Source organism: Moschus berezovskii, chromosome 19, assembly GCF_049115385.1.
Source record: "Moschus berezovskii isolate FMDL1 chromosome 19, NW_MosBer_1.0, whole genome shotgun sequence".
In the NCBI taxonomy this organism is placed as follows: domain Eukaryota; kingdom Metazoa; phylum Chordata; class Mammalia; order Artiodactyla; family Moschidae; genus Moschus; species Moschus berezovskii.
Genome location: NC_142478.1, coordinates 54,080,978 through 54,369,335, shown reverse-complemented (window position 1 = coordinate 54,369,335; position 288,358 = coordinate 54,080,978). Strand labels below are relative to the sequence as shown.

General features: G+C 47.8%; 1 protein-coding gene, 1 long non-coding RNA gene, 1 other non-coding gene and 1 pseudogene across 8 annotated transcripts; 2 read left to right on the top strand and 2 right to left on the bottom strand.

Moving 5' to 3' along the window:
- Positions 1–53,117: 53,117 nt before the first annotated feature.
- On the bottom strand, positions 53,118–253,841 carry SCARB1 (scavenger receptor class B member 1). 6 transcript variants are annotated; one of them, XM_055404514.2, is made up of 13 exons: positions 253,485–253,841; positions 201,681–201,838; positions 197,490–197,631; positions 193,309–193,512; positions 190,759–190,854; positions 188,356–188,471; positions 185,512–185,678; positions 178,440–178,558; positions 172,634–172,707; positions 165,615–165,666; positions 164,601–164,747; positions 160,651–160,779; positions 154,846–155,773 (listed from the first exon to the last, which is right to left on the bottom strand). In XM_055404514.2, exons 1-12 carry the CDS (start codon positions 253,608–253,610, stop codon positions 160,651–160,653), a joined length of 1,530 nt encoding a protein of 509 aa, XP_055260489.1. In that variant the 5' UTR covers positions 253,611–253,841; the 3' UTR covers positions 154,846–155,773. The 6 variants fall into 6 exon arrangements, with proteins under 6 accessions (XP_088684229.1, XP_055260489.1, XP_055260490.1 ...); XM_088828102.1 differs by having other exon boundaries at positions 155,647–155,773; positions 160,640–160,779; XM_088828103.1 differs by lacking the exons at positions 154,846–155,773; positions 160,651–160,779 and adding an exon at positions 53,118–53,605.
- LOC129542779 (uncharacterized) lies at positions 82,270–93,450 on the bottom strand. The gene is made up of 3 exons (XR_008683150.2): positions 93,281–93,450; positions 85,796–85,976; positions 82,270–82,852 (listed from the first exon to the last, which is right to left on the bottom strand). It is a non-coding gene; the product is annotated as an uncharacterized LOC129542779 (long non-coding RNA).
- Positions 145,068–145,140, top strand: TRNAG-UCC (transfer RNA glycine (anticodon UCC)). Its single transcript has one exon. It is a non-coding gene; the product is annotated as a tRNA-Gly (tRNA).
- LOC148774868 (eukaryotic translation initiation factor 1 pseudogene) lies at positions 225,295–225,636 on the top strand (annotated as a pseudogene).
- Positions 253,842–288,358: the final 34,517 nt, after the last annotated feature.

Sequence of the window (288,358 nt, the reverse complement as noted above, 5' to 3'; positions counted from 1 at the left end):
GCTCAGCATTCTTACTGGTCTCCCCACCTCCACTCTGCCCCACCCAGCCACCCATCACCTAGGCACCAGGTCAGGCCCTTCCCCTCTTTAGAACTATCCTTGTTGTACAGAGGAGTGGACAAAGAAGATGTACATATATACAATGGAGTATTAGTCATAAAAAGGCAGAGACAGGGATGGACCTAAAGACAGTCATACAGAGTGAAGTAAGTCAGAAAGAGAAAAACAAATATAGTAACGCATATATGTGGAATCTATAAAAATGGTATAGAAGAATTTATTTCCAAAAAAAAAATAGAGACACAGACATAGAGAACAAATGTATGAACACCAAGAGGAGAAGAGGTTGGGATGAACTGGGAGATTGGGACTGACATACATACACTACTATGTATAAAATAGATAACCAATGAGAACCTACTGTATAGCACAGGGAACTCTACTCAATGCTCTGTGATGACCTAACTGGAAAGGAAATCCAAAAAGGAAGAGATCTATGTATAGGTCTGACTGATTCACTTTGCTGATGGTGACTGCAGCCATGAAATGAAAAGACACTTGCTTCTTGGAAGAAAAGCTACGACAAACCTAGACAGCATATTCAAAAGCAGAGACATCACTTTGCTGACAAAGATGAGTACAGTCAAAGCTATCATTTTTCTAGCAGTCATGTTCAGATGTGAGAGTTGGACCGTGAAGAAGGCTGAGCGCCGAAGAATTGATGCTTTTGAACTGTGGTGTTAGAGAAGACTCTTGAGAGTCTCTTGGACTGCTAGGAGATCAAACCAGTCAATCCTAAAGGAAACCAGTCCTGAATATTCACTGGAAGGACTGATGTTGAAGCTGAGGCTCCAATACCCTGGCCACCTGATGTGAAGAGCTGACTCACTGAAAAAGACCCTGATGCTGGGAAAGATTGAGTGCAGGAGGAGAAGGGGACGGCAGAGGATGAGATGGTTGGATGGCATCACCGACTCGATGGACAGGAGTTTGATCAAACTCTGGGAGATAGTGAAGGACCGGAAAGCCTGGTGTGCTACAGTCCATGGCGTCCCAAAGAGTCGGACACGACTTAGTGACTGAACAAAAGCGAAGAAACTAACACGACATTGTAAAGCAACAACACTCCAAAAAAAAAATAATTAAAAAAAAGAAACTATAAATGGCACACTTTAAAGTGGTTAAGAAAAATTTCACAATAAAAAAAAGGACTCCTCAGTGTGGTTTTGAGTTTATCCCTTTCTCTGAAGGTAAGGAATGTAACATCTTTCATCAGATTTTGTCACCTGGCTCTTTGCAGGTCTCCCACGAAACCTGAGGAAGAAATTAAGTCTTAGAGAGGTTTCAAGAAGCCACTTTGCCTTCTCAAGGTCAAATGGTTGGAGTAAACTTATGCCTTATAGAACGTAGGGGAAAAGTTCCCATGTTTTCCCATCCATATGGTCATTGCAGATGGTAATCACAACCACGACAGCAAGGACAGTGACAAAGGGCTTGCTCTGTGCCAGTCACTGTTCTAAGCGTGTCTCACATATCACCTCATCTGGATTTGCTCATCGTCCAAGCTGGTATGATTCTTTTAACTTTTAAAACTGAATTAATTAGTTTTGCTGTGTCAGGTCTTAACTGCAGGATCTTCACTGCAGTCCTCAGGCTCTCTAGCTGATGTGTGCTGGCTTAGTTTCCAGGAAGCATGTGAGATCTTAGTTCCCCAGCCAGGGCTGGAACCCACATCCCCTGCATTGGAAGGCAGATTTTTAATCACTGGGCCACCAGGGAAGTCCCCAAGCCAGTATGATCCTTGGACAACTTCTTACCCAGGTGGTTGGGCACAAGAGTTTGTAATAGTCAGGACAGGACAGGTTATGCTGTAGTAACAAACAGCCCTGCAAAGTCAATGACTTGACACACAATGGTTGACTGTCCCTTGTACTAAACATCCACGGTGGGTCACCTGTGGACTCTGCTCCATATTGTCCTTATACCAGGACCCAGCTTGTTGAATGGTGTATTAGAAGGGAAGAGAGCTCTGGAAGGTCTCATACTAACAAATGAATGTGCAACCTGGAATCATCACTTCCACTCACACTCATTGGTTGAAAACAGTCACATGCCTCCCCCACCACCACCACCAGGGGCCAGGAAGCAGCCAGGAAAAGGAATATATGAGCAGCTTGTGCTGCCCTAGAGTCTACAGAGAGCAGTGACTGGTACCTGGGTCCAGCATCCCCGAGGATCCACTCAAGTTTCTCTCCCCTCCAGGGTCTCTCTCCCCCTGAACCTAGTGAGGGAGGGGCACGCACCCTCACAGAATCCACCTGCAGAGGACAGAATAACCACCATTCCCTCCCAAAAATGTTGTCCTGGGACTTCCCTGGTGATCCAGTGGCTAAGACTCAGAGCTCCCAAGGCAGAGGGCTTGGGTTCAATCCCTGGTCAGGGAACTAGATCTCACATGTCACAACTAAGATCTGGCAAGGGCAGATAGATTTTTAAAAAGTTATCCTACATTCCCTTGCATGGTGTAAGGTACATATACTTCAGCATATGCTATCTTACAAGGCAGTTAGCTCAGGCAGTTAGCTGCCTTGACACATTCTGTGGGCTTACATAATAGACATTTATTTCCTCATGGTCTTGGAGGCTGGAGTCAAAGGTCAAGGTGCTGGCAGGGCAAGTTTCTCCTGCGGACTCTCTCCTAGGTATGCAGACAGCTGCCTTCTCACTGTGTCCTCACACAGTCTGCTCTCTGTGCGTGAGTGTGTGCATGCTTCTTGGTCTCTCTTTGTATCCTAATCTCTTCTTATACGGCACCAGTCTTTTTGGATGAGCTTTAATGACCCCATTTTAACTTAATTGACTCTTTAAAGACCTTATTTCTGAATACTGATGTTCTGGGTATCACGGCTCTAACATATGCGTTTTGAGGGGTCAGTTCAGTTCAGTCGCTCAGTCGTGCCCAACTCTTTACAACCCCATAGACTGCAGAACGCCAGGCTTCCCTGTCCATCACCAACTCCCAGAGCTTACTCAAACTCATGTCCATTGAGTTGGTGATGCCATCCAACCATCTCATCCACTGTCATCCCCTTCTCCTTCCACCTTCAATCTTTCCCAGCATCAGGGTCTTTTCCAATGAGTCAGTTCTTCATATCAGGTGGCCAAAGTACTGCAGTTTCAGCTTCAGCATCAATCCTTTCAATGAGTATTCAGGACTAATATCCTTTAGGATTGACTGGTTGGATCTCCTTGCAGTCCAAGAGACTCTCAAGAGTCTTCTCCAGCATCACAGTTCAAAAGCATCAATTCTTCAGGGCTCAGCTTTCTTTATAGTCCAACCCTCACATCCATACATGACTACTGGAAAAACCATAGCTTTGACTACACAGACCTTTGTTGGCAAAGTAATATCTCTGCTTTTTAATATGCTGTCCAGGTTTGTCATAGCTTTTCTTCCAAGGAGCAAACGTCTTTTAATTTCATGGCTGCAGTCACCAACTGCAGTGATTTTGGAGCCCAAGAAAAGAAAGTCTGTCACTGTCTCCATTGTTTCCCTATCTTTTTGCCATGAAGTGATGGGACCGGATGCTATGATCTTAGGTTTCTGAAGGTTGAGTTTTAAGCCAACTTTTTCACTCTCCTCTTTCACTTTCATCAAGAGGCTCTTTAGTTCTTCACTTTCTGCCATAAGGGTGGTGTCATCTGCATATCTGAGGTTATTGATATTTCTCCCGGCAATCTTGATTCCAGTTTGTGCTTCCTCCAACCCAGCGTTTCTCATGATGTACTCTGTATATACGTTAAATAAGCAGGGTGACAATATACAGCCTTCACGTACTCCTTTTCTGATTTGGAACCGGTCTGTTGTTCCATGTCCAGTTCTAGCTGTTGCTTCTTGACCTGCATACAGGTTTCTCAGGAGGCAGGTCAGTGGTCTGGTATTCGTCAATCCCTAACATGTGACAGGACTTCCCTGGTGGCTCAGACAGTAAAGCGTCTGCCTACAGTGTGGGAGACCTGGGTTCGATCCCTGGGTCAGGAAGGTCCCCTGGAGAAGGAAATGGCAATCCACTGCAGTACTCTTGCCTGGAAAATCCCATGGACAGAGGAGCCTAGTAGGCTACAGTCCATGGGGTTGCAAAGAATCGGACACGACTGAGAGACTTCACTTCACTTTCACTTTTAACATGTGACGAAAAGGACTTTGCAAACGTGATAAAGTTAAGGATTTTGAGATGAAGAGATTATCCTGTATTATCCTAGTGGGTCCAATGGCACCAAAATGGCCCCTGTAAGAGGAGGGTCAGAGTCAGAGGAGGCATCAGGATGGCAGCAGAGGTTGGAGTGACGTAGTCACAATCAAGTAACACAGGTGCCTCTAGAAGCTAGAAAAGGCAAGGAAATAAATCTCCCCTCTACCCCACCCACAAGCCTCCAGAGGGAATCAGGCCTGCCAACACCTTGGTGGCAGCTCCATAAAATCCATTCTGAGCTTCTGCCCTCCAGAACTGTCAGATGATATATTTGTGTTGCTTTAAGTCACTAAATCTCTGGTAATTTGTTACAGCAGCAACAGGAAACTGATACGGCTTTAAACCCCAATCTTTACTGAAATTGCCCCCAGAGGTACTGTACCCCCAGGCAGAGGGGCCCAAAGGCCCAGGGCCACCACCTTGGATGATGGGGGACTGGCCCATAGGAGTGAGAGCTAAATACAAAGGACAAGTGACCACAACTGCCCGATAGCTTTCTCTCTAGCCTGGGGACAGAACACCTACACTCTCAGGCACCCCCCAACCTCCCTGACCTCCTCTCTGGCCACACCCAGCTGCTCTTTTCAACCTCACACGGCCCTTCCCACCTCCCTGTCTTTCCCGGGGTTGTTTCCTCTTCTTGGTGTCCCTGTGTGCCTGAGTCATGGTCAGGCTCCAATGAACATCCCCCACCCCCGAGGCTAACAGCCTGTCCTTCCTGACCCCGCCTGGCCCAGCTGAATTAATCTCATTTCATTCACTCCCTGGACGTTTAGCAAGTGTCTCTTCCATTCTCACCAGGCAGTGAACAGGACGGACACAGCCCTGACCTCAGAGCAGATGGTGCCAACAGTGCCTCCCTGCCCCTTCCCCCACTGTGGCACACGGCTTCCCCTTTATTATTAATATCTGGTATTAGTGTGACACATTTGTTACAGTGAATGACTCAACATGGATGTAATTTTTTTTAAGATTTTTTTTTAATGTGGACCATTTTGTAAAGTCTTTATTGAATTTCTTACAATATTGCTTCTGTTTTATGCTTTGATTTATTGGCCGGGAAACATGCAGGATCTTAGCTCCCCCACCAGGGATCGAACCCACACTCCTTGCATTGGAAGGCGAAGTCTTAACCCCCAGACCACCAGGGAAGTTCCAGATACATCATTTTTAACTACAGTTCACAGTGTACAATGGGGCTCACTCTTGGAGGTGTACAGTCTATGGGTTTTGATAATTGTTTTAATAATAGGTATCTACCATTATGGGGCTTCCCTGATAGTGCAGTGGTAAAGAATCTGCCTGCAATGCAGGAAATGTAGGTTCACTCCCTGGGTTGGAAAGATCCCCTTGAGTAGGAATGGCAACACACTCCAGTATTCTTGCCTGGAGAATCCCATGGACAGAGGAGCCTGGCAGGCTATAGTGCATAAAGTCGACACAACTGAATCGACCGAGCACGCACACATCTACCATTATGGCATCATCCAGAATTATTTCACTGCCTAAAGCCCACCCTGCTCCACCGATTCATCTGTCCTTTCCCCCAACCCCTAACAGCCAGTGATTTTTTACTGTTCCCTATAGTTTTACTTTTCCTAGAATGTCATAGAGTTGCAAACATACAGAAGGTAGCTTTTTCAGATTGGCTTCTTTCACTTAGTAATATACATTTAAGGTTCTTCCATGTCTCTTCATGGCTTGATAGTTCACTTCTTTTAAGTGCTGAATAAAATTCTATGGTCTGGATGGACCACCATTTATTTATCCACTCACCTACTGAAGGGCATCACGGTTGCTTCCCGTTGGGGCGATTATGAGTAAAGCTGCTATAAATATTCATCTGCACGTTTTTGTGTGGACAGAAGTTATTAACTTCTTTAATACAGAGAAGCATGATGGCTGGATCATATGGTAAGAATGCGTTCAGTTTTATAAAAACCACCAAACTGTCTTTCAAAGTGACTGTACCATTTTGCATTCTAGCAATGAATGAGAGTTCTGGGTTTTTACATTTTTTCTTTCATGGTTGAAAAAAGTTGAAAGAAAAGTAACATTGGGAATTCCCTGGTAGGCTGTCATTGCTGAGGGCTCGGCTTCAATCCCCTGGTTGGGAAACTAAAATCCCACAAGCCACACTGTGCAGACAAAAAAAAAAAAAGAGTAGTATTTCGTGATACATGAAAATGACATGAAATCTAAATTTCAAGGCTCATAAATAAAGTTTTATTAGAGCACAGCCATGTTCATTCATCTAGGTATTATCTATGGTTTCTTTCATACTACAAAAGTAGAGTAGAAGGCTGCTATATTTAAAATGGATAGTAAGATCCTACTGTACAGCACAGGGAACTCTGCTCAGTGTTATGTGGCAGCCTGAATGGGAGGGGAGTTCAGGAAAGAATGGATACATGTATATATATGATCAAGTCCCTTTGCTGTCCACCTTAAACTACCACAACATTGTTAATCAGCTATGAAAAATGAAAGTCGCTCAGTTGTGGACGACTCTTTGTGACCCCATGGACTGTAGCCCACCAGGGTCCTCTGTCCATGGAATTGTCAGGCAAGAATACTCCAGATAAGAATCCCCTGGAGAAGGGATCTTCCTGACTCAGGGATTGAACCTGAGTGTCTTGCATTATAGGCAGATTTTTTACCATCTGAGCCACAGTTCCAAAACAAAAGTAAAAGTTTTTTTTTAAAGTAGAGTAGAATTGTTGAGATGGTAAGCCCCACAAAGCCACAAACATTTCTGCTTGACCCATTACAGAAACGGCTTACCCACCTCTGACTTAGTCATGATTTTGAGATTCACGTATGTTGTTGCTTGAGTCAATACTTCATTCCTTTTTATTGCTGAATAGGATTCCATTGTGTAGGTACACAACAACTTATCTGGTCACCAGTCGAGGGATGTTATGTGTCTCCAGTTTTTAGCTCTTATGGACAAAGCAACTACGCACGTTTGTGTATGAGAATAGATGGGACACAAATTTTCATTTCTCTTTGGTAAATGTCTATGAATGGAATGGCTGGGCCATGAAAGCAGGATGCTACTTCTAACCAATGTGCATTCTATTTCATTTAACCCAAAGAAGGGTTCCTTCTTTGCCCTTTGTCCCCTGCCCTCTGCCAAACTAGACCGTGAAGCATTCATTGCACAGAGGAAGAATAGAGTAGAAAAACATAAAAAAGGCCGTTTAGTTTCAGAAGCCAAAGCTTTTGAAGCCTGGGCTTTTGAGCTGCAAAGCCAGAGCATGGAAATATCAAGTTGATGCCCCAAACAATAGAGTGGAGGGGCAAATGGAATGTAAAAGCCAGACTCAGAGCCGAGGAGAATATGATGGCTCCTGGGGCTGGGAGACAGAAGACAGTAGATGGACAGACACCATTAGCTGCTTATCAAGTCTGTCCTCATCTCCTTTGGGCAAGCAGCAAGATGGCCTTCTCAGCATCCCTTGCAGCTAGCAGTGGCCATGTGACTGAGCTCTTGCAGGCTGACTCTCCAAACCTCCTCTGTATGATTCTACTTTACTTTTAAAAAATATTTATTTATTTGGCTGCACCAGGTCTTATTGCAGCACATGAGATCTTTTAAGTTGCAGCATGCAGGATCTTTAGTTATGGCATTGTAACTCTTAGTTGCAGCATGTGGCATCTAGTTCTCTGATCAGGGATCAAACCTGGGCCCCCTGAATTGGGAATGCAGAGCCTTAGCTACTGGACCACTCTGGAAGTCCCCCTGTGTAATTCTTGATCCCTTTGCTTTCTGTCAGTCATAAGCTGCTGTAGTGATGAAGCTCAGGTATGTGTACCACAGGTTTGCAGGAGCTTGAAGTGTGAATGGTTAAGGAAAGAGAACTCTCCTCCACCTAATTGCCCTGAATCCTGAACCATTATGTGAACAAGAGACTCACATCATAGTCAGTAGGCGGAATTTTTCCAAATCAAGAGTACCTAGCACGAATGCTCGAGGAGCCAGGTAGGTAATGTAGAGCACTGTGGTTGGGGTAAGGCAATAGAGAGTGGTGGAGACTGTGGCAAGCTGGAACTCACACTCCATCTAGACAGAGCAGCCACATTTCACCTCTAACTATTGTCCCAAGGGAATATGACTCAGTGTGGCCAGAAATTCTAACTTCTCTAAGACCTTTCTAGAAGCTGAACATTTTGATATATGTAAAATATCTTCTTCATCAAATGGCAGTAACTCATTTATTCTGGCTCAGTTCAACCTATCTGTGGCTGGATTTGACCTATGGGCCACACTAGTAGCTCAGCCGATAAACAATCTGCCTGTAATGCAGGAGACCCTGGTTCGATCCTGGGTCAGGAAGATCCCCTGGAGAAGGGATAGGATACCCCACTCCAGTATTCTTGGGCTTCCCTGGGGGCTCAGATGGTGAAGAATCCTCCTGCAGTGCGGGAGACCTGGGTTTGGTCCCTGTCTTGGGAAGATCCCTTGGAGAAGGGAATGGTTACTCACTCCAGTATTCTGGCCTGGAGAATTCCACGGAAAGATGAGCCTGGCAGGCTACAGTCTGTGGGGCTGCAAAGAGTCAGGCACGACTAAGCAACTTTCACTTTCACCACCAGTTTGCACTCTCTGTTCATTTGTTCAATTAATAAGCATTTTTGAAGCACCTGTGGTGTGCCATGCACAGATAAGGCACACCACAGGGAACTGGGGAGGGGAGAGTAATTTCTCCAGCAGAGACCCAGAGGGCCAGGCTGCTGGAAGTCCCCAGAGTGGTTGCTGGTCCTGGGATGGGGACCGGACAGGGGTTTCCTCCCCTCACCCAGCCCATGTGCCTGTACAAAAGCCCCACCCTCTGGAGGCCGAGGGGCTGCGTGGATGGCCCAGTAGCCTCCAGGCTTTTCCAAAGATTTACAGGAGAAAACTTTCCCTCACAGTTGCTCAGAACTGTTAAACTCCCAGCCGTGCACTAATTACTGTGCCCTTGAGCAAAAATGTTAATCTAAAAAACGTAAAAATTATAATTGCTTTCTTGACATAATTGGAACAAACAAGATGAGCAGGGAGGCAGCAAACAACAGTGTTATCCGCATCAGCCCCCTGTCGGCCTGGGGGGAGGGTGGCAGGGCCCTCCTGGCAGGACGTGGGGGGCAGACCACCAGAATGACCCAAGTGGGAGCCCTGGTGGGAGGAGGACATGTACGAGCCTCACGTGCCCCTCACCTTGCGATATGGCTGGGCTCATCTCTTTTAAAAACATATTTATTTATTTGACTACATTGAGTCTTAGTTGAGGCACACAGGATCTTCTTTGCCACTCAGGGGCTCCAGAGTGTGAATTCAGTAGTTGAGTCAGCGGCTTAGTTGCCCCGAGGTTTGTGGGATCTTAGTTCCTAGACCAGGCGTTGAACCCGGGCCCCCTGCATTGGAAGGCAGATTCGCAACCACTGGACCATCAGGGAAATCCCCGTGAGCTGGTCTTTCTGCTGTGGGTTTCCGGCCCGTGTTGGGTGTGGAGCAGTCAGCATGGATTGCATCCCACTTTCCACTGTGTGTCTTGGGAACAGTGACTCCTCCCCTCTCCCGTTTGCCCCTTTCCTCATCCATGAAATGGGACTGACAAGAATGTTCACCTCCGAGAGTTCTCCACAGTCAGGTTTGTGAACGCTGAGCACAAAGCATCAAACTCAGCAAGAACTGGGCACACAGTCCTCACAGCTGTCGATGAAGGGAGCTTCCCAGGCCTGTCTGAGCGGGGAGAGGAGGAGGTGCGAGTCTCTGGCTTTCATTCCTCTCCTCCTGCAGGGGCCTTGTCCCACATTTCTTTAGCTATAAGGGCCTCATCTGGGGACACTCATCTTCCCGCCTGCCTGCCTTGCTGAACATCCAGTAAGGAGGATTCCAGCGATTCTAGAATCAACAAAGAGGAGAGAAGAGAACTGGTAATCTCCTGATAAGAGATGCTCAAAGAGCCCTTAGTGAAGGAACAGCCCGGTCCTTCTTATCCGAGCAGATAAGATGATGAGTGGGGTGGAACACACCAGGGCCCCTGCAACCACACCAGTGTAGTGAAGTGAAAATTGCTCAGTCCTGTCTGACCATTTGCGACCCCATGGACTGTAGCCTGCCAGGCTCTCCTCTGTCCATGGAATTCTCCAGGCCAGAATATTGGAGTGGGTAGCCATTCCCTTCTTCAAGGGATCTTCCCAATCCAGGGATCGAACCCTGGTTTCCCACATTGCAGAGCCCATGCTATACCACCAGAGCTTGTGCATGGACACCCAGAGCCCATGCAGGGCTAACACTTAGCCCCAAGCTCTCTCTGGATAGTTGAAACTATCCAAAGATGCTGTGGGCTGCAAGTAACAGAAAAATCTAACTCAAAAATGGCTTAAACCATGATTCGGCAAATGGCTGCTCATGTGCTGGCTCCCTGCTTTTGTTAATAAATCTTTATTGGAACATAGCCATACCTATTTATGGATTGCCTCTGGCAGCTTTCACTCTCCAGCAGTAGACTAGTTGCTACAGAGACCGTCTGGTCTGTAATGCCTAAAGTGTTTACTATCTAATCCTTCACGGAAAAGTGTTGCCAGCCCGTGGCTTAAACAAAAAGGAGACTAATTACATCATTTGATGAATGCTTACAATGAAAGTCGTGCATTACTTATCTATGACTGGACAACAGGTCATCCCCAAATTTAGAGGCTTAAAGCAATAATAATCATTTACTAGCTCACAGTTTCTGTGAGTCATGAATTTGAGAGTGGCTCTGCTGATTGTTTTGAACTCAAGTTGTCTCAGAAGTTACAAGTGGAGGTGTTAGAGGTTCATGCCAGATTGTGAAAATGCCATATTTGTGTTTGTGTCTGGTACCTCAGGTACCTCCCTTCATCTTTTTTTTTTTGGCCCATGCCTTGTGGCATGTGGGATTTTGGTTCCCTGACCAGGGATCGAACTTGCTTCTCTGCACTGGAAGCACAAAGTCATAACCACTGGACCACTAGGGAAGTCCCCCTCCCTTCATCTTTTTGTGTTTTTTCCAGCACGACAGCCTCAGAAAAGCTGGATTTCTTACACTGCAGTTCATGGTTGGATGTCCCAAGCATATCCAAAAGAGAGCCAGGTGGAAGTCATTTCACCTTCCTGTGAAACCACCATTCAGAGCCATCACAAAGGTTCAAGGAGAGAGACCCACCTCTACAATGACTCAATATGGCCACTGTGAATCCAGGATCCTTCCATTTTTCTGTTCTACCAGCCTTGCTCTGCTCTCATCTAATAGCCTCATGGTCACAAAATGGCTGCTAAAGATCCAGCATTTTAAACAAACACAGCAACATCCATCAGAAGAGGAAACAGTCTTGATCCTGTATCTCTTTTGTCCCCAATATTTTTATTGAATTGTAAGATACGAAAGAGTGCATAGATCATAAGAACACAGAGCAATAAATTTCCAGAAGTGTGCACATCTGTCTGGACATCACTCAGACAACATGACCAGAAGCACTCGGAAGCCTCTTTACTCTCTCTCAGCCACCATTTTCCTCGAAGGTGATTGCTTTCCTGTCCCCTATCACTGCAGGATACTCTTGGCTATTTTTGCCTTTTATATGAATGGAGTTACAACTACAGGTGCTTGTGTGTTTAGCTCTGTTCACCTGATATTACATTTATGAGTTTCTTTCACACTACTGAGTGCAGTGGCAGGCAGTTCTTTTTCGTTGTTGTATAACATTTCATTGTGAGAACTTCCCACTCCCCCCGATTTGTTTTAACATTCTCCTGTTGAGAGACATCTGGGTTGCTGGAGTAATTATGAAATGAGCTACTGTTAGTATATTTTTAGGTCTCCCTTTGAAAATTGGACGGCATTGGCTGTAAAATAAGGAAGAGAATTGCTGGGGTATAGGGTAGGTGAGTGTTAGTCACTCAGTTGTGTTCGACTCTATAGCCAATCAGGCTTCTCTGTTCATGGGATTTTCCAGGCAAGAATACTGGAGTGGGTAGCCATTCCCTCCTTCAAGGGATCTTCCTGATCCAGGGATCAAACCCGGGTCTTCCTGCATTGCAGGCGGGTTCTTTACTGTCTGAGCCACAAGATGAAGCTCCAATACTTTGGCCTTCTGATGCAAAGAGTTGACTCATAGGAAAAGACCCTGATGCTGGGAAAGACTGAGGGCAGAAGGAGAAGGGGGTGACAGAGGATGAGATAGATGTTTGAATAGCATCGCCAGCTCAATGGACACGAGTTTGAGCAAACTCTGGGAGATAGTGAAGGACAGGGATGCCTGGTGTGCTGCAGTCCGTGGACTCGCAAAGATTATGAAATGATTTAGTGACTGAACAACAGAGTAGGTGAAGTCCAGCTTCAGTAGAAGCTTCCAGACTGTTTCCAAAGTGGCCAACAGCATCCCAGGCCCCAAGTTCAGGAGCCCCAGCACCCCACAGTGAGTGACCCATTGAGTCCTAACCACTGGACCTCCAGGTAAGCCCCTGTAGCTAAGTTCCATAGCATACTTACTATATGCCAAGCACTGTTTTTTAAGCATTTAATATATATTAATTCATTTAACTTTCATAACAATTCATTTAAATGGTATTATTAATCCCTACTTTCCAGATGAGGCAGATAAGGTCCAGAGAGGTGAAGTGACTTGCCCAAGGTCACACAGTCTTGCATCAGCACAGCAAAGACCCAAATTCTGCTTTCTCACCCCTGTTTTGCTTTCAGCCACTGCAGCGTCCTTCTCCTGGCCTTGTTCTTATTCACCTGGAGTCAGATGGCGCAGAGTGGATGTTGATCATGGATTTAGGAGTTCTGATCCCGGGAGACCCTGTCTTCCCATCCCTCTGTGGTCAGGTCACAAAAAACACCTCCTGTCCTCTGTTCACATGTCTGACTTTGGGGGCTCCAGCCCTAGGACAGTGGTCACAGAGAGCCAGCTTGACCTTCCTGTTTCCTTGGCTCCAGAGCCTCTGCAGAAAGCAGACGTGTTAGGCATTTACCTGTCCATGGCCAGGTGACTTTGTCTCCGCCTCTGAAGATAAAAATCTACTGGCCTCTGAGTGGATTTCCGGGGAACACCAACACATTATTCACTCTACCCAGGGCTGTGCCCTCCCCAGTGCATGCTGGGTCCCTGATGCCTACGTGGCACTTCCCAGGTGCCCCAGGGGAATTCTGGCACCTGACAGCTCTGATTCACGGTGGGCAGGAGAGTCAGTTTCTCCAAGACCAGTGGCGGCGGGAGCTCTGCCCGGCCCAGCACTCAGGTTCCCGCACTCACTGTGTCATGCTTTTGAGCAAGGTCAGCCTCCCTGGACATCAGTTTTCTCATCTGGAAAGTGGGTATGATGATACCATCTTTCATCACAATGAAGCTGACATCAGTGTTTTCAGCCAAGTGACATTATGCACCATGAAGCAGAAACTGTTGCCACTTAGACTGTGACAGGTCACGGGCTGGCAGAAGGGTTTTGATTTCAGTGATGAGGGAAACAGGCTTCTGAGTGACAGACTCGCATCAGTTGACTTCACAGGGCTCGGCACTGGTGCTGCCTGCTACCATTGCAGCCTCTCTCCTCTGTCTTCCATTTTGTGGCAAGGGGTGAAAAGCAGTGCTGATTTCACCAAGGGAAATCAACCTCTGGACCTGCCCTCCTGAGCCTCATAGTAGACTCCCAGAGGCCCCTACACAGGCTGGAAACCGGCATTTTGTCCTCCACCTGCAGGTGCCCAGGGGGACTGCCACTTGGTGACATCATGGGGTCTCTCTGCTATGATAAAGGGCACACAGTGGGCAGCAAGGGCTCCTCACTGGGGAGGGGTTCTCATGTAGGTGACCTTTCAGGGCAGGGAGAGACAGCCAACTGGTAGATGAACAGGAAACACTCCATAATAATGTCAGGAGACACGAGGGTCAGAAGAAAATAGAGCAGCATGAGGGGTCAGTGAACAATGGGGAAGGTCCAGAACTATTTAGATAATGAGGTCAGAGAAGGCAGTTGACATGAGTGGTGAAAAGTGAGGAGTCAGCCAGGCAGACATCTGGAGGAAAGGCATCAGGCGGGGGTGGGGGGTGGGGCCACAGCAAGTGCAAAGGCCCTGAGGTGGGAACATATCTATGTCTGAAGTGAAGGAAGGCCATTGAGGATGGAGCAGAGTGAATGGAAGGGAAAAGAATTGGTCATGAGATGAGGAGAGGCAGGGACCCTGAAGGTCATGTGACTTGTGGATATTCTTCTGGGAACAATGGGTTCCCAGAAGCCTCTAGGGGTTAAAGCGGAGGGGTGGCAAGGTCTGGGTGATGTTTGAAAAGGTCACACTGGCATCTGTGAACTACAGAGTGCAAGGGCCATACTGACTTCACAGGAGCATCCTGGAGGTTGCAGCAAAGAATCCGTACAAAAAGTGCACCCACCAAACCAGGCATATACCAAGTGCTCAATTCATGGTAGTCAATGTGGCTACTGCTGATATTTTATTATTATACTGAAAATTTCTGTATTCCAAGGTTGTTCATCAAGGAAAGTGGCAGTATTTTTAAAAAATATTTGTTTGTTTATTTATTTATTTTGGCTGTGCTGGACCTTTGTTGCTGCATGTGGGTTTTCCCGAGTTGCGGCGAGCAGGGGCTACTCTTCGTTGCAGTGTGCAGCCTTTTCATTGCAGTGGCTTCTCTTGTTATGGAGCATGGGCTCTAGGCGCGGGTTTCAGAAGTTGCAGCACGTGGGCTCAAAGCTGTCCCGTGGCACATGGGAATCTTCCCAGATCATGTATCGAACCATGTCCCCCACATTGGCAGCAGACTCTTAACTACTGGACCACCAGGGAAGGCCTGTTATAATTTTATTATTATCAAGATTTCATTTCCATATGCCAGCAGAGAACTCAATCCTAACATGCATCCAGTCCCTGAAAGCTCAGAATCTGTCTGGAATGATCAATTCTGCCAAGTCAGGGAGCCCTGTCCTCAGGCCCAAAGAAGGTTCTAGGACCTCAGGGGAAGGAGGGTCGGCAGGGACTACCCACCTCTAATGTCCCTTCTTACACCTTTGAATGCTTCCCAGTCAATAATTTGACTTCCCAGGTGGCTCAGTGGTAAAGAATCTGCCTGCCAATGCAGGAGACACAAGAAACATGGGTTCGATTCCTGAGTCAGGAAGATCTCCTGGAGAAGGAAATGGCAACTCACTCTGGTATTCTTGCCTGGAAAATCCCATGGACAGACGAGCCTGGCGGGTGACAGTCCATGGGGTCATAAAGAGTCAGACACGTACACACACACACACGTACATACATACACACACAGAATCCAGAAAGGGCTGAGTCAACCCTCCAATTCACTCCCCACCTTCTCTCGCCTCTCCAGAAAAGCCACCATCCGTGTGCTCTGAACATGCTTGCTAACTGGAAAGTCTCCCTGGCCTCGGCTATTGTTCCCTGCTCAGAATTCTCTGTGGATCTTGGCTGAAGCGGTCACCTACTTTACATCTGAGTTAATATTCCACGAGTTTCCCCAAGTCAGAGATGATCAGAATTTGCAGGAAATTTTGAGATGGCTAAGCTCAGGGTTGGTGAATACACAGCATTTCTCTGTGCCACATCTGAGCAGACATCACTAATAGACCTCAACTCTCTCTCTCTCTCTCCCACTAAGCTTGAACATCACCTCTTCATCCTGGACCTTCAGGGGACCTCATCTGATTACTAAGAATCAGCACAGGATGAAAGCTCCTTGCTTCTCTTAGTCTAGCACAAAGCCCTCACGGTGTACTAGGAAAACTGAGGCCCATTTAAGAAAAAGAACTAAAATTCAGGCCCCCTGACTCTCAGCCTATAGTCTCACTTATGAAGGGCAAGCAGACAGCTGTCATTTATGTCTCTCCCAGATGACCTAAATATAGCAGATTTTTGTTCATAAATCACAGGAATTAGATAAATGAAAACCAAAGAAAGAAAGAAGAGTTTAGCTGCAGTGGATGAAAACTAGGTTGGATATGAGGAAGACATTCATGACATCAGGGGTTGCTAGATATTTAGAAAAGTTGCTACAAGAAAATTTTAGTCTCTTTCCTTGAAGGACTTTTAAAATAGTGCTGAAAAAATGCTCTAATGAAATACCCATCTGCCTTGGAGACTCCCACAGAATTCTGAGTTTTTTGTTCATTCATCATTGAAAAGTGTTTGCTGAGCACCAACTGTATGCCAAGCGTAAGTCAGTTGTTGAATTAAAAAGCAAAAAGAACAGCTAGAATCTGTGTCTCAGTACCCATAATGGATCTTCGGCTGTGTGTAAGGCCTGGGGGCTATTAGTAGATATGGCTCCTTCCATGGCAGGTTTATTTGTTAGCGACAGCTGCGTAACAAAGTACCCGAAAACTTACTGGCTTAAATCAACAATAAATACTTATTGTCTCACATAGTTTCTGTGCATCAGGAATTTGAGATCAGCTCATCTGGTGGTTCTGCATTGGAATCTCTCATGAGGCTGTAACCACATGGTGTGGCAACATGTTCCGCTTCTTGCCCTGGGTGCTAGCTTCATAAATATACTTTCTACTCTGGTAAATGAACTATTCCTTACCAGGCTCTATTTTGGGAGGAGAAAGTTCATGGGCTTTGGTGCTCATCATGCATTAAGTATTTATTTCTTGGGCACCTACTGTGCACCAGACCTGATGCTAAACTATTAGGGATACAGGGAGGGCAAGACAGACGTGACCTCTGTCCTCAAGGGATTCACGGACAAGTGGGAGAGACCAATATTAAGCCAGTAAAGACGTGTGTGGCTGCAGTTTGATGATATCTGAACCAAGTCAATGAGAGAGCTTTAGGAAGCATGGCACATGCTGGTACCATGGAGACCTGTGTGAATGGATCAAGAAGAAACACTAGTAGCCAATGCTTCTTGCTCCTTGCCCTCCTATATATGTAAAGGCATTTTTCTATTTTCTTTTCTTAATTCCCTCCCTTAATCCTTTTAGCAATGCTGTAAGGTAGATGCTATTTCTGTGCCCACTTAACAGATAGTAAAAATGAGACATAGAAAGCTTCAGCAACTTGCCTAAGATTATCCAGTTCAGGTGACAGAGCTAGAATTCAAACCCAGGTGGTCTGACTCCAAAAATCCTTGAACCTGACACTAGTCTGCACCTAGAGGAACTTTAAGGTCTTTAAGATGAGACCTGAAAGATGAACAGGGTCAGCAGCAGCTGTCACCAGGAAAGCAGGGAACAGCATTTTCACCAGAGGGACTAGCATGTGCTAAAGTTCAAGCTGGAAAGCAGTAGGGGGTGTCGGAGGGGCTGAAGGCTGGAGTACAGGGAAGATGGCAGAATGGCTGAAAAGGGTCCTCATGGGGCCCCAGAGCCAAGTGTAGAATTTCAGAGCTGCTGTAGGTCCGAGTGTGTCCCTCACCCTCTGCTGGGTGTAACGGGATCTCCCTGGTTGCTGCAAGGGTGAAACGCAATCACATGCAGTTGCTCCTCAATGCATTAAATCTTTTCTTTCCCCCTGCAGTTCAAGCTCAAAGAAATAGCCTCCAAAACACAGAGCCATGGAACACAGAGTTGTAACACTACTAATATAAGAGGTCTGGCACTTCCTGCTTCACGGAAGACCCAGCAGCGCACACACAGCCCTCCTGCTATGCGGCATTCAGCACTTCCACGGTCTCCGGGGACCAAGGCAGCCCTGCCAGCATCTGGGCGCCCACACCAGCTGCCTGCCTGGGGAGGGAGCAGCAATTTCACATTCACACTCTGAACAACACAACCCCTAATTAGACACGGAGGCCCTGCAAGCCAGCGGAGGTTGTGGGATATGGTTCCTGTTTAGTAAAAGTGTCATTTCATCTTTCTCTCGCTGCTTTTGAAACTTGCTGCTGATAGCAGAGATCGGAAAAAAGAGAACGCCCACAGAAACACATGCCCAGGGGCTGAGGCGCGCTGGGTGGGCGTGCGAAGCAGCAGGTACACGCGCACACACGCAGGCCGTGTGCTCACGCGGCTGGGCTCCCAGCACAGACACCACGCTCTGCTCCCTGGTGTCGTGATAGAAAGTGGCACTCGGATCCTGAGTTCAAATCCTGGATCAGCTGCTTGTGAGTTCAGTGTCCTCAAGCAAAGAATTTGACCTCTCTCAGCCACCTATTCATCAACTGTAACACAGAGCTGATTATTTATAATGATCTCACTTGCCCTCTTCCTCCCGGCTCTGCGTCTGCAGGGGCTGAGTGTGCTACACAGGAGCTGTGTCAACAGATACACCCCTCCCCCACGTCACCCCGCACCCCCCCCCACCCTGGTACCAATGGGAAGCATCAGAACAGATTGGGGGTGGGGGAAGGGAGAAGGAAGTGGGGTTACTTATGCCCCTTGGTCCCTCCCTACAGGGCTGAGGTTTGGCAGTGGTTTGTCCCCACACTGAAGGTCACAGCTCCTGGTAGGCAGTACTTTCTGAGAGCTGCCTGTAATTGCCTCCTATTACTGTCCTAACGACCCCAAATAGTCATTGGAAAGACTGATGCTGAAGCTGAAGCTCCAATACTTTGGCCACCAGATGCTAAGAACTGACTCATTAGAAAAGACCCTGATGCTGGGAAGAACTGAGGGCAGAAGGGGACGACAGAAGATGAGACGGTCGGATGGCATCACCGACTCTAGGTACATGAGTTTGAGCAAACTCTGGTAGATAGTATAGGACAGGGAAGCCTGGTGTGCTGCATTCCATGGGGTCGCAAAGAGTCAGGCACAACTTGGCAACTGAACAACTGTACTAACAAATGAGCACACACTTAGTGGCTTAAAACAGCACAAACTTACTTTCTATTATTATTATTTTAATTTATTTGGCTGTTCTGGGCCTTAGTTGTGACATTAGGAATCTTTAGCTGCAGCATGTGAGACTTTTTCTTTTACCTTTTTTAGTTGCAGCAGGTGAGATCTAGTTTCCAGACCAGGAATTGAACGCAGGCCCCTGTAAGTCCTCAAACTGACTTTTTTAAAGTCTGGAGGTCAGAAGTCTGACACAGGTCTCATTGGGCCAAAATCAAGGTGTTGTCAGGGTTGCGTTCCTTCCGGAAGCCCTTGGGGTGTATCTGTTCCTTAACTTTTCCAGTTTCTGTGTGTGTATCTCTCGCTCAGTCGTGTCTGACTCTTTGCAACCCCATGGACTATAGTCCACCGGGCTCCTCTGTCCATGGGACTCTCCAGGCAAGAATACGGGAGTGGGTTGCCATTTCCTTCTCCAGGGGATCTTCCTGACCCAGGGATCGAACCTGGGTCTCCCACATTGCGGGCAGATTCTTTACCATCTGAGCCACCAGAGAAGCCCAGCTTTCAGTTTCTAGAAGTCATCAACCCCTGGGGCTTCCCTGGTGGCTCAGTCGCTAAAGAATCCACCTGCAATACAGGAGGCTGCCTGTAGCACAGGAGATTCAGGTTCATTTCCTGGGTCGGAAAGTTCCACCCATGGATTCAGGTTCCCCTCCTCCATCCTCAAATCTCCCTGAGGCCCTGCCTCCTGCTTCCATTTTTAAGGACCCTCGTGATGACCATGAGCCCGCTGGATAATCCACAATAATCTTCCCATCTCAAGGTCAGCCGATTAGCAACTTTCACTCCCCTTGGTCATGCAACCCGGTACATGCACAATTGCCAGGAATCCAGTTGTGGATGTCTCTGCAGGCCATTATTCCATCGCCCATGTGACCCTCTCTGGCTGCAGGCACTGCTCTGGTCCCTGACCCTTCAATCTAGGGACAGGAAACGGCCCCCATGATAGCAGCCTCAGGGTGCTGCATCACCCTGCGGCTTCCATTAGCCTGCCCACCCCACTGTCTGCATCCCTTCACTTCACGTCCCCACTGACCCCTATTCCAGCTGTCTCCTGCAGGCACCCGATGAGTGTCTTTTGAAGTTTCTTGAGGATGAAACGGGTCATCATGTGTACCTGTGACACCCTCAGCCTGGTGTCTGGTGTTTGAGAAACGCTCATCACATGTTCATGTTCGTGATCATTATTATTATTTTGTAAATTTCCCTTGCTAGATGCAGACCTTTGAAGATGGGAACTATATATTTTTATCTCATTGTCCCTGGTCCAGCTGTTCTCACTGACTAGGTGATCAATTATTCATTTAACAAACATGTATTGAGCACTGGCTGGACTCTAGGGAGACAGAGGTGAGCAAATTTAACCCTAGAAAGCTTCTGGTCTAGTGAGGGAGTCAGCAGCTATGGTTGTCATCAGACAAACACATGATGACATGTTGTTGTTGTTTAGTCACTGAGTTGTGTCCAACTCTTTGTGACCCCGTGGGGTGCAGCACACCAGGCTCCTCTGTCCTCCACTATCTCCCAGTGTTTGCTCAAATTCATATAAGTTGAGTCAGTGATGCCATCTAACCATCTCATCCTCTGCCACCCCCTTCTCCTTTTGCCTTCACTCTTTCCCAGCATCAGGGTCTTTTGCAATGAGTCGGTTCTTCGCATTAGGTGTCCAAAGTATTGGAGCTTCAGCATCAGTCCTTCCAATGAATATTCAGTGTTGATTTCCTTTAGTATTGACTGACTTGATCTCTTTGCAGTCCAAGGGACTCTCAAGAGTCCTCTCCAGCACCACAGTTTGAAAGCATCAATTCTTTGGCTCTCAGCCTTCTTTATGGTCCAACTCTCATATCCGTGCATGACTACTGGAAAAATCATAGCTTTGACTAGATGGACCTTTGTTGACAAAGTGACATGAAACCAAAACTTGGATCTGAGTAGTGGAGGTCAGTATACAGTCGAAAAAGGAGATAAAGTGTCCTGAAAACATAGCCATGTGCAGACCAATGGGTGCCTGAACAGATCTACTTAAAACTCAGCTTCCTTCCATTTGACATCTACACGTATCTTTTACATAGCCTCATTTTAAGTATGCTGGCTACTTTTCAATTGCCCCTTCAGACGTTCCCTGCTCTGTGCATCCGGAGGCTGACTCTGTGGACTACATTTCTTAGGATCCCCTGCACTCTGGTTTCCTCCTGGGTTCACCCAATGGGGAGTACCCAAGGGGAGACCTGAGGTGGGAGAAGAGAGAGAGGTCAGGATATTTCCCTTACCTCCCTTCCTGCCTCCCTATGATTGGAACTGGGCCTATGTTCTTTTGCTGAAAGTCCCTTCTGTCAGATTAGCCCCTCTCCTCCAGCAATAGGTCTCTCTGGGTTCTACTAGCTACTCCTTCTCCACCCCTTCCAGCCTAAGTGTACTAACAGCTCTTTATTTTCGCTACCCCTAGGCTTCGCAATGGCAACCCACTCCGGTATCCTTGCCTGGAAAATCTCATGGACACAGGAACGCGGTGGGCTGCAGTCCATGGGGTCGCAAAGAGTTGGGCATGACTGAGCGACTAACACTCACTTACTTCCTTAGGCATTGCACCATTTCTTCTTGATTTCTCTACACAGACCCTGCCTCCACCTTTGTAGAGTGTCCCTTCATTAACTCTCTCACTTATCCCATTTGACTGTTGGGATTCAGACAGATACACTGCACAACCATATTTGTGACATTGCAGGTTTGGTGTGCCTGTCACAACATTTGAACATACATTAAAATAAAGATCAGTTATTAAAGAAAAAAGTACAGTGGTGTTCTACTTAAAATCATCTCTCATAATATCATTGGTATTCATGACACTTGGAACATTGTCATGGAATAAGCCCTATTACAGGAGTAATACAAACCATGTTTGGCCTAACATGGGAACCAAATTATCACATATCTTTAGGGAGTGGGGTGCAGCTTGCCAAGGTCAGACTGCACGAGGAATATGGATTGGGGGAAAGAGCACTGAGGAAAATGAACTCAGCGTAAGTACTCGTTCAGTCGCTCAGTTGTGTCTGACTCTCTGGTGGCTCAGATGATGAAGACTCCGCCTGCGATGCTAGGAGTACTGGGTTCAATCCCTGGGTCGGGAAGATCCCCTGGAGAAGGAAATGGCAACCCACTCCAGTACTCTTGCCTGGAGAAGTTCACGGACAGAGGAGCCTGGCAGCCTATAGTCCGTGGGGTCGCGAAGAGTTGAACAAGATTGAGTGACCAGCACTTTCACTTTCACTTTGTGGCCCCTTGGACTGTAGCACGCCAGGCTCCTCCGTCCATGGGATTTCCCAGGTAAGAATATTGGTGTGGGTTGTCATTTCCTTCTGCAGAGTATCTTCCCCACCCAGGGATCAAACCCACATCTCCTGTTTGGCAGGCAGATTCTTTACCACTGAACCACCAGGGAAGACCTTGTGGGTACCATCTAAAATGGTAGATTCTGGTATTTCAAATGGGAAATTTGCCATTTTTGTAAATAATTACTTGTATGACACCATCTCTATTGTTCAGTGCTGTGACATAATACACATTTCTTCATCTGATAAGCTGTTTTAAATCAGAGTTCCTATTATCTACGACCTCTTGATTCACTTGGAAAAGTCCTGAAGTAAAGAAACCAGTTTCCTTTTTGTTACCCAATATTTCTCAAGCTTCTCTGAGAAGAAAAAACTTTAAAAGAATAGTTTGATAACACCCTTTGATTTTCCTCTTTAGATAATTAGCAAATGTAGCAAAAGCTGAGACACTTGACCACGGTGAGTTCAAATATTGTTCCCTTACTGACCAGTGCTGTGGCCTTGGACAAGCCCTTCTCCCAGGAAAGTTCCTGGGCAGGGACAGATAATTATCTGCTCGATATCCACACTCCCCTTCTTCTTTAGCCTCAACAGCTTGATTTTTAGCTGTACAATATTTCCTAGCCTCTCTTGTGGTTAGGTTTGTCTGTGTGGCTAAAGTTGGCCAGTGAGATGAAGACAGAAGTGTCTCAAGGAACTTCTAAGAGAGCTCCTAAAAGGAGGAAGGCTCAGCTGAAGGCTGATCTCTTTCCTTCTTCCAACCGCTTAGAGTGCAGATGTGATGGTTGGAGCTCGAGGAGCCATCTTGGACCATGAGGTAACTTGGAGAATGAAAGTCCCACACTAAGATGTGGAGGAGCCCAGGGCCTGATGTATAAGTGCTGAATAAATGGGAGCTGTGATTTTGTCATTAATATTGCCAGGACCCAGGTTTCCCCCCAGTGTATTCTGTGGAACACAAGATGTTCCCCGCACGAAAAAAACTGATACCACTGGGATAGCCTCCTACAAATGTAGAATGTTTATTTGACTATTAAAAGCCCTAAGTCCTGCACTTTCTCTTTGTTTAACCCTAAACTTCTCAGACTGATTTTAGACTAATCAACACCCCCATTATCTTTTCAAAGGAGGGATAAAATGAACCAAGTAACAAGAAAGTCAAGTAAACGCCCTCTTATGTACAGATTAAGAAGCAGGTTCAGAGAGCTTAGGCAACTTATCCAAGGACACACAGCCAGAAAGCAGCAGAACTGACTCCAGATAAACTGCCTTGATTTTCTCATCAGAAGATTATAGTGAGATCTGGAGAATAAGGCCAACATTTTAGGGAATTCCAGGTGGGAGGTGGTGTCAATGGCCATTTTTCTGTGGGTCTTGGGCTCAGCAAGCCAGGGTTCCAGGCTGTCTGGTTGTCTAAGGATCGATCTCTACCAGGAGTCAAGGTGTCTCCACCCTCTCTGGGTCACTGGGATCAACCTGTCAACCATTCTGGAGTAAGAACAAGGCATGAAATGCTCCCTTCCTCTTGGCTCGGGCCACCTCCCCCATCTGCTGGTGAAATCATCTTATTAGAATCCTGGGATGAGCAAATGAGGTCATTCTGGCAGGTCTGAGCCAGTCATGCCTGCGCCCACGCAGCCCTGCAGCTGCCCCTTCCACCCTGCAGCCCCCACTCGGACCAGAGGATCCGTTCTGACAGCCTTGGGGTTTGGGAATGCTGGAGTCGGCCCCCACTAATGAGGCTCTGTGGGGCTTTGTTCAAACTCCCTTTTTCCTCTCTCATCCCACTTATGATGGGAAATAGCAGCGCCACGAGAGCAGAAAAACCAACTCCATCCTGATTTGCTAGGACTGTCCCAGGGGTAACACCAAGAGTCCTACATCTCAGGAGCCTCACAGTTTGGAGCCTGTGGGGGCAACTGGTGACCTGTCCTCCCATGGTGGTGGGGTGGGAGACTTTTTTTTCTGTTCCCATGAGGGCAAATCCTATCCACCTTCTTTGTTCCCTTGCAACTTGCTGTGATGGCAGTGCAGGGGAGTGTGTGTCTTCCTGTGCGTGTGTTGGTGTGAGCACCCCACCTCAGTCTTGTCTCCTGTAGAATGGGGATAAGAATGCTACACTCCTGGCAGAGCTGCCAAGAGGCTTAAAGGAGGTCAGGCCCATAAGAGACTTACAAGCACCCATAGGAGGCAGCGCTTTTATAGATAATAATAACACTTGGGGCCCTTGCTGAGGAGGCAAAGTGAGTCTTGGAGAAATTTCTGCAAGTGGAGAAGACCACAGGCCAGAGTTGGATGTGGTCACATGCCCACGGAGTGTGGGGCCTCTGCTGGGCATGCGCTTGATTCATTCTGAGAGCTACATAGTGGGGAGTATTTCTGCCTCATTTTATAGATGAGGCTGTGAGAGCAGTGAAGAAGAGTGGCTCCCTCTCCCCGCTCAGCTGCAGCTCTCCCTTCCTGAGGCCCTGCAAAGGGAAGAGACTGAGTCATCTGTTCCCTGGCCCAGTGTCCATCCAACATCCCAGAGGTCCCCATGCTGGGGGAGCAGGGCCATCCTGATTCTGCTGGGGGCTGTCCCCCAGCTCTTTTGATGGTCCCAGGCCTGGGATGCCCTCCCAGAATCTGCTACTCCCATCCATGACTCAGCTTTGTGGGGCAGGAGCCTCAGTTTCTCCCTCTGTAAACTGGAGATGATGGAACCCTGAAGGCTGTTGAAGGGAACTTTCCTTGACTCACTGAGAGCCAGTACTGAACAACCCAAGCCCTGGGCACACTGGGGTTCACACAAGGGGCTAGTATGAAGATTCTGATCACTGGGGACCCCACCTCCTCCCCCAGCAGGGTGGGGTGTCTCTGACACGCTGCCCAATGGCCTTCATCCCCCCATACCCATTCTGGGTTATAACTATCAGCTTAGGTTTATTTGCTGGCCTCACCCATGGGTCTGTGACATCAGTCAGGGCAGAGACCTGCCTGCCTCCAACCCAGCAGAGTCCCAGCACCAGCACCTCCAAGCCACGGCAGGCAAGTTGAATCCAGACACTGTCTCCTGGGGCCCCATCCTCCCTCTGCACTTCAGAGGGACAAATCCACACTTGAATAACCCCCCTAGACTAGCCTTTCTTGAAGTGTGGCCTAACGATCCCTGGGGGTCTGAGACCCTTTGTTGGAATTCACAAGATCCTCCTTTTCCAGACCCTTGTCTTGAGCTACCTTTGCTGACTGCCTTCCGCCGAGAAGACCAGTGTCAACAGGTGCATGTGGAGCAAATCCAAGGGTCCAGATCACAGACATTAAAGAGATTTGCACAAACTGAAAACAAAGCCACTCTTGTCACAGACTTTCCTTTTGACTTGAGACAAAATAATTTTTTGTTGTCATAAAAATACGTTATTGACATTGACATGTAATAAATGTATTCTCTTTCTTTTAAGTGAATTAATAAATGCAGGTTTTTCTGTCCATGGGATTCTCCAGGCAAGAAAACTGGACTGGGTTGCATTTCCTCCTCCAGGGGAACTTCCTGACCCAGGGATCGAACCTTCGACTCCTGCATCTCCTGAATTGGCAGGCAGAGTCTTTACCACGGAGTCACCTGGGAAGCCCTGCTTTAAAATCTGGCCAGTCTCCATCTCTAATAGGATAAATACTGAAAAATAGAACTTTTATAAATGAAGCCTCTTTGGTTTGGGTCCCTGATAATTTTTAGGTGCCTCAGGGCCTAGAGGGAGAAGGCAATGGCAACCCACTCCAGTACTCTTGGCTGGAAAAGCCCATGGACGGAGGAGCCTGGTGGGCTGCAGTCCATGGGGTAGCTAGGAGTCAGACACAACTGAGTGACTTCACTTTCACTTTCCACTTTCATGCACTGAAGAAGGAAATGGCAACCCACTCCAGTGTTCTTGCCTGGAGAGTCCCAGGGACGGGGGAACCCGGTGGGCTGCCGTCTATGGGGTCTCACAGAGTAGGACACGCCTGAAGCAGCAGCAGCAGGGCCTAGAAACCAAAAAGTCTGAGAAAAGCTCTGTTAAGCCATGACCTTACTTTGGGACTTCCCTGGTGGTCCAGTGGTTAAGAATCTGCCTTCCAAAGCAGAGGATTCAGGTTCAACCCGTGATCGGAAAACTGAGATCCCACATGCCACAGGGCCACTGAACCCGTGCACCGCAACTACTGAGCCTGAGCACTCTGGGGCCCACGCACCACAATCGAGACCCAATGTAGCCAAATAAACAAACATGTTGGGTTTTTTTAATGGTCTTACTTTGCCCCTTGAATCAAAATGGCTAATAGTTACATAGCACTTTCTATGTGCTGAGTATCTGTCTGGACATTTTGCATAGGTATTTTTATAGAGGTGTGCATGTAGGTATCAATTTAGTAGCACAACAATTCCCTGAGGTGAGTTGTAGCTGTTCCCTTTTACAGATGGGGAAATTCAGGCTCATAGAAGGGAAGTCCCCTGTCGGAGGTAGGGGTAGGGGGAAGGGTGGACTGGACTTGAACCCCAGGAGGCTGGATACTTAACCTCTGGAGAAGCCACACACCGCTCCACCCCTGCCACCAGGAGCACCCAAGCTAGCCCAGAAGAGGCTGAGAACTGGGGTCAAACCCTCTGAAATTCTCAGAGTTGGGCCCCACTCAGGAAATCCCCCAGGTTTCACTGGCTATATTTCCCAGAGTCTAAAGTAGAATAGGGCTCCACGCTGAACCCAGACCTGTTCAGATCACATGTGTGCTCAGTTGCTAAGTCATATCCAACTTCACAACCCCCACTATAGCCTGCCAGTGGGATTACCTGTCCATGGGATTTTCTAGGCAAGAATACTGGAGTGGGTTGCCATTTCGTTCTCCAGGGGAGCTTCCTGACCCAGGGACTGAACCCTCATCTCCTTCATTGGCAGGTGGATTCTTTACCACTGAACCACCAGTGAAGACCTGTCCAGATTACCTTACCTGTTCCAAAAAGGCCTGGCCATCCCTTCCTCACTCTTTCCTGCTACATGTGTCTTTTTGCTGCCCCCTGGACACACCAAACAGCTTCCAGTCTCAGGGCTTTTGCACCTGCTGTTCCTTTAAGCAGGCATGCCTTTCCTCCACCAGGGAGGCCCTTGATAGCATTCTGGCCTAATGGGTCTGCCTTCTCTGGCCTCTGGTATGAAATAGCAGCATGCCCTCCTCCCTCATCCCTCTCCATTCCCTTTCCCTGCTATGTATTTCCTTAGTAACACTTATCACCATGTTACATTATATTACATATGCCCTGGTTTAGGATTTAGCATCTGTCTTCACTGTGAGAATCAAAGCGTGGTATAAAGAACCAGGCATTGTGACAGGTCCCAGTGCTATTGAATGAGTGATGAATGAGCTGAGGATTGGCACAGAAAAGTCAGGCCAGGTTTAAAGGACAGCCACCCTGTCCATCCCCTCCCCCGACAACACCCTAGCCTGGGTTATGCTGATACCAAAGGCTTGCAAGATTTTTTAATTTTTCGAAAGAAGCTGAACATCCAGATTTTTATGTAGCATCTCTTATTTTTTTTTAATATACACTAGCAACTTATTCAAATTAAAAAAATGAAAAAACAGCTTGGTAAGCCAGACCTTATGTAGATAAACGCAGTCAAGTTTGGCAAAACGGGCTCACCTCCCATTGTAAGGGGAAGTGATATTTGAGCAGGGCGGGGAGACTAAAGAGGGGAAATTTGGGCACAGGTCAAGCAGGGGGCTGGGGAAGAGGAACCCAGGTCCAGTGGGGGTAAAGGCAGTGGGGGGGGGAACTTTGAGCTGTGCCCACCCCCTGCACAGGCTCACATCTCTCAACCTCCCCTTCGGAAGTATCCCGGGACCCAGCTGGCTGCAAGCCATGTACTTGAAGCATATGTGTGGAGTGTTTTGAGAAAGGAGCACACAATACACAGCAAATAAGGCTGCTTCTCCGTCTGGCCCGGACGCGTCCCCACACCCCGCCAGATGGTCCCCCATCCGCCTCCCCAGCTGAGGCCGGGGCTTAGTGAGGCTCGGTAGAGACTCCTCTCCTTCTCACAAGGGGCGGCTGGGAACCTCTCTCCCTGGGGCGGCTGGGAAGATTTTTCTTGGCCCACAGACAGGAAGGCTGATTCAGCTGGGAATCTTCTGGATTTATAACCCCCACCGCTTCATCCCCTGGTGACCCGGAGCCCCAGTGTGCTGGCGTTTATTGCTAATTGTTTTCAGACAGATGGCATGGCCCAGGGTCTAATTCCCCAAGGGTTAGGGGGCGGGGATGCTAGAGGAGGAGGCCATGCCCTTGACCGATGCTTACATTCTTGAGGAAAATGTTCAGGCTTGAGAAGGGGGGCGGGGCGGTGGGCAGTGACCATGGTGAGGGCTTATGAAAAGGAGGCCCATTAAGGCTTTGGAAAGAGAACAAGGGAGGAGGAGATTTTGAAAGGCTAGAGTCAATCCTAGAGTTCAAAGGACTGATAAAGCTGGCTGGAGAGTGCCCCCTTCTCCAGAAAGTCCTCCTGGATTGAAGCAGGCAAGGAAAATCCCTCTTTTAGGGTTGGACTTAGGGATGGAAGGAAGTAAGGGACTTATTGGGAGGGTGGAAGACACACCCACAACCTAATAAGCAGTCCTCACTTTTTAATATGATCACAACATAATTCAAGGGCTTACAGAGTCATCCTCATTTCACTGGGTCTCATGAATGACAGGCGTGAATGAAGATGTCAAATTAGAGTGAGAAAAAGAAGGTAGTCTTTGAGAGGGTAAATGACTAGCTTGAGGTCACACAGTCAGCCCATAAGGATTCACTAGGGACTTCCCTGGTGACCTGGTGGTTAAGACTCTGTGCTTCCAATGCAGGGGGTGTGCATTCAATCCCTGGTCAAGGAACTAAGATCCCACTGTGTGGCACTGTCAAATTAAAAAAAAAAAGGATGCACTCAGCACCCACTGCGCTGGGGATACAACACATGCAGAGGGCACACCAACAAACTCCCTGCATTCACAGTTTCTAGGTTTGTGAGAACAGACAGATAGTAACTCACAAAAAGTAAGTTCAGAAATAATAAGGACTTGAAAAAGATAAAACAGGGAGATGGAGGAGTCCGGAAGCTTAGGGGAAGGCTAGGAAGGGCTTCATGGAGGAGGCAACTGTTGAGTTGAGCCTTGAAGATGGAGCAGAACCCAGATGTGCCGAATCTCAGGGAGGAGCATTTCAGGCAGAAGGAACAGTAAGTGCAAAGGCCCTGAGGTGAGAATGAGCGTCTGTGTGCAAGAAACCAAATAAATAGCCAGTGTGACTGCATCAGTTTAAGAGTTACGGGAGGTGAAATGTGGGACCTGGTGGGTTTTATATAACAGCTGAGGCTATAAACCCTACAACCAACATCACTGGAGACCAAATGCACCCACAACTGAGTGAAACTGATAAGCCAGAGATTATAACCCTATGTTCCAGGTGTGGAAACCAGGGCCCTCTCTGAGGGCAAATGACTGTCCCAATGTGACCAGCTAATCAGCAACAGAATTTGAGATTTGAGTAGGCCTCCTTACTCCTTCACCAAGCCTCAAGGCAGAGAGAGTAAGTCCGGACTCCATGGAAGGTTCTGCAGAATTTCTGAAATGTGTGTCAATTAGATTGAACAATGGACAGGAATCTCTTGAGCCAGTGGGTGACCAGTATGAGATAACACAACACTCCCTGGTATAAACACAGAAGAAAATTTATTGAGTCATGTAACTTATACTCCAGTCATTTCAGCAAAAGTTGCAGGGCTGGCTCTCACTGGTTCATTTCAGGTCAGAGGGCCATCCGTGAGCCAATCACTATGATCAAGGGAATGCACTTTGCTGATTGGCCATCCTTAGAACTTGGGATGTGGAACCCCTCCTTCTCGTGGGCTGAAATTGGGAGAGAGATGGTCCCCAAAGGAAAATGGAGGTGCAAAAGCCAGAATGAGAAGGAAAAGATGCCAGGGAGGCCAAAGTAAAGCATGCCCACTGCAGAGTTGGAGGGTGGCTCCATCTGCGTGCCTCCCAAGGCTATGTCAATGCCAAGAGACTCTGCAAAGCACAAAGACAATGCAATAGCAGCCCACACAGCCCCTGCCAGGTGGTCGCCCCTCCACCCGGAAGGCTGGCAGGAGTGGTGGGTTGTAGAAGCCTCCCAGAGTGACTGTTCACAGGCTGTGGCCTCCTTTGATCACTGACATCTGGGCCTGCTGTGGGACCTCCTCTCTTTATTCAGTAAATATTCACTCCCCACCTACTTGGTGCCAGTCACTGCACTCAGCCCCAGATATATAACCCTGAATGAAACAGAAGAAGAAATCCTTCTTTCTGTTCCCCAGATATACCAAGTGAGGGCCTGCCTCAGGACCTTTGCACGTGCTGTTCTTTCTTCCTTGCCAACTACTTCCAACTTGACCTCACTCCTACTCATCCATTCAGTTCAGTTCAGTCACTCAGTCGTGTCCAACTCTTTGCGACCCCATGAATCACAGCATGACAGGCCTCCCTGTCCATCACCAACTCCCAGAGTTCACTCAAACTCATGTCCATCGAGTCGGTGATGCCATCCAGCCATCTCATCCATTCAGTTCAGTTCAGTTCAGTCGCTCAGTCGTGTCTGACTCTCTGCGACCCCATGAATCACAGCATGCCAGGCCTCCCTGTCCATCACCAACTCCCGGAGTTCACTCAAACTCATGTCCACAGAGTCAGTGATGCCATCCAGCCATCTCTTTCTCTGTCGTCCCCTTCTTCTCCCACCCCCAACCTTTCCCAGCATAAGAGTCTTTTCCAGTGAGTCATCTCGTCACATGAGGTGGCCAAAGTACTGCAATTTCAGCTTTAGCATCTCATCCATTAGGTCCTAGTTAAATATCCCTGGTCTGAGAAGCCTCCTCTATGCCCCTGGATGAAGTCATTTCCCCCCCTCCCCACTTACGCTCTCCCCATCTCTCCCTGGAAACTCTATTGACCCTCATCCCATTTGAAGGGAGAAGCGGAAATGTGCAGTGGTTAGAACACAGAGTCTAGAACCAGGCTGAGGTGTAAAGTTAAAGTGTTAGTCGGTTGTGTCTGACTCTTTGTGATACCATGAACTGTAGCCCTCCAGGCTCCTCTGTCCATGGGATTCTCCAGGCAAAAATACTGGAGAGGGTAGCCATTCCCTTCACCAGGGAATCTTCCCCACCCAGGGATTGAACCTGGGTCTCCTGCATTGCAGGCAGATTCTTCACCCTCTGAGCCACCAGGGAAGCTAAAATCAGGCTGCCTAAGTGCAAATCTCAGCCTCTCAGTGAAGAGCAGTGTGACCTTGACCAAGTCATTTAACTCTCAGCCTCCTTTTTAAAATGAGAATAATAATATTCCCACCCATGCAGGATTATATGGGATATTATATGCCAGGAGCCTGGAACAGTGCTCGACATATTGCACGTGACCAATAATTGCTATTGTCATTATGCATAATTACTTGTCGACTGAGCATCTTCCCTGCCAGGCTGCGGGGGTGGGGGTGGGCTGCAGGGAAGGTCTTGCCTTGGGCGTGGTCACACCTGGTTTGCAGGCGTATCTAGCGCTCCTCTGGAGGTCTGGACTGGAAAACTCAATCATCACATACAGACTGCATGGATGTTTGATCCTTGAGACCTGTGGACCCGCCATCCTACACCCCTACGGCTCCCCTCTCCTCTTCCCCAGCCCCTACCCCCAGGGCTCATCCGCCCCACTCCCTCTCCTCCCAGCTTCCTCTAACCACCCAAGTGCAATTAAGCCAAACTTTTGATTTAGGATATTTATAAAGGCACTACGAATGCCCTCTAATATCAGCTTATATATTTTTAATCTGCAGTTAAAGTGATTTAAAACGGAGCTCGACAGACGGGCGTGATGAAAATTAAAAGTCTCCATCACCTCGCGTCTGGCTGCGGCGCCCCTGCCGACAAGGACGCGGGGGCACCTCCAGCCCGCTGGGTTCTCGGGAACCGCAGCCTCGCCCGGCTCCTTCTCCAGGGCTGGGGCCGCAAGGGCTCCTGCGTAATTAAGTCAGGAGCGCAGAGGCGGGGGTCCGGGGAGGAGCCACGCGGTCGCGCCGCGCACGCGGCCTAATGAACGGTGACATCTGCTCGTCTGTTTAATTAACGAGGCCCTCGCGCTGTGGCAGGACACAGGAACCAAGTCCTTTGTGCCTGCAGCGGGGGTGAAAAAGCTGGTGGAAAGAAGACTGCGAATTTGCAGGAAGATTCCACTCCCCGCACCCCACCCCGCCTCCTTTTAGAATCCAGAGAATGGAACCCGGCGCCTATCTTTCCTTTTCTGTAAGGCAATTTCCTGGGGCTCATTTTCTGCCTCTTCGGGTGGGTGGACCAGCCTCCCAGTCCATTCTTCTCCCTCCTCCCCACCCAGCCCCTTCCCAGGAAAGTCTGAAATAAATGAAGGCTGAGAACACATGGGTCCGCGGCTTCCTCCAGGCCCACCGTGAACAGGCGTGAATCAGCAGCGAATTAAATCTCCCCACCGTCAATTCACTCATCCACACATGGCTCCTCTCCCCTCCACCCACTGACAATGTGCTGCCACCTAAGGAGACACCAGCCCCGGGGGCGGGAGTTTTTTGGGGGGCGGGCGCGGGATGGATTCCGACCTCTAGAAGTACAAGACCGGACCATCAGGTGGTGGCCCTGGAGAGCACAGTCCCATTTGCGGGAACATTTGGTGGAGGTCGTTGGAGGTCGTTGGGGGTCGACGCGGATGGATGTGCCGTCATAACTCTCCATGAAATCTTCCCCCAAGATGGACAGTTCTGACCACACCCAGGAAGATGCTCATAGAAGTTTCATCCCTCAACTCCATGGAAATTGGGGTCCGGAGTTCAGGTGGGAGAGATGGATTTAGACGCACCCAAGTCCCTTTGAGACATCTGAGTGGCAGTACTGAATACACACGTGGATAGCTCACTCAGAAGAAAGATCTGGCTTGGAGATATAAATGTGGGAGTTACTGACAAACCTGGATAGGAGACAGAGTGGGGCTTCCCAGGAGGCTCAGTGGTAAAGAATCCACCCGCCAAGCAGGAGACGTGGGTTCAGTCCCTGGGCAGAGAGGATTCCCTGGAGAAGGGAGTGGCTACCTACTTTGGTATTCTTGCTTGGGAAATGCCATGGACAGAGGAGCTTGGTGGGCTACAGTCCGTGGGGTTCCAAAAAGAGTCGGACATGACTTTGAGATTAAAACAACAAGAATAGGGAGCCAGAGTAGTGGGGGAGGGTGGAACTATAGAGTGGGAAAGGCATGGGTTTCTGACAGTCTTGGGGACCACTCCCAGAGGTGGGGAAGGAGCCTGGAGGATGGACGGAGCCCTAAGATGCCCCGCCACGGATCTCTGTCCTTCTCTGCAGTTGAAGTCCCTGTGTAATCTTTTCCTCCTTGACTGTGGACAGGTCCTGAGGCTTGCTTCTCCCCAGCAGAATAGAATTCTTAAGATCTACCATCTGGAGGGCACTTAAAAGCCAACAGAAAGAATCTGGCTGGGCAGAAGCAGTTCAAATCCCAAGAGGAGGAAAAGAAAATGGATTTGAGCGATGGATGGGAGTGCCAACCACACCCCAGGCTGAGGGATGGTCAGCAGGACACACGTGGGAATCCCCCTGTGAGGCCTTCCTCTTTCCCAGGCAGCCTCCTGTCGTCCAGGATGGGGGGCCTGGGGCTGGCGGGCAGCAAGCCGCGAGGCCCCCACGCCACACTCCAAGGCTGAGCCGAGAATTCTGCCCTCACAGCTGGGCTGACCTCCTGCGGGCGGGCCTTCCTCTAAACAAGGGCCCAGTGTGTTTCCCTAGGCGAGGATTTGGCTGGGGTTCGCCCGGGAGCCTGGTTCAGACAGGAGCCCTTTGAAGGCAAGATGAATTGGGCTCAATGTCTCCATCCTGCTGAGGGCGGGGGTGGAGGGCAGGGGCCCGGCCAGAGCAGCTTCCAGAAGGCCTCTTGTCTGGGGATAAGAGGCTTAGCGTCCGTGCCCATGGCCGAGTCCTGCGGCTGCATCCTCACCCCAGGACCCAGCCACCACAGCAGCGATTCCCACAGCCTTTGCCAGGGTGAGCCCCGAGCAGGACAAAGATGGCCCTGGACAAACACTGTAATACTTGTGCATTTATTTTAAGATACACTAGATAAAATACAGCTGACTCATCCAATCATCACTTTCTTGGGTTTTATTCCTTCATGCAAGGTGACATCTACTGACATTTTAAAAGGGGCATGAGACTTCCCTGGTGGTTCGGTGGTTAAGAATCCACCTTGCAATGCACGGGACTCTGGTTCAATCCTTGGTCTGGAAACTAAGATCCCACATGCCCACTGAGCAACTAAACCTGGACACCACAACTAAGACCCAATGTAGCCAAATAAATAAAAAATTTTAAAAGTGGAGGGGCGGTGCTCGCTGGCAATGACCCGAATGTCCACTATGGATAAGTGAATTGTGGTACATCCATACAATGGAACGCTGTACAGCAAAGCAAAGTAATGCCATCCTGGTCCATATATCATGCATCCACAATATATGTAGAGGCCTGGGGATGGATTTTGGGGTTTTTGTATTGTTTTGCTTGGCCATGCCAGACAGCTTGTGGATCTCAGTTCCCTGACCAGGGATTGAACCCAGGCCCTTGGCACTGAAAGCACTGAGTCCTAGCCACTGCATCACCAGGAAAGTCCCCTGGATGCTGTTCTTTAAGGAGGAAGACTCTGAGCCTGGATGTTGCTTGGGACAGGGGCCAACACACAAGTTGCTCTAATGTTCCACCCCTCTGCTGGCACCCAGTCTGTCTCTACATCAAGGGAATTGTCCCCAAGAATGTCCCCTATCACTCCTAACCCACCCATTGTCTGACTCTTATGCAGATGAATGCATTTCTTTCTTGGCTTCCCTTGGCCTTGTCTCTGGCCTCTTCAAACCACTCCCCTCCTCCCTGACAGCACGAATTAATCTTCCTAAAGTGCTGCTCTGATTGAGGCTCTCCTCCTGCTCAACCACCTTCAATGGCTCCCCATTACCAGGAAAACAAAGATTAAATTCCTTAGCCTGGAGTTTCATGTTCCCAGGATCATCTGAATTAGCTTCTGTCCTACATCAGTCACCATCCATAGCAGCTAATTTTAAGCCCTTTCCTGAATGTACCCCACAAATTCTCACATCTTGGTGTATTCCCTCCACCTCAAATGCCCTTTTCCACATCCCTGACTGTCAAATCCTGCCTTTTTTTTTTTTAAACTTGAAGCTTAAATGCCACTTCCTTCTTTCTGGTCAGAGACAAATACATCCTTCTTCATTGTTCCACTCCATCCTTCATGTCCTAATCCATATTTCTTTGGCCCACATTCAGTCAAGTTCCACTCTCAGGGAATCAAGATTTTAAAACAATCACTTGACGATGGCAATGCTTAATCCAAAGGAATACTATTCTGCTAGTGAAACTTCAAGCACCTGTGATTACAGAAGATGACTTAGTATTGGTCCAGGTGACCCTCCCTGTAAAGCACATAGACCAAAGGCCACAAACATGAACAGAGTTGAGGAGAGATGCTATGAGCTAATGTTAGCAGAGAGGGCATCATGGAGAACTGATCTGGAGACTGAAGGTGGATAGGACTCAGGGAGGTGGCATGGTTCTGAGAAAAGAATTTGGACTTAGATAGGCTTAGACTCAAATTCTTTTTCTGCCTCTTTGTAGGCCAAGAGCCTCTTTCTTATCCCAGAAACCTCAACTCAAAATGGCTTCAGTGAAAAAGAAAAGGTATTGAACTTCTATAATGACAAAATCCAAGAGCAACATCAGCTTCAGGTATGGCTGGATCCAGGGGCTCAAGCAATGATCTCAGGATGCTGTCTCTTTCTATCTCATGGTCATTTTTGTCTGTGCTGGTTTTATTCTCAGGGAGGCCTTGCCCTCAAGATGGAAAAGGCATCCCAGCAGGCTCAGCTGAACATTCATGATGGTTACTCCCCACCCCACCCCACAAACTCTTTCTTACCAGCTGTTCTAGGATTACCCCTGAGTGGACCAAATTGGGTCACCTGATGACCCTTGAACCAATCACTGAGCCCACAGGTTTGAAAATTTTTGATTGGCCAGGCTGTAGTCACATGTTCATCTCTGAACTAATGGGAGGAGTCAGACTAAAGCAAATCACAATGATCTGAGGTGAGGGAGGGGTCATTTTCAAGGAAATCTGAGACTGTAACCAAGAGAGGCATCCAGAGCAACTGATGTTCCCTAAAACTGCTGAACAGCTGTGGGAACTTGGGCAGTCCCTCCGAGGGCTTTCTGATCCTTGGAGCCTGACAGTTATAAAATGGAACTATTAGAGGCCATCCCCAAAGTGGAGTTGTGGGTGGTTGATTTGCTGATATTAATGAAAGCCACAGGCACTCACTGGGTACCTGATGAAAGTCCACAGAATCAGAAGCTGGGAAGAATCTGGGCTGGAAGTAGAAAATGAAAGGGTGAGAGTGGCAGTGCATGATCTGAGACAGTCACAAGTTCATCCATCTTACAAGCTGTTTTTATGATATGAAGTTGTCACTCCTGCCATTGACAGATGGGGTCCATGTCCCTCCTCTTGGCCGGAGTTTTGGCTATGTTGGAAGTGACAGTATGTGACTTTTTTTTTGGCTGTACTGGGTCTTCATTGTGATGCATGGGCTGTTCATTGCTGCACTCAGGCTTTCTCTAGTTGTGGTGAGTGGGGTTCTCATTGCAGTGACTTCTCTTGTTGCAGCTCTTGGGCTGTAGAGTGAAGGCTCAGTAGTTGTGGTGCATGGGCTTAGTTGCTCTGTGGCATATGGGATCTTAGCTCCTGGACCAGGGATTGAACCTGTGTCCCCTGACTTGCAAGGAAGATTCTTAACCACTGGACCACCAGGGAAGCACTACTATGTGACTCCTGAAGCTAAGTTATAGAAGGTGACACAGCATCTTCCTGGCCCACCTAGCTGGGACATTTCCTGGAGTTGCCATGTTGTGAGGAAGCCCAGCCTGCCCAAGGAGGCCACAGAGGCCCCTGAGGTCCTGGCTGACAATCAGCATCTATTGTGTGAGTTGCAAGATGTGTGAGTGAGCAAACGTCAAGATGACCCCAGCCTCAGGGACCACGTGATTGCAACGGAATAAGAGACCCTGCCTGGGATCACCTAGCTGAACTTACTGGATGCCAGAACTGTGGCATAATGAAGTTATTGCTTTTGTTTTATGGACTAAGTTTGGGGTGGTCTATTACCATAGCAACAGATACCAGGAAGAGTGGGCTAGTGGGGAGATGTGGGCAGAGGCTTTCATGGGGAGTTTTACTGGTCTGATCACACAACAGAATCTCTCTCCAAAGCTCATTCACTCCTATCCCTGGGTTAATGCTAGTCTGTCTAAGAGAAAAAACAAGAGGCTATGCTTGCAACCCTTGAGTCCCCTGAGGTACACACAGCCCTGTGCCCTACTGGCAGAAGCTGGCCCAGCCACACCCCTGGGCACATGCTATGAATTTCCCAGGACAAAGTGGTGGCCTCACATGCTTTGGGGACAAACTCTACTTTGCAGCATTGGTCCTTCCAGAAACTCTGGCCCAGCCGGCTCTCACTGACTAGTGAATGGCACTTGTCATCTTCTGAAAGTGCAGGGAGTGGGGGTGGGAGGTGGGAGGGAAGGAAGGGAGTGAAGAGGCAAATTAAACCCTTGAAGGTGAACTTGCTAGATGTTTGCATAACCCTGGAGATGGGTTATGCAAAAGGAGAGTTTCCTTTTGCTGAGATTGGAAGAGGCAATGGGTCCCCGTTTATCAGCCCCATTCTGGTGTCAGCCCTTTCATTCAGGTCCTGCGGCATTTCCTGGCTCCCATTCTGTCCTGCTGTCCTGGGTAGGTCACCTCTGATTAAAGAAGAGTGCGTGCATGTGTGTGTGCTCATTTTTGTCGGGCTCTTTGTGATCCCACGGACTGTAGCCCGTCAGGCTCTTCTGTCTGTGGGACTCTCCAGGCAAGAATACCGGAGTGGGTTGCCATGTCCTTCTCTAGAGGACCTTCCCAACCCAGGGATCAAACCCTCATCTCCTGTGTCTTCTGCATTGCAGGTGGGTTCTTTACCACTGTGCCACCTGAGAAGCCCCCATGAAGGAAGAGAGAGCATGTTAAATGTGCATGGTACCCCGGTGGTGTCTACACAGATCAGGAGATAATCCGGCTAATCGGATTGTTCGAAGCTTACAAGCAAACACTCCACTCCGGACCTCAAACTCCCAGGCGGCTGCCATCCCCCCTCCCCAGGGCGACCCCATGCAGCTCTGCCCCCACACCCCTGTAGCACCCATGGGAACGGGTCCTGCCCTCTTCACACCGGAACTGCCATTTGCTTAATTCTTTAACATTAACCACGTGCCTGCTCTGTCAGAAAACGCACTGACTTCAAAAGGACAGTTTAGATCACCCCGTAATTGGGAAAGCTGATATCACACGTTGTAAACAGAAGGTGACTGTGAAAATAAACGCAAAGGACATGAAGGGGTTCACCAAAATCTGGCTTCCAGCCTGCTGCCTGACCTGACACAAAGATTTTTTCGAGATGGAAACTTTTCTCCTGCTTTGTTGTAAAGGTAGCTGAGGCAGCCTGAGCGAGGTGTCCAAGGCATATCAACACCCCGCAGAGACTTTCTCCTTGAAGTTGGCAGAAGAATGGAAAGAAAAAAAGGGAGTGACTTTCTTGTCGTTGAGGATTATTTAATGCTGTGTCTGCATCCCTCCAGGTCCTCCCAACAGTTAGGGAGACACGGTAGACTGTTAGGATGCTGAACGCTGGAACAGAGCTCACTGCGGGCTTGAGGCAATTCCAGAACATTCAGTGCACTCTCTCATTTAATCCTCAACAGCCCTACGAGGTAGAAGTAGGTGCTGTTATCATCCTCACATGGGACCCAGAGAGGTTAAATAACTTACCAAAGTTCACACACCCAGTGAGTAGTGAAGCAGGGATTTGAACCCCGATCTCCCCACCTAACTGCCTGGATGGCACAGGTCTACACTCACTGGGTCCCAGGATAATTGCCTGAAGTCTCCATTCTGGGTTGAATAGTGTCCTATCCACCCACCTACCCCACCCCCTTCCAGAATTTGTGTCCACCTTTGAAGGTAACCTTATTTGGGAATAGGTTCTGTGCAGATCAAATTGAGTTAATAGCCACCATTCGCTCATTGGCTATTGGAAATTTGGACACAGTGATACACAGAGGGAAGACAGCCATGTGACCGTGGACATAGTGATGGAAGTGGTGGGGCCACACACCAAGGGAAACCAAGGAAGCCGGCAGCCACTAGGAGCTGGAGGCAGTGTGGAAGATTCTCCCCAGAGCCTTCAGGGAGCACAGCCCTGCTGACACATTGACTTCAGGGTTTCAGCCTCCAGAACTGTTAAGAGATTAAGTTTCTGTTTTATAAGACACCCAGTTTGTGGTCATTGTTATGGCGGCCTCAGGAAATGAACACAGTCACCTTGGCCCATGTTTGGGTGGAAATGTTCTCAAGAGGGTGAGAGGCTTGTGGGAAAGGGGTCTGGAGTTCACTGCAGGAGGTCTCTTGTTTGCTGGAAAGGCTGAATTCCCACCTTGCTCTGCCTGCTTGGACACCTGCTGGGGCAGTCTGACTTTCCCTGGTCCTCTGTTTCTCTTGCTGTGTGACTTTGGGCAAGTGACTTAACTTCTCTGAGTCTCCAATGCCCATTATGGATTTAAGGAGAAATAAACCCCCAGGAGGCAGCTCTTATGTCTCAGTAGATTTAGGCTTCAGGAGTTGTCACCATCTGGAGTTTCCTTGCCTATTGGTTTGCCTGCTTGTGTTTGTCTAAACCGGTGTGGCCCAACATTCGTAATGAGCGAATGGTGGCTATTGAGCCCTTGAAATGTGGCTGCTATGACCAAGGAACAGGCTTTTAAATTTAATTAAATGTAAATGTGAACAGCCACAGGTATTAGATTCCTCTTGCTGCTGTAACCAATGACCACAGACTTAGTGACTTCAAACAACATAGATTTATTATCTTATAGTTCTGGAGGGCCGAGGTCTGCACTGGGCCTCACTGATCTGCAGTCCAGGTGTTGGCAGGACTGTGTTCCTTCCTGGAGACTTTGGGTGAGGTGTAGGGGGAGCAAAATTTGTCTTCTTGATTTTCCAGCTTCTAGAGGCTCAAGGACCCATATCACTTGGACGTCTGCTTCCATTGCTGCATCTTACCAGATTCTGACCCTCCTGTCTCTTTCCTGAGGACTCTTGTGATTACACTGGGCCTCCCCAGATAATCCGGGATAATCTCCCTTTTTTGAGATCCTTAACTGAATCATATCTGTGAAGTCCCTTTGTCATGTCAGGGCATGTATTCACAGGCTCTGGGATTAGGACATGGACAGCTTTGGGGGCTACTGTTCTGCTCCCCCCCACACACAGACCTCACGTGGCTCGTGGTTACCATCCTGGACAGCACAGATCGGGACCTTCTGACACTGATGTGTCCCCTGAGCCACGCACACGTGCTTGCTAAGTTGCTTCAGTCATGTCCGACTCTGTGCCACCCCATGGACTGCAGTCCACCAGGCTCTTCTGTGCATGGGATTCTCCAGGCGAGATTACTGGAGTGGGTGGCCATGCCCTCCTCCAGAGGACCTTCCTGACCCAGGGATCAAACTTCCATCTCTTATGTCTCCTGCATTGGCAAGCAGGTTCTTTACCACTAGTGCTGCCTGGGAAGCCAGGCAGAGAGTAGGTGCCCAATTATCGTGCTCAGTTGATGAAATTTGAATATTGCCTCTCCAACACGTGTTGAAGGATGTGCTAGGTTTTAACTCCAAGTCCTACCTAACCTTGGCAAAATGGAGACGGAGTGTGGTGCTTCTAACAGAGCTCAGGCGAGGCCTCTGGAGATGGTTCTTTTCCCAGCTCTACCATGTGACCTTAAGCAAACCTCTGTGCGTCTCAGCACTGATGCCCTCATCTGTACGATGAAGGGTAAGGAAGGAAACGAGCCATGAGAAACAGCTACCAGCAGCCTCACAAGAGAAAAGAAAACTGAAGGATTTCCCCTGTGGTCCAGTGGTTAAGACTCCACGCTTCCAATGCAGGGGGCCCGGGTTCCATCCCTGGTTGGGAAATTAAGATCCCAGATGCCGCGTGGTGCAGCCATAAAAAGAAAAAGGAAAATTGAGACAAAGAGAAGCCAGGGAGCAGACCCAAAAGCAAGGTGATGAGGAAGGGGAGGAATCTGTCCCAAAGACCAGAATGCACTTCAGAAAGAGGGTGTGAGAAACTTGCAGAGAAACTTTCTGTGCCAGCTGGGAGAGTGAAGAGGGTAGCCTGGACCAAGGATAGCATCAGGGACTGACTTCTTAAATGCTGTGATATCTACCTGGATAGTTCCCCTAAACTTTTTCTGATTGTTGAACTCCTACTCATGCATCAAGACCCAGTTCAAATGTCCCTTTTTAAAGGAAACTGTCCGTGACTCTCCGAACTCACCTCTGATCCAACAAAAGGGCCCAGGATCTCTGAACCTCCCACAGAAGCTGTGCTGCCCTATCACATGACCTACTTAAGGTCACATGGGCTGGTAAGTGACAGATCTGGAACATGACCACAGGTAATCTGGCTTCAATGTCTGTGCTCTCACATATACATCCCTAAATGCACACATACACACAGGAGCAAACTTCGGGAGATAGTGAAGGACAGGGAAGCCTGGCGCACTGCAGTCCAAGGGGTCGCAAAGGTCGGACGGGACTGAGTGACTGAACAACAGTAATAACAGATGCATGCACATACTCACACAATCTACACAGACACATCTATGAATATATTCACATACACAACACACAGATACACACAATCCTATTCTTTTGCACATGTGTGACCACTGAATGCATGTGTGCACATATATGCACACACGCATATACATGCAGACAGACACACTGCCCCTCGCTCAAGCTTGTTCCCCTGCACACACGCAAACCACATGCAGACCCATACACCAGCCCACAACTGTGGACACACAGACACGCAGGCAGTCCACCTGTCCACAAACCCCTCCACAGGGGCCTAGCCCTAAGAATAAAGTCCACAGGAAGCATGGCACGCTGCAGCTCATAGGGTCACAAAGAGCTGGACACAACTGAGCGACTGAACAACTCAGACTGAACAGCACAGGTCGGCATACACAAATACACATGTGTATCTTCACACAGCTAAAAATTCACATGTATCATGAATACAATCAGGCTTCCCCGGGGGCTCAGACAGTAAAGAAACCTGCCTGCCAATCCAGGAGACCCGGGTTCAATCCCTGAGTCGGGAAGATCCCCTGGAGAAGGAAATGGCAACTCACTCCAGTATTCTTGCCTGGAGAATCCTATGGACAGAGGAGCCTAGTGGGCTATAGTCCATGGAGTCGCAAAGAGTCAGACATGGCTGAGCAACTAACACACACACACATAAATTCAATCAAAAACAGAAAAATGCCTAACAAATATGTTAACTGGAGTATTCAAAGTTTCATCTTCCCTTCATGCACCCCTGACATGTATATGCATACTCAGGTAACATACATGCTCCTGTTCTCTGTCCCCAGGCCCCGTCCTGCCCGCCCTGGGCTCCATCTCTGCTGTAAGGCCTGGAGGCAGGTATCAATGCCCTCTGGTCTGAGATGACCGTCGGAAGGAAGAACAGTCAGCTGCCTGGCCTCACCTGCCGGGCTGGCAGGTAGTGGGCGGCACAGTGCAGGTGCTAGGAGGAGGGATGGGTCCAGCCCCCGCCCTGTCCTCAGAGCCCACCTGCCTGGTCCTAGTCGCCCTGATCACATTCCTCCTGACCCCCTGCACGGTCCGGTCCATGCTGGATCATGGGGCCAGAGGCAGACCCAACACACTCCAGGAGACCCAGATGAGAAATCTGGGAGGGGACATGTCCACCCTGGAGCACCCCCCGCCCCCCGCCACTGCTGGCAATTCTGATCAGAGAGGGAGAGGCTGTACCGCATGGACTGGTAGGAGGAGGGGCGAGGGCGCCTGCCGGGACAGCCTCCTACGTGTCCAGATGGCCAGCCATCTGCAGTCCCCTCCTCCTCTGCGGTGGCCGGGCCTGGTGCCGGGGCAAGCCGCCTCGGAGCTGGTGGAGCACGTTGGAGCCAAGTGTCGCCTGCCAGGTTGGGGGGATGTTCCTCTGGGGGAGGCGTCCGAATGCACCACCAGCCAGGCATGGGCAGGCCTGCTGTGCCCAGCTGCTGTGGCCCAGTCTGTCATCCCACGGTGCAGGCATTTCTGTTCTGGAAGATTCTAGGGTTTCAGAATCCAGCCCCTTCATCCCATCATTCATTCATTCCCTAAGGTACCGAGTGCCTACTAAACGCTGGTCCTGGAGGTTCAATGACAAACAAAATAAGTATCTGCTGAGTACATATCCTTCTTCCTCTCTGCTCAGCAGGGCCAGTGTGGGGGGGCTCCAGGGTGGAGTGAGGGGCCTCTGTCTCCTCTCAGACTTCTGGGTCTCCCCTGGGCTCCCTGGAGTATGTTGGATCTGGACCGTGCGTGTTCATCACTCAGTCATGTCTCCATCCAGGCACTTCCCCAGGAATCGGAGATACAGTTGTGAACAAAACAAATACATATTAGACATCTACTCTGTGTCAGTCATAAAACTGATGACAACAGTGAGCGAACTATTGAGCACCTACTGTATGCCGGGCGGTCACCCTCTAGGTGACAGGTTTCTGCCCTAAGTGACCTTGCAATCTCTGGGGCAGAAAGGACAGACGAGCTATAGTGAAAAACAAGGGGTGAGGGAAGAACAGTGATATGCTCATCCATTTGATCATCTTATCTTTTTTAAAAAATATTTTATATATTTGGCTGCACCAGGTCTTAGTTGTGGCATGGGGGATCTAGTTCCCTGACCAGGGATGAAACCCAAGCCCCCTGCATTGGGAACATGGAGTCATAGCCACTGGACCATCAGGGAAGTCCCTATCCATTTGGTCATTTTAGACAGACAGTCAGGGAAGGCTTCTTTGAGGAAGTGACATGGAACAAAGACCTGGATGATGGGAGGAGCCAGCCCTCAAACTCCCTGAGGAAGAATGTTGTGGGCCAAGGGAATAGTCAGGGGGGAAGTCCCGCAGCAGGAACAGGCTCTGTGTGCCCAAGACAGCTGTGGGGAACCAGGGCCCTTGTGCCAGAGCAGATGAGCCTGGGGAGGAGAAAGGGTGGGAAATGAGGGGTAGGTGGAACCATGGTGAGGTTCTGGGGAAAGTAGGGCCTGGGAAGAGACCCCAGGGCTTGCAGGGTTGGAGGCAGAGTGGGCCTGTGAGGTGACAAGAACATTCTATGTAGGAAGTTCTCCCCAGGGCCAACCTCCACAAGGGCTGTATGTGCACGGGTCCCAGTGAATCTGGGAAATGAGCGCCAGGATGATTCCCATTTCACAGACAGGAAGGTGGAGGACCAGGAGAAAACTGCAAGTCTGGGGCCTGTATCTCGTTGGGTACTCCTGATCCTTCCAGAACAGACAAAAAGGAGGTGCTCCGAGCCCATGTGAGCCCTACCCTGCCACCCCCAGAGGCTCCAGGCTGGCCCAGCTCCCAGTCAGCACTGCCCCAAGCATGGGCTCTGAAAACAACGTCCCCAGCCAACCCCTCTGCTGGCGCCTGAAGCTGTCAGCCCCGATTCCCCGCGGGCTTAGTCACCCCGCACAAGTGACATTTATTTATTCCTTCGCACAGGAGTGTAGCGAGAATTAATTATTTAGCGCCAAGGAAGCACTTTGAACATGAAAAGTGCTGAGGATGACCGTGACATTACAGAGAATAATGTTCCCTCCTCACGCCTGCCTGCAGCTCTGCGTGGCTGAGCTGTCACCTTCCAGGGTCCCTGGACCCCCACCCGTGATGGGGGGAAGGAAACATCCCCTGACCGCCCACACCTCCGCATGGGGAAAAAAAGTGATCTGAGCTCAGAATGTCTTTTCTGTTCAAGTAGGAGAGTAGAGAGCGAAGGAAAAGGGGGGAGGGGAGCTGTGGGGTGGGAGGGAGGGAAGGAAGGGGAGGGGAGAAGAGGAGGAAGGAAAGAAGGAAAAACAGGAGACAGGAAGGAGGGAGGAAAGTTTCCAACGGGGCTCCACGCCTCGTGAGGTAGGAAGGTGGGACAGAAATGAGTCACGACAATACAGTTCCGGTTTATAAGGCACTTTCTCTGTGTTATTTTCATGAGGTCTGCAAAACAGGGTGGTTTCTCAGAGCAGAGCAGGGGTTGCAGCCCCATTTTACAGATGAGGAGACTGAGCCCCAGAGATGTGCAGCCGGCGTCCAGGCTCCACAGCCTGGCAGCAGTGCAGGAGCAAAAACTGTTAGAAAGAATGGGGTTGGGGGTCACCCCTGGGGCCTCTACTCCGAGAGTTCTCATCTCTGGCAGGACAAGCCCCAGCTGTGGCATCCCCTGGGCTCCCTTGATTCTGAGCGTCTCCCCTCTACTACCCTGAGGGTCTGTGTGTCCCCCATCCCCCAGGTGGGAGGGAGATCTTGTTAAGAGTGGGGAGTGAGGTGGTGGGGGACACAGAACAGCCCTCCAGGGAACCTGAAGTTTGATTTCATATTTACCCTCAAAGAAATCCCATCCGGCAGAAGAGTCAGCTGGAGACTGGAGTTTCTATAATTGCCGAGTGAGACTGTCTTTGTTCCTACCTTCAGAGGGAAAAAAAGCTTGCAGGCCACATTTGACTCCCCTCCTGCAGGCCAGAGCCGAGACATTTCAGTGGAGGCAGAGAACTCAGGATTTCTGGGCTGTCTGCACACTTCTTTCTAGGGGTCCCAGCTGTGCCTTTATTCATCTCCACTCACCACAGCGGCCAGAACCATCCCTGCATTCAGCTCAGTTCAGTCGCTCAGTCGTATCCGACTCTTTGCGACCCCATGGACTGCAGCACTCCAGGCCTCCCTGTCCATCACCAACTCCCAAAGTTGCTCAAACTCATGTCCATCGAGTCGGTGATGCCATCCAACCATCTCATCCTCTGTTGTCCACTTCTCCTCCCGCCTTCAATCTTGCCCAGCATCAGGGTCTTTTCCAATGAGTCAGTTCTTCACATCAGGTGACCAAAGTATTGGAGCTTCAACTTCAGCATCAGTCCTCCCAATGAATATTCAGGACTGATTTCCTTTAGGATGGACTGGTTGGATCTCCTTGCAGTCCAAGGGGCTCTCAAGAGTCTTCTCCAACACCACAGTTCAAAATCCTCAATTCTTTGGCACTCCGCTTTCTTTATGCATTTAGTAGGGGCTCAATAAATGTCTGCTCATGTGTCCTGGGTATTATCTGAGGACCGCATTCAGGGAAATAGAGCAGGACAGGGATGAGGTGGGGTTGGGGGAAAGCAGAGGCCTTGCTGGGACGGGCACAAAGCCTCTTTGTGCCTCAGTTTTCCCATATATAAAATAGAAGCAAAAATGCTAGACCAATGTCACAGACTAGTGAGGATTCAGGGACTGGTTCCCAAAGTATTTGAGACGGCACCTGGGGCTTCCCTGGCAGTCCAGTGCTTAAGACTCTGGGCTTACACTGCAGGGGGCACGGGTTCAATCCCTGGTTGAGGAAATAACATCTCGAAACCCTCAAAATATGGCCAAAAAATAAAAATAAAGTTAAAAAAAAAAGACAGCACTTGGCACGCAGCAACTATTCAGAGCTACTAGGAGGGACTGATCCAAGCAGAGCCCCTGGCAGATATGTGGTCCTCACAGCTAGATTCGAAACCTCTATTCCAACCTCCTAGACAGATAAATGGCATAGGAAAGGGGGTGGGGCTCCTGGTGGGAAAGGGCTGGCCTCAGCCCATCCCACCTCCCACTCCTATTACCCTACCCCCACCCTGCTCAGACAGCAGGAGACTCTTTATGCTAATCAGGCCTCAGGGGTGGCCCTGACAGGCTCTTTATGATAATCAAGCCTCAGGGGTGGCCCTGACGTTTCCCTGCGTGGCCGCCCGCATGGGTCATAACTGAGTGCTGTGTGCTTTGAACCAGAAGACACTCTGGCTGTAAATCAGGAGGCTGCCCACGGGCACGGCAGCCCCGCAGCCACCTGGCGGCCCTCAGTCAGGGAGGTGGGTGGAAGACCCACGGGCTCCTTGGACAGCTGGGAACCTGCTGGAGCCTGCTGCCATGGCAACATGCTGGCTGCCCTCTCTCTGCGTGGGCCCCATCCTGCCTCTCCTGGCACTGAGTGAGCTGGGGCTCAGCTGGTTACCTCTCTCTCCTCCTCCCCCAGGGGTCACCCAGGGGTCCCCAGGCTCCCCGCCCACTCGCTTCCCCAGCCGGGTAAAGCCACCTCTAAGATATCCCTTTCTTAATAATAACAACACCAGCTGACAAGTATTGAGTACTTAGTCCTTTACAAGAATTAATCACTTAATTCTCATGATAACCCATTCAATACACAAAAAGACTAAAGTCCACAGGGGCTTCCCAGGTGGTGCTAGTGGTAAAGAACCTGCTTGACAATGCAGGAAACATAAGTGACACGGGTTCTATCCCAGCACTGGGAAGATCCCCTGGAGTAGAAAATGGCAACCCCACTCCAGTATTCTTGCCTGGAGAATCCCATGGACAGAGGAGCCTGGTGGCATACAGTCCATGGGGTCACAAAGAGTTGGACACGACTGAGGTGACTTAGCACACAGAAGGTTCAAAGGAGGCAAAATGGCTTCATCACATCCCGCTATGATGAAGTACAGTCTAAGATGAGCCAGTCAGCTCTTTTTTGTGTTTCTCTTTTTAAAGAGCAAGTCAAGACCTCCCACCCCCAGAAAGCCTCTATTGGAGTCCCCCTCCATATTTCATTGGCTAGCAAAGTGCAAAGCCAGGGCTTGAAAAGCTGGGATTTTGGTCCCAGAGTTTGATTGCATAGTATAATACAATGGCTAAGGCACAAACTCTGAAGACTTCACTGGTGGGCCAGTGGTTAAGACTCCATGCTCCCAATGCAGGGGGCACAGGTTCAATCGCTGGTTGGGGAATTAAGATCCTACGTGCCATGCAGCATGGCCAAAATATTTTTTTTTAAAGAAAGATGCCTACTCTGGAATGAGACAAGCTGTGTGATCCTGGACAAGTTACTGAATCTCTCTGGGCCTCAGTTTCCCTTTCTGCAAGATGGGATAACAGTACCTGCTTGGGAGAGTCCTTGGAAGGATGAGATTAGTTAATACATTACACTAATAATTAGTTAGAGCAGCAATGGGCACAGGGTATGTGCTGGAGCTTACCTATGCTTCCACCAGAAACAGATGCTAAGATAAGGATTTGGGGCCAGGTCCTCCAAGGGAGGCCCAAAGGGGAACAGGACAGAGTGAGAAGGATGCTAAGCTGAGGTTATCACTGAGGCACCGTCCCAACCCTGATCTGCAGAGGGCTCTGGGGCGTGAGTTACACCTCAGTTTGCCCCGCCTCCTGGTCAGGGGATGGGACCCTCACACTGCCAGAGGTTGCCTAAGGGCTGCCCCAGAAGGGATGACAGCTCCCAGGCAGTTCAGGCTTTCTGGGCCCCGGGCCAAAGAACTTCCAGTCGCCCAAGAGCTGTGTGCAGAAGTGAGGCAAGAGTTCAAGTAGTCAGGAGGAAAACACGCGGAATTACAGAATCACAGAATTGCGGAATTGAGGAGAGACCAGGGCTTGTGGGTGGAACCCTGCCTCCTGTCTTAGCTACTGTTATTTATCTTCCTAGGATCTCACCGCAAACCTGTCTGACCAGTGGAGCTGCCCTCGTTTTTACAGGTACAAGGCCACTTGGTTTGGCCACGGACACACCAATTTGGGGCAGGGAGCCAAAACTCTAGAATTTCAATTCTGTACAGGTTTCACTGCGCCCTGTGGCCTGGGCATGGGCCACTGCCTGTGGCACCTATAGAAGAGGGTGCTGCAGGAGGAAAGTCAGCAATTCAAAAGCCTGGGGCACCTGGAGGAGGCTGTACTAGTTGGAATGTCTTAGGCACCAAACAATAGAAAAATCTCAATTCAAACAGCTTTAATAATGAAGACGATCTCTATTTTTCATGATAAGAAATCCTGAGGTTAAGGAGCTGCTGAGTTAGTTGATTCTGCTCAGTGGTAGCATCAGGACCCAGCTCTTTCCCTCTTATCTCTTTTTTGCCATCCTCAATATAGAGCATGCCATTCAAGGTCCCAAAATGGCTGCCCAGATCCAGTCATCTCATCTCAATAGGATAAAGGACAACCCAAGATGAGCCAGTGAGCTCTTTTTTGTGTTTCTCTTTTTTAAGACCAAGTCAGGATCCCCCCATAAAACCCCTGCTAAAGTCCCCCTCCCATATCTCATTGGCTAGAGTTGGATTACATGACCCAACCCAACAAAGGGACATAAGGACCATGATTGGCTTAGACAAGAGGTCTAAAAATTACGGCCCATTGGCAAAATCTGGCCCCAAGCCTGCTTCTATAATAAAAATGTATTGGTGCACAACCATGCCCAATATTTTTAATATATGGCCACTTTTATGCTACAAAGAGTAAAAAAAAAAAAAAAAATTGTAGGTTGGGTCGTGTAACCCAACTCTAACTAATGAGATATGGGAGAGGGACTCAAGTAGGGGCTTTATGGGGAGACTTGACTTGCTCTTATTTCATGCAAAGATGGGCACAATAAAGGACAGAAATGGCAGGGACCTAACAGAAGCAGAAGATATTAAGAAGAGGTGGCAAGAATACACAAAAAAGAACTATACAGAAGAGATCTTAATGACCCAGATAACCATGATGGTGTGATCACTTAACTAGAGCCAGACATCCTGGAATGAGAAATCAAATGGGCCTTAGGAATCATCACGACAAACAAAGCTAGTGGGGGTGATGGAATTTCAGTTGAGCTAGTTCAAATCCTAAAAAATGATGCTGTGAAAGTGCTGCACTCAATATGCCAGGAAATTTGGAAAACTCAGCAGTGGCCACAGGACTGGAAACGATCTGTTTTCATCCCAATCCCAAAGAAAGGCAATGCCAAAGAATGTTCAAACTACCGCACAATTGTACTCATCTCACACGCTAGCAAAGTAATGCTCAAAATTCTCCAAGCCAGGCTTCAACAGTATGTGAACCAAGAACTTCCAGATGTTCAAGCTGGATTTAGAAAAGGCAGAGGAACCAGAGATCAAATTGCCAACATCTGTTGGATCATTGAAAAAAGCAAGAGAATTCCAGAAAAACATCTACTTCTGCTTTATTGACTACGCCAAAGCCTTTGACTGTGTGAATCACAACAAACTGTGGAAAATTCTTAAAGAGATAGAAATCCCAGACCACCTGACCTGCCTCCTGAGAAATCTGTATGCAGGTCAAGAAGCAACAGTTAGAACCGGACATGGAACAACAGACAGTTTCCAAATTGAGAAAGGAGTACGTCAAGGCTGTATATTGTCACCCTGCTTATTTAACTTAAATGCAGAGCACATCATGTGAAATGCCAGGACGGATGAAGCACGAGTGGGAATTAAGATTGCTGGGAGAAATATCAATAACCCCAGATATGCAGATGACACCACACTTCGGCTGAAAGCAAAGAGGAACTAAAGAGCCTCTTGATGAAAGTGAAAGAGAGTGAAAAAGCTGGCTTAAAACTCAACATTCAAAAAATGAAGATCATGGCATCCGGTCCCATCACTTCATGGCAAATAGATGGGGAAACAATGGAGACAGTGACAGACTTTCTTTTCTCGGGCTCTAAAATCACTGCAGGTGGTGACTGCAGCCATGAAATTAAAAGACGCTTGCTCCTTGGAAGAAAAGCTATGACCAACCTAGACAGCATATTAAAAAGCAGAGACATTACTTTGCTGACAAAGGTCTGTCTAGTTAAAGCTATGGTTTTTCTAGTAGTCAGGTATGGATGTGAGAGTTGGACCATAAAGAAAGCTGAGTGCTGAAGAATTGATGCTTTTGAACTGTGGTGTTGGAGAAGACTCTTGAGAGTCCCTTGGACTGCAAGGACATCCAACCAGTCCATCCTAAAGGAAATCAATCCTGAATATGCATTTGAAGGACTGATGCTGAAGCTGAAATTCCAACAACTTTGGCCATCTGATGTGAAGAACTGACTGATTGGAAAAGACCCTGATGCTGGGAAAGATTGAAGGCGGGAGAAGAAGGAGATGACAGAGAATGAGATGGTTGGATGGCATCAACAACTTGATGGACATGTGTTTGAGCAAGATCCCGAAGTTGGTGATGAACAAGGAAGCCTGGCATGCTGCAGTCCATGGGGTCACAAAGAATTGGACACGACTGGGTGACTGAACTGAACTGATGCTACAAAGGTAGACAGCAGCGATAGAAACAGTCCGGCCCACAGAGCCCAAAAGGACTGTTATTTTACTCTACAGAAAACCAGTTTCTTGACCTCTGGTTAAACTAATTGGGATTCATCCCACGATGGACTGAGTCATTGTCTCCGAGGGATGAATATGGAACAAAATGATGCTCCATGAGTGACATAGGACAGTGTCTGGGCTGGCAGTTAAGTCATCCTCTAGATCTTTGCTACTCAAAGCATTGTCCACAGACCAGCAGCAGCAGCAGCCTCACATGGGAGCAGAGCCTAGACGCTCCTCCCATCCTTCACCCCAGACCAACCGAACCAGGACCTACACTTGACCAAATTCCCAGGGGGGCCTGCGTACATGTAAAACGCCTTAGCCCTGGAGACAGGTGAAGGGACAGGTTGGGGGGTGGGGTATGGGAACTGCACCAGGTTGAACTAAAGCAGCCTGAATTCAAGTCCTGACTGTGATCTTGACCAGCTGTGTGGTGGTGGGCAGGTCTTGCCACCCCTCAGGATCTTAGCACCCATACCTGCTAAAATGCCACCAGCTGGCATCCTGGGCTGCCATAACAGAGTTCCCCAAACTCTTGGCTTAGAATAACAGTTCTGGAGGCCCTGAGTCAGACATCAAGGTCTTGGCAGGGCTGAACTCTCTCCTAAGGCTCCTGTGGAGGTTCCTGCCTGGCTTCCTCCAGCTTCCTGCAGCCCAGTGTTCCTCGGCTGTGACTACATCCCTCCCATCTCTGCCTCCATCCTCCCGTGACTTTCTCCCTCTGCATCTCTCCTCTTCTTAAGGACACTAATCATATTGGATTAGGACCCTGAATCTGCTCAGTCGTGTCCAACTCTTTGCGACCCCATGGACTGCAGCCCACTAGGCTCCTCTGTCCATGGGATTCTCCGGGCAAGAATACTGCAGAGTGGGTTGCCATTTCCCCCTCCAGGGGATCTTCCCCTCCCACATATCGAGCCTGCAACTCTTGCATCTCCTGCTTTGGCATGCAGATTCTTACCTCTGGGAAGCTAGGACTCTGGACACCCCATCTTAATTCTTTAAAAATACTTACTTCTTTGGCTGTGCTGAGTCTCAGTTGTGGCACACGGGATCTTCAGTCTTCCTTATGTCATGCAGGATCTTTAGTTGCAACATGTAGGATCTAGTTCCCTGACCAGGGATGGAACCCCAGCTGGCCCCCTGCATTGGGAGTGTGGAGTCCTAATCACTGGACCACTATGAAAGTCCCCCTGAATGATCCCATCTCAACTTGATTACATTTGTAAAAACTTTATTTCCAAGTCAGATGACATTCACAGGTTCTGGGCATTAGGACTTCAACACATCTTTATGGGGGACACGACTGGACATGGGGGTGGCACCGCTCATATATGACACACAGGTGAACGGGACACACGTGCTTACGTCTAGGGGGAGGACAGGGCCGAAGGAGGAACAGCTGGCCAGCTTGCTGGAAGCTTCCTGAAGGTCGCTGGTCCAAGGTGGTCTCAAGGAGGCCATCTTTACTCCCTTAACTGCTGATGGGCCGAGATCCTTCGGGGGATCTCCTGCATCTGTAGAAACCAGGCCTGAAAATCCTCAGCAGTTTCCCGGATGAGAATGAGGCCAGTGAGGCAGCCAGGTGCAAGTTTCGCGAAAGTCTTCCTTTGTTCTCAGGGGTGGTCACGAAGGGCGAACCACTTTCAACTTGGCACTGAGTGCCTCGTCCACCTCACCCCATCCAGCGCGGGTCCTCGGTTCCGCCCCTCTGTTCTCAACTGTGGTTGGGAAACCGGTGGGCTCTGCCCCAGCCTCTACTGTGTGAACAGATAAAAGTCTGTTTAACTTCACAGGTAAGTGTACCCTGAGCACCTAACTGGTATTTGAAAACCACATATGTTAAGTGAACAAGGAATTAAATTCCCAAATCCACATTCTTCACCATGACCCACAGGGCCCAGCATGGTCTGGTCTTACTCACTTTACTGGCCTCATTCCCACCATTCCCCCCCAAACCATTGGGTTCCAACTACACTTACCTCCTAGCTCTTTCCAAAACACGCCAAATTCCCTTCAACCTCAGGGCCTTTGCATTCGCTGTGCCCTCGGCCAGAATGCTTTTCTCCAGATGCCCATGTCTGATTCTCTCTCTCTCTTCCTCTTTTTAATAACAGGAATGCCTACTCTTTAAATCTTATTTTTATTTTTGGCCGCACCCTGTGGTATGCGAGGTCTTAGTTCCTTGACCAGGGATCGAACCCAGACCCCCAGCACTGGGAGTACAGAGTCTTAGCCACTGAACCACCAGGGAAGTCCCCTGGCTCTCTTATTTTATTCAGATTTCTGTGCAAATGTCACTTCCTCGGAGAGGCATTCCCCGCCACTCAATGCTCACCGCCCTCTCCTGCACTTCCATCACCCCTCCCCGCACCCAGCCAATACCCTGTCATATTCTATCCCATCAAACTACTTTATTGTCTTGACAGAACGCATAACTGGAGTGTGGAATTCTCACAGGCATTAATTTATGCATTGGCCACATCCTCAGTGCCTGGAACAGTGGCAGCACATAGTGGGTGCTCAGGAAAAATTTGCTACTTGACTGAATGAACCCCTTTTCCACCTAAATCCAGTCAACCTCTCAGGGAACACTCAGGCAACCCCAGGGCCCTGCACTCAAGGCCTGACAAGCCTCACCCTGCAGTGGAATTTTCCAGATGAAGCTGTTCCTTTTGTTTGTCAACCAGGCGTTTAATCTCAACCCATCGCTGGGCAGGAAGGAACCTGCTTTGCTAAAGGACTAAAGCTGTCAGGTAACATAAGAGGGCCTTCTCAAGAGGAAAGCACCGCTCGCCACCCCCACCCCTGATAAGCATCCAGTGTCCCCTTCGCCTTTTCCACCCACAGACCTGACCACAGGCTGAGCACCCCTGTGCCCACTCTCCGGCCCACAGACTGCTGGAAGGCCCTTCATTGGGTCAAGAGGTCTTTAAAACTTCCTGTATAATAGCCCTTTAAAATTAGCATTACTCACTTTCTTTTTTTCTCTCCCCCATGTTAAAAATTTACACATGTAATCTACATGTACTGACAATGAAAAATTTCTAGAACACAGTGGGAAGCAGTAAAAAGGGAGTGACTTTCACACCGTTGCGGATTATTTAATGCTGTGTCTGCATCCCTCCCAGGTCCTCCCAACTGCTGGGGAGAGATGGTAGATTGTGAGATGGTAAACGCTGGAGCAGAGCTTGCTGCAGGCTTGAGGCAATTCCAGGACCTACAGTGCACTCTCTCATTTAATCCTCAACAACCCTATAAGGTAGAAGTAGGTGCTGTTATCATCCTCACATGGGACCCAGAGAGGTTAAGTAACTTACCAAAGGTCACACAGCCAGTGAGTAGTGAAGCAGGGATTTGAACCCTGATCTCCCCACCTAACTGCCTGGATGGCACAGGTCTACACTCACTGGGTCCCAGGTCTACACTCACTGAAGTCTCCATTCTGGGTTCAATAGTGTCCTATCCACCACCACCCCCCCCACACACACAAAATTCATGTCCATTTATGAAGGTGACTTTATTTGTAAATAGGATCTGTGCAGATCGAATTGAATTAAGATGAGGTCATGCTGCAGATATCACACACATACTGCAGATGAATAAAGAAAGAAGATGTAGTGTGTGTGTGTGTGTGTGTGTGTGTGTGTATACACACACAGGAATATTACTCAGCCATTAAAAAGAATGAAATAACACCATTTGCAGCAACATGGATGGACCTAGAGTTTGTTATACTGAGTGAGGTAAGTCAGAGAAAGAGAAATATCATATGACATCCGTTATATGCAGAATATAAAAAGAAATGATACAAATTAACTTATTTACAAAACAGACTCACAGACTTAGAGAAGGAACTCATGTTTACCAGCGGGGAAGTTGAGGGGGGAAGGGATAGTTAGGGAGTCTAGTCCTCTAGGGCTGTTATATTCTTACCCTCATTTTACAGATGGAGAAAGTGAGGTTCAGAGAGGGACACAGCTAGCCAATGGTGGGATCAACATGTATACATTGTTGTATTTAAAATGGATAACGAACAAGGACCTACTGTACAGCACAGGGAGCTCTGCTCACTGTTATGTGGCAGCCTGGATGGGAGGGGAGTTTGGGGGAGAATGGATACATATATATGTATGGCTGAGTCCCTTTGCTGTCCACCTGAAACTATCACAGCATTGTTAATTGGCTATACTCCAATATTAGACAAAGAGTTAAAAAAAATTACACATGTAATCCACACGTGCTGACAATGAAAAAAAATGCCAATATTTCTAAAGTTTGGTGCAAAGCAGATCATCACTCTCCAGATTCCAACCCCCAGGGCAGAGATGGAAACCACATTCAAAGGAGATGGGTGCCCTTGAGAAGGCCTGGATTCTTTAACACGTTCTTGTATGGAGACCCTAGCAAATCCTCTAGGGTTTGTTATATTCTTACTCCCATTTTACAGATGGAGAAAGTGAGGCTCAGAGAGGGACTCAGCTAGCCAATGGTGGGGCAGCAGTGAACTCAGATGGTCTGTCTGGCTTTGATCCTCACTTTGACCTCTACCACCTCTTGGCAGAAAAGTTCTTTGGTTTGGTTTTTAACTTTTTTTTCTTTTTTTCCCCTTTTCTGTTCCATGTTGTTCTTTGACTTGCTTTTCTCATGTAATACTTCCATGTCTGGAACATCAATCCATGGCAGACACACAGAGGTCACCCCATCTTTTTTAATATCTCTGTTGTATCCCAAGCTCCCGATACACAGCACAGGACTATTAATCTTGTTTGGTTCAAAATGGTCCATTTGTAATCATCTTAAATTCTCAGTGCATAATTTTCTTGAATGTGGACTATAGTAAATATGTGATACAGTGAGCACTTCGGGGGAAACTCAATAAGATCTGCACTTATTGGGCAGGAGAAGGTCTGAGTTTCCCTGTCACCCACAGACGCTAGGCTAAGTCTGAGAGATGGTGTTGGTGGAGAAAGTAAATGCTCCATGATCCAGAATGTTCCTAGCCCCAAAGAAGGATAAAACATGTTTCATAAGGATGAAACATCCGTTTTGCTGATCAGCTACATGTCTAAGAGCTCCAGAAGGTCAAGCCTTCAAAGTGTGGTGACTCATTCGCTGAACAATGCCCGGTAATTCACAAAGCAACCCTCATCACATCACAGTTTGTCTGCATCTCCAAACAAAGTCCTACTCAGAGTCTCCCCTGAGCAGATCAAGAGAAACCAATTCTCTTTCCACTTCAGACACTGGATGCTTTCAGGGGACTAGCCTAAAGAGTGGGCTTCCCTGATGGCTCAGCAGGTAAAGAATCTGCCTGCAATGCAGGAGACACAGGAGACTTCGGTTCGATCCCTGGGTCAGGAAGATCCCCTGGAGAAGGAAATGGCAACCCACTCCAGTGTGCTTCCTCAGAAATTCCATGGACAGAGGAGCCTGGCAGGCTACAGTCCATGGGGTGCCAAGAGTTGGACAAGACTTAGCGACTAAACCACCACCACCAAAGAGGGAGAGTGAAGGGCATAAGCTGTCATAAAGTCAAAACGAAACTGCCAACAACACGGGTTCTCTGTCTCCCAAGAGTGACTCGACCAGTGAAAACCAGAGTATTTATTGTTCCAAGTGTCAAAATCTGCAGAACTGCCTCCAGGATTTGGGTCTCATCCAGCTTTAATGAACCGAACATTCCAGCATCTTCCTCCAGTACCTGTGAACAGTGCATTGTCTTCTCCCTGTGACTTTTGTTTTTGAAAGCTCATAAAGAGGAACCCAGGAGGTCAGGATACAGCAGGGTGGCCATTTCCTTCCCCAGGACAGCCTTCAGACAGTTTCTACATGCCTTCCAGTGATTGCCTCTTGCCAGGGACCAAACGGGTGCTGTTGGCACCTAGGCTGCCCCGGAGGACGCAGAAAACCAGGACCCTGGCTGGGGGCTGAAATGTACTCCTTTGAAGAATCCTTTGGCCTCCTCAGCACTGGAAGGACCAGCCAGCGGCAGGGAGAGTTTATCATCATTTGAAGCGAGTTAACTTTAAACAGGGGAGAAATGCTTTTGGAGTAATTCTATTAGCACTGGATTCTGGAATGCCTTTTCTATTCTAACTAATATTCTCTGCAGCCCTGTGCCCTCCATAGAGGAGGAGGAAATTGGCTGGTTTGTAGATGGGGAAAAGGCGCAGCCATTTCTATCTCCTGGTTTTATTTATATGAGGGAATTCACAAGATAATCTCAGAACACTACAGTTTGCCTTGTGGGGTTGGCTTGATCTCCACTGTCCTACTGAATATACTTTTGGTGCATATGTTAGTCCATAATGAGTTATATAAAAACCAGGATAATGTGACCTATGTCAGGTTTCAGCCTTGATGGGGACTGGAACAAGAAACAGAGGGATAATAGTTAACACCTATAAAGAACTTTGTGGGACTTTCATGGTGATCCAGAGGCTAAGACTGTACTCCCAATGCAGGGGCCCAGGGTTCAATCCCTGGTCAGGGAACTAGATCCTGCATGCCACAAATAAGAGTTCACATGCTGCAACTAAATATCCTGTGTGCCCCAACTAAGACCTGGTGCAGCCAAATAACTTTTTTTTTTTAAGAGTTTTGTATGGGCTGGACACTATCCAAGCACTTTGCATGAATCAACATTTAATTCAAATAATGACCCAACAAGAGAGGTACTTATAATATGATCATCCTTTTACAGATAGGGAATCTGGGGTACAAAGAGGTTAAGTAACTTGCTCGATGTCAAATGGCTAGAAAATGGTCAAGCTGGAATTTGAACCCAGACCTGCCTCCATGATTTGTGCTCTTAACTCTGTGGAGCATTACGTGATTATATCAGGTCTAAAGATACTTAAAATAAATGGAATCTCTGTGACAGACATCATGACTGACCCATCAACCATTCCCAGCCTTTTCTCCATGCCCGTATCAACCACCAGGTCCAGAAAGACTATTTGCTTTCCCAGGATTCTTTAAAGTTCTGGCCAATGAGATGAAAGCAGAGGCCAACTGGAATTACTGTGGGAATGGCTTTGCTTTCCCTATTAAAAAGAGCAAAGGTAGAAGATGCCCCTGTGCCCTTTATTCCTGCCTTGGAAGTGGATGTGATGCCTGGAATCATGGCAACCACTTTATGAGCTGAGGGAGAGGTCAAGAGAAGCACAGCGACCTGGAATAGCCTGAGCTTTGGAACTGACTTCCCTACCCTTCAGACATCTTTTTGGATGGGAAAATTAAACCCTGTTTGTTTACATTACTGAGCTAGGTTTTCTTTACTTGCAGCCAAAAATCACATCTAATATTCTTTTCTCCTTTTCTCTCTCTTAATCCCACTTGAAAGTAACTGCTTTTTAAAAGCCAGCATCTTAGAGTGAGGGACAGTGAGAAGCATCTTCCTGAGGATGTTTGACATAGAATTAAACTCTCCTGCAGGCTTTCCATTTACTGAGCATGTACTGTATTGCATGTGTATCACGGGCTCCAGGTTATTTTCCCCCGACACTTACAGCCTGTGAGGGAGGCCACATTCAGCTCCATTCTACAGGAAAGGACACTGAGGTGCTGGGCCTTAAGAACTTGCCCAGTGGGTAGACAGCAGATTCACCCAGACCAGTCGGACCTCAAGCCCAGGGTCTCCCTATTCTCAGCAGTGGTCAGTCCAGCCCTTAAGAGTTTCTCCAACTCATCAGACTCCAGGCTTCTGTTCCCTCCTGTCCCCTCAGGGCTAGTACCTCGCCCTTAGTGCCTCAGCGTTCGCATCTGTAAAGTGGGGATGATACTAGGACTCATCCACAGGGTTGCTGTGCCAGTTCAGTGGAATAATCCACTTGGCATGGAGCCTGGCACCTGGGGAACTCTCAACAGACAGAGTTATTATTATCATCACTATTATTAAATACCTAGAGTCCTGTCCACAAGAGCAATTTCCCAGAGCAGCAATGAATGGAAAGGAGAAGCCGAGAGAATCTGGGGCCTGATGTCTATTGAGCTTGACGTGATTTCATGCTCCCCCAGCCTGGGCGCACGTGCACCCTTGGGTGACATCTTGGAAGGCTTTTTGTGCAGAGCTGCCTGAGGAAGAAGGCTCCTGCCAAACATTCTGTCTGGAAAGGAGCACACACTCAAGGAAGCCTGTCTCCTGCCAGGGGCTCAGGGGCTGGCTGTTAGCATCACTGGCAGGGCTGCCCAGTGCACAGGGCTTGGAATTCGCCCTGTGGCTCAAGGCCAGCGTGGCTGCCATCTGCGGCAAGAGGGAGGGAGATGGGGAGGTGGGGAGATAGGGAGAAAGAGAGAGGAGACATAGCCTTGCTGAGCCCCAGGCCACAGCAAATGGAGTCAGCCTCCAACAGGGGAGGGGAGAGGGCTCTGTTTAATTAATTAATCCTTTAATGACAACATATTCACTGCCAAGCATTTGGATACACAAACCTCATTGAATCCTCATCACATCCCTCTGATGGAAGTACTATTATCATCTTTATCTTGAAGGTGAGGAAAACGAGGCACAGAAAGGTTAAGCAGCTTGCCCTAGGTCACACAGCTAATAACTGGAGGAGTCAGGATCCTAGCCCAAGTGCCCAGACCCCTGAACCACTGCTGCTAAGCAATAAAGAAGTAATAAGACCTTTCCTTCTGATACGGCTGGGAGAGGAGAAATAGACTATAAACAAATCAATAAATGATGAAATAACTCTGGATGATGACAGTAATTGATTAAATCACCCATAGCTGATGAATCTGGTGGCAGAGGGGAGCACGTGGAAGGCTTCTAAGATGAAATGGAGTCTGGGGTCCTCCTTGAAGGAAGGGTGAGGTTTTAACTGGGAACTAACTGGGAACTTGGGCATGAAAGGCATGTCAAATAGTGGGATGGGCATGTTCAAAGGCTAAGAGAAAAGAAAGCAGATTGGGAGAAAACTGTGGAGCCAGAACTTGGTATGGGTAAAAAAGCAGACATACAATTGGTGCTCCATAAATGGTCATTGTGGGCTTCCCAGGTGGCTCAGTGGTAAAGAATCCACCTGCCAATGCAGGAGAGGAGGGTTTGATCCTTGAGTCGGTAAGATCCCCTGGAGAAGGAAATGGCTACCCACTCCAGTATTCTTGCCTGAGAAATCGCAGGGACAGAGGAGCCTGGTGGGCTACAGTCCATGGGGTCTCAAAAGAGTTGAACACAACCTGGCGACTAAAAACAAACGGTCATTGGAAAGAGTAAAGAGTATCTTGGAGGTTAAACCATGGGAGGCTTTAGAGAATTAGAGGGACTGTTTCTAAGTCCTCTTCTGGGTCTTTGTTCCAGCATCTGCATCCTAGGTAGTACTGGAGAATCACACCCAGCCTCAGTCCCAGAGCCTGAGTCCTGATTGGTCCAAGATGTTCACGCTCCTAGGCAGAGATTGGGCTGCTCGTAATCACGTGACACAACCTGGCCAATGGCAGGCAAGTTTCTAGGAAAGGTTTTTTTTTTTTCTCAACCTCAAAACACAAAACTTCATCCAAGATGGCACTTGTATTAGTGATCTGTTGTTCACAACAGAATGCCCCTAAACTTAGCAGCCTTAAACAACAATTAAATATTATCTCAGTTTCTGTAGGCCAAAAATCTGGAAGTGACTGAGGGTGATTCTGGTCCAGGGTCTCTCAGGAAGTTGCAGTCAAGACATCAGTGGTGGTTGCCATCCTCAGAGGGATTTCTGTTCAATCTCTCTTCAGGTGAAGGTGAAGAAGGGTGTCAGACATCAGCTCATCCAGTCCCAACCTACAGACACCCAGTCCTTGACTTTTTCCCAACACACAGATCCCAATTTAAACATCACCTCCTCCAAGAAGCCTTCTGAGATCAACTTTTAGAAAGCAGCTCCTCCCTGCCCATGCCAGAGAGCTTCAGTCCTATCCCCTCTGCCTAACTGCCTGACACTCTGCTTTTAACTTACCTTTGTTTGTCCCTTCTTGGTTATTTTCCTTTTTGGATCTCTCTACCTTTTTGGATTCTCTACTAGAATACATCCTCCATGAAGCATCAGATTTTTGTCTATCTTGTCCTCTGCTAGATTTCCTAGAGTTTAACATGGGACCTGCTATGTATTGGGTGCTCAATTAAATATATGTTTATGGTTTATGTCGAATGAAGAAGCGAGTACATATTTCACAGCTGTGGAAGTGATCTGGGATATCAGAGAATTCTGAAGAACCAAGGAAGAGGCTGAACCAAGAAACATGCACTTTTTCCTCCAACTGCCTGCATCTAGGTTGCCCTCATGCTCACATGCAAAGCCCCCAGATTCAGCCCTCTCTGGTCTGCTTCCCAAATTGGCTTCTCCACCCCTATACCACCTCCTCCATCTTGTTCCTACCAGATCTGTAAGGCCACCTGAATAACAAAAATTACATGGAATTTGGAGTCAGACAGACCTTGTCTACATTTGAAACTTTCCAGCTGTCTGAACTTGGGTGGCTCGCTTCTCACTTTGAGCCTCAGTTTCCCCATCTGTAAAATGGGACACTGCCTGCTGTCTCCATGAACACGAGTGTGAGGTTACTTCCAACTCAGAAGGGCATTGGGCTTGCCTGGAATAAAACTCTCCTCTCCACAGCCCACAGCAGCTCAAACTCTCTCCAGTCTGACCCAGCAGTCGCCCCTCCTCTTGCAGCTGCTCCCCAGAGAGTGTGAAAGCTTAACTGGCCAATATTTTCCCCAGCTCAGCACAAAGTGCAATCATTGCAGGGCAGCCAGGAAGGGCTGTTAGCTTGATTGGGTCCTTTTTTCATCTCCACGTCAGCTAGTAGGCAGCTTAGCTCACACAGGGCGCCTGCTCCTTTTATTACCCAGACCTGGAGTGGGGTGGGCATCAGTTCAGTTCAGTTCAGTTCAGTCGCTCAGTCGTGTCCGACTCTTTGCGATAGCAAGAATGTGGCACCACTGCATAAAACCCCAGACACCAGACTCTCAAGACACCTCATTTCCCTATTCAAAAACTAGAAGTAACGCCTATTCCTACCCAGAAATCAAGTCCAATCCCACCCCTCCACCCGTGCTGAAGGTTTCCTAACCTGGCCTCACCCCTGCTTCCTCCTTTCTCTTTGGGGAGGAAAAAAATTTTTTTAAAGTCCTCCAGGTGCACTAAGCTTAGGAGAATGATTACTTTAAAACACATGGGTAACCACTTCTGCCTCCTATGGGAGGGGGTACAAAACATTTGATTCCTGTACCATCCCCTCTTAATAATAATATAACAAATGCCTATAGAGCAATCGCTATATGCTAGGCACAGCTCAGAGTGTTTTCTGTAAATTCACTCAGTTAATCCTGAGCAACCCTAAGTAAAGTTCGTTATCCATATTCCCCTTCTACAGACCAGGTTATGGTGTCACACAGCCGCTGAACAGAGGGTTTGGGACTTGAATTTAGATTTTCTGGTGCCATTAACGTATTCACTAAAGGAAGGGAAAATGGATATGGCAAAGGCCAAAGCTCGCTTGTCTGTGACTGTCAGGCTGGGGTATGGGGAAAGTGTGGATGGCCATTTCCTTCCTAGGACAAAATGATGAAGGTTTGGAGCTTGATCTTGGTAGGAGGCTGCATAGGAATGTTTAGATAATAGAATTTCCTAGGGAGTCAGTGGAGAAGGCAATGGCAAGCCACTCCAGTACTGTTGCCTAGAAAATCCCATGGATGGAGGAGCCTGGTAGGCTGCAGTCCGTGGGGTCGCTAAGGGTCGGACACGACTGAGCGACTTCACTTTCACTTTTCACTTTAACACATTGGAGGAGGAAATGGCAACCCACTCCAGTGTTCTTGCCTGGAGAATCCCAGGGAGGGGGGAGCCTGGTGGGCTTCCATCTATGGGGTCACACAGAGTCGGACATGACTGAAGTGACTTAGCAGCAGCAGCAGGGAGTCAGAGAAGGAAAAGACTTGAAAACAGAAAAGCAGGGAGTCTTAAGAGAAAATGGAGTCTGAACAGCACAGTGCTGTCAGACCTCTCCCTTGCTCTCCAAACCTTAGCAAAGTCTGTTGCAACCAGAAATGATCCAGGGAATCATGATAATGTCATGGTCAGGGCATTTGCATAGCCAGAGACAGACATCCAACTCTCAGATTTCTAGTTTCAAGTAACTGAAAAGTCTAGGGTGGATTTCAGGCATGGCTGGATTCAGGGGTGCTAAGAATGTCATCACTGTCTCTCCTTCCCGGTGCTTCTTTTCTCTAGGCTGATTTCTTTCTCAGACAGGTTCAATTACATCCCACCAGCATGACAACTGGATGGAAATAGAGATCTTTTTCCCAAGTGGTTTCAACAAAAGTTCCAGGGAGAGTTCTCATTGGCCCAGCCTGAATCACATGACTGGGCCACGTGACTATCCCTGACCCAATGGCTGTGATGATGGGACAGAGTTTGACTCTCGCAAACCACATGGGTGAAGAATAATGGAGAGGTGGTTCCTCAGTGGGACAGGAGAGGGAGAAATTTTCTTCCAAAAAAGGAGGACCTAGACAGGAGGGCCACAGACCTCCACTGTGGGGCCATGAGGTGAAGAGGAGGAGGAGAAGAGCTGTAGGGCAGCATCCACTAGTGAGACGAGGGGGTTAAGAGAGAAGCCTCAAGTGATCAAAACACGGTCCCGGCTGTCTGCTCTCTCCTGGAATTCCATAGAAATCATGCCCCAGGTACAGTAAGTGTTAGTTGTTCAGTTGTGCCCAACTCTTTGTGATCCCATGGACTGCAGCCCACCAGGCTCCTGTGTCCATGAGATTTTCCAGGCAAGGATACTGGAGTGGGTTGCCATTTCCTTCTCCAGGCGATCTTTCCGATCCAGGGATCGAACCTGGGTCTCCTGCATTGCAGGCAGATTCTTCACCAACTGAGCTACAAGGGAAGCCCCAGGCTGCCTATAGAATGAGCAATAAGAGAAATGACTCAAAAATCAAGAACAAGACTTCCCTGGTGGTACAGTGGAGCAACTAAGAATCTGCCTGCCAATGCAGGAGACATGGGTTTGGCCGCTGGTCCGGGAAGAGTCCACATGCCATGGAGCAACTAAACCCATGTGCCGCAACTACTGAGGTCCAAGCACCTAGAGCCCATGCACCACAACAAAAGAAGACAATGCAGTGAGAAGTCCACAAAAGAAAGCACAGATATGCATTCAATGGACATTCTCTTCTACTCCTGGCTGCCAGTCCAAATGCCACCTCTTCCAAGCAGTGTTTTGCGATTACATAGCTCTGACGCCCTCTTGGCCTCTCCTCTTGCCTACACACTGACTTCTTGGAAGTTCAGATCAATGCCTTTGGAGTCCCTAGTTTATCTGGCATGTGGCCCTATAAACAGTGGGTATTGTAGAGATTTTGAGATTGATGATGATGAAAATGATAACGATGATGGGCAAAAATGTCATTTGAAACCTCTCAGGCCTCCTTAATTCTTCTTTCAATTTAATTTCAATTTAACTTGATTCCAGAAGTCTTTTCAAATCCACGTTTGCAAGGATGTAGGTATAAACAAACACATAAAACCAGGCATCTGCTATACCCGGCTCTCTCTGTACCCAGCGTTCTCCCAGACCAGCCTTTTTGCCAGTCTCAAGTGGTGTCTTTGCCTTTAATGATGAGGCTTTCATGCAAACAGAGTTTCATCGCCTACAAGATGACTTGGAATGGTGCACAAAGATGAACACTTTTTATTGTCCTAGTTATGCATTTATTTTAATTAGGAATTGGTCGCGGAGAGTCGGACACGACTGAGCGACTGAACTGAACATATAACTGAAAATCCAAATCAGAGAAGCTTACTCAAATAAGGAACTTCTTTCTCTTTGTTAAGAGACAGCTCCACCTTGCCATTAAAACTCCAGCCCCTTTCTAAGCTTTTTATCCTAATGCTCACCTAATGGTCACAAGATGGCTGCTCTACCTCCAGCATTGCATCTAAATTCCAAGCAGGAAGAAGGGAAAGAACAAAGAGAGAAAGATAAGTTTTAGTTCCTTCTGTTCCCCATCCTGACCCTTCACTTTGTAAAGAACTTTGACAGAAGTCCCACCTAATCACATATAATTTAAATCTCACTTGGCTAGGTGTGGGTCATAAGCATCACCATTAATGAGCAACTCCAACTTGCAAAGGAAGCTGGGAAAGGTGGAGTTTACACTGGATACAGTGTTGTCCCAAACACAACTAGGGTTTTAATAGGAAGTAAGAAAAGAAGACTCTTGAGAGTCCCTTATACTGCAAGGAGATCCAACCAGTCCATTCTAAAGGAGATCAGTCCTGGATGTTCATTGGAGGGACTGATGCTGAAGCTGAAACTGCAATACTTTGGCCACCTCATGCGGTGAGTTGACTCACTGGAGAAGACTCTGATGCTGGGAAAGGTTGGGGGCGGGAGGAGAAGGGGACGACGGAGAATGAGATGGCTGGATGGCATCACCGACTCTGTGGACATGAGTTTGAGTGTACTCCGGGAGTTGGTGATGGACAGGGAGGCCTGGCGTGCTGTGATTCATGGGGTCGCAGAGAGTCGGACACGACTGAGCGACTGAACTGAACTGAACTGAACTGAAGAAAAGAAGAACAGATATTGTGAAAGTAATCTGTAGCATGGACCACACACACCAAACCTATTTGCAGGAATTATTACCTAGAACACCAGTTCTCACGCTTGAACATGTGTCAAAAATTCCCTGGAGGGCTTGTGAAAACACAGGTAGCTGGGCCCACCCCCAGAGTGTCTGACTCAGTAGGTCTGGGGTAGGGCCCAAGCATTTGCCTTTCTAACGAGCTCCCAGGTGATTCTAGGCTGCTGGTCTGACATCACACTTTGAGAATTGCTGACGGCAAGGCAAAGTCAGCACTCAGATAAAAATATATGAATTGTTTTTAAAGGGAATAGTAATGAGAACATAATGGTTGGGCTATTTTATCAGTTATGATCAGAATAGAAACAGAGAGGGGCACGCTCAGAGGGAAAATTGAGAAAACATAGCAAAGTGACTATTTTTAAAAATCTGGGCAGGGAGTGGTTATCCACCATCCAATAGCAATATGGGGAGTTGTCACTGTATATGGAAGGAACAAGGGTGAGAGCCTTACTAGAACCTGAAGCCAGGAGCTATCACAGACGACCACTAAATAGAAGCCTTATCCTTTTTTCACTGCCCCAGGGGGCATGCAGGATCTTAGTTCCTCAAACAGAGATGGAACCCGTATCCCTGCAATGGAAGGTGGTATCTTAACCACGGGATGGCCAAATAAGTCCCAGGAGCCTTATGCTTTATTGAAGGGACACAGCCAACCTGAGGCAAGGCAGAGCGAGAGCTGGGGAATAAGCATCCTGGCTTCCTTCTCCACCTGCCTCTAGCTTCCAGCTGATGCCTCCCATTGGCTGGATCCAGCTGGATACCAGAGGGCTGGGAGCTCAAGAGAATGTAGCCCACATGGGTCAGCCTATACAGAACGAATGGAAAAGGGGTGGAGAGTAGACCTGCAGAGGAAAACGGAAGATGTCCAGCACAGACAGTGAAAATATCATGACATCGTATTATACAGGAGCAACCGAGTTTGGCAAACCACAGTTTAAAGTAAGCAGTTCACCCAGCTCATTCATTCATTCATCAATTATTCATTGAGCACCTGCTGTGTACCAGGCAATGTACCAAGTTCCAGGGATTTAGGACTAAATTAACCGTGACTCCTGCCCAGAGAGGCTGCTGTGTGCTATGGTCAAAGCACTGTAGTGGAGGGTGGTGAAGTCCTTTTCCCACTGCCACAGCCCACCCAGCCAGACTCACTGTGCCTTCCCCTGATCTCATTCACTTGTCACCCACAAGAATTCCAGTGTGATTTAGGCTTTCATTAAAGTTTAACTACAGGGGAAAGCCTGCAAAAAAAATCACCTACTCCATCACAAATCACAATGTTATTATGTGCTGAAACAGGGGCCGTGGGAATATATTGAGCTGGGGGTGGGGTGGGATTTGGTTGGGATAAGGGGCAAAATGAATTTAAACCACTGGGTGCCCACACGCCTCCCATGGCAAAACCCTGTAAACTTTTATGCATATAGATTTATATCTGGCAAATTGTTATGATTTTTTTTTCCCAGCCCTCACTGGCCCCTCTGCTGTCACATCAACCTTACACAGAATGTCTGTCTCCACGCTCAGTAGCCAATAACAAAAATGATGAAGAATCTGATGCAGACGCGGATAATTGCTCCGGCTTCCTCCCGTGAATTTAAATAGCTTTCTTGAATTACTGCTTTTGACATGATCAATAAAATTGAGCTATTGCTGTATCAGGCCTTTCAGCAAATACACAGGAAGCCGTGCTCCTAGGGCTGGTGGTTCAGGGACTCCAGCTGTCCCGGTGGGTGGGGCCGTGGTCTTAGGGACAGTTGATGGAGTGAGGACAGGGATGAGCTGGACTGACCGGCAGCCAAAACAAGAAAAGCAGATCAGCTTCAGCATTCTGCCTTCCAGTTGACCTCAGTTTTCTTATACTCCTTCCCCCACCGCTCAGAAAAACAGCAAAACTTACCTGTCACACATCCCATTCCCCAGGATGGCCAATAAGATGCCCCCACCCATGCCCAGGTATTATTAGCTCAGCACTTTCCAATAAGGGAAGTGACCCCAATGGGGTCACACCTCAGCACCAAAGATTGGGACCTTCCTAGTGGTCCAGTGGTTAAGAATCCTACTTAATACAAGGCACATGGGTTAGATCCCTGACTCAGGAACTAAGATCGCACATGCTACAGGGCAACTAAGCTCCCACACCCTGCAATGAAAGATCCCACATGCCACAACTAAGACCTGATGCAGCCAAATAAATAGAATTTTTTTTAATTGAGACCAAAGATTAACTCTAGTGGTGAGATTTTATATAAAGAAACGATATCAAGACAGGAAAAAAAATTTAGGCAAAATTCACACAACACTTAGTTAACCAGGTTAACATGTATAATTCAGGGGCATTTAGCACTTTCACAATGTTGGGCAACCACCCCCTGTCTGGTGCCAGGACATTTTCATCATCCCAATAGGAGACCTCACCCCCATTAAGCAGTCACTCTCCATTGCCCTCTCTTCCCCGGTTCCTGGCATTCTGTGTTGTCTCTAAAGATTTGCCTAGAAAAATTTCTCTTTTTTTTGGCCCCGCCGCATGGCTCATGGGATCTCAATTCCCTGACCAAGGATTGAACCTGGGTCATGGCAGTGAAAGTCCAGAATCCTAACCACTATGTCACCAGGGAACACCCCTAAAATACTTTTGAGGCCTTGTATCCCCAGTATTGGCTGGTTGAGTCCATGTGTTTTAAACAGAGTCTCTAAAACCCAAGTACCTAGAAGAAATAAGTCTGCAAGATTGATCATTTTAAAAAAATAAATAAATATTGGCATGCTATTTACCTTTCCATATCTTGTTTTAATAGTTATTTATTCATTTGGCTCCACCAGATCTTACTTGCAGCATGTGGGATCCAGTTCCCTGACCAGGGATCGAACATAGGCCCTCTGCATTGGAAGCGCAGATTCTTAGCCACTGGACCATAAGGGAAGTCCCAAGAGTGACCTTTCTTATCTGGGCTTCTCTTGGACCTAATATTTACAAGGTGTGCATGCTCAGTCACTTCAATCATGTCTGACTCTGCAACCCCATGGACTGTAGCCCACCAGGTTCCTCTGTCCATGGGATTCTCCAGGCAAGAATACTGGAGTGGGTTGCCTTGCCCTCCTCCAGGTGATCTTCCCAACCCAGGGATTGACTCTGTGCCTCTTATGTCTCCTGCATTGGCAGGTGGGTTCTTTACCACTAGGCCAGAGTCTGTAAAAGTTTGGACAAGAGAGAATCCTCAGAGTCAGACTGACTTGAGTTTAAATCTCAGCTCCATTGTCTTTCCAGCTCCGTGAACTTGGGCACTTCATTTGAGCCTCATTTTTCTCATCCACACAATGGGAACTGTAATGGTACTTGCCTCGTGGATTGCTATGGGGATCATAAGTAGGGAGATGCAGAAAGTTCAATCCAGTGCAGGCCCTTGGGGACTCTACTGGGTTAAGTGTCCTCCCCAAAGTCACGTTCACCCAGAACTTATAAGTGTGATCTGATTTAGAAATAAGGTCTTTGCAGATGGAGTCAAGTTAAGGTGAAGTCGTGTTGGATTAAGGTGGACCCAGAATCCAACAGCTGGTGTCAAGACACAAGGATCCAGAGAAAACACAGCCAGCAAGGCAGCTGCAAGCCAGGGAATACCAAGGGTTGTCAGCAGCTGCCACAAACTAGAAAAAAAGCAAGGAAGGACCCTCCCCTAGAGCCTCCAGAGGGAGTACAAACCTATTATCACTCGATTTTGGACTCCTGGCCTCCAGAGCTGTTGTTTTTGTTGTTCAGTCACCCAGTTGTGTCCAGCTGTTTGTGATCCCATGGACTGCAGAACTCCAAGCTTCCCTGTCCTTCACTTTTTTCCAGAGTGTGCTCAAACTCATGTCCATTGAGTCAGTGATGCCATCCAACCATCTCATCCTCTCTTGCCCCCTTCTCCTCCTGTATCAGCAACTTTCCCAGCATCAGGGTCTTTTCCAATGAGTTGGTTCTTTGCATCAGGTGGCCAAAGTATTGGAGCTTCAGCTTCAGCATCAGTCCTTCCAATGAATATTCATGGTTGATTTCCTTAGGCTTGACTGGTTTGATGTCCTTGCTATCCAAGGGACTAAGAGTCTTCTACATTTCTGTTGTGTTAAACCACCTACTTTGTGGTGTAATGAGTTAACGCCAGCCTGAGGAAACTAGTACAGGGACGCTTTGGCAGGTGGAAGTCTCTGTGATTTCTGCTGGCTGATACAGGATTCACTTAGGAGGGCAGGTGGGTCAGGGGGACGCAAGGGGCTGAGGAAACTCTCTAGCAGCCATCCTGAGATGGGCTGGGATCTGGGACCCTTTTCTGCAATGCTTGCACCTGGACACACTTCTCCTCCAGCAATAAAATGCAAAGTAACTATATGGGACTAAAAATAACTGCACGAACCCCTGGCAGTTGGGACAAATTCTGGACAAAAGATACAAAAAGACCAAAAAACTCAACTGCCATTTCTGAAGAGAAGGGAGGAAAACCAGGGTACTGTGCATGCTTCCTTCATTCAACCCCACTAGAGGGTTGAGCAAACCACCTAAACCACCCCTCTGACTTGACCCCTGGACACACCCCTATCCTCTCTCCATTATAAGGAACCAGCTTGCTCTCCTATCTTGGGGATTGATCAAGCAAGGGAATCTGTTTCTTGTTCTGGCTCCCTGCTGTGCAGTGGGGAGCCCCAGTAAAGCCTTACCTGAATTTCTTGTCTGGTCTCTAGTCAATTTCTATTGATTGGAGAAGGCGGAGAATCTAAGAGTCAGACTTAACCTCCAGCTGTCCAGGCCTCCCAGGAGGGTAAGGTCAGGGTCAAGGGTGTGTTTTAGTGGGTCAAGGCTGGAGGCTATATGAGGGCCAGTCCTAGGGTGAGTTGAGGGGTCAGCTTGGGGGTAGAATTTGTGATTAGAGAAAGCCCTGGAAGGGTACCCAGGCCTCTAGACTCAACAGCCAACTGCAGAATGGAAAAACAAGTGGCTTCTTAGAGGAGTGCTCACTGCTCCTACCCCCACTGGAATTTATCCTCTGGTCTGTTTTTAATTGAATATAACTTATTTACAGCGCTGTGTTTGTTTATTTTAAATTTTTGGCGGCACTCTGCAGCATGTGGAATCTTAACTCCCCGTCCAGGAATCGAACTTTCACCCCCTGTGTTGGAAGGTGCAATCTTAACCCCTGGACCACCAGGGAAGTCCCTCCACACCTACGTCTATTTCTGTCATGACAGAAGCAGAACACCAGGATGTAGATTAGCCAAGTCCTCCGGAGGAATGTTGACATCCCAGAATAGGAGATGATGTCAGGGGATCCCCTGGGGTAGTGGGGATCAACCCCAAAACCACTTTCTTACCCAGCCACCCATGACTCAGAGGCTCTCCCCAAAGTGCCGGCTATTTCCAGAACAACAGCCACCAAAAGGTCCTATCCCAGTTCCCTGCACCCTGAACTCGACTCTGGGAAACCCCATTCTCACAGAAAATGAGCATTTTCCCAAGACAGCCCAGAGCAGAAGGGAAGACGCAAAGCCACGGGGGAAAATGGCCATCAGCATTCATGCTATGGCTTTGCCCATTTCCACCCGATAAAATACACACTGAAAGAACCCCAGGGAAGCTGGGATGATGTGGGCTGAATTTCTGAGACGATAGTTTTGGAGTTCCCAGCCAGTGGTTTGACAAAGACAGCAGGAGGAGAATGAACCCTGACAAGTCAAAATATGCTCTTGTGCCCCGGCAGCCCCCAGATAAGGGCAGATGCTTCTTCAGTCTTGCTTAGCCCACGTTTCGCACCAATATACAGAGGTTCTGGGCGCCTGGGGGCTGGGTGACAACCCCCCAGAGTAGGTAACCACGTCCTTGCCCCAACTCTGCACACATGCACAAGGCAATCACTTGGCTTGCATTCCCTTGGAAGTCTCTGATTGCATAAATGTTATTGCAAATCTGGTCTCTGACCTGCAGAGATACCAGCCGAGCCATGCACAGGGTCCAGAGAGCGTTCAGAAGAATGCCAGTTTGAATTTCTGAAGCCAAACCAAACACTGGGCCCGAAAACGTTTTCTTATTATCTCATTCCCTGACTATGGAACAATCACCCCATTGAAAAGCCAAGAGCCCGCCCAAGTTTTAAATTAAACCTTGTGAGTTTTCCCTCTGAGAGCAGATAAAATCCTTCCAGCTTATGTTTTGAGGAAAGAATTTGGTTTGTGTGTCTGTGTGTGTGTGTGCGTGCACACATGTGTGTGTATTTCCCCTAGAACTCATTTTCTTTTGTTGGATTCCTTAAAGCCCTGTTTAAATATTTTACTTGGGGAAATAATTACGTTTGATGAATGTTGAAATACCCTTCCAGGAGCAAGTCCTTCAGGCTGCCTAGATTCCAGAACGAAGCTCTTTTTGAAGGAAGAGGCGAGGCCCCTTTCCGAGAAGTAAGCCCCCCAGCGTGGCTTTGAAGAGCTTTGCTGACATTGTTACAAGAGGTATTTATTCTCCACCCATCTATTTATTCCTTGGATGTCAACCGCAGACTCTGAAAATCCACTGTGTATAAAAGCTCAAGTTGCAGTGATGGAGTGCGGAGAGAGAGGGTTTTGTTCCTTGGCTGCCGCTAGAAGAGGCCCAAACCCTGGTGCCGGCTCCACCCTGAACAGCTGGGCGAATGCTGGCCAATTTCTTCTGCTCTCAGCATCTTAGAAGCCTCACCCGCAAAGGAAGGCTAATCCTAGGAGCTTCTGTTGCAGAACTGCCATTCGCAAATGCACAGAAGTGCTGGCTGCTGATACGCCGTCATTTAGTCATTTAACAAACATTTGCCAAGCACCTACTATGTGCCAGATTCTGTTCTAGCCATCAGGGAGAGAGCGGGGGAACAAGATAGACAGTATCCCTGCCCTTATGGAGCTGATGTTCTAGAAGGAGGGCGAACCTATCCGTTTCAGACTCTGGGAGTAGTTTCTGATTTAGTTTTAGAAGTTACACAGGGCTTTGGGGAGTACCTGGTACTTAGGTCGATAGTTTTCTTTTTCTTTGTTGTCATGAAATGGATGGTAAACTACCATTCCCAGGAGAGAAGGGCCGGGGATAGTGTGTGCAGGAGGAGGGGTGTCAGCGACTCTGGGTCTGGAGGTTGCAGCCACTGTGGTAATCTCGGGGTCCCCATGAAGAATCCTCAGCCCAGCTGAGACAATGCCGACCACCCCACCCTGACAACAGTGAGCAGAAGCCAGGAGCCCCCACCCCATGCAGACTGACTTCTGCAGCAAGTGATGAAAATCTAGCTTAGCAACATGGTGGGGAACCCAGCCTGCTGACAGATTGGGGTATTTCACGCATACCACAAATGCTTGGCTTCTCTTAAAACATCAGAAATTTAGTCACATTGGGGCAAATTCCTGCCTGGCTGTTCTGAGCTGAGGCCTCTGCCCTCCAGGTCACTCCTGACCTCGCCTTTATGTAGCCGCACAGCCTCTGATGACACCTGCGTTTTCAATCCCTTCTCTATATAGAGCGGGCAGGAGTTTTGATGAGGCTATAGGTGGCTTTTTTTTTTCATGTGACTCCGCTGGGTCTTAGTTGTGGCACGTGGAAATGGTCTGTTGTGGCATGCAGGGTCTAGTTCCCTGACCAGAGATGGAACCCTCCCCCTACACTGGGAGCGTGGAGTCTTAGCCACTAGACCACCAGAGAAGTTCCTATAGGTGGCATTTTAAGTGATAAGAAGCTTTCTCCACCCTGGTTGGTGCAGGCATGGGATGGGGTGAAGCAAACACAGGACTGGGAACCAGATAATTAGTGGTTCAAAATCCTGGCTCTGCCATTCATTGACTGTGTGATCTTGGGAAGTTCAGTTTTTTCATCTTGAAAATGGGAAGCTGTGTCCCTCTAGACTGTTGCAAGGAATGAATTAATTAATGCAAAAGGTCTTCTCTGCAACAGGTAAAGTCAGAGGCGACGGGCACAGAGGACTAGGCAAGAGATTGAAACCCAAAAGCTATAGAGATCAGACAGGTAATGCATATGAGTAAAAAAGCTCAGGTGTGGGGCAATAGGGATTGGTGGGGAGTGGGGTGAAGTGAACAAATGAGCACCTGCCTTGTTTAAAAGCCATTTCCAGCCAGTTGTCATCATGTCAGAATGTAGCGCCCAAGGTTACCAAATCTTCTGATTTTTTTTTTTTAAACAAAGGCCAAAAATCTAGAGTTTTAATGTGAAATCTCTTAACTTTAAAATAATGCCAATGGGACTTCCCTGGTGGTCCAGTGGTTAAGATTCCAGGCTGCCAAGGAAGGGGCCTGGGTTCCATCCCTGTTCAGGGAACTAGATCTCACATGCCACAAATAAGAGTCAGCGGGTCACAACTGAAAAAAAAAACAAAAAAAAAACTCACACGTTGCAACTAAGACCCAGCCCAGCCAAGCACATACATATATATGTATGTATTTAATGATGCTAATTTGTTAAAACTGATAAAACTCTATGCAAGGGCAACTAAACCCATTTGTGGACCACCCTTGGGCAACATCTGGGTTAGAAACACAGGATTTCTGCTCTCATTTACTTTGCAGCCTGGGGAGTGCAGGGTGGGGAAGCTGGCTACAAGGAAATAATTTCACAATTCTGGATTTACCATTTGTGATAATTCTCCAAAGGGGAAGCACTGAGACCTGGGAGAATTTCTGGGGAGAAAGGGGAAGCGTCTTGAAGAAGTCATGGTTCAGCTGCGACCTGAAAGCTGAGCTTTGGGGATGGGCAGGAGGCAGGGGAAGGGCAGGCCCAGTGGAGGGAACAGCATCGGCAAAATTCAGCATCGGACATTAACCTGCCCGTCCGGGAAACTGAAAGGCACCAAGCACAATACAGTTCCCTTGCCAACACAAGGGGTGCTTGTTACATATCTCACCCTAGTGGGAAAAAAGAGGTAAGCCTTCTAGAGAATTCTGTGCCAAGCTCAGGAATCACCAACCTGAATGCCAATGAGTGGAGGGTCAGGCTACCCTGGAGACCCTCTCCCCATGGACTGGCTGGAAATATGAACTGCGGGAGCCTCCTTTGGGCCTCTCTGGGCCTGATCTTATCTCCCAGGTCTTAGGTCCCAGGAGCCCTGCCCCAGCCCTCTTGTTCCTGCAGGAGGGAGCCTGGACACACTTCAGATTCCTTTGTAGTTATGTGCTGTTTGGGGCATCTGGGGCGAGGCCTGGCACATTCCAGAACAAATGGAGTTAGCGGGGCCGGGGGGGCGGGTAGTTGGTACAACTTCAGCAGGGATTAGGGGACCACGAGCAGAGGAAGCAGATGGAGACCACCGACCTGGGTCTCACTCTTCTCTGCTGGATCTGGATCCAGTTTTGAACTTCACTTTTTTTCTTGCTCTGGCTTCAACCTGTTCCAGCTCGCCATGGGGTCTTGGAGAGGTGCTATGTGCCAGCAGGAATTTCTTCAGGGTCAGGCTCAAGGTCATACTGATTTGCATGTGAGCACCTGCTTCAGGCTGAACACAACTGAAGCGACTTAACATGCATGCACCTGCTCCAGCCCAGGACTGGGTTTACTTACAATGGGAAAAAAAAGTCAGTCGTGTCTGACTCTTTGTGACCCCATGGACTGTAGCCCACCAGGCTCCTCTGTCCATGGGATTCTCCAGGCAAGAATACTGAAGTGGGTTGCCTTGCCCTCCTCCAGAGGATCTTCTCAACCCAGGGATCGATCCCAGGTCTCCCGCGTTGCAGGCAGATTCTTTACCATCTGAACCACTAGGGAAGACAGCAAAGGCTTCACCACCCTTGGGGGCAGGGCTGTTTTGGAGGCAAAGTTGAAGGGACTCTCGGCGCCCCTAAATCCCTTACAACTGTCACAGAGAAGCCCAGAACCTCTTCCCACAAATACTACACTGAGAATGTTAACAGCCAGAGCTGGGCATAAAATCAGTGCTCAATTAATGCACACCCAAAGAATGTTAGCAGCCAGGGCTAGGCATACAGTCAGTGCTCAATAAATGCACACCCAGTGCTCAGTAAATGACCTGAAAAGGGACAGAACATGTCTGCTTTCTGTGACCACACTCCACAGCATGGGCAACATGTGCATTCTCAGCCCATCTCTCTTCAACGACCATTGGGAAGGGAAAATATTAATATGTTCCACCCTAATCAAATCTGGATAATTTCACTAGAAACCTTTCCATAATTTCATCAGCGTTAAAGGATTACAATAGCAACAAATTAAACCAACAGGCATGAATTTAGTTGCTCAAGAGGAAAATGTAGCTTGATTTAGAAACGGATGTTACAGTTTATTAACCAATCTAAATTAATTCGATTTTGAGCCCCTGTTAAATATACATTAGGATGTATCACCCAGAAGCATAGCTGGCAGGGGGAGAGAAGGGCAAGGAAGGAAAAGAAGCAAGGCCAACATGAGCTTGGTGCCTGCACACAAAATGGTGTGTTGCTTCTACAGTTTTGGGCTGGGTATTCAAACATGGAAAAGGGGGTCCCAGCTGGGACTCCCAGTAGCAAGAATCACAAACTCAATTCAAGCCAGCTTAAGCCAGAAAGGGGATTTATTATCTCAATATCTGAAAATTTCAGGGCTTGTGAAGCTTCAGGAACAGCTGAATCCAGGTGCTCAGGGTCGATAGGAACTGATCTTTCTGTTTCTTAGTCTGTTTTCTTCTCTGGAGACTCTACTCTCTATCAAGATAACCATCAGCAGCTCCAGATTTTTGTTCTACTGGCTTAGCCACCTTGCAGACAGCTCACCCCACCCCCCAGGTCCCAGATAAAGCTCTCATTGGCCTGGCCAAAGACATGAACCATTCTGATGGGCTAAACTTGGGCCCCTCACTCATCCTTGAGCTTGAGAGAAGAGGATGGTCAGATCCATGTGGGGCAGGTGGACGAAGAGCAGGTGAGGGGCAGTTCCCCAAAGAGAAGGAACAGAGGGGCAGTTACCAGTTTTGAAGATGGAGGAAAGGGCAATGGTCCTTCTAGAACGCAGGCCTCCTCCAGAAGCTGAAAGAGGCAAGGAACAAATTCTTCCCAGAGCCTCCAGGAGGAACCAGTCCTGCTGACACCATGCTACTAGTCAGTAAGGCTCATTTCATAGAGAAATTTTTATTTATTTTTGCCTGCACTGGATCTTCATTGCTGCACACAGGCTTTCTCTAGTTGTGGCAACTGGGGTGGGGGGGCTATCTCTCGTTGCAGTGCACGGGCTTCTCATTGCAGTGGCTTCTCCTGTAGACCACAGGCTCTGGGGTGTGCAGGCTTCAGGAGTTGTGGTACACAGGCTCAGTAGTTGCAGTTCCCAGGCTTTAGAAAGCCCAGGCTCAACAGTTGTGGTGCTCGGCCTGTGAGTTAGTTGCTCTGCAGCATGTGAGATCTTCCAGGATCAGGAATGGAACCCCGGCCCCCTGCACTGGCAGGCCGATTCTTAACCATTGGACCACCAGGGAAGTGTAAGACTCATTTTGGACTTCTGACCACCAGGATGGTAAGAACATAAACATAGACTTTGTTAAGTCACTAAGTTTTGGTGACTAGTCAGAGCAGTGAGAAGAAACTAACACATTTGTGTAAGAATATGCACTCCCCTTGGGCATGAGACATCAAACCCACTATGAAGGAGAGGAGACTTCAAAGACAATAGAGAGAAAATACTTCAGGTTGCAACAATTTCAGATCTACTAGGGTCCGGAATGCAAAATTTGCTTGAATGGCTACCTTAATATATAAGCCGTCAAGGACATCCCAGGCTGGGACTTCCCTGGTGGTCCAGTGGCTAAGACTCCAGATGCTCACAATGCAGGGGGACCAGGGTTTGATCCCTGGTCAGGGAACTAGTTCCTCCTTCCTGCATCCTGCATGCTGCAACTAAAATGCTCCAACTAAGACCTGGCCCAACCAACTAAATAAATAAAAATATTTAAAAAACAAAACAAAATCCCAGAGTGCATGCAGGCTGCTTTTTGTTTGTTTTATTGGAGTGTAGTTGATTTACAATGTTGTGTCAGTTTCAGGTGAACAGCAAAGTGAATCAGTTATACATATACTATAGCCACTTGTTTTTGGCTTCTCTTCCCATATAGGCCGTTACAAAGCATCGAGTAGTGTTTCCTGTGCTATACAACAGGCCCTTATTAGTTATCTACTATGTATAGTAGTGTGTATGTGCCAATCTCAATCTCCCAATTTATCCCTCCTCCCCTGCCCACCCCCTGGCAACCATAAGTTTGTTTTTTGCATCTGTAACTCTATTTCTGTTTCGTAGATAAGTTCATCGGCACCCTTTTTTTAGATTCCTCATATAAGTGATATCACATGATATGTCTTTCTCTGTCTGACTTACTATGCAGGCCATTTTTAACCATGCCTTCACAGATTAGGGCACCCACTAGCAGCCACGGCACTGTCACGGCTTTGACCGTCATCCTCTGGGGTCTCCTACTGCAGGGCACATGACTGACTGATTGACAGCCCACTGCTGTGCTCTGAACCCACCCTGTGCCCCATGGATGCGCCAGCCAATGACCCAGCATGGGAGGGAAATGAAGGTAGGCCCATCCCGGTAAGACGTGGGATGCCTCTGATGGTGACCCTGGCTCCAGTGTTTCCCATCAGCCTGCACAAAAAACTTCCCCAGAACCGTGCTGAGGCCTGAGCCCACGCCTGCCTGACCCTCCTTGCTCGCCTCACTCCTACACAGAGGCCAGACCCACATCTCAGCCTGAAGCCGCTCCCACCTCCTCTTTTCCTCTTGGGGCTGTTTTTCCCAGTCACCATCTTGCACATCAAATCTCACCCTTGACATCCTTTCTTTTTTTTTTTTTTCCTTCTCTTCCCGTGCCACATGGCTGGCAGGATCTTAGTTCCCCAAGCAGGGATGGAACCCACACCTTCAGCTGAAATCCCAGAGTCCTAACTACTGGACTTTCAGGGAATTCTCTTGGCATCTTCTTAAAGGACCCAAACTGACCCAGCACTGTGAGCATTAGAAAGAGAGCCCCGGGTGGATGAATCACAAAAAAAGATGCTTCTTGCAGGATAAGCAGCTGAGCAAGCAAGCCAGGGACAGACCGAGAGCGCCCTAGCCACCTCTCCGATGGGCACCTTTGTGCGGTGCCCGATGCACACACTGTGCACGGCCGCCGCTGCAGACCGCTTGGCTGTAAGGGGGTTTTGGAGGGAACACTAACACAGGCAGTCCAGGAAGCTCCCATCTCACTACTCAAGGAGGCAGAGAAGCCCAGGCCCCCCCCCTACACACACACAGAGGACCAAACACTTATTCCTACCCACCCCCTGGGCTGTGCCCACTAAGGGCATTCAGGAGCTAGTGCAGACACTGTTCTCAGCAAGGACCACTTTGTGTGGCCTCCACTGGGTTTTTGAGAACTCTGAATTGCTAGATGGCACCCTTTACAATGGAGAAGGGAATGGCAACACACTCTAGTGTTCTCGCCTGGAGAATCTCATGGACAGAGGGGCCTGGTGGGCTACAGTCCACAGGGTCGCAAAGAGTCAGTCAGACACGACTGAAATGACAGCACACACGCACGCACACACACACCTTTTACAAAGGAGAAGTTTAGCTTCAGCTTCCCTTGAAAACTCAGCTGACCTGGCACACAGAGTCCATGTCCCCTACATGGGCAGTGCCCCTTCACAGGGACTGAGTGTCCCAGCCGGCCACAGGCCTCCCCATACCCACCCATCCTAGTCCTGGGGGCCCTGGGGGTTTGCAGTCTGGTGATCCCACTGACTTGCTATGTGACCTTGGCCCAGCCAGTGCCCCTTTCTGAGTCCTGCTAGCCTGTTCTTGCAATCAAGGGGGAAGGACAGGCTCTTCTCATCTTCAAGGGCCCTCCAGCTCCACACACTGACATTGCTAGGGAAGATGGAGAGGGAGATAAAGAGAGACTAGTTCTGCCTAATTGCCTCATTAAGCCCTCCTTGTTGGAAAGCAGGAAGTGGAGCAAGCTTCCTCTGTTTCATTGCTTGCCTGCATCCTCCCCAGCTGAATGATGCAGCTGAACGCTGAGGGGCTGGGGAGAAGCCCGAACACAGAGGAGGCTCCTTGGGAAGAGGCAGGACCTAGGCAACCTCAGGCACCATGCGATTCCCATCCCTGTCAGGGTTCTATTTGCCTGCACAGAATAGAACCCTCTCCCCAAAGGCTGCTTATTTTTTTGGCCATGACTCGAGGGTTGATCCCCAGTCAAGGATTGAACCCAGGGCCCCGGCAGTGTAAGCACCAACTACTAACCACTGGATCACCAGGGAGCTCCTGCCCCAACAGCCACTTAAGCAGCGTGGGATTTATAGTTCTTTAGTGTACCAGTGATGGTAACAAATGCTACTATGGAATATGACCTACGCAGGTGCCCAGGGCTATCTCAGCATGTTGTGAGATTAACTCACAGTAAAACATGTCCTGGGATGAACAGCATCTCCTCTAAATTCACATCCACCTGGAACCCGTGAATGTGACCTCTTTGGGAAATAGGGAGTTTGCAGATGTAATCAAGTTCAGATGACGTCATACCAATTGGGGTGGGCCCTGAGCCAATGACCGGTGTCCTCTTGAGAAGAGCGAACGTTGATCACAGAAACACAGAGGGAAGACCGTCATGTGTTGACAGAGGCAGAGATTCAAAGAATGCCTCAATAAGCCAAGGACTGTCAAGGATGGCCGGCCACCACCAGAAGGTGGGAAGGGGCATGGAACAGATTCTCCCCCACTGATGCCAGAAGAACCCAACCTTGCCAACACCTTGATTTCAGATTTCTAGCCTCTACAACTGTAAGTGATTGGATTTCAGTTGTTTTAAGCCACTAAGTCCATGGCACTTTGATGTGGCACCCCAGAAATGACTACATTCCAAGCAGTGGGTTCTGTCACCATCCCTATTTACAGATGGGAAACTGAGGCAAAGAGAGGGTAAGTAACTAATGCAGAGTTGCACAGTCTGTAAGTAGTAGATTCAGGGTTGTTTTATTTTTTTGGCTGCATTGAATCTTAGTTGCAGCATGCAGGATTTTTTATCTCGGTCGCAGCATACAGAATCTTTAGTTGCAGCATATGAACTCTTAGTTGCAGCATGTGGGATCTAGTTCCCTGACCAGGGGTTGAAGCCAGGGCCCCTGCACTGGAAGTGCAGAGTCTTAGCCACTGCGCCACCAGGGGAGTCCCTGAGTCAGGCTCCATCTTAAAGAATTTCTTCCAGAGAGACAGGCGCGTGTGCAAGGAGACAGGCATCTGTGTGTACAGATGCGGTCAGGAACCTCTACAGGGTCACCTGTGCGTGCAACAGAGTGCACGTGGTGCTGAGGCACGGGATTTGACCCTAGTCCACAGAAAGCGTGTGTGACGCGATGATGAACAAGCCGTGGGACCCGAGCCTCCACTGCATGATCACAGGAGCACATTACCAGTCCCGCTGGAAGAAGTATGGCCAGATTGATGGACGAGATGTTGCTGACTGGGTAGGATGAGATTTAGCAAGTCAGAGCCTTTGCTGATGGGATAATCCCCTAGCGACTGTGCATGGAAGGAACACTTGGGCTGCCCATCAGCATGGACCCTCAGGGAGAGTGCTCACACAGAGAACAGGACCTCCTCAAAAACCAGGGGCTTCCCTCTTACCCCGCCTCGCTTAGCCTGTCCAAGCCTTTGTTTCTTCCTCTGTAAAATGGAGCCATGGATGCACATAAGGCGGATGATCTCACAGACATTGTATTGAGTGGAAGAGGCTAAACACACAAAAAAAACATCTTCTGGATGAGGCCATTTTAAAACATCTTTATTTATTGATTGATTTTTGACTGCACTGGGTCTTCATTGCTGCATGTAGGCTTTTTCTAGTTTCAGCAACTGGAGGCTATTTTCTAGTTGTGATGCCTGGGCTTCTCATTGTGGCAGCTTCACTTGTTAGGGAGCGTGGGCCCTAGGGTTCGCGGGAGCAGTAGTTGTGGCACTCGGGCTTAGTTACTTCTGCAGCACATGGGATCTTCCCAGACCAGGGATCAAACCCCTGTCCTCTGCATTGGCAGGTGGATTCTTAACCACCGGACCACCAGGGAAGTCCATGGATGATGCCTTTAGTATAAAATTCTGCAATGAAACTCATCTATGGGGAGAAAGTCAGAATAATGCTTCATTCAGCAGGGTGGGTGCCACTAACACAGCCAGGACATAAGGGAGCCTTCTGGGGGCTGGAAACGGTCTCTGTCTTGAGCTGGGTGGCAGTTACTTGGGTATATAATAAACACATAGGAAATTCATCAAGCTGCACCATCAGGTTAGTTCCTTTTCAGTTCAGTTCAGTTGCTCAGTCTTGTCCGACTCTCCACGACCCCATGAACCACAGCACGCCTGCACAGGTGTGTACATTTTGTTGGAAGGAAGGAAGGCTGTTAATTTTTGGTCACTAATGTTCTATGTGTTACATCCTATAAAATGGATTGACAATCTTCTGAGGCCGGTACAACCTTTATTCCCACTTTACAATGAGGCAGTGCCTCCAAGGATGTGTAGTTGAAATCTAGCAGATGGGCTCCAAGCCTGTGACCTTTTGTCCCTACTCCAGGGTTTCCTCCAAGTACCACATACTTTTTACACTATTTTGTTATTGTTCAGTCGCTAAGTCATGTCTGACTTTTTGCAACCCCATGGTCTATGGCAGTCCAGGCCTTCCTGTCCTCCACTATCACCTGGAATTTGCTCAAACTCACGTCCATTGAGCCAGTGATGTCATCCAACCATCTTGTCTTCTGTCGCCCCCTTCTCCTCCTGCCCTCAATGTTTCCCGGCATCAGGGTCTTTTCCAGTGAGTCGGCTCTTCCCACCAGGTGGCCAAAGTATTGGAGCTTCAATTTCAGGATCAGTCCTTCCAATGAATTATCAGGACTTATTTCCTTTAGGATTGACTGGCTTGATTTCCTTGAGTCCAAGGGACTCTCAAGAGTCTTCTCCAGCACCACAATTCAAAAACATCGATTCTTTGGCACTCAACCTTCTTTATGGTCCAACCCTCACATTCGTACAGGACTACTGGAAAAACCATAGGGATTTCACACTATGAATCCTTCCAAATACTGCCCTAATCCTTGCCAAGAGCTGTGTGGAGTTGCTCTGATGAAGCTTCATGGCCATGGCTCCCAAATCCTCTCTTGAACTCCAGGAGAAAAGGAGGTGATTGGAGGGCAACAAGTCGGGACCCTTATTTAAAGGAGGGCTCCCTACCCTGGAAGCACTGCAGCAGAGAGTGCTCTAGTTGTCCTCCAAAATCCAGTGGCCCTTCTTCCTTAGTCATAGAAACTCTGAATTTTAGCTGGGTGCACAGCTGGCAGGAATAAGGACAACCCTCTCCAGCCTCCCTTGCAGCTAGGTATGCTGGAACAACTCAGTCCTGAAACAGAGTCCCCCTAAAACTGAGTTCCCTTACTGAGTTTATGATTAATATCTCTATCCCAAACTTTATTCCCTTTCTTGTCCCCTCTGAACTCAGTCTTGTGCTCTAACTGAACACTAATCACCCAAAGTCAGATGCTAAAATTGCAGTTGTTAATATCATTAATGTACTCAAAACTGCTCTTATCTTATAGATCTCATCATTAATGTACAAACTCAGGTTTTTTCTCCAGGGCAAAATGAGCTCACAAACCCCCAAACCATGGATCACATGGCCAGAAAATCATAAAGTAGAGACATTCTGACTCCTGAAACTGTGATTAAGAAATGTCACAAGATGATGATTAATCTCAGCCTCTTTTGTTCCTCCCCTGAAAAAAAACAAAAAACAAAGCCTAATTCAAAGACCAAGGTGGAGTGGATCTGAGGCTTGTCTCCCACTCCCTTGCTTGGTGCTCTCTGATAATCTTTACATTGCTGCAAACTGCCACTGTCAGAGTCCGGCTTCCTACACTGCAGGTACACAAGCCCTTTGTTCTGTTTCAGTACTGGCTACCAAGATGCAACTGGAAGTGATATCTTTGATGTCTGGGGAGGATCCTTAAAGGATAAATGGTTATCTTCTGGATTTTTCCTTTCTGCTGGCTAGAATTCAGATGTGACGACTGGAGCTGCAGCAGCCCTTGTAGTCCATGAGATGCAAGCCATGACTCCCTCCTAATTTTGTTTTCTTCTGAGAAGTAAACTTCTGTCTTGTCTAGGAGTTCTTTGTCAAATGATTCTCTAACACATAATGACAATAAAATGTCCAAGCAGTCACAGGGTTCCAAGATTTGGGGGATAGCCTCCAAGTAGCCTTGTTTTGGTTGAAAGGAAATGATTTTTTTTGAGGGTATTCCTGGGGCCTTAGCACTAATCACAGAGGTGGCACTTGGAATGACAGAAGGACCCCACCATGCTTGTATATGAACTCATATGTACAGGCAATGTGACTTAAATTTTTCTAACACATCAAATGTTTCCCACCTTGGGGGAAAATAGTTCAAATAGCAAACTAGACTCCAGCAGCTATTACATCATCCCTATTCCAAATTCACTTTCTCAATATCTTGTAAATTGCAAACTATTTCCAACATAGGGTAATGTTATTAACAGATTGTATAACCCCAACCACTCAAACAGATATGAACATTGTGCCAAATTTGCTTCAGATCGCTCTCTTTACAGAATTAAAAGTTTGAAGATCCAGCTAAAACCCTCCTCCTCCCACAAGTACGCAGAGCATCCTCTCCTCCAACACTGCCTCTACCCCGTGACCGCCACCAGCCTCCAAACCCAGAGCTGGCAGATAATACTCCTATGTGTGTCTTAATACTTCTCCCACACATAACGTCTCCATAAACCACAGGCTGTGGTAAAAACCACTTTCTTACTCCAACTAGTTAGAGTCATTTGCTCATACATAGTTGAAGCCATCATTTTATGACAATTTATGTAAGACTACTGGGCCCATTGGGAGGATATAGGTCTTTGGGGAAATTTTATTCCACAAATATTATCCAAAGACATATGTGCTATTTTATTTTTCTCTAGTCCATGTTATAGTAAATGTGTAAGTTATTCAAATGAAAAGAAACAGCTGAACTGTATACCAGCTAAAAATATCCTGTGCACTACCAACAGTACACTATCAATTGGGAACACAGTCTAACCGGTCCCACGAGCGCTAACTTCTGTGATCCCAGTCTCCTCTGAAGGTCAGCCAAACTAGAATGTTCCAGACACTTCGCATTGTACCCTGTGACAATAAAAATAAAATTTGAGCGCCAACCTTCGTGATAACAAATATTTCTTAACTTGTAATTTATGCATCTTGTATTACTCGGCTGTTTTCTTACCACTTACCTGTGTTACTAGAATTATCCTCCATCTGCCGCTTCTCTGCAGGGAGATGTTTAAGCCACTTGTCCACTTCGTGAGGGTTACTTCAGTTAATCCCTGTTACCTTCATCTTAAAGTCGTTAGCCCAGGCTTACTCTCGCTGCAGTTGTGACCAGTATGGAGGGCACCCCTCTAACCCCAGGTGCTTGAGGAAAAAAAAAAACAGCATTTATCAAATGCTTACTGTGTTCCAAGCCTGTTCTAAGCTGCTTTCCTCAGACTAATTTATTTACTCCTCACAGCAGCCCAAGAGATGGTATTATTGTTAGCCTCATTTACAACTGAAACTCAGAGAGGTTGAGAAAAGATCAAGGTCACAGAGCTGTCCAAGGGCTGGTGGGCTATAGTCCATAGGGTTGCAGAGAGTCAGTCATGACTGAGTGATTGAGCATGCACTGTTTTCTAAGGTATCTTGAGAAGGGATATGACGTGAGACCAGCCAACATTCGGTCTGAGAGCGGGGACACCCATAACAAATCAAACTTAAATACTATAAAAAGTCTTTACCTGTAGATTACGTTCTAAAGTGAACCAATAAGTGACTTCCCTGGTGGTCCATGGTTAAGAATCCACCTTCCAATGCACGGGACATGGGTTTGATCCCTAGTCCAGGAGGATCCCACATGCTACAGGGCAACTAAGCCCGTGCACCACAATTATGGAAGTCTCTGCGCCCTAGAGCTGGTTCACCACGATGAGATGCCACCACAATGAGAAGCCCACTCACCTCAACTGGAGAGTAACCCCTTGCTTGCGGGAACTAGAGAAAGACTGAGTACAGCAACAAAGCCCCAGTGCATCCAAAAATAATAAATAAATACAGTTTTGAAAAATAAAGTGAACCAGTGAATATTAATAAAAAATTAATATAATCAAAATTATCCTTAAATCACCCATAAGATAAGTAGTAGACCATGTCATGGGAAGTATAGCACAGTAAGTGATTCCTCTGTTGTGTGTGGGTCATTTCCTGCTTGCTTTACCCTAGAGAGCTACAACCTTTATTTTCTGAGCTTTCAATCAACTGGCTTCCTCCCAGGGTCAGCCAATGGGATGCATTGGTTGGAATTGGAGGGCCAAAGGAAGGACGCGGCCAGAGTATTTCTCCCCATCTTTCTTATTTGGTGTTTTTTGGCTTTGCAGCTTCTAGGATCTTAGTTCCCCAACCAGGGATTGAACCCCTGCCCTTGCAATGGAAGCATGGTATCCTAACCACTGGACTGCCAGGGAATTCCTTCCTTTGGTGGTTTTCTCCAGCAATGGCGACATCTCTATTGTGTCTCTAGGTCTTGCCAGATGGCCCTGCCAAGAGTCTAGTTCCACTGGATGACCCAAGCTCCTAATTTGGGTACCACCATCTCCTCCATCTCTCTAGCTTAGCAATGGCAGTGGCTTCCTGTTGTTACTGACTGATGGGCTTCTCAGCTTTTCCATCACCTGTGTGACCAAATCCTTGCATTAAACTCCTTTTGTTAAAACACCTAGAATGGTTTCTGCTTTCCTGATTGTACCCTGACAGATACACACTGAACGATGTCTGAGGGCCATTCATATAAAAAATATGTACCTTTGGATGGCTTGCCAAGTTTAGACAAGTGGAGGAACTGGAATTCCCAGCTTTGACAGATGGCAGTGAAAAGTGGGACAGTTACTTTGCCAAACTGTCAGCAGCTACTAGAGCAAGCCCACACCCAGTCTGTGATTCAGCAATCCCCATTCCAGACATGCACCCAAGAAAAATGAGAACAAATGACCATCCAAAGACATAAAAACATCCACAGAGGCTTTCTCTGAAATTGCCCCACACTGAAAACAACCCAATATTCATCAACATTAAAATGAAAAATAAATTTTGATCTATTCACATAAGTGAAAACTGCACAGAAATTTTAAAAGATCAAAGAGAGTTTACATGTCAACATGAGTGACTGTCATTGCCAATGGAAAGCAGAAGCTGGACATTGTGGCTTTAAGAGCTCATACTCTGTCGTTTCACTGCAGTGACATTTGGGAATGGGTGCAAGTTTTCTCTGGTGATGCAGGTCCCAGTAAGGGCGACCTCTGGAGGGGAGGGGTGGCTCTGTTGAGCAAACTCTGGGTGATTGAAATCTTCCACATCTTGATGAGGATGCTAATGACATTGGTGTAAAGATGTAAAATCCATCCAACTAGACACTTAAGATCTGTGCACCTTCCTGTGTATTATTCTTCTAGTCAAGGCTTTGGTTTTTCCAGTAGTCATGATGAATGTGAGAGTTGTACCGTAAAGAAAGCTGAGCGCCAACGAATCGATGCTTTTGAACTGTGGTGTTGGAGAAGACTTTTGAGAGTCCTTTGGACAGCAAGGAGATCCAACCAGTCCATCCTAAAGAAAATCAGTCCTGAGTATTCATTGGAAGGACTGATGCTGAAGCTAAAACTCCAATACTTTGGCCACCTGATGCAAAGAACTGACTCATTAGAAAAGACCCTGATTCTGGGAAAGATTGAAGGAAGGAGGAGAAGGAGATGACAGAGGATGAGATGATTGGATGGCACCACCAACTCAATGGATATGAGTTTGAGTAAACTCCGGGAGTTGGTGATGGACAGGGAGGCCTGGTGTGCAAAGAGCTGGACATGACTGAGCAACTGAACTGAAATGAAAGTGTTTAAAAATTCTTCACTTTGAACATGAAGTTCTCTTTTAGCACAACGATATAGCCAATGAATGGCATAGTCAGGGCTGGGGTACAAAAGTTGGTCTCTCCCCCTCCATCTCCACAAGCAGAGACGTGAACAAATGCTTACATACCCACGTTCACAGCAGCAGTAGTCACAATAGCCAAAAGGTGAAATCAACCCAAGGGTCCTCCAGTGGATGAACAGAATATTGTTTGGTCATAAAAAGTAATGAAGCTGCTGTGAACCTAAAAACTAAAGTCTATTTAAAAAACATATATATATAGAGAGAGAGAGTGTATATGAGGTGGGGGGAAGGAATAAAGTACAGATACATGCTGGGGCACGGATGGACCTCGAAAATATGATGCTGAAGCAAAAGGACAAATATTTTATGATTCCAATGTATGAATTTTGTGGGGGAAGCAAACATCCAGTCGATAGCATATAAGCTGTCAGTGCTCAGCGGTGTCTGAATCTTTGTGACCCCATGGACTGTAGCCCGCCAGGCTCCTCTGTCTGCAAGAATACTGTAGTGGGTTGCCATTTCCTTTTCCAGGGGATCTTCCCGACCTAGGGATTGAGCCCACCTCACCTGGATCGAATCCAGGCAGATTCTTTATCATTGAGCCACCTGGGAATCTCATAGCATGGTATATTTTACTACAGTGAAAAAATAGAGCAAAAAATAACCCCACACTGTGTAATAAAACACACACATGCACAAACCCTGACCTGTCCGGCTGAAGACAGCATTGACCTTGGTGCAATTTACGCTCCAGAGCCCAGAGCCCTGTGTGGAAGCAGGCTGAGACGACATGCTTATTTTCCCTGTGTTTTTCATATGCCCTCTCCTGCCTCCCTTTGCCAGCTTATCCCTCTAATACATCACTCCTGAAAGAATCCCTCTCTTGGGTTGCAATTATAAGGTGATCCAGGAAGGCTTTGCATGAGCCCATCGGCATCGGAAACTTTGAGGAGGAGGAGTTGAAATCTCTTGTTTCAGAGAAAAGGGAACAGAGGACCAGAGAAGAGCCTTGACTTGGCCAAGATTCTGCAGGAGCAGGAAAATACACAGGGCTCAGACCCACAGCTCTTGGCATTCTGCCTCTCCATGACCTTCTTTACTTGTGGCAGGTTCTGCATGGCCATTTAGGTATAAAGCTGGTGCAACAGCAGCCTGTCCCCAGAGGGCCAGAAGTCCTTCACAAGCCTGTGGAAAATCTGGTTTGAGAGCTAATGGCCAGGAACAGCCACGAACGACAGGCTCCTGCTCCCCGGGACCTTCCCTGGGGCCCCACTTGACGGAAGCAAACCTTGTCTTATTAAATCCACAGCTGGCACGTTTGCCCTGGACTCTGACCTCAGGAGCACAGCCCCTTGACCTCACCCAGGGGTTACAGCTGAAGTCGGGGCCACAGAGCACAAGCAGGGGAAGGGTGAGGGAATCAAAGGACCCAGGACCTGCAGTGGGAAGTCTCATTTCTGGGTGGCAGAGAGCAAGAAATTGTTGCTGTTGTTTAGTTGCTAAGTTGTGTCTGACTCATTGTGACCCCATGGACTGTAGCCCACTAGACTCCTCTATACATGGGATTTGTAGCTCAGATGGAGAAGAATCTGCCTGCAATGCAGGAGACCCAGGTTCGATCCCTGGGTCGGGAAGATCCCCTGGAGAAGAGAATGGCAATCCACTCCAGTATTCTTGCCCAGAAAATTCCATGCATAGAGAAGCCTGGTGAGCTACAGTCCATAGGGTCACAAAGAGTCAGACAGGACTGCGAGACTACTACCAGGCAAGGTTACTGGAGTGGGTTGCCATTCCCTCCTCCAGGGGGTCTTCCCGACCCAGGGATTGAACCCACACCTCTTTCATCTCATTGGCAGCTGGGTTCTTTACCACTGAGCCACCAGAGAGCAAGTAGGGGGGCGGTTCTCAAAGACACACACAAGTCCAGGTTGAAATCTCCACTTGATGCGCCAAAATAGTCACTATGTACAAACACGAACTACTGTCCCCAGACAGCACTGAGTGTCCTTTGAAGGGACTGATGACAGGGCAGGGCACTAAAATCCTAAGGCTTTTGCATGTGAAAGGAGAGGGAGGGGAAGAAGGGGGCAGATCTTATTTGATTATAGTAAATAGCACGGGAATTCCCTGGTAGCTCAGATGGTAAAGAATCTACCTGTAATGCAGGAGACCAGGGTTCCATTCCTGGGTCAGGAAGATCCCCTTGAGAAGGGAATGGCCTGGAGAATCCCATGGACAGAGGAGCCTGGCAGGCTACAGTCCATCGGGTCACAAAGAGTCGGACACAACTGAGTGACACACACACACACAGTAAACAGCAGGAGACAAGTTGTATAAAGAGAAAGCATGCCGATTTTTTTGTGTTTTTTTTTTTTTTAACAGAGCGGAGGCTAGCCTGGTTAGAGCTGTGAAGTGATTTATGGCCAGACCCGAGCTTCTTAGCCATGGGGGAAACAGACCTTGCTGGACAAGAATTTGAGAAAGATCAACAGGCTTCATTTGACCAAGGGCAGCCCTACGGTGGCTAGTGGAATCCGTGTCTCCTTCCATCGTAGTCAAGTGTGAACACTGTAGAGGCTGCAAAGATGTTCCAAATACAGTCCTCCAAAACCTACTGGTGATGAGAGAAGAAGGCGTGGGGAAAAGGGAGGACCACATGATAAGCACCTACTATGTCTATGTTGGGTGATTTTTCAGGATGCCTTTTATGTCTGTGGTTGTATGTTCAGTAAATCTTTGTGAACGCCTACTATAAGCTGCAAAGCAAACAATCACAGGAGCTCAGTGCAGAACACCATAAACATCAACTTCAGTTCAGTTCAGTTCAGTCACTCAGTCGTGTCCAACTCTCCACAACCCCATGAATCACAGCACGCCAGGCCTCCCTGTCCATCACCAACTCCCGGGGTACACTCAAACTCACGTCCACAGAGTCGGTGATGCCATCCAGCCATCTCATTCTCCATCGTCCCCTTTTCCTCCCGCCCCCAACCTTTCCCAGCATCAGAGTCTTTTCCAGTGAGTCAGCTCGTCGCATTCGGTGGCCAAAGTATTGCAGTTTCAGCTTTAGCATCAGTCCCTCCAATGAACATCCAGGATTGATCTCCTTTAGAATGGACTGGTTGGATCTCCTTGCAGTATAAGGGACTCTCAAGAGTCTTCTCCAACACCACAGTTCAAAACATCAACTTACCTGGGTACTAAAGCTAGGGCAGGCTTCAGCAGTACGTGAACCAAGAACTTCCAGATGTACAAGCTGGGTTTTGAAGAGGCAGAGGAACCAGAGATCAAATTGCCAACATTCCAGAAAAATATCTACTTCTGCTTCATTGACTATGCCAAACCCCTTGACTGTGTAGATCACAGCACGGGAAAATTCTTAAAGAGATGGGAATACCAGAACCTGTATTCTTACCTGTCTCTTGAGAAACCTATATGCAGGTCAAGAAGCAACAGTTAGAACTGGACATGGAACAACTGACTGGTTCAAAATTGGGAAAGGATTTCAAGTAGGCTTATATGTTGTCACCTGCTTATTTAACTTATATGCAGAGTACATCATGTGAAGTGCCAGACTGGAATCACACACTGGAATCAAGATTTCCAGGAGAAATATCAACAATCTCAGATATGCAGACGACGCCACTTCGATGGCAGAAAGTGAAGAGGAACTAAAGTGCCTCTTGATGAAGGTGAAAGAAGAGTGAAAATGCTGGCTTAAAACTCAACATTAAAAAAACTAAAATCACAGCATCCAATCCCATTTCATGGCAAACAGAAAAGGGGAAAATTGGAAGCAGTGACAGATTTTATTTTCTTGAACTCCAAAATCACTGCGGACAGTGACTGCAGGCTTGAAATGAAAAGGCACTTGCTCCTTGGAAGGAAAGCTATGACAAACCTAGACAGCATATTAAAAAGCAGAGATAATACTTTGCTGACAAAGGTCCCTATAGTCAAAGCTATGGTTTTTCCAGTAGTCATGTACAGATATGAGCATTAAATCATAAAAAATGCTGAGTGCCGAACAACTGATGCTTTCAAATTGTGCTGGAGAAGACTCCTGAGAGTCCCCTGGACTGCAAGGAGATCAAACCAGTCAATCCTATAGGAAATCAACCCTGAATATTCATTGGAAGGACTGCTGCTAAAGCTGAAGCTCCAATACTTGGGCCACTTGTTGCGAAGGGCCAACTCATTGGAAATGACCCTGATGCTGGGAAAGACTGAAGGCAAAAGAAGAAGGGGGGTGGCAGAGGAGGAGACAGATAGCGTCACCCACTCAATGGACATGAAATCGAGCAAACTCTGGGAGACAGTGGAGGACAGAAGAGCCTGACGCGCTGGAGTCCATGAGGTCACAAAGAGTCCGACACAACTTAGCAACTGAATGACAACCACAAGGCTGGCCAGGACCAGCTGCTCCAGGCCAGCTCACCTGGCAGGCTCTGGAGGTGTCACCGGGACAGGCTCTTGCCTCTGCAGGTCGCCTAATGGAGCGGCTCAGAGGCTCAGCTCTCTTCTCCTCCCTCTGGGACCAGCATCCTCCCCTCATGGGGATGAAAGATGGGCAAAATCACATGTAAAATCAGGCAAGGATAAGCTAGGACCTGGCACTAGGTTAAAGCCAAAATCAAGCGGCAGAAAAGCAAAAATGGGCTTTCCTGATAGCTCAGTTGGTAAAGAATCCTCCTGCAATGCAGGAGATCCCGGTTTAATTACTGGGTTGGGAAGATCCCCCGGAGAAGGGATAGGCTTACTGGCTCCAGTATTCTTGGTCTTTTCTTGTGGCTCAGCTGGTAAAGAATCCGCCTGCAAGGCAGGAGATGTGGATTCGATCCCTGGGTTGGGAAGATCCCCTGGAGAAAGGAAAGGCTACCCACTCCAGTATCATGGCCTGGAGAATTCCATGGACTCTATAGTCTCAAAGAGTTGATAGGATTGAGCGACTTTCACTTTCCGCCCCTATAGTGGGAAGGGCCAGGTGAGTGGGAGGAGCTGGGGAGGCAAGGAGTGGGAGTCAAAGTCATAATAGGGCACTTGCACATCCCCTCTGCCAGACTCTATGCCGTTTGCTTGAGGAGGCCACTGTTTATTAGACACCGACTGTGGGTCACTTATTCAAACATTCCACAAATATTTACTGAGTGCCTGCCAGCCAGCACTGCAGAACCAGCACGGTGGAGTGTTGGAGAAACACTTGTCAACAAAAACTGATAAGTCACTGCGCTGGTGGACTTCACAGGGTGTGCAGGGGGAGGAGGTCAGGAAACAAGGCACCTGGTTGCCTGACTGTTGGCGGTGATTAGCATTCTAAACAAGAGGCGCTTGTGCTAGGGGCGCATCTATAATAAGGGACCTGACCCAGCCTTGGGGGCTGAGGGAAGTCTCTCCCAAGAAAAAGATGATGGCGCTGAAACTTGAGAGATGTGTCATAATGCCCTTGTGAAGAGGGAAGGGAAAAACATCCTGGGCTGGGCTCTCAGCAGGTGCAGAGGTCTTGCAAGGAGATCTTTGCCTGCGGAGGCAAAGAAGGGTGGGGAGGCCAGCGGGGCACGCACAAGGGCAGATGACTTGCTATGATCACCAGTCCCCAGGGCCTGGTGGCTGCTGGGCCCTTGGGCACAGCACTCTAAGCCCGACAGCTCTAAGGGCTGGTGATGACATCCAAGGGCGTTAAACAGAGCATGTGCTGCCTCTAAAATAGAAAAGACAATGGCAGAATCCAAGTTAATAACTGTCGACTTGGATCGTGACAGGACTTATCATTCTGTTAACAACAGCAACAAGTCAAATACAACTCAAAGGAGCGCCAAGAGGTTTCTGCTTTTAAAGCACAGTATTGGTAGGGCTGGTGCTTCCGGATATACTTTACCTCTCTTCCTCCTACCGCCTGTGTGTGTGTGTGTGTGTGTGTGTGTTAGTCACTCAGTCGTGTCTAACTCTTTGAGACCCCATGGACTGTAGCCCACCGGGCTCCTCTGTCCATGGAATTCTCCAGGCAAGAATACTGGAGTGGAAGCCCCTTCCCTTCTCCAGGGGATCTTCCCCACCCAGGGATCGAACCCAGGTCTCTCACATTGCAGGCGGACTCTTTACCATCTGAGCCACCAGGGAAGCCCCTTCTTCCTACTGCATATAACTAAAGAACATAATGCTGGCTCATACTTATTTAGGTGCAGGTGCTGTTTCAGGTGCTCTATGAAGACCCATTATATTGATCTCATGAACCTCCCCCACATACTAAGTCAGATGTCGGTAAGGGTTAAGAACAGAAATTCAAGAAGGGCAGGGAACCTAGGAGGTGTATCTTTTTTTTTTTTTTTGACCACACCACATGTGAATCTTAGTTCCGCCATCAGGGATAGAACCACCTTCTGCACTGGCAGCTCATCATCTTAACTACTGGACCACCAGAGAAATCCCTGGGAGGGACAATTTTAAATAGAGTAGCAGAGGCCTGGCCACCAAGAAGGGGTCGGTTCATCTGAAAGAGGAAGAGGGCAGAGCCAGTGCCAAGGCCCGAGGCTAGCAAATTTCAGGAACTGGTAGGAAGGAGGCCAGTGTGACCGACGCTGAGTCAGTGAAGGGGTCAGTATTGGGAAATGATGGCAGAAAGGGCATGGGAGGTGCGCTGAGAAACCCGAGCTGGTGGATTGCATTAAGAATCTGCAGACTAGGGAAGTTCCCTGGTGGTCCAGTGGCTAAGCTCCCAATGCAAGGGGGCCTGGGGTTCGATCCCTGGTCAGGGAACGCGATCCCACATGGCACAACTAAAGATCCCGTGAGCCATAATAAGGATCGAAGATCACGCATGGTGCAACTAAGACCCAGCACAGCCAAAAATATAAATATTGCAGGGAGTGGGGGATGAATGTGCGGGTTGGGAATACCCTGGCAGTCCAGTGGTTAAGACTCTGTGCTTTCACTGCATGGGTTCACGTTCAATCCCTAGTCAGGGAACTTAAGATCCCAGGGTCAGAGACAGGTGACCCTCTCAGCACCAAAACTCCCATTTGGGTTAAGTGAAACCCACAGAGTTGTTCTGATGGAAGATTCGATTTCAGCACACCCCCACAGAGGAAGCAGATTCACAAGATTTCTTTCATACATCCCAGAAACAAGGGGGCGCAATGCATGGGGTGGGCCTCTGTCCGAGATTACCAGGCAAAGAGACAGAGAACAGGGTAGCCAGCACCGATTACTTACATGGAGGTTGGAAGATGCTCCGAGAAAAATCAGAATGGGAACTGGCAGTGGGCAGCCTAAATTCAAGCCCTTATCTAGATGTCCAGGCTCTGGGTATGAGTAGGGTTGTGTGTGTGCTACATCGCTTCAGTCATGTCCAGTTCTTTGCGACCCTATGGACCACTGCTCACCAGACTCCTCTGTCCATGAGATTCTCCGGGCAAGAGTGCCATGAGGAGGGTTGCCATGCCCTCCTCCGGGGGATCTTCCCGACCCAGGGATGCAACCCACATCCCTTATGTCTCCTGCATTGGCAGGCAGGTTCTTTACCACTAGCGCCATGTGGGACGCCCATGAGCAGGGTTATCATACCATAAATTTTCTGGGCAACAGCTCAGAAAAAAAAAGTTGTTTTTCTCATCACAGGAGGTGAGAGCATGTGGCTCTTTGAGGCCATATTGAGAACTTTGATTTTTACTCTGAGGGAGGTGGGAGCCATGGGAGGCTTTAGAGCAGAGGGGTAGAGTTTATTTGTTTTTACTTTATTTATTTTTGGCTGCCCTGGGTCCTCATTGCTGCTCAAGGGCTTTCTCTCGTTGCACTGACTGGGGGCTATACTCCCTAGTTACGGTGCAAAGGCTTCTCATTGTGGGGGCTTCTCTTGTGCAGCACGGGCTCTAGGCATGCCGGCTTCAGCAGTTGCAGTTCACGAGCTCAGTAGTTGTGGCTTAGTTGTCTTGTGGCATGCGGGATATTCCCGGACCAGGGATAGAACCCATGTCCCCTGCATTGCCAGGTGAATTCTTAACCACTGGACCACCACGGAAGCCCAGGAGTAGGCTTTAAGAGGATCCCTCTGGCTGCCATGTGAGGAATAGGTTCAGGGGTGGGGCCAGGATGGCAGCCAGGATTCCAGGGAAGTGACCACGGCAAAAGCCCAGTTGGGGACCTGGGTAGGAGCAGTGGCCGTGAGGAAAGGCGATCAGACTCTGGATCTACTGTGACCAGAGAAACAGCAGGATTTCATAATGAACTGGAGACCTTAGAATGACAGGTTCAGGTTGGCACTCAGTAAAAAAGAGGGGTCGGAATGACTCCAAGGATGTTAGCCCAGCAACCGGAAGATGAAGTTAGCATCCAGGGAGATGAGGAGACAGCAGAAGGAGCGGGTCTGAGGTCGATTTTAAACACCATCAGCTTGAGCTGCCCGCGAGGCATCTGCAGCCAGCCAGGTTTTCCTCTAAGGACAGAGCAGCAGAAAATGTAATGCACTGTCTGGTTGAAGCTTCTAAAAAATCTTTGCTCGTCAGATTTGTTCTCCTCTGGGGATAAAACAAACCGACCAGATCTTTCTCTGCCGTCTCTCCTGAGCGCGGCGAGCCTCCAACTGGGTCAGCCTGCAGCGGCAGGGAAGCTGGTGCCATAAATCACCAAGTGATGATACCAGGGCCTTCACAGGACGCCTGCTGGTATGAAGCTCAGACAATAGAAGGGTATTCGCCTGAGCTCACGCAGCAGCAGGCACATTAGATTTACCACAAATTATTATAAAGTAACAGGAAATCACAGTGATCTCAGCTGAGCTGCAGAAGGAACAAGCAGAGGGTGGAGGGACCCTCGCAGTCCCCGCATCCTTCAACTCATCACCCTGCTGGGTGTGTGCATGTGTTTGTATATGTGTGTGTGTGTGTACCCCAGGGTAAGCCATCAACAGACTCAGCGTGACAGAGAAATGTGAAGGTTTTCTTGAGAACATCAGAGGATTTCTTTGCTTAGCGACTTTAAAGCTGTGTGTCCTTGAGCAAGTTATCGGACCTCTCTGAGCCTCGGTTTTCTCATCTGAAAAATGTAGATGATAACTGGACCTACTTCGAAACACAGCTGGGAAGGATGTGTGAGCCATTCAACCCTAAACCATTTGTTGTCTTTCTGCTTCTCCTCCCCAGCACACAGTAAGGTTGCATTTCCCAGCCCCTTGAATTTAGGTGAAATCATGTGACATGCTTCCGCCTATGAAATATGAATAGATTTATAGTATGGCTTTAAGAGCCCATGCATAGTACACCATGATTCACTGCATTCATGTCCCTTCAAATATTCTGTTTACCAAGAGACAGCTGCTCAAGAATATATATATATATATATATATCCCTTTTCAGTCTTTTCCATTATAGGTTATTACAATATATTGAGTATAGTTCTCTGTGCTCTACAGTAGGTCCTTGCCGGTTATCTATTTTATATACAGTAGTATGTATCTGTTAATCCCAAACTACTAATTTATCCCTCCCCCCTTCCCCTTTGCTGCTGCTGCTGCTGCTAAGTCACTTCAGTCATGTCTGACTCTTTGCGACCCTCTAGACTGTAGCCTGCCAGGTTCCTCTGTCCACAGGATTCTCCAGGCAAGCACACTGGCGTGGGTTGCTGTGCCCTCCTCCAGGGGCTCTTCCCGACTCAGGAATCAAACCTGCGTCTCCTGTGTCTCCTGCATTGCAGGCAGATTCTTCACCCGCTGAGGCACCTGGGAAGCCCTTTCCACATTTAAGGGTTATCATATATTTGTCTTTCTCTGATTCACTTCACTCAGTGTAATCATTTCCCCTTCTAAAGACAGCAGTCCTGTGGGATTAGGGCCACACTAGTGACCTCATTTTAACTTAATTACCTTTTCAAAGACCCTGTTTCCAAATACAGTCACATCCTGAGATATTGACAGGGTTTCAACATATGGATTTTGGAGGAGACACAATTCAGCCCATGGTGGTTGGTTACCCTACCTAACAGCCCACAAGGAACTGAAAACCTGCCAACAAAATATGTAAGCATATAAGCCAATTGTCCCCAACCTTTTTGGTACCAGGGACAGGTTTTGTGGAAGACAATCTTTTCCATGGTCAGTGGGGTGGGGATGGTTTGGGGATGATTCAAGTCTTTATGTTGATTGTGTGCTTTATTTATTATTATTACATCAGCTCCATCTCAGATCATCAGACATTAGATCCCTGAGGCTGGAGACCCCTAATACAAGTTATCCTTCCCCAGTTGGGCCTCCAGATGAGACTCTGTCCAGCCAACACGGGACTGCAGCCTTGCAGAGGAACCAACTAAGCCAGGTCCAAGCTCCTGACCCACAGAAACTGTGAGATAAGCAGTGTGGGTCATTTTAAGCTGCTCACTTTGTGGTGATTTGAAATGCAGCAGTACACAATGAAAACACTGAGTCATATCAGCACACTTGTCCAACGTTGGTGCTTTCTGCTGATGCCCAGCACAAAAGCCTCTATTCCCATATTCTCAAGATGTTCTTCTGGAAGGACTTCAAGTTCTTATTCTTCAGGTTCCTTTTCTGTTTAACCTGATAACTTATCCCACTGGGCTCCTAATCCTTCACTGAAGGGATGGAATTTTATTTTTATCAAAGTGCTTTCGTATGCTTTGTTACTCAATCTGTTCATTTGCTTGTTGCGTTTTTATCATCTCTCCAGTCACACAACATAGCTGTTGCCTCCTAACTGCAGCTGGGAAGGTGAAGGTCAGAGAGGTGATGTAATCAGTGCAATAGACTCCATCCTCTGGGTACCTTTCACATCACTAGTCCAAAGTGCTCTGCAGCAACTCTGCTGGAGCACAAAGATGTTCTTTGAAAAAGGGATTTCATGGACAACCGAATGTTCTCAGCACTGATTAGACATGCACTTCGGGCATATTAAAGGCACTGATAAGTCCAGCATAGGAAGAAACCACTTCAATGCCTTTAGACAAATGCTGCTGTGATGCACATGGTGACCTTGCAGGGTAGGTAAAATTATGCCTACTTTACAGATGAGAACATTGAAGCTTATTCTAGTGCCTTGCCCAAGGTCCCCCAGTTAATATAGTCAGGCTGGGAGTCAGACCCAGGCTGGGTACACCAAAGCCTGGTCCCATATGACTTCTTAAACCACGCAATGAATTGAATAAGGCTTTGGTGGATCTTAAGGGGGTGGTAAAGGTCAAGAATTTCCTGGAACAGGGACTTTCCTGGCAGTCCAGTGGTTAAGACTTTGCCTTCCAATGCAGGTGGCGAGGGTTTTATCCTTAGTTGGGGAACTAAGATTCCACATGTCACTCTCTGCCAAAAAATTTGCTGGGACAAGGGCAGGGACTGACTTGGGGGCCAAGTGGATGTTTTGTCGGCTGAAAATGTCCTCTGGGTGAAATTCCAACTGTCTCCTCTTTAAGAACAACAAACTCATCTATATTTTTAAAATTTTTATTTTCTTTAAAATGAGTTGAAATGAAGGAACTCGCCTGGACTCTGGTGCCTATTAGACTAACATGTGCTTTTTCCTCCGGAGGTTTAGCTGAGAATAGTCATACCATTATTAGTAATGGCTCATAGCTACTGAGCCCTCGTACGTGCGTGGGGTGCATGCTGTGCTAAGCATGGGACAGTAGTGTCTTACTTAATCCCAACAAGAACCCTGTGAAGTGAGGGGTGTTCATATTTCATTTTGCAGATGAGGAAATACTGGGCTAGAAACAAGAGGCAAGTGGCCTTCAGACTCAGTGGGAGGGACATCCGTGAGATTTTACAGAGAGCTGCCAAGAGTATGAGAGATCATGAACTCTGCCAATATTATAATAACATTGACTACCGGGCCTTGGTTAGCAACAACAGCTGTTTTTACCACGTGTCTGGTCCTGTTTTCAAGGCTTTGTCTAGCTGCAATTGTTGAGTTCCCACGACAATCCAAGAAGGGAAGAAGTGTTATTATCCTCCCCGTTTTCCAAATGATGAAACTAAGGCACAGAAAAGTGGAGTGCCATGCCTAAGGTGCGGCTAAGAAGTGTAGAGCTGGGACGCCAGCCCAGAGCCTTGTGCCCTTAGCCTTGCACTCCACTGCCTCTCTGGGCCTTATTTCCTTTCTTTCCCTTGTTGGCCCATTTTGTAGAGGCAGAAACTGAGGCTCTACAAGGTGATGCAGGTTGCACATGACCACATAACTGCTTGGAAGGAGACCTATCTCACCCAGAGCCAGTGTTCTAACCACCAGGTATCCCCATCATTTCCCTGCAGCACCTGATACCAGGCCTGAGGTTAATGGGTTTCACCTTCGCAGTGCCACATCCAGCTTGGCTGGACAGGTCCTGATGGACCCCACCCTGTCTAGGCCCATCGCCACTACCTGCTTGAATAATGCTAACCCAAAAGATCACAGGCAGAGGATGGCTTGGTGCTCTCCACATCTGCTGCTTGCTCAGCATTCTTGCTGAACTCAAAAAAAAAAAAATCCTTAAGAATGCCAGAAGCAGAGCTGTTACTCGCTTAAAATGAAAAGAAAAGAAAAAACTGATAATGTCAGGAATCTTTCTTACAAGCCAATGCAAATCAAACCAGCTTCAGCAAAAGGGAAATGCATTGGTTGAAGTAACTAAGATTCCAGGAATAGTTTCAGCTTCAGGCATAGCTGGATCCAGGGGCTTAGCTAATGTCATCAGCAATGAGTGTCTGTCTGGCTATTTATATGTCGGCTTCATTCACAGATTCCACATGGTGGCAAAATGACTGCAGGAGTCTTACACCACATTCCCCGCATTGGGGTCTAACAGGAAAGACAGTCTGCCCCTACAGGCAAGTCTTCAGGATCGGCTCTAATTGGACATCCTGGACCAATCACAGAGGCCAGAGGAATGCAATAAGCTGGTTGGCTTAAACCAGGCTCCTCCTCCTAGAGTTGGAGGTGCACCATCTTTGAGCTGTGGGTTGAAGGCTGGCTCCCGGAAGACAAATATGGCTATTGCCAGAAGGAGGAGGAACAGGTGCTGTGAAGACAGACACAGGTTTTCACCAGACTAAGAAACGAATCAGGCCCTGTGTGCCGGCATCTTCTGCTTGCCCGCCTCACTCTCCTCCTTCCTGCCCCGGGCTTTCTGCCTGGAGGCTGACCCACACCACCCCCAGCCCGCTGCTCTCCGCGGTATGGATAGACTTGGCCGGTTCGGAGCCCCTGCAGGACTCTGGAGGAGACCGAGGTCAGGGGCGCCCCAGGGCCGGCTGTTTGCTTCCACTGAAGGACACCACGCCTCTGCAGGCAGGAGATGTTACATCCTCTCTCCTGCTGGTTTCTGGAATTTTCCCTCCCTCCCTTCCAGCCCCTGGTGATAACAGCTCCTCCACGTCTAGCCCAGGATTTCCCCTAGGTCTGCCCACGCCCTTGCAAATAGCCCCTTTATCCAACTTTCCTGGAATTACCCTTCCGTGTCTGCGCCTACATTTCCTGAAGCCTGGCTCCAAGAGAGATGCCGAGAAGAAATCTAATCCCGGCTGGGACACCTGGCTTCTCCCATGATCCTCCTGCACCGGCCCTGCCCCAGGCACCCCATCCCCACCCGACCTTCCCCCAAATCTGAAAAGCCAGTGAGTTGGGGAAGACGGAAAAGTACTGGAGGCTGATGGTGAACCAGTGTGAATGTAACTTAATGCCACTGAGCTGTACGCTTAAATATGGGGGAAATGGTAAATTTTATGTTCTGTTTTACCATAATTTGTTTAAATGCTTAGGGAGAAAAAAAAGTCAATACACACAGAGCCTTCTCCACCCAGTGGCCCATTTCTGAACCTCCCACCCCCACGTTTGGGTGCTGGAGAGTTCCTTCTCCGAGGCACTTGATGAGGGAGGCGGTCTCCTCGGAATCAATGCCGTATTGATTCTTGTTTTGTGGAGAGAACAAGGCACAGGCTGATTTCCTTCCAGTGGATCTGAACTTCAGATGCCCCCAGGCCTCGGGTACAAAATGATGCAAACCGTTCCCGCAGCCAAGTGGGAGGCGTCCCAGCGGCTCGGTCGTGGCGGTCCGGGGGCGGCGGGCAGGGAGAAAGGCATTTGGCAACCGCCACTTGGGAAGGAGCCATGGTGACAAGGTCTCAGCAGACGCCCAAGTTCCCCTTCCCAGCGCAGGAACTGAGTCACCCTGCCCGCGCCCTCCAGCAGCTGCTCTTCCTCCTGTGGGCTGGGAATGCCCTGTTTCTGAGGACACATGCCCACGGTCAGCAAATCAATGATGGTCCTTCCGCTGGGAGAGACGGGGACCCAGAGCACAAGGCAGCCCAGACCCGAGATGTCCCTGATAAGTAAGTGAGCCCGGAGACCAGTGGCTACCTTCACCCAGCTGGCATTCCAGAGCAGCTGGGAAAAGGCAGTGAGCCATATGTACAATTAAAAACTCCCTGTAGCCACGTTAAAAAGGAAAAAGAAACATGAAATTGTATAGCACAGGGAGCTCTGCTGAACAGAATCCACCTGCAGTGCAGGGGACACAGGAGACTCTGGTTTGATCCCTGGGTCAGGAAGATCTCCTGGAGAAAGGAATGGCAACTCTCTGCAGTAGTCTTGTCTGGAGAATCCCACGGACTGAAGAGCCTGGCAGGCTATAGTCCAAAGGGTCCCAAAGATTTGGGTGTGACTGAGCGACTAAGGATGCATGTGTGCATGCGTATGAGAATCTAAAAAAGAATGAACACGTGAATCACTTTGTTGTACACCTGAAACTGACACAACATTGTCCTTCAACTATACACCAACGAAATTAAATTATAAAAAGAAAACTGATGATATTAAGTGTGATATTTTATTTAACCTAATGGATCCAAAAAAAATTTTTTTTTTTGGAGGGGAGGACACCCCCCCCCCACCGCCCCATACCATGCAGCATGTGGGGTCTTAGTTCCCTGGCCAGGGATCGAACCCACACACCATGCACTGGAAGCAGGGAGTCATAACCACTAGACTGCCAGGGAAGTCCCCAAAATACATCAGTGGCCAAGCCACATGAAAAATTATCAGTGAGATATTTACATTCTTTTTATATGAACTCTTCAGAATGTCCTCTATATTCTACACTTGCAGCCCATCTCACTGTAGACCATCCGTTCCCATTGGAAATACTTGATCTGTATTTCAGTTTCATAAAACGGACACTTAGAAAGGTAGATGGACCCACCCAGGTTGTCCTGCAGAGACTTTAGTCTTTCAAGCACTGAGTATTCAAAAGCCCTTTTGCTTTAATATTTGTGACCACATTTGTTGAAACCAGCTGGATTTTTTCATTTAAAATTTAAATGGATTAAAATTTATCAAATTGAAAATTCAGTTCTGCAGTCTTACCAACCTCTATTCAGGTGTTCCAATAGCCATGTGCAGCTATTACTGGGGGGCAAGGCTGGAGAGAGACATTAAAATACATATAAATAGAATCATTTCATGTAAATGGAAACACAGAGTAGGTCCTCCTTTTGTATCTAATTTCTTTCACTTAACATATTTTGAGAGTTACCCACATCGCTCCTTTGTGTGTTTATATACATATGAAAGTGTTGGTTGCTCAGTCATGTCCAGCTCTTCGTGACCCCATGGACTGTAGCCTGCCAGGTTCCTCTGTCCATGGACTTCTCCACGCAAGAATACTGGAGGGAGTTGCCGTTCTCTTCTCCAGCGGATCTTCCCAACTCAGGGATTGAACGTGAGCCTGTTACACTGCAGGCAGATGCTTTACCATCTGAGCCACCAAGGAAGTCCTTATATACATATAGTTTTAACCAAATGGAGGTTCGCACTGACAAGGAAATAAAGCAAAAGGCAAGACAGAAGGGGAGTCTGGAGTTCTTTTAGACAGAGAAGAGATTTGTGCAGGCCTCTCTGTGGAGGTGACCTTTGGAAAGAAACTGGAAGGCAGTAAAGGTCTGAGCCATGTTTGGATCTAGGGGAACAGAAACTAGGCAGTGCAAATGTCCGGAGGTAGGAGTACACCTGGGGGGTTCAGGAAGCAGGGCATAGGCAGGCAGGTGAGAAAATGAAAATAGAAGGGTCTCAGGGCCAGATCTTGTGGATCCTGTGGGATTCTATAAGGACTGGGGCTCCTACTCTGAGAGTCACCGTGCCCTCACTGGTGTCCACTGCCCCCTAGCCGTGCATTCTCAGCCCAGTTTGCCCTCTCCTTGTCTTTCTTTGCTGCATAGTTATGCTGAGAGTCGTCCATATAGTTATGTGTATCAGTAGTTCATTTCTTACTCTTGCTGAACAGTATTCTGTGGTATGGATAAACCTTTGTGTGTTTATCCATTTGCTTATTGATGGACCATTGGTCTATTTCCAGTTTTTGGTTATCACAAAAAAGTAACTCCGAACATTCATGTACAAGTCTCCATGTACACGCTTTCGTTTCTCTTAGGTAACTACCTAACAGTAGGATTGTTTGGTTCTATGGCAGATATACGTTTAATCTCTTAAGAACTTCCCAAACTGTTTTCCAAAGCAGCTGCACCATTTTACCCTCTTTCCAGCTGTGTATGAGAGTTCCACTGCCTCCATGTTCTCATCAACCCTTGATACTGTCAGTCTTTTTAATTTTAGTCATTCTAGTTGGCATGCAGTGGTATCTCATCATGAGTTTGGACTACAAGATCTTTCAGGTCCAGAACATTCACTCATGCATTCAACAAATATTTGTTGAGGGTTCACAAAGCCCCAGGCACTGTGCCGGTGCTATGCACAGCTTTTAGTGAAGCAAGCACAATCTTATGGCATACTCAGTTTTGTGTGTGAGATTGACATTTACCAATCATTGAACTGCATGCTCAGTCTCTCAATCATGTGCAACCCTATGGACCATAGCCCACCAGACTCCCCTGTCCGTGGGATCCTCCAGGCAAGAAAACTGGAGTGGGTTGCCATTTCCTCCTCCAGGGATTGTTGAACTACAAGGGCTTTAAAAGCACATGAGGCTAGGAGTGTGTGAAGCCAGGAAGCATGATCTGCTCTTGGGGGGAGGGAAACAGGGCAAGCTCCTCTGAGGAAGTGACATTGGAGCTAAGCTCCGCATAATGAGGAAGAAATACCTAGTTGAGTGGGGAGGCGGCCTATGAATGAGTTGGAATTATTTTGCTGCAAGTAACAGCTATGAAGAAATTTAATTATCTCATAATAAATAAGAATCCTGGAGAGCATCACTTTCAGCATGATTTTGGTTCTACAATCAAGAACCTAGGAGCTTACCAACTTTCTGCCCTACTATCCTCAATAAGTCAGCCAAGTTCGCCTCATAGTCATAAAATGGTTGCTGCGGCTCCAGGCAACACTCCCTCACACAACAGTGAACCAAGCAGGAAAGAAGGATGAGACAGCAAGAGGAGCTTTTTTCTCATGTGCTTCTCTCTTCTTAAGGGGAAAAAACTGTCCCCAGCAGAGTTGCCCTAACATCTCATTGGCTCGAGTTGATTCTCATGCTCACTTAAGATCAACAAGAAATAAGATTTCCTTAGACCTATCTGATTGGTCTCCCGGGAAAGGGTCACTCATCTCCCAGATAAAATCCAGGCTCTGTTGATAAAGTAAAACAGGGAACAGTTACTGGCACCAGGACCCACCTGGCTCACAGATTACTGTTTAACTGAACTGGCTGCCATTTTAGGAATGTTTTGGTTGCTGGCCTGAGAGAATTCATCCAAGGTGTCATGGCAAAGACAGAGGGGTGATCTAGGTGGCGTGGCTGGAGGCAAGGGGTGTGTTAAAAGAGCCCATTCATGAGGTTTTCTGAATGAGGGTCCAGGGCCCCCTCTCTCCATGCCCCACTGAGACATCTGGAGTGGAACTTGGAGCTGGGCTGGGTGGCAGCTCAAATCTTCCTTGGCACAGGTCTCAGCCCAGCCAGCTGCTGGCACTCAGCCAGTCCCCTCTTTCTCTCTTGCAAAGCTCTTTGTTTTTTCACTTCCCTATGGGAAACATCTCAGCAATTCCAGAGTGAAGCTCTGAAGAGGAAGGTCAACCTACAACAGGATCCATCAACCCCTCCCAGGTGAGGGGAGCCCAGCTGGGTGTGTGTACAAGAATCTGTCCACATCTGCAGTTGTGTGTGCACAGGGGGAGTGGGTCTGTGTTTGCAAGGGGCGTGGACTTCACTTGACAGGTGTGTGCTGCTATCTTCATTCATTTGGCCAAGATTGACTAACAACTCACTACAAACCTGGTGCATCTTGGAGTTTCCAAGAAAATAGCAGAACAAGGTTCGCCCCAACTCGCAGGCTTACCTTCTCCAAAAAAAAAAGAGACAATATATAAGAAAACAAATGGGGTCATTTTAGATAACACTTCTCCATGCTGGGATGCAATGAGAGCCTGACAAAGTCTTGGATTCTTCTGCCTAAAAGACCAGAGCAGTCCTCTCTGGGCAGCTGATGTCTGAGCCAAAAACTAGGTAAGAAGGAGCCAGCTGTGCTAAGAGCTTGGGGAAGCTGGTTCCGGGTGGAAATTACATTTAACACAAAAGCCCCAAAGTGGAAAATTAACCAAGGGGAAAAAAAGGAAAGCCTGTGAGTTTAGGGGGCAGTGTGTGTGCCCCTCTGAGGCTCTGTGTATGATTGGAGGGTCTGGATATTAAAAGTCAGATCAGGCCAGGAGGACTCTGTGGGCTTTCTTAGTGGAAATTCACACTTTCTGGAAACCCTGGAGGCAGGTGGAGCAGTTAAGAAGCTGTCTTTGACTGTGGTTGCTGCATCAAGTATCAGAACCACGATTTTGGGGGTGGAGGTGGGGAGAACTTGTTCCTGGCTAGAATTCCTTTTCCAGCCTCCCTTGTGGACAAAAGTGGTGAGCAGAAGTTGTTAGGACAGGCTTCTCAGAAAACTTTTTTTTTAAAGTCAGGTTTATTGAAGCATAATTTACATACTGTATTCAGTAGCATTCCACCAATTTTCAGGAATTTTGTGCAGCTGTTAAACTGTTGGCCTTGTGAAAGCTGCAGTGGTGGGAGTATTTACACCATGAAAATGGGCAAATGCTATATATCAGGGCTTCCAGCTACCCGCCCTACTTCCCCTACACTCCAAAAAATTTGACTTAAAAATGCAATTAATACATTTTAGCATTTTTATGAACAGTTCAGTAAATTTTGACAAATGCAGAGAGTTTGTATATCCATCACTATCAAAATACAGAATGTATATCATCACCCTCCAAATTCTCTTGTTCCTTTGTAGTCAACCCTTTCCCCACCCTAGTCCATACCAACCACTGATCTGTCCCCTGTTCTTCTAGTGTTGCCTTTCCCAGAATGTCATGTAAATGAAATTACATATCTTCTTTCATTTAGCAAAATGAACTTGCGATGTACCCATATTGCTGTATGAATCAGTGTCTTGTTCTTATTTAACACCAAGTAGTATTTCATTGTATGGATACATTATAGTTTATTTATCTGTTCACCTATTGAATCTGCCCTTGCCTCTTCACTTCCTTCCTGTATTCATATAGATATAATGACTGGAGCTACAGCAGCCATTTGTTCACCATGAGACAGACAATGATAAGAATGGTAGGAGCAGCAGCATTCAACTGTCTTCCAGTTGAGTCCCACCTGCCTCCAGACTTTTTTTTCTTAAATAATTTATTTTTTTAATTTATGTATTTTTCTGGTTGCACTGGATCTTCAGTGTTGCTCTTGGGCTTTCTCTAGTTGCAATGAGCAGGGGCTACTCTTTGTCACAGTGCCTGGGCTTCTCACTGGGTGGCTTCTGTTGTTTTGGAGCACAGGCTCTAGCACACACAGGCTTCAGTAGGTGCAGTGCACTAGCTCAGTAGTTGTGGCTCGTGGGGTCTAGAGCATGGGCTTAGTAGTTGTGGTACACAGGCGTAGTTGCTCCAAAGATGTGGAATCTTCCTGGACCAGGGGTTGAACTTGTGTCCCTGAACTGGCAGGCAGATTCTTATCCACTGTACTATCAAGGAAGTCCCCAGACTTCCTATGGTAAAAGAAGTTCTTCTATCTAATCAACTGTTAAATGATTTTCTGCTACTCACAGCAAAATCTAACTCACAAGCAAAGTCTAAACTTCCTTCCTCCCTCACCTTATGAATTTCTCCAGGAAAAGGGAGGGATGTTGGAGGGATATACACTTTAGATAGAAGACCATTACATGAGACAGATTCAAGAGTCAGAGTACAAAGGACCCTCCAAGCTAGCTGGCCATTCCTTCTCACTCCTTCCAAACTGGGATTCTCCCAGAATTCAGAGAATGTATGAGTTTCGAAGACTGGGTAACAAATCATCACAAGTTTATGAGCTCACAACATCTAGTGATTACCTCACTGTTTCTGTGGGGCAGGAATGCAAGCCCAGGCTAGCTTGATCCCCTGCTCAGGGTCTCACCAGGCTGGAAGCCAGGTGTCAGCAGGGTTGCTGAGACTCTGGTTCCTCTTGAAAGCCCCTCCAGTTGGACTAGGACTAGGACTTCACTAGAAGTGAAAGCCTCACTTTCTTGCTAGTGGTGAGCTGGGGCTGGCCCTGGGCTCTCAGAGACCCTGCAGTTTAATTCCTCAAAGCCAGCAGGGACGGTTCGTCTCACTACTATCTGCTACTGTAAGATAGATTTTTATATAACATAACTATGGGAGTGACTATGTGTCCATGTGTGCTCAGTCGCTTCCGTCATGTCAGACTCTTTGTGACCCCATGGACTGTAGCCCACCAGGCTCCCCTGTCCATGGGATTCTCCAGGCAAGAATACTGGAGTGGGTTGCCATGCCATCCTCCAGGGGATCTTCCTGACCCCAAGTCTGAACCCAAGTCTCCCGTGTCTCCTGCATTGCAGGCAGATTCTTTGCCACTAAGCCACCAGAGAAGCCCCAGGTGTGACTATACCTTTACTTTATTTTTTCATCTATAACATAACCTGATCAAGACAATGTCCGTCTTATCACATTCACATCCCAGCAGTGGGAATCACATGAGAGATCACACCAGAGGAGGTATGATAATCTTGGGCCTATCTTAGAATTCTGCCTAACTCAGAGGACAAAGTTTTTGACAGAGGCCTGGCCTGATACAGATGCCAAACCTCAAGTCCCAGGAGGGTGCAGAGATGACCCCCGCCCCAACCAACACAGGGTGGTGTCTACAATCTCACTGGGAATTCTCCACTGGCCAATTTCGAGCAAGAGATTGCTGACTCTTCACCCTGCATGACCCAGACACTCTTGAGTAATCCAGGAGAGGTTAAGGAAAGCAGGGAGAAGCCAGGAGAAAGCCAGGCTGAAGAGAGCCTCAAGAGAGGTGGGGAAGGCAGCCAGCAGGAACCACCCGTGGAACCAGAGGGCAAAGAACCAGAGAAAAGTCATGTTAGGAGTTAGAATTAGATTCGGTTGCATGCAATAGAAAATCTATTTACTGAGCAGAGTGGGGATCTGCAGGGAATTCCTAGTGGCTGCAGCCTGTATAAATATTAACAGAAAACAAAACCAGCTGCCCACAGAAGGTTACCTCCATTTTTCAGATTAAGAAGCTGACACTCAGAGAGATTAAGTAACTTGCCCAGCATCACACAGCGATGAAGTGGCAGAATTTGGGATTTGAACCCATTTGATTTGGCTGATTTTTTTTTTTTTAATCAGCAAGTAAGTCTGAATTAATAGATCATGCAATCCTTGACCTACTCTGAGTCAAACCAGGGGATGAGCTGGTCCTCATTGAGCCCCTTCATTCTCAACAAACAGGCCAAAGTCCCAGCTTTCCTCTGACAGGAACCCCTGGCAAACAAAGATGGCCGGCTCCCATGCCAGCAAGTAAAACCTGCAGAGGGGTCAGGAATTATGAGACCACAAACTGAAGAAGCCACATTTCTTTCTCTCACACCATCAACAGACCAAGGAAGATTTGCCGACATGTTCAATCTCCTTTGAAGTCTGAGTCACGAGATGAAGATTCCATTCTAAAGCCCCGATAAAGCAAAACCATTGAAACCACTGAAGCTTGAGCACACCAACCATCCAGGACCCTGGGGTTGGTTTGACAGTAACGGGATAGATCAAAGCCAACCTGTGACTCAAGAATGATCCCACCCTGAGGAAGTCACAAGGCGGTGACAATCAGCTCCTGAGAAAACAGAGGACCAGAGAAGTTAGGCCACCTACCTGAGAGCACACAGCTCATGAGACACAAAACTGGAAATAAAACCCAAGTCTCCCAATGCCCCCCAGGGCTCTTTCCTCTTACTTTAGAACTAGGTGAGAATTTTCCCTCCTCTGTTGTAGTGAAAGGTTGCTATTTTTAGCTATGTTGCATTAATTCCCATTTCTAACAGGAGTAGAACCTTAATTTCCTTCACCTCCCTAACCTGATTCTCAGTTAAGGATGTTCCTGTGGGGCTCCACCCCCTCAAGGGGAGGAGCCTTGACCCACATCTGGCCAATCAGAGCATTGCTTGCCAGGTGATTGGCTCAGAGATGGGGATGTGATCCAAAATGATCTAATCAGAATAATGACTTGTGCAGGAGTTACCAGGAAGAAAGCGTTCCATCTTTTCTGCTAGACTTGAAGCCAAGGCAGATGTGAGTTTAAGCAACATAGATTGATTATCTTATGGTTCTGGAGCTCAGACGTCTGAAATGAGTCTCACCAGGCTAAAATCAAGGTGTCTGCTGGGCTGCGTTCTTTCTGGCTGTTCTAGGAGAGAATCCACGGCTTGCCTTTCCCAGCCCCTTCATTCAGCGCCTCACAGCCCCTTCCAGAAATGGCATCACTCCTATCTGATCACTACTTCCGTAGAGTCGCATCTCCTCTCTGTGATAGATTCTCCTTCCTCTCTTTCACTGATAAGGACCCTTCTGATTACTCATGTGATATTCCAAGTTAATCTGCCCATCTCAATATCCTAAACTGAATCACATTTGCCAAGTTTCTTTTACCATGTAAAGTAACAGTCACAGGTTCCCTGAAATTAGGGCATGGACATCTTTGGTGGGGATGGGGAGGAGTCCATTACTCAGCCTACCACAGAAATCAAAACCATGAGTTCTGAGCTGGAAAGAAAGTAAATCCTGGTAAAGGTTTCTAACCCCTGAGTCAAGCTGTACCTGAACCTCTCAGTTACATGATGACTGTTGCCTTTCCTTTCCCTTAAATGCTTTTCCTTTGTGCCTAACCAAGTTTGAGGTTTTTGCTTTGTTTTATCACTTGCAAACAGAGCCTGACTAATCCAATTCTTAACCCATAAGAATGTCACAATGAGTAATTACCAGTTCCCGTGTCTGTCTCACGTGAGGCTGAGATTCTTTGAGAGCAGAAACAATACCTTATTTAACTCTGCATCCTCAGACCTCGCAACAGCGCCTGGCACGGAAGAGGTACTGAACAAGCGTTTGTTGATTGAATAACAATTTGCTGATTGAATGACTGAATAAACACCCTCCCACGTGCCCTCCCTCAGCAGTCATCGCTAAAACACGAGGATGGAGAGAAGCCTCAGCAGAATTTTCCAGGGGTGAATTGCAGGCCAGTCATTTCCTCTCTGAGGGTGGCAGCTTCCTCAGAGAGAGGCCCTGGGAGTGACCCAGACAGAAGGCTTGGAGAAGGCCTGACCTTTGTGGGCAGCCAGCAGCCCTGCCATCCTGAGGCAGCAGTTCCAAATTAATCCCAGGATGGCAGCTGCAGTCCTCCACCGACAAATCTATCTGAGTCATTTCTGGTCAGGAAGCGCCTCGCTCTTAAATGAGAATCACAGCAGGTCCCTTTGGGCAGCCGGAAAAGACAGACTCCTCATTTTCCAGGGCTGCAGGGCCGGCCAGCCAAAGCCTGGTAAGGAGGGTTTTCATGAAAGGAGGAGAGAAGATGAGAGAATAAAAATCTCCCTGGCTCTGTCCTTAGAACTGAACTATCTTTTTTTTTTTTTTAAACTGTTTTTAAACAATTCATTTGGCTGCAACGGGTCTTAGTTGTGGCACTCAGGATGTAGTTCTCTGACCAAGGATTGAACCCAGGGCCCCCTACATTGGGAGCACAGAGTCTTAACCATTGAACCTCCAGGGATGTCCCTGAGCTATCATTTTAATCAACAAAGCCCCTGCCATTTTTGTTCCCCCACATACTTCTGAGAAATGAGGTCTGAGGGAGTGATCCTTCCCTCTCTTGCACCCCGTCCCAGACACATCTGCCTGTGCCTTTCACATCTCACTTTAGAGGGTATGGTTTATCCCTCTAAAGGAATTATGGTGAACTCTTTATGGTGAACTCCAAAGGGCAGGGCTCAGCCTTTGCCGCATCTGCACTGGGCCCTGTACTCAGTTCATTGTGCGCTGAAGTGTAGCAACAATGCAAGTCTTCACACACGCTGTTCCTGGGACACTGTTCCCCACACTGGTTATGCCTTTGACTGGCTAATGTCTTCCATGTATGCTTGAAGTCTGAGAAGATATGTCACATTTGTTTATTTAATCAATTGGGATTGATGCAAATAATTAATGACATGCAAATAATTAATGACACTTAGGGCTTCCCTGGTGACTCAGTGGTAAAGAACCGGCCTGCCAATGCAGCAGACGTGGTTCGATCCATGGGTCAGGAAGATCCCCTGGAGAAAAGAATGGCAACCTACTTCAGTATTCTTGCCTGGGAAATCCCATGGACAGAGGAGCCTGGTGGGGCTCATGGGGTCACAAAAGAGTGAGATGCACTTTAGCAACTAAATAGCAACAACAATACAGCACTTAGGATGTTCCAGACTCTGTTCTATCTGTTATAGATGTGCATCAGTTCAGTTCAGTCGCTCAGCCGTGTCCGACTCTTTGCGACCCCATGAATCACAGCACACCAGTCCTCCCTGTCCATCACCAACTCCCGGAGTTCACTCAAACTCATGGCCACAGAGTCGGTGATGCCATCCAGCCATCTCATTCTCCGTCGTCCCCTTCTCCTCCCGCCCCCAACCTTTCCCAGCATCAGAGTCTTTTCCAGTGAGTCAACTCGTCGCATGAGGTGGCCAAAGTATTGCAGTTTCAGCCTTAGCATCAGTCCTTCCAGTGAACACTGAGGATTGATCTCCTTTAGAATGGACTGGTTGGATCTCCTTGCAGTCCAGGGGACTCTCAAGAGTCTTTTCCAGCACCACAGTTCAAAAGCATCAATTCTTCAGTGACCGGCTTTCTTCACAGTCCAACTCTCACAACCACACATGACCACTGAAAAAACCATAACCTTGACTAGACGGACCTTGGTTGGCAAAGTAATGTCTCTGCTTTTTAATATACTATCAAGGTTGGTCATAACTTTCCTTCCAAGGAGTAAGCGTCTTTTAATTTCATGGCTGCAGTCAGCATCTGCAGTGATTTTGGAGCCCCCAAAAATAAAGTCTGACACTGTTTCCACTGTTTTTCCATCCATTTCCCATGAAGTGATGGGACCAGATGCCATGATCTTAGTTTTCTGAATGTTGAGCTTCAAGCCAACCTTTTCACTCTCCTCTTTCACTTTCATCAAGAGGCTTTTGAGTTCCTCTTCACTTTCTGCCATAAGGGTGGTGTCATCTGCATATCTGAGGTTATTGATATTTCTCCTGGCAATCTTGATTCCAGCTTGTGCTTCTTCCAGCCCAGCGTTCCTCATGATGTACTCTGCATATAAGCATAACTTACTTACTTGTCACCACAAGTCTAAGAGATGAGAAAACTGGCACAATTGGTGAGTGGCAGGCAGACAGAGCTGTCCACAGGGGCTGACTACTCAACCCCTGAGCTGTACCAAGCTGGAAACTTGTGGTCCTCGGGGCAGATCCCCTGAACCCAAGGATTTTGGCCAAGTCTTCTGCTGTGTCCGCCCCCAGCCCCCATCAGATCCTGTGCCCCACGAGGACAAGTACTGCCACATTCACCTCTGACCCCCAGCACCATCCCTGAATGGATGAGTAAATACATAAGGAACTGAGTATGCAGTCAAGCTACATGACTTTGGGCACTTAATCTTTGTATGACTCAGTTTCACCTTTGTGAAATGGGAAGGATGATAGCACCCACCTTGACAAGGATGGACCTGGGTGTCTCCTTTTAAGGGGGACTCTCAGAAGGAATTCAAACAAGAGACTGGGGGTTGGTCTCAATACGTCTTCAAGTCTGTGATTGAGGTCACACTGCCCCATAGAGGCCCCGGGGTGATGTTGTGAATATTTAACAGGTTTGTCAGCCTGGGCACCTACCATCAGAATGAAACCAGTCATAAACTGCACCCAGGACAGCGGACTGGCATGGATCCAGGTAAGTAGGCCCCCAGCCAGCTCTGACAGGTGGGTGCTTCGGCCTCCGACTAGCCCACACTTGCACTGGGACAAGCCAAGGGGATCTCACAGGAGCAGGAACAGTGCCCAGCATGAGTGAGTCACGGGGGCCCTTTGCAGATGCCAGGGGTGGCAGCCGAGCCTGGAAAAACGCCGGAGGAGGGGCCCTCCACTCTCCACCCAGATTGTCCTTTCCACACCCAGGAGAAGCTCTGAGACCTGTCTGACCCTGACCCCCGCTGAGATCTGGCTTCTCCCCTTGGCTCAGGCAGGGGAGTGGAAGTGGCAAAGGGAGCCCTGTTGGAGGGTCTTGTGGATGGCTTGGGATTTTAGACATCCAGGCTGAGGACTTAGGTGGTCCAGTGTTCAATGCAGGGGGTGCAGGTTCAATCCCTGGTCAGGGAGCTAAGCTCCCACATGTGGTGGGCACAGCCAAAGAAAAGTCCAGGTTGCGGGAATTCACCAAGCCAGGAGTTTCCCAGAGAACTAGGCTCAGAGAGAACTTAAGAACCCACATGTTTCTCTGATTCTGCTTGACAAGTATAAGATTACAGGATAACTCCTGGCAGCCCCCTGATCCTAAAGAAGCCAGATCTGGGTCTCGTCAAATGATAGCCAGGAGTTCTCAAGCAGGCCAGAATGTTGTGGGCATCCTCTGATGGAGGAGCAACCTACTTTGGGGGTCAGGAATCACATCTGAAAGCTGGCCCTAGTGGGCAGCCAATTTCTACTTACATACCCCCAGGGATGGGGAGCTCACTCCTTCATGTGTTCCTGATTCAGGATTATGAATTGAGTTCGCCTCTGCAGAGAGGACTCCAGCAGCCACCTGTCCTCCCTGCACTGTTTACACAGATGCCAGTATATCTCTGTACTTTTGTCAGATTCACCACACATCTTTGCTCAACCCCACAGTCATTAAAATCAGTCTGAAATTGCCAGAAACCCCCAGGCCCTGGGCCTCCTGGGGCTTTCCTCATTCTAGAATGAGGAAGCAGACAGTCCAAAATAATCAAAGAAATAAATCCATAATTACAAACTGTGATAAGTTCCATAGAGAGAAATGGCAGGCAAAGGAGACAGGGGTTACTTATAAATATTACTTTTGACACCAACATATTAGAATGTCCATGATATTTCCTGGCTTTGAAGAATGAGATTTTTAAAAAAATTTTTTTGATGTGGACCATTTTTGAAGTCTTTATTGAAGTTGTTACAATATTGTTTCTGTTTTATGTTTTGTTTTTTTGGCTGTGAGGCACATAGGATCTTAGTTCCCCGATTAGGGATCAAACCCACACCCCCTGCACTGGAAGATGAAGTCTTAACCACTGAACCACCAGGGAAGTCCCTGGATCCACTTAGATGTAAGCTGTCACATGCCTATGCTCTTAACACTGTTTTCTCTTTTTTTCTTCTCCATTTTTCAGTTTTCTTTTCAGGTTCAGTTGTAGTATGGTTAGTCTTTCTTCAAGTCATTTCCCTAGATGGAGACCTGGAAGTTATATTCTCTGAATCCTCGACTATTCTCCTTTTGCTGCAAAAAATGGAAAGTACTAAAATCACTGTGGATGGTGGCAGCAGCCATGAAATTAAAACATGCTTGCTCTTTGGAAAGAAAGCTATGACAAACTTAGACAGCATACTAAAAAGCAGTCATCACCTTGCCAACAAAGGTTCATATAGTCAGAACTATGTTTTTTCCAGTAACCATGTACAGATATGAGCATTGGATCGTAAAGAAGGGTGAGCACCAAAGAATTGATGCTTTTGAACTGTGGTGTTGGAGAAGACTCTTGAGAGTCCTTGGACTGCATGGAGATCAAACCAATCAATCCTAAAGAAAATCAACCCTGAATATTCATTGGAAAGACTGACGCTGAAGCTGAAGCTCCAGTACTTCGGCCACTTGTTGGTAAGAGCCAACTCACTGGAAATGACCCTGATGCTGGGAAAGATTGAAGGCAAGAGGAGAAAGGGATGGCAGAGCATGAGATGGTTAGACAGCATCACCGACTCAATGGACATGAATTGGAGCCAACTCTGACAGATAGTGGAGGACAGAGGAGCCTGGCGTGCTGCAGTCCATGGAGTCATAAAGAGTCGGACATGATTTAGTGACTGAATAACAACAACAAATTTTGAAAACTGGACAGAAGATTCCTGAGTTTGCATCCCTTCTCTCTCTTCTCTGTAGATACTGTTCCACTGTCATCCTTCCATAGCTTAGATGAAAATCCATTTCCAGTCTGTTTTTTTTCCCTTCGTGAATATCTTCTGCTTTCCCCTTGACACTTGTAAGATATTTAAGAATTTTACCAGATTATGCCACATAGGACTCTTATCTCATCAGACCAGTCTGGAACTCAGTGAGCCCTTTTTTGAAAAAAATTATTAATTGTTTAACTTATTTTGGCAATGTCCCACAGCATGCGGGATCTTAATTCCCTGACCAGGGATCAAACCTGCGTCACCTGCAGTGGAAGCACAGAATCTCAGAAGACTCTTGAGAGTCCCTTGGACTGCAAGGAGATCAAACCAGTCATAAAGGAGATCACCCTTGAATATTTATTGGAAGGGCTATTGCTGAAGCTCTAATACTTTGGCCACCTGATGGGAAAAGCCAACTCATTGGAAAAGATGATGCTAGGAAAGATTGAAGGCAAAAGGAGAAGCGGGTAGCAGAGAATGAGATGGTTAGACAGCATCACTGGCTCAGTGGACATGAATCTGAGCAAACTCTGGGAGACAGTGGAGGACTAGACCTCCATGGACGTCCCAGGAATGAGGATTTTTGCCCCAAAAAGTAAAGAAAGAAAAGTGGGAAGGAGAGAGTGAGGGAAAGGAAAAAAAAAGGAAAGGAGAAAGAAGAGATATTCAGTCCCCACAACTATAATCTAATCCAGGAATCAACCAACTAGAGCTGTGAGCCAAATCCAGCCTGTTTTTGTGCGTCCTGAGAACTAAGAATGATCTTTTTACATTTTTAAAGGGTCATAAAAAAAATCAACCAAAACAAGAAACAAAGAACACATAACAGACCTTGTGGCACACGATGCCTAAAACATTTTCTGTTTGGCCCTTTACGGAAAAAGTCTGCCGCCTCTGAATCCCACCAGTTTCCGCTCCTGTAAAACATTCCCAGCCTGGACCAGCTGGGAAAGGCAGAATGAAGGGACAGAGCAGACAGCAGAGAATTTTCCATTTCTGCCCACGAGGCCAAGCATGATCCATCATAAACCTTTCAAAGCCAAGGCCCAGAAGGTTAAGTGATTTCTGCTCCAGCTCAGTGAGGTGAGGTCAGGGGCCGCGGGAAAATGGATGTCCTCACACACCAAAGAGAAAGGAGTGGTCAGGCGGCCTCCCCCATTATCCATTTCTCATCAACTTTTTAGAAAGCAAGGAAATTAATTTTCCCTGTTCTGCACATGGGGAGGTAGCATTTCTGTTTTAGGAAACAAAGGAAGACAAAAGGCCTAGTTATGAGTCAGGACTCTTCCTTCCAAGTGATAAAATCCCAATTCAGAAGGACAGAAGCAACAAAGAAAATTTATTGGACCATGTTACTGAAAAGTCCAGGAGTTGCACAAGCTTCAGGCATAGCTGGATCTAGGGGCTCAAAATGGCACCATCTATATTCATTCTCTCCATTTCTTCTGGGTTGGTTTTGTCCTCGGGAAGGCTTTCCCCTCATGAGACAAGATACCACCACCACATTCCTTCCCTCCCACTTGCCTTCCCCAGCCAAAAGAGGTTCTGTCTTTGATGTTCCAAAACCGAATCTCACTGGACCCTATCTGGACCATGTGAACCCTCCCAACCAATTTCTGTGGTTGAGGGATGGGATGATCTGATGGCCAAGTTTGCTCATGGGCTCCTTGGGGAGTGGTGAAAGGAATCAGCCAGCCCCACCAGAACCACAGTCAAGACAGGCGAGAAGGGAATTATTTCCCCCAACAAGACTGGGGGGCCATTATCAGAAGGAGACACATAGAGTCGGACACGACTGAAGGGACTTAGCAGCAGCAGCAGCAGCAGCAGGTGTTCCATAAGTAGTTGCTGAATAAATGAATGACTCTCAATAGAAATCAAGTTGCCTGACAGTTCAAACATTTCCAGATCATTAATAGATGATCAGTGAACTAAATGGATGGGAATGGGCAAATTTAATTCAGCTGACCTTCAAAACCAACTCCTGTCCCTACAGAAGCCAACTGATCTTTTTTTTTTTTTAAACCATACCACGCAGCTTGTAGGATCTTAGTTCTGGAACCAGGGATTGAACCTGGGCCTTTGGCAGTAAAAGCAGTGAGTTCTAACCACTAGACTGCCAGGGGATTTTCCAGACTGATATTCTCAGGCCCCTTTGCTAAGTTTCACCACCACCCATATAAGAGTTGAAACATATCCTGAAGGTAAAGTCAGTCTCTCAAGGAGACAAACCTGGTTTATGCGGGAGACAGGATTCTAATCTTAATCTGAGCCTGACGCATAATACCTACTGCCCACATGGACCATCATGCATCTCCAATCCTGCCCTTAAAAAGCCTGAGAAGCCTTCACACAGTTGGTGTGCAATAAATGCACGTCACATCCATCCATTGAGTGACTGCCTCCCCTCTAGACCATATGATACCTGAGGGCAGAGACAATGTCTGCTTGTTCACCGCAGCATCCTGCCACCTGTACACAGTAGGTGGTCCACAGACACTTAGCAAATCTATGCATACAGCCGTAGCATTTAGCACATAGTAGGTGCTCTATCTCGGAGAAGGCAATGGCACCCCACTCCAGTACTCTTGCCTGGAAAATCCCATGGATGGAGGAGCCTGGTAGGTTACAGTCCATGGGATCACGAAGAGTCCAACATGACTGAGCGACTTCACTTTCACTTTTCACTTTCACGCATTGGAGAAGGAAATGGCAACCCACTCCAGTGTTCTTGCCTGGAGAATCCCAGGGACCGGGGAGCCTGGTGGGCTGCCATCTATGGCGTTGCATAGAGTCGGACACGACTGAAGTGATTTAGCGGCAGCAGCAGCAGCAGCAGCAGGTGTTCCATAAGTAGTTGGTGAATAAATGAACGAACCTCAATAGAAATCAAGTTGCCTGGCAGTTCAAACATTTCCAGATCATTAATAAATGATCAGTGAACTAAATGGATGGGAATGGGCAAATTTAAATTCAGGTGACCATTATATCTACTACTGTGGGCAAGAAAGAACCCTTTAGAAGAAATGGAGTAACCCTCCTAGTCAACAAAAGAGTCCAAAATGCAGTACTTAGGTGCAATCTCAGAAATGACAGAATGATCTCTGTTTGTTTCCAAGGCAAACCATTCAGTGTCACAATAATCCAAATCTATACCCCCAACCACTGATGCCAACGAAGCTGAAGTTGACCAGTTATATGAAGACCTACAACACATTCTAGAACTAACACCCAAAAAAGATGTCCTTTTTATCATAGGGATTGGAATGCAAAAGTAGGAAGTCAAGATACCTGGAATAACATGCAAGTTTGACCTTGGAGTACAAGATGAAGCAGGCAAAAGCTAACAGAATTTTGCCAAGAAAACACGCTGGTCATAGCAAACATCCTTTTCCAACAACACAAGAGACGACTCTACACATGGACGTTGTCAGATGGTCAATTCCAAAATCAGATTGACTATATTCTTGGTGGCCAAAGATGGAGAAGCTCTAGACAGTCAGCAAAAACAAGACTTGGAGCTGACTATGACTCCTTATTGCAAAATTCAGGCTTAAATTAAAGAAAGTAGGGAAAACCATTAAGCCATTCAGGTATGACCTAAATCAAATCCCTTATGATTATACAATGGAGATGATGAATAAATTTAAGGGATTAGGTCTGGTAGACAGAGTGCCTTAAGAACCAGGGCCAGAGGTTCATGATGTTGTACAGGAGGCAGTGACCAAAACTAACCCAAAGAAAGAGAAATGCAAGAAAGTGAAGTGTTTGTCTGAGGAGGCTTTATAAATAGTTGAGGAAAGAAGAGAAACAGAAGGCAAGGGAGAAAGGGAAAAATATACCCAACTGAATGCCGAGTTCCAGTGAATAGCAAAGAGAGATAAGAAGGCCTTCTTAAATGAACAATGCAAAGATATAAAAGAAAACAACAGAATGGGAAAGACTAGAGATCTCTTCAAGAAAATTGGTGATATCAAGGGAAGATTTCATGCTAGGATAGGCACCAAAATGGACAGAAATGGTAAGGACCTAACAGAGGCAGAAAAGATAAAGTAGAGGTGGCAGAAACACACAGAACTGTACAAGAAAGTTCTAATGACCCGGATGACCACAGTAGCGTGGCCACTCACCTAGAGCAAGATGTCCTGGAGTATGAAGTCAAGTGGGTGAAATCTTACTATGAACAAAGCTAGTGGAGGTGACAAATTCCAGCTGAGCTATTTAAAATCCTAAAAGATGATGCTATTAAAGTACTGCACTCAATATGTAAGCAACTTTGGAAAATTCAGTTCAGTTCAGTTGCTCAGTCGTGTCTAACTCTGTGACCCCATGTACTGCAACACATCAGGCCTCCCTGTCCATTACCAACTCCCGGAGCTTACTCAAACTCATGTCCATCAAGTAGGTGATGCCATCCAACCATCTCATTAGTGGCCACAGGACTGGAAAAGGTCAATTTTCATTCTAATCCCAAAGAAAGGCGAGGCCAAAGAATGTTCAAACTACCCTACAGTTGCGCTCATTTCACATGCTAGCAAGGTTATGCTCAAAACCCTTCAATCCAGGCTTCAGCAGTATGTGAACCAAGAACTTCCAGATGTACAAGCTGGATTTAGAAAAGGCAGAGGAACGAGAGATCAAATTGACAACATTCATTGGATCATGGAGAAACCAAAGAAATTCCAGAAAAACAGCTACTTCTGCTTCATTGACTAAGCTGAAGCCTTTGACTGTGTGGATCACAACAAACTATGGAAAATTCTTAAAGAGATGGGAATACCAGGCCTCCTTACCTGCCTCCTGAGAAATCTGTATGCAGGTCAAGAAGCAACAGTTAGAACTGGACATGGAACAACGGACTGGTTCCAAATTGAGAAAGGAGTACATTAAGGCTGTATATTGCCACCCTGCTTATTTGACTTATATGCAGAGTAAATCATGCAAAATGAAGGGCTGGACAAGATACAAGCTGGAATCAAGATGGCAGGGAGAAATATCAATAACCTCAGATATGAAGATGATACCACTCTAATTCCAGAAAGCAAGTGAAAGTTGCTCAGTCATGTCTTACCCTTTGTGACCCTGGGCTGTACAGTCCATGGAATTCTCCAGGCCAGAATACTGGAGTAGGTAGCCTTTCCCTTCTCCAGGGGCTCTTCCCTACTCAGGGATTGAACCCAGGTCTCCCACATTGCAGGCGATTCTTTACCAGTTGAGTCACAAGGGAAGCCCAGAACTAAATATTAATGAGGATGAAAAAGGAGAGTGAAAAAGTTGGTTTAAAACTCAGCATTAAAAAAACGAAAATCACAGTATCTGGTCTCATCACATCATGGGAAATAGAAGGGGAAAATGTGGAAGCAGTGACAGATTTTATTTTCTCCAGCTCCAAAATCACTGCGGATGGTGACTGCAGCCATGATATTAAAATGCTTGTTCCTTGAAAGGAAAGCTATGTTAAACCTAGACAGGTATTAAAAAGCAGAGAAATCACTTTGCCAACAAAAGCCCATATATAGTCAAAGTTATGGTTTGTCCAGCAGTCATTTACGGATGTGAGAGTTGGACCATAAGGAAGGCCAAGCGCCAAAGAATTGATGCTTTCAAACTGTGGTGTTGAAGAAGACTCTTAAGAATCCCTTGGACTACAAGGAGATCAAACCAGTCAATTCTAAAGGAAATCAACCCTGAATATTCATTGGAAGGACAGATGCTGAAGGTCAAGCTCCAATACTTTGGCCACCTGATGCGAAGAGCTGACTCAGTGAAAAAGACCCTGATGCTGGGAAAGATTGAAGGCAGGAGGAGAAGGGGATGAAAGAGGACGAGATGGTTGGATGGCATCACCAACTCAATGGACATGGATTTGTGCAAACTCTGGGAGATCATGGTAGACCGAGAAGCCTGGCATGCTGCATGCAGTCCATGGGATCGCAGAGTCGGACACAACTTAGCAACTGAACAGCAACGGAGAGATGCAAGGACTTCCCTGATGGTCCAGTGGCTAAGACTCTGCACTCCCAATGCAGAAGGCCTGGGTTCAATTCCTGGTCAGAGGACTAGATCCTGTGTGCCACAACTAAGAGTTGGCATATCGCAACTAAAGATTTCGAATCCTGCTAGTAAGAAAATCCCTCCTGCCACTGCAAAGATGGAAGACCCTGCATGTCAAACCTCATGTAAGACCTCATGCACCCCAAACCATTAATTAATTAATTATGTTTAAAAAGATGGATACAGATAAGGAGATGAAGGAGAGGTGGGCAGGATGAATGAATGAATGACAGTCTTTTCTAGAGTCTGGAACGCTCAGAGCAGAATCCATAGATCTTGTCCTAGACAATGAGAATGTCAAGGTTACTTGGAGAGCGTAACCAAGTTTTGATAGGGACGCTGAGTCTTTGTGAGGCAGGAGAGGGGGTAGTGCGGCTGGTAGGAGGAAGCCAGGTCAGCCAAGACCCAGCCAACCGGCTGTGCCAAGGACACTGTGCCCCGGGCAGGGCCAGCGCCCCACCCCATTGCCCCTGACCTTGCCTCATCCCACAATAGAGCATCCATTGTAAGTGGATAATTGGGTTCCGGCATGTCCCCTCCCCAGGCTGGGGGTGGAAGTGAAGGGAAATGCAATCTGTTTTCTATTTGTCACAGCTGCCAAGATGCCACTCCCTCCTCTACTGCCCACCCTTGCCCTGCTGCGCGACAGCCGCTGTGACATTCCTTGGCCGGGGCTGAATGTGGAATAGACCTGTCGCCTAAGCCGGCTACCCCAGGAGAAACATGACAGAAACCTAAAAGCAGCCTAACAGGGCCTGCTGGCCTTGGTTTGTAACCTCACCTATGGGGAGCTTAAAATATTGCCCTAATTGGAGTCTCTCCATCCGAAGGAAGGAGTTCACATCTCCTTTTCTTTGTGGCTGTGTGACCTTGAGCCAGTCACCTAACTTCTCTGTGCCACAGTTTCCTCAACTGTAAAATGCAGGTGAGGATGATAATACGAGGAAAGACCCGTATTCATCCATCAGGGTGCTGGGCGTGTAATGTTTGGTAACTGCTGGTAGTCATTGGATTTACTGTTTAGGAAGTTGAAGCCTCCCTGTTTCAGTTTAGTTTGCGAAGTCGGACATCTCTGACCCAGACCACTCTGAGGTGAGGGAGTAAAGGGCGAATAGCTCAGAGAGGGTCCTCTGTGTGAGCCCCAGGGTCACCTCCTTGCTCCACACACTTATATCCAGATTTAAGTGGATGGATTGCATCGTATGTGAATTACATCTCAATAAAATTGCCATTAAAAATAATAATAAGGGGGACTTCCTTGGCGGTACAGGGATAAGAATCCACCTGCCAATGTAGGAGACACGGGTTCGATACCTGGTCCGGGAAGAGTCCACATGCCGAGGAGCAACTAAGCCCACGTGTGACAACTGCTGAAGCCCACGTGCTCTAGGGTCTGTGCTCTGCAACTAGAGAAGCCACCACACTGAGAAGTCCATGCCCCACACCTAGAGAGCAGCCCCTGGTCACCACAGCTTGAGAAAGCCACGAGCAGCAACGAAGACCGAATGCAACCCATAAAGAAATAAATAATAATGAGGGACTTCCCCAGTGCTCCAGTAGCTGAGACTCTGTACCTCCACTGCAGGGGACATGGGTTCAATACCTGGTTAGGGAACTAAGATCTCACATGTCACATGGTCAAAAAATAAAATATTAATCATAATAATGAGAAAAATGTCACTAGTGTCAGACTTGAGAAATTCTGCCATACACTCTTACTAAGATTCACCCTGTGTGGGCCTAGAATTGCTACTTCTTCATTTTCACTGCTGTATAATACTCCACAGTGTGAATACACCACGGGGTAGTTGCCCTTCTTCCTGCCAATGAGTATTTGGGTTGGTTTCAGGTTTTGCCACAGTGAACAGAGCTACTGTACACCTTCTTGTACCCATCGCACATGCAAGAGTTTCATTTTGGCATGGACATAAGAGAAAAATAACTAAGTCACAAGGAACAGGAATGTATACCAGAAAATGCCAGCCATATTATTAAGCACTTTCTAACTCATGCCAGGCAGGCTTCCCTGGTGGCTCAGTAGTAATGAATCCGTCTGCCCTCTTGCACTGTTGGTGAGAATGCAAATTGACACAGCAACTATGGAGAACGGTATGGAGAGTCTTTAAAAAACAAAAAACTAGGAATAAAACTACCATATGACCCAGCAATCCCATTGTTGGGCATATACCCTAAGGAAACCATAGTTGAAAAAGATACATGTACCCCAGTGTTCATTGCAACGTTATTTGCAATAGCTAGGACATGGGTTAAATAGTCTACCTGTTTTCTCACCCATTTTCAAGACAAGGATACTGAGGCTCAGAGAGGTGAATGAACTGGCCTGGCCCAGGACAAGTAGATCAGACATAAGCTGTCAGCCACACTTTCTACAGTGAACCTCCCTGCATGCCTGAGTGACAGGCTTCCCCAAGCTCCATACTTCCAGCAGCATGGGGGTGGGGGGAATGGGGGACTTGCACAGAAGCCACTTTGAATAATTCACCAGCCGCTTCCAGCTCAGCCTGGGTGCAGAGATGACAGCAGGAGACAACTTGTTTAGAAAACAGCCCACTGTTTCCAAGACATACATATGGAAGAGCCTCCAAGAGGCTTCCCAGGCTGGGGCCTGCTGAACTTTCTAGATGGTGCTGACAAAGCCACATCACACATCACAGCCCTCTCCTCAGGCACCCAGAATCCACACAACAATTTCAACACAAATGTTCATCATAGCATTATTCACAATAGTCAAAAAGTTTGAGCAACCCAGATGTCCATATATAGATGAATAAACAGAATATGGTCCCTTCATACAGTGGAATATCATTCAGCCGTAGAAAGGAATGAAGCCCTGACACCTGCTACAAGGTAGAGAAACTTGACGACATGATGCTGAGTGAAAGAAACCAGACACAAAAGATCACATATCTGCGATCACATATCTCATGATGCCACCACCCCCATGCCTCTCTCCTGTCTTGTGTCTTAACTCCAAACAGCGCTTGCACACCAAGCAGAATAGGAGGGTGCAGCGGTGATGCCCGTGGGGTCTGCTAACCTCATTCCAAATCCCGCTTTTACCACGACTTGCTGTGTGACCCGGGGACAGTGACTTGACATCTCTGAGCCCGTCTCCAATAAAATGGGAACATTGATGTAGCAGGTGGCATCATTGGTACACATCCCAAATCCAAGTCTGCAAGATGGAACCAATTTTACTTCTTTCTGATCAACATAGAGTCAATTCCAAGCCCATATCCTCCCAAGATGATAAAATAGATAGACAGATATAGATATATTCTCAGTCTCAAGATTGGAGTTCCTCCATGCTGGCTCAGGTCAGAGACCAAATCTGAGAGTCCATCTGGCCACTGGCTCCCACTGAGAACCCAGGAGATCCAAAATGTGCAGCCTCTTCTGGTGGGAAATTCTTCAGCAGCCCTGCGGTGGGGATGGAGGGAGGGAGCTTGTCTGCACCAGGACCTCTTCACTCAGGGCGTCCTCTTCCTGGCACACAATGCAGCTTCTAGATTCTGACACCAAGAACACCGCCACCAAACGAAGCCCCCAGGCCGGCCTCCCGGCTGCCAACTCCAGCCTATGCAAATTTCCCGCCATCGCTCGCTCTCCCTCCAGAACCAAGAGCAAATTTTCAGCCAGTTCCACGATGACTCCTGTCCTCCAGGAAGAAAACTTCCGCTGGGATCTGGCTGCTGAGCCAGAGACACCATCTCGCAGCCCCTCTTGCTCCCCTTTGAGGGTGAGCAGGAATGGTTTGTGTGGCTTGCACACCACCTGCTTAACAGGAAGTTGCCTGCCTCCAATTTTTCTCTCTCTCCCCATTTCTGAGAGCTGGCACATGGATCTGGTTTTGATTCTGCTTCAACCATGCTTTGAGGGAGCATCCACATCCTTTGTTGTTCGGTGGCTCAGTCATGTTTGCCTCTTTGTGATCCCATGGACTGCAGCACACCAGGCTTCCTGTCCTCCACTATCTCCCGGAGGTTGCTCAAACTCATGTCCATTGAGTCAGTGAGGCCATCCAACCATCTCATCCTCTGTCACCCCCTTCTCCTCCTGCCCTCAGTCTTTCCCAGGATCAGGGTCTTTTCCAATGAGTCGGCTCTTCACTATCAGGTGGCCAAAGTATTGGAGCCTCAGCTTCAGCATCAGTCCTCCGAATGAATATTCAGGGTTGATTTCCTTTAGAATTGACTGGTTTGATCTCCTTGGCATCCAAGGGATTCTTGAGAGTCTTCTCCAGCACCATAGTTTGAAAGCATCAATTCTTCGACACTCACCCTTCTTTATGGTCCAACTCTCACATCTGTACATGACTACTGGAGAAACCATAGTTTTGACTATATGGACACTGTTGGCAAAGTGGTGTCTCTGCTTTTTAATACACTGTCTAGATTTGTCATAGGTTTTCTTCCAAGGAGCAAATGTCTTATTTAATGGGGGCCATCACCGTCTGCAGAACAAAACCGAAGGATCTGGGACCCCGATGGCTGCAGAGCTGAGCCCCTAGCCCTCCTGGCATACCCCCCAACCTCAGACATCTTACATCAGAGATATACAAACTTCAGTTTTGTTTTAATCGATGTGGGTTTTTTGAGGGGAATGGGGCCCATGTTACAGAGGCTGAGTTTATATCCTAATACACGAAGTTTTCACAAAAGACTTGTGATGATTAATCTTACATGTCAATTTGACTGGACCAAGGGCTGTGCAGATATTTGGTTAAACGTTATTCTGGGTCTGTCCATGAGGATATTTCCAGTGGAAATTGACATTTAAGTCAGTAGACTGAGTAAAGCAGATTGCCCTCCTCAATGTGGGTTCAGTTCAGTCAGTTTAGTCGCTCAGTCGTGTCCAGCTCTTTGTGACCCCATGGACTGCAGCATGCCAGGCTTCCCTGTCCTTCACCAGTTCTCAGAGTTGCTCAAACTCATGTCCATTGAGTCGGTGATGCCATCCAACCATCTCATCCTCTGTCGTCCCCTTCTTCTCAATGTGGGCGGGCCTTGTTAAATCCGTTGAAGGCTTGAGTAGAACAAAAAGATGTGGAAGGGAGAATTCACTTTCTCTGCCTTATTGTCTTTAAGCTGGGACACTGATCTCCTGTCTTGGGACTCAGACTTGAGTTGGAACTCAAACCATCAGCTCTCCTGGGTGTCTGTCCTGCTGGCAGATGGCAAATTGTGAGACTTCTCAGCCTCCATTACCATGTGAATGAATTCTTTATAATAAATCTCTTTGGACTTCCCCGGCAGTTCAGTGGTTAAGACTCTGTGTTCCCAATGCAGGGGCCACGGGTTTGATCCCTTATCAGGGAACTAAGATCCTGCGTGCCTCACAGCACAGCCAGATGAAAAGAAAAACTCTTTGTAAGTAGATAAATAGAGATGATAAGGATAGAAATATACTATATCCTATTAGTTTTTGTCTCTAGAGAGCCCAGATTAATACAAAGCAAGTAGACCATCTTCCAGAAACTTCTACCCTCTGCTTGGGACGGGGGAAAACATAAATTAAGAAAATACAAAGTGCTGAAATCTGTCTTGGAATCCAATGAAAGAAAATTACAGGGTGAATAAATATGAATGAATAGCTCCATAAAGAGTCTTGCTTATTGTTAACAATATCGTATATTTGAAAGTTGCTAAGACAGTAGATCTTAAAAGTTCTTATCACAAGAAAGAAAAAGTTGTAACTGTGTGAGGTGGTGGATGTTAACTAAATTTATTGTGGGGAACATTTCACAATGTCTGTGTGTGTATGTGTGTGCTTCGTCATTCAGTCATGTCCAACTCTTTGCAACCCCGTGGACCTCAGCCTGCCAAGTTCCTCTGGAGAGAACTCCTCCACGGAGTTCTCCAGGCAAGAATACTGGAGTGGGTAGCCATTCCCTTCTCCAGGGGATCTTCCCAATCAAGGGACTGAACCCAGGTCTCCTGCATTGCAGGCAGATTCTTTCCTATCTAAGCCACCAGGGAAACCCTTTATAATGTGTACATATATCAAATCATCATGTCATGTGCCTAAAACAAATATAATGTTGCATGTCTATTATATTTCAATGAAACTGGGGAGAGGAGTTAAAATTTCAAATAAAGAATCCTGTCACAGTAATGCTTACTGTGGGATGGGGGTGGGGGCCTCTTGAAGGATGAAAGGGATCATGCCTGCACTCAGGGCAATTGGCTCATGAGGCCTGGCCCTCAGCTAGTACCCAGTAAGTGGCAATGACCCCTGGGGCATGAAGCACGTAGGACCCTGCCTTTGACGTTTTCCAGGGCATGTGATGTCCAGTACATCATTTCACAATAGCAACGAGTAATCACTGAACACTTGCTGTGGGCCAGGCACTGTGGTAGATTCTGGGGCTACAGTGGGGGTGGGTAAAAAGTTCCTAGTCCCAGTTCTCTCTAAGCTATAATTGGGGCCCTTGAGAGATGCCAGCCTTAGGGATTCTTAAATGTCAGGCTGCCCAGCTTCAATGTTCAGCAACAGACATGGAAGTTCACAGCAGATGGAGTGACATGGCAGAAACTGGGAGCGGGGGGAGCGTGACGAAGCTGGCCAGAAAAAGCATAATGGATTAGACTCAGATAATTAGCATCTCCAGAAGGGAGAAGAAAATTCCTGACTTCTATGATAGTTCAGCAGAACAGCTCTCTCTAATAAATACTAACCCTTCTGGCTTTCCAGCTAATGGTCACATAGTAAGGTCTCTTTTCTCCACTCCCACTGCCCTACCGGAAGTTAAGCATGGCCACATGACTTGCCTGGACCCACTCGATGTGAGTGGAAATGATGTAAGTTGCTCATGGGAAGAAGCTTTAAGAACCATTGCACGACTTCCCTGATGGGCCAGTGGTTAAGAATCCTCCTGCAAATTCAGGGGACATGGGTTCAATCCGTGGTCCTGGAGGACCATCATAAGCCCCGGAGCAACTAAGCCCATGCACCACAATAAAGAGTAGCCCCCACTCTCCACAACTAGAGAAAGTCCAGGCATAGCAACGCAGACCGAGCATAGCCAATAACAAATAAATAAATTTGAGAAAACAAACAAACCTGTGCACAATTTCCCCCATGCCCAATGATGGTCATGCTGCAGACAGCATGTTCCCTTAATCTGAGTCCCACAGTGAGGAGGTGTGGCAAAGAGTCACCAGTCAACCCACCATAGCCATGGAGCGTCAATGAGATACAAACTGGTTGTTTTAAGCCGTGAGGTTTGGAGGGGGTTGTTTGTTACCACAGCGTAACTAAGATGATGCTGACCCATACATCTCCATTTCACAGATGGGGAAACAAAGTCTGGAAGAGGTCATGGAACATACCCAAAGTCAAACTTGGGGGCACTGCCGAGACTCAAAGCCAGGCCATCCCATCACTGTGACCTTTCCAGAGGTGAGGTGTCTCTGCTCTCAACAGATCCGGTCAAACTCCTCACTTCTAACCCCTTCAATTAAAGCCAATTTCAAGGTCTTCTGTTTTCTAAATAAACAGCCCTGATCATGTTCGTTAAAGGCCCTGTCTGCTCAGGCTGCTCATTTTATCAGAAGCCGCCAACAAGATAAATGGCCCTGTAACTTATTGTTCTGCTGCAAAGCACCTCACAGCCAGTGGCAGCACAGATGCCAGGAATAAATCACATCTGATCTTCTGAGAGTCAGGCCTAGCTCCCGCGAGGGATGTTGGAGACAGGGGAGTGGCCTGGAGCAGCTGCAGACTCTGGGGGACTTCACCAAGGACCACAGAGCTGCTGGGAGGTCTTCATCTGGACCCCAGAGGTCTGGGGTGAGCATCATTTTCTTTTTAATCTTCCCAGCATCTATTTCCCCTTCTTAAGGTTTAATAGCAACACTTTTTCTTTAGAGAAAATCCTCTCTCCTCCACTGTCAGTCCATATGGGTCAGGTGGGGTCATCGCTCCCCTCTAGCTACAGAGAGTGAACACGTGATATAGCCTTGGCTGCTCACAACCCACGTCCTGTCGCTGCCATGAGTGGTTCACAGTGAGGATATACCCTGGGGTGATGGGACTTGATTTTCAGACTTTTGTTGAAATCCTCAGAAAAAGAGAAGTTCCCTTTTAACAGACATTGCTCACAGAAGGAATTTCGTTTTCGTGGAGCTATCTCTAGCTGCTACCACAATTCCATGTGTGTAGTCGATGCTCAATAAACATGGGTTGAATGAGTGAGTAAGCAAGCTGGAGTCAAGCTGGCAGGGTTCTTGTCTGGACTCAGCCACATCAACTCTGGAACATCTAAACGCTCTCTTCACCTCTTTGGGCCTCAGTTTCCTGGCTTATGAAATGGAGTTAGTAATTACACTTATTAATAGTTGGTTGTATTGGTTAGCTATTGCCACCAATATGGTGCGCAACAAATAACCCCTAAATTCTGTGTCTTAAAACAATAATCATGCTTTATTATTCACACATCTGTTGGTTGTATCTTGGTGGGGGAGTTACCTGATCCAGAGTGGGGTTTGACTGGTTAGCTCTGCTCCAGCAGAATGTCATTCTCTTGAATTATCAGACTAATCCAGGGTGTTTGTCACACACCATGGCACAGGTACAGAAAAGCACAAAGCCTCTCAAGGGACAGAAGTAGGCCAGCATCACTTCCATTTCATTTTTTGGCCAAAGAAAGCCACACAAGTTGAAGTTCAGGGTCAACTCTATGGCAAAGAGCATAGATGCAGGGAGAGGTGAAAAATGGAGCCCACGTGTGCATTCTCCCGCACAGATGTGACCATTTTTGTTTACCTGTTTCCTTGTTCAAAGTCAGCTGCTCTACTGGAATATAACTTCGCCCAACATGTGACTCAACCTGCTCTGCTCCAGGGGGTGGTGGTAGCTCCAGCCCCCTAGAACAGGGCCTGGGACTTGTCAGTGTTCAGCAAACTTCTGTTGAAAAGCTTAGAGGCTGTCCTCCTCTCCCTACACTGCCACAAAGACTCAGCCAGGTCAGAAGCACAAGCAACACTGGGATTTATGGAAGCCCTCCCAGGGACTTTCCTTGTGGTCTAGTGCTTAAGAATCTGCCTTCCAATGCAGGGGACATGGGTTCGATCCCTGGTCGGAGAACTAAGACCCCGCATGCCCCAGGGCAACTAAGACCATAGGCCTGCCGTTGACTACTGGGCCTGTGTGCTGCAACTAGAGAGCCCAAATGCTGCAACAAAGACACAGCACAGCCAAAAAAAAAGAGCCGCCCAGAGTGGTGATTCTCACTCCACCTGCATGCTGAATCTCCTCAGGGAACAGGGGTAACTGTCCCATCTCTGTTCCCCTGATAAACAACAGAGTCAGGGGTCCAATTATGGGTGGGGGCGTCACACCCACCCTTGGTTAGTCTGTGCCTCTCAGGCTGCCCTGGTGGTCCTGGAGAGGCCCCTCCCCCTTAGATCGGGAAGTTCAGGTTCAGCTCTGCGCTGAGAACACAGATCTCTCTGGGGTGAGAAGGAAGTGGCCCAAACGGCCCCAAGAGAGACAGCCCGCTGTGGCCACATGCTTGGCCCAGAGCCCCTGAGGCCACGGTGCCTCCCTGTGTGGTTTCCCTCCAGCCCTCCCTCCTGTCAGCTGGAAATAGCAAAGTCAAGGACCCTCTGCCCACTCCAGGTCTGCCCTCTCCTGGGGCAGCTATCCGCCCCTCACGTCCATCTGGCCCTCAGCACCTCCATCCCGCCAGGCAGACTGGGCTCCCCCGAGCCCCGCACACAGGCAACGTCTCCAGTCTGCCCCCGCACTGCACACTTCAGCACAAAACCCTTCTCCAGGCCCAGCCCGAAAGAACCAAATGTTCCTCTATTATGCAAGCTCATTTCTGTCTTCCTGCTGGGCCCAAATTGCAATCTGCGCCAGGGGAAGAGAGGGAGACGGAGGCCTGAACTGGGGAGCTGAACAGCTCTGGCAGGAAACCTCCCCGCTACGACTACCCTGCCCAAGGCCCCAACCCCTCACCCTGCAGCAACACTGGCCCCCCTCGGCCCCCCAGGTCTGAGCCCAGCACCCCAGCAGAGGGGAGCTGTGTCAGCGCCTGTCACCCAGAATTAACACAGCTGGTCCTGGGGTCTGCTCAGGACCAATAACCCCTGGTTGTGTTCAGAAAGGGCAGAAAACCATCACTTTGTTTTTGACAGCTCTGGGTCTTCGTTGCTGTGCTCAGCTTTCTCTAGCTGCGACAAGTTGAGGCTATGCTCTCGTTGAGGTGAGGGGTCTTCTCATTGCTGTGGCTTCTCTGTTGCAGAGCATGGGCTCCACAGCACCTGGGCTCAGTGGTTGTGGCACACGAGCTCAGTTTCCCTGAGGCATGTGGAATCTTCCCGGACCAGGGATCGAACCCACGCCCCCTGCCTTGGCAGGCAGATTCTTAACCACTGGACCACCAGGGAAGTCCCAGAAAAGCATCACTACAAGCTGTCCACCAGGGAGGAGTCAAAAGCAGGATCTAGGGCAAGAACTTTGCATGAAACAACATCTGGGTATTATTTACTCTGTGTCAGGCTCGTCTCTAAATACTTTCTCATGTAATCTCGCTCTCTGAACAGATCCTCATATTACCCCAGTTTTGCAGAGGAGGAAACTGAGGCTCAGAAGGAGTGATTCAGCTGAGAAAACACAGGAAGCAGCGGAGCTGAGATCCAAACCAAACAGTCAGGCCCCAGGACAAAGCTTGTCCAGTCAACTGCTGCTCTGTAAACGTGTGCATCTCTGTTCCCAAAGGCTTTGCCCACCAGGCTAAAAGTCATACCACTTGTGGGACTTCCCTGGTGGTCCAGTGGTTGAGACTCCACGCTGCCAATGTAGGGAGTGAGGGGTTTGATCCCTGGTCGGGGAACTAAGATCCCACATGCCATGAAATGTGGCCAAAATAAATAAATAAATAATTTTAGAAGTCACACTACTTGTGATCCAGCCATCCCACTTCTGGGTAGTTGACCTTGAACGACATGGGTTTGAAATACACAAGTCCATTTATATGCCTATTTTTTTTTTTCAATAAATGTATCATGTATACTGGGCTTCCCAGGTGGTGCTAGTGGTAAAGATCCCACCTGCCAATGCAGGAGACATAAGAGATGCAGGTTCGATCCCTGGGTCGGGAAGATCTCCTTGAGGAGGGCATGGCAACCACTCCAATATTCCTGCCTGGAGAATCCCATGGACAGAGGACCCTGGCGGGCTACGGTCCATAGGGTTGCAAACAGTCAGACACAACGGAAGCGACTTAGCACACAACACACGCACCATGTATTACAAGGTTATTCAGTCTGAGGTTGATTGAATCCATGGACACAGGTTTGAATCTTAGATACAGAGGACTGACTACAAAGTTATACTAAGATTTAAGATTGGGAGTAGGGGTCCACCCCTCTAACCCCCACATTGTTCAATGGTCAACTGTATACCCAAAAAGACTGAAAGCAGGGTTTTGAAAAATAACTACACACCCATGGTCCTGGCAGCATTATTCACAATTGCCAAAAGGTGGAAGCAATCCAAATCTCCATCAGTGGATGAGTGGATAAACAAAATGTGGTCTATCCATACAGTGGAATATTATTCAGCCTTAAAAGGGGGAGAAAATGCTGTCAACACTAGAGAATGGATAAAACTTGAGGACATTATCCTAAGTGAAATAATATAAGCCAATCCCCAAAAGATAATTCCACTCCTGTGAGGCCCTGGAGGAGTCAGATTCATAGAGACAGAAAATAAAAGAGTGGTTGCCAGGGCCTGAAGGAACAGGAAGGGGAAGCCATGTTGATTGGGTACAGAGTTCCAGTTTTGCGAGATGAACAATTTCCTGCTTGCCCTCCTGCCCCTCTGTCCTCACCGTGGGTCACGCCTGGGCTAGCCTTCTGAAGGAGACACATGTGAAACAGAGCTCGCCCCACAATCCCAGCTGAGGCTCCCCAAGATCAGCCAATAGCCATTGGCCCCTAGATGTGTGTCTGAGCCCAGCTGAGCCAGAAGAACCACGCCCCCGCCCCAGCCAATTCTAGCCCCAGCCTCTGACCTGGAGACTCATGAGCCGCATAAATTCTTATTGATGAAGGTCATCCATTTTGGGGGCAATTTGTTATGCATTATTTTGCCAACAGATGACTGATACAAACTCATGTAAAAGGCCTCTAGCCCTTCAGTCATTTATTCAGCAGCTCCAACACGTAAGTCCTAAGCCCCTGTTCTGTATCTGGTGACAGAACAGCTGGCAAGGTCCTCTTGGAGAACACAGTTGAGAGAGGGGAGACAGACTATAACCCAAGACCTTCATTGTTGTTATGCAGTAAGTCGTGTCTGAATCTTTGCAACGCCACGGACTCAGCACGCCGGGCTTCCCTGTCCTTCACTGTCTCCTGGAGTTTGCTGAAACTCTTGTCCACTGAGTCAGTGATGCCATCCAATCATCTCCTTCTCTGTCGCCCCCTTCTCCTCCTGCCCTCAATCTTTCCCAGCATCAGGGTCTTTTCCAATGAGTTGGCTCTTCGCATCAGGTGGCCAAAGTGCTTACAGTGGTGTAATTAAGTGCTGTAAAGGGCCTAAGAATAGGGACTGTGGGAGAAGCACATGAGAAGGGCACATATCTCAGGCTTGGGAGGTCAGGGAAGGCTTCCTGGAAGAGGAGTTGTTGAAATGGAGGCCTGAAGAAGTAGGAGATGGCCAGGTGAGGGTTATGTGAAGGCAGGAGCAGAGAAGGGTGTCCCAGGCAGAAGGAACAAGAGTAAAGGCCTGGGCTGGTTGCAGAGACAGAGCCTGGCTGCTTAGGAGAAAGGCAGGAATGCTGAGAAAGTTGTGCTGGAGCCATTTCTAAGCAGGGAGTTTATCCTGAGGGCCTGGGGCAGGGTGGTGGTGGCTGGGGTAGTGGGGTGGGGATTTCAGCCATATTGCTGCGTGATCAGAAGTGCACGTGAGCAAGATCACTCAGGCAGCGGTGTGGAAGGGACGTTCAACATGCAATTAAGCCCGGCCGTGAAGGCTGCCTGGAGAGTCAGAGGTCCCTGTGCCAAAATGTGGTGCAGACGGTGCTCGGATCATCAGGAGTCGCCAGCGGTCAGCTGTTTTAGCTGCCCATTGCCCAGGCTGGCTCCCTCTGGGGTAAACACGATGCAGAAACTGAGGTTGTCCCCAGGGACGATGCGGAGTCAGAGAAGGGGCCTTCTGCCAAATGTCCGCCCTCTCCCCACCCAATCAGCAAGCCACCACCAGCTGCAGGAGACACCCGGTCCAATCGGGAGCCAGGACACCCCCACAGGCCACCTCCAGTGCATCCTTGGGGAGTGAATTGGCTGGTTCTGGGCAGAGACAGAGCAGCCAGAAGCCTCCCGCCAACCCCACCCCAACGTGGCCACCTGGCCCCGCCACAGGCACCCCTGCCCCAGCTGGCCTCCCCCCTGTACCGGCAAGATCCCACCTCCGTCAAACAGCACCATCCGCTGGCATCCATCAACGTGGGAGAAAAGAAATAAAGACGTTACCCTCTCGTGGTCCCAGGATTAATGTCCCTGCTGTGAAAACAAACGTCGCGTCTTCCCGCCAACATTTATTTTTGATAAATGCTGTGACTTTGCCTTGACATTTCGGAAGCAGCAGGAGACCATTACCCGATGACAATGTTCTATTCCACTGACATTATCTCTTAATTATAATATGCAAGTAATGCTGAAAAAAATGGCCCATAAATAGCTCGTTTGGAGTTGCCGCATTCTCCTGTCGGGGAAACGCTGAAGGATTTCATTCAGCTCTTGCAAATGAGGAGAGACAAATGGATATGGGGGCTCTGTGTGTGTCCTGCCTCGTCAATGACAAAGCTCCCAGGGTGGCGGCAGGTGGCAGGGAGGTGACGATTTCAGGGCATCAGCTGGGCTTTCACCTCCCCCCACCTCCCCCTCCCATCCATCTCCATCCCCCCAAATCAGAGGGCGCTTCACCCCATCACAATTAATAAGCCTTCAACTCTAGTCCTGCAAAACGATTTGCTATGTCACATAAAGGAGACAGGCAGTGCTTTTTTTTTTTTCCCCAGGAAATTAATTCCGTTCAGGGGCAGGGAGGTCGAGGGAAGAGCTTCTGGAGGAAATCCCATTTTGCAACTCCTCTGGGTCCTCAAGAGCGGAAGAAACATCTGCCAAAGTTCAGAGTGAACAGGGTTCTGGGGGGGAGGGGTTGCTTGGGGACAGGGCAAGCAGAGGCTTTGAGATGGCTCGGGAAAGCGATCTGGACACCCTTTTGGAACTAGTGGACAGTGGAGAGGGGTCAACCAAAAGTCAGAGTCATAACATTAACATTTATGCGAACCTGACACTTTGGGAGCAAGAGGGGCCAACTGAATTCACGCTTTGAAAGCCTCAGTGCTCCAAACCCAAACCGGTGAATACTCAAAGTCTAAATCAGTGGCTCTCAATCAGAAATGATTTAGCTCCCCCGCTCTGGGTCGGGGGTCGTTTGGCACAGTCTGGAAACTAAGGGTTGGACACTACTGGCATCTAGCGAGCAGAGGCCAAGGATGCTGCCAAATGTCCTCCAGTGACCAGAATGGCCCCCACCACAAGGAATCATCCAGCCCAAAGGTCAACAGTGATGCTTGTGAGAGGGGAAGGGGTTGGTGAGTTTGTTGGAGAAGGCAAAAGGCCTCGATGTGGTTGAGAAGAATCTAGAAATACTGCATAGCTGCCCAATTTGCAAAGGAGATATACAGATATGTAGCTTAAACATCCAGGGGTAGCCAGCAAAAGAATGGATTACAACCTACAGTGAAAGCCTATCTGGGGACTTCCCTAGCGGTCCAGTGGTTAAGACTCGCTGCGCAGCTTTTGCCAGCTCACTCAACGACTCTCTGAGCCTCGGTTTCTTCATCTGTAGTCTAGGGTGTATTCCTCCTTGTAGGAAGAATTTGTAGGAACAGATGAGCATAAGATAAAACAAGTAAATTAAAAGGCACTTGGTGGTTGTTCCCTGGCGGTCCAGTGGTTGGGCCCCTACCCTTCCACTGCAGGGGGCACAGTTTCGATCCCTGGCCGGGGAACTAAAATCCTGCTTGCTTCATGGCACACCCAAAAAAAGCCTATCCTGGAGTATAACCACAAAAACCAACCCTGTCTCAGGTTTTCCCATCTGCCCTTTGAGATTATTATCCTTCCTCTTTATTTTACGGACCAGGAAGTAGAGTTCCCAGGGTGGGCTGCCCAGTCACAATAGCAGTTAGGGAGATGAAGGGGTCAGGAAAGAGGGTGGCCTGGGCTCAGAACCTGGCCTCATCCTTTGCCAGCTGGTCATGTTACGTGAGCAACTCGACCTCTCAGGGCCTTTGTTTCCACGTCTGTAAAATGGGCTCATAAACCTGCCCCATGAGGTTGCCCCGGGAATGAGCTGGATAGCCCTTGCTGTGTGCTGTGCTTAGTCGCTGTCATATCCAACTCTTCGTGACCCCACGGACTATAGCCCACCAGGTTCCTCTGTCCACAGCAAGAATACTGGCGTAGGTTGCCATGCTCTTCTCCAGGGGATCTTCCCAATCCAGGGATCGAATCCAGCTCTCCCACATTGCAGGTGGATTCTTCTCCATTAAGCCACCAGGGAAGCCCAAGAATACTGGAGTGGGTAGCCTATCCCTTCACCAGGGGATCTTCCTGGCCCAAGGTCTCCTGCCTTGCAGGCTGATTCTTTACCAGCTGAGTTACCAGGGAAGCCCGAGATAGCCCTTAGATGTAAGGAAATAGAATCCAAGTCCAGTGGCTTAAGGGATTTTAATCAAAGGAAGTATGGACAGAGATGTGGGCAATGCTGGGCAAGGGTACTGAGGTACCCAGGGGTGGGCACCGGTGGGAAACCATTGCCAGAATAATAGGGGAAGGGGCTAGGGAAGAAATGTTATGCCTGGAGGCAGGAGACTGACCAAGCCAGGCTCTAGGAATAAGGATGTGGACATCAGTGACCAGGGGAGGGGGCACAGTCTTCATTGCTACCATCCCCCATCTCCATTTGGTTTGCTTCCTGCTGTTCCACGCTGCTTCTCGAGAGAAAACCTGGAGCGTCAAGGGGTCACTTGCAAGGTGGCAGCAGAGTGGAAATGAGGGACTGCCAGGCTGTGGGTCCACGCACCACTGATGGGCTCCTCAGAATGTGGTCCGGAGTTCTGGACAACCCTCGACCAGCTTCACGAAGTCTGTTCCAGGAGTTCAGGTTCAGAGCAAGGTTGCCGGCTCAGATGCCACCAGGGCACGTCAGCATTTATCGAGCGTGGCTGACCTGGGCAGTGATGCGGAGAATGTGTGTCCCTGCTCGGAACAGCCACCACCCGGGGGAGGGGGTGGGGACAGCTGCCAGGCAGGCATGAGGGCTCAGTGTGGCCAGATGCTCAGATTTTTGCGAAAGTAGCTGAAGTACAGATTTTTCCATGAAATCCTTTGATTTTTCAATATTGGCCACTAATTCAGGTTTTTCTTCCCCCTTCAAACACTGTGTAAGCCAAAGTCAACAAGTCTATAGGCCACTGGTTTGCACCCTCTGGTCTGGTCCACAGCCATTCCTCTCCTTTGGGAGATGATGTCACGCCCGCCTGGAGTTATCCTAGAATTCACCCTGCTCGGGGTCACAGCCAGAGACACAGCCACGGTGGCTCCTGGCCAACAGGCTCCAGGGGATATGCACCTGAAGCTTGCGGACCCTTCACCTGCCCCTGACTCCTCCCTTTGCCCCCAGAGCTCTGCGCCAAATCATTTCCACAGACAGCCTAGGCCAGCTGTCCACGTGGCGAAATCAGGTCCCTGAGCCTCAGCGTCTCCATCTGTATAATGGGCCCCTGTGGAGCCTTGTGAGCGTGGAGAGGGAGTCCAGATGGAGCACTTGGCAAGGCCCATCACAGTGGTTCTCAGTCATCAGGGCAAAAATTATCAAAACCAAAAAGAACAATAAAAGATGGCCTTGGCTGGATTCTCCTGGAGAAGGGGGCCCAAGACTGTCTTGTCTGTATTTTCCTCTCGTTCCCAAGAATATCCTGAGAGGTTAGCATAGGAACTGGGGTCAGAAGACCTGGGTTTGGGTACCACCTGCCCTTTGCCTCGCTGTGCAGCCTTTGCCTGCTTACTCAACCTCTCGGAGTCGTGGTTTCCTCACTTGTAATCTGGCGTGAATTTCTCCTTGTAGGAGAAATTTGTAGGGACTGAAAGCATAAGATAAGGCAAGCACTCTGCTATGCTTAGTCACTCAGTTGTGTCCAACTCTGTGCAACCCCATGGACTGTAGCCCATCAGGCTCCTCTGTCCATAAGGATTCTCTAGGCAAGAATACTGGAGTGGGTTGCCATGCCCTATCTCCAGGGGATCTTCCCAACACAGGGATCGAACCCAGGTCTCCTGCATTGCAGGCAGATTCTTTACCGTCTGAGCCAACAGGAAAGAAAGCCAAGCACATGAAAAGGCACTTGATGGGAATTCCCTAGTGGTCCAGTTGTTGGGACTCTGCCCTTCCATTACAGGGGGCCCAGGTTCAATCCCTGGTCAGGGAACTAGGACTGTGGTTAAAAAAAAAAAAAAATAGTGTCCTTTTAGAAACTCCCTGCAGGCTCTTTTAACCCACTTCCTGGTTTAGGTGTCGAAGCAGGCGGAGCTTGAACAGAAAGCTTTTACACGTTCAGGTTTTCTAAGATGTGCGGTGCCTTCCTCCTCAACCTGGTGCGGATGTGTCTTGTACCAGCTCTGTGTCTCCTGCTCCCCAGGGAAAGTCAATACTGACCTCTGCCCAAGGCCTGGCTGTTACTGACGTCACCGTGGGCAGGCTGGGCTGGCCTGGCCTGAAACATTCGTGATTGCCACAACCTGCCTGCTACCTCCTCCAAACAGAGAGTTTGCCTGCCACCAACAGTATCTTCCCCCGTCCCTGTTTGCCTGCCACCAACGGTATCTGCAGGCTCGCTTTCGGTCCACCTTGGGCCCAGAACAGAACAAATGATCCCATTTAACTCATGCACCCAGTTGAGAGAGGAAACAGCCACCAGGTCACCAGAATGGAAGCTTGGTGGGTCGAGCATTCTGGTCTGTTTTGTTTACTGCTCTGTCTCCCAGGGCCTGGCAAGGTGTAGGCCCTCAGTCAATATTTGTTGAATGACCTAGGAGGAATCTATCTTTCATGGAGCCCTCATTCTGTACCAGATACTGTTAAGTCCCCTCAATGCTTCGTTTCATTCAATCCTCACTACATTCCCTGGGAGGTGGTTTGTATCAGTCAGGATGGTTTAGGTTATGGTGCAGTAACAAACAACCCCCTAGATCCCAGTAAAATAACAAGGTTTAAAATAACAAAGGTTTATTTCTTGCTCACGTTATAGAAGTCAACATGGGGCCATATTTTGCGGAGTCTTCATTCTGGGACCCGAGCTGATGGAGCACCCAAAATCTCAGATATTGCCTGTCACCAGAGAGTAGACAGCCTCAGAGAGGTTAAGTGACCTCTCTGAGAGAAAAGGGAGATTCTCACCCCTGCAATTAAATGCTGCGGCCCAAGAAGTGATACGAGTGATACTCTACCCTCATCTCATTGGCCAGAGTGACTCCAACCAACCACGTGGGGGTCAGGAAATATCTTCCATCCAAAATGCCCAGAAGGTGAAAGTTAAAAAGACCTGGTGTGCAGACCACTAATGGCTACCACAGTCGTATTTTTGTTATCTCCGGTTTTATAGATGAGGCTATCAAGGCTCAGAGAAGCTAAGTGACTTGCCTGAGATCACAAAGCTAAGAAATAGCAGATCTGGGATTTACACCCAGTTCTATCTAACTCTGGAAACTAGTATCTCAGTCATTACCACTTATAAACCCTGAAGTATGACCTGTTCAACCATAAATTCGTACATAAGACAAACACATTCTGGGAGTTCCCTGGTGGCCTACTGGTTAGGATTCCAGGCTTTCACTGCCATGCGCCTGGGTTCAATCCCTGGTTGGGGAACTAAGATCTTACAAGCTACTTGGTGTGGCCAAAATTAAAAGTTAAAAAACATGTTCAGGGACTTAGGTTGATACAAGACATCTTTCTAAGGGGCTTCCCTGGTGGTTCACACAGTAAAGAATCCACCTGCAATGCAGGTGACCAGGTTTGATCCCTAGGTCAGGAAAATCCCTTGGAGAAGGAAATGGCAGCCCACTCCAGTATTCTTGCCTGGAGAATCCCATGGACAGAGGATCCTGGAGGGCTACAGTCCATGGGGTGGCAAAGAGTTGGGCACGACTGAATGATTTAGTGCGAACACACAAGACACCCCTCTACACACCTCCAGAAAGGGGCATATCACCACAGTCGCTTATACTTAAATTACACAACTAACAAGCAAAGGCAAATACTGAGCAAAAACAAATAGACCAAGTCCTATTCAAAACATGTTTGCTTCGGCCCACACAGTATTTTATGTAATTGGAATATGTTGCCAATAATTAAAAATCAGGAGACTTCACTTTTTAAAAAATTCTCTTGAAACTTGAAAAAAAAAACACTGAAAGACCTGGCAACAAACAAGAGCCTGCATTCCCATCAGATCAGGCAGCCATCAGCGTGACTGAAGACAAAGCTAGGTTCTCAGATGACAGACAGGCAGCTTGGACTGGAGTCTGGAAGGCAGGGTGTCAAATAACCCAGAACCCCAGACACAAAATGACGTTCTCTTTAACTACAGGTGTAACAGCCTCACTTTCACACTTTAACATAATTTCATCAAAGTCTTAGCAACAACGGTGTCATCTGTGTACCTTTAAAAAGTGTTGAGAAGGTGTCACTTTCGGAATGCATATACCCACTAGCTCTCTTGTTAAGCTCTCTTGCCACAGATAAAACCTTCTCCCACTACCTACCCTACCACTCAGAGACCTAACACCAGGCCTTCTAGGCATATTAACGTTGCTTCCTGGTTCTGTGGGCATTTGAACTTGCCCCTGGTGGCTCAGACAGTAAAGAATCTGCCTGCGATGCAGGACACCTGGGTTCAGCCCCTCGGTCGGGAAGATCCCCTGGGAAAGGGAGCAGCTATCCAGTCCAGTAGTCTTGCCTTGAGAATTCCATGGACAGAAGAGTCTGACAGGCTACAGTCCACAGGGTCCCAAAGAGTCAGACACGACTGAATGATTAACACTGGTCTACATATACCATTTAAAGAAGCTAGTTTGACACAACAGATATCCATCCAGTGATTCACCTGTGAGAATGCCCATGCCAGGCGTGACAGCAACACCTCCTAATGATGTATGGTTTTACAGCTCACCTCTACTAGACCTTATAGATACTTAGGTAAACTGCATTCCGAATGTTTGATCCAAGAGTACTTTGTGACACATTTGAAAGTCTTTTCAGGACTTCCCTGGAGGTCTAGTGGTTAAGATGTGCTTCTTCTGCAGGGGGCAAGGGTTCAACCTCTGATCAGGGCACTAAGATCTGGTATGGCGTGTAGTGCAGCCAAAGAAAGAAAGAAAAGTCCTCTGTGTGATCATCATGCTGCTGCTGCTAAGTCGCTTCAGTCGTGTCCGACTCTGTGTGACCCCATAGATGGCAGCCCACCAGGCTCCCCCGTCCCTGGGATTCTCCAGGCAAGAACACTGGAGTGGGTTGCCATTTCCTTCTCCAATGCATGAAAGTGAAAAGTGAAAGTGAAGTCGCTCAGTCATGTCCGACTCTTAGCGACCCCATGGACTGCAGCCCACCAGGCTCCTCCGTCCATGGGATTCTCCAGGCAAGAGTACTGGAGTGGGGTGCCATTGCCTTCTCCGGTGATCATCATGAGGACCTACGAAATCAATGCAACAGGAATTGGAGTGTCTTTTGGAGAGAGGAGGGCAGGGGCACCAAGGGGTCAAAGTGACTTGCCTGCGAAACACAACATGCCGTGGCCTCTTCTGCAAACAGCTCTGGCTTCCAGACCCCACTGGCTGCCTAGTCTCTAGGTCTGATATCATGGAAGAAACCATGTCCTTCCCCCAAACAGTTGCAGCTGCCACAGGCAGAGACCACAGGGGCTGGGTCACCACCCTGTAACCAGAGACTCTTAGTGTCTCCTCTGGGAGTTCCTGTCCCCTAAAATGGAAGAAATTCCAGCAGCCCAGGGAAGAGCAGATGGGGCGGGCCATGGGCACAGAGGGAAGATCCCAGAGACCAGAACAACGTTCCACAGTTCTGAGAGCCTGCCACATGCCGGGCCAGCACAAGGATGCCTTCCACACCACATTGTTCCAGCCCATCTGCTGAGATGTCTTCCCTGGGGGAGCGGAAGTCCCATTTCATCATGGAAGTTGAGGGGGTGGATGAGAGTCAGTATGCAGAAATGTGCATCGTGACTGATGTTGCTCAAACATCTGTCACCTAAAGTTGAAAACAAACGTCTCCATCTCAAAGGACCCCCTTCATCTTCAGCTGAGGACCTCTGGATGTTGTCAAGTTTGCTGTGGCCCAGGCCTCATGGCAAAAGTGACTGTGAGATCTGGAAACATTCACGACTCCAGACTCCAAGACATGGCCACTTGGCCTTCACACTCTGGGGAGGCATGCCAGGCCTGGAACCCTCAGAAGCTGGCACCCGAGCCCTGGGAGAGAACAGTCTGAGAAAGAGCCCCCACCGAAGCAGTGACCCTTAGCCCTCCCTCTGGCAGAAGTCCTGGGCGGCTTCCTCCAGTCTCCTCTGCCCTCCCTTTGCAGTCTTGCTGTGGGTGCGAGAGAGCCAAGCACTATTTTTAGCAATGTTTATTATTACCCTTCTCCTTCCCTCCCATTCTTGACCTCTCTGGAACGAGCCTAGATGTTCCCCCGCTAAGGGCTTTTCTGGCATTGCAGGGCACGTGCTGGTGTGTGGGGCCTCTTTTTGGATGGAGCTGGGATTGAGTTGGGAGTAAACGAACTTTTCAATCTCAGATGCTCCAGAATCAGGACCCATCTGTATATTTACTTGAAAGTGATGGTCCTCAAAGCTGGTTTCCCTAGCATGATTTCCAGAAAGGATACAAGACAGCAGGAGTCTCTGGACTTCCCTGATGGTCCAGTGGTTAAGACTACACACTTCCAATGTAGGGGACCCAGGTTCAATCCCTGCTCAGGGAAGTTCCACATGCCACACAGTGTGACCAAAAAAATAAATTAAATAAAGATGTTCAGTTCAGTTCAGTCGCTCAGTCGTGTCCGACTCTCCGCGACCCCATGAATCACAGCACGCCAGGCCTCCCTGTCCATCACCAACTCCCGGAGTTCACTCAAACTCATGTCCACAGAGTCGGTGATGCCATCCAGCCATCTCATTCTCCGTCATCCCCTTCTCCTCCCGCCCCCAACCTTTCCCAGCATCAGAGTCTTTTCCAGTGAGTCAACTCGTCGCATGAGGTAGCCAAAGTATTGCAGTTTCAGCTTTAGCATCAGTCCCTCCAATGAACATCCAGGATTGATCTCCTCCAGAATGGACTGGTTGGATCTCCTTGCAGTATAAGGGACTCTCAAGAGTCTTCTCCAACACCACAGTTCAAAAGCATCGATTCTTCGGCGGTCAGCCTTCTTCACAGTCCAACTCTCACATCCATACATGACCACGGGAAAAACCATTGCCTTGACTAGACGGACCTTTGTTGGCAAAGTAATGTCTCTGCTTTTTAATATACTATCAAGGTTGGTCATAACTTTCCTTCCAAGGAGCAAGCGTCTTTTAATTTCATGGCTGCAATCAGCATCTGCAGTGATTTTTTGGAGCCCAAAAAAACAAAGTCTGACACTGTTTCCGCTGTTTTTCCATCTATTTCCCATGAAGTGATGGGACCAGATGCCATGATCTTTGTTTTCTGAATGTTGAGCTTCAAGCCAACCTTTTCACTCTCCTCTTTCACTTTCATCAAGAGGCTTTTGAGTTCCTCTTCACTTTCTGCCATAAGGGTAGTGTCATCTGCATATCTGAGGTTATTGATATTTCTCCCGGCAATCTTGATTCCAGCTTGTGCTTCTTCCAGCCCAGCGTTCCTCATGATGTACTCTGCATATAAGTTAAATAAGCAAGGTGACAATATACAACCTTGACGTACACCTTTTCCTATTTGGAACCAGTCTGTTGTTCCATGTCCAGTTCTAACAGTTGCTTCCTGACCTGCATACAGGTTTCTCAAGAGGCAGGTCAGGTGGTCTGGGATTCCCATCTCTTTCAGAATGTTCCACAGTTTATTGTGATCGACACAGTCAAAGGCTTTGGCATAGTCAATAAAGCAGAAATAGATGTTTTTCTGAAACTCTCTTGCTTTCTCCATGATCCAGCGGATGTTGGCAATTTGATCTCTGGTGCCTCTGCCTTTTCTAAAACCTGCTTGAACATCTGGGAGTTCACGGTTTATATACTGCTGAAGCCTGGCTTGGAGAATTTTGAGCATGACTTTACTAGCGTGTGAGATGAGTGCAATTGTGCGGTAGTTTGAGCATTCTTTGGCATTGCCTTTCTTTGGGATTGGAATGAAGACTGACCTCTTCCAGTCCTGTGGCCACTGCTGAGTTTTCCACCTTTAAAAGGGGCTTCCCTGGTGGCTCAGATGGTAAAGAATCTGCTCACAATGTTGGACACCTGGAGTCAATCACTGGGTCAGGAAGATCCCCTGGAGAAGGGAATGGTTACCCGCTTCAGTATTCTTGCCTGGAGGATTCCATAGACAGAGGGGCCTGGCAGGCTACAGTCCCTGGGGTCGCAAAGAGTTGAACCCAACTGAGCGACTAACACTTTCAAGTTCACTTTCATACCTTTAAAGGTGGGGCATAGGAGGGGCAGTATTTTCCTGGTGGTCCAGTGATTAAGACTGATCTTCCAATGCAGGGTTCCCAGGTTTGATCCCTACTCAGAGAACTAACGGAGAAGGCAATGGCAAGCCACAGTACTCTTGTCTAGAAAATCCCATGGATGGAGGAGCCTGGTAGGCTGCAGTCCATGGGGTCGCTAAGGGTTGGACACAACTGAGCGACTTCACTTTCACTTTTCACTTTCACACATTGGAGAAGGAAATGGCAACCCACTCCAGTGTTCTTGCCTGGAGAATCCCATGGACAGGAGAGCCTAGTGGGCTGCTGTCAGTGGGGTCGCACAGAATCGGACACGACTGAAGTGACTTAGCAGCAGCAGCAGAGAACTAAAATCCTGCATGCCACATGGTACCACCAAATATATATATATATATTTTTAATTATAAAAGAGAGTAGGAGTCTCTGACAAACAACAACAGTCATGAGTCCTGGTTAACTGGACCACAAGGAGATGCCCCGGGTGACAGATGAGCACACATGCCCTGGACCCAGCTGCTGAGCTTAAAATCTGGACTCTGACACTTCCCAGCCATAACACCTTGAATGTTTACTTACTTTTCCTCTCTGCACCTGTCTCCTCATCTGTAAAAAGATGGTGATGATAAGAAGGTTCACCTGCGTTATGAGGAAAATGAAATGCCCTCCCATGAAGAGTTTAAAACAGCGCATGGCACACAGGAAGCATTCAGCTAATGTTAGCAACAACCTGTTTTAGGAGAGGAAACCAGTCCACCAGAGCCTGACTCTGGCCTGACTGACCAGAGCCCAGCTCTGGGCCACGAGTCCTCAGCATCTGCGAATTTGATGAGGCTCAGGCCCATCTCTGGGGGGTGGCGGGGGTGGGGGAGGTTGTCAGCCATGAGGCCTGGAGCCACCAGGAGCCACTCTCCAGAACAGGTTGAAGGCACTGTCCTGGAACCCAGCCACCAGATTGAAAGAATCAGTTATTACCATTAGCCAATCAATCCGGCCCTCTGCAGACACTGCGAATTAATAACTTTACAGACCCTGTAACTTCACAGGAGAATACTGCAGAGCATTTTTTATGTGCGGAAACTCTTAATATGTACAATGGAGAAACACAAGGAGCACAGGTTATGCAGCGCTGATCTGTCGATCTTCTATTTTTTTTTCACTCTTGAATGAAAAAAAAAAAAAATAGACGTGGCTCAGGCCCCTCTGCTGCTGCTGCTGCTAAGTCACTTCAGTCGTGTCCGATTCTGTGCGACCCCGTAAATGGCAGCCCACCAGGCTCCCCCGTCCCTGGGATTCTCCAGGCAAGAACACTGGAGTGGGTTGCCATTTCCTTCTCCAATGTGTGAAAGTGAAAAGTGAAAGTGAAGTCGCTCAGTCGTGTCCGACCCTTAGCGACCCCACGGACTGCAGCCTACCAGGCTCCTCCATCCATGGGATTTCCTAGGCAAGAGTACTGGAGTGGGGTGCCATAGGTCCCCCTAGACTGCCAGAAAGGCCCAAGTTGAGCCCAGGTCTTTGAACGCCTAACCAGGAGCTGCTCTTCAGAGGGCGGGCCCACGGCACCCCCTGGTGGCCAAGGTCTGCACTTCCAGCATCTGGCGGAGCCCTGGGCGGGCTCTGGGGCTCGAACACAAGGTGGGGATGGGAGAGAGGAGAAGGCAGGGGCGCAGAGCGAGGCAGCTGGGGGTGCGCGGGCTCTGCACTCTGTCCTCCCCCAATCGTATGTCTTACGTTCACCACTCCCCCATCATTCGTTCACTTATTCCACAAAGCCTTTGCTCACCCACTTTCCTGCCAGGCACTGTGCCAGGCTCCAGGGATACAGCTGGTACCCCTGACCCAGTACATGCCCTCAGGAGCTTAGCGTCTAAGGAGGGAGGCAGAGCGTGATCAAATGCTTACACACACAGAAAAGATCAAACTGCAAAGGGCAAGGCCTTGAGAGTGAAAAGCCAAAGGCCGACAGCCTCCCCTCAAGGGATCACCCAGGAAGCCAAATAGACGGAGAAGTAAGGAATGCGTTTCAGTTTCCCCACTGGTAAATCCGGCCTGATTCTCCTGCTCTGGCCATTCCTCGAGCGCTCTGAGGGTTTCATGACAAGAGCACGGGGGCAAGGGAGGTTTTATAACTGTAGCGTGCCTCCTGCCACCTGTCTCTTCTCCCACCTGTGCCCCCACCGTAATTCCCCACACAGCCAGTCAGCGATCACATTGCTGCCCAGTGGATGCATCTACACAGCCCTTAAAATCCAAACTCCAGGGCCCTGCCGGATGTAGCCCCTGCCCAGTTCTACAACCTCCTCTGCCTGTGTGTTGAGTACACTCCAGCCACGCCCCACACATTTCCTGTCTGCACGCTGCTACCTCAGGACCTTTGCACGTGCCGTTCTCGGTTCTTAAAGGGCTCTTTTCCTGATCCCTTCAAATCCTTTGGGAAACAGCATACATAGCCCTTCTCAGAGCACATCTAAGTAGCACCCTTCTCATCTAAGTAGCACTCCTGCCCCCTCCCCACATGCGCCAAACACTTCTCTCCTCATGTCACCGGTTTTCCTTCTTTCCTGGCACCTACCCCTGTCTGGTGTTATCTTACTCACTTACTTGTTCACTGTCTCCCCCACTAGAATATAAACCCACAAGGACAGGGACCTCTCCTGCTTTGTCCACCACTACACACACACACACACACACATAATTTTTGATTGCCCTGGGTCTTCCTTGCCGGCCTTCTCTGGTGGCAGGCGAGCAGGGCTTCTCTCTGGCAGAGCACAGGCTCGAGAGTGCATGCACTCCGTAGTCATGTGCGTGTGCCCAGCTGCCCCACAGCATGTGGAATCTTCCCCGACCCGGTATCAAACCTGTGTCCCCTGCATTGGTAGGAGGATTATCTATTTTACCACTAGGGAAGCCCCCAACCACTGTGTTTCTGAGGCAGATAACACTGGGGCTCTCACAGAGCCAAACAGATCCCTTTTGACTATTTCTGTGTTCCCCCTGGTTTCTGGGTACTTTCCCCCCCAAAGCCCAGTGCCTGCTGGTCTTCCCCAAAAAACTACCCTCTCTGACTGCTGGACCCCAGTTTGCCCTCGTGGGACACCCCTTGGCCAGGAGTCTCTGTGTTAGCATCTCCAACCTAAGACAACTCCCAATGTGTGTCCTCAAGCATCTGATACACAGCTGGCACCCAGAAAATATTAGCTGAATGAATGGATGCATCTTCACAGCCCTTTGAGATAGACTCCCTCTCAGTGCCCACCCAGTGCTCTGCACACAGCACGTATCTAATAAATGCTTGCTGGAGGCTCAGTATCTGAGATCTTTCACGACAGTCCTGGACCCTGTATGTTCACACATTCATTTCTATTCCAACTTCATAAGGCTTCTCAGGAATTCATAGAGCAACAATCTTCACTGCCAAGGACAGGAAACTCAAGGTTCAGAGAGGTTACAGAGTTCCCCAAGGCTGCCCAGCAACTGGTACAACTGGACTCGTGTGCAGGTGACCTGCCTCCAAGATCAGAGCCCTTTCCTTTTCATGTTAAGGAAGCATGAATATCCCACGAACCTAGTTTTATTTTAGGAGTCTCACTCTTGCTCAGAGGAATCTTGGAGGTCAAGACCCTTTTGAAAATCTGAAGAATATTAAGGAAATGCTTCCCAGAAAATATGCAGATCGTCTAGTCAAAGCTATGGTTTTTCCAGTAGTCATGTATGGATGTGAGAGTTGGACCATAAAGAAGGCTGAGTGCTGAAGGACTGATGCTTTCGAACTGTGGTGTTGGAGAAGACTCTTGAGAGTCCCTTGGACTGCAAGAAGATCCAACCAGTCCATCCTAAATGAAATCGGTCCTGAATATTCATTGGAAGGACTGATGCTGAAGCTGAAGCTCCAATACTTTGGCCACCTGATGCAAAGAACTGACTCACTGGAAAAGACCCTGATCCTGGGAAAGAATGAAGGCAGGAGGAGAAGGAGGCGACAGAGGATGAGATGGTTGTATGGCATCTCCGACTCCATGGACGTGAGTTTAAGCAAGCTCCAGGAGCTGGTGATGGACAGGGAAGCCTGGCGTGCTGCAGACCATGGGGTCACAAAGAGTCGGACACAACTGAGCTACTGAAACTGAGGCATAAAATGAAATTTCTGGAGATTTCAAGTTCCTGAAGCCAGACTGTGACCCCCACGTTTCTCCCCTTTCAATTTAAGGAATTTAAGAGTTGATCTCAGCACCTCTGAGAATGAGGACCTCTGAGAACGAGAACCCAGACCTCCTAACAACCTGTGTGCGCAGCTCGCCCTCCAGTGGCCAAACCTGTAATTGCCCAGAAGCCCAGCATCGCAGCCTGAAAAGGGGAAGAATTTTCCCATCAGCCGGAGAGAAGGGGATTGACCCTCCAGGTGGGGAAAAACTGAGTAAGGATTTCAACAAAAGATGAGCCTGGTGATAGTTTACATTTCAGGAGGACCTCTCAGGGCCCTGCTTGAGGACAGGACAAGCATGGGAGCCAGATGGACCAGGCTGCCAGAGCCTCCTCCAGGCTAGAGACTCCAGGGGTATCAATTAGGACAGCCCTGAACTGGGGGGTTGAACGCAGAGTCCTCAACCCTGAACCCACCAATCGGGTCTGCCCATTTTTTTGAGCTCCGCACAAACTTTGCCAAGCAGGTATTCTTTTTTTTCTTAATACTAGGAAACCCACCCTAATAACTTCATTCTCAGTGTGTAGCCAGCACTCCATAAATATTGGTTGAAAGAGTGACCATCTGAATGAGCAAAGGGAATGTGAGTAACCATCTTGGTTAAAACTAGTTTCTGGTGCAATTTCAGGTGGCAGGGCTTACATTACAGGCTCTTAGGACTTCCAGTATTGTAGAACATTCTAGTATCTTCTAATGTACAGACACAGCAACCCAGGAATCCCAAGCAGGGGTTTGGGAGAGGGGGGAGCTGAGTGAGCAGAAGAGATCAGGGAGGCTTCCTGGAAGAGGGGACATGGCTGGAATTGAGTCTTTGATGATGCCCAGGACTGAGCCAGACAGTTATTCCTCAGGCAGAGTGGTAGGAGGAGGAGGTGGAGCACACAGGGAGGCACGGTACAGAGTTCTTGAATTAGGCAGGTCTGGTGGTACCTGGATGAACACCTTTAAGCTTTAATAGTTAAGTATTTTTTAATATTTTTTTCTTTTTTATTGTGGTACCATTGATGTACAATATTATGTAAGCTTTAGGTGTACAACATAGTGGTTCACAATTTTTAAAGGTTATATTCCATTTATAGTTATTATCAAATATTGGCTCTATTATCTATATTGGCTATATGTACAGTATATCATTGCTAGTTTTTCTTACATAATAGTTTGTGCCTCTTAGTTCCCTACCCCTATCATGCCCTTTCCCTGTCCTCACTGGTAACCATTAGCTTGTTCTCCACATCTGAGAGCCTGTTTCTTTTTTGTTATATTCATAGTTTGTTTTATTTTTTAGATTTCACACAGTTACGTCTTTGTTGGTGGCTCAGAAAGTGAAGAATTGGCCTGCAATGCAGGGGACCCGGGTTTGATCCCTGGGTCAGAAGTTCCCCTGGAGAAGGGAATGGCAACCCACTCTGGTACTCTTGCCTGGAGAATCCCACATATGAGGAGCCTGGCGGGCTAAGGTCCATGGGGTCGCAAAGCATTGGATACGACTAAGCTACTAACAACAACAGCCAGAAAAATTTAACTTGCCTGTTGGACCCACAAGCTCAGATAAAACTGTTTTTTAAAAAAACAAAATTTTTAAGGAAAATTTAAGTCAAAAAAGTGGATCAAATTGAAGAAAAATATTGTTAGCCGAGTCACATCGTAGGCAGGGTTGCAGTGTAAAGTGAGAGAGTAGGAATAAAGCCTGAGTCAAAGGTACTCCAAGAACTCCCGGGGCCCTGGCCATGTTAAAGCCTGATGCCATGTCTCTTAAGGTGGCCTCGAAGCCCGTCCTTCCCCTGTGAGGCCAGTGGGCAATTCCTCTCTGAACCCTCAATGAAGTCAGTGGTTTGGTTTAAGGACCAAGCTTGTACCAAAAAAACAAATTAGCTTGAACTTTACCAAGATACTCAGAAGCAAGATGTTCACATAATGATATGCTTAAAGGCTTAATTCACCTCTTCCAACCTGTGATCACTCGGGTATACACACACACGCGCAGAATGGTTTGTGGAGACTGTCTCTTTTTTCCTTCATGAGCAGGCAGGGCTGAATGCAAAAGTTGCAAGTGTCTGTGATGAGGCCTGGACACAGGGAAGTCAGCAGTCTTCTCAGTGGTCCTCAAACTCAAGCTGAGGAACACCTGTCACCCGTGAGTCTCCCCAAAAGCAGGCAGCAAGCTCTCTTCCCGGGGCCCCTTCATGAGCCCCCCACTCTGAAGCAGGCAGGTGCAGCCCTCCCCGGCCATTCAGCCCCCACCAGAGGGATACTCCCAAATACTGGTTTCGAGAACTGATCTAAAAGACTGTGCAATCCTTTTGCAAGTCGGTGGTTTCCACTTTGTAGCCTTCTACGAATGTGAAGAAAGGTCAGATGGAGGTGTCAGTTGATAGATCAGTAAAAATACTTTTTTGATGACAGATCACCACCTGATTTTTGCCCATTACTCAGCAGTCTAAAAATGAGTGAAGGACCTCCTATATAGCATGAGGAACTCTGCTCAATACTCTGATGATCTACATGGAAAAATAATTTGAAAACAAATGCATGTATGTGTGTGTGTAACTGAATCACTTTGCTGTCCACCTGAAACTAACACAACACTGCTAATCAACTATGCCCCAATATAAAATAAAAATACCCTCATCTTTTAAAAATAAAAAAATTTAAAGAATTGAGTGACTGCTATCAGAATATTCCTTCTACTTCCAGCTATTTATTCATGTAAACAAGGCTTCTCTGCACTTATGCAAAACAAGAATAGGATTGATGACAAAATTGGTCGCATTCTGGCAGTCACAGTCATTCATGGATACATAAATTAGCTGAGAGTGACGAGGAAACCACCATCTCATTAGCAAATGTACTTCCATGCAAATAAAAAACACAAAAAAAAGTGATACCAATTTTTTTAAAACCTGGAAGTACCAAGGTATACCTGGATGGTGGGAATGCAGAATGGCTCAGCTACTGTGAGAAAGGTTAAACAAACTGTGACCCAGCACTCTCACTCCTACGTATTTTCCTTACGAGAAATGAAAATCGGGAATTCCCGGGTGGTCCAGTAGTTAGGACTCTGTGCTTCCACTGCCGTGGGCCCCAGTTCAATCCCTGGTTGGGGAACTAAGATCCCAAGAGCAAAAAGAAAAAAAAAAAGATGGAAAAGAAAAAATAGATGTTCACACAAAAACCTGTATATTCATGTTTGTAGCAGCTTTATATGCATAATCACTGAAAACTGGACATATGTGAAATGTCCTTCAACTCCCAAATGGCTGGAAACCTGTGGTATGTGCCTATGAGGGAATTCTACTCAAAAATGAAAAGGTGGGTCAAAAGGCGGGGTGGGGATAATGGTTCACATGGATGCTATTCTTTCTTAAGGAGAACTGAATTCATGTAGAATTTATATAAAATGTTAAATATACACAAGTTGGAATTCTTAAAACAATGGAAAGGCGGGCCTGTAGCCCAGTCTCTGAGAGATACTCATGGCAGTAACCAGAAATGAGATACTGGCTAAAAAGAGCCTGGGGCTTCCCAGATGGTGCTAGTGGTAAAGAACCCACCTGCCAAAGCAAGAGATGCAGGTTCGATCCCTGGGCTGGGAAGATCTCCTGGAGGAGGAAATGGCAAGCCACTCCAGTATTCTTGCCTGGGAAGCCCCATGGACCAGAGGAGCCTGGCAGACCACAGTCTATAGGATCTCACAGAGTCGGACACAACTGAAGTGACTTAGCACCGGAGAAGACCCTAGAACTTCCCAAGGAACTGCAAACCACCCCCAACCCAGCCTCCCACAAACAGGCTGTTACAGACTCAGGCGATCACTTTTTAAAAAGGTTTATTACTTCAATTGTGAATTATTTTTAAAAGATGATATTCAGTTTTTCTTCCAGTAGAAAAGAGACAGAGGCTTGTCCCAGAAACCAGGAGTCCCAGATGGATGGGTCTCCTGACCAGACACCCAGGCTGACGTCCTGGAGCCTCTTTACCTCTGCCTTGGCACCTGATAGCTACAGACCTTTGTGGGGGGCAGCTCAGGGCACAGCCTCCCACCACCCCAGCCAGGAGGTGACCGGCTCAGTATACAGGATGATGTCAGTTTAGGCTGGAGGGAAGGGACCCGGACACCCAAACCCATGATCCTGCAGGGGGTTTAGGATGCATCTCCGTTTCTGAGGCCCAGATGGGTGTCCAGTGGCTACAGCTCTGGTCCAGGCTGGGTGCTGAACCACAAAACTTTGCCCACCAGGTTCGGGCACAAGCAGTCAGCACTCCTGGGCTGGATTTGGGGACAGTGGCGGCCTCTCAGGGTAAACGCCCTGTCCTGCCTGGATGAGCCACCAGGAAGGGGCTGCAGTGTTTCAAGACAGATGGAGCTGGCCGCTGGGGAGAGGTGACGTGAGTCATTAAGAGCCTGGGCTAGGGGACCCCGTGCCCATAGCACCTATGGTCAGGCCTGTGGATTACTTGGAGAGAAGTTTCCAGAACAGTCCTTGTTGACCAGTCTTTCCCCCAAGTCTCTCAGCAGTGGCTCCATCCCTGAGTGTCTGCACACACCTGTGGACACGTGCCAGGGGCATGCGTGTGTATGTGTGTGTGTGTGCATGCAATGTGCAGGAGGTGGGGGGCTCAGACTTTGGGACTGGTGGGCTGTCCACTGAGAGAGTCCTGAAGAAGCGGGGTGTAGGGGGTGGGAAGCTGGTCTGGCTGAGCGGCCAGACTGGGCCGGCTGATGGCATCTTTGGAACCCTGTGGAGAAAAGGCAGGGCGCGCTGCATCACTAAGGCCGGCAACCAAGCCCCGTCCATGCCAAGCCCCGCCCACACCCAGCCCCGCCCCTGCACATCCTCCACCGGCATGGAAACCCCCCTAGGAGTCCCCATCAGCAGCCCCCACCAATCAAGCTCGAGATGAGAAAAGACTGGAGTGACCTACAGACTCCTGGGCTGCAACTGCAAGGGTCTCCCCATCTCATGAAACACCATCCCGCCCTGCTGTCACCCCATTTTAGAGATGGGGAAACTGAGGTCCAAAGGGACTTGCCTAATACAGAAAGAAGGGCAGAGCAAGGAGTTCAGGGCTTATATAAGCAATACTGTCAACACAGGAAAATTGGAAACCACCTAAATGTCCACTAATATCATAATGCATCTAAAACATAGAGTCGCAAGGTGGTAGTCAACCTACACAGCTGTCACAAACAGAAAATTGAGAAAGGGAAAACCAACTGCAGAGTGATTCATACCAGGGATAGTTTCAAAAACTGATGGATACAGATTTAGAGGGGGAAAACAGGCACACACCAAATTCCTAGAAATGGCTGTCTCGGGATACAGGGAGGGGCTGTGGGGCTTGGGGTGGGGGCAAAGGGCACATAGTGAAAAGGAGAACAGGGACAAGATGTGAACAATTCATGTTGTTGAGTCTGGGTGAGAGGGAGCTCAGCGAAGTTCATCTAGCGTTACTTTTTTTTTTTTTTAATTTCGCAATTTAAGGAAATTTAATGAAATTAAAGAGACATGGATGGACCGAGAGTTGGTGAGCTGGTTATACAGAGTGAAGTAAGTCAGAGAGAGAAAAACGAATATCGTATATGAATGCATGTATGTAGAATCTAGGGGAAAAAATGGAACAGATGAATGTATTTGCAGGGCAAGAACAGAGAAGCAGATGTAGAGAACAGACACGTGGACCCAGGGGAAGGGGAGGGTGGGCCGAGCTGGGAGATTAGGACTGACACGTGGGCACTGCCGTATGTAAAACAGCTAGTGGGGAGCTGCTGTATGGCACACGGAGCTTGGTTCGGGGCTCTGTGATGACCTAGATGAGATGAGATGAGTGAGATGGGGGTGGGAGGGAGGGCACGTATGCATGCATATAGACGATTCACTTGGTTGTACAGCAGATATTGGCACAACACTGTAAAGCAATCATACGCCAGCAACAACAAAATTTAAAGGTAAGCTGTGATAATAAAAACTGGGGGTAACTTTTCATCCCCCTAAGACCTCTATCTTCATTCCCCTTGAAGAATGGAGAGAGATGCCTTCTTACCCAGCAGCTGTGGCTGGAAAACCCCAAAAACCCCTTGCCCGCTTGGACCTTGCTCACAAAGCCCAGAGGTCTGCTTCACTGCGGGGTGGGGGAAAATCAAACTCCACTCTGGGCAGAACCAAGGGGAAGGTAAAACTCCTGGCTCCTCTCCTGTGGGACTGATCTCAGGCTACCCAGACTGAGCCATGTTCCAGCCAGGAGCCGGGGTGGGGGGGGGGGGGGCGTGTCAGAGCGAGACCAGTGCCCCCTGCTGACCCACACTCCCACATACAGGCAGCATGTGACAGTCAGGGCGGTTGGTGGGGGGCAGATTCTCAGCAATGTGGATCCAAAAGCCTATGACTGGAGACAGCCTCGCTCAAAAGTGACCAGTTCTGATGAGGTGGATGAAACTGGAGCCTATTATACAGAGTGAAGTAAGTCAGAAAGAAAAACACCAATACCATGTATTAACGCATATATATGGAATTTAGAAAGATGGTAACGATGACCCTATATGCGAGACAGCAAAAGAGACACAGATATAAAGAACAAGCTGTTGGACTCTGTGGGAGAAGGCGAGGGTGGGATGATTTGAGAGAATAGCATTGAAACATGTGTATTATCGTATGTGAAACAGGTCACCAGTCCAGGTTCAATGCATGAGGCAGGGTGCTCAGGGCTGGTGCACTGGGATGACCCTCAGGGATGGGATGGGGAGGGAGGGTCAGGATGGGGAACACATGTACACCCATGGCTGATTCATGTCAATGTATGGCAAAACCCACCACAATATTGTAAAGTAATTAGCCTCCAATTAAATTTTTTTTAAGTGAAAAGGGGCGGAAACTGCTTTTCCAAGAAAGACACGTGTAACAAACCCTCAAGGATCCAGAATCTGAGACAGATTCCTCCTCCTCCTCCTGTCCCCTAACACTGTCCTTTAACTGAGGAATGAGGACTTGGACATAATGAGACTGATGAGAAGGTAAGAAAGATCCAGGAACATGTCCCTGCAGGGCTGCCTAGTACAGTTGTCCAGGTTGATCACTGCACAAAGGCACTCAGCCAAGGGGGCTATCCATGGGTTGTATTCTGTGTTCTGTATTCTGTGTCCTAAAGCAGGCCATGTCTGCACAGAGGGGCTGTCTTTTTCTTACTCACATAAAGACATCTTTCTGGGCTAGCAGCTCAAGGCCACCCCATGCCCAAGTGCAAGGCAAGGTGTGGGATCTCCCCCAGGTGTTCAAAACAGGTTAGAGGCTTCCCTGGAGGGATTCTAGGTCTTCTGGACCACTGGCAATTTTTCAGGTGCCTGCCTGGCCCCCTAAACCAGCGCAAACAGGACACTGCCTTCCCCAAGCACACATGACTGGGGTAGGGGTCTCGTCTGGGCTTAGTCTTCCAGAAGGCAAGGCAATAGAATCTCTTTAATCATAAACTTCTCTGGGACTTCCCTGCTGCTCCATAAGACTCCATGCTGCCAATATAGGGGGCACAGGTTCGATTCCTGGTCAGGGAACTGAGATCCCGCATGCTGTGTGGTGTGGCCAAAAGATTAAAAAAAAAAAAAAAAAGCCTTCCCTGATAACTTGAAGTTCGAATTCTGTTGGTAAAGTCAAGAGGAGACTCCAATGTTTTGTGTGGGATTCTTTGGGAGGGGGGAGGGAGCAGTGGGCAGGATATCCTAGCTGCGTCCAGGGAGGCATAGCCACGGGGCTGAGACCTCACAATCACCAGCTCTATCCGTGCTAAAAGCCAATAACCTCTCTTCTAGGAAGACCTCACCCTTACACCCCCAGAACACCAAACAAGTTTCTGCAGAAAGGAATTTTCGCTGGAAGGGGGAAGGGTATCCAAGGGGCCAAACTATACCTAAGAAGGAGTCCAGAGGAATTCTGGGAGACAGGAAGGAAAGCAGGGTACCCATCTCTGACTAGGATGCCCTGCTCCCAAGCTCAGGAGGACACCCCCTTAACACTCAGCCCTGACGTGGTCGGGTGCTCTTATCCCCAGATCGGCAGGAGGAGCACCCCAGAGTCTGGCTGGGAACACAGCTGTCCCTCCCTTCTGCTCCTAGCAGGGACTGGCAGCGCCTGCCAGCAAACACACCCACGCCCAGCACTTGGCGTGTTCCGTTTTCTCTCCTCCTCCAACCCTGGCAGTGGAAGCAAACTGGAGCAGCCAACTAGCCCCAAAGAGAAGGGCTGTCAACTCGTCCTCGGGCTTTAGCTCTCAAGAAAGCTATTTAAACCCGAGCAGGCACAGCCCCAGAAGCTGGCGAGGGCGGCACATTTTTCAGAAACCAAAATAACAGCTATGATCAGAGGCACAACCATAGTGCAACTGACTCACTACTGCCCAAACCCCAACAGTAGGGCTCAGAGCTCTGCCTGTCACCTCCCCTGGCTGGACTTGGCTCTCCTAAGACCTCAGACCTAAAGGAACAGAGCCCAGGGGAACCCATAAAGGACCAGCCTACTTCTCCTGCAGGTAGGCTATCAGATACAGGGAGGGCAGCTCGTTAAATGTGAATTTCAGGTAACCAACAAACAGGTTTTCAGTATAAGTGTGTCCCTACAATTGCAACAAACAGGTTTTCAGTATAATAGTGTCCCTACAATTGCATGGGACACACTTAGGCAAAAAATCATTCACTGTTTACCTAAAATTCACATTTAACTGAGCATCTCTTTGCTGCTCTTATTTCTTGGGAGTTTTTTTTGGTTTGTTTTTGCTCAATCTGGCAACCCTACCTTCAGACTGAGTTCTGGATATACAGTGGGTGCCCAGGTGATGCCTAAATTGTTTCTTTCTTGGTCAGTCATCCCAGATTCACTTAAACCAATCTATATCAGGGACTTCCCTGGCAGTCCAGTGGCTAAGACTCCGTGGTTCCAATGCAGGGGACCTGGGTTTGATTTCTGGTTGGGGAACTAAGATCCTACACTCTACAGGGCGCAGCCAAAAATAAATAGACCAATCTACTCATAATCCCCTTGGTGCGTGTGTGCTCAGTCGTGTCCAACACTTTGCAACCCCATGGATGGTAGCCCGCCAGGCTCTTCTGTCCATGCAATTTCCCAGGCAAGAATGCAGGAGCAGGATGCTATTTCCTTCTTCAGGGGATCTTCCCAACCCAGGGATCAAACCCACATCTCCTGCACTGGCAGGCGGATTCTTTACCACTGAGTCACCAGGGGATTAAAATAACACATTCCCGGAGCCTGTCCATGATTCTATTTCAGGAGGTTTAGAAGAATGTCCTCAGATCTTCATTTTTAGCAGACTTCCCCAGAAGAGTCCATTGCACCGTAAGTCTGAGAAGCAGCTGACCTAAACCTCGATCCTGCCTTTTTAAGACAACTTTGAAAATAAGACACAGCCCACTAGTCGCCCTCCATCCCCTACCACACCTGGGATCATTCAGAATGTAAGAAGACAGCAAAGTATACAGGTACATATTTTCAGTCTGTAGACAGGTGAAACGCAGGCTGAAGAGATGTATAAGATCCAAAGAGTTTCAAGGTGCCAGAGTTCTACTCACTACGGGAGGAGGTGGGGGTGGGGTGGGGGCATTACCTGGTACCCACCTACAGTCTTGCTTCTTGCAGTACAGTCCCCTTGGGAGCTGATGTCATCAGGAATTCAGAATAGGCCTGAACGGCCTCCTTATCCTTTGAGCCCTTTTTAAAACTAATCCAAAATAAATAGCATTTCTCCTAGAAGATAACCAAGCTAATTTATAGTTGCTGTTGCAGCTGAACACACATGGTTTTTATAGGTTTCTTCAATTTGCAGGGTTCTTCAAAAAGCAGAGGGTGGGGTACAGAACTTTCGCGTCCAACCACCATTAATGATTGCAGTTGGGAGATTTGGGAAGTGATAGTGCCCTTCACCGAAGACAAATACACCAGCATCTTCAGGAAACACATTTGGTCAGATGGGCAAACTAAAAAGGGTCTGTCGGCCTGAAAATTTAGGCCAAGCTGAGGAAGGGAGACGGGCCATGGTGTGCAAGGTGGCTCGGCCTAGACTCAGAGAGGTGAGCAAGGGGCATGTGAGGAATTTCAAGCTGTACTGACTGAGCTAGCAGGTGGCATTTTAAATAGACCAGAAACAGAGGTGTTTCTGTTTAAAGTAATTTTTTTTTTAAGAATGACTTGAACAAAAAAATGTCTTTGAAGAAAAAATATGTTGAGTTTAACGACGTGCCATTCTTTTTTTTTTTTTTTTCAGGGGAAATATATAAAAACACAAAAGGCCTAACCCTTGCAAAATCAAAAAATACATGTGTTTGTCATTCAGCTGTGCCCAGCTCTTTGCGACCTCATGGACTATAGCCTGCCAGGCTCCTCTGTCCAAAATACACAATGGGATAAATTTCATTGATTGGGCCTCCAGTAAAACCTATGGGGAGGGAGCCTCACCATCATTAATAGAAACGATGAGTAATCTTATGGGACTTGGGGGACAAGGATGGGGGGTGAAGCAGGGAAGTGTCCCCCTGCATCCTCAGTCTCCTCCCCCTCCCCCTTCTGATGGACCATTAGGAGAGAGGCAGAGGGGACAGAGGGCAGGGGCTGTCTGGCCCCGGCCCTCACCAGCTGCTTCCCCTGGGCCCGCCCACCTCACCCCCACCCCCACCCCACGCCTGTGTGGCTGTGTATATCTTTACTCCTGGAAACCCCCGGTGATGCTGGGCCTGGGGAGTCATCCACAGACTGGGGGCTAGGGCCTCTGGTCCCCTCTGTCCTCCAGCATAATTCATTCCAAACACCATCAGGAGTTCCCTTCTGCTTTGGCTGGGGCAGTGACAGAGGACAGGGTCCCCAACGTTCATCAGGGGCTCGACACCAGAGACCCTGGTACCCTCACATCAGTGCAAACCTTTTCCCCCAAAGGATGGGGAATTTGGAAGGGAAATGGTGATAAAGGTCTGAAAGCCCAGGTTAAGAGCCTGGAAAAGTTTATCATCACCCCAGGTACCAACAAGCAAGCAAGCATGCAATGTGCCTCTGAGAAAAAGGCAAAAGAGAAAAGGCTGTTTGCCAAAGCTAAAGCAAGAAAGCGGGTGTTGCAGGTGGCCCGAGGGGGCAGCAGGGAAGCTGGGAAACCCCCCTCCAAGGTCCAGGCCTGGGGCTCTAGGAAAACTTGGAGTGGGGGGGCCCCAAAGTGGGGGTTTCTGGTTCATGGATTCAATATGGCCTTGCAAGACTCTGCCATTGAGTGGTGGCCGCTGTCTACCAGTTAGCTACTCACCCAAGTCCTCTGCCCCGGGGACCCTTGTCACCATGTGATAGCAGTAACCTGCCTAAAGCCCCCTGGTCTCCAGACCTCACATCCTATTCATGTCTGTACCCCCAAAACTGTGCAGTGTCCCCTCAAAATAAGCTGTGAAAGTGTCAGTTAATGCCATGAACGAGTTAATGAATGATGCCAAATCAAGAAGGGGTTTTCCTTGGGACTTCCATGGCAGTCCAGGGGTTAAGACTATGTGCTTCCACTGTAGGGGGCAGAGGTTCAATCCCTGGTTGGGGAACTAAGAGCCTGCATGCCCTGCTGCAAGGCAGGGGGAAAAAAAAAAAGACCAAGGAAGGAAAAAAAAAAGAAAGGGGGGTATTTGTTGTCACCCGATCTTCTTCCTGACCTTGAATGGCAGATGCCCCAGGACTGATTCTTCACGGCTCTTGTTCCTGAATACTTGCTCCCATTCTGGTCCAAGCCAGTATCCTAGCTCACCTGGGCCTCCTCACTGGTCCCCCTGCTTCTGCTCTCTCATTGGAAGGCCTAGTAATAGTTGCCACATGTCAACCGACCCAGTCACTCTCTCCTTAAACCCATTATTGACCAGAGACATATCAACATGTTTTTAGAGAGTGAATTAACACACGTTAATACAATTAACATCACCATGCGAAGTTGTTAGAGCTTAAAATTGATCAAGGGCTCATTATACAACTTATGATTGTCATTATCATTCATGTTTTGCTTCATTAAGGTTTTTGTTCCAATCCTGTGTACATTATCAACATAAAATTTCCCCCAAAATGACACATTGTGAAATTTTGAGTGAAGAATAATTTTTTGGTGAATTTTAGGCAGATACTTTCTCTGACTGTCTGAGCAACATATATACTAGTGTCTCATAAGACGATAGTTCTTCAGAACATAGTTCTGATTCAGACAATGTGAATATTAGACCAACAAAGAGACAAAAAACCTTAGTGATTGATTCTGATGCAGAAAGTAAAAATAGAACTCACGATGCTAGAGAATGCTCCTTTGTTTCTACAGAGGAGTGGGTTGAAGACAACATTTCATGACAATGAGAAGACTTTACAGGTGTGTCAGGGGTAACTATTGAATGCAATAACCTGCACACAGTGAAATAACAGAATTAATTTTTGGCTGGCCAAAATAAAAATCACCGGCTACAGGCATTTGTTTCTGCAAAAATTCCCCGGTCAATAATGAGTTAAAAGCTTCCAGTCATCCCTTGGAATCAGTTCCAAGCAGCTCACCCCGAGTTACAGAGCCAGGCATGACTTACCTCTGCCTCTGAGATACCACCTCCCCTGCCACCCCTACGTCCACTCCCCTCCAACCAATCTAGTGCAGCAGGATCCTCCAATACAGCCCCGCCCATCCCTGCCTCAGGGCCTTTGCACTGGCCATTCCTCCACCGGCAGCAGTCTTTCCATGACTCTGTGCTGAGCATTCACGTCTAAGCCTAAATTCAACCTCTTCAGAGAAACCTCTTCTGACATTATCCCTAGCGTTGTCCCCAACCTCCCTGGATACTGTGGCGCCCAGTCTAGCAGCCAAATGTGGCTGTGAAGGCTTTGAAATGGGGTGAGTCCCAATCAAGATCCGCTGTAAGTGTCAAATACACACCAATTCCAAAGACTTCACTCAAAAACATATGCATAAGTACTTAATTTTTTTATATCAATTGCAGATTGAAATGGTAATCTTTTGGATATATCCAGGTTAAATAAAAGATATGATTGAAATTAATTCCCTTTTACCTAATGTGGCTATTAGAACATTTAAATTTAAAATCGCACATGTGGCTTGTGCTGTATCTGTCCTGGACAGCACTGCCCTGAGCCCATCACATTCTCTATCATCTTTATCATTGGTGAAATGATACAGGAACTGTCTTGTTCACTGTTGTATGCGCTGTACCTGCCAGAACCTAGCAGCCAGCAGCTGCTGACTGGATGAACAAACCATTTGAGTACCAGGTCTCATGATCCAAAACCACTGCAGTCCCTCCAAAGTTGGGCCCCCAAGCCTCCCAGAACAGGCAGTGAAGTGGTAACAGAAGATGCAGGAGAGGCAAGGATGCAGTGATGGATGGCTCCCCAGCCCAAGCAGAGACCTAGGACTGCTGCTCGAAGTGGGTGCAGGCTGAGGGTGCAGGCTGCACATGGGCACAGCAGGAAGGGGCAGTTGGGATTTGATTTGAGCCCCTCCTTCCCCCAAGCAGGCAAGCAAGGGATCACTCAGCCCAGGCCATGCTCTGACCACTACTTACTTGGCTCCGGATTTGGTAGATGATGGGGATGAGCAGTAGGACACAGCCCAGGGCAAGAAGCACATACTGGGCATAGTTCAGCACTTTGGGCATCAATACCAGCTGGGTATAGAACGTGTCAAGGGTCTCACCCTCCATTGCCCCGCTCTGAGGAAGAAGGACAAAGAGATGGACTAGGGCCACATACTATGAGCCGAGGGTACAGAAGCCACTCCATCCCTTCCCCATCCCAAGTCCACTGGCCAAAGCGTGCCATGAGGCCAGCCTCTATGTCCTCCAGGGCCACACAACAGAACTACATTTCCCAGACTCCCTTGCAGCTAGGCAGGCCCACATGACTTCTTCTGGCCAATGGGATGTGGGCACAAGGATGTTACAATTTCCACGCCTGGCTCCCATATGATTCTCTCCATCTCTTTGCCAATTTACTGAATGGAAATGCATTCTGAGGATCTCCAAAAGGTCAGGACCAAACGATGGAAGGAGCCCACATGTCCCCGAATGTCTGCATGGAGCAGAACTCCACCTCCCCCCTCCATCAGACTGTGATGTGAGCAGGAAGTGAATTTGACATTTGGAGGCTGTCTGTTCTGGCTGTTAGCTCACCCTGAATTAAAATTAACTAAGCCAGAAGGAATCTTGAAAAGCTGGGAGAAAAGGAAGTTCAATAAAAAGCCAACACACTGAAAACGAACTTTCCTTCATCTGTGGAGAAGTGGTCATGTGCATTAGCAAAATTATTTTATACCCCAACCAGGGACTTTACAATTTCAGGCAGCTTTGATCTTCCTCATCTCTAGTGAGCCTTTCAGTCCAGTGGCATAATTGACAGAAGGTGCTTGGAGAGAGCGAAATTTCTAATAGACTGTTCTGCATCACAGAATCCAGCTACCCAGCCCCACCTCCCCACCACACACAGCCTCCTGCCTCAAATGCCCACATCAGCTCCTCACTGAGGCATCAGACACCACAGCCACAGGTACCTGGTACCCAGGGAGAGGGAGGCAACCTTACCTCTTCGAACCACATTAGCGGCAGGACCACAGGCTGGATGTTCCCAGTTTGTCTGGAAATAAGGGAGATCAAGCAAGTGAGAAGTTTTGTCAGGTTGCCTCAGGTCAGACAGCTCTGGGCCTGTGATTCTACAACGACTAGATAGGCGTGGTCTTGAGGAATGGGTATCTCCTGACAGGAAGCAACCTGACAATCTGACAATATCTTTTTAAATGAAAACTTCACATCTTCTATGTGGTGGGTGCTGCCAGGGACCTAGCTGATGTCCATTTCTTCCTCTTTGAAACAGAATGCCAGTTTTATTCAGGATGGCAATGTACCCAGCTAACAAACAACGCTGTTTATGCTGACCCCCTGCTTTCCTTCAGGGAGTCTGGAATCTGCGTGCATACCAAGCAGAAAGCGCTGACGTGACCAGCCCCCAGTAAACACCCCCAGGGAAGAGTTTCTACTGGGCATCCCTGGTAGGGAACACTTCACACATATCACAGCTCATCACTGGGAGGAGGAAGCTTGTCCTGTGTGACTCCCCTAAGAGAGGGCTCTAGCAACCTCTGTCTGGTTCCCCCAGACTTCACCCTGTGAGCCTGTCCCTTTTGCTGGTTATGTTTTGAATATTTTCTATGTAATAAATCACAGCTGAGTCTTCCCAGTGAATCACTGAACCTGAGAGTGGTCCTGGGGACCCCCAACACAGTCAGTTACCAACAAGCTGTGTGAGCTCAGGCATTCTCCTTACCCTCTCTGCACTTCCTCTGAAAAATGGGGATTATAATGAATTCCTCACAGGGCTCCAGTGAGGACTGAATGTGGATACATGAAAAATACCCAGCATATAGGAAGTGTTCAGTGTTTATTACTGTTGTCTAGTTGGTAAATGGCTTCCCAGGTGGGTGGTTCCATGGTAAAGAATCTGCCTGCCAGGACAGGAGACTCAGGAGATACGGGGTCAACCCTTGAGTTAGGAAGATCCCCTGGAAGAGGAAATGGCAATACATTCCAGTACTCTTGCCTGTAAAACTGCATGGACAGAGGAACCTGGAAGATTTCAGTCCACAGCGTCCTAAAGAGTCAGACATGACCTAGCGACTAAGCATGCAGCTGTTAAATGCTAGCAAACAATAGAACAAACAAATATTCCATAACTTCACATTCCTGGGTCTGCTTAAAGAAGGCACAGCTGGAGGGGAGATGGAACCCACTTGGGGGACAGGCACTAGAGTCAGCACAAAAGGCCCAAATCCTCAATCACAATTCTCAAAGATCACTTATTAAGTACAGTGCTGGGTAGTGAAATGAATTTATACAGTATCACCTACAGAGGAGAAAGACATGGAAAACATTCTAGAAATACAAGGCGGGTTCCCCCTTCACTTTGGCCTCTTTAATCTGAGTTTGTAAGAACTGATGTCAATCAAATGCACAGACCGTGCAACCCTCATGCCTCTATCTTCTGAGCAAACAACATAGAAGTTCCTCAGAGAAGTCACAGCTAGATGGCTCTATTTCTGGAACAGCTGTGTTTCTAGACTTTTCCCACACTGGTTCCTCAACAGCCCTCAGGGATGTTGATAAACACCGTCTTTGAGACCACCATCCCAGCCCACAGCAGTTCTGAACAGCTGGGGACACAGAGGCCCAGAGAGATCAAAGTAGCAGTGTGTGGCCGCCAACAGGCAGAACCCAGCCACCCAGAGAGACTGCTGGCCTGGGCAACATTTGTCAAGAATCAGAATGAACTCCCAACAGGTGAAACTGAGAAAGCACGTGTTAAAATCCAGGTTCTGAAACCTGCATTTGCAAATGCGTTGGATGTGGCCACACTGAGCCCGAGGCCCCTGGTGCTCGACAGAGCCTGGCCTTTGGCCCGTCCCCACCCAGCCTGTCCGGCTCCTCTGTCCTAGTCACCTGCCCGCCCTGAGCATGAAGTTAGCAGACCAGGCCCCGAGTGATGGGGGGGCCCCTCCGGAACTCCAGCCTGAGCAGCAGACGCCTAAGGCCCATATAGACACTTCACCCACAGACACTTCAGGAACAAACTCTCTGAGCAGACTCAAAAGGTAAAGATGGAAAGCTTGGACTTCCCTGGCGGTCCAGTGGTTAAGAATCCACTGGCCAAAGCAGGGGACACAGGTTCAGTCCCTGGTTGGGAACATTCCACTTGCTGTCTAGCAACTAAGCCAGGGCAGAACACCTACTGAGCCTTCCCTCTAGAGCCTGAACTCTGCAACAAGCTAAGCGACTGCAATGAGAAGCCCATGCACCACAACGAGACAGCACCGAAGGCCTAGCAAAGCCAAAAAATTAAAAACTAATTAATTGAATTAAAAAATAAAAGCTAGCGGAGGAGTGTGGATGAGCTATACAAATGATCCCCAGAGCACTCAGACAAAGTGTTATTCTTTCCAGCTGAGACATCTCACAAAGCCAAACAGATGCTCACATTCCTGCAGCCCAGGAATCTTTCTGAGGGATTTTTTTTTTTTAATAGACCTATTTCAAACACACTAAGTACAGACCCTGACAGAACAACCAAGCAGCATGCTCCCTCACCCGGCTCTATCCTGAATGAGTGAGTGAAAGTTGCTCAGTTGTGTCCAACTCTTTGCCATCCCATGGACTGTAGCCTGCCAGACTCTCTGTCCATGGAATTCTCCAGGCCAGAATACTGGGGTGAGTTGCCATTTCTTACTCCAGATCTTCCCAACCCAGGGATTGAAGCCGGGTCTCCAGCATTGCAGGCAAGATCCATTACCATCTGAGCCACCAGCTGTATTCTATAGTGATGTTACAACAAGAGTTGGCGAGGATGTGGAGGTGCTGGCACCCTCCCATGCTGCTGGTGAGAGTGTGAAATAGTGCAGCCGCCCTGGAAAATAGTCTGATAGTTCGTCAAACGGTTAAACATAGAGCCACCAGAGGACCCAGCAATTCTGCTGTAAGATACCTACCCAAGAGAAATGAAAACATACATCCACATACTCAGGCATAAATATTCAGAGCAGGACTTCCCTGGTGGTCCAGTGGTTGAGAATCCGCCTGCCAGTGCTGGGGACCCAGGTCGATCCCTGGTCCAGGAAGACTTCACGTGCCAAGAGGCAATTAAGCCGGTACACCCCAACTACTGAACCTGTGCTCCTAGAGCCTGTCCTCCACAACAAGAGAAGCCACCGCAACGAGAAGTCTGCAGCGAAACTGGAGAGTAGCCCCTGCCTGCTGCAACTAGAGAAAGCCTGAGCACAGTATCAAAGACAGCACAGCCAAAAACAAAATATATAGACTTTTTTAAAGATTCAGAGCAGCATTATTCATAACAGCCAAAAAGCAGAAACAGCCCAAATGTCTATCAGTTGATGAATAAGAACATGGTCTTGCCAGGCAATGGCATATCATTCAGCAATAAAATGGACTGAAGTGCTAACACCCGCTACAACGTGGATGAACCCTGAGAACACCATGTTAAGTGAAAGAAGCCGGTCACATATTATACAACCCTCTTCACATAAGATGGCCAAAATGGGTAAATCCATAGAAATGGGGAGTAAATTAAGGGTTGCCTGAGGCTGAGGGAGGGGGAATGACAGCTAACGGTGTGGGGTTTCTTTTGTGGGTTGATGGAAATGTTTCAAAACTGATTGTGGTGATGTTGCCCAACTCTGTGAATATCCTACATTCATAAAGGGTGAGTTTCACACTGTGTGAATTAAATCTTGAGGAAGCTGTTACTGGAAAAACAAAAAAACAGAAAAAGAAAACCTGCACTTAAAAAATTTCTCCTGTCTACCATATGACTCTTGGGCATATACCCAGAGAAAACCATAATTCAAAAAGCTACATGCACCCGTGTTCAAGGCAGCACTATTTACAATAGCCAAGACACAGAAGCAACCCTAATGTCCAGAAGAATGGATAAAGAAGATGTGGTGTGTATATATATATATATATATATATACATATATGTATGTATATGTATATATTGGAATATTACTCAGTCATAAAAATGAATGAAATTGTGCCGTTTGCAGAGATGTGGATGGGCCTAGAGACAGTCACACAGAATGAAGTAAGTCAGAAAGAAAAAAACAAATGTTGTCTATTAACACGTATATATGGAATCTAAAAAGATGATTCAGATGAATCTATCTGAAAAGCAGAAATAGAGACACAGACATTAGAAACAAACGTATGGATTCCAAGGAGGCAAGGGAGCTGGAATGGGTTGGGAGGCTGGGATTGACATACTCTCCACGACCCCATGAATCACAGCACGCCAGGCCTCCTTGTCCATCACCAACTCCCAGAGTTCACTCAAACTCATGTCCACAGAGTCGGTGATGCCATCCAGCCATCTCATTCTCCGTCGTCCCCTTCTCCTCCCGCCCCCAACCTTTCCCAGCATCAGAGTCTTTTCCAGTGAGTCAACTCGTCGCATGAGGTGGCCAAAGTATTGCAGTTTCAGCTTTAGCATGAGTCCTTCCAATGAACACCCAGGATTGATCTCCCTTAGAATGGACTGGTTGGATCTCCTTGCAGTCCAAGGGACTCTCAAGAGTCTTCTCCAACACCACGGTTCAAAAGCATCAATTCTTCGGCGATCAGCTTTCTTTACAGTCCAACTCTCATATCCATACATGACCACGGGAAAAACCATTGCCTTGACTAGACGGACCTTTGTTGGCAAAGTAATGGCTCTGCTTTTTAATATACTATCAAGGCTAGTCATAACTTTCCTTCCAAGGAGTAAACGTCTTTTAATTTCATGGCTGCAATCAGCATCTGTAGTGATTTTGGAGCCCCAAAAAATAAAAGTCTGACACTGTCTCCACTGTTTTTCCATCTATTTCCCATGAAGTGATGGGACCAGATGTCATGATCTTAGTTTTCTGAATGTTGAGCTTCAAGCCAACCTTTTCACTCTCCTCTTTCACTTTCATCAAGAGGCTTTTGAGTTCCTCTTCACTTTCTGCCATAAGGGTGGTGTCATCTGCATATCTGAGGTTATTGATATTTCTCCCAGCAATCTTGATTCCAGCTTGTGCATCTTCCAGCCCAGCGTTCCTCATGATGTAATCTGCATATAAGTTAAATAAGCAGGGTGACAATATACAGCCTTGACGTACTCCTTTTCCTATTTGGAACCGGTCTGTTGTTCCATGTCCAGTTCTGACTGTTGCTTCCTGACCTGCATACAGGTTTCTCAAGAGGCAGGTCAGGTGGTCTGGTATTCCCATCTCTTTCAGAATGTTCCACAGTTTATTGTGATCCACACAGTCAAAGGCTTTGGCGTAGTCAATGAAGCAGAAATAGATGTTTTTCTGGAACTCTCTTGCTTTCTCCATGATCCAGCGGATGCTGGCAATTTGATCTCTGGTGCCTCTGCCTTTTCTAAAACCTGCTTGAACATCTGGGAGTTCACGGTTCACATATTGCTGAAGCCTGGCTTGGAGAATTTTGAGCATGACTTTACTAGCGTGGGAGATGAGTGCAATTGTGCGGTAGTTTGAGCATTCTTTGGCATTGCCTTTCTTTGGGACTGGAATGAAGACTGACCTTTTCCAGTCCTGTGGCCACTGCTGAGTTTTCCAAATTTGCTGGCATATTGAGTGCAGCACTTTCACAGCATCATCTTTCAAGATTTGAAATAGCTCAACTGGAATTCCATCACTTCCACTAGCTTTGTTCGTAGTGATGCCCACTTTCTAAGGCCCACTTGACTTCACATTCCAAGATGTCTGGCTCTAGGTCAGTGATCACGTTATCGTGACTATCTTGGTCATGAAGATCTTTTTTGTACAGTTCTTCTGTGTATTCTTGCCACCTCTTCTTAATATCTTCTGCTTCTGTTAGGTCCATACCATTTCTGTCCTTTATCGAGCCCATCTTTGCATGAAATGTTCCCTTGGAATCTCTAATTTTCTTGAAGAGATCTCTTGTTTTTCCTATTCTGTTGTTTTCCTCTATTTCTTTGCACTGATCGTTGAGGAAGGCTTTCTTATCTCTCCTTGCTATTCTTTGGAACTCTGCATTCAGATGCTTATATCTTTCCTTTTCTCCTTTGCTTTTCGCTTCTCTTCTTTTCACAGCTATTTGTAAGGCCTCCTCAGACAGCCATTTTGCTTTTTTGCATTTCTTTTACATGGGGATGGTCTTGGTCCCTGTCTCCTGTACAATGTCACGAACCTCCGTCCAGAGTTCATCAGGCACTCTAGCTATCAGATCTAGTCCCTTAAATCTATTTCTCACTTCCACTGTATAATCATAAGGGATTTGATTTAGGTTATATCTGAATGGTCTACTGGTTTTCCCTACTTTCTTCAATTGAAGTCTGAATTTGGCAATAAGGAGTTCATGATCTGAGCCACAGTCAGCTCCTGGTCTTGTTTTTGCTAACTGTATAGAGCTTCTCCATCTTTGGCTGCAAAGAATATAATCAATCTGATTTCGGGTTGACCATCTGGTGATGGATACTATGAGTAAAACAGGTAACCAATGAGAACCTGCTGCACAGCACAGGGAGCTCTACTCGGTGCTCCGTGGTTGCCTGAACAGGAAGGAAACCCAAGGAAGAGGGAAGAAACGTATACATATAGCTGATTCACTTTGCTGTTCAGCAGAAACAAACAACATTGCAAGGCAACTACACTCCAATTTAAAAAATAAAAAAAACTTTCCTCCCCTCAGGTGAATGGTCTCACTAGAGAATGCTGTTGGTCAAGTTTCCATTTTCAAACACTCGGTTTGGGTACGATTTAACTTCTGCTACTCTGTCAAGGGAGAAACAGCTTGGGCGGAACATTCTGACTAACGGCGGGGACAAACGTCAACAGAGAAAAGGGCAGGGGTGTCAGGATGTGGTCTGGACTCAGCTCAGAGCTAAGATTCCCCTTAGGAGTTCAAGGGGCAGGGACCAGATCCCACATCCCTCCCCAGACTTTGAGTTCCCCCGAACAAGGCCAGAGTCTCCCTGAGTCCCTGATCTCTCAACCACAGGGCAGCCCCGGCTCCCAGACCCCACTCACCCGATGCCTTTCACAGACTTAAGGAAGAGGCTCAGCTGCAGTTTCACAGAGCAGTTCATGGGGATTCCGGTGACCTGTGGCAACAAGCACAGTGAGGGGCTAGCCCTTCCTGGACCCCCAGGAACCCCCTCTCCCTAGCCCTGTTCAAGAAGGTGCGTGCCCAGGTGAAGTGCCATCTGCTGGGGTCTCCGCTACCCACTCCAACCCCTGATGGGTAAACACATATTCCCCAAATGGCTCTTATGTCCACAACGTTGAGGGATCCCCTCCAGAGAACCAGACTCCCTCTGGATGGGTAAAAATAATCCTTTCCATCTTTCCACTCATATGATGCCTTCCTGAGTACAGAAGGATATTTCTCAGTCATTGCCCCTCCCTCCAGCCTCCAAATAAAATAAAACAGATTCGCGTGTTGATAAAGTCACTGTCTTCTTCAATCACCCACCCCTCTCCATTCCCTCCTGCCAGCATCTGAAAGTCTGAATCAGGAAGCATGCCTGGTCCCTAGTGTATGCTCGCTCAGTCGTGTCCGCCTCTCTGTGACCCCGTGGACTATAGCCCACCAGGGTCCTCTGTCCATGGGATTTCCAGGCAAGAATACTCGAGGGGGTTGCCATTTCCTTCCCAACCCAGGGATCGAATCTGCTTCTCCTGCATTGACAGGAGGATTCTGTACCACTGAGCCACCGGGAAAACTTGCCTGGAAAACTCCCTGCTGCCTCTGAAATACAGTTCCATGGAATCTCCCTTTCAACAGAGCTCACGCCAAGGGCAGGCGATGATATTTCACAGAGAGTTTAGTGATATTTCTTCTTTGTGTTTAATTTTATGTTAACCTTCTTAGAGAAAATTTTTTTCTTTTTGTTTTTTTTTCGCTCCACTACACAGCTTGCAGAATTTTAGCTCCCTGACCAGAGATCGAACCCCCGGCCACCGCAGCAAAAGGGTGGAGTCCTAACCACTGGACTGCCAGTGAACTCTCTATTTGGAGAGAATTTTTTTTTTTTGGCTATCCCATGCAGCCTGTGGGATCTCAGTTCCCTGACCAGGGATCAAACCTGTGCCCCCTGTATTAGAAGTGCAGAGTCTTAACCATTGGACTGTCAGGGAAGTCCTGGAGAAATTTTTAATTTCCAATTTGTGAAAGCTTCCTTTGTACAGGATTTTTTTTCTTTTTAATGAGATCTGGTTTTTTAAGTAGTAAGCCAATAATGGGAGAAGTGACACACATCTAGGACCAAAAACCAGGAAGGTGGTTCCAGAATGGTGTCAGGAAATGAGACTGGAGGGACTTTCCTGGTGGTCCAGTGGTTAAGTATCTGCCTTGCAAAAAAAATAATCTGCCTTGCAATGCAGGTGACATGGGTTTGATCCCTGGTGGGGGAACTAAGATCCCATCGGGGCAACTGAATCCTCGTGCCACAGCTACTGAGCCCGTGCCACAACTAGAGAATATGTGTACCATGAAGGATCCCACACGATGCACCTAAGACCCAACACAGCCAAATAAATTTTTTTAAAGAAAGGAAATGAGAATGGAAAGGAACCTAGGTTTGAGGACAGACTGCTGCTTCTCAGCTGAGACTCTTTCTCATCTGAAAAGTGGAGACAGCTCTGCCTACCTCGTAGGGTTTCTGCAAGGGCAAAGTCAGGGATGCGAGACAGCCACACTCAGGGCCATAAACGCTGCGTAGTTATCACAGACAGCAGTGGGAACGGGCATTATCTTCCAGCATAGCCCAGCATCCTGAGGTCTTCTGGGGCCCCAGGGCACAGAGGAACTGGCCAAAGGCCACGCTGCCATGACCGGGGAGAGTTTGAACTTGAGAACCTGGGCAGATGTGAGTGAGATCCCCGTGTGTGAAAAAGCATGCATCCAGTGGGCCTGAGGCTGCCCTCCTGGCATGGTGGCCCCTGTCTGGCCTCTGGGATCCCGGATTTCAGGGGGCTCCCACCACTCCCTGACAGATAAGAGGGGCTCCCTGGGCCTAGAAGGTTTATAAAACAGTTTAGTTTATGCTGACACCTGCTTTCCTTCCTGGAGTCTGGAGTCCGTGCCAGGCAGAGGGTGCCCGCAATAAACACCCTGGGTGCTGAGTCTTGACTGGGCGTCCCTGGTTGAGGACACCTCACATGGGGAGCGAAGTGTGCCCTGTGTGATCCCCCAGGAGAAGGCTCTGGGCTGGTTCCCGCAGACTTCACCCCACGTGCCTTCCCCCTTTACAGACTGTGCTTTCTGTCCTTCACTGTGACACATCACAGAAGTGAGTGTGATTACCTGCTGGGTCCTGGGAGTCCTTCTAGCAAATCCTCCAATTTGAGGGTCATCCTGTAGACCCTGACACATCCTGCTCTCCAGACTCTACATGCTGGGCTCTCTACTCGGGCCACTTCCTTCCCCAGGAAATATGTCTCCTTCCCTCCCTGGTTGTCCCTCCAGCTGCTGTCTGGCCACCTCTTCTTGAGCAAAGCCCTGTCTCTTCCCCCTCATCCCAACCCCACAGAACAGCTGCTTGCCCCATGAGCCCACATCTGTCAGGGGTTTCCCTCCCCCGGTTTCAGGAGCAGAAAAGCAGGCAACAGAGAAGCCGCTTCCAGGAGGCATTCTGTTTTCAAAGCTAATGAAATCAGAAATCAGCAGATCCACCCCCATGCTCATCCTCCCCAAATCAGCAACAAATCCGAGGCCACTTCCTCTCCCTGTCTGCCTCTGGCCTGAAATGAGAACCAGCAGAAGCCTACTTCTGCATCTACTGATGCACAGCTGCAAAATAATTCTTTGCATCTCTCCAGCGTCCCAGACTTAACTGTTTTTACTCAACGCGGGGGAGAAAAAGAAAGTCCATACACTAAAATGAAAGTCACCAGTGAGAACAGAGAAAAGTCAGCAAAGAGAAAGAAAGGAACGGAGAGAGAGAAGCAGTGAAATGAATGAACTTAAAAAGAAAGTGGAAAACCATTTGTTAGCTTTCTAATAAAAGCCTTTGTTTTTTCTTTCGGCCATACCGCATGGCATGTGGGATCTTAGTTCCCTGACCAGGGATCAAAACTGTGTCACTTGCATTGGGAGTGCAGAGCCTTAACCAAAGGACCACCAGGGAAGTCCCTAATAAAAACCTTTTAAAAACTAGTTAAAAGTTTAAGACAATATGGAAAAGACTTAACATGTCTAACAATAAAGACTGAATTTAATCTAGAACATGTAATAGAATCATATTAATTATGATCAACTTAATTCATTAATACCCACTTCATCAACTGTATATTAATACAGGACAGAAGGTAGTGGGCATTAAGAGACCTGTTTGTATAGTCAATATTTTAAATTAAGTAACTATAAGTGGACTATAAGCTTTAAAAATTATGAATCACTGTATTATACACTGGGGCTTCCCAGGAGACTCAGTGGTAAAGAATCTGCCTGCCAATGCAGAAGATCCAGGTTTGATCCCTGGGTCAGGAAGATCCCCTGGAGGAGGAAATGGGAACCCACTCCAGTGTTCTTGCCTGGGAAATCACACGGAGGAGCCTGGCAGACTACAGTCCATGGGGCCGCAAAGAGTCAGACACGACTGAAGCAACTGAGCACAAGCACATATTATATGCACTTGTCACCATAAGTAATATGTTATATTAATTATACTTCAATTTTTTTAAAAGGCTACATACTTGATGGTTCCAACTATGTGACATTCTGGAAAAGACAGAACTATAGAGACAGAAAAGATCAGCTGCTGCCAAGGGTTTGATGGGAGTGAATGTAGAAGGTAGTGGGGGGATAAAGGATAGAACACACAGGATTCTGAAGGCAGCGAAACCATTCTTAGGAGACTGAATGGTGGATACAGGTCATCACGCATTTGTCAAAACCCATAAACCTGAACAACACAGAGTGAAGCGTAATATAAGCTCCTGACTTTAGTTAATAATAACATTCATTCATCAACTGTAACAAACTTCGTGCCAGGGGAAAACAAGGTCTAGGAACTCTGTATTTTCTCCTCAGTTTATCTGTAGGCCTAAAACTAATCTAAAAAAAAGAAACAAAGTAGGGACTTCCCTGGAGGTTCAGTGGTTAAGACTCTGTACTTCCACTGCAGGGGGCAAGAGTTTGATCCCTGGTCAAGGGAACTAAGATCCCACGTGGTGTGGTCAAACAAAAAACAAAACAACAACAAAAAACAAAGTATATAAATTTTGTAAAAAAACAGACATAAGCAAATGATACTCAGATTTAAAGAAAAAAACATTTTGAAATAATAAAAAAAATTTTAATTAAAAAAGAAGACCTATCTTTGAAGTCAGCCTCATCTCAACCACCAGGATCTCAGTAAATCAAACCCATGTTTACTGAGATACAAGTACTTCTGTGCTAACCTCTAGAATTCAAGCAATTAACAGGACAGAATCGCTCTTTCCGTGATGGAGCCAAGAACCCCATTTACTAGTTGGAGCACTTAACCTCTTTGGGCTGCAGTTTACGCAACTGTAAAATGGGAATAGCAATGCCTACCTCCCTGATTACTGTGAAAATTAAGTGAATTGGTGCATGTGGATGAATAGGATTATGTCTGGAGCATAATGCTGCTGCTGCTGCTGCTAAGTCACTTCAGTCGTGTCCGACTCTGTGTGACCCCATAGATGGAAGCCCACCAGGCTCCCCTGTCCCTGGGATTCTCCAGGCAAGAACACTGGAGTGGGTTGCCATTTCCTTCTCCAATGCATGAAAGTGAAAAGTGAAAGTGAAGTCGCTCAGTCGTGTCCGACCCTTAGCGACCCCATGGACTGCAGCCTACCAGGCTCCTCCATCCATGGGATTTTCTAGGCAAGAGTACTGGAGTGGCTTGCCATTGCCTTCTCCGGGAGCATAATGAGCATTCTAGAAATATGTATGTGAAGTGTGTGCAGTCATAGCTGACTTCACTAACCCAGATATATTTTATTTTATTAATTTGGCCAAGCCACATAATTTTGGGGATCTTCATTCGCCAAACAAGGATTGAAGACACGCCCTCGGCAGTGAAAGCATGGAGTCCTAACCACTGGACAGACAGGGAATTCCCAGTCTGGATTTTTAGTGAAAAAAGAAGAGAGAGAGCTAGAAGGTGGAGTGCTAGGGGCTGTGGGTTGAGTCAGTGGCTAAGAAAATCTGAGCAGTACCAATGAAAACAGCATGGAAAAGCATCAAAAAGAAGAGCTTCCAAAAAGGCCTATGGGGGGAGAGCACGAATGTCCACTCCAGAAACAGAAACCCAAAGGATTTTTTTTAATTAATGATAAAGCCACCAAGTCCAAATGGGCAAGTTTGCAGTGAATGGAGGCCCTAAGAGAAGAAGCAGCAGGGTAAAGACATGCCCAAGGGAGGGTCACATGTGCAGGTCTGATATCCTCCTGGTCCCTGGTTGCAGACGAAACATCACACAGGACAAATTCCCCAGAACCCAGTTTATCTGCAAGACGTTCCAGGTTCTTGTCGGTACCTAAAGATCTTTATGGTATGTTGGCACAGCCAGAGGGCTGCCTCTGTCTAATTTACAGGTTGATAATTGCTAATTAATTTACTGTGTTATGATCTTTTTATAGAGACAATTCCCTTATAAAGAGATAATAAAGTCCTTGCACTATGGAGTCGGGGCAAACTTTGATGACTTGATAGCTAGAAGCTATCAGTGCAAAAGAAACCCAGGCTTCCCATCCCCCCCACCCTGGAACCGCCTGGTGCCTGGCAGGGAGAGGAGAAAGTTGAGTGTGCCCCAAACAGAAATTCCCCCCACCCCCACCCACAGGCTGACAGGCAGGGGCTCACCGGGTGGATGTCCAGGAACAAGGAATGTTCTTCTGGGTTAGGATGGAGGCCAGACACTGCCTCTGCCAGGACTGGGTCAGCGTTGTAGAAGTGAGGATGGGAGAGAAACAAGGGTGCATCTGGAAAGCAAAGGGGCAGAGAGTGGGTGTCAGACAAAGGCAGCACGTCTGCACATCCAGAGACCTGCTCACGTCATGCCCTGAGCTGAGGGAAGGGATGCACAGGCGATGAAAACACAGCCACTGCCCGCAGTACACCCACCTCGTGATGATGACAAGACGCAAACAACAATAACCAGACAGAACTCATTCGGTGTGTAATTATTTACCAAGCACCCAGGAGGCACCAGGAACTGGAACCCACCCAGCAAGGGACAAGCTCGGTGCCATAAGAATGGTAAAGGAGGAGAAATCAAAGCAAGGAGAAGATGCTGGCTCAAAGACGCCGGCAGAGGTGGTCAGGGGATGGCATTCCAGGTGAAGGGATGGCAGAGGCGAATGCAAGGAGGTGAGGAAATGCACAGTGCGTATGGAGCAGACAGTGCCTGGAGGGAATGATGGGAACTGAGGACAGAAAGACTTGAACTTGGGTGAGAGGAAGGGCCTCTGGATTGCCAAGCCAAGCAGCCCAGACTGTCTTCTACAGGCAATGCAATGATCGGAGTCGTTCGGGTGTGCACACCTCAGGTCTCCCTAACGTCCACGGGAGGGGAGAAGACACACCTGCTTTGTTCCTTCTCACCCAGCAGCCGGTCTGTGGGATGAACACCAGTGTGTGAGAACAGACACTGACTCGGGTCCCTCCGAGTGAGAAACTCACACCCAGATACCCGAAGCTGAACCTCTCCATCAAGCGAGGCACACACCAGGGCATCCGCATGTGCTCAGGACAACATACAACAAGCCTGATGGACAATGAGTCAAGGAGGAAAAGAATAAGCCTCTCTCGGAAACTGGCAAAGGTCAAGAAGGGGCAAATCAGAGCACAGACTGGCGGTGACAGGGGCCGGGGAGAGGAAAGATGGGGGGTGAGTGCTAAGGGGTACAGGGGCTCCTCTGAGGTTGATGAGAATGCTCTGGAACTAGACTGCGGTGGAGGCTGCACGACATTTTGAATGTACTAAACGTCACTGAACCGTGAACTTTAAAATGGTTAACTGGATATTACATGAACTTCACCTTGATACGAAAAAAAGAAAGAACAAAACTCACAAGGCCTCCTCCCCTAAAACCAGCAGGCCATCGACTGCCAGCCAGGTGAACCACATTCCTGTTTATGTGTGTCCGGCAACCTCAAATGTCTAGATTCTTTCTGCTTTTCTTAGCAAAGCCAAGCACCGGTTTAAAATAAAAGCTTGGATTTCACTGCTGTCTGAGTTCATTTTTCCCAGAGTCCTTTTCCATCCATTGCCTTCAAGTTTCTCAACATTAATTTATTCTTCCCAGTATCTCTCTGATGTGTTGCCATATCCGGATACCCCCTGCACTGTTACATAATGTGCTTCTTTGAAGCAGCTGCTATTGCTTTATTTCAACAGCTATATTTTAAAGACGCTTGCTATCTGAGGCGTAACTGGTAAACACTTGCCGGAATGAGAAAATAAATACAGGAATAAATACAATGTGAACAAATGAATGCTGTAGATTCTATCCAGAGACTGTTACCTACACGAAAAAAAGAGGCTGGCACCCTGAGACTTGCTCTTTCTCTGTCAAAAAGGACCAATGAGTGTTAGAAAGGCACTCAAGCCCTCTTAGCACCAACACTTTCTCCTAGAGATAATCAGGAGGACAAAAAGAATGGAAAACAGAAGCCCTAACTCACCAAGTGTGTGTGTGTGTGTGTGTGTCTGTGTGCGCGTGCACGCACATGCTTAGTTGTGTCCAACTCTTTGCGATCCCATGGACTGTAGCCCACCAAGCTCCTCTGTCCATGGGATTTTCCAGGCAAGAATACTGCAGCAGGTTGCCATTTCCTTCTCCAGGGGATCTTCCCGAGCAAAGGACCAAACCCTCCTCTCTTGCATCTCCTGCATTGGCAGGTGGGTTCTTTACCAGTTGAGTCACCCCAGAAGCCCCCCTCGCACCATGGAAGTCAACTTTATTTAAAGCTGCCTCCTTGGACCTTTGAAGTCTTGGGCACCACCAAGGACAACGTTTCACAATTTGAAAAACCTTGTTTCCCATTCTCCCATCTCTACTGTGAGAGGAAATCAACAGCGCAAACACACGAGGAACCCCTCCCCCTCAGTAAGGGAAGCAGTCACTGAGCCAGCCCCTAGAGGATGATGAACCTCAAACAAGCTCCAACATGCCTGCAAGGCTGGGGGAGACTAAGATGTGCTAGACCAATTTGCCATCACCTGCTCTTGCTTCAGCTTGCTTGGTTTTTTAATAGCATGTATGCATGTATGTGTTTTTTCTATTTTATTTCCAAACAGATTGAGAGAGACAACGCCCAGGTAATAAGTGGTAATTAATTTATAGCTTTATGACACATCTAACCAGACCTAATTGCCCAGGGTCACCATGGATTACAATTAAGGGGCTCCAGTAAGCAAGTCTCAGGACCTTACACAGCATGGAGGTTGGAGGAGAGACAGTTCTCTGAGTCCAAGAACTCCTCAAGGTCCAGAAAGGGAAATGAGTGGGTATTTCTTATCTTCAGACAAAATACCACAGAAATACACAGACAAGTGCACCCAAAGACATGTATGAGAACGTTCCTAACAATACTAGGGTAATGGTCAATGAGCAGAACCTTATTGGATGCCCACGAACAGTAAAAGAGGTAAGGAAATGGACGTGCAGTCCCACTGAAATACTATACAGCAATGAAAAGAGCATTCACAACAATGGGGATGGACTTCACCAATTCGAAAATGGGTGAAAGAAGCCAGAAATAGAGAAAAAGAAATACATGCTTTATGACTCTATTTACATAAAGACCAAAGGCAGGCAAAGCTGTGGTGCTGGAAGTGAGGCCAGCGACTGAGACGATCACTCCTGCTCACTTTCTCCATCCCTTTGTGGACTTTCAAAGTGCATGTGTCAGTTGGGTATCTTTCTTGTATATATGTCTATTTCAACATAAAAGAAAAAATTGTATTTACATAATGCATACATAATTCCCTTGCACTTCTGAAGTTCTTTTGGCACATGTGCTAAATGAGGCAGTGTAATTTTCAAACTGAGCCCTTGGCAGTGGATGGATATGTTGTTTCTGCCTGCCAGTAGGCACTATCTCCTGGAACCTGTGCTTCAATTAAGCCCCTCCCCTACTTTCAGCCTCTTGCCTTGTGGGTGCTGGCTCCACTCACTGAAACCAGGGGCTGAGCATGTGACACAGCCTGCCCAATCCTTGGCCACTGATTGGTTCATAGCCGGTCATGTGATATAAGCCAGCCCAATCAGAGCAAACTCTGGGGCTTTTGCTGGAATACAGAGGACCCAGTGGCCCCCTTTCTGCTGGGAGGAGGTGAGCCTGGACCCTGGAGCCGAAAGCCTCCCTGGCAATGAAACCGGTCCAGAGGAAAATCAAGCTGGCCCATGGGAAAATGCAGCTTCGGGCTACAGCTGAGTTCTGGAGCCATGCCTAATACAAAGATAAACCAAGAGGTGCCCTTTTTGGCCTAATCAGGCTGGTATAGCATCTGCCACCTGCTATGGCAATTGTGTAGCACACAGCCTACCAGGTCTCTGCACTGTCAGCTCACCTACAAGCAGAAATTCCCACAGACACCAGTGAAGAAAGAAGCAAACAGAGGAAAAGGGCCAGAAAAGGCCATGGCAGAGATGGGCACTTCCAGGTCCCAGCTTCGAACACGTTGCCCATGAAGTACCTCATTCTGCCTGACAGTCCCTCCTCCCAACCCTCCTGCAAACAACCCCTCCCAAATCCCCAGCTAACAACGTGGCTCTAATCAAACAGACCTCAAAAGACAAGACCTAGAAAGATGAGAAACGGCTTCTTGTCCTACCAGCCCTGTGAGCTCAGGCACACCCCAGCCTTGAGCCTCAATTTCCTAAATAGGATACACCCACACATCCATATGTTTACACACTGCGTGAGTCCCCACTACATACTGAGCACGATTCTAGAAGCTGAGGACACAGACCTGCCTACAGTGTTCACAGTCCAGTGGAGATATTTTCCATGATTTCAGGGGCTGATGAGCATCAGGAAGACACTAAAGGGTGACAAGACAGAGAGTAGCTGGGAGGTGGGGTGGGGAGAGCAACTTTAGAGTGGGAAATCAGAGTGGGCCTGCTGGGGGAGGTGGCATTGGAACAGATCAGGAGGGGGTGAGGGAAAGATCCATAGAGATCTACAGCAGCCTGAGGAACAGCTGACACGAAAGCCCTGAGGCAGGACCAAACTAGATATACCTTAGAAAGAGGGCAAAGGCGGCGGGGCTAAAGAATAGTTAAGGGGAAAGTACGGGAAGAAATGACAGTAGAGAGACCGGCGGAGGCCACATACTGACAACACTGGGGCCCCCGTAAGGCCTTCGCTCTACAAGCATGGGTTAGACATTCAAAGCAAACGGTTGGGTGCCAATCAGAGTCTCGGAAAGGCCCCCTGGGCGGCTGGCTGGAACCATGTCCAGTAGAACTTTCTACAATAATGAAAATGTTCTCTTTCTACACTGTTCATCCCATGGGACAGCCATTCGACTCTGCACATGTGGGTGGGGACCATCTGAATTATGGCCAGTGCAATAAGGCACTGCTTTTTTAATTTGATTTCAATCAAACCAATTTGAATTTATTCTTTTTTTTTTTTCTGGCCACGTCACGCCGTATGCAGGATCTTAGTTCCCCGACCAGGGGATCGAACCCACACCTCTTGGAGTGGAAGCCTTAACCACCGGACCACCAGGGAAGCCACCGATTTCAATTTAAATAGCCACATAAGGGGAACACACTGGGAAGTCTGAGAAATGGGTGGCACAGAGGGTCGCCACCATGCAAGAGGAAGGCCAACGGAAGGGTCCTGGGCAATGAGGCAGCAGGAAGAGAGGAAGGCCTCAGGAATTAATTGGAAGGCCGGGCTTGCCAGTGACCTGGATGAGGGTCAGGAGAGGGAAACTGCGCTGACACCCATCTCCACAGTAAACACGTGAGGCGGGGTGCCTCGAGGACAGGCACGCAACCAGAAAACACTGACGATGCTCGAGGACAATGTGGCAGCGCCAGTGACCACACCCAAGCCCGTAACTGCACGCCACTGAACAAGATTGTTTTTTTCCCTTTGGTTTTTTGGCCATGCCTTGGGACAGGGATGCTGGATCTTAGTTTCCTGATCAAGAATCGAACCTGAGCCCCCTGCAGCGGAAGTGTGGAACCTTAACCACTGGATAGCCAGGGAAGTCCCACGCTGAACAAGATTTCGTGGAACTCAGGCCGTTGCCAGCTTCCTTTCCTCCCCAGATGAGGGGAAAGGTCCTCCCTACGATGCCTCATTTTTAAGTCACCTATCATGGCCGGGACAGAGGAACCTGGCAGGCTACAGTCCACGGGGTCGCAAAGAGTCAGAGACGACTGAGCGACTGCACTTTCACTTTCACTTTCATCATGGCCGGGGAGGCAGAATGATGCCCTTCCCAAAGACGTCTGCTTCCTAACCCCTGGGACCTGTGGATTACAAATGCTACAAAGGGAATTAGGCTACAGGAGGGATGAGGGCTGCTAATCAGCTTAAAATAGGAGTGTGGCCTAGATTATGCAGGTAGGCCAGATATAGTCTCCAGGGCCCTTGAAACTGGAAATGTTATATTATGCTAGTCACTCAGTCGTGCCCGACTCTTTGTGACCCCATGGACTGCAGCCCACCAGGCACCTTTGTCCATGAGATTTTCCAGGCAAGGATACTGGAGTGGGTTTCCATTTCCTTCTCCAGGGGATCTTCCCAACCCAGGGATCGAACCCGGGTCTCCTGCACTGCAGGCAGATTCTTTCCCGAGTGAGCTACAAGGGAAAGGGAAGCACAAAAGCATCAGAAAAAAACATGTGACCACAGGAGTGGGATCAGAGAGCTGTGACGTTGCTGGTTTTGAAAATGGAGGAAGGGAATCCTGAGCGAGGAATTCTAGGGGTCTCTGGAACCTGGAAGCAGTGACAGGTTTTCTTTTCTGGGGCTCCAAGTCACTGCGGATGGTGACTGCAGCCTTGAAATTAAAAGATGCTTGCCCCTTGGAAGGAAAGTTATGACAAACCTAGACAAAGTATTAAAAAGCAGAGACATCACTTTGCCGACAAAGGTCCATCTAATCGAAGCTATGGTTTTTCCAGCAGTCATGTACGGATGTGAGAGCTGGACCATAAAGAAGGCTGAGTGCCGAAGAATTGATGCTTTGGAACTGTGGTGTTGGAGAAGACTCTTGAGAGTCCCTTGGAATGCAAGGAGATCAAATTAGTCACTAATGAGGAAATCAGTCCTGAATATTCATTGGAAGGACTGATGCTGAAGTTGAAGCTCCAATACTTTGGCCACTGGATGTGAAGAGCTGACTTACTGGAAAATACCCTGATGCTGGGAAAGATTGAGGGCATGAGGAGAAGGGGGTGGCAGAGGATAAGATGGTTAGATACCCTCACTGACTCAATGGACAGGAATTGGAGAAGACTCCGGGAGAGAGTGAAAGACAGAGTAGCCTGGAGTGCTACAGTCCATGAGGTCGTAGAGTCAGACACGACTGAGTGACTGAACAACAAAAACCAGAAGCTGGAAAAGGCAAGGAAACAGAGCCACGCCTTCCACCTCCAGAAAGGAACGCAGCCTGCTGACACCTGGCTCTTAGCCTGGGAAGGCCTGTGTCGGACTTCTGAACCACAGGAGTGCTTAAGATCATAAACCTGTACTATTCCAGGCCAACAAGTTTGTGGGAATTTATTACGACAGAAACAGATACACATGGCATATTTTGTTTTTTGAGTTATCTTCCTGCCGCCCTGATTATCTCTGGACTAATGGAATTATCGAGGGTACAGAGGCCAGGAATTAAAGAGACAGATAAACCCCCGCATCATGGGCCACACCCTCCCGCCCTCCCATCAGGGATGACACATACTGAACCTGCAGGTGCTGACGTTTTGGATTCCAGACTCCCGGCACGGGCAGAAGCCCTCGTTGGGCGGGTAGACGGACCCGTTGGCAAATAAGGTGTTGGGAGCCACGAAGCGAAAGGTGGGGATGCCTCCAAACACCCCTTGCTCCTTGTAGATGAGCTTCATGGACCTGCAGGGACAGATGATGTAGGATGACATCCCAGAAGGCGGTGGCCAGAAGTGGGTGGCCTGAGTAAACTCACTCCCCATGGGCACGGCCACCCACCCGTGTCCCAGTTTGCACCATCTCTCCCTGGCAAATTACAACAACCTCCTTATGTGTCCCTCTGCCTCCACCACCTACACCAATCCATTCTCCACAAGCTTTAAAACAAGGACAAAATATATCACAACCGCACATAAGACTGCAACTGCTTCCAGTCTAATCTAGAATAAAATCCAACATCATCACCATGGCCACAAGCTTCTATAGGATTCACCCCCTGCTAACTGGAGAAGACTCTTGAGAGTTCCTTGAACTGCAAGGAGATCAAACCAGTCAATCCTAAAGGAAATCCACCCTGAATATTCATTGGAAGGACTGATGCTGAAGCTGAAGCTCCAGTACTTCAGCCACCTGATGTAAACAGCTGACTCCCTGGAAAAGACCCTGATGCTGAGAAAGAGATTGAAAGCAAAAGGAGAAGGGGGCAGCAGACGATGAGATGGTTAGACAGCATCACTGAGTCAACGGACACGGGTGTGAACAAACTCTGGGAGATAGTGGAGGACAGAGGACCTGGCATGCTGCAGTCCGTGGGGTCACAAAGAGTCGGACACGACTTTAGCCACTGAACAATAACCCAACAACACCGTGTACTGCACCCCATGGGCCTCCTGGCTATTCCTCCAACATGCTCCCTCCTGCCCCAGGGCCTTTGTGCCTGCTGCTCCCAGAGACTGGAATGTTCCTCCCTCTTATTCACACATCAGACTTCAGTTCTTCACTCAGGTCCCTTTTCGGCTGTCACCTCCCCAGGGAGCAGCACCATAACCCACCCCCATTCATCCTCTTTCTGTTCACCCTGCCATATTTCTCAAAGGCGCTTCTAAACTTGAACATGGCCTGTGGATCAGAACCACCGCACCTGTCCTATCCACGGGGTCCACTCTGCATACATGGCCTTAGAGCCCTTGATATGGGGCCAGTCCAAGTTGGGATGTGGCTGTGTCAAATACAGTCTACATTTCTATGGCTTGATACCCCCGAACAACGGAAAACAGCTCTTCAATATTTTTCTCTTTTATTTTTATTTTTTTTGCCACACTGCACAGTATGTGGAACTTCCCTGGCTAGGGACAGAACCCGTGCCCCCTGCAGTGGAAGTGTGGAGTCTCAACCACTGGACCCCCAGGCAAGTCCATCTTTAGTATTTCACATTTGTTTACCCACTGTGACAAGATACCATTTTGGATCTCCTGGGTCCAATAAAACATCATTAAAATGACTTTAACTGATTTTTCTTTAATGCAGCCACTAGATAATTTAAAATTGTGGATGGGGCTTGTATTATATTTTTATTGGAGAGTACCGCCCTAGACAATAATATCAGCTCAATGCTACATTTTCTCATTATGGTGGTGTGACGTGGTTACATAAGGAAATGCCCTTGTTTTTCGAAAACACCCACTGAAGTATTTAGGTGTCCAACATACTCTCAAAGGGTCCAGAAAAAATATACAGAAAGAGAGAAGAGAGGGTGGGAAGGAGACAGAGAGGGAGAGAGAAAAGTGAGGAGGATAGAGCTGATGGGGCAGAAGAAACAATCAGGGAACCTGGAGAAGGGAATGCAGAGAAACGGCTTCCCGGGGTCCGTGGTAAGGAATCCGCCTGCCAAGCAGGAAATGCAGGAGACGAGGGTTCAATCTCTGGGTTGGGAAGATCCCCTAGAGAAGGAACTGGCACCCCACTCCAGTATTCTTGCCTGGAGAATCCCATGGACAGAGGAGCCTGGCAGGCTACAGTCCATGGGGTCACAAAAGAATCGAACACGACTTAGCGACGTTTTAAACGACAACAAATGCAGAGAAAACTGCACTTTCTGGGAACGCTTCTCCAAGTTGAAATTTCTAATTTCAGGAAGTGAAGACACACAGAACAAAAACACCTCCACTCTCTGACCCTGCCCTGAAGGTCTATGGGCCTGAGTCCCCCGCCAGGACATAACCCCCAGGGAACAAGGACCCGGCCATCCTGTCTCTGCCAGGACCCCAGAGCCTCGTGCAGACAGAGCTGTGTCAAGATCTGCTAGGGTGGCAGGTGAGTCTCTTAAGTTCACATCAGTGAAATTCCAAGCAAAGGATTCTTCCACAGTGGCCTCAACAGAGGAACCAAGGACAGGGAAACACACAGAGAAGGGCTCTAGGAGCCTCTGTCTCTTCTCGCACCTTTGCAGGGGCCACTGGAATTGTTTAGCCCCAAGCTGACCTCCGAGGCTGTACTCTGGCAAGTGGAGGGGCTGCAAGAGAGGCATCCGGGCTTCTCAGTACCCAACTGGAAACAGGGCAGCTGGCACAGGGAGCCCATCGTTGCCTTATTCCACGGCCCCTTGCCATCCTGTCCATCACCACCACCAAGCCCCAACAACCGCCAGCAGCCTCCCTGGGCCTTGCAAAAGCACGAGCAGTTGGAGTTCGGCTCTTCATGAAGCAGCCAAAGAGAATTCAAGATGGCACCAGGGGCCAGTGGAGATGCAGAAGAGCCAGGCGCTTTCCAAGCACACACCACAAGCCGCTTGGTTCGGCTGTGAGCATCCACAAAGCAGACTTCCCAGGAGGTCCGGAATGTCACACATCAGGGCGATTACCGGCAGGCCTCAGGGCTGTAGAATTCCAGCGAGGATTCGGGGGTCATAAACGGTGCCCACATCTGCCCGGAAGTTCCGTTAATCATGTTGCACTGATCGGAATGCCAGAAGTTGACCTGTGGGGAAGCATTTAAACACAGCCTCTTAGTCAAGCAAGGACTCATAAAGACTTGGACACTGCCCAGGTGACTTGGAGCTCCGACTTCACACACCGTGTGAAGTCACCACCCAATTGAGAGAAGCCAGTCCTCCTGGATAGACGTCCTGGTGCAAGGAGATCAGGCTGTGTAGACAGACAGCCAGAAAGACTGTCAATGGCAGCTCCCCATTCCCTAACCGTGGATCCCTGAATGTACAGCTTTGATGCGGAACTCAGTAACTTCATCTGTAAAACGGACCTGTCACTCACACCTCCCAGAAGCACAGTTAGTGGAGGAGACAGACATCATCGCCTCTCAGACAGGAAGTCAGCAGGCACGTCATCAAAACAGATCAAGTTAGAAGGTAGCCCCATAAGTAAAATATTTAAAATCATAATGGTCGCTACCAGGAGATTGCAAAACAGTAGTTACTTCTGGAGAGTGACACTCGGACAGAAAAAAAGACTTCTCACTTTTTACCCATCTGTCCTAGTAGAAGGTTTTTAAGCATATGTTCACATGTGCGTGCTTGTGTGTGTATATATATGTACATCATTTTGGGCCTCCCTGGTGGCTCAGTGGTAAGGAATCCACCTGCCAATGCAGGAAACACGGGTTTGATCCCTTGGTTGGGAAGATCCTCTGGAGAAGGAATTGACAACCCACTCAGGTATTCTTGCCTGGGAAATCCAATGGACAGAGGAGCCTGGTGGGTACAGTCCATGGGGTCGCAAAAGAACTGGACACGACTTAGACTAAACAACAACAACATATACACACACACATATTTTGGCCACACCATGCTGCATGTGGGATCTTAATTCCCCGACCAAAGACTGAACCCGGGCCCCCTGTAGTGGAAGCGCAGAGTCCTAACCACTGGACCACCAGGGAAGTCCCTGTACATTTTTATCTTGAGAAAGCAAGCCAAAGAGAATTTCAACAGCGTCCATTCAGAATGGTTATTACTGGTTGCAATGGTAATCCTGTCAGTCCGGGCCCTGATGGAGGGTAATCTGTCCCCAGCCCTCTAGTCTCTGCAACCATCACCCTGATGAGCGTTTGGAAGGTGTGGGCTCCACCACTACGTAATCATTTTCATGAGAAGTGATGAGGTCACTCAGGTGAAAAAAGGAAGTTGCAAGCAAAACAATGCACATAGTATGATTTCATTCTGCTCCTAGAAGAAAAAAAAAAAAATCGCATCTCAAATGGATAAAAATACACAGGAAGAATATACCCGATACTGATAACTGTGGGTTTCCTCTGTAGTTCGGGTGGGAATGGGCCTGGCCGTGTGAAGACATACAAAGAGAACTTCATATCTGTCTCTGTTATTTTATTTTTTAATGTGAATGTCTTCCTGTGTTTCTAGCACAATTTTTTTTTTTTACTCAACGATCTTTCAGTGCAATGGATGGCTATATCTTCAGTGTAATATTTTTGAAGCATTCTTGTAAGTGAAGCACTAAAGGAAAGAAACAATGTGATTCCTGGCATACATTAGGTGCTAAATAAATCATATGCCCCACCCACCCACTGGGAACCAAGAAGTAGTTTTCCTTTTGTTTCGTTTTGGCCACGCCTTGGGGCACATGGACAGAACTTCCCCCAGGAGGGATCAAACCCACCCCCGCTGCAGTGGAAGGGCAGAGTCTTAACCACCGGGCCGCCAGGAAAGTCCTAGCTGACCCTTTGCTTGCTTGCTCAATCATGTCTGACTCTTTGCAACCTCATGGACTGCAGCATACTAGGCTCCTTTGTCCACGGGAGTTTTCAGACAAGAAAGAGTACTGGAGCGGGTAATCATTTCCTCCTCCAGGGATCTCCTGCTTGGCAGGAACATTGTTTACCACTAAGCCACCTAGAAAGTCCTAGTTGAGCCTTAAACATAGGTAAGGTCCGAGACTCCAGAGCATCTCCCCTAGAGATGCAATCCCTGCCTCTGTTTTCTTTAATTGAAACAGAGTTGATTTATAATGTTGTGTTAATTTCAGGTGTACAGCAAAGTGATTCCGTTTTACATACACATGTGTCTATTCTTTTTCAAACTCTTTTCCCATGTAGGTTATTAAATATTGAGCAGCACTCCCTGTGCTACACAGGAGATCCTTGTTGGTTACCTGTTTTAAATATAGCAATGTGTACATGTCAATCCCAAACTCCTGTTTTAAGAGGAAGAAGGTGTGCTGGGCAGTGGATCCCAGCCCTCGCCACCCCCACCCGGTCCCTGCACAGGATAGCTGTCACCTCCTGCCCTCACCTTGCTGACTCCGTTCCACTTGTCCACGAGGTGGATCCTGCTGAAGTCTTTGACCCCTGTGAACACGGTGAAGAGGCCAGAATCGGAGTTGTTGAGCTGCAGACAACAGCAGAGAATGACATCTTTCAGCCCCAGGATGGAGGTCAAGGACATGGGGAGTCGGTACTCAGGCCCACACACAGGCTGCTCCCCCTTCACCCAGAGAACAGGGGCCTCACTGTCTTGTCCACCGCTGCCAGTCCAGCACGGGGGGAGTCGAGAGGAGAAGGACTTGAGGGCTTTCTAGGAGGGACGCTCCTCTGAAGACCACATCCATCCTAGAAAACGTCCCATTGTCCCTTCCTGACTCCAGGAGTCTGGTTCTCCTCTCAGGTGAATGGGAGGGTCACCCCATCCCATTCCCCAAATTAAAAGAAAGCACGGCCACATGACCTCTTCGATCAGTGAAAACAATCAATGAGAAAGGAGAGAAGTGATAACGTCACTTCCAGGTGGGAGTTTTAAGAGGTGGCGCATGCACATATCACTGTGCTTTCTATCATTGCTGTCGAGACCGGAGAAGCACGTATCCAGCAGAAGCCTCCCTCGGCCTGGGTCCCTGAGTGACCACAAGGAGCAGAGGAGCCCTGGTCACCCACACTAGACCTGGCATACAAGTAAGAAATAAACCTCTGCTGTTCTAAGCCATGGAGATCTGGGGGCTGCTTAACCTGGCCTATCCTGAAACATACAGGCAAAGAGGACTTGATGTTTATCAAGTTCTTTCCAGAGAGAAAGTCCAGGCTTTGGCACCCTGAGGGAATTTCTTAGAAAAAGATTTCTAATTCAAAGCAAAACTGTGCAAAGCACACACATACACAAAATGAGTGACTGCTGGGTAAAATTTAGAAAGCACCCTTTCACCTCTGAGGATGCCGTATAATGTAAGGTACAGCACCCGTGAGGAACTCAATAGGGGTTGTTTTCTGGCCGAATAGCTACATTGATTACTGACTGGGTAAGCCAACAGGGCCTAAGTTCAAAGCCTGCTCTAGCTTCCTAATATCAGTGTCCCCTGTCACTTGTCCGTTCAGAGCTTCAAGAGCCCAAACTTTAAAAAAAAAAGAAAAAGAGCCCAAACTTCAGCCAGTGTAAAGAGACAGTAACAGACACCACTCCCAGACAGACACGGGGCGTGTGAAAAGGGCTAATGTGTAAAAACTGTTGAGGACAGTGCCTAAGAAACAATGACACCTCCAAATGCTAGCCTTTATTATTGCTGTTATTATTATTAATATATGCTCACCAAAAAGAATGCTAACATAATAATTATAACGAAGTGTATCAGAGACTTCCAGTTACTACCCAGAGTCCATTCTCCCCTTTCTCCTTCATATCAAAACCCAAACCCTCCTCAGGGCATCAACATGCTAGCTACAAGTTAACATTTTCCAGCTTCCCTTGCAGCTAAGTGTGGCCACAGGTCTAGTTCTGGCTAATGGAAAGCAAGTGGAAATTGGACTTTTTTTTTTCCCCTCCCAAAGAGGGAAACAGCCAGGACATGTTGCTTTGTCCTCAACTCCCCTGACTGCCCCTAAATCCCCTACCACTTCTTCCTGCTGCTACCTGGAAAGTGAGTGTGATAGCTGGTGCCCCAGCAGCCTCTTGGACCATGAAGTAATCTTGAGTATGGAAACCACACTCTAAGGTGGGGAGAGCAGAGTAGTAGAATTCTAGATCCCTGAAGAGTGGGAAGCCACCACACCAACACTGCTGGACTATTGCTTTGGGATTTCCACTATACCTAGTCAAAAATAGTTTATAAGCATGTGACTTAATTTGTAATAACTTTCATTTGTTTACAAGTTTACAATTTGCTTCGACAAGAATCATGTCACTTACCTTAAACCTGTCAGCTTACCCACACACAAAGAACCTGTCATCCTGCTCAAAAATGTACTGAGCAGCTATCACATGCCTGTAACTGAATCATGATTTCTCCCTCCTACTATCCCCAACACCAGATCAGCAGAGCCCCAAAAGGAAACTCAGGCTGGAGCAACTCAGAGGGCTGTTTACAATCTGTGATTGAGGGAGCCAAGATCAGGGATCAGAGGTCAGGGACCTGACTCTACATCAGATCATGACTCAGGATGCCAGTCACTGACACCACTAGGTTATGAGGGGTCAAGATTAAGAAAAAGCAGGCAACTCAGAGCAAAGCAATAGTTGACATTTTTGACCTGCTTCCCCAGCAGCCATTCCCCTTTCTTCCAGCACCAACCTCCAACCATCTAAGCTCAGCCCCAGTCACATCATTTGAGCCTGGATCAAGCTGTACCTGAATCTCTCTCTGTACAGTTTTCAGTTATATGAACCAATAAATCGATAAATAGAATTTAACTGAAACTGGCTTTGGCTTAAGCGAGTTTAAGTTAGGTTTTCTGTCATTTACAACCCACAGTTCCTGGGGCCTCTGCCAGCTCCAAAAGCAAGCTGGTAACTGGTTTCCAGGCTGTGTCAGTGGAGGACAAGACAGAGTCCCTGAACTTCTCACTGGGCCACACTTACCTCAGCAAATAAGCCGAACTTGCCCTTGAAGGGGAGCGAGTTTGGGAAGTACTGATTGATGAGGTGGATTAAGGGGTCGTCATAGCCCCACATGATCTCACCAACAGTGCGGTTCATGAAGGCACGCTGGCCAAGGGTGCTGAAGGCCAAGGTCATGATCAGCTTCAAGATCCCGGGCCTGTTCTCCATCATCATTGATGCACTCTGCAGAGCCAGGGGACACCACAGGTTAGAGGCTAGACATAGCTTGTCTGCCTTCCCTGGACCTCAAGCCAAGCTTCAAGGCACAGCCATCCAGGAACATGGTCAGGCCTAGAAGGATCCCTGCAGGGGACATCTGGGGCATCTGGGGCATCCGGAACCACCCCCTGATCCTTCAGTAACAAGACCACCTGTGCAATCGGGTTCAGGCCGAGTTAACTCCATCCCCAGCCCCAGAGGCACTCATGTGCCTTAGTCCTGGTCAATCAGAAACCTTCCTCTCTCTGGCTACAGTAATTGGTTTGGGAATATGTATGCAGCCCCATCAGAACCAACAAGCCACAAGGAGCAAATCAGCTGGGGTTGTAGGGTAGAGAGGGAAGGTGGCTCTGGCTGCCCTCGAACATGGTATGGGCAAGGCTGAAGCAACCCTGAGGGTTGGATCTGCCAGAACATGGAACCGACACAGATTTGGGCAACCTCGTTTGCACTCTGGATCAAGCCACACCTGAAACCAGGCCATCTCCTGCCCTTTCAGTAACATGAGCCCATAAATTCCCTTTTTACCTATGCCAATTTAGAGAACCTTTCACTGTCACCTTATAAGCAAAGAATCTTAATGCAGACTGTACTCTGCTTCCTTAACATCTCCCTTCCAAACTCCAAGAGCCCCAAGCACCAGTTCTACCTAGTATCTGGGTGCTTAGAATATGGGTGAATTTATTTTCGAATTTTTGTTTTCCTCTGGAGATACCATCTTGGCACTTGGTTTACTTTTTAAAGGCACCTCATCCAGTATCTGGGCTTCCCTGGTAGCTCAACTGATAAAGAAACCGCCTGCAATGCAGGAGACCTTGGTTCGATTCCTGGGTTGGTAAGTTCCCCTGGAGAAAGAATTGGCTAGTCACTCCAGTATTCTTGGGCTTCCCTGGTGGCTCAGATGGTAAAGAATCCACCTGCAATGCCAAAGACCTGCATTCAATCCCTGGGTCGGGAAGATCCCCTGCAGGAGGGCATGGAGACCCACTCCAGTATTCTTGCCTGGAGAATCCCCAAGGACAGAGGAGCCTGGTGGGCTCCAGTCCATGAGGTCACAAATAGTCAGACATGACTGAACAATAACATCCAGTATCTAATCTCTACCTGTAGAAAGGGGAAGAGAACCAGCATTTTCCTAAACATAAGGGTCTGATTCCATAAGAATTCACAAGGGTCTCCTTAACATTATGATTTTTAGGGTAATAAATAGATGGGTTTTATTTATTTTGTATAAATACTGGCATCGTGTTTCTCTAAGTATTTCTTCTTTTTCTTTCCTTTTTGGCTGTGTCAGATCTTAGTTACGGCATGCAAAATCTTTCGTTGTGTGTGGGCTTAGTTACCCCATGGCATGTGGGATCTTGGTTCCCCGACCAGAGATCAAACCTGTACTCCCTACGTTGCAAGGTGGATTCTTAACTACTGGACCACCAGGGAAGTCTCTTCCTGGTTTTTAAAAATCGTAAAAAGATATAAAGTAAAAGTCCCTCTCTAACCCGTGACCCTCCTCTTCCTAATCTCCTCCCCCAAGACAACCCACTGCTCTGGGTTCTTGAGTATTCCTGCAGGAAGCATCAATGCCAGAAGTCAGCAAGCTGTGGTCCATGGGCCAAAGCCAGCCCATGGCCTGCTTTATACAGTCCAGGAGCTAAGATGTTCTGCATGTTTTCAAATGGTTGAAAGAAAAACAGAAGAAGACCGTATGAAAAACATGAAAATTATATGAAACTCACATTTCAGTATATCCACGAAACAGGTCTCTTGGCATATAGCCACGCCCACTCATTTATGTTTTTGTCTTGGGCTTCTTTTGCATTTTTAAAATACTTATTTATTTATTTGGCTGCTTCAAGTCTTAGTTGAGGCATGCAGGATCTTCAGTTATGGTATATGGGATCTAGTTCCCTGACCAGGGGTCGAACTCAGGCCCCCTGTATTGGGAGCTCAGAGCCTTAGCCATTGGACCACCAGGGAAGCCCCTGCTTTTGCATTATAATGGCAGACTTGAACAGCTGCAACAGACAATGTCTAGCCCTCAAAGCCTAAAACATCTACTATCTGGCCCTTTATAGAAAAAGCCCAGCTGGTCTAGGCATGTAAAAGCACGTGTGTAAGTGGGTGTGTGCATGCATGCAAGTCTTTCTCCTTCAGAAACAATAAGTAGGGGCTCTATGCTTGTGTTCGATTTTCCCTAGTTAGACATAACTAAGAGACTGCTCCATGACACCCTCAGCAGCCCTGCCTCCTTTTGCTGGATGTATACTAGTCCACTGCCCATCTTCAGTAGATATCACAACCTAACTCCACATGATGATCAGTAGATGTTTGCTTTGAAAACGCTGCTGAAATAAACATCCTTGAGAATAAACATCTTTGCCCACACGTGTTATTCTATCAAGAGGACACATTCCTACCTATAAAACTTCTGAGGTCAAGGGCACATGCAATTTACATCGAAAATCACTTCAATTTAAATTGAAAATTCCCTGCCAACAGCTCATACCAGTTCCGTTCCTAACGACAGTGTCTGTTCCCACAAACGCTCCTAAGCCCTGGGCATTTATCACACAGTCTTTGCCAACCTAATTGGTGGGGGAAAGTGACTTCACTGCCTAAACACGCACCTCTGACTCTGAGGGAGGCAGCAGCAAGGCTTCAGGCTGCATTTATCTGAGCTTTCATCCTGTCAACCCAACAGACTTCCCAGGTGCATTCACATCTGATCCTGAGCCCAGCCTGAGGCCAGCCCCGGAGCACACATCTGCTGACCGTCAACTGGGTGAACAGAGGATTGAATGGGAGGCTGAGTGCCACAGAGTGACAGCCTTATAGAGCAAACTAGTTTCAAAACCCTAATCTGCTACCCGCTAGTTGAGTGACTTTAGATAAGTCACCTAACCTCCCTGTTCTGCAGTTTTCCTCTTCTACAAACGGAGAAAATGATAGTACCTAATGATCGTGGGATTGCTGACAAGCAAACAAGGTAGTACGTGTGAAGCCTGACACACAAGCTCTAACACGCAGTGTCAGCAAGACGCTCACATAGCAGACCTGAGCCAGTTCTCTCTAGAAAGGCTTGGCCCTTGGCTGGCGTCTGAGATCCTGATGTTAGGAGGGCTCCCACCACTCCCTAACTGATGAGAGGGGCTCACTGTGCCTGGACTGTACCACCTGCTTTCCTGGAACGTGGATCCGCGCCAGGCAGAGGGCGTCTCCGTGATGAGCCCCCAGTAAACACCCCCTGGGCGCTGAGTCTCTGTAGTGGGCATTCCTGGTAGAGGAGACCTACCTGTGTGTGATCATAAATCATCACTCAAGGAATGAAGCGTGACTCCCCGAAGAGGTGGCTCTGCAAGCCTACGTCTGGTCACCACCCCACATGCCCTTTCCCTCTGCTGATTCTCTTCTGCCTCGTTCCACTCTACCAAACTACAGCCAAAAGCACAACCATATATGCCGGGTCCTGCGAGCCCTATGAGTGAGTCAGAGAACCTGGGGGTGGTCTTGGGGACCCCGACACACACGGCAGGCAGGCAGTAAATCCAGCTACATCTATGACTCTTAACTGCAGAGAATGGACATCCTGTCCACAACCTCCCTCCAAATGCCACAGACAAGCAGACAGTGGCCCCATTCAGCTTCCCACAAGTACTCCCTTTTGGAGATTCTAGATTTGCAATTTTGTTGTTGTTGTTGCTGCACCCGATTAGGGGTTGAACCCGCGTACCCCTGCAGTGGAAGTCTTAACCACTGGACTGCCAGGGAAGTTCCTAGATTTGCAGGTTGAAAAGGGAAAGGCCATGACTTTGACCAATGCCCCCAACCAGAGACCAAGATGCACCCAGGAAGCCCGCTGAGTCAACCCAGGAGCCACAGATTGAGCCCTCAAGGGACCACCCAGTGCAGGGGGCAGGCGGAGAGACAGACCAGGGGTATCTCACCAAGACCAGGATGTTGGGCATGATGATGTAGTCGCTCTCCTGGCCGCGGGACTTGTCCGGCTGGAACTGGTAGCTGCGATACTCCAGGAAGGACACCGTGTCATTATTGTTGAAGGTGATGTTGCTCTTGTGCCTGAACTCCCTGAGGGGGAGGAAGCCGGTGGATCAGCTGCCAGGAGCCCAGGGGGCCCTCAGCTGTCTGTGTGCCGAGCTTGACTGCCTCCTCCACGTCTGTTCCACCACCCACCCACTGCGGTACGTGCTCAGTCGCCTCGTTGTGACCCCAAGGACTGTATGGAGCCAGCCAGGATCCTCTTAAAGTGAAAGTGTTAGTCACTCAGTTGTGTCCGACTCTTCGGGACCCCATGGACTGGGGCCTGCCAGGCTCCTCTGTCCATGGGATCTTCCGGGCAAAAATACTGGATTGGGTTGCCATTTCCTTCTCCAGAGGATCTTCCTGACCCAGGGATCGAAGCCGGGTCTCCTGCATCTCCTGCACTGGCAGGCGGATTCTTTACCACTGAGCCGCCTGGGAAGCCCACCTGCTGCAGGACAGGCACAGGAGCCTCCTGTCACCAAATCCCATACGCTCCCTGCCCTGGGCAAGCTGCCACCATCCCTCCATCCCTCATCACCCTCCGCCTGGGCATCCCAGCTTTTCTGAGAGGCGGCAAGGATGGTGGGTAGGAATATGCACTCTGAAGAAAGAAGGCAGGGGGCCCGAATCCTGTCTCCATCACTTACTACTCAAGCCTGTTTTCCCACGTTTAAAAATGGGAGTAATGGGACTTCCCTGGCAGTCCAGTGGTGAAGACTGCATGCTTCCGCTGCAGGGGGAATGGATTCAATCCCTGGATGGGGAACTAAGATCCTGCATACCAAGACATGTGGCCAAGGGAAAAAAAAAAAATGGGAGTAATAAGCAGACCTACGTCATCAGGTCCATACTGGTGAGAATTGAGTGAGCTAATGCACGTCAAGCAATTAAAATGATTGCCTAATGCATAGAGATAATAATGCAAATTGCCAACATCCGCTGGATCACGGAGAAAGCAAGAGAGTTCCAGAAAAACATCTATTTCTGCTTCATTGACTATGCCAAAGCCTTTGACTGTGTGGATCACAATAAACTGTGGAACATTCTGAAAGAGATGGGAATACCAGACCACCCGACCTGCCTCTTGAGAAACCTGTATGCAGGTCAGGAAGCAACAGTCAGAACTGGACATGGAACAACAGACTGGTTCCAAATAGGAAAAGGAGTACGTCAAGGCTGTATATTGTCACCCTGCTTATTTAACTTATATGCAGAGTACAGCATGAGGAATGCTGAGCTGGAAGAAGCACAAGCTGGAATCAAGATTGCTGGGAGAAATATCAATAACCTCAGATATGCAGATGACACCACCCTTATGACAGAAAGTGAAGAGGAACTCAAAAGCCTCTTGATGAAAGTGAAAGAGGAGAGTGAAAAGGTTGGCTTGAAGCTCAACATTCAGAAAACAAAGATCATGGCATCTGGTCCCATCACTTCATGGGAAATAGATGGAAAAACAGTGGAGACAGTGTCAGACTTTATTTTTTTGGGCTCCAAAATCACTGCAGATGCTGATTGCAGCCATGAAATTAAAAGACGCTTACTCCTTGGAAGGAAAGTTATGACCAACCTAGATAGTATATTAAAAGGCAGAGACATTACTTTGCCAACCAAGGTCCGTCTAGTCAAGGCTATGGTTTTTCCCGTGGTCATGTATCGATATGAGAGTTGGACTATGAAGAAGGCTGATCGCCGAAGAATTGATGCTTTTGAACTGTGGTGTTGGAGAAGACTCTTGAGAGTCCCTTGGACTGCAAGGAGATCCAACCAGTCCATTTTAGAGGAGATCAATCCTGGGTGTTCATTGGAGGGACTGATGCTAAAGCTGAAACTGCAACATTTTGGCCACCTCATGCGACGAGTTGACTTACTGGAAAAGACTCTGATGCTGGGAAAGGTTGGGGGCGGGAGGAGAAGGGGACGACAGAGAATGAGAAGGCTGGATGGCATCACCAACTCGATGGACATGAGTTTGGGTAAACTCCGGGAGTTGGTGATGGACAGGGAGGCCTGGCGTGCTGTGATTCATGGGGTCGCAGAGAGTCGGACACGACTGAGCGACTGAACTGAACTGAACTGAATGCATAGAGAAAAGCATGTATCAGCTGCATTTTTTATTGCTGTTATGCTGTCTTTATTCCATCATGCTCTGCAATCCATTCTCTGCAGAGCATCCAAAAGAACGTTTGAAAAGGGGAAATCAGATCACATCATCCCCTCCCCCAAACCCTCCTTTGCACACAGGATAAAACTGAGCTCCTTCTGTGGCCTCCAGGGTCCTCACCAATCGGCCCCATCCAATTCTCAGGGCTCCTCTCTCCCACTCACTCTCCCCTCACTCCTAACATGCCAGTCACACAAGCCTTCTCCCTTCCTGGACTACCAGACTATTCCCACCTCAGGCCCTTTGCACTTGCTGCTCCCTCTGTCCAGGACTCACTTCCCCCCAGATCCTCACATAGCAGTGCCCCCTTCTCACCATCTGGGTCTAGGGACGTGTCCCCCTTTATCGAGGTCCTCCCTGACCCTTCAGTTAGACCAAGCCCTGCCTCCAGCACTCCATGGCTTGACCTGCTTTGTTTTCACCACGCTTATGCTGCTAGGTTTCCCCTCATTTGTCCGCTTGTTTCTCTCCCGATGGGAATGTCAGCTCTGTGAGGCACGGGCTTTTGTCTGCCTTTAACAGTGAACTGGCACGCTGCCTGGCATACAGGAGATGTTCAGTACTCAATAAACACGAACTTTGGCAAACCAGGCTCAGCTTCAACGCAGAAGCCTTTCGTGGATGAGCTAAGCCAGGATTGCAGTTTCCTGAGGGCAGAATGGGCAGCACCGGAAATCGGGTCTTGTATTCCACGGAGCCCCTTCCCCAATGTCCCTGTAGAGTCTGTGGTGCAGTATGGCCCCTGGCAGCTCTTCTGGAACCTTGTGGCAGAGCATCTCTTGGAAAACTGCTCCAGCCAACCCCACGGGCCCAGTAGCCACTGGAAAGCTTCACACTCTCAAAGAAAATGATCAAATGAAGAAGTTGTGACAGCTGTGGTCATAAAGACAGCAGGACCTTGTGGGGCCCTCCCAGGTAAAAATCCTTTTCCGTGTCCCCAATTTTTTTGTAGGGAATAAGCTTCATTCAGCCTCTTTGATCTTCCCTGAGTTCCAGGGGGCAGATTCAAACAGCTGTTTATCAGGGGAGAGAGGGGATGCAGAAGCAAAGGAGGGGCAGTTAGGAAACAATAGTGCAGTCTTGGGGCAGGCTCCTCCTCAAGGAATACACAGAACAATATCTCTGAGTTCTTCTGCAGGAACTAAGGCCCCCACCAAGTTGGAGGATGGTACCCTCTGGCCAAGCAGAAGATTCCTGGAACACCTCCCTGTTAACTGCACCACCAACCAATCAGAAGAAAGCTTTGCACACAGTGGAAGAAGATAAAGGCCCTGACCTTTTCTCCAAATGATTCTCCCTTTAAAAACTTTCATGGTTGAGCAGAATCTTTAGAGTTGGTTTTTGGACATGAATCCGCCTTCTTCCCACATTGCTGGCCTCCTGAATAAAGCAATCTTTCTTTTTCAACGAGCACTTGCCTTTTTTTGTTTTTTTTAACTTTTTGGCCACACCTCGAAGCGTGTGGGATCTTAGTTCCTTGACCAGGGATCGAACCTGCGCCCCCTATAGTGGAAGTGCTCATTCTTAGCTGTTGGACTGCCAGGGAAATCCCAACACTTGCCTTTTGAGTGGCAAGCAGCCAAACTCAGGTAACGATAATGTGTTAATAACTAACATTCACTGATCACTTCCTGCATGCCAGTCACTGTGCTGGGCTCCCCATTATCTCATCCAATCCTCATAACCACTCCACCATGGATACGGTCATCCCCATTTTACAGAAGGGGACACTGCAGCACAGGAAAGTAAAGGCCCTTGCCCATAGTCAGAGACCTGCTGAGTGGCAAAGCCAGGCAGTCACAAGCACTAGAGCACCGGATTGGAACAAGCAGATTGACCCTGAATGAGCCCTTCTGCAAGGGGCCTCAGTTTCGTCATCTGTAAAATGGGGTGATGACCTGAATCCCAGCCCAACCCCCTCCATCCTCACCTGTACACATAAGGCCCGCGCTCCTGCACCTTTGGCTTCTGGCCTTGGATGATCTCCTCAGGGTTGACGATGTTGAAAAAGTAGACGGAGAGGTAGAAGGGGACAGGGATTTCCTTCCACATGTTGAAAGACAGGCTGTTGGGGTCGATGCGCACATTCTGTGGGGACAAGACAAACAGGCTCTTGAGGAAGAGGGCCAGGGCCCCCACCCTCCCACCCGCCCTACCACCAGGCTCCAAAATGGCTGCTTGGTGCCAGCCTGCATCACAGACTCCACAGGGTCATTGAGGAAGGGGCTCCCTGGAGATGCTCTAGGAGCAGGAGAAGGTGGGAAAGCTGTTGATACATGCTGCTCCAGTTGACATATGGCATAATTAATGTTAATAGTTGATATTATTTTTATGCATTACTTTAAAACACATTTTAATAACAACAGCCTGATCAAGAGACTGGGAGGCGGCCACTGCTCAACCACAGCTCATGACACCTGGTGGGAAGTGGGCTCCGTGTGTCAAATTCGTCATTCATTCATTCATTCATTTAACACACATTTTTTAAAACTGAAGTATAAAAAAAAACAAAACTGAAGTATAGTTGATTTACAATGTTTCAGGTGTACAGCAAACTATTCAATTATATATATATATATTCTTTTTCAGATTCTTTTCCACTATAGGTTATTATAAGACATTGAGTATAGTTCCTTGTGCTATATGGTAGGTCTCTGTTGGTTATTTATTTTATATATAGCAGTGTGTATCTGTTCATTCCTAATGTATCCCTCCCCCTCTTCAGTAACCCTAAGTTTGTTCTCCATATCAAAAGACATTTACTGAGCACCTACATGCCAGGCCCTCTTTTCTAACAGCTGGGGTTAGAAAAGCGAACAAGACAGACCCAGATCTCTAACTTCATGCGGCTTTTATTCCAGTAGAGGAAAGACAGGTCATCAACAATTAGGGTAAAACACATGGTGTATGAAAGGACATCATGAAAGCACAGCAGGGACTGGGAGGAGGGCTGCAACTTTAAACAGAGGAGTCAGGCAGGTGAAATGTAAGGAAAAACCAAAGCACAAAAAACTAAACCAAAATTAAAAACTAAAGGCACTGGAGGGAACACGTGGATTTAGTGGTGGTGGGTAATTTCATGCATAAGACACAGCCCGTGCAAAGGCCCTGGGGCTGGGAGAACTGAGACAGAGCAATGCGGAACAGCAAGGAGGCCAGTGTGGTGGGGAGAAGAGCCTGTGAGTGGGAGGGCAGGAGATGAGAACAAGAGCCATTTTCGATGAAAAGCCAGAAATACAGAAATTGATGTGCTGTCTTCTTGTGCTAAGTCGCTTCAGTCATGTCTGACTCTTTGTGACCCTATGAACTGTAGCCCACCAGGCTCCTCTGTCCATGGGATTCTCCAGGCAAGAATACTGGAGTGGGTTGTCATTTCCTCCTCCAGGGAATCTTCCCCGACCCAGGAGTCGAACCCGTGTCTCCTGTGTCTGCTGCACTGGCAGGCAGGTTCTTTATCACTAGCACCATTTGAACGATAAATCTCCAGGTTTAAAAAGCTTGGCAAAAACCCCTTGCCACCCAACTCCGCTCCCAACCTGACCAGCCCATCAGGTAGCTGCTCCATGTTGCAAAGCCAAGTGTCTAGAACAGGTTGCATCACCTTCACTTTTTCTTTGAATGTGGCCTCCCAGGACAAGGAGAGCCACTCCCACTGTCCCCAGACAGACTATCCCAGAACCAGTGGGCAGGGGCTCTGGAGAAGGCAGAAGACTGGAGCTGGCCAGTCAGGCCCAGCCCCATGTCCCTAACTGGTAGATTTTGGGAAGAAGTGGGTTTGAAAAGAGTCAGACTTGAGGGCAAGTTGGCCAGCCCTGAACCTGTTTTCCCATCTGTGCAATGGGGCCAGTGACTCTGTAGCCTCAGCTGTGCTTCATTTGATCTACATGGCACTTCAATGAAGAAAAGTTGAACTCATTGTCAAGAACAAAAAAAAACAATTTAACATAAAATCTGGATTTCAAAGTTGTCTTGAAAATATCAGATCAGAGACTTGCCTTCGGGTGTAACAATTCCTTATTGATGAACACATCTTCCTACCAGCTACAAGAGTCACAAGGATCATTTTTTTTAAGGTTTTTAAAATTTATTTATTTATCTTTGGCTGCGTTGAGTCTTCACTGCTGCGTGCAGACTTTCTCTAGTTGCTGTGAGCAGGGGCTACTTTCTAGTTGCAGTGCTCAGATTTCAGTAGCTGCAGCATGCAGGCTCAGTATTTGCGGTCCACAGGCTCAGTTGCCCCACAGCATGTGGAATCTTCCCAGACCAGGGATCAAACCCGCGTCCCCTGCACTGGCAGGCAGATTCTTAACCACTGAACCACCAGGGAAATCCTGGATCATTTTTATAACCTGAGCATCCAGTACATGCAAATAAAGGTGACTAGGAAATGTGGTTTGTACAAAGCAACAAATGAGTATTTCCTTGCTGAAGACGGTATGGAGAAAAGGGAACCCTCCTACCCTGTTCGTGGAAATGTAAACTGGTGCAGTCACTATGGAGAACAGTATTGAAATTCCTCAAAAAACTAAAAATAAAATTACCATATGATCCTGCAATCCCACTCCCGGGCATATATCTGGACAAAACTCACTCGAAAAGATACATGCACCCGCAATGTTCACTGCGGCACTATTCACAATAGCCAAGACATGGAAGTAACCTAAGTGTCTACTCACAGATGAATGGATCAAGAAGTTATGGCATATATACAATGGCATATTCTCACCATAGAAAAGATGAAATAATGCCATTTGGGGCAACATGGACCACACTAGAGATTGTCACACTAAGTGAAGTCAGACAAAGAAAGACAAATATCCTATGATGTCACATGAGGAATCTTAAAATATGATACAAACAAACTGATTTGTGAGACAGGAACAGACTCACAGACACAGAAAACAAGCTTATAGGTGCCAGGGAGGAAGGGTAGGAGCAGGTATATATTAGGAGGTTGGGATTAAGACACAGACAACTACTATATACAAATTGTTGTGCTGTACACCTGAAACTAACATAACATTGTAAATCAACTTTCTACCAAATTAAAAACAAACAAGCATTTCCCAGGGATTGCCTGTGTGTCAGGTGCTGTTCTAGGCTCTTCACATCACTGTCACCTCCCTAACCAACACCATGACCCCTTGAGCCAAGAGGGTCATGGCCCTCACCTTAAACAAAGGCAGCTGCAACTCCCTTCTCGGCCCCGAGGTCCCTGGGGCTCAGGTTTTTCCAGCTCCTCCCAAATTTTGTGAGCTGCCAGAAATCCAGACGTTTCTATGGCATCTCCCGATAGTTTCAAGAGCAACACGGTGTTTTTTCAACACCAACACACCCGGGAGGCAGATGGCGCATCTTCAGGCCACGACTGGACCCCAGGAGACCCCTTTGCCACACTTGCCAGAGCACCTCACCCAGACCATCTCCCGGGGTGGGGGGGGGGGTCTTCTCCGTGTCACAGGCAGGGACGCTGAGGCCCATCGAGGCTGTGTGGCTCTTCTCCAGCCCCATCACCTGCCCCCTCATCACGGGCTTGGCGAATGAGGTGAATGCTTGCCCCGTCATGTCCGACTCTTTACAGCCCCATGGACTGGGGCCCGCCAGGCTCCTCTGTCCTTGGGATTTCCCAGGCAAGAGTACTGGAGTGGGTTGCCATTTCCTCCTCCAGGGGATCTTCCTGACCCAGAGATCAAGCCTGCATCTCCTGTGTCTCCTGCATTGCAGGCAGATTCTTTACCGCTTGAGCCACTGAGGAAGCCAAGAAAGTGGAATTCAGACCTCAGCCTGGAGCTTGTTGGTGGGTTTGGGGGACGGATGGAAACCCTCAAACTTTAATACGAAGGAACAAAGGCCCACAGGTGGAGGCAGTCTGTCGTGCCCTCTCTCTAGCCCCTAATCCATAGAACAGCAGTCAGAAGAAAACACATCAACCCAGTTTCCTTCTTTTTACGTGTTTGTGATCAAACACATAAGATCTAACCTCTTAGCAAATATTTAAATATTCAGTGCAGTGGGTTTTCTATTTTTTGCTGTGCTTGTGAGACCTTAGTTCCCCAACCAGGGACCAAACCTGGGCCTTCAGCAGTGAGAGCACAGAGTCCTAACCACTGGACCCCCAGGGAATTCCCTACCACTTAGTACTGCTAACTCTAGGCACTATACAAATCTTTTATTCATCATGACTAATATATAATATTGGAAACATAATTGTAAAAGACACTGATGCTGCGAAAGATTGAAGGCAGGAGGAGAAGGGGACGACAAAGGATGAGATGGTTGGATGGCATCACTGACTCAATGGACAGAAGTTTGAGCAAACTGCGGGAGACAGTAAAGGACAGGGAAGCCTGGTGTGCTGCAGTCCATGATGTCACAAAGAGACAGACTGAACAACAAATTTAGCAACTGAACAACAACAACCATAAATAAAAAGGAAGACAGGAAACTTCCAGAGGTGACGAACATGTTCACAGCGCAGATTGTGGTGATGGCTCCACTTCTCTCTAAACTCATCTGGGTGTATACGTGCTTAGTCGCTCAGTCATGCACGATTCTTTGCAACCCCATGGACTACAGCCCGCCAGGCTCTTCTGTTCATGGGATTTCCCAGGCAAGAATACTGGAGTGGGTTGCCATTTCCTTCTCCAGGGCATCTTCCTGACCCAGGGATCGAACCCCATGTCTTGTGTCTCCTGGATTGCAGGCAGATTCTTTACCCGTTGAGCCATTAGGGAAGTTGTATAATTATATACATACAACTAATTTATTATGTCAATCATACAGCAGTAAAGTGACTTAAAATTTAAAAAAAAAAAAAACAGTTTCCAGTTCCCGCCTCCCTCCCCCAGCCCTGTTTTTTAGCAAAGGTATAGTGACCCAGAGAAGCCTGGAAAAGCCTTTGAAATTCCGGAATTCCGCTGTGCTTTCCTAATCTCCTGGCCTTCCCACCCAATTCAGGGATAAATCAAGGTCGAAACAATGAATCAGCAGATGAAGGCTTATGTTTCTCTCTCCAACAGAAGGGGCTGTGGGGTTCTGGGGCTCCACTCCGTTCGTGGGTACTCACTCACAGGGAATCTCCCATGAGCCAGCTTTGCCTTCTGGATAAGTTATTAATCCCTTCTGTGCCTCAGTTTCCTCATCCATAAAATGGGTGTAATGATAGCATCCATCTCATAGGTCTGGTGTGAGGTTTAAGTACCTTTGTAAAATGCTTAGAACAGGGGCAAGTAGAGCCTAGGGACCCAGCAGGTCAGCCATGCAGTCACCTGGCACAGAGTGACCAGCCCTTCCCCCTCCTCCATTGCTGCCCCACCTCTGGTGGGGGTTGGACTTTGCACCGCTTATAATCAGGGATAACTTTCTTTCAATCACACTGGACCAGAAGCATTAGGACCAGGCAGCTGATTAGATAACAGTGCGCAGGCCAAGCTCACAGCCTTTTGCCCAACACAGCTGATTCTATCCTGTCACCAACCCCCAAGGTCAAAGATCACAGCCCACACACAAAGACCAAGAGAGAAAGCCAAGGTGATCCCTTCCTGGACGCAGCTCCCTCTTATCCAACCAGATTCTCTGAGCTCATTCTGGACAGACAAGAGGGCTGCCTGGAAGAGAGGGCATGTGAAAGAAAGAGTTGGGCTTTGTCATGAAAAAAAGATAAGGAGGGTGTTACTGGCAGGGGACACAGCCTGTCAAAAGCTAGGTAGCTTCTAAGAACGTGACCTACCTGAAAGTCCACTAATCTCAAATACATTTTTAAAACAAATGTTCACGATGGGTAAACCAACTACTGTGTATCTATACAACAGAAAAAATAGATAAAAAGGTGAACAGATGCTTTTGAATTATGGTGCTAGAGAAGACTCTTGAGAGACTCTTTGCAACCCTATGGACTATAGCCCTCCAGGCACCTCTGTCCATGGGATTCTCCAAGCAAGAATACTGGAGTGGGTTGCCATGCCCGCCTCCAGGGGATCCTCTCCACCCAGGGATTGAATCTGCATCTTTTACGTCTCCTGCTTGGCAGGCAGGTTCTTTACCACTAGAGTGACCAGCGAAGCCCTGTAAAGAGAACCATCCGTTCCGTTCCGTTCTGTCGCTCAGTCGTGTCCGACTCTTTGTGACCCCGTGGACTGTAGCCTACCAGGCTTCTCCGTCCATGGGATTCTCCAGGCAAGAATACTGGAGTGGGTTACAGTTTCCTTCTCCAAAAGAGAACCATACAAGTCTTCAAATGTATCCATAATTCTCTATTTCTTGAAAACAAGCAGAGATACAAAAGACCATATATGTCTCCTCTTACTTAGCAAAATATTTTTGAGGTCCTGATCATTAATCTTTTTAAAGTGTAGTTTGCTGACTCTGTTGCTGTTTTAATTTGTGCCAGGTCTTAGTTGCAGCATGGGTGATCTTTTAGTTCCAGCATGTGAACTCTTAGTTGTGGCATGTAGGACCTAGTGCCCTGACCAGGGATCAAACCCAGGCTCCCTGCAATGAGAGCAAGGTATCTTGGCCACCGGACCAACAAGGAAGTCCCAGTTTGTTGACTTTTATCAAATGTACATACCTCACCTGTCTGGCAACAAGAAATGGGACATTTTCATCACGCTTTGCTTAAAAGGATGTATATGAGTCTTTCTGTGCTCCCGGCAGCATTATCTACAAGAGCCAAAAGGTGGATGTGACCCAAGTCTCCACTGACAGATGAATGGATGAATATAATGGTGTAGCCAAGGTTATTCAGCCTTAAAAAAAAGGAAGTTCTCATATGTGCTACATCATGAGGGAACTTCTAAAACATTCCTATAGGCAATAAGACTGTTGAAAAAACACGTATTATATGATTCCATTTGTGTGAAGTGTCTAGAACAGGCAAGGGAGTTCCCTGGCAGGCTAGTGGTTAGGATTTCGGGCTTCAGTGCTGTGGCCTGGGTTCAATTCCAGGTCGGGAAACTGAGATCCCACAAGCTGCGCAAGGTGGTTAAAAAAAAAAAAAGGCAAATCTATAGGGACAGACCTATAGGAGAAGACTCTTGAGAGTCCCCTGGACTGCAAGGAGATCAAACCAGTCAATCCTAAAGGAAGCCAAGCCTGAACATTCATTGGAAGGACTGATGCTGAAACTGAAACTCCAATACTTTGGCCACCTGATGTGAAGAACTGACTCATTGGAAAAGACCCTGATGCTGGGAAAGATTGAGGGCAGGAGGAGAAGGGGACGACAGAGAATGAGATGGTTGTAAGGCATCACCGACTCCATGGATGTGAGTTTGAGCAAACTCCGGGAGTTGGTGAAGAACAGGGGAGCCTGGCATGCTGTGGTCCATGGGGTCGCAAAGAGTCGGACACGACTGAGCAACTGAACTGAACTGATGGGCACAGAAAACAGTCTGGGAGTTGCCAGGGGAGCACAGGGGGTGACTCCTTAACAGCTGCAGGGTTTCCTTTTAGGATGGTGAAAACATTCTGGAACTAGACACGTGTGTAATGGTTATACAACATTGTGAATGTCCTAAATTGTATGGTTTTTAATGGTTTAAATGGTGAGTTTCTTATTAAGTGAAACTTGAAAAAAAGAAAGTGAAAGTGGAAATTGCTCAGTCGTGTCCAACTCTTTGGGATCCCATGGACTATTCCAGGCCAGAATACTGCAGTGAGTAGCCTTTCCCTTCTCCAGGGGATCTTCCCCACCCTGAGATCGAATCCAGGTCTCCTACACTGCAGGAGGATTCTTTACCAGCTGAGCCACAAGGGAAGTCCAAGAATACTGGGTAGGTAGCCGAGCCCTTCTCCAAGGGATCTTCCCAACCCAGGAATCGAACCAGGGTCTCCTGCATTGCAGGCGGATTCTTTACCAACTGCAAAATCAGGGAAGCCTTGACACAACTTTAAAAAAAGAAAAAAAACCTGCAAATTAAAACAAGATCACTTCCCAAAAGATGGACACAAATTGAGTCACCTAAAAAAAAAAAAAATTAAGTCACCTGAGAAAAACAGGCCCAGAAAAAGGTGTGGAGAGACAGAGATGCCCCAGAATGTGAGCACCCCGCCCCCCCTCCCCATGACCCTACGGTGCCCAGCTTGGCACACTGGCTTTCAGATGCTGCTGACCCCGCCCAGGATCACTACCTGCACACCTGGGGCGAGAGAAACAAGCTTCAGGAAAGAACACCCGCCTTTCCAGCACAATGATGCTTACACTCCCAAAGGACTCTCTGCTACTCAGATATTCTCTCCTCATCCGTTCTGTTTTACACTGCTGGTCCCCACTCACCCCAGTCATCTCACATCCCAAGATAGGCTCACATGCAGCCCAGAGCTGGACTGCCCTACAGACTCCCACACACGTGCAAGATGGCTCCAAAACAATCATCGAGGGACTTCCCTGGTGGTCCAGTGGTTAAAATTCCATGCTTCTAATGTATGGGTTCGATTCCTGGTTGGGGAACTAAGATCCCACATGCTTCGTGGCAGACAGAAACTTGATTGAAAAAAACACAAGCTGCAGAAAGATAACAGTCACTATGGCCTGTTCATGGAATCAATGACTCAATGGATATGAGTTTGAGCAAACTCTGGGAGATGGTGAAGGACAGAGAAGCCTGGAGTGCTGCAGTCCATGGGGTCGGAAAGAGTCAGACACGACTGAGTGACTGAACAACAACTGCCTATTCACATGAATTTTTCAAACACACAAAATAACGTGAAACATTTTATTTAAGTTGCCAGCACAGTGTTGGCCTATAAGCTAACTGGCCTGGCCCCTGTGGCCTCTCCAGATCCAACATCCTGCCATGTCCCTGTCACTCAGCCCAGCCATGCTGGCCTCCTTGCCATCCCTTGTAGGCACAGCCCTGCCCCAGGACCTTTGCATAGGCTGTTCTCTCTACCCTCAATGTTTCTCATGAGGTAGCAGCATAGCCAAATCTCTCACACTTCTTAATCTTTCCTCACATGCCTCCTCTCAGGAAGACACACTGTATCTGCCCCCAAATCCCTGAACCCCCTAACCTGCTCCATGTTTTCCTTCGTCACTGTTACCTTCCGGCATACTTATAATTAATTATGTCTACTGTTCTTCATCTGTCTCTCCTGCTAGATCATAAAGCCAACGGAACCAAACCCTCAGTTGCTTTATTCACTGATGGATCTCCCAGGCCTGGAACAGAGGTCGGCACCCAGCAGGCACTCAGCAATATGAGTTCAGGAACAAATAAAATCAGAGTAGAAACGTCTAGGGAGCGACTATCTGCCTTCTCCTTTGTCTGTGTTTTAAAAAGCTTGTACTTGAGGTACTACAAGGTAGGGGTTGGCTGCAGGGGTAGCACACTTCGAGGTTTGCAGTATCTTAGTTCCCTGATCAGGGATTGAACCCAGGCCCTCAGCAGTGGAAGTGCAGTCTCAACCACTGGACCACTAGAGAAATCTCTCAGTTAAGTAAATCTTAAATATTATAATGCTAAAAGAAATCAACCCTGAATATTCATTGGAAGGACTTACGCTGAAGCTAAAGCTCCAATACTTTGGCACCTGATACGAAGAACAGACTCACTGGAAAAGACCCTGATGCTGGGAAAGATTGAGGGCAGGAGGAGAAGGGTACGACAGAGGATGAGATGGTTGGATGACATCACCGACTCAATGGACATGAGTTTGAGCAAGCTCTGGGAGTTGGTGAAAGACAGGCAAGCCCACTGTGCTGCAGTCCATGGGGTTGCAAAGAGTCAGACACAACTGAGTGGCTGACCAACCACAGACATTATAACTTTAATTAAAATGTGATCTGCAACCTCACTGGCCAGGCCGCAGCCTTGAGACTGGGGTGAATGGATGCTGAGACTCAGATCAGCAGTGATCCACCTCCAACAGCTCCCATTTCCTTTCTGGGTGGGGCAGTGAAACCCTATCCAGAGGGGGCACAGAGCAGATATCCTGAGGCCCAGGGGCAGGGGAGTAGGACCCCAGACCAGTCTTCTGCTTCACAGAGAGGCCCATAGAAGGCAGGGGAAAGGCCCAGACGTCACATAACTGTCCCTCCAGGGAACTCAGGCCAGTCAGACAGGCCTCCAGCACAAGCCTGGGATGAGCTTGGAGTAGAGAAGCAGGCAGAGGCTGAGAGGGGCCCCACGACTCCAGGGGCGTCTCTCCTCAACTTTGGGAATCAGCAGCCTGATCACAGGATCTCTGCTCATAGACATCAGGAAAGCATCTCTCAAGGGGTCACTGGGGCCAGGAAGTCTGCAACCCCGGTTAAACCACCCACCAGGAAACCTCCCCTTGCCCATCTCCGGAGCGGTAAGGCTCCTTGGGCTGCTGTAACAAAGCCACACCCTGGATGACTTAAAACATCTATCCTCTCTCAATTCTAGAGGCTGGAAGTCTGGGATTGAGGTGTGGGCTCCTTCTGAAGGTTCCAGGGGAGGAGCCTAACTTGCTCCTCCAGCCCCCGGTGGTCTCAGGCATTCCTTGGCTTATAGCCGCCTCCCTCCAATCTCTGCCTCTATCATCACCTCCCCTTCCTCTCTGTGTGTCCTCTTCCTATAAGGACATTCCTGTTGGACTTAGGAGCCATCTGATCCTTACTTTCATCACATCTGCAAAGACCCTATTTCCAAATAAGATCACATTCACCAGTAACGGGGGTTAGGACTTGGACATACTTTTTTTGGGGGGGGCTCAGAGGGGAGACTCTGATCAGCCCAATCCAGGGAGAAAAAGCCAGGGCAAAGCTGAGTGAAGTGCCTACTGCCTCCCATTGCACTCTTCCCTGCTCCCAGGATGACTCTGACTGCCAACTCCAAAACTCCACTCTCCAGGTGCCACCTCCTCCAGGAAGCCTTCAGGGAACTACCTAAGATGAGCCTGCTCTGATCTAATTAAGACCTGGGTCATTCCGTGGACAGTCACCCCACCCCATGCTAGATGCTATGTTCTGAATTTAAAGATAGATGAACAAGGGACTTCCCTGGTGGACCAATGGCTAAGAATTCTCCTTGCTCGCAAGGCAGAGGATGCCGGTTTGGTACCTGGTCAGGGAACTAAGATCCCACATGTCAAGGGGCAGTTAAGCCCTTAGTGCCGTAACTACTGAAGCCTGTGCACCACAACTCGAGTCTGTGCATCGCAACAAAAGATCCCACGTGACACAAAGAAGAGCTTGCATGACGCAACTAAGACCCAACACAGCCATAAATAAATATTTTTTAAAAAATAAAGATAAACGAATAAGATGGGGTCCCTGAGAAGCTGGGGGAGGGCAGGGAAGCCAGAGTATCCTATCCACCATCTGTACAGCACTGGTCTGGTAACAAAACACTTCCGCCTACCTTGCCTCATTATATTCTCAAAGGCCCACTGAACAGACACAGACACTGAGGCCTGAGGGCCAAATATCACCTGAGGTCACAGGTGCAGGAAGAGACTGAGCCCCCAATTTTGCATCAACATGTAGGCCTGTGCCCTCACGTTTCTCTCCCACAGGGCTCGGGGCACACAGGACAGGAGTTTCACAAATTAATCATTAATTTGATCTGCCCATTGAATTGCAAAATGCAATCCCGCCCCCACTGATAACAGGAAACACACCTCTAATAACCAGATGAGCCAAGACTCTGATTCACCTGTACGAGGCCGGCTTCTGGGATGAGACCAGACTCTTCCCGCTCCAGTCAGTCACTCTACCTCCTGGATCTGAGGATCCAGAGACACCCCCAGCCCCATAGGGCCCATTTTGTTGTCGTTGTTGTTCAGTTGTAGGGTCGTATCCTACTCTTTGCGACCCCATGGACTGCGGCACTCCAATCTCCCAGAGTTTGCTCAAACTTATATCCATTGAGTCAGTGATGCCATCTAACCATCTCGTCCTCTGTCGCCTCCTTCTCCTCCTGCCCTCAATTTTTCCCAGCATCAGGGTCTTTTCCAGTGAGTTGGCTCAACTCAGGGAAGATTGTAGTGTGGGCTGATTCAGTCTGGATTTGGGAATGCCATACCTTTGACTAAAGTTCTAACTTCCTTTGATTTTAAAGGCAAGAAGAATCAAAGAAAAGATCAAAAAAAAAAAAAAAAAACAGGAAACCCAAGCACGTTGCTAAAACAGCAGAATGAGTTGCTTAAGCTGAGTCATGCTTGACTCCTCCATTTCTCTCCCACCCAAAAACCATCCATCAGGAAGTCTTGGCTGCTCTTGCTCTAAGACACACCCAAAATCCATCCACTTTTTTCCAACACCACCCCTGGCCCCTAGCATCATTTGCTTGGACCAGTGCAGTCATCTTTTCACTGGTTTTCTCATGTTTGCCTTTGTCCCTAGGCTGTTCCCCACACAGATCAGAGCTACTGGTTTAAAAGGTACATATGATCATGGCTCCTGGTCTTGTTTTTGCTAACTGTATACAGCTTCTCCATCTTTGGCTGCAAAGAATATAATCAATCTGATTTCGGTGTTGACCATCTGGTGATGTCCATGTGTAGAGTCTTCTCTTGTGTTGTTGGAAGAGGGTGTTTGCTATGACCAGTGCATTCTCTTGACAAAACTCTATTAGCCTTTGCCCTGCTTCATTCCGTACTCCAAGGCCAAATTTGCCAGTTACTCCAGGTGTTTCTTGACTTCCTACTTTTGCATTCCAGTCCCCTATAATGAAAAGGACATCTTTTTTGGGTGTTAGTTCTAAAAGGTCTTGTAGGTCTTCATAGAACCGATTAACTTCAGCTTCTTCAGCATTACTGGTTGGGGCATAGGCCTGGATTACTGTAATATTGAATGGTTTGCCTTGGAAACGAACAGAAATCATTCTGTCATTTTTAAGATTGCATCCAAGTACTGCATTTCAGACTCTTTTGTTGACCATGATGGCTACTCCATTTCTTCTAAGGGATTCCTGCCCACAGTAGTAGATATAATGGTCATCTGAGTTAAATTCACCCATTCCAGTCCATTTTAGTTCACTGATTCCTAGAATGTCGACGTTCACTCTTGCCATCTCCTGTTTGACCACTTCCAATTTGCCTTGATTCATGGACCTAACATTCCAGGTTCCTATGCAATATTGCTCTTTACAGCACCGGACCTTGCTTCTATCACTGGTCACATCCACAACTGGGTATTGGTTTTGCTTTTGCTCCATCCCTTTATTCCTTCTATAGTTATTTCTCCACTGAGCTCCAGTAGCATACTGGGCACCTACCGACCTGGGGAATTCCTCATTCAGTATCCTATCATTTTGCCCTTTGTCACTGTTCATGGGGTTCTCAACAACAGACTGGTTCCAAATAGGAAAAGGTGTACGTCAAGGTTGTATATTGTCACCTTGCTTATTTAACTTATATGCAGAGTACATCATGAGGAATGCTGGGCTGGAAGAAGCACAAGCTGGAATCAAGATTGCTGGGAGAAATATCAATAACCTCAGATATGCAGATGACACCACCCTTATGGCAGAAAGTGAAGAGGAACTCAAAAGCCTCTTGATGAAAGTGAAAGAGGAGAGTGAAAAGGTTGGTTTGAAGCTCAACATTCAGAAAACAAAGATCATGGCATCTGGTCCCATCACTTCATGGGAAATAGATGGAAAAACAGTGGAAACAGTGTCAGACTTTGTTTTTTTGGGCTCCAAAATCACTGCAGATGCTGATTGCAGCCATGAAATTAAAAGACGCTTGCTCCTTGGAAGGAAAGTTATGACCAACCTTGATAGTATATTAAAAAGCAGAGACATTACTTTGCCAACCAAGGTCCGTCTAGTCAAGGCAATGGTTTTTCCCGTGGTCATGTATGGTTGTGAGAGTTGGACTGTGAAGAAGGCTGATCGCCGAAGAATCGATGCTTTTGAACTGTGGTGTTGGAGAAGACTCTTGAGAGTCCCTTATACTGCAAGGAGATCCAACCAGTCCATTCTAAAGGAGATCAATCCTAGATGTTCATTGGAGGGACTGATGCTAAAGCTGAAACTGCAATACTTTGGCCACCTCATGCGACGAGTTGACTCACTGGAAAAGACTCTGATGCTGGGAAAGGTTGGGGGCGGGAGGAGAAGGGGACGACGGAGAATGAGATGGCTGGATGGCATCACCGACTCTGTGGACATGAGTTTGAGTGTACTCCGGGAGTTGGTGATGGACAGGGAGGCCTGGCGTGCTGTGATTCATGGGGTCGCGGAGAGTCGGACACGACTGAGCGACTGAACTGAACTGAACTGATGATCATGGCATTTTCCTGGTCAAACACCTCCCATGGCTCCCTACTTATCTAGGGATTAAATCCCAAACTCTAACAGTGACCTAGTCGCACCCTCTGGCTCCCTGAAGCCACATTAATAGTAGCTCCCTTTACAATCCACCTCGCTCACTCGGATCCAGCCACATTGGCCTCACTGTTCCTGGGCCCACCAGGCAAGATTCTGCCATAGGGTCTTTGCATTGACGATTTGCTCCTCCAAGGGCAATCTTCTTTCCAAGGTCCACATAAGTGATTCCTTAATTTCTCAAGTCTAAAGTCACCTTCTCACTGAGGCCCTCCATCAACAATATTTGCTGGTTTCTCACTGCATGTCAGGCTCTTTTCTAGGTCCTAGGGACTATGCTGCTGCTGCTGCTGCTAAGTCACTTCAGTCGTGTCTGACTCTGTGCGACCCCATAGACGGAAGCCCACCAGGCTCCCCCGTCCATGGGATTCTCCAGGGACTATAGCAGTGAACAAAATGGACAAAGAGACTATCCTTTCTAATGTAGTCCTTCCCCCATCACATTCCATCCATCACCTGTTTTGTCTGCCCAGCATTATCAACATCGCAATTCCTATGTATTTGTTGACAAGTCCCCCTTTCTACTGCCTGGAATGCAGTCATGACAGATTGAGCTACAGCAGTCACCTTGGGTCATGAGGCAGCCTTGAGAATGGAAGCCACACACAAAGGATGGTAGAGAAGAAAGATAAGAAACACAATCCCCATGGCTTCATGGAGCCACCCCATCAGCCCTGGGCAGTGAGTCCTCAGAGAAAGGTCCATTAGACTCACAAAGAGATCCTATACCATACACCAAAAGGGCTAACATGAAAAAGACTGACAAATGTCAGCAAGGATGTGGAGCCACCAGAATGCACACTGGTGAAAGTGCAGTTTGGTACAGTCAGTACAGAAAATGATGTGGCAGTCTCCCAAAGCTAAATAACACAAATGTCCACAAATGAATGACAAATGGCACATTCATACAATGGGACATCACCCAAGCAAAGAAAAAGAATGGACATAGATGACCTAAACGAGCACAGTGATGACCAACAGAAAGTCGACACCCATTGATGTGATATTCCAGGGAATGGGCAAAGCTAATCTCTGGTGCTAGAGGTGGGGGTTGCAGCACCTTGGGATGAGAGCTGACATGGAGGGATTCAGGACAGCCTTCCACACAGGTGAGCATGCCAAGCACACACACCCACATAATTCATCAACCTCTACATCGAAGGTTGCACACTTTCCTGCATTGATGCTAAATTTAGAATTTTTTAAATTTTTTCAGCCTCGCCACTCAGCTTGTAAGATCTTAGTTTCAGGACCAGGGATCAAATCCATGTACCCTGCAGTGGAAGTACAGAGCCCTAACCACTGGACTGCCAGGGAATTTAGATTTTTTAATGAAAAAAAAAATTAAAGCAAAAAAAATTTTAATATAAAGGGTGAGGGCTTTTGAGCTGTTTAGCACTCCCTCAAGAGGCACCTCAGCCCACAAAGGCTCAACAGGGAGACTGTATCCCGTCAAATCTGACCTCTGAAGCTCTCAGCCTGCCTCTGGGAGACCAATGAGGAGACCACTGGGGACCCAGGAAGAAGCGGGGGAGGTGTCTGGAGGCCCTCCCTTCAAGCAAGGGGACCCAGCTCTATGTCTGCAGCCAGCCACTCCCCATCTCCTAACTTCCTGCCCTTCTCCATCTACCAGAACTTTCTGTGCCCTGGTTTCCTCATCTGTAAATAGGGTTTGGAAACAGGGAGGACCAACCTCAACTGGGGAGTCATATTGACATAATGAGATGAGCACAGCACTGAGCCCCTGGGCTCTTCCTGCCCAAACCCAGAACCACAGTCTAATCACAAGAGAAACATCAGACAAATCCCGGTGGAAAGGCATCCGAACAAACCCCTAACTAGTGCTCTTCGAAATCATCCAGGTCAGCAAAACCGACAACAGTTGAGAAACAGGCACAGCCAAGAGAAGCCTAAGGAGACACAATGACGAAGCGTGAGGTGGTGCCTGGACGGGACCCTAGCAGAGGAAAAAGGAAACGAAGGCCTTCTCTGGAGGTCGAGTGGTTAGACTCTACGCTTCCCCTGCAGAGGGCACAGGTTCGATCCTTGGATGGGAAACCAAGATACTACATGCCTCGAGGTGCAGCCAAAAAGAAATTTTTTTAAGAGAAAAGAAAAAGGAGATGAGATAGGAACTAAGGAAATCCCAACAAAGTGCTGACATTAGTTAATACTAATGGATCACCAGTAATAGACCACACTAATTAAAGATGTGAACAACAGGGGAAACCAAATGTGGGAAACAGGGGAGCCCTCTGGACTGTCTTCTCCGTTTTTCTGTAAATCTAAAATCGTTTAAAAATTAGGAAGCTATCAAGACACAAACAGGACCTATCTCACAGGGCTCTGTGAGGGTCACATCAGTGCCTGGCTGAGTTACATCAGAGCTGAGAAGCAAAGGAAAAATGTGAGCCCCAGTAATGCTCCAGAACATTAAATTCGTTGAGAAAATATTGAAATGTTTAAAAGTAGATATATTAAAACAATATTGGGACTTCCCTGGTGGTCCACCAGTTAAGAAACCACCTTCTAACGCAAGGGAGCCCTGACCAGGGAACTAAGATCTTACATGCCACGGGGAAACTAAGCCTGTATGCACTGCAACTAGAGAAAGCCCACACACCACAACGAAGACCCAGCATGATTAAAAAAAAAAATTAATAAAAAAATACAACCACATTAAGTTTAAATATTTTATTTAAACCAGAATTTATTATAAATTTACCCCTGGCTTTTCTTTTTTTTTTTAACTCCCCTAGCTTTAATGGAAGCAAATTCATTGCATTCAATTTCTATTGCCATGTAACAAATTGTCAAACGTGTACTGGCTTAAAATGTCACACATTTACTATCCGACAGCTTTGGAGGTCAGAAATCCAAAATGGGTCCCAGGTGGCACTAGTGGTAAAGAACCCGCCTGCCAGTGCGGGAGACCTAAGAGACATGGGTTCGATCCCTGGGTTGGGAAGATCCCCTGGAGAAGGGAGTGGCAACTCACTTCAGTATTCTTGCCTGGAGAAGTCCCATGGACAGAGAAGCCTGGAGGGCTATAGTCTATGGGGTCGCACAGAGTCGAACACAACTGAAGTGACTTAACACGCACACACCATAACAGGGCTAAAATCAAGGTGTCTGCAGGGCTGGTTCCTCCTGGAGGCTTTCTGGGAGAATCCAGTCGCCTAGCTTTTCCAGTTCCTAGAATCCGCCTGCATTCCTTGGCCCCCTTATCACTCCAACCTCAGATTTCATCATCACAGCCTTTCTGACTCCCCTGCCTCCCTCTTACAAGGACCCTTATGATGACGTTGATCCCACCCAGATAATTCCGGGCAATCATCCCATCCTGAACTCCTTAATGTAATCACATCTATAAAGCCCCTTTTGTCACATGGGGGTAACACACCCACAGGTCCCGGGATTAGAACTTCTTTGAGGGGCCATCATCCTGCTTCCCACACCCCCTCAGAGATGCGAGGCTTCCTCCCACACAGCCCCACCCACACCCAGGAGCACCCACTGTCCGGGCAGGGTGACGTTTGTTCCCCTGTGCCCCTTCCTTTCCAGGGCATCCTTGTCTGCAGCCACCAAGCAGGGACCCCGCCAGGACAAAGTGGACCAGCTCCCACCGCGGGAGGCCCACTGTCCTCCTAAAGTGCAGCCCCACCCCCAGGATGCTCAGTCCAGCCCTCCTTGTGTGAACCTCCACCCTTTATCTACAATCTGAACTTCCTTAAAAGAAACCAAGTCGGGGGAGGGTTCCCTGGTGGCTCAGTGGTAAAGAATCTGCCCGCCAATGCAGGAGACACAGATTCAATCCCTGATCCAGGAGATTCCCACGTGCTGCAGAGCAACTAAGCCCAGGTGCTACGACTGAGCCTGTGCTCTAGAGCCCGTAAGCTGAAACTACTGAACCCACATGCCGCAACTACTGAGGCCCGAGTGCCCAGAACCTGTACTCCACAACAAGAGAAGTCACCGCAGTGAAAGAGTGGTCCCCACTCACCACAAGTAGAGAAAAGCCTGTGCAGCAACGAAGACCCAGCATAGCCAAAAATAGATAAATAAAATTATTTTTTTAAAAAAAAGAAATACGGGGCAGAACACAGTCTGGGTGGGTCTTCTTGCAAGTGCTGCAGTGGGGCAGGGTGGGGGATGCCTTTGTTCTCAAAACTCAGGTCTGTGAGAAGCCCCTTTGGGGCCTCAGGCAGGCGCCGTCCTCCTCCCAAATTCTAAGACCAAAACACAGCCTGGCCTGACAATGACACTGGGTGTCCATCGGAACAGGAACTGAGACACGCCCCAAAGAGCTCCGCCGGCTGCACTGTCAGCCAGAAAGCTGAGCGCCTAAAAGGCCAGCCTCCCCTCTCCCCGGGGCAGCATCAGAACTGGGGAGGGGGGTGTCTCCCAAAGCAACTCTCCAAAAGCCAACAGGTTCCCACAGGACAGATGGGGGAGCAAAGGTCAGAGGACAGACAGACTCGGGGTTCTAAGGGTCTCAGGAAGCTTCCTGGCTGGGCAGGAACCAAGTGACCACTGAGCCACACTCCCTCAGCCCCGCGAAAGGGACCCAAAGGTGGGGGCCCAGGGCATTTCTGAACAGCTGAACAAGTTCATCATTTCGAAAACTCCTCACTATACCTCGGAATTCTTTTTGACGGGACAACAGCCCCATGGCAGCTTCAGAGGCGGGGGTCCTTTGCTTTCAATTCAGTTCAGTTCAGTTGCTCAGTCGTGTCCGACTCTTAGCGACCCCATGAACCACAGCACGCCAGGCCTCCCTGTCCATCACCAACTCCCGGAGTTCACTCAAACTCATGTCCATCGAGTCGGTGATGCCATCCAGCCACCTCTTTACATCATTGTTATTTACCATAGGCCTGTTTGAGCAGTGGTTCTCAAAGTGTGGTCCCTGGACCAGCAGCATCACCTGTGAACCTGACAGAAATGCTGATTCTCAGGTCCTTCTCAAACCTGCCGACTCAGCATCTCTGGGGCAGGAACTCAGACGTCTGTTTTTTAACAAGCCCTCCTGGGGCTCCTGCCACATGAGACGGTTAGAGAACTACGGTGTCAGAGACTAAGATGAACTGATGTCAGATACTTGCTTCAGGATAACTCAGGAAAGGGGAAATGGATGTGGGTGGCGGTACAGATGAAACCAGCAGGCAGGGACTCGATGTCTATTAAACCAGGCGAAGGGCACGTGGCAATCTTGTTGTGCTCTTTTTTTAAATGCACATTTGAAATTTTCATAACACGTTCTTTTAAACCAGTTAAAAGTGGCAACCCCTACCGCACCCCCAGAGAAACAGATCTTCTGTCTTCCTGAAGCCAACTCCACAAACTGTCCGATTTGGCCACTGGATGAGTTTGGGATCACGTTGTATTTCAAAATACTTGAATTTGTTGACAACATCTTAAAAATGGCAGGTACGTTCCGGATTCCCAGCTTCTAAAAAACCGGGAGGTGTGCTGGCTCTAGGTCTGCATCCCCACGTAGCCTCAGTAGCGTAGCGTGCTGAGCTAAGCAGCAGCTGCTCCTGGCACAGGACTTGCAATCCGGATCACCACAGGCTCCATGGCTCCCTAACACCTCACACCAGGCTGCTTTACTCACTGGCATTGTCAGCATGGCCCTTCCAGGGACCTGAGTTTGTAAGCCCTGACCTACAATAACACAGGATGAGAACATGGTACTCATTCATTTATTCCAACCCTGCCTAAGCATCTAATATGCTCACAACTGGTCCTCAAGTGTCATGGGGAAGCAAAGTTCATCAGACAGAGCTGAGCAGGGATTAGGAAAATGACAGGTTATTCACAAATGACTCAGACACACAATAGGAAGAGCTCAGCTCATTAAGCATATTTACTGGCACTGGAACATCATTTAACACTGGCAGGACTGGGACTTCCCTGGCGGCCCAGCGGTTAGGACTCCACACTTCCACTGCAGGGAGTACGGGTTCGATCACTGGTTGGGGAACTAAGAACCTGCATGCCACGTGATATGGCCAAAGAAACAAAACATTGGCAGGACTGTCAATAGGCTGGGATACTGGTGGGGCATTAGCTACCAAAGCAAACTCTGGTATGAGTGATGATACACTCCGGTATACACTCTGGGGTACTATTGGGGAATTAGCTACTAAAGCAAAGGTCCATGCCCAACACCCCAGTAATCCCATTCCTGGGTATTTGCTAAGAGAAATGAAAATCCATGTCCACACAAATGCTCCCAGCAGTTTTACTCCTGGTAGCCCCAAACCAGTAACAACCCAATTATTAACCAAAACATCACTGTATATTCACACAATGGTATATTTACACAGCAGTGAGGAAGAACATGCTGACTGCAGCCAGGAAATTAAAAGACGCTTACTCCTTGGAAGGAAAGTTATGACCAACCTAGACAGCATATTAAAAAGCACAGACATTACTTGCCAACCAAGGTTCATCTAGTCAAGGCTATGGTTTTTCCTGTGGTCATGTATGGATGTGAGAGTTGGACTGTGAAGAAAGCTGATCGCCGAAGAATTGATGCTTTTGAACTGTGGTGCTGGAGAAGACTCTTGAGAGTCCCTTGGACTGCAAGGAGATCCAACCAGTCCATTCTAAAGGAGATCAATCCTGGGTGTTCATTGGAAGGACTGATGCTAAAGCTGAAACTCCAATACTTTGGCCACCTCATACGACGAGTTGACTCAATGGAAGAGAGTCTGATGCTGGGAGGGATTGGGGGTGGGAGGAGACGGGGACGACAGAGAATGAGATGGCTGGATGGCATCACTGACTCGATGGACATGAGTTTGAGTGAACTCCGGGAGTTGGTGATGGACAGGGAGGCCTGGGGTGCTGTGATTCATGGGGTCGCAAGGAGTCGGATACGACTGAGCGACTGAACTGAAATGAACTGAACTGAACTGAGGAAGAACAGCCACATGCGATGTGGGTCTATCTCACAATGTTGAGCAAAGAAGCCAGACCATATCAGTACCCACTGTGTGATTCCATTTTGATAAAAGTACAAAACCAGGTAAAACTAAGCTATGCTGGAAGAAGTCAGGGTAGCAGGCACCCTTGGGGCTGGGTAGCAAGGGAGTGGGGAGCACCAGGGGATTCTACGATCCTGCTGGTTACTTGAGGATGTTCAGTTGTGAAAGTTCTGCCTGTTACGATGATAACAGCATTTACTGGGTACCAGGCTCAAAGGTCACCTTTATCCCTTTCTCCCACAAAACAAACCCTGACTTGCTTCCAGTATTGGGGACAAAGCCTTAAATCTCAGAGAAGATGGACCCCGACTGTAGTCTAGGCCCATGAGCCCGTCTAGCTTCTGGTAGCTTCTGAGAAAAAAAAAATCCTCTTGCGATAAGAGGAAGAACTGAACAGAGCCCTCCCGTTGTACCATCCCTCCTTCTGGCTTTGAATGATATGTGTGACAGTGTGATGTCTGGTACTGTGGCAGCCATCATGAGATTATGAGAGCAAGGCTCCAAAAGTCACATAGACACTGAACCAGTGCCCTGAAATAACTGAGCTGCTGAATAAATCTGGAAACATCCACCACCTCCAGTCTCTCACAAAGCACAATAATAAAGCTCCCTATTATACCAGCCACTTGGAAGCAGGTTTTCTGTTGTTTGCAGCCCAAAGGATTCCATCTGAAGCAATGCTTTCATTTAAATCTGACAGTCCATGAGGTAGGTACCATTATCTGCTCTGTTTTGTTGATGAGAAAACTGAGGCACCCAGAGATTAAACCACTTACTTGCCCAAGGACACAAACCCAGTAGTGACAGAGGGCCCTCAACTCTAGTCTGCACACAGACTAGAGTTGTGTGGGCCCTAACATTCTACTGCCTTGGTAAAGGCTCATCGTAGGTGTGGATGGGGAAGGATCATAGGGAAGGGAGAAGACTGCTGAAACACACACACAGTTCCGATTCTAGCACCCCAGGTGAATCAGGCACACCCTCATCCTCCACTGACTACACCACCACAGTGGGAACTCCAGGCAGTGCAGCTGACCCTGCTCTTTAAGAAAAGCACAATTTCCCCCAGAACTGACTTCAGCCCCACTTTCTCCAAATAAATCAGGCAGAGGATGGCCCTTCCTTCAAACACCCCCATTGCACCCCAATAAGAAAGTGGGCGATTTCTCAAGTATGAAACAGCTCAGCAAACTACAGTCCATGGGCCACATCTGGCCTTGGTGCCTGTTTCTGGGCATCCTGGAAGCTAACAATGGCTTTACATTTTTATATTATTTTTTAACTTTCTATTTTATATTGGAGTATAGCTGATTAACAATGTTGTGATAATTTCAGGTGGACAGCCAAAGGACTCAGTCATACATGTATATGTATCCATTCTCCCCCAAACTCTCCTCCCATCCATACATTCTTAAATGTTTGAAGAAAAAAAAAAACAAAACAAGAGTACTTATTGGCAACACATGAAATTCACAAGTTGGTGTCCTCAAGCAAAGCTGCTGTGGCACTTAGACAACCCCCGCTCAGGGATGTCTCAAGGATGTCCACATACAGGACCACACGGAGGTGACAGGCTGAGACAGAACCTGTCTGGCCTCTAAAGCTGAAAAATATTTACTATTTGTCCTCTACCACTAATGTGGCAACCCCTGCCCCCTCCCCCTCAGTCCCCATGGAGACACAAGTACCTCCCCTTCCTCCTCGGTGGCAGCGCCAAGAATCAAGTGACCAAGGACATGCACTGCTCTGAAGAAGGCACCCGGGTGCAGACAGGCCACATAACGATGGTTGCTAAATGAGGCTTCCTCCACTCACCTTGGCCCGGGTTCAAGAGCGCATGGGGAAACTTGCCAAGGTCTCGTAAGATGGCGCAATGGTGCTGTGAGCCTGGAAGAATCAGAGGCTCAGGGCTGCCTACTTCAAAGGCTTCATCTTTTGCAAGCAGCTGTGCATGTTGTAATCACCCTGGGGGCCGGGCAACCCGGTCTACCACCTACTGAACCCGATCCATGCCACCGGGATGAGGTTGGGGGGCAGGAAGGGTACAGGTACCAACCCTCCCTCAGGTTAAACTCTATCATGACTTTTTAAAATTGTGCTCCAGGCCCGAGTCACTGAGCCGCCGCTGAGGACTCAGCAGCCTCCCCCTTGAGCCCCCTCGCTTCCCGATGCTCCATCCCCCCTGCCCGCCTTCTCCCGCCGCAGCCTTCCGCAGGCCGTTTCTACCGAGGAAAAGGAATCATATTGTATGTCTGCTATCCAGAACCTCCACTCTTTCGACCCCTTTGCTGATGCAAGTAAGGGTGATGATCTGCTTCCTGCTGGCACTGAGGATTAAATCCATATAAGAATTCAACAGAGAAACGGCAGGAAGATCCTTACTACTGTCCAAGGGATCGCTGATGATTACAATAAAAAGAAACTAGCGAAGGCGTTTAAGAAGAAATTTGCCTGCAATGGTACTGTAATTGAGCATTGAGAATATGGAGAAGTAATTCAGCTACAGGGTGACCAGTGCAAGAACATATGCCAGTTCCTGGTAAAGACTGAACTGGCTAAGTACAACCAGCTGAAGGTTCATGGGTTTTAAGTGCTTTTGGCTCACTGAAGCTTAAGTGAGGATTTCCTTGCAATGAGTAGAATTTCCCTTCTATCCCTTGTCACAAGTTTAAAAACCTCACAGCTTGTATAATGTAACCATTTGGGGTCTGCATTTAACTTGGACTAGTGTAACTCCTTCATGCAATAAACTGAAAAGAGCCAAAAAAATAAAATAAAATTGTGCTCCAATACACATTAACATCAAATATATCATCTTCACAATTGTTAAGTTTACAGCTCAGCAGCATGAAGCACATTCACATCATTGTGTAAACATCAGTTCAGTTCAGTTCAGTCGCTCAGTCGTGTCCGAATCTCTGTGACCCCATGAATCACAGCATGCCAGGCCTCCCTGTCCATCACCAACTCCTGGAGTTCACTCAAACTCATGTCCATCGAGTCAGTGATGCCATCCAGCCATCTCCAAAACTTCTCATCTTCCCCAACTGAAACTGTATTCCCATCAGCCCCCGGAACCCACCCTTCTATCCTTTGTCTCTATGAGTTTGCTCCCATGGGGACCTGCCATAAGTAGAAACAATCATACAATATGTGTCTTTTCGTGACTAGCTTATTTCACTCAGCACAGTATCCTCAAAGTTCATCCATATGGTAGCCTGTGTCAGAATTTCCTTCCTTTCTGAGGCTGAATCCCATTCCAAAATATGGATGAACCACATTCTGTTTATCCGTCCATCTATGGAGAAGGAAACGGTAACCCACTCCAGTATTCTTGCCTGGAGAATCCCGTGGACGGAGAAGCCTGATAGGCCACAGTCCACGGGGTCGCATAGAGTTGGACACGACTGAGCGACGGAATGGAACGGAACAGATGGAGGGACACGTGGGTTGTTTTCACCTTTTGGCTATTGCGAATAATGCTGCAATGAACATGAGTGTGCACCTATCTCTTCAAGTCCCTGCTTTCAATTATTTTGAATACGTATCCCAGAGGTAAAACTGCTGCATCCAATGGCAATTCTATGTTTTCATTTTTTGAGGCACTGCCTGCCAGACTTACCCCACAGCAGCTGCACCATTTTACAATCCCTCCAACACTGCACAAGAGTTCCAATCTCTCCACGTCCTGGCCAATCACTGTCATTTTTTTTTTTTTAATAGCAGCCCTTCCATCAGGCATGAGGTGATCACTCACTGTGGTTAGGATTTGTATTTCCCCAATGATGAGTGACACAGGGCGCTTCCTCCTGTGCCTGTTGGTTATCTGTATATCTTCCTTGGAGAAATCTCTAAGTCCTTGGCCCATTTTCTAATTGGGTTGTTTTTTGGTGTGATTGAGTTGTCCTACTAAGACTTTAAGACCAGATTTATGCCCTATACCTTCCATCTCCTTTTATATATATACTTATTTATTTATTTGTCTATACTAGGTCTTAGCTGCGGCACACAGGATCTTTTTTTTAGTTGTGGCACTCAGACTCTTAGCTGGGGCTTCCCAAGTGGCTCGGTGGTAAAGAATCCGCCTGCCAATGCAGGAGACGCAGGAGATGTGGTATGGGGCGGGAAGATGCACTGCAGCAGGAAATGGCAACCCACTCCAGTATCCTGCCTGGAAAATCCTATGGACAGAGGAGCCTGACTGACTACAGTCAATGGGGTGGCAGAGTCAGACATTGCTGAGCAACTGCGCACGCACACACAAAGACTCTTAGTTGCAGTACGTGGGATCTAGTTCCCTAACCAGGGATCAAACCCAGGCCCGCTGCATGGGGGGCACGGAATCTGAGCCACTGGACCACCAGGGAAGTCCCTCCACCTGCTTTTGACTGCCCTCCTGGATATTTCCATCTGGGAAAACAGCTCCACGATCCACGGAGTCCCTCAGATAGAAATTGAAGAGTCTGACTTCTCTTCTGCCCCCACACCCCAAGTCTCATCTGTCAGGACATGTGGTTGACTCTCCCTGAAAAAGGAAACTGGACTTTGTTCCCTCCTTCCAATTACACTGCCTCCTTGCTGGCCTCCCTGCCTCCTCTCCGAGCCCCCCAGCCCTCCCCATCACCCCACCCCCGCTTTCTATTCACAGCATCAGAGGGCTCTGTAACACGCGTCAGATCGTGGGCTCCCCTGCTCAGAAACACTGGCATCTCAAGGAACTGAAAACTATATGGAAACTCCTTCCCAGGTCCCACAAGCCCTCAGCCCGCCTCTCCCTCTCACCACCCTCTCCCTGTCACTGCTCCCCGAGCCCACGGTTTCCTCTTCCTCCAGTGCGGTAAGCAACTTCCCACATCCAGCCCTTTGCACTTGCTGTGCCCTTGGCCCACCCTGCTGTTCCTGTGCCCAGCTCCTCATCACCTCAACCAGCCCCTCCTCAGGGAGGCCCTCCGGACCACCCACCCAAAGGAGAAGGACCTGGCCTGGGGTGTCCACGACTGTAGCTCCCTTGCCCCGCACAATGCCCGGTTCACAGCACCTGCTCAGAAAACACACACTGAAGGCTGCTCGAGTCCAAAACCACAAAGAGGATTCGAAAAACACCCTCCCCACACTCGCCCCTCCTCCCCCGGGTTGAAAGGACATCGAAAGCCTCAGCTGGACTCTGCCCCAGCCGCCGGCCTTTCTCCCTCCCCCGCCAAGGACACAGGTGGCCGGGACTGCTGGCAGCTCTGCCCCACTTATCTGGGCTCCCAGGCCACATATCACAGCTGCCGGAGCCCGAGGGAACATGGAGGTCAGTGATGTCATCCTCTTGCAAGACAGGACAGGGAGGACCAGGATGCTCCCAGGGACAGGCTCCAGCTCCAGCCCCAGCCCAGGTCCGTGGCCGCAGCCAACTCAGCTCCCACTTCCCCAGGCCACACTATTCCATGTGCCCCGACACACACCCTTCTTTCCCATCCCTAGCACCACCAACCCCATCATCACCCCCACCACCACCCCTCCATCCCCACCACTCCCATCATCCCCACCCCCTCCATCACCCCCACCAAAAGCACTTTGAATCCCTGAATCACACAGAAAGCTCCACGTCGCGGACACTAACATCATCTCATCTGACATTTGAGGAAACGGAGACTCAGGAAGATGACATCACTGCCGAAGTATGGCCAGTTTTCTGAATCCTCACTCTCTCTATATATATACCACCACATATACTATCAATAGAATGATAATTATAGTCATAAATTATATTTTTAAATTATTTTCATTATTCCCTCACTTAAGCAGGCAGAAAGCACAAGTGCTGTCAGAGATAAGGAAACCGAGATTTACAATGGGCCTAAGGCCATAAGTAGCACGAGAACCCTGAGGGGCTCTCGACTGCCCAGTTTCCTGCTACAACCAAAGCTTCCATCACCCAGGACCCTGGACGACCTCCATGAACTAAGTCTGACTTTATTCCAAAAGAAGGCTGGTGATTAACAGCTGGGCTTCCCTGGTGGCTCAGTGGTAAAATAATTCACCTGCCAATGCAGGAGACATGGGTTTGATTCCTGGGTCAGGAAGATCCCCTGTATATGGCAACCTGCTCCTGTATCCTTGCCTGGGAAAATCCCATGGACAGAGGAGCCTGGTGGGCTACGGTCCATGGGGTCACAAAGAGTCAGACACGACTGAGCACGCATGCGTGCACACACAATTAACAGCTACAAGGTCAGCCTCATGCAGTCACCTCACAGCTCACAACCGCAGCCAACAGCACTTACTCACTTCACATTTATCAACCCACTTATCCCTCACAGCTACAGCCCATGAGGCCAAGGCTATTATTATCCCCATTTTACAGATGAGGAAATTGAGGCCTGGAAGGGCCAAGTCACTTCCCCACAGCCATGGAACTAGGAAACATCAACCTGGCAAGAATGAGGCCTACCGAGGAACAGACCTCATCGAACAGGGACAGTCCCTTGGCCAATGGCTGCCGCGTAGAATTTCCAAACTGTCACAATTGCCTAGAAATCTAGATTTGTATCTATCATCGGCCCATCTTTAAACTTTAGTGACCAGTTTCATTTTTTTTAATAGCAGCATGGACCACACAAAACATGTCTCCAACCTGGTCAGAGTTCTGGGAGAGGCTGGGCTGCAACTTTGGGACAAAAATGAGGAGCTCAGGCACTGGTCCAAGTTCTGTCTACACCAGCTGTGTAACTTCAGACAAGTGCCTCAACCTCTCTGAGCCTCCATGACTCCAGTGGGAAAATAAACATTACTGCAACTCAGAAGAGGTTGCTGCTGCTGCTAAGTCACTTCAGTCGTGTCCGACTCTGTGTGACCCCATAGACGAAAGCCCACCAGGCTCCCCCGTCCTTGGGATTCTCCAGGCAAGAACACTGGAGTGGGTTGCCATTTCCTTCTCCAATGTGTGAAAGTGAAAAGTGAAAGTGAAGTCACTCAGTCGTGTCCGACTCTTAGCGACCCCACAGACTGCAGCCTACCAGGCTCTTCCATCCATGGGATTTTCTAGGCAAGAATACTGGAGTGGCTTGCCATTGCCTTCTCCGCAGAAGAGGTTACGAGGGTCCAATGAGCCTATACCATAGGCAGCCTGGTGCCTAGCACACAGGAAGTTCTGCCCCAAAACCTGTGAATGTGGAGACTTCCCTGGTGGTCCAGTGGTTAAGACTGCAAACTCCCAATGCAGGGGCCCCAGGTTCAATCCCTGGTACTGAACTAGACCCACATGCTGCAACTAAAGATCCTGCATGCTGCAACTAAGAGATTCTGCATTCCACAACAAAGACCTGGCACAGCCAAATTAATTTTTTTTTAAATTGTGAACATGATTTTATTTGGAGAAAAGGTCTTTTTTTTTTTTTTTGGCTGCATGTGCCATGCTGTATGTGGGATCTAGTTCCCTAACCTGAAACAGAAACTGTGACCTCTGCGTTGAGCACACACAGTCTTAACCACTGGGTCACTAGGGAAATCCCAGAAAAAGATGTCTTTGCAGATGTAATTAAGGATCTCAAAATGAGATCATTCTGGATTATATGGGTGGACCTTAAATCCAATGATGAGTGTCAAAGACACAGAGGTAGACGCCATGGGAGATAAAGGCAGAGACTAGAGGGATGCGGACACAAGTGCCTGGAGTCACCAAAAGACACAAGGCTCCTTAGTGAGAGTATGGCCAACACCTCAACTTCAGACTTCTGGTCTCCAGAACTAAGAGAGAAGACATCTCTATTCTAAACCATCCATCTGTATGGGTCTTCTCCATTGGTCCAGTGGGTAAGACTCCACCTTCCAATGCAGGGGGCACAGGTTCAATCCCTGGTCAGGGAACTAAGATCTCACATGCTTCAAGGTGTGGGCAAAAAATAAAATAAAAGACATCTGTGATCACGTGTTACGGCAGTCCCAGGAAACACATTCACCCTGAGAAAGTTCCAGAAGACAACATGGCCGTCACCAGCAGGAAGGTTTCTGCAGAATGGATCCTGACCTGCATCTTCCTTTGTCAGGTCCCAAGGAACGAGGCCTTTGGTCACTGCTTCAGCAGTAAATAGAGAAACAGCCCCACCCTTTACAGCGCTCCGTATCCAAAGCCCACAGCTTTGTACACACAGAGACAGGCCCTCAGCCCAGGAACAAGAGGGTGAGTTCCGGGCTAAAACAAAGGTCTCCAAAATACCCCCCTTGGTGCCAAACCCAAGGTGAAGAAAGGCACGCGGGGTCCTGGTGGGGGGGCCTGAGACGGGAAGATATCCCGCTCCCCGTGAACACAAACATTGTTTGTCAGGAAGGAACTATTAACCCAAGTTGCCTTTGGAGCCAGGACCCGCTGTGGGGCAAGGGAGCTATGACTCTTCATGTACTGCCTTTTCTTTCTTTTTTTTTTTTTACTGCAGTTGTGACTCTTTTTCTGTATTTTTTTTTTAAGAAACTTTAATCTTTATTTATCCTGTCTTAGGCCAGGATATCAGAGAAGGTGATGGCACCCCACTCCAGTACTCTTGCCTGGAAAATCCCATGGACGGAGGAGCCTGGTAGGCTGCAGTCCACGGGGTCGCGAAAAGTCAGACACGACTGAGCAACTTCATTTTCACTTTTCACTTTCATGCATTGGAGAAGGAAATGGCAACCCACTCCAGTGTTCTTGCCTGGAGAATCCCAGGGATGGGGGAGCCTGGTGGGCTGCCGTCTATGGGGTCACACAGAGTCAGACACAACTGAAGCGACTTAGCTGCAGGAGCAGCAGCAGGCCAGGCTATGCGTGGCATGTGGGATCCTAGTTCCCCCATCAGGGAAGGAACCTGTGACCCCTGCAATTGGGAGCTCAGGGTCATAACCAATGGGCTGCCAGGGAAGTCCCCACTTTCAATCTTTTTCACTGTGCCCTATTTTATTTTCCTTATTTCTGGTGCCAGTGGGGGCTGTCTCTGCAAGAGCCCATCCTACCAAGCACGTCCCGTCCAGCTGTCTTAAGTGGCGTGTCTTAAGCTGTCATGCCACATCTGAGGCTGCTCTACCTGTATTTTAGTTTGTGGGAGCTGAGAAAATCGGCTGCCAATTGCAGAAGAGGACATTGACTTTCAGAAGAAAATCAAGTTCCAAGAGAACCCAAGAACCAGGGCCTGGATTTGAACCTGGAGTTCTGCCGGTCAGAAGGTCGGACAAACACTTGGTTCTGGGTTGAAGAGTATCACCAAGAAGTCATGCCCAGCTGGAACCTCAGAAGGTGACACTGGAAAACAGTGTCTCTGGAGATGTGAACAAGTTACGGATCTCCAGATGCATCTCCTTCTGGATTGAGGGTGGGTCCTATTTTCAGTGACAGATGTCCTTATAAGAAAAGGCAGGCAGGGGACTTCCCTGGCAGTCCAGTGGTTAAGACTTCCACTGCAGGAGGCATGGCTGTGATTCTTGGTAGGGGAACTAAGATCCTGCATGTATGCAGTGTAGCCAAAAAAAAAAAAAAAAAGTGTGGCCAAAGTTAAATAAAATAAGAGACAAGGACACAGAGGTATGCAGAGGGGATGGCCACATGAAGACAAAGCCCTCGGAAATTAAGCCACACATGACAATTACACAGCAAGGTGACCACAGGCACACCCTTAGCGGGAGGGGACCCCTCCGCCAACCACAGACAATAGCACAGGGTACGTGAAGTCAGCCACGATCTCTCCCCGTCCTGAGTAAGGCTGAACTCGCCCACTGAGCCTCTGCAGCTGAACAGACGTCCCTCGCATCCTCTGTCCTCTCCCTGCAGCCGACCTCGGTCACTGGGGATAAAAGATTTCTGATTAAACCAAGTCCAAATCCTGGGATCTATCCCCAATTTACTGTGTGACCCCCCCACACAGGTCCCCTCAAACTCTGAGCCTCGACCCTGTCTACCCATTGGCTTACAAAAGGAAGAAGGATCGAACACAACTCAGAAATGCAAAACAAAACAACACCCATGGCAACCGCTGGCGTTCTAGAAGGCCAGATAGTATCAGGCGCTGGAGGAGATGTGGGAGGGCACGGCAAGAACCCTTCTGGAAGGCACGTCTGATGACTCTGGCTCCCCTGCCTCCCCCTTCCCATGCGTGCCCTACAACCTGGCTGCCCCAAGCCCTGTACATCCCAAGGAAATACGTGAGAACTTTACGATGGGAAGTTCCAGGATGTTTGCTGCTTGGGGAGGTAGGAGTGGAAGGAACCCGACACCCATCATAAAAGGAATAAATAAAATGAGAGGAATATAAACTCGGAAATCCAGGCATTAGAAGAAGCCATGGGCCAGACAAGGATACGTGGATAGATTTCCAAATGACGAAGGGACAAGAGTAGTGCTAAGAGCAGGAGTCGGGTACCGAGAAAGAGGTCTGCTCTCTTCCCAGGCTTTGGCAGCCCATGTGCGAGGCGTAGGACCTGCCTGGCCATGCCCAGCTCAAAGCACTTGCCACCTACTAGCCCATTCGATCTTCATTTCAACCCTTTGGGAAGGTGTGGCTTGTACCATTTTATGGGAGTCTAACCAAACCCAGAGACCTGGGAAACCTGCCCCAGGTCACGCACAGGCAAAAGGCAGAGCCAGGATGGGCTTCCACACCTACCTGGCTGAAAACTGAGCTCCGGACCATTGTTCGGAGCAGACCCCTGGCACCAATTGTGGCACAAGGACAAACATGTCCTATTTAAAGACATACCCCCCAGGGGATGGGTGCAGGGGCAGGGAGGGGTGAGACACGAGAAGGAGGAGGAGAAGAAGAAATATAAGGAGACAAACGGACTTGCCTGGTGGTCCAGTGGTTTAAGAATCTGCCCTGCAACGCAAGGAACATGGGTTCAATCCCTGATGAGGGAAGATTCCACATGACTTGGGGCAATTAAGCCTATGCACCACAAGTCTGAGCCCGAGCTCTAGAACCCGGGAGCTGCAACTACTGAAGCCCGAGAGCCTAGAGCCTGTACCTCACAACGAGAGAAGCCACCACGATGAGAAAGCCAAGCACAAGAGAAAGCCCACGTGCAGCAACGAAGACCCAACACAGCCAAAAATAAAATAATTAACTTTTTTAAACAATATTTTAAAAGGGAAAATAAACAGGCACGTGTACACACAAATCCCCAGCAGCACCATTCACAGTGACCAAAAGGTGGAAATAACCAAAGTGTCCCTCACCGAGAGATGGATAAACAGAATGTGTTTCATCCACACACAGGGAAATACGATTCAGTCATAAAAAGGAGTAAAACGCCGACACAGGTTACAACCTGGCGAACGTTGGAAACATGATGCTGAGGGAAAGAAGCCAGGCACAAAAGGTCACACAGTGTAGGATTGCATTTACAGGGAATGTCCAGAACGGATACATCCTTAGAGACAGAAAGCAGACTAGTGACTGCCAGGGAACAGGGGAGTTGGAAGGAAGAAACGACGGTGACAGAAACTTTCTAGAAGCAGACAGAGGTGATGGTTATGCAACACCGTGAATGTGCTAACTGCCACTGAATGGTCACTTTAAATGATTAATTTTAGGTTATATGAATTTCACCTCTATAAGCTATCAAATAAAAAGCCTGTGATGAAACTGAACACTGATTCGATCACTTCGGAAGTCTGGCACTTCTGGGAACCAGCAGGCTTGCCCCTTCTTGTGGATCCTAGAGGAAATCAGGCTTGTGCACTCTGAGGGCAAGGGCCAAGAGTGTTCATAACCTGGAGCTGGAGATGCTCGCAGGATGGAGAGACCAGGACAGCCTCATGGAATAGTCTGCAGATGTGAAGATGGGGTGTGGTTTATTGTAACAACATGGATGGGTCTCACAAACATAATGGGAAGCATGAACAAGACAAAATTAAAAAAAAAAAAAATACAGAGTATGTGTCTTATTCCATCAGGGCTGGGCTGCTGTAACAAAACATCACCGAATGGGTGGCTTACAAACAACAGACACTTATTTCACAAGGCGGCAGGCTGGGAGTCTGGGATCAGGGTGCTGGCGTGGTCCAGTGAGGGTGCTCACATGGTGGAAGGGGTGAGGGAGCTCTCTAGGGTCTCTTTTATGAGGGCACTAATCCTATTCAGGAAGGCTCCATCTACTCATAACCAAATCACCTCCCAAAAGCCTGAACTCCCAATGCTATCATCTAGGGTATTAGGTTTCCAACATATGAATTTGGGGGGGCGGGAAACACAAACATTCGGGCCATAAAGAATGTTGCCCCATATCCATATCTCTCTCACAAGTCATCAAACCAAAAGTTGAAGTCCAAAGTCTCATCTAACTATATAAATCAAGAATGAGTGAGGGGGTTGTGGGAGGAAGGTCCAGGAGGGAGGGGATATATATATACATATAGCTGATTCACTTTATTGTACAGCAGAAATTAACACACATTGTAGAGGAATTATACTCCACTAAAAAAATAAAAATAAATTTTAAAAAATTTTAAAAAGAACAGGTGAGACTCCAGCTGCGAACCTGTGAAATCAAATATGTTATGTGCTTCCAAAATGCAGTGGTGAGACAGGCATAGGACAGGCACTCCCATTCCAAAGGGAGAAATAGAAAAAAAAAGGAACAGGTTCAAGGTGACCCCCAAACCTAATGGGGCAATCAACATATACACCAAGGTTCAAGAAGAACCCACCCTTGGGCTGATGTCCTGTCTTCCAGACCCACTGGGGCTGTGGTTGGGCCCCCACAGCTCTGCGGGGGTAGCTGCAGGCCTAAGGCTCTCCAGGCGATACTTGCACCCTGGTGGCTCCACCTACCTGGGTTTGTGCGGGGCAGCCCGGGCCCCATGGCTCCTCTGAGCAGAGGTCATCTGAAACGTGGGTGATGACCCCAGTTTTAAGGAGGAAGCCCTGGTGATCTCTGAATGGCTTTCTGGTCCTTCCTCCCTCGTTTTAAACAGCACTTTCCCAGTCAAATAGCTCCCTAGTCCTGTCCTAGAAAATCTAAGAATCCTGACCCCCCGACCTCATGCCTTCCCTTCTTCCCCTTCAGTCCAATCTGGCTACTTTCCTGCTCAGGTGGCAGACTGTCTTGTTGACACACACACTAATCTTATCAAATTGTCATTAGCCACACCCTTGGTCTTCTCTTCCCAACAGGCAGTCTCGTTTTCTTTGTTTTTGTTTTCCAATACAGATAGGTTGAGAATTTTCCAAATTTTTAAAGATCAGATTCCCCTTTGAGTATCAATTCTATCTTTAAGTCCTGTCCCTCTGCTGGCATTTGATCGTAAGCATTCCAGAGCTACCGTGCTCAGAACCAGCTGCGGGCAGGTAGCCGCTTTCATCACCCACCAATTTTACCAAAAACGTTGCAACACAATCACAGCTCAGCCAGGTTCTCTGCTATTTCACAATAAACACGGCCTTTCCCCCAGTTTGCAAGTTCCTCTTTTTCACCTGAGATATCATCAGAATGGCCTTACCAACATTCTGCTCACAACCTCTCAGGTTTCTCTAACAAACCAGAAGCTTTCTCAACAACTCTCCTCTCTATCTGAACCTCCACTAGAATCACTTTATTCTTTTTTTTTTAATATATTTTCTTGGCTATACCACACAGCATGAGGGTGACATGTGGGAGCTTAGTTCCCCAATCAGGGATTGAACCCATGCCCCTTGCATTGAAAGCACAAGGTCATAACCACTTGACCACCAGGGAAGTCCTTAGAATTGCTTTTAATGATCTCTTCGTGGCAGTAATAGGCTTTTCCAGCAGGCACCTGAAGACTCTTTCAGCCTCTATCCATCACCCAGATCCAAAGCCACTTCTGCGTTTTTAAGTATATTACTGCAGAGCCCCTCCTGGAACCAATTTCTGTCTTAGTCCATTTGAGTGGTTCTCACAAAATGCCATAGACTAGATGGCATTCCAGGAGGCTGGAAGTCTGAGATCTTGATTGGGTAAGGACCCTCTTCTGGGCTAGAGACTTTTACTGCGTCCTCACATTATGGAAGAGGCAAGGGAGCTCTCTGTGTGGTGGTTGGTGGGCGGGGGGGGGTGGTCTCGACCTCTAAAGGGCACTAATCCTATTCACGAGGGCTCCACCCTCATAAGCTAATCACCTCCCAAAGGCCTCACCTCCTAACTTCATCACTTTGGACATTAGGATTTTAAAGTATGAATTTTGAGAGAATACAGGAAGTCAGATCACAGCAGTAAGATTCCACTCATGTAAAGTTCACAATCAGACAAAACTAATCCCAGCGTTTAGGGATGTAGGTGATAAAAAGCCAAGCAAGCTGAAAATAAGCACAGGTTCTTCTGCAGGGGCTTCTGGAGGGCAGATGAAGTTCTGCTTTTTTATCTGGAGATGATCATACTGATGCTTATCTTAGATATTTATTTAACATATGTGTCTTAGATACTTACTTTCAAGTATGTAATATTTCACAATCAAAAGAAATCAAAGGGGACCTCCCTGGTGGTCCAGTGGTTAAGAATCTGCCTTCCAATGCAGGGGACTCAGGTTCAATCCCAGGTCAGGGAACTAAGATCCCACATGCTTTCGGGCAACTAAGCCCATGCACTGCAACTACTGAACCCGCGTTCTAGAGTCCGTGCACCACAATAAGAGAAACACAGAAAAAACAAAATTCAAAGTTGAAAATCCAAAGCAGGAGGCTGCAGAGGGTGGAATCCAGGGACCCTGGGAACAGGCAGTCGAAGGAAGTCCCGAGGCCTAGTTGGTCTTTCAAAGCTGCCAAGGGATTCCGGCGGCAGTGGGCTCTCAGCCGAGTAAAACCAGAGTGACCTTCATCCGCCAGCCAAGAGGCCAGATGGGGTCAGGGGGACCTGGCACAAGAACTTCTGTAAGGCTCAGAGGGACAGGCAGGGAAGACAAGAAGGCCCTCACCTGCCATCCCATCTCCACCAGACAGGCTCTGGCACCCCAGAGTTGCAATGCCTTCCCAGGCCAGAGAATGAGGCGGCAACCCAGCCCACAAGCCATCATGCTTCCATGGTCCTGGGAGACAAGGAGGGCTGGAGGAGAGCAGGCAGGCTGGCTGGCTGGCTGAGAGCGGCTGGAAGGATCCACACACCTGGGCGTGAGGGCAAGGAATCACAGCTAAGAAAATTAGGAAGCAGATGGAGGAACAGCTGAAAGAGGCAAGGCCAGATGGAATCAGGGGCTTCTTCCATTCCAAGGGGAGGTTCTAACTCACCCGGCAGGGGGGCCCAGGCCGGCTGCAGGAGGGGACTGGCTGCCAAGCTGGGGGTGAGAGGGGAGACCCGACATCCATCCCAACTCAGCCAGGAGGGCTCTACTCCCATCTGACTCAAACAAGGAGACTTTTGTGTAGGAATCTGTCAGAAGAAAACGTGCGCTCACGCGGAAACAGACAAATCCAAATTGAAAGGAATCCTGCCAAAACACTGGCCTGTCCCTTTATAAACACTAATGTTGTGAAGGGTTCAGTAAAAAGAACTAGGCTGGAGGATTAAATGAGGAGAAAGAAACAAGGCAACCAGACACAGGACATGATTCAAACAATAAAGACAAAAAATTGTTATAATGGGGCTCTTGGGACAGTAAGAGACTCTGAATGTCATCTGAGCATGAGATCAAAGAAGCAAACCATCACAACCTTTCCTGCGTGTGATGGTGACTGGTGGTTACAGAAAAAAATATTCCTGTCCTTAAGACACGCATGCCTCAGTGCTCCAGAGTGAGATGTCATCACGTTCATAAGTAACTCTCAGATGGTTTGGCCATGAGAGACAGAGAATGCAACTGCTACAAATTGTCAGTATCAGCGGAGCTTGAGAGAAGGCTTACAGAAATTCATTGCACTGTGTCACAACTTTCCCAAAACAAAATTTTTCAAACTGAAACATCAGGGTGGGAAAAGAACACTTGGGACTGCTCATGGGAATGGCTGGTACATCCGTGGGATGTTCAGTCATCTAGATACCCACTAAGAGCTACCCAGGTGTCTGGGGAAAATTCAGAGAAGAGATGGAGTCAGAAAAGCAAGATGCAGGAAAGTGGGCATAGTGCAATCCCATTTCAGTAAAGTGACCGACTAACTAATCCTACAATGGGTGTGTGTATAAGGTTAATATGATGACAAGAGAAAAAACTCAGGTGACACTTGCCAAGCTGTTATTCTAAGTCAGGAGTCCCCAACGTCCAAGATCTAATGCCAGATGATCTGAGGTGGAGTTGATGTAAGAAAAACAGAAATAAAGTGCACAATAAACATAATGCCTTGAATCATCTCAAAACCATCCCCCTTACACCTGGGTCCCCGGAAAAAATGTCTTCCATGAAACCAGTCCCTGGTGACAAAAAGGCTGGGACCACTGTTCTAAACGCTTTACATGCACCCACTCCCCCGTCTTCATAAGAGCCCTGTATAGGAGATACTTTCATTAATTCCATTTTACGGAGGAGGAAATAAGGCACAGAGAGGTTAAGTCACTTGCCCAAAGACATACAGCTAAGAAATGGCAGAACCAGGATTTGAACCCAGGCTGCCTGGCTCCAAAGTCTATGCTCTTGGGTCCACCTAGCTCCTGGATGCCAAAACTCTGGCCAGACGCTAGAGAGAATCCTGGGCGTTTGAGAAACCGTGCCTGACCTTGGTGCTGACACGTCAACACTGCCTTCCAGCTCGCCCGTTCCAGTCTGTGCCATGCTTCTCATTCAGGTGGCAGGTTCTCACGTGGCACACAGGGCACTCTCTGTGCACAAGGGGATGCCCCAGAGACCCTGGGGTCCTGGCTGTCCAGGTGGGTCACTCCCACACCGACCTCCTCACTGTCCTAGGTGAAGAAGGGCATGTCCTAGGGTTTGGGACAAGGATCAGCAAGGTTGTCAGGAGTTCATCTGGGGACTGTCGATGACAGGTGTGCTGGTTCACTGCAGAATATGCCTGCTGGCTACAATGACTCCTGGTCAGCTCCTCTGCATCTGTACCTGGGCTAGTTCTGATGAAGGTGAGAAACCTGGCTTGTCCCTGCTCCACGCCATCCCCTCCAGAGCACACCAAGGACGGCTCCCACCCGGGAAAGACAAAGCCTGCACTTTGGCACACCCCAGCCCTGACACTTCTCCCAGTTTACAACAAACACCTCCTCCCAAGCCTGCTTCCAGGAGGTGGGTGGGCGGGCATGCAGACAGGAACCCTGGGAACTTTCTACCTGAAAAACATTAGCTCATGACTTGCTTTCACAACTGCTTGGCTTCTCCCAAACCCTGCTCCCCCAGCCCATCTGACCTTCACCCACTTTCCCTGCCCACCTGACCACAGTCTTCACTGCTAATTTGCTCGCTGGCCTTACTTAAATCCTTGCTCCCTCTGGGTTTTTGTTTCCTCAAAGAATAAAAGATGGAACTGAGTGCCATCAGATCTAACAATCCGAGTTTATGAAACATTCCCTGACAGAAAAAATTAGCTGATCAGTTACCACCCTCTCAAGCAGTCCAAGGTAGAGACAAAGAAAATAATCTCTAACACGACAATAGGCAGAGGCAGTGAGAGGCAATGAGATGAAGTGAGAAAGCTATTCTGGAGAAAAGCATCCGTCAATCATTTCTGCTACCTGTCACCCTTTCTTCCTTGTCCTAACAGTCCTTCCCACCCTTTTCCTTTAGGGCACCACCCACCCCACCTTTAGGGGGAAAAAAGACCTCCCTCTCCAACTCCCAGGATGGGCATCTAATCCAAGCTTGACCAATCAGAGTAGTCCATTTCTCAGGCTACAGTGATTGGCTCAGGGATAAGCATATGAGACAAGTCCTGCCAATCAAAGCCCATGAGCCTTCATACTACAACTACCCAGCCACTGGGAAAATTCTCTAATTACCTCTGAAGGTCCCTCCATAAAGTTCCCTTTGGAGACCCGTGGGGAAATTAAAAGCAACCAGTTTCTCCCCCATGTGGCGCAGGTGGCCATCTGAGCCCTAAATTTAAAAATGAATGTTTAACTCTTGGATTGCATTCAGGCTGGGTCCCTTACAGGACCCACAGGAGAAACAACAGGGCCACAGGAAGCTCCCTCCCACCCTCTCTCTGCACCCTCCAAGCCAATACTAACCCAGTCGACTTGTGGTTTATTGAGTGCGGGTAAATGATCTTGATGGTTGAGACGACACGAGATCCTATATGTACAGAGGAAGTACGTATCACCAGCAAACTGGACCTCGGTCTCCCAACTCACGCCATTTCTGCCCATGAGGATAAGAAACGTAAACAATTCCACTTTAATGACGAACCAGGGCCTCAATGCGGTGGAAGGGAAATACCACCCCTCCCCCAATCCAAGCACCCAGCTGAAGCCAAGATGCCAGCAGGAGGGCCCCTTCTCCCTCTGAGAGGCAGAGTGAGGTGGCTCCGGGCCAGCCTCCACACCTCCCTGGGCCCCTGGGCCAAGACAGGTGCTGTTTCTTTCCCTACCACCCCCAGATGGCCCCAATGACAACTTTCATAAACCGGTGTCCCTTCCTTCTGGCCACTCCACCTTCGAACTGGGGCAGAGGAGGAATCAATCAGAAGACACCAACGCTCAGCCAGGAAAAACACCCCGTCACTGGAGTCAGAGAGATATCCCTGGAACACAGGCAGGCCTTGTCGAGACTCAGGCCCTGAATCCATGAACACACCACAAAGCCCAGGCTCCCAGGTCCTCTCTGGTGCGGGAGATAGGAGGGGAAGGAGGGGAAGAGCCAGCACTGAAGCCAAGGAGTCCGCCTTCCAAAGCCACGAATTTGAAGATCCCGACTGGACTCCTCTCTCTGCCTCAGTCTGAGGTCCCTTCCCAGCCAGGTCTCTGCCCTAGACCAGGGTCCCCAACCGCGGGACACAGTCATGAACAAGACAGACAAGGCCCCTGCCTCAGGGAACCTCAACCAAGTGAACAGTATCATTCCAGAATGGTGACAGCTTAGAAGATAATAACATGGAATGCTTATAACACAGATAGGGTAGGTTCATAGGGTAGAGCGGGGGAGGAGAGGGGTAATCGTCAAGAGTACCATTGGAGTTTAAACATGAAAAGAATCCAGCATAAAAGTCAGGAGGAAAAAGGCTTCTGGGGAGAAGGAACAGTCTGTGCAAAGGCTCTGAGACAGGAAAGAACACCTGTGCATGGCAGGAAAAGAAAGACTCACGAGGCGAATTCTTTGGCTGTCCAGTGGTTAGGACTCCACGTTTTCATTGCCTAGGACCCAGGTTTGATCCCTGGTCAGGGAACTAAGATCCTACAAGCTGCGTGGCGTAACCAAAAACAAAAAACAACAAGGAGAAAAGTCTGTGAGGCTGCAACAGAGTGAAGTGCAGGGAGTGGAAGCAGGAAAGGGGCTTTCAGGCCATGAGTAGAAAATGGGTTTCACACCACACACAAGAAAGTTTTAATGAGTATTGTGAAATGATGCAATTTACATTATATTTAAGATCATAGGGGGACTTCTCTGTTGGTCCAAAGGTTAAGAATCCACCTGCCAATGCAGGGATCATGGGTTCGATCCCTGGTCTGGGAAGATTCCACATGCCACATGGCAACTAAGCCTGTAGGCCACAACTACTGCAGCCTGTGCGCCCTAGAGCCCGAGCCCCACAACAAGAGAAGCCACTTTGATGAGAAGCTGGTGCAGCGCAACTAGAGAGTAGCCCCCATTCCCTGCAACTAGAAACAACCCTTGCAATGAGGACCCAGTACAGCCATAAATAAATAAACGACATACATATGTAAGTGCAGTTGGGTTTCCCTAGTGGTCTAGTGGTTAAGACGACAAGCTTCCACTTCCAGGGGTGTAGGTTCAACCCCTGGTCAAGGAAGTTCCGCAGGCTGTGAGGTACAGCCAAAGAAAGAAAGAAATATCAAAAATAATCCAAAATATGAAGAAAAACAATAAAGAACATGCTACTGTGGCAGGGAAAATTGACAACAGTGGCATGAGTAGGAGCAGACGGCCCGGAGAGGGAGCTCCTGCAGTAGGTGACAGATGGGACAGCTTCATGTGGAGTGGAGCCACACAGGGGGAGGGGAGCCCCACCATGTCACCATACAGGGTGACAACTTGCCACTGGTCACATACCTCCCTGTGAAACCACTCTCGTCTTCTAAACATCCATTTGATAACTATTCAAGAACCTACCATTATGTGCTAGGCATCATTCCAAGTGCTTGGGACACAGCAATGAACCAAAACCCAGGACCCTGCCCTCATGGGCCTGACACTCTCAAGGAGAGAAACAGACAATAAGCAATAAACAGGATGCATAGGTGAATTCTGCAGTATCTCAGTGGATGATGGGGCGACAGAAGAAAAACAGCAGGGTAAGGAAGGTTCGGAGCACCGGGGAAAGAGAAGAAAACTTGCAATATTCAAAAAGAGAAGGACTTCCCTGGTGGCCCGCTGGTTAAGAATCCATGCTTGCACCACAAGGGGCATGGGTTCGATCCCTGGTAGCGGAAGTAAGGTCCCGCAAGCTGCACAATGAGACCAAAAAAAAAAAAAAAAAGAACTGTAAAAAGAGAGATTCATGAGAAAGTGAGATCTGAACAAAGGCCTAAAGGAGGCAGGAGAGAGAATCACGCACATGTCACATCAGGGAAAGAGCTGTGGGCAAAGGGAAGAACTCAATAAGGCTGATGTGCCAGTTAGTCTGAGAAACAGCCAGCAGGGCTAGGTGCAAGGTCAAGCTGAAGGGGAGGACAGAAAGGGGTGAGGTTCAGATGGTACGGGCCTCAGGGGCCAATATAAGGTCTCACCTCGACTTGGAGGGGATGGTGTGGGCCCACTGCCAGGCTTAATTTAAGCAGAAGAGGGTGGTGCTCTGATTGCAGATTTCATGGGATCCCTTTGGCTGCTGTGCTGAAAAACCTAGCTAGGGAGCAAAGGTGGACACAGGGAGATGTGCAGGAATCCAGGCGAAACTTGATGGTGCCTTGGACCAGGGTGGTGGCCCTGGGTGCAGAGAGAAGCTGGATTCTGGGTATATTTTCACTTTTGTGTTTTTCTGGTTATTTAGTATCTTACTTTTATCTGTTTATTTATTTAGCTGCTCCACATCTTAACTAGGGCACAGGGGATCTTCGATCTTCACTGTAGCATGAGGGACCTTTTTTTTTTCCCCTAAGTTGTGACATGCGAAATCTCTTAATTGCAGCATGCGGGATCTTTAGTCCTGGAATGCGAACTTTAAAAGTTGCAGCCTGTGGGATCTAGCTCCCTGACCAGGGATCAAACCTGGGCCCCCTACATCGACATCGTGGAGACTCAGCCACTGGACCACCAGAGAGGTCTCTCTGCATATATTTTGAAGATGAGGCCAAAAACAAAAGGTCCAACGTGGGAAGTGGGAGACTCAAGGCTGATTCCAAGGCTTTCGGCCAGGGGAGCTGGCAGATGGAGAAGCGACGGCCTGAGATGGGAACGTGGCCGGAGGAATAAGGTTCTGGGGCAGGGCCAGTGATGGGAAGTCAAGGGCTGGCTAGAGTAAGCATAAGTTGCCTTTGAACACCCAGGTTGAGATACGGAGCTGGCCACTGGATGCTCAAGGCTGGAGTTCAAGGGGAAAGGCCTGGGCCTAGGATATCAATTTGGGAGGGGCGCAGACAAAGATGGCATTAGATGTGTGAGATTGTGTGACCTCAGCCAGGAAAGGCTTTAGTGCAGGGACGTGCCAATGGCCGGCGGTCAGGGAGATAAGGAGACACCAGCATCAGAGTTCAAGAGCAGCCCAAGAGACCACACATCAAAGTGTCTCAAGAGTCCTTCTTGCAGCTTCCAGAAAAGGTGGAAGGAACTTCACCCCAAATGCCAGGAAGCAAGCACAGGTCGGGCCACTCCTGTTCCTTCCTCCTACCCAGCACGAAGCAATAAATCGGGGCACAGGAGGAAACGATGGGGTGGAGGTGGGGGAAGGAAGCCAGACAATGAAGCCAGCTGCGCCCAGGGTCACCAGGGGCCCGGACCTCTGGGTTCAGGGAGGTTCTGAGCAAAATGACTCTGAGCTTCAAATGTGGGTCCCAGGCACCCCTGGAAAGCCTGTAACTCGCCAGCTCCAGTGCCCCAGAGAGCCCCAAAGCCAAGAATGAGCTTTTTGGTGTTGGTTTTTGTTTCTCTTTGCATTTCAGCTCCCATGGCCCCTCCAAGGGGCAGTGGAGGCCAAGGTCACATCTGAACCAGTGGGCAGGAGATGAAGCACATAAAAGAACTCCTTTTGTCTTTTTTTTTTTGACTGAGTCCTACCTACAGTTGAATTCTTTGCACTCTAAATGTGTTTATAGGGACGAAGCTGCTAGATCTCTATGGCACAGAAGCTGGGTGGGAGGAGTGGAAGTAGGTGCTCTTGTAACCCAATTCTCTAATTCTAAGATTATGAGCCAGAGAAGTCAGCCCTGTGGCCGAAACCTGCCTTGGGGGGCCTCTCTGCCCAGGGGCCTCTCTGCTGCTGACCAAGCGGCGTAGGATCATGCTTCCAGGCACCAAGATCCATAGTCATTGACAAAGCAGACGTGCCTGGGCCCAGGTTCCAGCAGAATAAAACTGCCCAAGGGAAAAATGAAAATCTTCAGCAAGCAAGTCCTTGACATCCATTCATTTCCGTCCTGTTTGCTACATGTTGAAGTCATAACAGGATGATTCCAGGTAGCCGAGCTTCTCTAAATTCTAGTTAATCACATGGGTCACAGAGAGAAGGCCTGGCAAGTATGAGTCATCCTAGGAAGTCTTGGGGAACATGTCATGAAATGGGAAAAGCCAGGCACACTGAACCCGGGTCTCCCGCACTGCAGGCAGACTACCAGCTGAGCCTCCAAGGAAGCCCTCCCGAAGATCCCCTGGAGAAGGAAATGGCAATCCACTCCAGTATCCTTCCCTGGAAAATTCTATAGACAGGACCCTGGCAGGCTACAGTACATGGGGTGGCAAGAGTCAGACATGACTAAGCAACTTCATTGTTTCTTTCGGTGCACTGAACACAGCCCCGGGACAGGCCTCCTGAAGGCCAGACCGCAAGAGGACACATGGCCACGCGTGTGTATACACACCACAACACACACAGAACACATGTTACCATGTGTGTCCACATGTGTACCTATACGCCAGCATGTGCTGACACACGTGAGCCCACGCATATACACATGGATAACAATAATACGTGTGAACCACATGTGCCAAGAACCAAGTGTGGGCACATGTCACTGTACGTGTACACATGTGTTCATGTACATACACACATGTGCTATCACAAAGATACTGTGCCCCCATGCCAACACGCAACATGAACGTGTGCATGCTTCAGCACATGGCCACACACGTGTTCATGGGTGCATGCCAACACGTGTTCGGGGTCACATGTGTACTCCCGGCATGCGTACACATACATCAACATGTATATGCAGCACACGCTCAGACACACACACTGGTGAAGCAAATCCATGAGGAGCAAAGAGGGAAACAAAAATAACCGACACTCAGGGAAACTAAAAATAGCCCATGTTTTTCAGCCGTGGCTCTGGAGTAAGTGGAAGCCGCCCTCTCACACACCAGAGGGGTAGGAAGCCCCAGGCAGGAAAGAGGAAGAAAAACACAACAAAATTGGAACACACCTGCGACCCCCTGCCCCCCTGAGAAGGGAGTGCGTCCCCTGCAATCTGCGGCCACGGGTCAAGTCTACAGCCTTGTCCTCCATGGCCAGACGCAGCCAGATGCAATCAGCCCTCAACACTTTGACACCCTCCGAGACACGACCCCTGGGGCTTTCTGGAGCCCCAGACAGGGGACAGGGAACAGAGCTGGCCAAGCAGACCCTACAGGATAGCCGGGCCACCCTGAGAATTGCTGGGACCACAGGCCAGCTTCCCTTGGCATCGGTGATTCTAGAGCCCACCCAGGCCTATCGGACAGCCATGGAGGGAAGGCGTCGGGAGGCACCCTGCACTCACAGTTTGAGGGAGATGATGATCAGGAGAAAAGCCTGGGAAGGACCCGCTGTCTGTGCAAGAAAAGGACAAGGGGCAGTGAACCCAAGCAGAGACCAGGGGAAGGGTTTGCCCTGCCTCCAAACACCAAGTCGAGCTCTCAGGGATATGGAGAGTGGGAAAGAGAGGGTCCGCAGGCGGCAGCCCGCCCAGCTAGAATCCTGGCGCTGCCACTGCAGCGGTGTGACCTGGGGCAAGTGTCTTTTCGGCTCTGTGCTTCCATTTCCCTCAATAAAAAAGAGGCAACGGAAGCTATTTAGATACTAAATGAAGCGAGTGACTGCATGTAAAACGCCTAGAACAGTGTCTGGTGCTTAATCAGTGTCTACGGATTGTTATCTCTCCCCAGCCCCCACCTCTTGAACTGACGCACGAAAGAAATTTGCCAGAGGGTGAAAAGCAACTGGTAGCTTCCAGATGGTTCCGTGGTAAAGAGCTCACTTGTCAATGCAGGTGATGCAGGAGATGGGGGTTCAATCCCTGGGTCAAGAAGATCCCCTGGAGGAGGAAACGGCAACCGGCTCCAGCATTCTTGCTGGAAAATTTCTGTGGACAGGGGAGCCCGGTGGGCTACAGTCCATGGGGCCCCAAAGAGTCACACACGACTGAGCATTTACGCCTTGGTGAGAAGCAACTGAGGCAGAGCATGGTGTCCTGAAGCTTCTTTGGGTGGCCTTTGCAGAGGGAGAGGGGGTAAAAATAGGGAGGCTGAGGGTGGGGGTGGGGAAAGGCCAAGGAAAGAGCCCAACCTCAAAGCACTCAGGGTCTAATCATCCTGCCATCCCATTGTGAAGCCAAGCGCTGATCTGGTCCTGGGGACACTACAGGGAGAGTGACGGGAGAGCCCCCGCTCCTGCCCATGAGGGAGAAAGAAAATGCACAAATCAACATGTAACAGAAGTGGGGGGTGGCTTTTAGGGACATGAGGGGCGAGCTATGCAGACATCTGGGGGTGAGCCTTCAGGGCAGTGGGGAAAGCAAGCCAGAGTTTGGCGGAACCAGGCTCAGTGGGCTCAAGGACACTGAAGACTGGTGACACTGCGGCAGGTGAGCAGGGGCGCCAAGGCAGGCCGTGCCGTGAAGAGGCAACAGGAGCTGGATCATGGCAGGGAGTTCAGGTCACCAAACTGACCTTGGTATTCACTCAGAGTGAAATGGGGATACCTCAAAGGGCTGTGAGCTGAGAGGACACGTAATCAGGTTGTCTATGGAGACCAGAGATGAGACTACGGCATCGGTCCAAGTGGATATCACAAAAAGCATCCAGGATAACCCAAGGTTTGTGCCTCTATTCTTGGAGGGAACAAATGGAGGTGTCATTTATCGAGCTGAGGACACAGGTAAGGGAAGAATTTGGCAGCTGGAAAAAGGAGTGGATAAAGCACCCAAGGCTGATTCCAACTAGAAATCTTTAAAGATGGCAGAAAAGGAGCTTCCCTGGTGGTCCAGGGGCTTACAGTCTGAGTTCCCAATGCAGGGGGCCTGGGTTCGATCCCTAGTCAGAGAACTAGATCCCACATGCCACAACTAAAGATCTCACGTGCTTCAACTAAGACCCACACAGCCAAAATAAATAAAATATTTAAAAAAAAGAGAGAGAGAGACTCAGTTTCCCACTCCCCCCACCCCCGGCCATGGAGAAGGCTACCAGGTCCGTCACTACACATGGTGGCCCAGCATATAAGCCCCTTCCCCTTGGCCCAGCGGGACCTCCCCTAATGGACCAGAGATAGCCAGTAATTTGGGAATACGTGCCCAGGGACCTAGCCCAGGGTTCCTAATCCATGAAAACAGAGACAGCCACGCATGCCAGGCTCCATTCAAGGCTATGGATACAAGCATGCCCATCCTCCTGAGATTTGCCTCAGGATATTTTCACACGCGTGCGAGTGAGCGCGCGCACACACACACACCAGCAAATTACTCTCTTAAGCTTTTGTTTCCCTAACTGTAGACGATGACAATGAGAGGTGTGTCCCAGAATTCTCCCAGGACTAATTGAGATGATTGACGTTTACAAAGATGCCTGGCACACAGTCATCCTTGATTACACTCCTAAATGCATTCAGTCTGTATCCCTATCACCCACCCCTCCCCACTGGCGGGGAGAAAGGAGAAGAAACGAGTCTTATTCTCCCTCAAGGCCTCTCCCAGGGAGCTCCATCCACAGGTCCCCTCCGCTGTGTGCCTCCCACACTCTGTATTTAACCCATTTGGCCATTCTTTGGGGGAAAGCTATGGATTCATAACTAACCTTTAACTAAACACATAATACATGAATATATTCTCCTTGTTTAAAAAGAAAAAGTCTGGGGTTCAGTAGCTACGACGCCACACTCCCAGTGCAGGGAGCCCACTAAGAGTCTGCATGCTGAAACTAAAAAAGACTCCGCACGCTGCAATGAAAAAAAAAAAAAAAAGATCCTGCAGGCCAAATCTAAGACCTGGCCCAGACAAATTAATAATTAATTAATTACTAAAAAAAGAAGTATGAACTTCACAGATAAAGCATGCTTCCCCCCACCACACCCCCAGTTCCCTGAGTAACCACTTTTGTCAGTCTGGTGCATCCTTCCACACTTTTTCTGTGCTTTTACATGCACTGATAGAAATCTAGTGAAAATACAGAGTTTCATGGAGTTTTGTTTTTTTTTAACACAAAGAACCTTATAGTTTTTTTTCAATTAGTCATGTGTTCGTCCCCTTTGCTTTTCTGTGCCCAAATATATAAAGATCTAGTTCTTTCTCTCTAATCTCTTCCCAGAAATCCACTGGATAAAAGACTTCTGCTTTCCTTCCTATTCCCCTACTGAAGTGTAGACCCAGATTTCTGGTCAGAATTCCTGACCATAACTGCCATGAGCTGTTTGAACCCTGACATGTCTCTGGGCTTTGTATGCCTCAGTTTCCTTATCTGTAGGAAGAAAAAACACAACAGCTTACAAGAGTGTGATAACCTTCAAATGAGAAAACGGGTACATCCAGGGCAGTGTGACACACATGTCACCAGCTTTGTACTTCATCATCTTGACAGGAGGCAAACTAGATCTGATTCCTGCCTCAGAGCTGAAGACACAATCCCTGGCCCAGAGGTGAAGTAACTGGTCTGAGGTCCCCAGCAAGCAACAGGCACAGCCAGGTCTGCAAACCCTGAGCTCTGGAAACTGACACCAGTTTCAAAATGGGTGCAACCCCATCAGCAACCTGAGAAATGTAAATTACACGCATCAGATTAACCTGACAAAATTATTCAAGATGCTAATAAATTGGTCATCACCAATAATGGCAGAGATGTGGGGGAGTGAGTAGTTTCATATTCTTCATGGAACTATAAATGCTCTTGATCTTCAGAAGGGCCATTAGGCTGTGACCAAATTCAAAACGGACAGACCTTCTAGCCTAGAGGCTTCTCTTCTAGAAATGCACCCAGTGGAAGTGGTTATCCACGTACACAGAAAGGTACATATGAGAAAATTATCAGTTAATGGAGAAACAGGTAAGTAAGCGTACAGTATTCAAAGAAATACTATGCAGCAGTAAAAATGTGACAGATTTCTATGTTCAGACACGGAAAAATTTTCAAATGGGATCTGTGAATTGAAAAGCAAACTGCAGGCTGTTTAGACATAGTTTAGTTCAACACATGTAAGTATATCTTACTATGTCTAAATACACATCCATGATGTATATCTCTACAAAAGTCTTCTTACGAAGATAATCTGGGATGATGGTGGTACTATCGAGAAGGGGAATAAAATGAGCGGGGGGGAGAGACCCTGCTTTCCCTCAACTTGCATTTTTTTTACAAACAAGAATGCATGTCCTGGGGCTTCCCTGGTGGCTCAGTGATAAAGAATCCACCTGCCAGTGCCAGAGACACAGTTTCGACCCCTGTTCCAGGAAGACCCCACATGCTGCAAAGCCACTAAGCCCGTGCACCGCAACTATTGAGCCTGTGCTCCAGGATCCAGGAGCCGCGACTACTGAGCCCACAGGCCACAACCACTGAAGCCCAAGCGCCCTAGAGCCCCTGCTCCGCAACAAGAGAAGCCACCACAGTAAGAAGCCTATGCACTGAAAAGAAGAGCCCCTGCTCGCCGCAGCTAGAAAAAAGCCCTCACAGCAGTGAAGAACCAGCACAGCCAAAACACAAATACATAAAATTATATTTGAAAAAAGAAAAGAAACAGTTTCTCGGTTAAAAAAGAATGCATGTCTTTTATATACATGGACTTCTTTCATTAACCCCAAAGCATAAAACAGTAGAAATCAAAGCACAAGTCCTCCCATTCAAGTTGTACATGGACACGTGCAGCCAAAGCAAACACCAACAGGCCATCCCTTCCTCTCCTAACGTACCACTCACTCAGTCTCCTGAACACAGACACTCTTCTTCTGACTGAAGGCTCTTGGCCAGAGCTTGGCCTGAGCTGTTCAAGAAGCTGTCAAAGGCTGGGTTCGCCTCCGTGTCTTCACACCACTCAGCCACAGACCAATCACCTTTGGGATATTTATGGTAGATGCTGGGTGACTCTCCCTCAAGTTTAAGCCTGGAAATCTTAGCTCCAGGACAACTGAGGACAGTGGCGCTTTCCTCTCTGGAAGCCCAGAGATGAGTGAGAAATTAGGTAGGGCAGGCATGTGTGCATGTACATTCACACACACACACACACATCCTTCATCTGACTGACTGTCATAAAAAGAAAACACCTGCATTAAGTCCGAGAAGGACTGGGTTGACAAGATTCTACATCAACTATGAATTCCACTCATCCCCATCCCCCCGCCCCCAAAGCAAGAGGCTCTGTGCACAGGATCACGACAGCGTTCACCATGCATACAGCACACGAGTGACCATCCCTCCAGGGTACACACGGCACAGAAACTACAAAATCGGCAGGCATTTACAGCCAGCTTTCACTGAGATAAAGCTCTCACAGCTACATTTTTTTTTTTTTCTTACAGCTACTTTGAAAAGCAAAGCAAAAACACCCATTGGCCACCATGGGATAAAAAGAAGCAGTTCTGTTGCCCTGAGGTCTCCCCACAAAACTTTTTCCCGCCACTTCACAGGCAAAATAAAAAACCCACTAAGAGGAACTCGGAACTCAATTTCACCATTGGCCAGGACCTCCCTGCAATCAGATTACAGGACTTAATGGGACAAGATTAGAGAACAAAACAAAGGACATGGTGTGGCCAATATGACTCAGACAAACAGTTGCCCAGAGACCTCAAGAAAAACCAGATGGGTGTTGCTCCATCTTTAAAGCCAAAAAAAAATGGCAGTCAGGGCTAAGCAGATACAGCCTTCATTCATTCATTCATCTCCCAAGAATCTTGCATTAGGCATGGGGCATGGACATGAAATGTGACCCAGTCCCAATTCTCAAGAAACTCGCCTAAAGCAGGGGGAAAGAGCAGTCAATTAGCAAGCGACAAGAGCCACATCTTTATCCCAGCTCTGCATCTTGTTTGTATCTGGGAGGCGCCAAGGTAAGCCTCAGTTTCCCCTCTGAGCCCTGCAGGTGCTGTGGCCTTGGCCTCAAAGCTCTGAATGCTTTTAGCTCCAATGTGATACTCTGGAATCTGCCTGTCCTTCAGTAACTTCAGGCTCATTCAAACAGGCTGCCCAGACATCCAGGGCAGAGTCTGCCGGTCTGAAGGCCAGCTGACAGCCTTAATTTGTCTCCCTGGTTGAAACGACAGTGGTGTATAAGGTTAGGATCAGAGGAAAACTCTCAGGCTGTGGGCTCCTGAAGAACCCTGTTTATGCAGCTTTGAGCTTAGTCCTGCCCATGCGTGGATCTGGGGAGTAAAGCAGCTTATCACTGCCAATCTGCATCAGGAAGGCAGCAGCAGGGGAGGAGAGGGCAACCCATTCTGCCTTTAAGAAGAGGTCTGCATGGGGAGGTTTTGGACAGCAGGGACAAGTGGCAGCTTGGGCACCCATGTGAGCCTCACATGCACATGCTTGGAGGGTTCCTGTCCGCCTGCGCTCACAGGAAGCAAGCAAAGTGCAGTGCCAGTTCTACCACACACCGTCAGAGGCTGCTATACCGTAGGCAAGAAGCATGGAGTCTGCCCCAGGGCTTCTCCTGGCGGCATCAGAAACACTGCCACACTCCACGCCTGCCTTGGACCCCAGACCCTTCAGGGGAGGTCAGGCTCCCAGGTGGTCTCTCTTTCAGGCTTCCCCAACCCCAGTCCAGTGCCTACAGCAGAAGGCCCTGGGGGCCCTCCTTGGCCCCCAAACTCAGCCTGCGTCCTGAGTCGGGGAGGTTCCTGGGAAAGATGGCCAACTGGCTCGCCTCATGCCCTCTGGTCTCTCCGGTGCTCAGGGGCCCGGGCCCAGGGCACGCGATCCCGGCACCGGGTCGCCAGCCCGCCGGCTGCGCGCCTGGCCTTCCCGGGCGCCCAACGCCCTCCAGCCTCGGACGGTATCCCGCGCACTGGTGCCAGGCCAAGCCCCTCACCCACCTTGAGGACCTGCTGCTTGATGATTGAGGGCACCATCACGATCATGATAATGCCCAGCACGGCGAAGAGGAGCCCGATGAAACCCAGCGCCGCGGTCACCCGGCGCGCTCTAGAGAGGTTGCCCATGTCTGCGCGCCCCGGCGCCCGCGGGGTGCTCGCGGGGTTCCGCGCCTGTGGAGGGACCGAGACGGGGACGGAGGTGATAGAGGCAGCGATTCCGAGGACTAGGCCCGCAGCGCACGGAGGAGCGGCCCGGCAGGTGGCCAGCGGTTTTATGCGCCATCACCGGGGCGGACCGCCCCCCGGGACGCCCTGGGCACCGGGATTCGGGCCGGCGCGGGCGAGCTCGGGCGAAGGGGCGGGGCCTAAGTTAGCAAGGGGCGTGTCCGGGGCGGGGCGCGGATCAGACGGTCCGACGGGGGCGGGGCCGCCGCCGGGACTCCGGCGCCCTAGCTTCCGTTGCTGGCGGAGGGAGCCCCGGGGGCCTCGTGGCCCGCGTGCAAAGTTGGACCTGGCTGCCCTCCACCTCCTAACCATCCCCCGCTTCCTCATTCCCACATGCTCCGCGCTCATCCCTTTCCATGAGCACCCACATCCTCCGCATCTCTCTCCCCCTCCTCCCTGTCTCCCTCCCCCTCCTCCTCTCCTCATTTCGCCCCTCCTCCCCTCCCACTTCCTCTGTCCTGACCGTCATCATTGTGGGTATTTAGTAGAAATTTCCCAACTCTTGCAGGAACTCCAGAGCTTCCTCCCCCCCAACCCCGCACCCACCTCTGCGTCTTCAGCTGGCCCCATGCTCCCACTCCCCACCCCACCACACACACACACGTGCACACACATTCTATTCCAGCCTCTCTCGCCCTGAAACAAGCCTGCCTCAGGACCTCATACTCCACGACTTGGAATTCTGTCCCCTCCCCCGACCCGCCCCCAGATATCTGCCCGGCTTCTTCCTTCAGGAGTGCTGGGGCCACCTTATCGGAAAGGCCTTCCCAGCCACCCTGTGTGAAATAGAATAGCGTCAGCTCTTCCCTCACCCTTATCAAGGGGCGCCACCAGGCATATGCCACATTCATTTGTTCTTGCATTGTGACCATGGCCAGGCCCTAAAATACTAGGAGGCAGAAGCTTTGTCTCTCTGTCCCCACTTCCCCCTCTCAGTAGCTTGACCACTGCCTGACTAGGAATGTCTGCTCACAAGGAATATTTTAGAATGAAGCGGTGAGGAGCCTTCTGGGAGCCAGGTTATGTGCTAAGAGCCTTGCCCACACCGACTCCATTTTGCAGATAAGGAAACTGGCAGAGTGGGTTAGGTCAACAAATCCAAGTCTCTGCTTTCTAATGAATAGGAAGACAAAGAATGGGCAAGTGAGGAAATGAACGATGGATTACTGACACCCTCTCCAAAATAGTGAAACATGGGCATGTGCCCCCCTGCAGTCCTCCATAAGGCTCCCCCCACCTGCTCAGAGTGCCTGCAGCACCCCCACCCTGCACTGAGTCCTGGACCCCTGATGTAGATCAGTCCCCTCATTGTCTAGTTGGGGGTCACGCAGGGATTCCCAACACCTGGGTAAGGCAGCCCAGTCCCTTAGGGCTCAGAATGAAATTCTTCAACCCTGGCAGGAAGCAGCCTTCTCCCAGGCCCATCCTAAGCAACACAACCTGGCCTGAGTCAGTATGTATCAAGCACCTGCAGTGACTGCCTTGCCTAGCACTGTCTTCTCCTCAGGGGACCCAATATTGTCCAGGTTATCAGGAGCAGAGACCCGACCCCCAACCTAGATCAGGGTGGCTGGGGCAGAGGTGGCTAGATCAGGTGGCTGTGGTGTCAGATGGGGACAGGCTCCAAGAAGTCCTTACTCTAGGGTTTCCTACCCTAGGGTCCTGGGAAAAGTGGCTTGGCCCTTTCTGCGCCTCAGTTCCTTCACCTATCAAATGGGGGTAAGAAGAGCCTCTCTCTAGGATTTCCTTGGCAGTCCAGTAATTAGGACTGCATGTTCCAGTGCAGGGGGGTGTGAGTTCAACCCCTGGTGGGGGAACTAAGATCTTATATGCCTCCTGACCAAAACATAAAACAGAAACAATATTGTGACAAATCCAATAAAGACTTTAAAAATGGTCCATATCAAAAGAATACTAAAAAATAAAAATAAAAGCCTCTCTTCAAGGGCTGTCGTGAGGATTAAATGAGTGGGAAGATGTAACAGGACATAGAACAGTGCCCCAAGATGAAAGCACCATAAAGCTAACTGTTCTTGTTCTTGCTGCCCCGAGGTCCTAACTGTCCTGGCTTCTGCCCACCTTTTTGCCTGCATCTCCCAACCTCGCCAGCTTGTTCTCTGTACCCCAGACTCCTGGCCCTTCTTCCTGTTCTTTAAACAGCTTGTTCCAATCACAGGGAATTTGCATATGCTATTCCCTCTGCCTGCCCTTGCCCTGGTGTGACTCTTTCTCCTCCAAGTTTCACTTCAAACCTCACTCCTTAGAGAGACCTTCACTGTTGAATCTGTCCAAAATGAAAGTCCCAACCCACCAGTCACTCTTTTTTTTTAATTGATTTTTATTGGTGTATAGCTGCTTTACAATGTTGTGCTTGTTTCTGCTAAACAGCAAAGTCAATCAGCTGTACATATACATATATTCCCCTTTTCTGGATTTCCTTCCCATGTAGGTTTGCCATCACTCTATCAACTCACCCCCTTTTATCTGAAATTGTCTTCTTCTTTTATCTGTTTGCCTCTTTCTCTCTCCAGCTCCCAAGAGAGACAAACTGGTCTGTTTTTGCTCATGGATGTATCCCCGGCACCTGTAACAGTGCCTGACATCTCGTACATACTCATTAAAGGCTTGAAATAATTACTTCTTTAATTAATTGACCAACTCATTAATTAGTTAATATACTTGCTTTGAATTCTTTAAGGCCTTCAGCGGCCATCAGCTCTGGGGATTGCCTTATGTTTGCTGATTTTTGGAGTTCTTGGAAATTAACTAATTAACTACAATCTGGGGTCTGTCCTCATCCTGACACAACCCTCTTCTTTGATACCCAGCTTCCCTCAGCAAGGACTGACTCGCCTTGACCAGCTCACCCAATCTAACTTTCAAATCTTCAAGGTCCAAATGTACGTGACGCTTACCCAAGAGAGCCCCCAAGGCCGCAGCAAGAGTGTTTTCATGTCACGCCACACTGTCACTTGACAAGAGAAAGACAGAGATGAAAGGATATCTGAGACACGTGACCAGCCATGACCTTGCTAGGGGGTAGTCACATCCGATGGGGGGAGGTAGGCAGTGACCTAAGAAGTTGGAGAAAAGATGTTCCATCATGTTTCAGGGAGAGGATTTGCCAGGACATGGCAAGACAGAGATGCAGGAGAAAAAGAAAGATAAAAGACAGTACAATATTATCAATCCTGAATATTCACTGGAAGGACTGATGCTGAAGCTGAAGCTCCAATCCTTTGGCCACCTGATCTGAAGAGCCGACTCATTGGAAAAGACCCTGATTCTGGGAAAGATTGAAGGCAGGAGGAGAAGGGAGTGACAGAGGAAGAGATGGTTGGATGGCATCACCAACTCAATGGACATGAGTTTGAGCAAGCTCTGGGAGATAGTGAAGGACAGGGAAGCCTGGTGTGCTGAAGTCCATGGGGTTGCAAAGAGCTGGACATGACAGCAACTGGAAAACAGCAACAAAATATAATCAACGTCGATTTCAGAGACATCCTGTAAACACCAAGTCAGACGATGTTCCTCCTTAGCTCAAAACCCTCCCAGGAAGAAAAGACAGTTGGTGAGGGTGTCGACAAAGATGTGGAGAAATTGAGACTCTCGTACACTGCTTGTGGGACTGTGAAATGGCCCAGCCACTGTGAAGAGCAGTCTGGAAAGAGCTCCTCAGAAGACTAAGGACCAGACTTCCCTAGTGGTTGAGAATCTGCTTGCCAGTGCAGGGGGCCAGGGTTTAATCCCCGGTCCAGGTAGATTCCACATGCCTCAGGGCAGCTAAGCCCCTGGGCCACGACTACTGAGCCTATGCCCTGGAGCCCAGGAACTGCAACCACTGACACCCACGTGCCCCGCAATAGGCCCGGGCGCCACAGCCGGACAGTAGCCCCCACTCGCTGCAATTAGAGAAACTCCGAGAGCAGCAATGAAGACCCAGCGCTGCCAAAACATAAATTAATTCATTTTCTCATAAAAGACTAAACACAGAATTACCATCAGTCCCTATTGTTCTTCTGCTGGGGATACACAAGAGAAATGAAAACTGTGTCCACACAAAAATTTGCACACGTCAGCACTATTCACAATAGCTGAAAGATGGAAACAACCCAAATATCCCCCAGCTGATGCATAAATAAATAAAATATGAAATATCCCACAATGGAATACTAGCATTAAATAATGAAGTGCTGATACAGGCTGCAACATGTAATGAGTTTGGAAACATTACCCCAAGTGAAAGGGGAGGTTACTAAAGACCATGTACTTTGTGATTCCACCTCTGTGAAATGTCCAGGATAGGCAAATCCACAGAGACAGAAAGCAGATTGGTGTTTGCCTATGCTTGCAGGGGAGGGGAGGCGGGGGCAGAAAAAACCAGGAGTGACTGCTAAGGATTCTTTTTGGGGTAATAGAACATTCTAGAATTGATTGTGGGGCTGGTGTACAACTGTGTGAATACTAAATTCATTGAATTGTACACTTTCAATGAGTGAGTTGTATGCTATATGAACTGTAGCATCATTGAAGTATGTCAATAAAGCTGTTACAAAGCAAACAACAACAGAACTTTCCTACATTTCCAACCTCACTCAGAGTAAAAGTCAAAGTCCTTATCACAGCCCACAAGCTTACCCTCATCTCCCGACCTCGCTTTCCCCTCTCCCTCAGCACAGACAAATAAATAAATAAACCTACCTCTGCACCTGGGTTTCCCAGGTGGCGCTAATGGTAAAGAACCTGCTTCCCAATGCAGGAGACTAAGAGACTCGTGTTCGATCCTTGGGTGGGGAAGATCCCCTGGAGGAGGGCATGGCGACCCACTCCAGTATTCTTGCCTGAAGAATCCCAAAGACAGAGGAACCTGGCCAGCTACAGTCCACGGGGTCTCAAAGAGTCTGAAAGGACTGAAGCAACTTAGCACACACGCACACACCTCTGCAGCCAGGTTGCATAGCTGGTTGGCTTTGGGCAAGTCACTTAACCTCTCTGTGCCCTGGCTTCTTCCCTATCTAGGCAGTACAGATCATCTCAACAGTGCCCACTGCCTGGTGTGAGTTAATTCTGGTTATATGCTTAACACGGTGCCAGCAACACAGGGGATCAGCACTCCGTGCAGACTGTCACATGCTCTCTGCTCCACCCCAGCCCAGGTAGAATCATTAGCCCCCAGAGTAAAACATGAGAAGTGTTGCTGGGAAGCTGAATGACTTGATTCAGAGAGTCATAGCCAGTGAGTGGCAGAGCCGGGATGGAACAAAGTTGCTTGGCTCCAGAGCCCAGATGTGAATTACTACTCTCTTTGCTGAAGAAAAAGTGGAGAGAAGGAAAAGAGGAAGTAGCTGGGTAGATGGTGGGAAGAGAGAGAAAGCACAGAGAAGAAAGAAAAAGCCAACCGGAAATCGAAAACTGCCACTTTGAGCCACATCTGGAGCCTATGTCACTGCGGCATGTGGGATCTTCTTTGCAGGATGGGAACTCTTAGTGGCGGCACATCTGATCTAGCTCTCCGACCAGAGGTCGAACCCCCGGGGGCGTCCTTCATTGGGAGTCCAGAGTCTTAGCCACTGGACCATCAAGGCAGTCTATCACTCAGTTGATGAACACCTACTGTGAATACCTATTATGTGTCAATCACTCTGTTAGTGACTAGGGACCCAGCAGTGAACATGACAAAGCTCCCTCCCCTTGTGGATCTTCTGTTCCAGGAGACAAGCAAGATCAGTTAACGGTAAACATAATCACTGGTCAATTATAGAACATGCCAGGGCCGCACTATTCAATATGATAGCCATTGACCATGCGTGGTGACAGGGCACTCAAAATCATGCTTGCCCCAGGTGAGAGTTGCTATGCCTTTCATACACGCCAGGTTTCGAAGACTTACTGTGAAAGAAAGATCACAAAATATCTCAATATTTTTATAGTGATTACACAGTGAAATGACAACATTGAGATATGTTGGGCTAGATAAAAATATACTATAAAAATGAATTTTGCCTGTTTCTTTTTCCTTTTTAAAATGCAGCTACTGGAATTCCCTGGTAGTCCAGTAGTCAGGACTCTGAGCTCACACTGCTGTGGCCCGGGTTTGATCCTTGGTCAAGGAACTAAGATCCCCCAGGCTGCGCAGCATGGACCAAAAAAAAAATTATATATATATATACATATAAACACATATATATGCAGCTACTAAATTTTTTTTTAATTTCATTCTGTTGTACTTTAGAAGGAAAAATACAGGATAAGTGCTCCCAGTGGGGAGGGTTGCAATTTAAAGGGAAGTGGTTGGGGGAGGACCTCTGTGAGATGACATTTGAGCAAAGACCTAAAGGAAGTGCAGGAACAAGCCATGTAGATATCTGGGGAAATGTTTTTCCAGGCCCCGGCAACAGTCAGTGCAAAGGTCCTGAGGAAGAAGTGTGTCTGGATAGATTTTCCTTAAGATGCTGATTTCTCATGTTGCTGCAAATGACTTCTTAGGAGCTGTTTCTCTTCAGTAGGTGAAAATGACCCCTGCATTTTTTTTTTTTTTTCACAATCCGCAAACACTTATTTAGAATTTAGGAAAGTAGATTATTATTGAATTTATCAATACAGTAGGGCTGCAGGAATAGCAAACTGAAAAAACAAGGGAGGAGAGACACAGTTCTATGGCATAATTAAGTAACGGCGGGGGGTGGGGTGGGGACAAGTCATTAAACGAATAACAAAACAGTTGAGCTTCATGGAGAATTCCCTTTTTCTAGGGCCCACACTCTTGTAGATTCTTGCTCTCTATTGTCTAATGAATACATCTGCTGTGTTTTATTTTGATTTTGGGGGCTGCACTACCCCCACCAGGGATCAAACCCGTGCCCCCTGCTGTGGAAGCTCAGATCCTTAACCACTGGACCGCTAGGGAAGTCCCACACCTGCTGTGTTTAAACCAGCAGGAGATACAGTGATAGTGTTTACTGACTCCCCATGCAATGGTGCGCTCTTCAGAAGTAGTAGACGCCTGGTTGGCTTGACATTCTATGCGAGGATCCACAACATGGTTCCAGCTGGTGGCACGGTTACCAACTGCAATAACCCAGGCTCAGAGCACTCCCACCTTCCCCTTTTGCACTTCAAAGTGTTTCTTGCCCAAGCTGATGCTGGTGTCACCCTGGGTATTCACATCCTTCACTGACGCCATTTTGGAAACACACAGACTCTTGCAGTTGTATGAATATTAATATTAATGGAGGTCTCCAAACCACTGCCCCCCACATCCCCTAGGAGATTCAGTCAAGCCCTACTTCCTGCAGAATCATCCACTACCTTGGGCATCTCCAGACACCTTCCTGTTCAAAGAGCTGGCAGTTGAACTTCACCTTTGCCCCCACCTCTCAGCACTTGAGGCATGTCTCCCTGGCAAGAGCTAAGCCTCCAACACAAAACCACCTTCCAGATCAAAGGTATAAGTGTGTGGGAGGGCTCAGCCAGATGCCAGGGGCTAATAACTATGCTTTGTTTTTGCCAGATTGCAAGAGAAGAGCCTTTGTCTGCTCCCACAGCCCACAACAGTTGGAGACGTGAGGATGGTTCCGGTCCTGGGACCCAGAAGGTTCCTCTGAGGTTACCTGGCCCTGCCGGACTGGCTCAGAGAAGGGATCTACATCCATAGCAAATATTCAGCGAGCCCCCACTCTGTGCCAGGCCTGCTGTGTACAAAGGGCTGGAACAGAACAATGAACAAGACAGTCCCCGCTCTGGCCTGGCCTTCCTTTTTAGTAGAGGAGAGAGATTTTAAAACAAAACAAAACATGCTTAAGCAAGTAAATAAGGATGTTGATGATGCTAAAGTGCCAATGAGAGAAACAAATGAGGTAATACTACGGAGAAATGAGGGGGTGGTGGGGTGAGACCAAAAGGATAAGACAGACCAGGGAGGACATTCTGGCAAAACAGCCAATAAATGCAAAGGCCCTGTGGCAAGATGTCCCATCTGTGCAAGGATCAGATAAGCAGAGATGGCGCCATGAAGGGCTGGCCCCTCAGCCAACCACCCAGTTTATATCTCTTGTCCCAACATCATTACTGATAGCACCCCCCCTTACTCTCAAAGTTTGTGCAATACATTAAGTTGTCGTGTTTTTCTTAGGCCACGGTAAAAAATTCCAATTTTTAGCCACGTAGGTCTCATAGCAGAAGAGTAACCTGACCTGATTTAGGTTTTAAAATATCTTTCAGGAATTCCTTGGTGGTCCAGTGGTTAGGACTTGGCACTTTCACTGCCGAGGGTGTGGATTTGACCCCTGGTCAGGTAACTAAGAGCCTGCAAGCCACACAACGCAGCCTATAATATACAGATATATATATTTCAATGACCGCTAATTTTGAAGAGGTGATAACAGCATTATGGTTATTTTATTTATTTTTTTTTTTGGCCACACCACACAGCATGTGGAAGATTAGTTCCCCTACCAAGGATCAAACCCATGTCTCCTGCATTGAAAGAGTGAAATCTTAATCTCTGGACTTCCAGGGATTCCTGTTCATACTTTTTAGAGGTACATACTGCAAGATGTAGGGGGAAAAGGCCATCATGATTAAGCCTAGCTTCAAAATAATTCACTAAAAGAATGGATAAAGCAACTTTAACAAAAAAACTTGATAATAATTGAATCTGAGAAACAGGTACATGGGAGTTCATGGTACGATTTTCTCTACTTTTGTGTATATACCTACTGTAGACAGAATGTTTGCATCCCATCTCCCCCTCCCCACCCAAAAGTTCAAATATTAAATCCTAACATCCAGTGTGATGGTATTTTGAGATGGGGCCTCTGGGAGGTGATGAAGTCATAAAGTTTGAGCTCTTTTAAATGAAATTCATGCTCTTATAAAGGAAACCCCAGAAAGCTCCCTCACCCTTTCAGCCACATGAGAACCAGGAAACCTGTAACCATCTATGAACCAAGAAGTGGGTTCTCACCAGCCACAGAGTCTGCCAGCCCCTTGGTCTTGCACTTCCAGCCTCCTGAACTGTGAGAAATAAATGTCTGCTGTTTAGAAGTCAACCAGTCTGTAGTATTCTACTACAGCAGACTGAACAGACTAAGACAATTTCCTTTTTAAAAATAGTAATAATAGCAATACATCTCCTTGATTGCTACTTGAAAGTCAAGAGTAAAAACAGGCACAGTGCTGGACTGGGGAAATCCAGTGGTGGGCAAAGCAGCTGTGGTCCCAGTCTTCTTGGAGCTCTCGGTCCTGAGGACTGATGACAGATAAATAATCACAGAGGTCTAGAATTAGAAACTGCACAGCAAAGGAAGAAGAGTTCTCGCAGAATTGAGAGTGAGAGGTCCTATGCCAGGATATTATCCTCTCCCTCAAAACCACCTTCTGCTTCTCCACCCTAAGAAGATGACCCACAGAAACCATGTCAGCAAGCTCCCTTGTCCTCTGTTTTTTAGCTGGTTTTGGCCAATGGGAAGTAGGAGACCCCAAGAAGGTGAGTGATGGAAAATGAGATGTTCTCCAGCCTCCTCCAACTATATTCCCATAGATTAAAGATACCCCTGGGACTTCTGGGGTGATCCAGTGGTTAAGACTCCACACTTCCAATGCAGGGGATGTGGGTTCAATCCCTGGTTAGGGAACTAATCCCACATGCCACACGGTGTGACCAAAAATAAATAAATACAATAAAAATGAAAGGTTTGAATTTAACAGACAGCTTGTTATCCATGCTAACGCAAATAAATACTTTAAAATTTTTATACTGCAAATCCCCTTGCTACTCCTCTTATTGAGAATCTATTTTCCCTCCCCTAGAATCTGGGTTGACTCTGTGACTGGTTTCAGCTACAGGTTGAACTGTGGCAGAAGTGACTGTGTGTCTCCTCCAAGAGTGGACCTTAAGCCATCAGAAGCTTTTGCCTTCACCCCCTGAAACATTCTTTAAAAAAAAAATTTGTTATTTGTTTGTGCCAGGTCTTACTAGTGGCTTGTGGGATCTTAAGTTGTGGCATGCAGGATCTAGTTCCCCAGGGATTGAACCCAGGCCCCCTGTGTTAGGAGTGTGGAATCTTAACTGCAGACTACCAGGGAAGTTCCTAAAACACTCCTTCTTGAACTCAGCCACCATGTTGTAAGGAAGCCCAAGCCTTGTGAGTGAGGACCTCGCATTCAGACAACAGCCCAGCTGAACTCCCAGCTAGCAACTAGCATTTGTGGACCTGTCAGGCATCTCAGCATTCCAGAACTATTCAACCCAGAAGATAATAAATACTAAATTTTCATTGCTTCAAAGTCACTACCTTTTGGAGTGTTTGGTTTTTTGTTGTTTTTTTTTTTTAGCAGCAACAGATAACAGAAACGCTCAGGTTGGTAGTGATCCTTTCCAGGCAAGGCAGACCCTCTCCTTCCAGTTTCCAAGATCATTCCCTCCCTTCCAATCTTCAGAGGAGGGAGAACAGCTTCATGACCCCTTTTGTTTTCCTAATAGATTTAAAACAGTCCTTGTATTAAGCCCTCTTCAAAATCTTCTATTTGAGGTGCACTGTTCTCTTCCTTCTCGGAACCTGACATATACAGGAACTGATACTGTGGTGAAAAAGGAATTAGTTAGGAAAGAAGAAGAGAATCCTAGAGACAGTGTTCTGAGGGTGAAAGCCTGGAAGTAAGAAAGCATAGTCATGAAAAACAGCAGGTCTGTATCCAGAGAGTCCAGGTTCGAATCTTGGCTCAACTGTGGGTTTGACACATACTCCTCTGGACTTCAATTACCCTATCGGTAAAATGGGATTAATAATACCTATTTTGGAGGGTTGTGGTGTGAATCAAATAAGCTCATATGTCTGAAGATTAAGATTTCACATGCTGCACAGTACAGAACAAAACTAGGCAGAGGAGAGGCCCTGCTTGTCCACTAGATGCCAGTTTAGAAAACCTTCCCTGACTGGTCCAGATGGGGTCAGGTACCTCCATCATCTTTGCATGAAATGTTCGCTTGGAATCTCTAATTTCTTGAAGAGATCTCTTGTTTTTCCTATTCTGTTGTTTTCCTCTATTTCTTTGCATTGACCACTGAGGAAGGCTTTCTTATCTCTCCTTGCTATTCATTGGAACTCTGCATTCAGATGCTTATATCTTTCCTTTTCTCCTTTGCTTTTCACTTCTCTTCTTTTCATAGCTATTTGTAAGGCCTCCTCAGACAGCCATTTTGCTTTTTTGCATTTCTTTTCCATGGGGATGGTCTTGGTCCCTGTCTCCTGTACAATGTCACGAACCTCCGTCCAGAGTTCATCAGGCACTCTAGCTATCAGATCTAGTCCCTTAAATCTATTTCTCACTTCCACTGTATAATCATAAGGGATTTGATTTAGGTCATATCTGAATGGTCTAGTGGTTTTCCCTACTTTCTTCAATTTAAGTCTGAATTTGGCAATAAGGAGTTCATGATCTGAGCCACAGTCAGCTCCTGGTCTTGTTTTTGCTAACTGTATAGAGCTTCTCCATCTTTGGCTGCAAAGAATATAATCAATCTGATTTCGGTGTTGACCATCTGGTGATGTCCATGTGTAGAGTCTTCTCTTGCGTTGTTGGAAGAGGGTGTTTGCTATGACCAGTCCATTCTCTTGACAAAACTCTATTAGCCTTTGCCCTGCTTCATTCCATGCTCCAAGGCCAAATTTGCCTGTTACTCCAGGTGTTTCTTGACTTCCTACTTTTGCATTCCAGTCCCCTATAATGAAAAGGACATCTGTTTTGGGTGTTAGTTCTAAAAGGTCTTGTAGGTCTTCATAGAACCGTTCAACTTCAGCTTCTTCAGCATTACTGGTTGGGGCATAGGCCTGGATTACTGTAATATTGAATGGTTTGCCTTGGAAACGAACAGAAATCATTCTGTCGTTTTTAAGATTGCATCCAAGTACTGCATTTCGGACTCTTTTGTTGACCATAATGGCTACTCCATTTCTTCTAACGGATTCCTGCCCACAGTAGTAGATATAATGGTCATTTGAGTTAAATTCACCCATTCCAGTCCATTTTAATTCACTGATTCCTAGAATGTCTTATGGCAGAAAGTGAAGAGGAACTCAAGAGCCTCTTGATGAAAGTGAAAGAGGAGAGTGAAAAGGTTGGCTTGAAGCTCAACATTCAGAAAACAAAGATCATGGCATCTGGTCCCATCACTCCATGGGAAATAGATGGAAAAACAGTGGAAACAGTGTCAGACTTTATTTTTGGGGGCTCCAAAATCACTGCAGATGCTGATTGCAGCCATGAAATTAAAAGACGCTTACTCCTTGGAAGGAAAGTTATGACCAACATTGATAGTATATTAAAAAGCAGAGACATTACTTTGCCAACCAAGGTCCGTCTAGTCAAGGCTATGGTTTTTCCCGTGGTCATGTATGGATGTGAGAGTTGGACTGTGAAGAAAGCTGATCGCCGAAGAATTGATGCTTTTGAACTGTGGTGTTGGAGAAGACTCTTGAGAGTCCCTTGTACCTCAAGGAGATCCAACCAGTCCATTCTAAAGGAGATCAATCCTGGGTGTTCATTGGAAGGACTGATGCTAAAGCTGAAACTCCAATACTTTGGCCACCTCATGCGACGAGTTGACTCACTGGAAAAGACTCTGATGCTGGGAAAGGTTGGGGGCGGGAGGAGAAGGGGACGACGGAGAATGAGATGGCTGGATGGCATCACCGACTCTGTGGACATGAGTTTGAGTGAACTCCGGGAGTTGGTGATGGACAGGGAGGCCTGGCATGCTGTGATTCATGGGGTCGCGGAGAGTCGGACACAACTGAGCGACTGAACTGAACTGAACTGAACCTCCATCACTCATTCCACAAACCATGGAACGGGTTTGCATTGGGCCCTGCTGTGAAGACAAGAGAGGTCTTTGCCTTCGTGGTGCTTTCATAGCAGTGGAGGAGACAGACATAAGCAATCAGGCAGGGTAAAGTCAGAGTGCCATGAAAAGAAGAGAAGATGTCAACAGGAGAGTTGCTTGAGATGGGTCGGCCGGGGAGGCCTCTCTGTGAAGGTGGCATTGGAGCCAGACTTTAACGGAGACCTGTGAAAAGTGTTTAGAACAGTTAGCACAGCACATAACAAGGTCCTGGGGTGAGCACAGCCTGAACACAACAGATGATCCACACAAGAGGCTAAGAAGCCTGCATCTCAGGGAGTGGCAGGGGGAAGAGTGGGGGACCTGGGCCAGGGCCGGAGCTTCAGGGCCTTGTGAGCCCTGGGGAGGGGTCTGGGCTTTATCCCTGGGATTTAAGCAGGAAGTAACTTGATCCTATTTGCTTTGAAACAGGTCCACTCTGTGACCTCTGTAATACACTCTCCCCGAAGCAGATTTCTTTCCCTGAGAGCATTTTTCTCAGGTGGCATTATAGACTCATTGATGTGAAAATAATACTTTTGTCACCACAGGTCTGGTACCTGTGTGAGACTGTGTCCCCCTTGCCCATAGGAAATTCTCGGCAAACACAGTTAAAAAACCTTGTGAGTAAGTGTCCAGTGGTCCCCCTTGGCACCACCACATCTTGCCTAAAGGATTTTCTGCAGCTGGCTGCAATGTGCAGAATAGTGTCGCCATCCATTGGTTGCCAAACAATATTTTTGGAACCTGCTTGTACCTAGATTTCAGCCACCTCTGGCACACACATCTCAACCTGGTGCCCAGAAACAATGTCCCCCTTAGGAAAGAAACTGGCAACTTTGCTGCTCTGAAGTCGAATGAATTTTTTAAAAGGGCAAAGGACTTTTCTATCCTAAAGGAGTCTTTGTACCAACATTGGCCTCAACAACATTCCTGCCTGGCCATCCTCTTTTTTTCTTTTTCAAATAATTTTATTTATTTGTCTATATTTGGCTGTGCTGGGTCTCCGTTGCAGCACGGGCTTTTCTCTAGTTGCGGTGAGTAGGGGCTATTCTCTAAGTGGTGCACAGGCTTCTTATTGCAATGGCTTCTATTGCGGAGCATGGGTTCTAGGGTGTGTGGGCTCAGAAGTTGCCATTCCTGGGCCCTAGAACTCAAGCTCAATAGTTAGGCTTAGTTGTTCCACATCATGTGGAATCTTCCTGGACCAGGGATCGAACCCATGTCTCCTGCATTAACAGGCAGATTCTTTACCACTGAGCCACCAGGAAAGCCCTGACCATCTTCTTGCTCTGATGCTGTGGGATATGGCCCCAGGCCTCAGCAGGCCCCAGGCAAAGGAGGTGGGTATTGGAAAGGAAGGGGCCATGACAGGAGCTGAAGTTTTCTGGGCAAGACAGAAAATGTTGCTCTGGCAGGAAAAAATAGCAAAACAGATGGAGACTTACTGCAGATGGAGCCGTTTAGTTAGGCTGAAGCACAAACACTTGGCTTTCACTGAAAAACACCAGTGTACAGCAGACCACACATAGTGAGAGGTTAAGTGGTTCTCTTGAGTTAGGAAGAGAAGCCTGAAAAACTCCACTCAGATTTCAGCAAACGAGAGCTCATACACTTTGGACCTAAGAACAAAAGCCCTAAGAAACTGAGACAGAAACTTGGACTGTGGAGCTTTTGTGTGCTTTTAGCTACTTCCCTGAAAACCTCTGCCGTAATCATGCCACCTTCACAATCCACATTTCAGATGCTTGAACAAAGTTCACTCCCACCCCAGGGCCTTTGCACCTGCTGTGTCCTCTACCTGGAATCCTTCCTGCAGGGATGTTCACATGGTTGGCTCTTCTTCATCCAGTTGTCTGCTCAGATGTCACCTTCCCAGAGAAGCCCCAGTCTCCCACACTCTCAAACCACTCTATTTTCTTTCTTGAACGTTATCTGAAATTATTACTCTTGTGTCTGTCTTTACTCACTGGAACTCAGCTCTATGACAGCATGGGCCTCTCTTAAGCTCTCCACTACCCAGAACCATCCTGACACACAGAATGCCCTCAGTAGACTTTCACTGAATAAAGAAATCAATAAAGCTGTTGATTGTGGCTGCTGGCTACTTGCCAAAAGATTTCACATCAGTAGCAATTGCAATGCTTTCAGTTGAAAGTACTAGAAAGCACCAACCCATGCCATTTAATAATAAGGACATTTATTACTTCCACATACAGGGGAAGTCCTGAGATGGTGCAGCTTCAGGGTTCTCGGTTTCAGTGGTCACGTATGGACACCACTGAGAACTCAGATTCTTTCCGACTTCCTGCTGTAGTATCTTCTGCAATGCAAGACAGTGGTCATTAACCTGGAAGTCCCCCAGCAACCACCCCCTTGTCTTATTGTCCAGAATTTTGTCACTGTGTCTACTGCTCTGCCATTCATAGTGATAGAATGATGCTAACCTCAAACCTGACTATCCTTTAGAATCCTGGGGTGCTCTAAAGTCAAAAGTAATGCTCCATCCTTGAAGATTCTGGCAGTCTAGGGTCCATCACTGGCATTAGTATTTTTAACTCCCCATATCCCTGGGTTGGGAAGATCCCCTGGAGGAGGGCATGGCAACCCACTCCAGTATTCTTGCCTGGGGAATCCCCATAGACAGAGGAGCCTGGCAGGTTACAGTCCATGGGGTCGCAAAGAGTCCAGCACAACTGAGCAACAAAGCACAGCACAGCACAGTGACCGCCCCCCCCACCCCACGTGCAACCAGGGCTCAGAGCCATTCATCTCTGATTGTGGTTCTCCATGTGGTTCTTCCATTTCTCAGAAATGGAAACAACACAGAAATGCAAGCTTTGGGTCCTTACCCCAGGACTCTGGGGTGAGGCCCGGTGATCTGTGTCTTCCCAAGTCCTCCAGGGGATCAGAACCTCTGGGCACTGCAAGAAGAGAGGGAAAGAAGCTTCCAGGAGAGCAAATGCTTTGAGTCCAGCCTGAGTCAGAAAGGAGGGACTCCCGCATCCACTGGTCCACTAGATGCTCCTTGAGAAAGGCCCATGGTCTACCATTCCATCCTTTTTTTGAGGCAGCTAAGACATGGAGCAGCTTCAGGTGTCCCCAGCACTCTGTGATCTTGATTTTGGCTCTCCAGTGTGCTCTGAATTGAAGTTAGTGCAATCGGCTGGGATCTCCATGGGCAAAGGGTATGTGCCCTTCCAGCTCCTCCCTCCCCAGACCTGTCCCACGGGTAAGGGAGACAGGCTCTCAGGCAGAAAGTTTATTTCAGCAAGATGTTTACTGATCCCAATATATTGGAATCAAGTTCCTGAAATCCTACCCTAAGGAACTCATTCAGAGAGGAGCAGGACGCCAGCGTCACTCCAGGCTTTGTTATTTATGTAACAGTATTTGAGTCATTTTACTCTTTGTTCTGTTTTCCCTCCTTCCTCCCCCCAAATAATCATTCAGATTTCTCTCGTTTTGATATTTCTCGAATCCTTTCATTTCTCTCCATCTGTTGTGTGTGAAATTGTGTGCCCTGAAAAAGGTTATGTTCAAGTCTTAACGCCCAGGACCTGTGAGTGTGAGCTTATTTGGAAACAGGGTGTTTGCTGGTGTGATCAAGTGAAGACAAGGTCATCCAGGATTTGGGTGGGCCCTAAATCCAATGACTGGTGTTCATACAAGAGGAGAGGGGGACTTCCCTGGTGGCCTATTGGCTCAGGACTCCATGCTCCCAATGCAGGGTGCCTGGGTTCAATCCCTGGTCAGGGAACTAAGATCCCATGTGCCACAACTAAGACCTGGTACAACAAAATATATTCAATCAGTTCAGTTCAGTCGCTCTGTCATGTCCGACTATTTGCGACCCCATGAACCGCAGCACGCCAGGCCTCCCTGTCCATCACCAACTCCCAGAGTTCACTCAAACTCATGTCCATCTAGTCGGTGATGCCATCCAGCCATCTCCCTCTGTCCGCCCCTTCTCCTCCCACCCCCAATCCCTCCCAGAATCAGGGTCTTTTCCAATGAGTCAACTCTTCACATGAGGTGGCCAAAGTATTGGAGTTTCAGCTTTAGCATCAGTCCTTCCAATGAACATCCAGGACTGATCTCCTTTAGAATGGACTTGTTGGATCTCCTTGCAGTCCAAGGGACTCTCAAGACTCTTCTCCAACACCACAGTTCAAAAGCATCAATTCTTCAGCGCTCAGCTTTCTTTACAGTCCAACTCTCACATCCATACATGACCACGGGAAAAACCATAGCCTTGACTAGACGGACCTTTGTTGGCAAAGGAATGTCTCTGCTTTTTAATATGCTGTCCAGGTTGGTCATAACTTCCCTTCCAAGAAGTAAGCGTCTTTTAATTTCATGGCTGCAATCAGCATCTGCAGTGATTTTTGGAGCCCAAAAAAATAAAGTCTGACACTGTTTCCACTGTTTCCCCATCTATTTCCCATGAAGTGATGGGACCAGATGCCATGATCTTAGTTTTCTGAATGTTGAGCTTCAAGCCAACCTTTTCACTCTCCTCTTTCACTTTCATCAAGAGGCTTTTTAGTTCCTCTTCACTTTCTGCCATAAGGGTGGTGTCATCTGCATATCTGAGGTTATTGATATTTCTCCCGGCAATCTTGATTCCAGCTTGTGCTGATTCCAGCCCAGTGTTTCTCATGATGTACTCTGCATATAAGTTAAATAAGCAGGGTGACAATATATAGCCTTGATGCACTCCTTTTCCTATTTGGAACCAGCCTGTGGTTCCATGTCCAATTCTAACTGTTGCTTCCTGATCTGCATATAAGTTTCTCAAGAGGCAGGTCAGGTGGTCTGGTATTCCCATCTCTTAAATAAATAAAAAAGAATTTTTTAAAAAATAAAATAAATCTTTAAAAAAGTCACCTGATGGGGCTGGGGGCAGGGGAGGGGTTGAGAGTACTGACCCCTGTTACCCAGGGTGCCAAATTCAGTAGGTTTTAATGAGCTTATAATTGTGCATTTCTAGCAAGTTCCTGGGAGACACTGATGCTGTTACATCGAGGGCCACACTTTGAGCATCACTGAAAAACTGTCATGCTGCCTGGATGACTGACTCATCTCCCAACTGGCCTAAACTGTTTCCTCTACCCTCCACCCACAGGCAGACAGCTTCTTAAGGCTCACCTCAGAAACAGTCATTTTCTAATTTAAAACCCCCAGGAGCTTCTCAGGGCCTTCAGGACAAAGTCCAAACACCTTCAAAAGCTACTTTCACTACCTGGTCTCAGCCGTGAGAACTCAGAACCCCACCCAGCCCAGACACAGGAAGAAATAAAGAATCTCTCTTCTTTGAATTTATCAAATAATTTTGAATAGATATAGAATTGTTCTCCTAGGCCTGTTGTAACAAAGTATTTGCCACAAAAGGGGCTGCTTAAAATACAGAGATGTATTCTTGGACAATTCTGGAGGCTAAAATCTGGAATCAAAGAATGAGCTGGGCCTCACTCCCTCTGAAGGCTCTTAGGGGAGGATCCTTCCTTTCCTCTTCCAGCTTCTGGTGGTTGCTGGCTCCCTTGGTGTTCCTTGACTTGTAGACACATCTCATCACATAGCTGTCTTCTCCCTTTGTGTCTTCAGAGGCCTTGAGCAAAACACCCAGCTAAGCTGTGCCAGAGTGCTGACCCACAGACTTGATAAAAGGTGTCTGTCTCCTCTCCCATAAGGACATCAGTCACCTTGGATTAGAGGCCCACCCTATTCCAGTATGACCTCATCTTCACTAATCTGCAATGACTTTATTTCCAAATAAGGCCACAGTGCAGGGGATGTAGCTTCGATCCCTGGTCTGGCAGCTAAGAGCCCACCTGCCTCGCAGTTAGTTCAGTTCAAGTTCAGTAGCTCAGTCGAGTCAGACTCTTCGTGAGCCCATGGACTACAGCACGCCAGGCCTCCCTGTCCATCACCAACTCCCGGAGCTTGCTCAAACTGATGTCCATCGAGTCGGTGATGCCATCCAACCACCTCATCCTCTGTCGTCCCCTTCTCCTGCCTTCAGTCTTTCCCAGCATCAGGGTCCTCTCCACTGAGTCAGTTCTTTGCATCAGGTGGCCAAAGTATTGGAGTTTCAGCTTCAGCATCATTCGTACCAATGAACATTCAGGACTGATTTCCTTTAGGATTGACTGGTTGTATCTCCTTGCAGTCCAAGGGACTCTCAAGAGTCTTCTCCAACACCACAGTTCAAAAGCATCAAGCATCAATTCTTTGGTGCTCAGTCTTCTTTATGGTCCAACTCTCACATCCATACATGACTACTGGAAAAACCACAGCCTTGACTAGAAGGACCTTGATTGGCAAAGGAATGTCTCTGTTTTTTAATATGCTGTCCAAGCTGGTCATAGCTTTCCTTCCAAGAAGGAAATGTCATTTAGTTTCATGACTGCAGTCACCATCTGCAGTGATTTTAGAGCCCCCCAAAACAAAGTCTGTCACTGTTTCCATTGTTTCCCCATCTATTTACCATGAAGTAATGGGACCAGATGCCATGATCTTAGTTTTTTGAATGTTGATTTTAAAGCAGTTTTTTCACTCTCCTCTTTCACTTTCATCAAGAGGCTTTTTAGTTCCTCTTCACTTTCTGCCATAAGGTTGGTGTTATCTGCATATCTGACGTTATTGATATTTCTCCCGGCAATCTTGATTCCAGCTTGTGCTTCCTCCAGCCCAGCGTTTCACATGATGTACTCTGCATGTAAGTTAAATAAGCAAGGTAACAATATACAGCCTTAACGTACTCCTTTCTCAATTTGGAACCAGTTCATTGTTCCATGTCCAGTTCTAACTCTTGTTTTTTGACTTGCATACAGGTTTCTCAGGAGACAGGTAAGGTGGTTTGGTATTCCCATCTCTTGAAGAATTTTCCACAGTTTGTTGTGATCCACACAGTCAAAGGCTTTAGCATAGTCAGTGAAGCAGATGTTTTTCTGAAATTCTCTTGCTTTTTCTATGATCCAACAGACGTTGGCAATTTGATCTCTAGTTCCTCTGCCTCTTCTAAATCCAGCTTGGACATCTGGAAGTTCTTAGTTCATGTACTGTTGAAGCCTAGCTTGGAGAATTTTCAGCATTACTTTGTGCAGTACTCCCCCAAATAAATAAACAAATAAGGTCACATTCTGAGGTACTTGGGGTTAGGGCCTCCACATGGCTTCTTGGAGCACACACTTCAATGCATAACAGATGTTGATCATAACAATAGCTGACACTTAGGGACCCTGGACTGTGCCAGGTGCTACTCTGAATGCTTTACATTTTATCTAACTGAATCATTACACTGACCTGAAGTCAGAACCCATAGTATTCCTACTTTCCAGATGAGGAAACTGAGGCACAGAACAGTGAAGTGTCCTCTCCAAGGTCACACAACCAAGAAGTGACCAAGCCCGGATTGGAAGCCAAGTCTTCAGATTTTAGAGCCTGAGTGCTATAAGATTCAAGATAAACAGAAAGGCCTATCTGATTAATTCAGTCCCCTCCCTTGCCTGACCCCAGCTACTTGTTCCACTCTCACAGGTTCTGAGGGACGTCCCTGGTGGTACAGTGGATAGGAATCTGCCTGCCAATTCAGGGGACACCGGTTGAATCCCTAGGGGAAAGATTCCACATGCTGTGGAGCAACTAAGCCCATGAGCCACAACCAATAAAGCCCACGGGCTCTAGAGCCTGTGCTCCATAACAAGAGAAGCCACCACAATGAGAAGCCCGCACACTGCAATGAATAGTCGTCCCTGCTGGCCGTTCCGGTCCGTTCCGTTCAGTCGCTCAGTCGTGTCCGACTCTTTGCGACCCCGTGGACTGTAGCCTACCAGGCTTATCTGTCCATGGGATTCTCCAAGCAAGAATACTGCAGTGGGTTACCATTTCCTTCTCCAGGGGATCTTCCCAACCCAGGGATCAAACCCGAGTCTCCCTCATGGGAGGCAGACGCGTTAACCTCTGAGCCACCAGGGAAGCCACAACTAGAGAAATCTCGCTTGCAGCAACCAAGACCCAGTGCAACCAATAAGTAAAAAAAATTTTTTTAATTATGAAGAATTTGGTATTTATTATTTTTAAAACACATCCAGGTGGCCAGCATGAGATTATTATAAAGCTGTTAGAGGACTTCCTTGGAGATCCAGTAGTTAAGACTCTGGGCTTTCACTTCATGGGGCACAAGTTCAATACCTGCTCAGGGAAGGGCCACATGCCACAAGGTACAGCAAAGAGAAAAAAACAACCCAGCTGTTAAACTTGCTTTACCCACTTTACTGTTAAACCATGGGGTTATTTTGAATCACTTCTTTGCCTATAATTTTTTCTAGAGTTTTAAACCTCCAAAAGCTTCACTCCAAACTTCAACAGCAGAGGTCTACCCAGCAGCCATTCCTCATCCCTTCCGCCCCATCTCACAGAATCCTGAGAGTATTTAACCAGCAGAGTTTGCTAAGCCCTCCCCAGGTCTAGGATCTGGCATCCTTATTATATTATAGGTAACCATTTTAATGCCAAGGTAAAAGCAATGGAATTTTTTTTTAATTTTCATTTTATATTGAAAATTGTTTATATTAAACAATTAATTTATTATTAGTTTATTAATTGTTTATATTAAACAATGTTTTGTTAGTATCAGGTGTACAGCAAAGTTCTTCCGTTATACGTATATATGTGTCTATCCTTTTTCACATTCTTTTCCCATTTAGGTTATTAAAGAACACTGAGCAGAGTTTCCTATGCTATACAGTAGATCCTAGTTGGTTATTTATTTTAAATATAATAGTGTGTTTATGTCAGTCCCAAACTCCCAATTTATCCCTCCCTGTTAAAAACAATGGAAGTTTTAAAACACACACAGACACACAGTTTGCATCTCTATATACTTGTGTGCATTTGCACAGTGTGAGCAATTTTTTTTTTAATTTTTAAATAAAATAATCAACCTTTTTTTTTTTCTCCTTTTTTGGCCATACCATATGGCATTCAGGGTCTTAGTTCCCTGACCAGGGATTGAATCTGTGCCCCCGGTAGTGGAAGCACAGCGTCTTAACCACTGGACCACCAGGGAACTCCCTTAACTTCGTCTTTTAAAAAACAATTTTGTTTATAAAATTCAGTCTTTTAAGGTGTATAATCCTGTGACTTTTAGTAAATTCATAATGTTGTACAACGATTACCACCATTTAATTGCAGAACATCTTCATCTCCTCAGAAAGAAACCCCAGCATACCGTTTCAAAGTCATTCCCTGCTCCCCCTCCTCCATCCTCTGACAACCACCACTTTACTTTCTTTCTCTGTGGATTTACTTATTCTGCACAGTTCATATAAATAGCATCCAGTTAACTCTTAAAAGAATATAAACAGACCTTGTATGGGCCAAGAGATGAGACTGTGAAATGAACCATGAATTATGGTTCATTCAATTCTGTGCCCTGACATTCAACTAAGAAAAACCAGTACCTGAGTCCTTGTGGTGATATTCAGATACTAAATTAACTCCCACTGGAGTAGCCTCATTTCTGACTTCTTGTTATGCAAAGTAACAAGTCTCTTTAAAAAACTGTTTTATCTGTTGGCTGTGTTGGATCTTAGCTGTAGCATGTGGGATCTAGTTCCCTGACTAGAGATCGAACCTGGGCCCCCTGCATTGGGAGCATGGAGTCTTAGCCAGTGGACCACTGGGGAAGTCCCTCAAGTCAATTTTGATTAGATTTGTTCTCATTTGCCACCCAGAGCCCTCAAAGTGATACAGCCCTGCAACCCATACCCCTACAGGTACTTCTTCCAACCATGAGTCTTTGTATGCACTGTTCCCTCTGCCGGAAACACTCTCCAATCAGCTGTGGCTTCCCCGTTCTTTTCATTTCAGCCTGTGTTTAAAAGTCACCAGAAAGTCTTATTTTAGGGGCTTGTTGGAGGCCCTGCCGACGTCTTGCTGGATGGGCACATCGGCATTCACACAGATACGTGCCTTGTAGAGGAAAGAGTTCTGCTCCAGAGGAGGCATGAGGAGAAAACTTCTGGCAGGGGGGAAAAAAAGCAACTGGAAAAGACTCTGATGCTGGGAGGGATTGGGGGCAGAAGGAGAAGGGGATGACAATGAGATGGCTGGATGGCATCACCGACTCGATGGACATGAGTTTGAGTGAATTCTGGGAGTTGGTGATGGACTGGGAGGCCTGGCATGCTGTGATTCACGGGGTCGCAAAGAGTCAGACACGACTGAGCGACTGAACTGAACTGAACTGGATACTCCAATAAAAATTAATTAAAAAAAATATTCTGGTGGGGCAACCATCAATGCCACCTGGGCTAAATACCCAACTTTGAGTCTACTGGATCCAAAGTGTGCACTTTTTTCATTTTGAAAAACTTTCCCAAGCCAGTCTGCAAAAAGAATCACCATTCATACCCCCACTAACAATATATGCAGTGTTTTCTCTATCCTCAACAGTTGAGTTATCATCAAACTCTTTATTTTCACATACTGGATACACAAAAGATAACTAATTGCTTTGCTCTGCACTTCTTTTCATTATAAATGAGGCTGAACATTTTTTCATATAGTTATCAGCCATTTGTAAACTTCACTTTGATCTCCCGTGATTATTTCTTCTACTGGCTTGTTTATTAGTGCTCACTTTTGTATATGAAGGACATATACAATTCTTTGCCTGACACAGGAATTATGAATGTATTTTCCAAGTTGGCTTTGCTTTTGATATTTTGCAAAAGACAAAATTTTATTTTCTCATGATCAGATTTATTTCTATGAATTCTTAGTTTTGAGTTACACTCAGATAAGGCTTCCAGTACTTCCCTGGTGGTCCAGTGGTAAAGAATCTGCCTGCAATGCAAGGGACACGGGTTCAACCCCTGCTCCAGGAAGATCCCACACACCAAGAAGCAGCTAGGCCCATGCATCACAACTACTGAACATACATGTTGTAACTACTGAAACCTGAGAACCCAAGAGTAGGTGCTCTGTAATAGTAGAAGACACCACAATGAGAAGCCTACATACCGAAAAAAGAGAGTAGCTCCCACCCACTGCGACTAGAGAAAGCCTGTATCCAGCAACAAAGACCCAGCACAGCCATAAAGAAAGAAAGAAAGAAAAAAAACGTTTGAAAAGACATTCTGCTAAAGAAAAGAGAATTCTCCCAAACCAAGAATTTTTTAAAAATCTACATTCTCTTCCAGTGTTTAGTAGGTGTTTCTATTTTTAAATCTCTGCTCTGCAAAGCAAATTTCCCCTCACTGTTCTCCATTTCCCACTTTTCCTGGCAATTCTTATGCATTCATTTTTTTAATATACTTCAGCATCATTTTCTCAAATTCCCCCATAATTTTATGTTGGTTATTTAATTGGGATTGCATCAATTTCTGGCTAAATCTAAAGAACTCTGACATTGTTCCAAAATTGATTCGTCTTCTCTGAGAACAAAGATCATCTAGCTATTCATCCAAGCTTTCTTTTATATGTGATAGTAAAATTTTAACATCTTTTATATTTATATCCTCCACATATCTTGAGAAGTTTGCCACTAAATATTTCATCATTATGGTTGCTATTGTAAATTGGATCTTTTCTTCCATGATAAGTAAAATTGTATATTTATAGCCAAGTCCAAAGATTGATTCTGCAGCTTTGAGTCAAAACTCCAAGAATTCTGCACTGTTAATCCAAGATGCAGTCCAATGTGATGCTCCCTGACTGGAGTCTGAGAAACTTTTTATTCAACACTATGAATCTCAGATTGGGGAAGAATTTTAGGGTGAAGCAGCAGATTCATTTTCTTCCTGTGCCATATTTCACATCCTTAGTAATTTCTGAAAAATAAGAACTGAAATTAGAGTTTCGCCCAGCACAGAACTGAAGAACTGACAAGAGGAACTGTTTTCTTATTTAAATGAAATGAAACACAGCCTCAGATTCTCACATAACAGCAACTCAGACTCTGCTCAGAGTAAATGCTTTCTCCTTTAAGAAATCACCTTCCTTTTCAAGGATAGATCACATCCTGGGCCATAAATCTAGCCTTGGTAAATTCAAAAAAGTTGAAATCATTCCATGCATCTTTTCTGACCACAATGCAGTAAGATTAGATCTCAATTATGGGAGAAAAACTATTAAACAGGCCAACATATGGAGGCTGAACAACATGCTGCTGAACAACGAACAAATCATAGAAGAAATCAAAAGAGAAATCAAAATATGCATAGAAATGAATGAAAATGAAAACACAACAACCCAAAACCTCTGGGACACTGTAAAAGCAGTGCTAAGGGGGAATTTCATAGCAATACAGGCACACCTCAAGAAACAAGAAAAAAGTCAACTAAATAACGTAACTCTACATCTAAAGCAACTAGAAAAGGAAGAAATGAAGAACCCCAGGGTCAGTAGAAGGAAAGAAATTGTAAAAATTAGGGCAGAGATAAATGCAAAAGAAACAAAAGAGACTATAGCAAAAATCAATAAAGCCAAAAGCTGGTTCTTTGAGAAGGTAAATAAAATTGACAAACCACTAGCCAGACTTATCAAGAAACAAAGGGAGAAGAACCAAATCAATAAAATTAGGAATGAAAATGGAGAGATCACAACTGACAACACAGAAATACAAAGGATTATTAGAGAATACTATCAGCAATTATATGGCAATAAAATGAATAACCTGGAAGAAATGGACAAATTCCTAGAAAAATACAACTTTCCAAAACTGAACCAGGAAGAAATAGAAAATCTGAACAGACCCATCACAAGCACGGAAATTGAAACTGTAATCAAAAATCTCCCAGCAAACAAAAGCCCAGGTCCAGACGGCTTCACAGCTGAATTCTACCAAAAATTTAGAGAAGAGCTAACACCTATTCTACTCAAACTCTTCCAGAAAATAGCTGAGGAAGGGAAACTTCCAAACTCATTCTATGAGGCCACCATCACCCTAATCCCAAAACCTGGTAAAGACCCCACAAAAAAAGAAAACTACAGGCCAATATCACTGATGAACATAGATGCAAAAATCCTTAACAAAATTCTAGCAATCAGAATCCAACAGCATATTAAGAAGATCATACATCATGACCAAGTGGGCTTTATCCCAGGAATGCAAGGATTCTTCAATATCCGCAAATCAGTCAACGTAATACACCACATTAACAAACTGAAACATAAAAATCATATGATTATCTCAATAGATGCAGAGAAAGCCTTCGACAAAATTCAACATCCATTTATGATAAAAACCCTCCAGAAAGTGGGAATAGAAGGGACATATCTCAACATAATAAAAGCTATATATGACAAACCCACAGCAAACATTATCCTCAATGGTGAAAAACTGAAAGCATTTCCCCTAAAGTCAGGAACAAGACAAGGGTGCCCACTCTCACCACTACTATTCAACATAGTTCTGGAAGTTTTGGCTACAGCAATCAGAGCAGAAAAAGACATAAAAGGAATACAAATTGGAAAAGAAGAAGTAAAACTTTCACTGTTTGCTGATGACATGATCCTCTACACAGAAAACCCTAGAGACTCTACCATAAAACTACTAGAGCTAATCAATGAATACAGTAACGTTGCAGGATATAAAATCAACACACAGAAATCCCTTGCATTCCTATACACTAATAATGAGAAAATAGAAAGAGAAATTAAGGAAACTATTCCATTCACTGTTGCAACGAAAAGAATTAAATACTTAGGAATATATCTACCTAAGGAAACAAAAGACTTGTACATAGAAAACAATAAAACACTACTGAAAGCAATCAAAGAGGACACTAATAGATGGAGAAATATACCATGTTCATGGATTGGAAGAATAAATATTGTAAAAATGAGTATACTACCCAAAATAATTTATACATTCAATGCAATCCCTATCAAGCTACCAAAGATATTTTTCACAGAACTAGAACAAATAATCTCACAATTTGTATGGAAATACAAAAAACCTCGAATAGCCAAAGCAAACTTGAGGAAGAAAAATGGAACTGGGGGAATTAACCTGCTGGACTTCAGGCTCTACTACAAAGCCACAGTCATCAAGACAGTATGGTACTGGCATAAAGACAGAAATATAGATCAATGGAACAAAATAGAAAGCCCAGAGATAAATCCACGCATCTATGGACACCTCATCTTTGACAAAGGAGGCAAGAATATAAAATGGAGAAAAGACAGTCTCTTTAACAAGTGGTGCTGGGAAAACTGGTCAGCCACTTGTAAAAGAATGAAACTAGAACACTTCCTAACACCATACACCAAAATAAACTCAAAATGGATTAGAGAGCTAAATGTAAGACCAGAAACTATAAAACTCCTAGAGCAGAACGTAGGCAAAACACTCTCCGACATAAATCACAGCAGGATCCTCCAAGACCCACCTCCTGGAATATTGGAAATAAAAGCAAAAATAAACGAATGGGACCTAATTAAAATCAAAAGCTTCTGCACAGCAAAGGAAACTATAAGTAAGGTGAAAAGACAGCCTTCAGAATGGGAGAAAATAATAGCAAATGAAGCAACTGATAAAGGATTAATCTCCAAACTATACAAGCAGCTCCTGCAGCTCAATTCCAGAAAAATAAATGACCCAATCAAAAAATGGGCCAAAGAACTAAACAGAAATTTCTCCAAAGAAGACAAAAAGATGGCTAACAAACACATGAAAAAATGCTCAGCATCCCTCATAATCAGAGAGATGCAAATCAAAACCACAATGAGATACCATTTCACACCAGTCAGAATGGCTGCTATCCAAAAGTCTACATGCAATAAATGCTGGAGAGGATGTGGAGAGAAAGGAACCCTCTTACACTGTTGGTGGGAATGCAAACTAGTACAGCCACTATGGAGAACAGTGTGGAGATTCCTCAAAAAATTGGAAATAGAACTACCATATGATCCAGCAATCACACTCCTGGGCATACACACCGAGGAAACCAGAATTGAAAGAGACACGTGTACTCCAATGTTCATTGCAGCACTGTTTATAATAGCCAGGGCATGGAAGCAACCTAGATGTCCATCTGCAGACGAATGGATAAGAAAGCTTTGGTACATATACACAATGGAGTATTATTCAGCCATTAAAAAGAATACATTTGAATCAGTTCTAATGAGGTGGATGAAACTGGAGCCTATTATACAGAGTGAAGTAAGCCAGAAAGAAAAACACCAATACAGTATACTAACACATATATATGGAATTTAGAAAGATGCAAATGATAACCCTGTATACGAGACAGCAAAAGAGACACAGATGTATAGAACAATCTTTGGGACTCTATGGGAGAGGGTGAGGGTGGGATGATTTGGGAGAATGGCATTGAAACACGTATGTTGTCATATGTGAAACGAATCACTAGTTCAGGGTCAATGCATGTTATAGGATGCTCGGGGCTGGCATGCGGGGATGACCCAGAGGGAGGATAAAGGGAGGAGGGAGGTGGGAGGGGGGTTCAGGAGGGGGAACTTATGTAAACCTGGGGCAAATTCATATCAATGTATGGCAAAACCAACCAATATAATATTGTAAAATAATTTGCCTCCAATAAAAAAATAATAATAATTAAAAAAAAAAGAAAAAGAAATCACCTTCCAAGACAAGCCCAGACTTTCATCAATCGAGTGAAAGGAAGCTCCAGAAGCTTGTGAGAAACCACTCTTTCCCAGCATGTGGCCCATGTTCATTCAGGATGTAGGGTCTTTACCAATCACCCACTCCAACTCTCCTGTTACAAATCAGAATTATGAGGTTCGGAGAAACCTGTCCCAGAGAAGCCAGTGTCTACTTCACGGTTCACTTTGCATAAATACAAACTCTGCACAATCTCTATAGAGACATTACATCCCAAAGCCTCAAAGAAAATCTCTGGAAAGCTACACAATAAACCGGTAACAGAAGTGATCTCTAGGGAGGGCAATCAGAGCACAGCAAGAATTTTTTTTCCTCCAAACCCTTTCATGTTGTGGTGACTTTAAAACATATTTGCAAATTCTTGGACATTTCTCCATGAAAAGATGGGAGAGATTGTGAAAAGACAACCTATAGAATGGGAGAGAAAATATTTGCAAATCCTACATCTAGTAAATGGTTAATATCCAGAATATACAGTCTTACAACTCCACATCCCCAAAATCAAATAAACTAATTTAAAAGTAGACAAAGGACGTGAATAGAAATTTCTGAAAAGATGATATACGAATAGCCAACCAGCATATGAAAAGATTCTCAGCATCACTGACTGTCAGAGAAATGGAAATCGAAACCACAGTAAGATACCACCTCACATCCATTAGGATGGCTACTATATTAAAAACACACACACAGAAAATAACAAGTGTTGGGAGGGATGTGAAGAAATTGGAAATTTTGGAAACTGTTGGTGGGAATGTAAAATGGTACAGCCTTTATGGAAAACAGTATGGTACTTTCTCAAAAAATTAAAATAGAACTACCATGCATGCTAAGTCACTTCAGTAATATCCAGCTCTTTGGAACCCTTTGAACTATAGCCCACCAGGCTCCTCTGTCCATGGGATTCTCCAGGCAAGAATACTAGAGTGGTTTGTTGCCATGCTCTCCTCCAGGGGATCTTCCTGACTCAAGGATCGAATTTGTGTCTCTTATGTCTCCTGCATTGGCAGGCAGGTTCTTTACCAATAGGGCCACCTGAGAAGCCCAGAACTACCATATGATCCAGGAATTCCACTTCTGAGAATATACCCAAAAGAATTCAGAGCAGGATCTCAAAGAGATATTTGTACATCCATGTTCATAGCAGCCAAGAGATAGAAGCAGCCTAAGTGTCCATTGACAGACAGATAAAGAAAATGTATACACATAAAATGGAATATCATTCAGCCTTAAAAATTAGGAAGGAAATCCTATCGACATGGATGAAACTTCACGATATTATGCTAAGTGAAATAAGAGGGTTACAAAAAAAGATACATACTGTAAGATTCCACTTACATGAAGTCTCTAGAGTAGTCAGACTCTTAAGGACAGAAAGTAGAATGCTGGTTACCAAAGGCTGGGTGAAAGTGGGTGGGGAGTTGTTATTTAATGACTTTTAGTTTTATAAGATGCAAATGTTCTGGGCTTCTGTCACAGTGATGTGCATACAGTTAACAGTACTGAGCTCCTTACTTTAAAATGGTTAAGATGGTACATTTCTCGTTATGTGTTTTTTTAACCACATTTTGGGGGTAAGGGGAGGCAAAAACCAGAATAAAAATGTAGAAACTAATTATCTTCCCTTTGAATGTGGACAGCTGTCCCGCAGCTCTGCCACTCCCTCCCTGGGGTCAAAGCTGGCTCACTGGCACCCTGTCCACATTCAAGCCCAAGGGAAGAAGGAAAGAGAGGGTGGAGGACAACCAGTTCCTTTTTAATAACGTGACCTTGAAGTTGTACCTTCTAGCTGTACTTGATTCTAATGCATAGAATGTGGTAGAAGTCATGCATTGTTCGCCTGGCTCTCAACGGCGGCTGGCTCTTGGAAGCCAGCTGCTGTACTAGGAGGAACCCCCAACCACATGAAGCTGATCCATGCAGTGTTCTGGTAACAGCCGCCACTGAGGTCTCAGCCAAAACCAGCTCCCAATGTCAGATGAGTGAGTTAGGAAGCTTCCCTGATTCTTCTAGCCATTTTCCACCCCAAGCACATGAGAGATCCCTGCAGTAACCACCCTGCTGAGCCCAAAAACCATGCGATATCATCATAAACAATCATAATTATTTTCCACCACTAAGTTCAGAATGGCTTACAAAGCAGCAATAGATAATCAATGCCATACTGTTGATCTTTTTTCTTTTGGTGGGGGGAACGGTTTGCTGCGCTGGTTCTTTCCTGTGGTGTACAGGCTTCTCTAGCTGTGGTGCATGGGCTTAGTTGCCCATGGCATGTGGGATCTTAGTTCCCCGACCAGAGATCAAACCCATGTCCCCTGAATCACAAGGCAGATTCTTAACCACTGGACTCCTACTGTGCTCAGTGTGTCCAACTCTTTGTGAACCCATGGGCTGTAGGCCACCAAACTTCTGTGGGATTACCATTTCCTCCTCCAGGGAATCTTCCTGACTCAGGGATCGAGCCCATGCCTCTTTTGCCTCCTGTTTTGGCAGACACATTCTTTACCACTGTGCCACCTGGGACTAGGTAGGCTTTTAACTTGAAAAAGATCATCAAAGCCTTATTGGTCCTTTTAAAGTCTAAGGATTTGAATAAAAGTTAAAAGGATTCTAGATCACAATTTTTTGCCCATGTATCCTAAAGAACTACTTTCAGAGTTTTTTTCCTAATTGTGGAATATTTTAAACATTCAAGAAAGGACAGAGAATAATACAACCAGCATCCATCTCTAACAAACCTCAATGTGCTCCGTGCTAAGTTGCTTCAGTCATGTCCGACTCTTTGCGACCCAATGGACTGTAACCCACCGGGCTCCTCTGTCCATAGGATTCTTTTCAGGCAAGAATACTAGAGTGGGTTGCCATTTCCTTCTCCAGAGGATCTTCGGAACGGAAGGACAGAACCCACATCTCTTGCCTCCTGCATTGGTAGGCGGGTTCTCTTACCACTAGGGCCACCTGGTAAGCTCAGACCTTAATAGTACAACATGTTTGCTGTGCTTGTTTTTTGAAAGTACATTTAAAAATTTTTAAATTGCAATTTGAAAAATACACATAACATAAAATGAACCATCTAACCACTTATAGGGCTTCCCTGGTGGCTCAGAGGTTAAAGCGTCTGCCTCCAATGCGGGAGACCCGGGTTCAATCCCTGGGTCGGGAAGATCCCCTGGAGAAGGAAATGGTAACCCACTGCAGTATTCTTGCCTGGAGAATCCCATGGACGGAGAAGCCTGGTAGGCTACAGTCCACGGGGTCGCAAAGAGTCGGACACGACTGAGCGACTGAACAGAACGGAACCACTTGTAAGTGTACAGGACAGTGGAGTTGAGTACTGTGGTACGAAGTCCCTTACCACAGTCCCTGGTGGCTGTTGAAGTTTGGGGCTGGCCTTGGAGAGAACTGGACTCTTTAAAAGTTGTAAAGCTTTTCACTAGCACCCTCTGGACCCCAATGCTTCATCCCCTTGAGCATCTGGGAGAAACCTATACATCGGGATAATCACAGATGGTTCATTTTCCAGACAACATTTTAAAATCTTCCCAGGGAAGTCCCTGGCTGTCTGGTGGTTAGGACTCAACGCTTTCACTACAAGGCCAGGTTCTATCCCTGGTCGGGGAACTAAGATTCCGCAAGCCACTTGGCCTGTCCAAAGGAAAAAAAAAAAAATCTTCCCAAGCGAGAGCCTCTATGACTATTTTCTATTTTTCCACGTATTTCCTAAACACTTTTCCATGTATACACACTCACGCGCACACATACACACTCACATATAAATAACCATTTTAACATGTTCCAAGTATACAGTTCAGTGACATTAAGTACACTCACATTTTTCATGAAAGCATCACAATGATCTCCATAATTTTTCCATTTCCCTCAACCAAAACTCTGTCCTACTTAAACAACAACTCCCCGTTCCCCTCCCCCAGCCTCTGGTAAACCCCCATTCTACTTTCTGTGTTTATTAATTTGACCTCTCTAGGACCTCATATTGGAGAAGGAAATGGTAGCCCACTCCAGTATTCTTGCCTAGAGAATCCTGTGGACGGAGGAGCCTGGTGGGCTGCTGTCCATAGGGTCGCACAGAGTCGGACACAACTGAAGCGACTTAGCATGCATACATGGATTATAGGAGGAAATGGCAACCCACTCCAGTATTCTTGCCTGGAGAATCCCAAGGACAGAGGAGCCTGTTGGGCTGCTGTCTATGGGGTCACATAGAATCAGACATGACTGAAGCGACTTGCAGCAGCAGTAGCAGCGGGACCTCATATAACCGGACTTGTACAGTATTTGTCCTTTTATGACTGGCTTATGACACCACCCTTATGGCAGAAAGTGAAGAGGAACTAAAAAGCCTCTTGATGAAAGTGAAAGAGGACAGTGAAAAAGTTGGCTTAAAGCTCAACATTCAGAAAACTAAGATCATGGCATCTGGTCCCATTACTTCATGGGAAATAGATGGGGAAACAGTGGAAACAGTGGCTGACTTTATTTTTCTGGGCTCCAAAATCACTGCAGATGGTGATTGCAGCCATGAAATTAAAAGACGCTTACTTCTTGGAAGGAAAGTTATGACCAACCTAGATAGCATATTAAAAAGCAGAGACATTCCTTTGCCAACAAAGGTCCGTCTAGTCAAGGCTATGGTTTTTCCAGTGGTCATGTATGGATGTGAGAGTTGGACTGTGAAGAAAGCTGAGCGCTGAAGAATTGATGCTTTTGAACTGTGGTGTTGGAGAAGAGTCTTGAGAGTCCCTTGGACTGCAAGGAGATCCAACCAGTCCATCCTAAAGGAGATCAGTCCTGGGTGTTCATTGGAAGGACTGATGCTGAAGCTGAAACTCCAATACTTTGGCCATCTCATGTGAAGAGTTGACTCATTGGAAAAGACCCTGATACTGGGAGGGATTGGGGGCAGGAGGAGAAAGGGACGACAGAGGATGAGATGGCTGGATGGCATCACCGATTCGATGCATATGAGTTTGAGTGAACTCCGAGAGTTGGTGATGGACAGGGAGGCCTGGTGTGCCGTGATTCATGGGGTCGCAAAGAGTCGGACACGACTGAGCAACTGAAATGAACTGAACTGAATCTCACTGAGCATAATGCACTCCAGATTCATCCATGTTGCAGCCTACGTCAGAATCCTCTTCCTTTTCATGGCTAAGCAATATCCTAATGTATGTATATACCACATTTTGTTTATCCATTTTTCTGTTGATAGACATATTGACTCTTTCCATTTTTGGCTATGGAATAATGCTGCTTTGGACACGGGTGTACCATAATTATCTTTAAATGTTACACAGTTTGGGGGTCTTCTTTTATTACTTATAAAGTTTTATAGAAAGAACACATTTGAGTATCATTCTATTGGTGATGACAATTGAACAATACTCATAAAGCAACTGTTCTTGAGTAATTATCAAGATTATAATTGTACAATATTGAGAAGTATAGAATAAAATGCAAATATTGGAGGACAATTGCCCTACAATACTCTGTTGGCTTCTGCCACACATCAATACAAATCAGCCACAGGTATACATATGTCCCGTCCTCCTGAACCCACTTTCAATCTCCCACCCCATCCCACCCCTCTAGGTTGTCACAGAACACTGAGTTGAGCTCTCTGGTTTACACAGCAAATTTTCACTTGCTATCTATTTTACATTCGGTAATGTGTATGTTTCCATGCTATTTTCTCAATTCGTCCCACTCTCTCCTTCCCTTGCTGGGTCCACAGGTGTGTTCTCTATATGTGCATCTCATTTGCTGCCCTGCAAGTAGGTTTATCAGGACCCTCTCTCTAGGTTCCATATGTATCCATTAATATACAATATTTGTCTTTCTCTTTCTGACTTCACTTTGCATAATAGGTTCTAGGTTCCTCCACCTCATTGGGGTCTTTTTTTTTCTTGACCAACCAGTATGTGGGATCCCAGTTCCCCAATCAGGGATCGAACCTGTACCCCCTCCTGCATTGGAAGCACAGAGTCTTAACCACTGGACCACCAGGGAAGTCCCTATACAGTGTAAGAATCAACAGTCCTAAAAATCAACAACAGTCCTGTGAATATGTCTCTGCAGATTCGCATTCCAAGA

What these genes read in the sequence shown, in the direction of transcription:
- SCARB1 (XM_055404513.2), bottom strand. Translation starts at nt 253,610, where the DNA reads ATGGGCAACCTCTCTAGAGCGCGCCGGGTGACCGCGGCGCTGGGTTTC. An exon ending in CGCTAATGTGGTTCGAAGAG is followed by an intron (nt 164,748 to 165,614) that starts GTAAGGTTGCCT and finishes CTTCTTCCTCAG; the next exon opens with AGCGGGGCAATGGAGGGTGA. An exon ending in TCTACCAAATCCGGAGCCAA is followed by an intron (nt 160,978 to 164,600) that starts GTAAGTAGTGGT and finishes TGTTTCCTGAAG; the next exon opens with ATGCTGGTGTATTTGTCTTC.